Genomic DNA, 288,358 nt, shown 5'->3' on the forward strand with positions numbered 1-288,358 from the left:
CTTGATCGATAAGGCTTGACATTTTGTGTAACATCAAAGACAACATACAATTGCATAATTGTTTTCAACAAATACTTCCTACAAGAATTGTAACCTTTTGCAAGTTATAGTTTAGAAAGTAGTTTTTTTTCCCTACAACCAATCTTTCAAAAAGTTCTATATGATCCCAAAATCTTGTTAGGATTAATCACAGACATAAATAACAATTAAATGCAAATATTAAAAATATTAAAAAATAATATATCACACAAAAGAGAACACAAGACACGAAGATTTAACGTGGTTCACCCAATCCCTAGGCTATGTCCATGAAACAATGAGTCCAATATTATTATGATCCATTGATTACAACCTAATTAAAATCTATAATCCCTTACAGCTCAATACCACTGCAAGAAGTAATTTTTGCATTACACCTTATGGAAAAATCCCTAACTCTAAGCCCTTTTAAACAAGTTTTTTTGTTGCTTTAAGGTTATAGTTAATTATAATATGTCAACCCAAAATTATTGATAAAATATTATAGTACTTCCTTAATTAGTCACCACAAACTAATAATCTCCCACTTGGGGACTGGTCAAGCTCCACACTAGACAACAATCTGTCACTTGGAGACTGATCCTATAGCAATACCGCTACTACATGGTGCTCCCACTGGATCAAACCACCCTAGAATCAATTGTTCTTTTATTTTATTTAGTCTAGAAGACCAACCAAAGCTAAAAAGGAGTTCAGCTTCTCCCTTGTCACTACTTTTGTAAACATATCTATTGGATTGTCATCTATATTTGTCTTGTCCAGCTTAAACTGTCCATCATCCAAAACTGACTAAATGAAATGGTACTGCAGCTATATGTGTTTTTTCTTTGAATACACAACAAAATTCTTTGCAAGCTGAATTGCACTCTGACTATCTGTAAATAAATAATTATCCTTTAGAGGGTGCTCCAATTCTTCCAAAAAGAACTGAAGCCATATCATCTCCTTGGCTTCCTTTGTAGTAGCAACATACTTTGCCTTTGTAGTGGATAAAGTGTTACCCTTCTGTAACCTAGAAACCAAGATCACTACTGCCCCACCAATAGTAAATACATAGCCTATAGTACTCCACCTAGTATCAATATCCCCTCCATTGACTGCATTAAAATGCTCAATTCCCAGATGACTCGTATACCTAGTAACGACTACCACTGTATGTGCAATATTTGGCCTTGTACATACCATAGCATACATCAAGCTTCCTGCAGCTGAAGCATAAGGTACCTTGGACTTCTTATCCTCCTCTTTTTGTGTATTGGGAAACATCTTCTTAGTCAACTTCAAATGACCAGGTAAAGTTGTGCTGATAGCATTAGCATTCTCCATATAGAAACATTGAAACACCTTCGCAACATAATCAACCTAAGATAATGTCAATTTCATGTTCTTCCTATCTCAACAAGTCTTCATACCAAGGATTTGTTTTGTTGTCCCGAAATCCTTCATAGCAAATAAACGTGCTAACTATTCTTCTAACCCCTTAATGTGATCTATGTTAGACCCAGCTACAAGCATATCATCAACATATAAACATAAAGTAATGTAGCTATCATTATTCAACCTCTTAAAGTAAACATAATGATCTAAATGACACCTACTATATCCATGCTCATGCATAAAACTGTCAAATTTCAAATACCATTACCAAGGTGCTTACTTCAAGCCATATAAACTTTTTTTCAATATGCACACTATGTTATCCTTACCTTTGACCTCAAATCCTTGTAGCTGGGCCATTTATATCTCTTCATCCAAATCACCATGAAGGAAGGCTATTTTAACATCAATTTGCTCCAAATGAAAATCTTCAGTAGCCACAATACTTAAAATAGTACAGATATAAGTCATTTTTACAATAGGAGAGAATATCTCATCAAAATCAATGCCCTTTTTTTGTGCAAATCCTTTTACAACTAACCTAGCTTTAAATCTTTTTTCCTCCATCCTCTTCTTTCAACCTGTAAACCCATTTATTATGTAAGCCCATTTACCTGCAAGCAACTTGCATAAATCTCAAGTCTTATTTTTCAACAAAGAGTCCATTTCATCTTCCATAACAGACTCCCATTGAAACTTAGTATCCACCTGCATAGCTTCATCATAACATTTAGGTTCACCAACATCTATTAGTAAAATAGAGTACAAAGAAGGAGTCAATCTTTTTAGAGGTCTATTGAGCCTTGTTGACCGTCTAACATTCACTAGGGTGTGTGGTATTTGTTGTTGTAGTTGTTGCAGTTGTTGAGCATTATGAGGAATTGTGGGAACATCATCTTTTGGAGTATCATCTAGCACTGCATAATAATATTATTTATTCTTATGTTGTAGCAAAAAAACTTTGTACAACACTTTCTTATTGAATATGACATCCCCGCTTCTTACAATTTTACAATTTTCAAAATCTTAAAACCTATAACCAAATTCATCAATGCCATATCCAACAAATACACGTTTCTTTGACTTTGCTTCTAGATTGGTTCTATTTTTAGAATTTATATGAGAAAGTGCTTCACAACCGAAGGTTATGAGAAAAGAATAACTCACCTTCATACCAGTCCATGCTTTCTCTGGAATACCACAACCCAAGAGAATAGAGGGACCTCTATTAATCAAATATACAACAGTATTGATAACCTCTGCCCACATTTTTAAGGGTAACCCAACATGTAACCTCATGCTCCTTGCACGCTCCATTATCGTCTTGTTCATGCATTTAGCCACTCCATTTTCTTGTGGAGTCCTTGGAATAGTTTTCTATCTACAAATACTATTAATGGAGCAATAATATTCAAATTCATGACTACAATACTCACCACCATGATTAAATCTAAGACATTTTAATTTCTTACCAGTCTCATTTTCAACCAAGCATTCCATTTCTTAAAAGTTTGAAGTACATTAGATTTATATCTAAGGAAGTAAACCTATACTTTTCTAGTTGCATCATTAATAAATGTAACATAATAATGAGAGCCACCAAGGGAAAATACATGAGTCGGTCCCCATACATCTGTATCCACAAGCTCTTATCTCTCATTTTTTTTTTTTTCCACTCTTCACAAAACTCACTCTCTTTTGTTTTCCATACACACAACTTTCACAAAAATCCATACTGACACATTTCAGACCTGGTAAAACTTTCTTTGAATGAATTAATTTCATACCTTTCTCACTCATGTGTCCAAATCTATTGGGCCACAATGGTGTATCAGAATCTATAACAGTTATTTGTTCTCCCCACTCAACTGCAGCAATTGTTCTTGAACATTCATTTTTCTCTGAAACAATCAAAGTAGAAGGAATAGTATGATTTATACAAAGATATGAGGTGTCTACTTTCACACCTTTTTCTGCTACAAGGGAACCTTTTGAAACCTTCCAATTTTTATCATTAAAAGTAACTACACAACCCTCATCAATGAGTTGCCCTCCTGAAATTAAATTCCTACTTAGCCTTGGAAATTGTCTTACCTCATGTAGTAGCTAATGATTCCCATTCTACAACTTAATCTTAACTTTTCACTTTCCAACAATCTAACAGGGTTCATTATCCCCCAAATAAACAAGCCCAAAATCCCCTTGGACATAATTAATGAAATAACCTCCATGAGGTGTAGCATGAAATGAAGCACTAGATTTTAAAACCCATGAATCATCAATAATTTCTAAAGACAGAAGCAAAGCATCTTCTTCGGATTTGTTACTTACCACATTTTCCTCCTTGTTTACTTCTGGTTTATCTCATTCATTCTTCTTTTGAATCCAACAATCTTTCTTCTTATGTCTTGGTTTCCCACAGTACCAACAATCTCTCGGTCCTCTGGATTGAGACCTCTTCCCCTTTGACTTTCCTCCTAATTTTCCATTATTTTTGGAATTATTTCCTCTCTTTTTTGTTCTATCTCTCCTTTGTGCATTCAAAGCACTTCCTCATGTAGATCCATGTGAGGTTTTCCTGCAAGTTTCCTCACTCAAAATAACAACACTTCCTAATGTAGATCTACCTGAGGTTTTCCTACGAGTTTTGTCACTCAAAATAACACTGATCACATCATCATATTTTAGGGTATTAGATCTAGAAATGGAATTACTCATAGTCATTACCGAGCCATTCCAACTTTTAGGAAAAGAACACAAAATCCAAAGAGCCCTAATTTTATCATCAAATTAAATACCCACATAATATAACTAACTAGTAATAGTATTAAACTCACTTAAATGATTCGCAACATATCCACCTTTTTCCATCTTCATATTAAATAAACGCTTCATGAGAAATACCTTATTTGATATCTCAATATATCAAACAACATGGTAAGGCATAGGATGTCTCAATATCTACAACTATAATTATTTAACCAACTCTTTATATCCCAAATTATTATAACTCCCTCTATCAATGATTACTTGACAACATTTTCCAACCATCTTACATCGAGTTTTGAACAAACTTATCCTCAACATAGGTCCCCCATCAGCTTCTTCATTCCACAAAACCCTTGTCAACATCAAGCTCTCACAATTTTTAGGTTCACTAGATGTTTTATCAACTTCTTCACAAGCCAAAGTATTTCTTCTATTACCTCCAATCTTCTTTCCGAAGTTAGTACATTCAAATTCTCTATGACCTTCTCCACATTTATAACAAGTACCTTTAAACCAAGATCTCTCTTCTCTTTTTCCACCATTGTTATTCCTAAAGTAACAAAAATAGATACCTTTAGAGTAATTACCTCTTTTTCCAGCACTTTCATCCTTCCATCCTTTATCTTGCACTCCATTGTCAGATCTGCTACATTCTCCATATGTTTCAACTATGCTTCACTAAAATCTATCACCTTTTCCTCTTTGTCTTTGATCATGTCCTTTGCCAATATTTCTTCAACCTTCAAAGAAAATTGATATGATTCTTCAATTCTATCCATTTTAACATAACTAATCTCATCTTAAATTGATCTCCTCAAGCCATTCATGTATCTATCCACCTTCTCCACTTCATCATCCACATGTCCAGATCTGATATCTAATTTTTAGGATTCTTCAATATATTCCTTCACACTCATGTCTTTTTTCCATAAATTTTTCATCTTCCTCAATAAACTAACTTGGTAGTCTGTTGGTAGGAAATTCTTCTTCAAATTTCCAAGAATCTTCATCCATGTTTTGATCTTTTCTTTTCCTCTTTGTCTTTCAGGTTGCAAATGATCCTAGCAAAGAGAAGCATGATCTTTCAATTTTTTGACTATTATCTTAACCTCCTTATTATCAAGAGTACCTTCATTCTCAAAGTATTTTTCCATTTCATAGATCCAATCCAATACCACATCAGTTTCAAGTATTTCGTCATAGCAAGAAACTTCAATAGTGGAAAAACTTTTAGAAGTCTTTATTCATCTTGTTCAACTTCAAGTTTGGCATTAGGATTAGGTATTGCCCCTTCTTCATTACTAACATCTTCAAGATGTAAACCTCTTCTTTGGACTGTCTCCACAGCTTCGAGCCTGGTTGCAATCTATCTCAACATATCCATGATAGCATTATCAACATTTCCTCTACCACAAACCATCTTAACAATAGTTCATGCAAGATTTTAACCTTCTATAAGTTATAGGTCAGATTTCAGATCTATCACTATGCAAACAATTCAATAAGGTTGTCCATGTTCCAATCCACAAGAAAGAAACAACTCTGATACCACTTGATGTAGGGAGAAGGGAGATTCAAGCATAATTAACTTAAACATACAAATATCACCTACTCAAAGTTACATATAGAAGAAACATTCAAATCAAAGAAAACATGGTGTACATGATGCTAGATTACTGGAAACCACACTAGTGTAATTATTAAAGATCATAAAACATGTTTGGCTATGAGGTCTTTCAAGTTACAAACATATACAATGAAATTATGAAATTAAAATCCAAGCTCGCATTATATCTTCCCTCCCAACATCTTCTATTCCTCTACTATCGAACTATCCTTTCCACATCTAACCAAGCTTCTTATATAGCTAGCTAAGTCACAAGTCGGCTAGTCAAGAATTTAATTACATTATAGGTCCAACCTTGGAGGTTTAAATAAAACCAAAGAAAATAGAAACATGAGGTGATGCACACTCAATGGGAGGTTCACACATGTCTTGGTTATCGACTACTAACTTTGCAGCACACCAAGTCAATGTAGAAAACCATGCCAAATAAAACATTGCCTAAAATAGGAATCACAAAGAATGGCACATAACTCTAGAAAAATCAATAAACAAGGCTTGCACACTTAGGAGGAGGGTCTAAGATAGGCCCTCTGTGTGACATTAACTGTGCATAGAAAAAATTTACAAATAGTAATAGCAACTTTACGAACAATAGACTAGTATTGAAAACAAGAAATATTTTTGGTTGATGCAACATTGCTCCAAGCTACATGAGATACCTAGGGTTAATAAATAATTGATGTCCAAATTAGGAAATGCTCATATTTTGACTTGAATAATAAAGATTCAATTCAGCATGTGTAATCCATGAACTATCTTCAACTGGTTTGTCTTTCCACTGAACTAGGTATTCCATGTAGTCTCCTTTTGTACTCTTACTTATTCTACTATTTAGGATTCTCTCATGTTGTGTTTCCATTTTTTAGGATTATCTAGGTTATCTTCAATCTCATTATCAAACTCATAGTACTCAAAGATATTTGTAATGTTGAATATAGGTGATACATCCATGTCTTCTGGTAATTCCACTTCATAAGCATTTCCACTATCAAACTTCTTCAAAATCTTACAAGACCCAAATTTCTTCAATTTCAGCTTACTATAGGTACCAACTGGAAATCTATTCTAATTCAAATGAATTATAACATCATCTCCAACTTCAAAAGATTTATGTCTCTTCCTTTTATCCACTTTCTATTTATATTTTAGATTATTGTTCTCTGAGTTTCCTTTTACTTCATCATGTAAAGCCCTCATGAAAATTGCAAAATCTTCAACTTCAACACTTCTTCTTGTCTTAGTAGGAAAATCTCTCAGCTATATGGTTCCTTTTGGATGAAATCCAGTAATAATCTCAAATTGTATCTTATTAGTGCTTCTATTTATAGAATTATTATATGCAAACTTTGTTTATACCAAAACTAAATCCCAGTTAGTAGGCTTATCTCCAACCAAAGATCTCAACAAGTTACTTAAACTTTTTTTCACAACTTCAATTTGTCCATCTATCTAAGGGTGAAATGTAGAAATAAACTTCAATTTTGTATTCATCTTCTTCTAAAGTGTCTTCCAAAAGTAACTAGTAAACTTAGTATCTCTGTCTAAAATAATAGTCTTGGGAAAACCATGCAATCTTACCACTTCATTGACAATAATTCAGCTACATATAATGCATCATATGTCTTCTTACAAGGTATGAAATGAACCATTTTTTTAAATCTGTCAACTATACCAAAATAGAGTCATTACCTCTTTGAGTTCTAGGCAATCCAAGAACCAAATCCATACTAACATCTTCCCAAGGCTTATTAGGTACATGCAAAGGTGAATACAATCCCACATTTTGAATAATTCCTTTTGTTGTTTGACAAATTCCACCACCTCTTATCATTCTCTATACATCCTTATAAATCCCATTTCTCATTTGTGTCAACACTTTTTTTCTTCGGCTCAAGGCATCAACAACTTTGTACAACTGTCCACTTTTATGTTTCAAGGAAAAGGAAAAATTCTACAAGAACTCAACCCACTTCATATGTCTCTAATTCAATTTATTCTAACTTCCCAAATACTGCAAAGCTTTATGGTCAATATGCAACACAAAATCTTTATGCATCACATAATATCTCCATTTCTTCAAAGTTTGAACACTAGCATAGAATTCCTAATCATAAACTAAATAATTTATCTTAGCATTCACTAAAGAAGCCACAATTCTTCCTTCTTGACTTAAAATAGCTCATATTGCACTTCCGCTAGCATTAAATTCTACTTGAAATTTTTTATTGAAATCGGGCAAAGCAAGTTTAGGCAATTCTACAATCTTTTGTTTCAATGTCTCAAAACTCTTTTGTGCTCCATGTGTCAATTTGAAGTCATATTTATCTCCTCTTATAGTTTTAGTCATAGAATTACAAATAGAACTGAAAATCCTAATAAACTTCCTATAAAAACTTACCAATCCATGAAATGATCATACCTCTCCCACATTTGTTGGTGTAGTCCAATCAAGAATAATCTCACCTTTTTAGGGTCCATCTTCAAACCATCAACTAAAATAAAATAAAACAAGATACATGATCCCTTCCTTCATGAATAAACATTTCTTCAAATTCATAAGCAACTTTTCTTCTTTCAACTTCTTCAATACTTGTCTGATATGTTCAAGATGCTCTTCATTACTCTTACTAAATATCAAAATGTCATCAAGATATACAATCAAAGATTCACCCAAAAAATTCTCCAAACCTTCATTCATTAGCCTCATGAAAGTACTAGGTGCATTAGTTAAACCAAAGGGCATAACAAACCACTCATACAAACCTTCATTATTCTTAAAAGAAGTTTTTCATTCATCTCCTATACGATGATAACCACTCTTCAAATCAATCTTTGTAAAATATTTTACCCCACTTAAACTATCTATTATGTCATGCATTCTAGGCAAAGGAAATTTCTACTTGACTGTTATCTTGTTTATAGATCTAGAATCAATGCACATTCTCCATTCTCCATTCTTCTTAGGTGCTAACACACTAAGTACTACATAAGGACTCAAAATTTCTCTAATTAGACCTTTTCCAAGAAATTATTGCACTTGTCTATTCAATTCAATCTTTTCATCAGGTGTCAACCTATATGGTACTTTATTAGGCAAACTAGCTCCAGATATCAAATCCATACAATGACTTATACTTTGCACAGGAGGCAAACCATGAGGTACATTATCAGAAATGATGTCATGTAATACAGTTAGCAAAGGCTCAATCTCAAGTGCACGTTCTAACTCATCTTGTTTCTTAATTTTCCTCAGAATCATAGCATACCAAACATTATATTATTTCATTTCTCTTGCAAACTTATTACCCTCAACCAAGCATACTCAAACTGTAGTATAGTGACTTTGATCAAACCTTTCCACCAAACACAATAATATTTGTTTCTGTACATTGACCTTAATAGTATATTGGTTCAATCTACCATCATGCAAAGCTTGTCTATCATACTACCAAGGTCTACCCAAATGAAGATGACAACAAGCCATAGGCATAATATCACACAAGACTTCATCATCATAATTCCCAATTTTGAATTTAACAAGGCATTATTCACTTACAAGTAAATTATGCTCCTTCTAGATCCAAGCAATATGGTAAGGCTTAGGATGTCTCAAATTCTACAACTGCAATTTGTTAACCATCTCTTTAGATGCCAAAATATCATAACTCCCACTATCAATGATTACAACATTTTCTAGCGATTTTACATCAAGTTTTGAATAAACTTCTCCTCAAGACAGGTTCCTCATAAGCTTCTTCATTCCAGAAGACCCTTCTCAACATCAAGTTCTCACCATTTTCAAGTTCATTAGATGGTTCATCAACTTACTTCACAAGCCAAAGCATTTCTGCTATTACCTATAATCTTCTTCCCAGAGTTGCTACATTCAAATGCTATATAACCTTCTTCTCCACATTTTTATTAAGTACATTTAAACCAAGATCTCTCTTCTCTTTTTCCACCATTGTTATTCCTAGAGTAATTAGTATAGCTACCTCTAGAGAAATTACCTCTTTTGCTAGCACATTCATCCTTCCATCCTTTATCTTGCACTGCATTGTCAAATTTGCTACTTTCTCCATATGTTCTACCTCTGCTTTGTTGAAATCTGCCACTTCTTTCTCTTTGTCTTTGATCATTTCTTTTTGTCAATCTTTCTTCAGCATTCAAAGAAAATTGATATGTTTCGTCAACGTTGTCCATTTTAACATAACTGGTCTCATCTTGAATTGATTTCCTCACGCCATTCAAGTATCTAGCCACCTTCTCCACTTCATCATCGACATGTCTAGATCTGATATCTAATTTGTAGAATTCCTTAGTAAATTCCTTCACACTCATATCTTTTTTCCTTAAATTTTACATCTTCCTCAACAAACTAACTTAGTAGTCTGCTAGTAGGAACTTCTTCTTCATCTTTCCAAGCATCTTCATCCAGATTTTGATCTTCTCTTTTCCACTTCTTTGTTTTTCAGTTTGCAAATGATCCCACCAAAGAGAAGCATGACCTTTCAATTTGGTGACTCCTACCTTAACCTTCTTATTATCAGGAATACCTTCACACTCAAAGTATTTTTCCATTTCAGAGATCCAATCCAATACCACATCAATTTCAAGTCTTCCATCATAGCAAGTAACTTTAACAATAGGTTTAGTATCCACCCTAGACAAAACTCTCAAAAGCCTTTCTTCATCGTGTTCAACTTCAAGTTCAGAATTAGGATTAGGTGCTACCTATTCTTCATCACTAGCATCTTCAAGATGTACATCTCTTCTCTGAGATGTCTCCATAGCTTTGAGCCTAGTTGCAATCTACCTCAACATATCCATGATAGCAGTATCAACACTTCCTCTACCGCAAACAATCTTGACAATAGTTCCTCCAAGATCGTAACCTTTTGCAAGTTATAGGTCAAATTTCATATTTGCGACCCTACAACCAATTCAATAAGGTTCTCTATGATTCAATCCATAAGAAAGAATGAGCTCGCTCTGATACCTCCTAACATAGGGAGAAGGGAGATTCAAGCATAATTAACTTAAACCTACAAACATCCCCTTCTCAGAGTTACACACCGAAGCAACATTCAAATCAAAGAAAACATGTTGTACATGAGGCTAGGTCATTGGCTACATTAGTGTAATTATTAAAGATTAGAAAACATGCCTAGTTGTGAGGCCTTCTAGGTTATGACCATATACAATGAAATTATAAAATTAGAATCCAAGCTCGATCACTTTCTATCTTCTCTCTCACATTCTCCTATTCCTCAACTATCAAACTGTCCTTTCCACATCTAACCAAGATTCTTATATAGCCAACTAAGCCAAAATTGGCTAGTCAAGCATTTAATTACATTATAGGTCCAACCTTGGAGTTGTAAACCAAAACCAAAGCAAATAGAAACATGAGGCAATGTGTACTTAAGGGGAGGTTTGCATGTGTCTTGAGAATTGATTGCTAACTTTACAACATGCCAAGTCAACATAGGAAACCACGCCAAAGAAAACATCACCTAAAACAAGAATCACAAAGAACGACATGGAACTTGAGTGAAACCAATGAACAAGGCTTGCACACTTAGGAGGAGGGTCTAGGATAGGCCCTCTGCATGATGTTAATTGTGCATAGAACGAAACTACAAGCATCAATAGTTACTTTACGAATAGCAGAGTGGTGCCAAAAATAATAAATAACTTTCGTTGATGCAAGATTGCTACAACACCCAAGATGCTCACGCATCACATCCCTTGTAGGTTCCAACATGATCAAATTTTAGACTAGGTAGACCTATTACAATCTTTTCTAAGGGTGGTAGAGAAAGAAAGTGAAGGTGGCCTAGCCTTCTATGCCAAATTTCATTAGAGTTTGAAACTTCATGGTTTAAGGCTAGGTTTTGAGGCTTACAAAGTTTATACAGACTTCCACCTCTGAAGCCTATAGTGATTATGTTCGTAATATTGGAATTCTTAGGCCAAGATAAAGCTTTATCTTTTTGAAAAGTGACACAATACCCTTTATCTACTAGGCCCGAAATGGAGATCAAATTGCTTTTGATGCTAGGTACAAATAGTATTGAATTGTATTGAACAGGTTCTAATTCCTTTCACTAGATAGGAGGAGTTATCCCTATTTGTGACTTCTTCAGTAGAGTGACCTTCAAAGGTTTTGAATTTGTCTCTAAATCCAGCTATGTGTTGAGATGCTCCACAATCTATTATCCAAGTATTTTTGTTGGTGTTTAGTTCACTTGATAAGGCTAAAAAGAATAGTGATTTTTCTTCCTCATCTTCAACTAGAGCAACATGAATTTTCTTTCTTTTTGGACAGAATTTGTGAGTGTGCCCAAATTTATCACACTTGTAGCATTGACTTTAGACATATCTCTTGTCTTATATGTTTGATTATTCTTGCCTCATTTTTGTTTGAAGTGTCTTTTCTTTCCTTTATTGTTCGTGTTGGCTTGAAGGGCTTGTATTTCTCCCTCTTGATTTGGAGTAATTCTTCTTGTGATCAATTTTGATTCCTCTTGTGTACAATCATTCGTAAGTTGGTCAAATTTTGGCAACTCAAGTTGAGCACTAATTCCTTGAATAAAGGACTCCTAAAACATAGCTAATTCTTTCAGAGCTTTTAAGGATAATTCCTTTTCATCTTTATTATTTCCTTTGGTTCAAAGATGATCTTTTAACTTTGCAATTCTCATGAAATAAGATGTAATAGTCTCTCCTTCATTCATTTTCACGTACAGTAGTTGTTTCAAGGTGAGTAGTCTATTGGTATTGTTGATTTCAAATGTGTTTTGAATAATCATGAACATCTCATAGGCAATCTTTAGATTTGATATGGATGTGAGTATGTAATATTAACAGAATCTATAATAATTTGCATAGCTTTATTATTATGTCTTTTCCAAATTGTTTTATCTAGTTCATTTCCAAGCATTGTTTTATTTTCTTCTACATGTGCTTCTAATTCAAGTTCCCAAAGGATGATCATAATTCAAATTTTCCATGACATGAAGTTTGTAGCACCTTCAAGTATGTCCTCAAGCCTTGCATGGTTCACCATGGTTGCAATTTAGAATAAATTTAAATACGTTTTAACTTTTAGTGGTAAACAATTATTTAAACTAATCAGTTAGGCTCTTATACCATGTAAAGGAATGTAAGATCTCTAATAGAGTAACAGATGGAGAAATGCAATGTTCTTTGACTAAGGTTTTGCTAAACACTGAGATTTTTTTGAACCATGCCAAATACTCAAAACTTGATATGAGAAATGGTATAACAATCTTCAAACAAAATTGTGATAGAATGCAAGGTATATACTTTAGATTAACTGTAGATTATAATCATCTTTCGTTGTTGATACTGGTCATGTCATGCATGTGTATTGATGACAATTCTCTCACAACAAATACAAACTCCACACGTGTGCACGTGTGTGTGTGTGTGTGTGTGTGTGGTAATGAGTCATGTCCACATACGGACGTGGCTCTACGTGGTACAAGTACTATGTAGGATCATGTTCCTACATGGACATGGAATAGTCAACTCTATATCCACCATTTCAAACAGGGGCAAATGTGTATTAATGATGATTCTCTCACAACAAATACAAACTCTATATGTGTGTGTGCACACGCACACACACCCACACACACACACATCTATATATGTGTGTGTGTGTGTGCACACGCACACGCACACACACACACACACACACACACACACACACACACACACACACACATATATATATGTGTGTGTGTGTGGGTGTGTGTGTGTGTGTGGGGTAGTGTGTGTGTGTGTGTGTGTGTGTGTGTGTAGTAATGAAGAGTCACGTCCACATAGGGACGTGACTCTACGTGGTACAAGTACTACGTAGGATCATGTTCCTATGTGGATATGGAATAGTCAACTCTATATCCACCGTTTCAAATAGGCGCAATAATATAATGGTTAAGTGATTATTATAAGTCCAATATAATATAGTGATTGTTGGTAACAATGCCACGTCAGTTATATTAGAGTTTGATAATATATGAGGCAATAATATGAGATCCAATCTATGTTAAGTAAATCATGTTTCACATTAAATATAAGTATATATACTAGTTTGATTTAGCATATGCTTCAATTCGACTCAAGCTACAACTTTAACAAGTAGAACCAAGCATACTGAAAATAACATTTTGTAGGACAAGTTATTGAAGGTGGAGCAACCCTTGATAAAGTTCATACACCTAAAAGTTGTGCAGATATGTTTACTAAACTAGTGCTAGTGGAGAAGGTGAAGTGGGTCTTCCTTTGATTTGCAAAAGTGGTGATATATGGACTTGGTCCAATATTAGGTAAATTGTTGTCAAGGAGGTGATTGTTAGATAATGACAAGAAAAAAATAGAGAAAAACAAAAATTGTGAAAACAATCTCTATTAATTTAGAAAATAATTTTCCACTTTCAAAAGGAAACTTCTTAGTTTTCGACTAAATAATTCAGGGTTTATCCTATGTTGAGATATTGTTATCTTCAAGAGGTTATAAATCTTTCTTCTCTTGGAAGACATAACTAATATTTTAAGATAAGTATTGAAGCTGCTATATCGATTGTAAATATAATTGTTTTTTCTCTGTGCAATGAGATTGCCAATACTTACCCCACAAATGTTTCCTTGGCATACTATCATAGTTTTCCCCCCCATTTATGTGTGTTGTCATTTGTTTTGTTGTTGTTCTTTATTTTTTTCGCACTACTACTATGCATCTAATTTACATTTAAATTATATTCTTCCACATATACCATAAAATTTAGCGAGAGTGCAATTGATAAGTATGAAACCAAATCCTTTGACAACATTTTCCCTTCCAATACAAAAATTGAAGGCTTTGAATAGTGCATGGAACTGAATCAAAGCATAATGGTACAAGGACTTTTGTTAGATATTATACTTATAAATGCTTTGGTAGACACACATGAGAAATGTGGAAGCTCATGCAACGCACAATAACTTTTTGATAAAATGCCAGGAAGGATGTCATTACATGAAATGCATTAATTTCTAGAATTGCAAAAGAAAGGATTCCAAAACTTAAAGATTATATCACATATACGATTAAACAAGATGTGAAGATTTGCTAAAATGGATCTATTGAAAAGCCTTCTAAACATTTGGACAAACACAATGGGTAGCTACTTCTGTAAACTTCCAAACAAATGAAATTAATAGTTATAAATCCAAGTTCTTTGCATATAACATGATTTTTCAAAGTGTTGTCCATGGGACATCTTTAGAAGTGATCTACAGCTAAAGGCCTTTACCACAACTTTGTAAAGCAAAATGACAACCATAGACACCTCCAATGCATTTTCTAACCCATCAATATGATAGACATAGTTTGAATTTAAACATAAGCAATAACCAATTAAATGAGTTCACAAAAAGTATCCTACCCATCTAAAGAGTGAAGAATGGGATCACAAGCCACAATGAGTAAAATGGTTGTTCAAAGGATTGGGAGTTTGGGACCTTCATCTATCCCATTCCTTCACCCATGAAGGATCAATGATTTCTGAGAGAAATGCTTAACATTATTGTAATGGTTGTGTTCCAATGATTTGATCTTCCAATCTTGTCAGTTAGTAATCTAGCCTTGTTAGACTTTCATAGCAACCATTGTTTTAAGTAATTGTTGGAATATGAATCATTTCTTTGCTTTTGACACTGCTGACCTCCCAACATAGCTGCCACCATTGTGGGGTTACACCTCTCGGCATAATTAGTTTGTATCATAGAATATTGTTCTCATTTTTTTGTGAGCAATAAGCTTGCCAATTTTATTCATAAACAAAGAGCTGGGATTGAGAACATAAAGATGAAGATGACTTGAGATGCAACTCTTGATCCCTTAAAACTGCTGGAATTGTGGACTAAATTAAAAGTCCTTCAATTGAATTCAAAAAATATTCCTCAATTGATTTTTTTAATAAATTGTTCAATATTTAGCACATATCTGCCTCTACCTTCCCTTGTTATCTCCACAAAGCTCGTGTTAGGTACGTTGCTTAAAAATACAATGAATGCAAATGGTTAGATAATAGTACGTACGAAACTACAATTTTCACTGAATTATAATTACATTACTTGAAGAAATAATATGAAAACTATTATAAAGAACGTACGTAGGTTGCTAAATATTTCAAGAAATGTAGAATTAAATATAAATTGTTAAGATATATACCAAAATTGGTTTAATCAATGAAGGTTCTGCCTAGATATTCTGGGTTACCATAACAGGATGAAGAAATCATATCATGAAAAATAAAGATGGTTCTCTGTGTTTGGGTTTTATCAAAATAAGCTCTTAAAGTAAATAATAACTTTGTTGGAGATAGTTGAACAATGAAACCACGGATCCATGATATTCATTGATGAATATGGAAACATTTGTGCTTGTCATTAATTCAATATAGAACAGCCACCCCTGCAACATTAGGCTTAAAAATATTGGCAGGGTGCCCTATTATTTTTTACATTTTGTCAATGTCTGTATATCTCATCTGTTGCTTTAGTCAAAATTTGATACAAGATTCAATGTACCTTTTAAACAGCTAAAACAAGCTATTAACTCTACAATCATATACCTGAAACCCAATCCATCCACCTGCATTTAAGTGTTGATTAAACCAACAGAACACTTGGCAGAGAACAAATTTTCAATTACCGCCTCCAGGTGCACCCTTTCTATTAAAGTGTACCTGCTATGTAATCTCAAAAGCCCAAAAGCTATATGGCATGATGACTTAATCTGATGAAAGAAAACAAAATGAAAACGAGAACTTGAAATTCTAGATCTTCTGCAAATCCTACATGAATCACACAGCCCAAAACTAATTCTCACTCAGTTTCTCTAATATAATACACAGACAGATTTTAGATACAACATTTGGTGGCCTAGAATATATGCACCAAAGCTTCTTCTATGGTACAAAATAATGAAGAAATGGCTCTAATTCTATGAGAACCAGCATATCAATTTCTATTGTACAATACCAATTTGAAATTTCTGGATGGATTTGGAGAGGGTTTCTCAGAGATCAACACTCAAAACTGCTCTTTAACAACCGGGGCATATGCCAAGTGCAACCCACAGACCAACTGAGAACGCCCTGGATTGAATCAACACTTGAGCATGCCTTAACCTGAAAAATCCAACAAATTCATTGAAGGTGACACAGATATCTTAACAGAAAAATCTTGGTATCAAGAAACTATTTTAAAGATTTATATAAGAGCCTTGAACTTTTACTATCTTACCATACTCTCAACATTTCCATCAATATGAAAAAGCATCACCCCTAACCCCCGGGTCTGGTCAGTTTCAGCCTACAATTTATTGCAAAAGTAATGCATTCAACACCATACGTATCAGGAACATCAATAAAGTGATGCCTACATCTCAGTGAAGAAACTAATTCTCTTACCACACACGCACATATTACAATCCCAGCTGCAGCAAATACTGATGTGACTTCTGCGAGCATACCTAAAATAAATATAAAAATTGAAGGTCAAAACATGCAAAAAAAGGAGCAGAACAGCATTGGCACCACTTGTTTACAGATATATTACCACGCTTTCAATCCAAATTTTCACTGATATTACTTCTAAAAATAAGCTTATTCAATGAATGTAGTTTTTGGAAAAGCACAATCCAAAAGCCACAAACCTGACCCCTGAGCATGGCTCTACTCGCATGAAGCAAATAACTAGGTTGAAAGACTAATACTGCTGGAAAAGGGAATAACTGATGCAAGTATAAGAATGGCAAAAACGGAGAAAACTCGATCGTGGAGTCGGATCCAAAGAAAATAGAATAGTTAATTTCACATAACAAAATTCAAAGTCAACATTATTGATAACCAGGACAAGCGTATGAGCTACATTGCCTGACAGGACTTAACCGACCACATTTGGTTTTTATTTCTAATCGGTTTTTATAACTTCAAATTCCAGTATTTACTGCTTTTGCTCCAATGATTTTATAGCCTAATTGTTATAGCACACTTAAGTAGGCCACATTTATCTTCCTGTAAGAGAACACTCAAGTGACTTGATTGAAGGCATTCCAACCAGTGAAGATTTCATCAACAAACTATCACTCGATAACTTGCATAAACTCCTTGAGAATACAAATGCAGGACAATCAGCCATTATATTCAGGCAAAACAACCGAAAAAGTAAATAAACAGAGTTGTCCCAGAAAAAAGTCCAGAAGTGCAAACAACAGGAGCTCTTTTGAAATCTCACCTTTTCGGTCAATACAACATACATTAAACCACTGTATTGGCCTCCTTTCCAAACCATGCCAATCTGCCACTTTACCAGCTTTCCATTTTTCCAGGCGACCCAAAATTTCCTCATCCATTTGTGGGATATTTAGCTTGAAAATTGTTGTTTTTTTTCTCAGAAGTTCCGCATTGCCGTTGAGCTTTAATCCAACCTCTCTAACTAACTGATTACTTTTTCCATTCACTGTATGTAACAAAGAGGATTGCATAATGGCTTTGATAAGTTCATCACTATCCTCTTGGTCAATATCTTCTATGTCAGCAGCCAAAAACTTGCCAGTATCTACTGTTCTTTCAGTTTGCTCTTTCAGTGCAGTTTGCTCTTTCAAAAACTGGGAGATGAAAACCAAAATCTCAGTTAAGTTAGTAAAATAACCTAAGAAAATTCAGAAATGGAGGACTACACTCACTTTCATTATCTTATGACGGGCACTTCGAGTCTTTGCATACTGCAGCCACAATTCATGCTCCTGGAAATTTGCGGTACTTGAAAGATCCTGGACCAACAAATAAATTTAGATAGCTACATGAAATTCCACCATTAGTTATTAATTTAATTAAAGATAAAGATCAGAACTTAAAACTGGGGATTAATGTCTCATTCTTATAAGCTGACCCAAATTTAAAGCAGAAGAATCAGTTCAGTGTATCATTTGCTAAATACGTGCTGTCCCTTGTTACATGTCACTTGCAACCATTGGAATGTTTCAGTTTATTGGGTTGAACATTGTGTCAATTTTTTAATGCAAGTTAATTGTATCTGGAATATTTGCAGTGTTCAAATGGAAGATAGCTGCCAACAAGCCTCCTGATTCATTTCATTAACATTGCAAATATCATGTTTCGAGTATCCATCTATATTTGGCATGCAACTATAGTTTGCACTTGCAGACACATTATTCATTTGTATCAATCTGTTACAAGCCTAAAGAAATTTTATAACCTATTCATTAAAACTTGGTTATAATTTTGTCTATTAAATTTCAAACTATTAACTGCTAACATATGAGAGAACAGATAGAAGAAATAAACTTATACTAGGTCCAACCAGTTCAACTTTTTTATTACAGTCAATAGACAGAACAGAAAAAGGCACAGAAGAGACAGTCCTCTTTTGAAACACAGTCTTATTAAATATGAAATTGCATTATTTTGTTCCGAATAATCATGTCCCGTCACAATGTGCCTTACTATGCCTTACAGGCAAGGAAACCCTCTACAAAGTTATCTTATGTCTGCTTAATGTAAGGCAAAATATATTTTAATGTACTTTAAAAGTAAAATTATTTGTTGCTCTATTGTCTTATTCTATATGCCTATGATTTAGGTTTCCCGTTTCTCTTTTCCTTAAAATAGCTCAACACCTGATTCTCATCTTATTTTCCTAATTTGTTTATTCCTATCTTGATTTTATGACAACTCTAGATATATATATGTAAAATTAAAATATTATATAATATTACAATATATAAAATATATGTTAAACAGCAAACGGGTAAAGTGAAATAATGCAAACTACTGATAGAATAATTATAATGGATACAAATAAGTGCAATACACTATCAGAAAACTGCCACTTCTTCCATTAATGCCAACCAAAATTTATATCTGATTATGATTTCCACACAGTGACAATGACAATCGTTGACAATGATACCAAGTGATCATCTATTCCATCAAGAGAGTGCATATAAACTCCAAGGGGGTGTGACATGAACCGTTGTGACCATAACTACCTACCCCTCGGCCATACTAATGACCAATGACATAGTGTACACTTAATAACATATTAGACGATAGCATATCATTATTCCCGACATCATCCCTCCCAAAAGGAAAGTTGTCTCCGGACGACGTACAATCAAAATGGAATGATGTTAAAACCCACACTACAATTGTACAAGAGAGAAGAAAAATTAGGATGAGAGAGGATGAGTGTGTCCATGGTGCCATAGCAGTTGATGGTGGTGGTGGGGCTGCTGCTAAGCGAGCTCACAACTCGTACACCTATTGTGTCCCAAGCTGCAAGTCCTGATCTGCGACCAACTTCCAGCCCATCCTCCTCTTCACCATAGCTGCCTCTACTAACTTCTCCTTGCCATCCACAGCGTCCATCAAACTCACCAAGTATAACTCCAACATGACCTTATATGCCCTGGCCCCCTCCAGCCAACAAGATCTCTCTCAGCCTGCATGACTACCCTCTCTATGGCCCATGCCTCCCTATCTCGAGCCACATCTCCCTTCACTGCCTCCAACTCAATTGCCAACTCCCTCGGGGCTATCTCATGTGTGCACGAGGCATGCTTTGTGTGACATAATGTGTAGTAGCCTTCTATGAAGGCCTTCTTAATCTCCCTAACCAATGCAGCCACCCAAGTTTCTCCTGGTCTCTCCCAGAGTGCCCAGTCCTCCATCATGGCAAGGGACTCTGTGGTACCCCACCCCCTAGACTTGTAGCAAGCTGTGAACTCCTCGAAGCATCCCACACTCACAAATGTCAAGAGCCTTTCTAACTCCTCTGGCTCAAACTCTGAAGCAACTTACCTACAATGCTTTTGACCAACGAGTGTCGTCCCTACATCCAAATGTCTCTAATCAATGGCTCACTAGGAGCAAGGGTGCCTCAAGCTTCATCTCAAAATTTGCATGGGGAATCTAGACTCGTGCAGCGTCCAAGAAGAGGCCTATCGCATAATGTGGCATGTAAAAGGTCTAGTGTTGCAACATCATGAATTCATACATCCTTTCGGCAAGGAGTGATGCCTAATCATAGACACAAACATTTTGCAACCCATTCATGAGGATTATCTAGGGTAAAGCAATATTAGATGCTCTGCTCGACCCTATCAATCTTCTCTTCACTATATCCATCAAGCAACACTAAGACCCTTTGCCTATGAACAACTTCTTCATTCCCTATCCGTTCAATGCCTTTGCCATAGATGCCAAGTCTACAGGTGTGAGGTCTTGAGATACCATCTTTATCCAAAACTCCTTTTCATCCCTCAACATTTTCTTAGCCTTCAAATCAATTTTCTTACCATCCTTGCCTAGTATGCCGAATACCCTTGTGAATTCCATGGTTGTAAATGAGACCTTGAGGTCATGGCCGAGGTACTTGAATGTACTAGTCCTCAAGAATCTATCAACAGTGTCTATCATAACCCTCGGTGCAACATCGGAATTTCTAATTAAAAAACACAAGCATTTGTATCACCCATTGTACCTATGCCCTTCTCAAATTTTGCTTTATCAAGTCATCCTTCGTTGTGTCTTGCCATCACTTCCTACATTCGAGTCCATTCAACCCCTTGAATGCCTGCATTATTACTACATTCTTGGGAGGAGCCAATGTCATTTATACTTCCAGAGTTTCTTCGTTAGGCTACTTGAACCGGTACCCACTTTACCTGCAACTTTTACCCCTGAGGTAGCAATCAAGCATTTTTATCCATACTATTGGAATTACTTGCTTGTGTCTACAACTTGGCTTTCCAACTTTGTTTGCCTATCAAATGCATCAATAACTATAACTTTCTTGTCGTTTTGTGCAGCAAAAAATGGTTAGGGTTTGGTCTTTACATGGTTAGGTTTCCCTTCTTGCTTCCTTTAGCTACACAAAGAGAAGTCATTCGGTGGTTTTGTGACAACCTTGTCTCTATCCTAGGAATCGTGTATTGCTCCCAATCTTCATTCAAAAAAGGCTAGTCTCATGATAGTACGACTCATACAAGAGGCCGTTAAACAAAACTTGGCTTCCTACTTCGCACACCGTAAAATGTTCGTAAGGTGTGAAATGCGGTTGTTTCCTCTAGTCATTCGACATCTGTTTGCCTTGTCCCCCTCCTTGTACTCTCCGTACTTAGGTGGAAATGAATCCTTTTTTGCCCCCTCGTCCACCTGGAGTGTATTATACTAAAATAACTCATAATTCTCCATCTGCCAATGAAATAGTCCGTTCATCGAGTCCAAATCATCTTTCGAGCATCCTTCTAATTTGAGAACACCTTCCTCATTGGACTTTTTGTGTCACTTCTCTTGGTCCACTTCTTCCTTTGCTTCTTACTCTAATGAAGACGCGAAGTCCTCACTCACCATTGGAGTCTTCAAGTCAATTGTAAATTTCCTGCCACCCCTCTCCATCGACAAGGCGTTCCTCTTCAAGTCATGGTTCACTTTTGCTTGCACCAGTCAAGCCCTACCATGAATGGCATCATACCCCTTTCTCTTTAGCTAGATTACTACAAAATCCAAAACGAACGGTTGGGTGTCAATTATCACACTTTGTGCCATCAGTGTCCTGATAGGTTTGATGGAAAGTTGGCGGCCACAATGTAGGTCGCCCTAGCTTTTTCCATGTCTCCTTGAGCAAGATATTGACACTCGACCCTCTGTCAAGATAGTGCCAAGAATGCCCATCTCAACCACCGTCAGATGTCTACCCGTGTTAACCAACAACATGGGGTCCTTCGAAAGCTTGACAGAGTTTTCCGTACGGTCTACATGGTTTGATAGTTTTAGTGATAGTATCATGTTCAATAAAGTTGTCCATAATTGTTGCAGGGTTTGAAGGTCTTTAATTTTTACTGGAATCTGTCAGCATCATTTGCCTTAGTATGTTTTGCTCGGCTTGACTCCTCAATGAGGTACTAGTCGTGTCATTTGTCTCCCTCCTCTCGACCATCATCTCCTTGTCTATATCCACTTTTGCTTCATGTACCCTCTACTTCTCTATAGTAGAATGTGAACAGGCGGTCTTCTTTGCTTGCCCTTGAGCAACTGCCAACACCCCTTCCTCTGTAGCATCTCTTTCAATGTTTAACAAATTTATCCCAGACATCGGGCTATTCGCATCCTCTTGGTCTCCTAGACCACACTACCAATAGAGATATTTTAGTGTTTCCTCTCTCAAGTAGTCCCTGAAAAAATGTCCTCATTGGCTACATACATGACATTGTATCATTGCCAATGTTTTAGCATCATACATAATGCAACTTTGGCCAACATTATTGTTGTTGCTCCTTCCTCCCTATCAATTATTCTGATAATCGTTGGATGATGTTGTTGTGTTGGTGGGTTGTATGTTCACCATCATTGTTGAGGTGGACGGTTCTTGTCTCAACAAGACTCCACATCTTCATATTATATGGGTATTCATTTGTGGAATGATCCATTATCTGACAAATGTCCCAGAATAGTTTCTTTGGATAGGCACCCTTAGGGTGGCTTTCCTCCTTGCATTTTGTACACCATAGGTCACCATCCTTGTTTTAGCTCATGCAACTCTTCATTGATTTAAACTCTCTCATTGTCTGTAGCATGTCCTTCTATAGGGCTTGAATTTTCTAATTAGATTCTTTGTCATTGCTCTCACCCAAAGAATCATCGTCATTGGACAATATGTTTTTCTTTTCTTTGTTGTTTTACTTTCACTCTCTAAGCCCATTGCCCTATTGTATGCATCAGCTTACAATGGTAGTGGTACAATCTTCATCTTTCTCCTTAAAATAAACCAACGCTTTTTCAGTCCATTCGTCGGTAGGCTCTCCATCTTTCCTACCAACTCCTTTAGCCACTGGCCATACCCTCCTTGGATTTCATCCTTCGATTGTTTAGTATTGTAGATTTTGCCAACAATCTTGTTATCATTCCAAAGCAACCAAAATTCAGCCTGCAATTATATTTTTAAGGATTTCCCATGTAGAGATTTTGGTTTGATCAATGTCAAAGTACCAGTCAATGGCCACTACGCAAAGTCGTCGAAAATTGTTTTGTCCACTCATCACGGAAACTATTTTGTCCACTCATTGTTCTTATCAGAGTCAGAATTCATTGAGGTAAAAAGTCTTGATCTTGCACATGATATTTCGATTAAGTTAGAAAAGTTATATTATGGAGGTGATAAATATACAAAGAGCATGAGATTTGAGAATTGGAAAACTATGCTAGAGAATGCTAGAATTCAAGAAGACGAAACTATTAGAACATGTGTGCAGAGGATTATTGAGATTACGACTGGAGTAAAGAGCTCTAGAGGAACTATAATAGGAGATGAAGTTTGTCTGAAGATTCTAAGATCCTTGACACTAGCTTATGACAACAAGGTAAACACAATTGAAGAAGTTATTCCTCTTATTAAAGATTTTAAAAAGAGAAATGCTAATTGGGAAATTGCAAGCTTTAAAAACTAGTACACTAAAAGATGCTTTGCCTAGAGTGGAGACTTCTTTTAGAGCCAGTGCACACAAAGATAAGAGAGTACTCACAAAAAATGCAAGCACTAGTGGAAGCTTTGGAGACTATGCAAGAAATTGGGCAAATATTCACGGAGAATAGAATAACATTGATGAGTTTGTATCACTGTTCGCAAAAAGAGAACCTAAAAGTAAGGGTATTTTCAAGAACAAAGCTCCTTTTGTTTGCTGACATTGTAAGAAGACTGGTCACTTTTCTTTTAAATGTCCTTCAAGAGAACCTAAGGTGAAACCTAGACCTTACAAATCAAAGATTCCTAAGGAATGTTTGTATGTTTGTGATGATGAAATTGAAGTTTAAGAAATCAATTTTCTAGGTAGTGATGATGAAAATGAAATTGGATTTGCTACTATTAAGGAAGTAAGTCCTATTAAAGAAGAAAAAGCACTTGTCACATGTTGGGAAAAACAAATCAGACTCGATTATAGATAGTGGATAATCAAATCACATGACAAGTGATAGAGAGAAGTTTGTTGAATTTAAGAGCTATGATAGAGGTCTGGTTAGAGTTGGTAACAATGCACCTTGTCCTATTAATGGAAAATGATCTATTACTATTGATGGTAAGACTAAAAATTGAAGATGTATAATTTGTTGATGGTTTGAAACATAACTTGTTGAGTGTTGGACAATTTGTTGACAAGGGCTATCATCTACAATATCAATCCAGGATAAACATGGAATGTGATTGCCACAGGAACAGGAACAATAGATAATGTATTTCTGTTGAATCCTACTGAGATTTGTTGTCTTGTTGCAAAAGTTGATGTCAGTTGGCAATGGCATAAATGATTTTGTCATATAAACTTTGATAACATAGTAAACGTATGTAATTCTGATGCAGTCAGACATCTACCTAAGATTATTAAACCTGCTAACATGATGTGTGGTGGCTAAACAAAAAAGAAATACATTTCTAAGCAAGGCATTTGCTACTTTAGAAAAGTTGGAGATTGTTCAACTTCATACAGATCTGTGTGGTCCTACAAAGACAAGAAGTTTCTATGGTGAGGAGTATTTCATTCTTTTAATTAATGATTTCACTAGGATGATGTGGGTTGCTTTCTTGAGAGAAACATCTGAAGCTTTTGAAAAGTTCAAGATATTCAAGGCAAAAGTTGAGAGTGAACCAGGAGTTAGGATAAAATGTCTAAGTTCTGACAAAAGTGGAGAGTTTACTTCTAATCAGTTCTGAATTTTGTGAGGATAATGGTATTCACAAGAAAGTATTTGCACCTAAGACACTACGAGAAAAATGGTGTACTAGAAAGAAGAAATCAAATAATGAGTGGAGCAGCTAGAGCAATGTTACTTGAAGGTAACGTATCACATGTACATTGATGAGAAGCAATTTATACTGCAGTATACACTATGAACAAAGTTTAGATCAAGGAAGGAACAAGTGAAACCCCTTATGCACTATGGTTTGGCCATACACCTAATGTTAAATATTTCAGAATTTTTGGGAGCAAATGTTATATCAAAAGAGAAGATGAGATAGGTATATTTGATCTTAGAAAAGATGAAGACATATTCCTTGGTTATTCAACTAAGGGTAAGGCTTATAGATGTTATAATCTGACTGAAGAAAACAGTTGAAGTACAAATGTCAGAATTGATGAGAGATTTAAGGTACAAGAAAGAACATTTGAATATGATTTTGATGATGATTCAAATCAGGCTACTACAAGTCAGAGACCAGTACAAAATCAGAATATAGAACAAGGGTTATTCTTTGAAAAGGATGATAGAATACAGGTACAGATTGAAGAATCTAAAGAAGAGTAGCAAACACCTAAATATACTACAAGAAACCATCCTGACAATTGGATCATTGAGGATCCTAGCAGAGGAGTGATGACAAGAGGAAAAGTAAGAGATGAAGTTTGTTTGATTTCACAAATTGAACCTAAGAATACTAATGAAGCATGTAAGGATGAATTTTTAGATAAATGCAATGAAAGAAGAGCTTGAACAAATTGAGAATAACAATGCATGCAGTTAGTCCCTAGACCTAAAGATAAGAATGTTATATGTACAAAATAGCTTTTGAGGAACAAAATGAATGAGCAACATGAAGTTGTAAGAAACAAAGCAAGATTGGTATGTTAAGGCTATTCACAACAGGAAGACATAAATTTTGAAGAAACTTTTGCCCTTCTTGCAAGTGTAGGAATGTTTTTGCCTTATGCATCTAATAAAAATTTCAAAGTGTATTAGATAGATATTAAGTCAACTATCTTGAATAGCGAACTTGAGGAAGTAAGTCTACATTGAACAACCTGATGGATTTCCATTGATAGAAAAAAAGACATGGTATGGAAGCTAAAGAAAGCATTGTATGTATTAAAGCAAGCACCTAGAGCCTAGTATGCGAGGTTGGATAAACATTTGTTGAGCTGGGATTTAATAAAGGTAATGCAAACAGTAACATGTATCTGAAAACTAATTCTGATGGCTTGTTGATTATTGAAGTATTTGTTGATGATATCATTTTTGGTGGAAATGAGGAAGCAGCTAATAGGTTTCCTGATAAGATGAAAGATGCATTTGAAATGTCTATGGTTGGTGAAATGAAATGCTTTTTGGGATTGCAAATAACACAAACTAAAGATGGCATTTTCATATCTCAGACTAAGTATCTTAAAGATTTATTGGTAAGATTTGGCATGGAAAATTGCAAATCTGTTGGAACACCTATAGTTATAGGATGCAAACTGTCTAACAATGATGTTTCACATAATGCTATGCAAACAAGGAACAGATCAATGATTGGTGGTTTCTTATTTGACTCATACAAGACCAGATATTGCTAATGCCGTTGGAATTGTAGCAAGATATCAAGCATATCCATAAAAGACACACTTTACAACAATAAAAAGAATTTTCAGATATTTGAAAAGAACATTGGAATTTTCTTATGGTATGACAGATCTAATGATTTCACATTGTATGCATGTATTGATGCTGACTTGGCAGGAAATGTGGATGATAAAAAAACACAAGTGGTGTAGCATTTTTCCTTGGAGGAAGGTTAGTATCTTGGTTAAGTAAAAAGCAAGATTGCATCTCTCAGTTGGAAGCAAAATAAGTTACAGCAGCAAACAATTGTAATCAGATGATGTGGATGAAACAGATGCTAAAGGATATTGGTATTAATTTTTTTGAACTTACTATTATGCATTGTAGTAATACAAGTACAATTAGTATGTCTAAGAACCCAGTTTTCCATTCTAAGACTAAGCACATTGCAATTAAGTATCATTTTCTGAGAGAGGTCACTAAAAAGGAAATAAGATCAGAGTACATGAGTACAAAAGAGTAGATAGCAGATATATTCACTAAACCATTGGCTAAAGACACCTTTGAGTATCTCAGATGTATACTTGGGGTGATGGCCCCACCTAGTGGAAAGTAACTACTGCAGATTTGCATTAGCCCAGTATATTCAGAGCATTATTCATTCATTTTGATGTAACGCTTGGTACTACTCATAAGGGGGAGTGGTCGCAGTGAGCAGAACTATTTGTAGAGCTCTTATGTAATGTTTTTTGCATAACACTGTTTGTTGGCACTAGACATATTTTTGGCTGTGGATTGGTTTGATCCAATATAGGTACTTTGATGGAAATGTTCATCAAAGGGGGAGTTTGACAATTAGCATTTTGGCACCTTTTCCATTGATGTCAAAAGGGAGAATATTAGTGGAAAACCATTGAAGAAAAGTTTGCAAACCTATGGGGGAGCAGATTGATCAAAGAAGAATATTGCAGGATTATATCAAAGTTTGTAAAGGTTTTATATGTTGAGGATATTCAGAAAATCGTATTCATTTGTCAAACAGGTTACATAGTTACTTTTGAATTGGTGTTTTTTATCATATGTTGCCATCACTGCCAAAGTTGGAGATTGTTAGAAATAGAAGTTTGGTTGGCACTTTGATGTATTGTTTGTGTTGTATTGATGGCATGTTTTATCATTGATGACAACATATGTTTTTGTGATCACGACAAACAGAGATTTTGTATATCGCAGGATGATTGTTAGCACAACAAAGTTGGCATATGACAGGTTAAGTTATGTGAGCTTAGATTTGTGTAGAAGAGTGAGTATAGATATCATATCTATGTTCGTTGGATCTTATGTTCAGTTCTATATGAGTGATAAAATGTTTGGTAAAGACTAGTAGTAGACCAATGTACAAGAAAATGTCAGAGACATTTGATCATATAGTTGTTGAATCTTATCAGCGAGGTGGAATTAATGTTAGCGAGCTTCGATCATGGTAGAAGACTTAATCCTGTAGCTATGTTCATGATAACAAGGCTTTGGGGTTATTCTAGAAATGTCACTATTGTTTAGCGTGCAGTATATTTTACTAACAGTCAAGCGTGTTGAGAAAAAGTTTATATTATCATTGTAAAATGTAATATTTAAATTGGGATGTGTGGCAGCTATAATTTAACATTTGTAATGATTCTTTTGAAGGCATGTATGCCTTAGCATGGACCTATGTAATTAACTGTATATTGGGGAAGCCTTAACAAGCCAACCTAATTAATTAATTGTAAGGGTATAAAGTAAGGATGTTTTGCTTGGTTGGAAATTGTCATGTATGTAATGTGATTAGTTGATGCGAGCTTTCATGCTGGATGATCAAAGCAGAGCAGAGATTGAGCTAGATGTTTGATTTGAGTTTTAAAGGAACTGTTTTGGCAAGTTAGTTGCAGATCAGTCAGTTCATTGATTTGGATATATTATCTTGAAGATTTGTTCTTCACATTTGTTGAAGCATTTAGGCAATGGGTAAATTTGTTTCTTTATCAACCTTTAACAAGGTTCGAACCTTTTAACAAGGGTTCAAGGTCTCCTGACAGGGATCTATCCTCTAATACGGACTACTATACTGAATGCATTGTAATTGACAATTAACAAGGTCACATCCTCTAGCAAGAAACTTACACATTAGTACACTATCTTGTGGGTACCATGTCCACTGGGGTTTTCCCTTTGATCAAGGGTTTCTCTAGTCAACAAATCATTGTGGTATGGTGTATGCTTTTGTACTGTTGTGCATCATTTCTTTAATTGGAGTTGAGATTTATATATTTGGATTTAAGTTTAATTGGTCACACCTAATTCACCTCCCCCTATAAATTGTGCCTGAACTTTACTTCTTAACACCTCTACTCTCAGCCTCTTCTCCCTCCTTCCTTCAAGTTTTCCTCACTTATGTTCACGGGGCAAGAAATTCCTAAACCAACTTCTTGTTTCCTTGATGAAATCTTCCTCTCTATTCACCACACAGTATTCCTTATCGTCAAACTCTTCACAGTGGTCCTCCCTACCAACCTCCTCCCGATGTTCGTCATCGACGGCCTTGGCTTGACCTAACCACCTCTTCTAGTAGTCCCTCCTTAAGTATCTTCAACCTTAGCTTTCTTTTTGTTTGTTGTTGTAGTGATAGTGAATTTTGGATAGCCTCTCACTAGTCTTAGTTTTCTTTTTTATTTTTATCTATATTTCAATGGTTTGGCATAAATTCACTCTATGTATGCAAAAGATAACAGAACATGAGATAATCAAGAAGATTTCGTTAATTCATTATTTCTATACAATGCATATCACCACACAAATGTAATCATAACACTATATGTTCTTTTTCATTCGTATTTCCCTCTAGTAGTTGAGTTCAAATTTCGCTTTCGATAGGTTTCATCCTTTCCTTCTTCCTCCCTTCGGCGATGGTAGTCTTGTAGGATTTGTTGCCCTCAGCTCTCTCAGTTGACCTCTTGATTGTTCTAAAGGAAAAGGAATGTTTGTGCCAACAATTGAGGGAGATGACACATCAAATGATCAATTGCCGAATTCATTGCAAGGCACTCCACACAACACTCTCTAGTACCTCTCATCATACGGCTCCCTTCCTAACATGAGTTTCAATGGATGCATGACGAAACACAATGAAGTCCGATGCAAATGCCCATTTGCCTTCAAAATGTTCTAGATTTTCCTCTTCTTGCTTTCTATAGCTGCTTTCACCATACTCTATCAGCTACCCCATTGCTTTATGTTCGCCATTCACACTCCATCACTTCCCAAAGTTTTACAGGCAATGGCACCAAATGTTTACCGCCTATGGGTAAAGTGAATTAATGCATACTACTGATACAAATAATTAGAACAAATACAAAGAAGTGCAATGTACTATCAGAGAACTGCCACTTCTTCCATTAATGCCAATCAAAGTTTACATCTGATTATGATTTCCACACACAGTGGCAATGAAAATTACTGACAATGATACCAAGTGATCATCTCTTCCATTAAGAGAGTGTACATATAAACTCCGAGGGAGTGTGACATGAACACCATAACTACCTAGCCCTTGGCCCATACTAATGACCAACAACATAGTTAACACTTGATAACATATTAGATGACAATGTATCATTATTCCCGACAATAATAACACTTGAAAAGGATGAACAAAATCAGCAACCAAAGGTCGCGACTTTCTTGAAGTCACGCTACTCACGCAGGTATATGAGGGATCAAACTTGAATATCAGAGGAGCAGTTTAGGAATACAGTCAGTGGTCAGATAATCTTGAATGAGAGTAGATACATACACAGCCAGCACCAAAGGTAAAACCTCAGTCTTGGCCTCATAATCCAATCAGTAACCAGTAGAAACAGTCAGCAACAAAGGAAGATCACACCATAGACATGGAACATGAGAAGTAACATGTGCCACTGTTTTCGTGCGGTACAGATGCCTCTAGGCTCTAACATCTTATTGCTGCAGAACAAATATCATCCAATGTTGGGATGTTTTTCTTGGGGTTGTTTAGGCCTGCATGAACTATTATTATTTGTAGTGTTGGGTGTGGCCCTGTTTACATCCTTATCCCTCCTGTATCCTTCCCATGCATGTCTACTGCCTTTTGTAAGGATGGTGGCAGCTACATAACTAAGCATCAGTTATTACAGAAAATCATAACCTCAAGCATTTTGTAAGGAAAGACTAGAGAGAAAGGCCACAGAATATTCTCCTTTGTAGACTACTGTGTAACAAAGAAAGCCAAACATGATACAAGTCGTCGCTTATGACTGAAGGGCCATAAGTTACAGAATGGAATGCTAGGGGATGGAGGCACAAGCTTCTGAAGTATAGTATTTAGAAGTACAGGAGTCTAAGAAACTGAAACAAGATATAGAGATCATTGCGTTAAAATGCCTTTGTTGCTTGGTGGTAGCCTGTGGGCGGGTTGCTACTTCACATGCCTAGGAGCTATTGAGGATGAAGATGGTGATGAATCAAACTTTAAAAATGATCATTGGATTCTATATTGAAAACACTCTCAAGAGCAAATTTTAGGGCAATCCCAAAGGGTATATTACAATTTATGATAGTTGCATTGTTGGTTTGTCCCTCAACATTGTGCTGTAATAGAATCTTGGTGATTGTGAGGAACCCTAAAAGCCATTCTATTTGAAAATGCTGATGGTGGGCGAAACTTTGGTAGTTTTGGAGGTGGGCAGTTGGGGAGAGATGGCTGGAGGGAAGCGATTGTAGGATCAACATACCTATAGGGTTGAAATGTAATAGTAGAATTTGTTCTTGTGCCACATAAGCCCTCCAAAGTATAAATCTGGCTACGTGGAGATCTTGGGACAATGGGATGCAAAAGAGATTCAAACTGAGCATGAGGAGACATGGTATGAAGATGATGGTTCAGCATGTTAGTATGGCTTCGAATGAACTTGAGGGATTGATAAGCTTGAGCAACAAGCTCTTTATCATCAATCTCAATGGTGTTCTAAAAGTGGGACAAATTGTCGATGGTATGGCACAGACCAGAAAAAGAATTTGCAATATGCCACTCAACAGATTGACCAGTTTGAATCGATTTTGTACCCATGGGCTTATACTCAAACCATCATTAATTTTAATGTGACAGGCTCATGTTTAGGGTTTAAAAGTGTATTTCTAGATCTGCCTGGAGCCATGAGCAAAACAGGAGGTTGTTGTCATGAGATGCAAAAGGAGAATCTTTGATGGAAGATTTGTGAATATTTCTGACAGAGATTTTGACAAGGTAGAGGGTGGTTGAACTGTGAACACATAATTATTCAACCCAAGTCTGATGCAAAATAAACCAGTATTCTTAATGCTATAGCACCCATCAAAACAAATCAACATCCACTATAACCAATGTAACACGGGGATTCATGCCCCCTTCCCAAACCTCGAAGTACCCATCCCTGAGATGTCCCTGCACCGGGTACTTGAGTACCCAAGTATCATCACCTCCGCCATTTTGCAAGGGATGGGTACTTGAATTCTTATTAGAATTCTGATTTATGAATGTTACTATTGGGTATGTAATATGTTACTATGTTGAACAACTTGAATGTTTAATGGTTCTAGTTCATGTTGCGATTTTGCTATACTCAAGTATTTTAATTTGGTATATTCTACTAAAACATCATTTCATATCTAGCATTTCAAGTTCTATATGTATACTATACAACACCCCTCCCTGCCCTGTCCTCACCTTGTCATCGTCCCCTAGCCATCCCCCTGCCATCCCGAACATGAGGCCCATTTTCCCCCTGTCCTAGAAACTCATCCCATCGTACCCCAGTATTAGTGTTACACTAGCTATAACTCTATTTGCAAATAAGAAATCAGTTGCTTTATTTTGTATATAGAGACAGCTTGTAATAAAATCTAATTCAACATATTGAGAAACTACCAAATAAATATGGGACATTCCCACTTGTATGAGTAGTGGATGCACCATAAAGTGAAGGTTGCTGATTACTAGTTAGGTTCAGTACTTTGGCTGACTTAGAACTAGTAGAGACCAGGTTTAAAATGAGTCTTCATCCCATAAGAACAAGCCCTCTTCCCATTGACCCAAAGCCAATGCCAAGTCTAGGTTTTGTGAAAGATTGTGAATTACTAAAAATTTGGATATCAAAAATAGAAACATTGCGACAAGGATCATCTAAAGGAAAAACTTTACCTGAGAAAGGGAGGTAGCTAGGACAAATGTTAATTTCTCAAAATTGCTTTGCAATATAAAAAGTTTTGCTGAACAGTATCAGAATCTAAGCCCTGAGAAATCCTAAACTCTTTCTATCATATGTTAGGTCCTCCCAAGGTACATGCTTCTTTTGCACTGCATACCTGTGTTACCTTGTACTGAAGTTTTAGCCCTAGAATGAATATCATTACAGTCTTGGTATTGGTACGGTTTAGGTTCATCCCTAGGTACTTCTAGGAAGCATCCCACAAAATACACTAGTCCTACCTAGGACCTTGGGCAAATATTTGTTAAAATCATAGATTTTTTTATAGGTAATGTGCCAAAGCCAAGATTATTTATTTACTATTTGTTGAGATTAATTATTATTATGTGTTACACTAGAGTAGACTCGACTCAAGACCTCCTAGATGGGGCTCACAATTTGCCCTCCCCTCAACCTTTCTGGCTCCATTGAACTTTTGCGCAAATAGCATAAGTTTTTTAAATGATGTGGATAACAAATCTTGTGGTTCTGTCCAAGTAGACCCTTATGCAAAATGTCAAGATTCTACTACTTTGGGAGTCTTGTTTACTATAGATGACTGTGTGATATCCCTTTGCAAAAAGAGAGTTGTAGGAGGTTGCATGCATTAGCACAACAGTCTGATTTTACACATTTATATACCCTTTCCAGGTGTAAATGTTATGCTGGTGGCAAGACAACCATATACAACTTTCATAAATATTGCTAAGTTTTTACAACTGATTATCATTGTTTTTTTTAAGTTAACAGTTTTGAACACACATGTCATGCACATGCGCCTGACATGCCCACCCACCCACACATATACCTATACCCAAGGAAGAATGATTTCGCTCCGCCACACCAGGCTCTAATACTTGTACTTCAAGTGTAAGAATCACTTATCTGACTTATAAGGGGTGGCAAAGTCCATGAAAACATCAAATTTTGACCGATTTCCTTCATTGACTTGGACACATCAAAGATGTTACATACTGTTGGGTTGGCGAGTAATTGAAAAGGATAGGCTGCTTGCCCTATTCTGTAAAGATTTGGGAAGGTGACATAATACCTAAGAGATAGTTTCCTTGATGCCTTCTTAAGAGAATTTTGGTTCTAAGCATGCAACTAAAGTAGGAACTAATACCCAACCCAAGTACCCTTAGCTTATTTTTATTCACATAAGCTACTTGGAGATAAAAAAATAATAATTAATTAATTAAATCAAGTTTTCTAAGTTCAAGTGACTTCTATTTGATTGATACTTCATATTTATTAAGTGTATTTACAATATCCAAAAACAGAGATTAATTTAATAGTCATCGAGATGGAAAATCAAATTTTTTTTATTATTTTGGGGAAACGGTGCATAAAAGGAGGAATTGGAAAGGAAAAAGCATTCCTGGCATTTCATTTTATGAACCCTAGGTTGGAGAAGAGAGCGACTGTTCATCTTCAACCTTGACCGGAAATCCTATGGTGAAATTGGTTTCAAGGACAAAAACCATCCTATCCAATCCACAAGTGGATTCACATAGGAACCACAGGTAATTTAAATGATTGGAGATTATTTTTCTTTTGATAAACATGTTGCACATAATAGATATCAAACTCATTTTCTTGCAAATATTTATTGCATTATTTAGAAATAGAAGTTTGGCATGTTTTCTGCTTTTCTATATACTAGCTGCCACTTCCAAGAGCATTTAAACTTTAGACCACTCCATCTTAAAAATTATATCAAATATTTATTTGTTGACTGGCCACCAGCATGGAGGTAGTAAAAGGGGTTGATTCATATTATGGTTAAACCTTTATTCCTCTAGGCTAACAAGAGAAAGGACATGGTGATTTCTTCGGTTGTGCTTAGTGTTAAGAAAGGGTTGTGGGTTTGACATTTCCAGCCACCCACTTTTGGATGGAGATTAAGCATCAGATGCTTGGCTGCAGTACTTTCTAGCCACAAAAAGGAATATCAGAAACATAAACAGGGGCAAGAGACAAGATAAAGTAAGAAGCATTTCATACAGGGATTTGTGGAGGTACTTAATAAATTAACAACCAAATGAAAGTTCAAAAAAGAATATTGATCACTTTTGGTACCATGGAAGTAAAAAGGTGACATTTGCAGAAATCCTAATGCAAATTGGACACATCAGCTTTATTGGCATTTTAAACCTTATAAAAAGCTCCATCATAGCTTTTCAAAACATTTTACAAAGTTTGAAGGATATTGCCAGGTATTAGGGAAATGAGGTGGGTAATTAGAATTTAGAACTCTCAATCGGAGGAAAGAAAGGTGGACATGGATTCAGGTCAGTATCAGCGGCTGTATTAACAGAAAAAACTTAAAAAATAACAGGCTGTTGTGCTATATTCACAGAGTACAACAGCACTGCCTTTTTTTCACTTCGACCTGCGTTCCATTGATATAAGCTAGTCAAAGCTCTAGCAGCAGATTTACAACTGTGACAATGATATTGGTGACTTGTAGAAGACTATGCCAGCAATGTGAAGATCAGATATGTTCCAAATTAGTCTATGCTTGAAATTTACTTCATTCTATCAATAAATGAATTATGTACTGTCAAATCTGTGTATCTAGATAAATATATAAATAACTGCTATGCTACACCAAAGGGAATCATTGTTATTAGTTTGGATTACATTATTGCATTATCATTTAGTTATACATTTGAGAAATTCTCATAGCTAGATAGAACAATCTGGTACCGGTATTGTTATCAAACATTTTTGGAAAAACAAAAATAAATCCAGCACTTTAGAGGGATATCAAATCCAAGTTTTCATGCCAGCCTATTGAGAGTTGACCAATTTCACTTTCCAGAAACTCTAGAAGATGTGTTTCCAATTTGCAGATTTTCTGGTTAAGGAACAAGTGGGAGAACAATGGCCAATAGGGAAAGAAGAAATGAAGCGAATGAGACTTTTCATGTTGTTGGTTCTGAGCATCCTTGAACTACTAGAGTCCCAGGTCTTACAACTTGACTCCTTCATCCAAACAAAGTAATCATCATATCTGATTCTTCAAGCGCAGCATAAACACACTTTCTCTTCTTTTCATTAGTGCTGATCATCCCCTGATCACTAGAATAAAAAGTTCACACAAATTGGCTCCCTCACCCAGAGAAAGTATGCCCCATATAAATAGCTCAAGTGCAGCATAAACATATTTTCTCTTATTTGAAATTAAACTGTGAATCTTAATAACATTCAGAACTATCTCAAGGTAGGAAAACTATTCTAGTAAATTCTTGTTAAACACCTAAAGACCATTGTTGATTCCCAAGTAAACTTTCTAAAAGGGTGAAACATGGAAACATCGGAAAATCAACAGTGAACTGGTGAATACAGAAGATATGAATTGAAAACTCAGGGTCTGTGGTGTATCTTGATGTTATATTTTGTGCATACTCAGACCTAATTTTCATTTGACAGTAGATCAATTAAACTTTTGCAAAAGTAATTGATGCATGGAACTCTCATTCAAATCAACCTCTATCGGAATTCCAAGTTGGAAATCAGTTCTTTATGGTCATCTTGTTCAAGTTGCAATAGAAAAGAACAATCCTTCTTAATTATTATCACATTTGCAACATAAGAATCTTGCTTTCCACAATAAAACACATGTTAAGAAGTTCATTTAACATCTTTTTGATTTCATCCTTAAACCTTATGGGATCCTGGATGGGAGTAATCATAAACAATTTGCACCCTTTTGAAGCTCAAAGAATGCCCTTTATCCCTATCAGGTAGCTGCTGTGATACCTGCTATGTGAACTGGATATATGATGGTTTTCTAGAAACAACTGAAATGTGAAGCCTTTAGGGTATGACAAATGATTACACAGTATTGATTTCTTTGATTGATTATTATTTTCTTAGATGTATACAAGACTCCATTTTAATGTTCCATACCTTCTTTAATAAAACTCAAATACAGTTCTTCCAATTCTGTGTAGATTTCAGTAAGTCCATGAAACCATTGCATGTCTACTTTTAGATTGGAATCACAAAAGTGTAAACTATAATAGCCAGTGACACTTGTATAGGACTATATTAAGAGGTTCACAACTTTAACATACTCAAAATCTATACCAATTCGATCTAGAATAATATGCACAACTAAACCAGATGCTGAATTAGAATTTTAGAATCAATGAAATTACTTCTGCTGCCAACATCAATCAACACAATGACTTGTCTACCTGTAATTCATCTTTTAAACCTGAGGTGGTAAATAAATATATATGACTTTAAGGCAGCCAAAGATGATGTACACTGCCAGCTCAGATCAATCAGAAGTAGTTCATCTAGCAGTGGCATGTTTGGACCGGTTTGTGCTTGTTTATAGATTATTGAAATTACTGCCTATGTCATCGAAAGTTTCAATAATCAAGATATGTCACTTGGCAATGTGTATACTGCAGCTAGTGGGACTAGCACTGGCACTGTTTGTGTTTCTAATGAACCAGCTGATAATGTCGATATTCTCAATGGAAAGTAATATATTATTTATGATTTGTATTGAATTTTACAAGTACAATCATGTTAGACCAGCGACTATTCTTGTATTTTGAACATATATACTTCCTCGGTTTAGCTTTATTGCTTGACATGAGTTATCAATTATCAGCTGTATTTTGTATATATTGGGTAAATCAGCTATTTTTTTAACAAAATTACATTTAAACAGAATTAGTACATCTGAATAGAACCTGGGTTAAAACAAATTCAAAAAATATCAGCAAACTGTCATACTTGTACCTAAGCAGGCAACACAGATAGCACTATCCTTAGAAAATCTACCTATAGGCTTTCAGGTTTTATCTAGCTTCATTTTATTTTCCCATCAGTAACTATATTTTGTTTTCCTGTTCCTATTCACCCTAAAATAGCTTAGCAATTTCTTCGAAGCCCGTGTTCCTAGATCATCTATGTTTTTATGTATTAACCTAATCAGGTTCATTATATGATAACCTTTTATTAACCTATTTATATTACAACCCAAGAAAAGAATTGAACTGCATGAGTAAGTTAGTAATCTTTTCTTTTGAACAATAATGTCTGCTGCATACAACAGCTAATCTATTAATACAAGCACCAAGGCATATGCTTATAATATGTCAAACATGAAATCACTCAGCAGTACACAATTCTTGAGTTTAAAGAGTCACTTAAAATATCGCAGTCGTCTTTAAACATAAGACCAAAGGAAACAAGAGATAATTATGTACTCTTTGCTAGTCAACTTCTATTTAACTCATATTTTCACAACTTCAACCTCTCATAATATCACCTTTGACAACCAAAATAAGAAAGGAAGCAAATCTTAAGTCAAACAAATATCCCAATTGCTGAGAAATTAACTTACGACAAGGTTGCCTTTTAAAAGATACATTAAAAGAACAATTGTGCTACAAACCAATGTTACAGGATGCCATTTTGAATAAGCAGCTCTGATAAAAACTTTATCGAGTGATATTGGCAACAGCACAAAGTCATTAAGTTATCTCAACTCCTGATTTAAATCATCCAGAACCTTAAAGTACTATATCTCTGAACTTGCACTCATTAACACCCTTTTCACACGAGTTTCAACACATTGCCTCTTTATGCATTCTTGTACACATGATTCGTCCAGTCAATGTACAATGTCTATTGTTCAGTATTATTGGTTTTTCAACTATGTATTGATTGCTTGTATTAAGTGTTTGCCAGCATTGGGTAGTTATAAGCATCAAGTAGTTATGCGTGATGATTGGTTGACAGTTATGTTCCTCTTGGCAACCATTGGATCCTTTAAATATATTGTGTATGGTCAAGGGAAATAGTATGATCAATTCGGACCAACTCCGATCCTTGGTACATTATCTCTAATAATTTCATGTGCAAATAAAAGCATAAAAAACTACTGGAACTGATATGCATTGTCATCTTCATTATTAATTCATATATTTAATTTATCGTATAAAGCAGTAAACAATGCTTGATACCCTTAGAATGTTTAATCCTTAGACCATCTTCATCTGCAGTTTTATTTCATAAAACTGCACATTGATATTATTCAATTTCAGTCTATGATATGAGTTAATTGGGTTTGGCCTGCCAGTTCAGGTCAAGCCCAGTCTGGATACAAGTCTAGTTCACACCTTTCCTGGTCCCGATCCAAACTTATGGGTCCATCCAAGACAATCCCTTGCGAACCCATAGCATATTTGATGAGCTTTCACATCCGAACAATGAATTCACAATTTTTTAACAATTTGTTATTTATGTTTTGAATACCAGTTTTGACCAAAAGTCCAAAATGCCTCCAAACCTTAAAATTTTGATTCTAATGCATTTATAAAAGTCATTTTTCTTATTGTGAGTGAATGCAAATTGGTTCCCCAAAGACTCCTACAAAGGGAGCTACCCCTCAAACACAGGAGGCATCACCCCTAGACCCCATGTCAAGCACTACTCTCCAAGTTCAAGTTTGTGAACCGTATTTCCAAAGTTTCCTATGCATCTTCATCTACAATATTGTCATCAAATTGAAAAATCTTCCACAATGCTTCTTGTGGCTTACTTGTTTTCCATGTTTGAAAGATGACTTTTTTTGTCTTGGGGGCATGATATAGTTAGTGTATAATACCTATTACTATGTTTCAATCAAAGAACCAAAACTTGAAATCGGCTCAAAATCGGTAAGGCCAACTCAACTCATAAATCGGATCGGAATCAGCTACGAATCGGCTATGAATCGGCAAAGTGAAAAAACCCTTGAAATTTAGAGATTTTAACTATTTAAACTTATTTCATGCACCCTTTATTGAATATAACTCAAAACAATATAACATCATCAAATAGAAGCTAACATACATAAACAAAGAACATAAATGATAAATTCATCACATACGTAAAAAGGAAATTGTAATTTGTAGCTGAAGTAAATAGAAAGCATAGGATCATATGACATAGATATATAGAATTAGAAATGTTGTCAAATCATAAAAGTATGTAAGATGAAGATCCATAAAAGCAATGACATCAAATCATAAATGGATGTAAAATGAAGATCCATGAAATGTATGTCTATCTGTTAAAAAAAAAGAAAAAAAAAAGTCTATCTGCTCTAGGTCTAGCTCAACTCTATCTTCCACTTTTCCTCTCTTTTTGTCATACTCAACAAATAGAAAGCCTTTTAGGGTTATAAGAAATAGAAATGTTTTTAAAAAATCATTAAAAAACTTTTTTATTTTATTTTTTAAGTTGTCCAATTGGGCTGCCCGATTTTTTGAGCTGATTCATGGGAAAAAATCGGCAATCCAATTCACCAAGTCAAGAAAAATCACCCAAGCTAAATTGAATTGCTGAATCGCCACAATTTTTGGTTCTCTGCTTTCAATAATATGCTTTATCCAACTATATATTTGCTAGTGCTAGTGCTAATTCCAGAGGTACTATTTGTAGTTCTCCTAATTTACTATAACCTACATCATCTGATATGGATGGTAGTGAATATTTTTAAAGACCCATATGATAATGCTCGATCAGTGATGGCTGATTCTTGATGATTGACATTGTTATGTTTTACACATAATATATATCATCGCATTCAAGTTTGAGTGACAGCTATTGTAATATTATTTAATTTTATGGTGATTTTGTTCAATAACAGTAAATGATACTATGGGCAGTATTTTAAAATTAATTACTGCTGCAATTATGTATATATTTCTGATTTTAATATGTTATTGTAGGAAGGAACCTAATCCCCAATGAAAATTTCACCAAACCCTAGAATCCATAACTGAACCAGTACTAGGACCAGTAACTTGAGAGTACCTAAAATTGCATCTCTGAGATTCAAGGTATTGTTCCCAGTCACAAGGTAGGCAATGCCTCATACTGATTCAACACTAAAATCTTCTTAGTCGTTTCTCTTCTTCTCTTGGCAGAGCACTCTTTAACTAATTACGAGTTTTTTTTAAATAAAATTTCCTGGGGGCACTGGGTACAATTCCAGTATTACAGAGAATTAAATTTCATTCTTCAGACAATCCATTAGATAAAAAGTAAACCTAGTTTCCAGCACAGGATTCTTTTCCAGTAAGACTTATGTAGACTGACTCACAAAGCATCCACAGCTTGAGCGTCTAAATAATTAAACTATAGCCAGAACAAGACAAATAATATCAACTGAAACTGTAATGATAGATGGGATCCTACACTTCGCTATTTCAAGAGGAAGTCATCAAATGAAAGGCCAAAGTTCATTCATTTTCTTCTATTATTCATCACTTATGGTATTTAAATGTACTTTCCATTCCCCCAATTTTCTCTGTACTGTCTGGCCACCCACTGCTTTTCCAGTGTTTTGAAAGAAAATTACATTATCAGCAAGATCCCATCCAAAATCACTCATTGAACTTATTTTGCACCCTTTCATTTAACCATCATTCCCATAGACCTTCATCACATGAATCTAGTCCTATTATTTAACTATATTAATAAGAGTAACTAAGACAAGATTTGAAAAATCGCTTTTGAACTCATTCTGCTAAGTTCAACAACATAAAGACCATAAGAGTAAAGTTATCTAGAGCTTTTGGAATTGCCTTAACTAGTCCGTCATCGCTACTAACATTATCAGTGATTATCTCCACCACTTCAGCATTTGCGAGTGTATGAAATGGGGACACAGCATTTCCATTAACCTGCACATGATGCAACCCCAGTTAAGGAATAGTTCTTTTAACACTCCAAGAAAGCAACATATCACAACTCAACTAACAAATTTGAAGGCAAGATATAATCGATCAAAGTAGCCAATACGTACTCACAAACTTACTTTTGCAGATATCATTTTATTGCCAACCTCCGAATGTATTTGATAAGCATAGTCAATAACAGTTGCACCCTTCGGAAGATTTTTTATCTGCAACATATGCAACTATTTTATCACACAAATCCATGAAGCTTGGGAATGTGTCAATATAGAAGAACATTCTGATTTCTAGACATCCCTAGCATACAAACCTCTCCTTTTGGGGTGAAGACAAAAACACGACCACCTAGGAGATCGCCTGTAACTGTATCAACAAATTCCCTAGGGCTCATGTTGCCAACAAATTCCTCTTGCCATTCTCTAATGGCATTAAGCCAGCTTACCTGTCAAAAAAGACAACCCTCAAGTATTAAAGCCAAATCAAATTCCCACAAGTCAATATCATAACTTCTCTACATGTACTAATATAGCATAAAGTGTAACAAGAAAATATGAAAAACTCCTACACTACCAGAACAAAGTTGGCACAATTGATTGAATACCCTGCGAGCAATGTCATCGCTATTCAGAGAGACTGATCGCACACTTCCATTAGAACTAGAAGTGGTCCGTTTCCCACTGTAATGTACAGCAATGCCCTTCTCAGCTATCCGATGCATTTCTTCTGTCCTTATCTATTGATCAAGTTAATCAAACTGTAAATAAATTTGAAAGACAAGAAAAATATCCATCAAGATGATACAAGATTCTTTAATCTAATATAAAGACACATCTTAGGTACCCAACCATATTCAATGCCCAATTTATTCATTTTTAAAAAATTCCTATTAAAAAGAAAATAAAAAAGCTGTTATCATAAAGGTATTGAAAATATACAAGCGTAGCAATTACAGTATCATGATGACAGATGTCCAAACTATCATTGATCATCAGTAAATACCACTGATAGTAATGTTAAGGTTCAAGGAGATTATAGGTTTCATCAGAATTCAATCCATCTTTCAAAGGCAAAATCCAGTGTTCAGTATTGTCATAGAACAAATGCAATTGGAAATAACTTAAATGTACTAAGATTTACCTGAGAGAAACTCAATGTAGAAAATCTCACACAATGGTACTATAAGAAAACTCTCTTGGAGCATGGAATGTTATTTAAAACTCCTCCAGAATAGGAACTTCTATAACTGCCTTGTCTTTGTCCATAGATCATTATTTGATTGTCCTCTTCAGAAAGGATATCATTCTTGATTCACTGAAGGAAATATTGAGATTTATAAGAACAGAGAGATATTGGATTACATGCAGCATGGGACATTATACAACATCAATCAATTGCATGCTCTTGAACTCACCTCTACTCTCCCTTATTCTCCCTTACGGTACCTCTTCTTTTCTAACTCAAAGAATAAAATGAACTCTTAAATAGATATTTTTGGGCATCTTTAATCAGGTCAGTAGGATTTCACCTTCAAACAATTGAATTTTGGCCTGAGTGTTGATGCATAACCTATCAATAGAGAATATCCTCACAAAGGATTGTCTCAAAACTCAGTTTTTTTTGCTGTTTTCCTCTTGTGTGATGAATATGTAACAAATTCCTCTTCAATTGGAATAAGTTCTTGATACCTATTCAACACCTCCATCTCAATTTTTGGGCCAGTAATCACATCCTGATAATTCTGTCATTTTGTTGTGAAGCTTTAAGGTTTTTCCCGTATGTTTTGTCAATTCTGCCATCATGTTCACTTCACTTCAACTCTGATGTTTAATCCCCATGTGGGTCATAGTCTCCACTTCTCTTCATTCCTATTATTGTCAATTAGGTGCACATCATGTAACATTTTATGTTTTGTAAGGTTTTGTTTCTGGATTTGATTGTGTAAAAAACATACACAATCAAATTGAGAAACAAATATTTACATTTCAAATGGATTGTGGAAATCTGATAAGATTAATTTAATGTTTTGATGTTTCAATATTAGTCGTCCAAACTAGGTACAACAGTATGACATTGTGAGGGATCAAGAAAGGGCCAATGGGAAAGTTTCTAGTTTGAGCTCTCGTGCTTCAACGATAGGAGAAACTGTTGCAGCTCGAAATCAAAATAGTTCCAAAGGTAGATGAGTCTTCTAGAGATGTACCAACAATTCTCACAAGAGACCACACGTTGCCAACTCAAACCCCATTGGAAGACTATTTGATGTGCAAGGTCAAAAAAGCGGATGATATAATGATAGAATACTACTTTTATGCAAATGGAATACCATTTATTAAAAAAAAAATATCTCCTGCAGGAAAAAATCTTCATACAACTAGGGCAAAATCAAGATAATTTTTACCTTTTTTTCGTAAATTTATAAGAAAATAAGGTTCCCAAAGTAGGCGCTGAGAAGAGCCACATGAAAACTATAGGCACAGGTTCTGCAAATGACTTCATGCATGAGCATCTACAAACAACTTTAGGTTGTTGTATGTAGAAAAACACAACACATAAAGAAGAAAAACAAGGATTCACAATTGCAAGTCTTGCACAACAAACACATGTTGCCAAAGTAACTACAAAGAAATTGCAAGCATAAGTCCATTGCATAAAAAGCATGGGTTTTTTCACAACGCCGCTGAGCAATAAAAAACAACACAAGTCTTCAAAACTCCTTGTGTGCTTCCTTTGTCTACATTTTTAGCGTGCTTCCTACCTCCATGTGCTTTGAGAAAACCCAGATGCAATGTGCAAGCTTTAGAGGTCTTGATAGCAAAAAACAGACACCTCCAAAAGCTTTTGAAATGCTTGAGCAGAGGCAAGAAGTGATTTCCAGAAAGAACGCCTGAGAATGAACATGTCAGACAGGATATTTATCGACAGTACATTACCACTACCTAGAGTAATCCCCCAGGGGGTCCGTGACCTAGGATGGCTTTTTATGCTAAGCATTTTCTTGAGATTCAGGAAGGTATTAATGTTCGCCCTGCTTATCTCTATCGGCACTAGAATCATGCCTTACGGTTTTCTTTAGGCTCATTCAAAGTTGGTTCTCATCGCCTCAGGACTCGAACTGACCACCATATGGATCGGGCTGATTGGATTTGTCAGTTGTGTGCTCTGGCAGAGGTTGAGACTAAGATCCACTTCATATTTCGATGTCCTCTTTACTATGAGATCAAAGGGAGATTTTATTGCCTTTTCAGAGACTGTTCTACTCTTTCGATGTTCTTCAACTATATTGATCAGCGGTGTCTTGCACTTTATCTTCAGGAGGCTACCCATCTTCGAGATATTACCTTGCAGTCTTTTATACCTCAAGGACGTACTTCTAATCAGCTCATTACCGCATTTTTCTCTCCCTTGTCTCCACGAGGTTTGAAAAGGCCTTCCACTACTTCTCATTCCAGATCGGTCCGACACTGCACAAGTCTCTCCAAGCAACGACAGTCCTATTGCAGTTCTCCACGGCACTCTAAGACTATGGATCATTCATAGGTTTACCCCTCTATTACTGATTTCTTTGTGGCAAGGAAGGACCCTTAGTCCTTACTTTGTCTTCTTTCATGTTTTGTCTCTTGCTTTTATTTCTTCTCTGTCACCATTTGGTGCTTCTACTTTGGCCGGCTCTTCTGTTTGTAGGCTCAATCCCATAAACTGCGTTGGTTTTTCATGGACATTAATAATATTATCTTATCTTATCTTATCTACAATTTCCTCATGAAATACAATTTTTCCTTTAAAAAAAATTGAGAAAAAATTCAAAAAAGATTTCCTGCTCTAATACCATGAAATGGTAACTGACTGAAGTCTGAACAATAGAGATGAAAGGTCCGTTTAAAGCACGTACAAATAAAACTATTGTGAACTGAAACAGGAAAGAGTAACTAACTGAAGTACATTAAGTGACAATTAAATAAGAAATATACTAATATTAGTCTAATACAATCAAACGATCATGGTTTCTGAATTTCAATATGTTATAATAATCTAATATCAAATATGTAGAGTGAGTTGTGAAGACTCTTTGACATAGTAGCATTTGACATTTGTGTATTTATATTTTAAAGTTAATGTTGAACTTTACCACTATTCTAGTTTTGAAAGTCCAAAATCACAATAATCTCTAGAGATTATCAATTTTAATAAATTATTTAAATAAAGAAATGGCATCTCCCTGTCTCCAATTTTAAAAAATAACCATACTAGTACTAGTACTAGTCTCCCATACTAGTACCCAGAGTTGAAAATATCATGTGTAGCATGATATATTGTGAGTGAATCCATGAAAAGATATAATCGCTGAAAAGCTCGCCAATGATTTTACCAATTTAGCATGTCGATTTCTTTTGCAGAAAATCACAATATATTGCTATACATTGCAGTTTGAATCGCTAGAAAAGTCAACATAGCACAACTGTTTTTAAGGGTTTTCGCATTAATAAAGGGTCCAAAAAAGGCCTCTTTCAATGGCTTTTTTGTTTCATTTATTTTGGACAAAAAATGAAAATATAATGCGGCAACAAGATTAAACATTTTCTCTGGACGTGCAGGTAGCATTTTCTCAAGACATGCAGGTATTCAGTGATGGGAATATAAGAGCTCATCTTCTAGGGAATCACACAAATCAAGCTTTGAGGTTTGAACAAAACTCTAAAAAATGGTTTTTGACATGTTATTCAGTTTATTAACCAGTTCACATTCACATACCTATTGCATTCTACCATATCAATGTTCCATCTTTTCAAGACCTTTTGTTTAGTGATGCTAGTCACCACTGAAGCAAGTGGAACTCGGAAGACTCAGTCAAGAATGTTTGGATCCAAACTGATAATGGTCTTTCGATCTTGGTCTCTAATTATTCTTGATGGAACACCCATATTCTTAGTGCGGGAAAATATGAACTTGGGCTCATGAGCAGCCAAAGGGAAAGTGGAAACTAGATGAATGCAACTTTGTTTGATATACAACATATCACTTGTGGATGCATCATCTAGTTCCTTTAGGAAATTCATGATATCCAAGTGTGAGATATCGATATCTTTAATGCCTTCACAATAAGAGGTGACTTGTGAAGGAGGCATAGAGTTGTGATACTAATCAAACTAGTATTTCATTTTCTCTCATTACCTTTACCTAGAGTGATGTCCTCTGTCATGACAAGTGTGTATACGCAAGCAACTATCATATGGAAATTCCACAATATAAGTACATCTTCAAAATGGAGGATCCAGGGTGTATTTTTTAGAGTTCCAGCAAATATGGGAGCTTTGCATAGAAGGTATAGCTGGAAGTTATTTGGACAGCAGATGTATGCGAAAATCCAAACTCAACAACATGTGTTTTATGATGGATTGCCCAAAAACAGGATTTTACAATGTGAAAGGACGTGCAGACAGCAATGGTGTTGCATAGAAAATGCATGAAAATGAATGAAAGGGTGTTCACTTATAATGAGACTTTATGTTTTATCATAAATAAACATGCAAGTACATGCAAGCAAACACCATCATGAGTTTTTTAGCCATGTGGCAGCAGTATGTAAGATTTGTATGGATTATATGCAAGCATGAAAGTGGGATTTTTCTGTTAGATGTTAGTGATCTCTGATAGACAAAACTATTACAGTAGATATGAATAATGATAGATATTCTTACTTGAATAACTGCAGAACAGAATTGTTCTTCAAATGGTGAATGTTCTTGAATTGCTGAGATGTAGAATATCTTCCAATGAAGACTGCTCATAACACGTACTATAGGAGGAATATATTGATAGTCTTTCAATGAAGAGTGCAGAGGAGAAAGTTGAGAATTTATCCTGTAATTATAGTGCAGATCGCTGGGACTTATAATGCCACGTATTGACTTTTGTCCTCAACGATCTGCATATACACTTATATGTTTGTGAAGAGCCATGACCCCCATAGAGTCATGACTCTACTTGGCCTTACGCCATGAAGGGTCATGCCTCTATGGAGTCATAACTAACAACCTGTTTGTTAGAGTAAATCAAAATATTCACAATGCTTTAGTATAAGCAATTGGCGCCATAATACAAGACCACCAATAGTATATGCTTTATGATGTCCGCCGATATAATACTATCTGTCGATAATATCATCAAATGTATGTTAAGACAATCACCTAAAAAACATATATATATATATATATATATATATATATATATATATATATATATATATATATATATATATATATATATATATATATATATATATAAGTAACATCAATGAATATTATCTAATAAACCTCATACAGTTTTGCATATGTCTGATGAACATCATTACTTCTACTGATGCTATACATCAACACTCTCTCTTAGCAAGGGAGATGTAATACACCTTTAGATTTCAGAATAGAATATATGAACGCTTTATCTGATTTTAACACTTTGAAACAATGACTAGTCAAATAATTAAAATCACCATGCTATGAACACTATCATAAGATATATTATGATTTCTAATTGTCCGAAACAATATCTAGAGTAATCATAATGGATTCGTTACCTATGATCTCTAATTGTCCGAAACAATATCTAGAGATGTCCATGATAACAAGCCTATCATTTGCAAGATCGTCACCTTACAAATGATTACCTTCTGAATATATATGTCCATGAAAGATCGTCACCTTTCATTACATATATGATGTGACTCAAAAACAATAGAAGCATAAACTCACATGAATTGAAAACTTAAATTCAATATTCAATATTACAATTTAATCATACCAAGTTTTTCTTTGAAGTATTTCAACATCATTTTAGCAAGAGGCTTAGTAAAGATATATGTTGTTTGCTCATTAATACTGATGTAGTCCAGTTGAATGATTCCTCGACCCACCATATCTCTAATGTAGTAGTAAGGAATTTCAATATATATGGAACGATTGTGGACAACTGGATTAGCTGAAAGCTTGATGCAATTTTGATTATCACAATGAATCACAGTGGGCTTCGAAGATCTTTTGAACAAATCTACTAACAACTTTTGTAGCCATACCACTTCTCTAGCACCCAAGGAAGAGGCAATGTATCCTGCTTCTGTAGAACTTAATGCAATTGAAGACTATTTTCTGCTGGACCAAGAAACCATTCCAGATCCTATACTGAAGCAACATCCAGAAGTACTCTTACGTTCAGTAGGACTGCCTGCCCAATCAGAATTAGAATATCCATGAAGTTTGATGTTGACTTTATCATATTTGATTCCCATGCCAATAGTACCTTTAGATATCTCAAAATGTATTTAGATGCATGTAGATGTATCTTCTTTGGTGCACACATAAACTGACTCAAGGTTTTAGTACCATAACATATGTCAGGACAAGTATTCACCAAATACATAAAAGATCCAATGATCTGCCTATAGTAAGTAGAATCTGTAGGTTATGATTTGATCATATCATCCTTCAACTTGTGTAGATTGACTTCCATAGGAGTAGAAGTTGGTTTACATTCCATCATTCCAAATTTTGTTAAAATATCAACTGTATATTTTCCTTGATTCAGAAAAATGTAGTTATCCTATTGCCAAACTTTCAATCCAAGAAAGTAGTGAAGAAGACCTAAATCTTTCATTTCAAACTCTGCTATGAGTTCTTGTTTGCATTTCTTCATGAGATGTTCTTCACCTGTTATTAACAAATCATCAACATATAACACGAATAATTATATCATCACCATCTATTTTGAAGTATAAGTTAGGATCAACTTCATTTTTAAAATATCCTAACTTTATTAGATAGTCGTCTATCCTTTCATACCACGCTCTGGGAGCCTGTTTGAGACCATATAGAGCTTTCTTTAATTTACAAGCATGAGTTTTGTTGTCATGAGTGTTGAATCCTTCTAGTTGCTCAATATAAACTTCTTGAATTTTGCCATTTAAGAATGTTGTTTTGACATCCATTTGATGAACCTTTCATCCTTTGGATTCTACAATAGCCAAGATGGTTTTAACTAAAGTATATCTAGCAACTGGTGCAAATGTTTCTCCATAATCTATGCCTTCTTTCTATGAGAAACCCCGTGCTACAAATCTGGCTTTGTACTTTTCAATGCAACCATTAGATGCATGCTTAATTTTAAACAACCATTTAGAAGAAACAACTGATTTGTTTTTAGATCTCAGTACAACATCTCGTACATCATTTTTTAGTATGCGGTTATGTTCTTCAATCATTGCTTCTTTCCAAGACTGACTTGAAAGTCCTTCTTTAACATTTGAAGGTTTTTTTTTTATAAGTTCAGTTAATAATGCAACATAACATGATTGATTTCTCATTCTTTTACTTTCTTGAATCACTTCATTAGGTTCAACCTGATTTTCTTCTATCATTTTCCTAGCCTAAAGTGGTCTCTATTTATTGTTGACATTTTTAGAATCTTCACGATTAGATGCAGTGGTAGAGGATGGTTCAATATCATTCTCCCTCTCAATTTCTGCTTGGTGATTTTCATCTACTTCAGGAATAGATTCAGTAATAGATTCATCACTGTTTCTAGAAATATCAAAGGCAATATCTTCTTCAAATTTCACAACTCTACTAATCTTAATTGTTCTTTGACCTAGAATAAAGACCCTGTAGCCTTTGGTTGTTTCACTGTATCCAATGAGTATCCCCTTCTTTCCAAATGCTTTTAGTTTTGTTCTTTTCTCTTTAGGAATGTGGATATCAACAGGACATCCAAATATTCTTAGATGCCTTAGATCTGATTTAATGCCCGTAAATACTTCTTCAGGAATGATGTTCTCTAATACTGAGTGTGGACATCTGTTTTGAATGTAGACTACAGTGTTAAATGCTTCATCCCAGAAGGAAGTATGAAGGTTTTGATCGTACATCATTGCTCTAACTGATTCAACAATTGATATATTTTTACTTGCAACAACTCCATTTTGTTGAGGATTATATGGTGCAGAAAACTCCCTCTTGATCCCAACAACAATGTAAAAGTTTTTAAAAATTTTGGAGATGTATTCACCTCCATTATCTAACCTTAGTATTTTTATTTTCTGTCCTGATTGATTTTCAACTAGGGCTTTGAATTCTTTGAATTTTGATAATACTTCAGCTGATTCTTTCTATTTCAGAAAGTAGATCCAAGTTCTTCTAGAGTAATCATCAATAAAAATTACATTAAAAAGGCACCTATTAAGAGAAGGTACAGACATAGGACAGCAAAGGTTAGTGTGAATCAGTTCAAGAATGGATTTTGATTTGTGAACACTTTTAGGAAATGATTGCTTAGTGTTTTTGCCTAAAGCACATCCTTTGCAAATACTTAAGTGATCAATTTTCACACTAGGTAAACCTTTTACAATTTTTCCTATGGATGATAATGCACGATAGTGAAGGCGACGTAGCCTCCTATGCCAAATTTCAGTTGAATTTTATGTTTCATGAGTAAGAGCTAGGTTTTGATTATTACAAAGTTTATATAGACTTCCATCTCTAAATCCGATTGAAATGGCTTTCTTGATATTAGAGTTCTTTGGCCAAGATAGAACTTTGTCCTCTTGGAAAGTGATTCTAAATCCTTGATCAGCAAGGCTAGAAATAGAGACTAGGTTTCTTTTTATTCTAAGTACATATAAAACATTTTTGAGTTGGAGAGTAATTCCAAAATCTAGGTAAATTGAACAGAAACCAATGTCTTTGATAGGATGAGTAGAGTTATCTCCAATGGTAACTTCTCCTTAAGAGTGTTCTGAGAAAGTCTCAAATTTGTCTCTAAAACCGGTGATCTGTTGAGATGCTCCACTATCTATGATCCAAGTGTTGTTGTTTGAGTTTAATTCACTTGAAAGGGCTAAGTAAAAAGAAAAGTTTTCTTTTTCTTCTTTCTCTACTTCCTCTCCTTTGATTTCTGCTAAAGTTGCTTCATTCTCTTCTTTTAAGGGCAGAAGTTATGGGAGTGACCAATTTTATCACATTTGAAACATCTTACTTTGGATCAATCATGTTTCTTATATGATTTGTCAATTTCCCTTATATTATGTTTGAATTTTCTTTTCTTGTTTGAATTTGCACGAAGTGCTTGAATGTCCCCCTCTTGATTTATACTTAGTCCTCTTGAGACTAATCTTGATTCTTCTTGTGTGCATTCATTTTTTTGTAAATCAAATTTAGGAAGTTTGGGTCGAGAGCTTAATCCTCGAATAAATGTTTCCCAAGATAGAGGAAGACCTCCTAATGCTATCATGTTGAGTTCTTTGTCATCAACTCGATTTTCTATTGTTGCAAGTTGATCTTTTAATTCAGAAATCCTTAGTAGGATGTAATAAATTCTCCATTTTTCATCTTTATATATAATAAATCTTGTTTTAGGGTTAATAGTTTACTAGTATTGTTGATTGCAAATGTATCTTTAATAGTAGAGAACATCTCAAATGCAGTCTTGAGACTGGATATGGATGGAAGAATATGATCTCTTACAGAATCTATTATAATTTCCATTGCTTTGTTATTGTGTCTTTTCCATGCTACTTTCTCTAGATCATTTCCAAGCATGGATATATTTGTTTCGATATACTCCTCTAATTCCATTTCTCTTAATATTATCATGACTCAAATTTTCCATGATGAAAAATTTGACGGACCCTCAAGCCTATCTTCTAGCCTTACATGATTCACCAATATGATTTAAGAATATGATTTAACTTTTATAAATTTGAGACTTTAGATTTTAATTCTGAGTAAAAGATTTTCTTATCAGAATGGCTTTGATACCATATTAGATTTTAGTGATCTCTGATAGACAAAACTATTACAGTAGATATGAATAATGATAGATATTCTTACTTGAATAACTGCAGAACAGAATTGTTCTTCAAATGGTGAATGTTCTTGAATTGCTGAGATGTAGAATATCTTCCAATGAAGACTACTGATAACATGTACTGTAGGAGGAATATATTGATAGTCTTTCAACAAAGAGTGCAGAGGAGAAAGTTTAGAATTTATCCTATAATTATAGTGCAGATCGTTGGGATTTATAATGCCATGTATTGATTTTTGTCCTCAACGATCTGCATATGTGTATGTTTGTGAAGAGCCATGACCCACATAGAGTCATGACTTGACGTGGCCTTTGGCCATGAAGGGTCATGCCTCTAAGGAGGCATCACTAACAACCTGTTTGTTAGAGTAAATCAAAATATCCACAATGCTTCAGTATAAGCAATTGGCGCCATAATACAAGACCACCGATAGTATATGCTTTATGATGTCCGCCGATATAATATTGTCTGCCGATAATATCATCAAACATATGTTAAGACAATCATCTAAACAACATATATATACATACATATATATATATAACATCATTGAATATTATCAAATAAACCTGATACAGATTTGCATATGCCTGATGAACATCATTACTTCTATTGGTGATATACATCAACATTTTCGACGCAAAAGCATGTGGCAAATGAGCTCACTTTACAATATAATATTTCAAAAACAGGGTTTCTAATCGCGACTGCATGTACAAGCAAGATGTACTTGCACATGCAACTTAGAGAATTTAGATGGAAAATAGGAGCACATCATATATATTATTCAGACCTGAAAAACTGAAATGAAAAGACTTGGATAAACAAGAATATAAATACAATAAAGCCCTGTGAAAATGGCAAAGAATCATAGATTTTTCCTCAAGAAGCAAAGGAAGAAGTCTTTTAATCTCTTGCAAAAAAAATTGAAAATGAATCCAAAGCGATTTCTTGAATAGAGAATTAAAAAGACTTCGAATCTTTATTCAATCTTTGCAAAATTTGAGTCAAAGTTCATAGCTTTCCAAGTCTAGGAAGTTGGAGATTAAAATTGCATCATTTTAGAAACCGTTTGGACCAAGCAATGTGCAATATGCAATGCATATTAAAAATGGCATCCAAAGTATTGTATGCAACTTGAGATAGATTGTATGCAAGCTTGAAATAATAAACAATACTTTAGATCTTACCTTGAGCCAAAGAGTTGAAGATTCGATGGAGGAAAATGCTCAAACACAAGTTGTTTTTGGGATAAAACGTGCCTTAGATGGACTGTAGAATAAGCAAAAAAATCTTTAATCTGCACTTGTGCGTAGCTTAGAATGATCCTTGGATGATTTCATGCAAGAACGACCGTATGCAGAGAAAAATCCATCAAGTATTGACAAAGATATGAGTGATTCTTTGCCGCAAATCCCGTTTTTCTCGAAAACACCAAAATTTGGTAGGTTTTTACAAGTCAAAAACATTTGTTTTTGGTCTAAAAATCGCCACACATTCTTGGATAAAAATAAAAGCCTTGCAAAACAAAAAAAGACGCAATTTTTAGTGCTCAAAACATGCGTTTTCAAGTCTAATATTGCTGCCTCTCCAAAATGCATGTAAAATGGAGTAATGATGTGCTTTTCAGAATGAAAAGCATATATTTTTTAAGACAAAATTGCCACCCATAAAGCCAATGGGTATAAAATGACTATGGTCACACTTTTTAGTGATCAAAGCACATGCATTTGAGTCTATATGTTTTTTTTCTCTAAAATGCTCCAAAGAAAAGTAATGACACACTTTTTAGTTACAAAAGCATGTGCTTTTGACTTAAAAATTGTCACTTACATGCATTTACATGTTTTGGAGACCAAAAAGCCCACTATATGCATTAACATATCAAAAAACCTCTTATTGAAGAAATTATGGCGTAGTTTTTGGGAGGAATAACACATGCTTTTGACAATGTATGTGTTTTTGGGATCAAATTCCCCACCAATATGCATTTTAATACAAGCTCAAGTCAATAAACATATTAATAAACTTTTAAAGTGCAATAACATGCGCTTTTGGGTTCAAATTCTCCACTTAAAAGCACTTAAAGTGATAAAATAACCTATTATTGCCTATAAGAAGTCCACTTATATGCATTTAGGACTTGTATTTATTGGCAGTGGATTTTTTAATAGATATTTTGCATGTTGATATACACTGAATGATAAAAACCTCACCCTTATGCATTTTAAATATTCATGTAATTAAACTTAATTAATAATTATAGATTTCAATGAAGTAACATAAAAATAGACTTAAAAATGTTAATTTTTATAAAATATTAAAAACTATAGTCAAATCAACTCATACTGAGCTAAAAAAAATTAAATGGGTGTTAAAATCCTTTATTTTATATATATATAATTTTATTTCATGCAATTGTCCATAAAAAGCCCACTTTTGGAGGCTTTTAATTCACGACATGTTGTCGCTTTGAAAAACCCCACGTTTTCCTTCATAACTTGAGCTAGACAACTTCGTTTGACGCCTAAGTTAGCTCGAAATGAACAATATTGCAAGGGCTACTATCACAAGGCAAAAAGAAGACTCAAAACATTTTACAACGAGAAGAAAAACACACAAGAGATTTGAAAGTTTACCAAAAATCAAGTGCCTATAGTCAGATAAGAAATATTGTTTCTCACAAACATTTGGGGATTAAACTTGAAGGAAACCTTCAAAAGAAATGCACAGATAGAGTTTCATAGAGCAAAATTTAGGAATAACAAATTGCCTTAATGATGCTTTATCAATACGTTCAAACAAAGAGACTATACCTACAAATTTATGAGAAAATTGTGTAGAGTTACCTCAATTTTATGATGTTAAAATTGACGACAACAACTAGTTCTAACTGGGGAACTTACCCCGTTTGTTCTTAGAAACAATGAGGAATGTAGAATCCAGACCTCTAAGTGTCTTCAACTACTCCATTGGGCTATAAAGTTAGACAACTAAAATAAAAGACACAAAAATCCTAAACTAAATATACTTGGACATTATGTACAAGGGTACTTGTCTAGGGCTTATTTGAAATAATGCTTCAGATGTTGTGCATTGTATGGAAGTGCAAATGGAGTTCCATCACGGTATACCAACAAGAATTTTTTTTCTGCCGCCACTTGGTGAATTGTGGAAGGATTGTAGCAAATAGAGTCAAACTTGCCATCTGTTTCTTTTGGTTTTCACCTTTTGTCCTAGAGTAGGGGATGGTCACCAACTTGAAACTCTTTGTGCTTGGCTTTCTTGTTGAACAATACCTTTGCTTGCTACTAGTGTGTGACAAGCCTATCCACCACTTGTGTTCATTGTTTTTCCAACTGATGAAGAGACATAATCCTTTTGTCCAAACAACTTTGGAGAGTCTCATCTTCAACAACCTTTGCTAACTTCAAAGTGCGAAGCTCCGAAGTAATGGGAATTTTTGCATTTTAACCATAGAGAAGCTAAAAAGGTGACATGTCAATTGCTCTTTTTGGTGTGATTCTATCTACCCATGAAGCATCAAATGCTTTATGCCAGGTCCTTTCACTATCATCCATGAGTTTGCGAACGATTTGTTGGGTGGATATTTTGCAACTGACAGTTTTGGGTAAAAATCTAGTAGCAAAATAGGATGACCAGCCATAGCGTGTGATACAAAGTCTCTCCTACCTAAAGGGAAGGCTCCCCCTTCTCACTATTCCTTGGATCAACTCAAAGTAAGCAAGAAGTTGAGAGATTTTATAAAATGGGTGTTACCAATATTTTTTCTTCTTATTTTTCAAGAAAGAATCCACTTACGCGTGGAGCGAGTAATGGGCAAGGTGAATCTCTAACTACACTTCTATGAAGAGTTGGAAACAGTGATACCGATAAACCTTCACTAACTCAAAGGTTAGCTAAAAATGTACCAGTTTGGCTCTAAGTCCGGTCATACTTCTATATGGAAAAACTTTACAATTAGAGTAAAAATAACTTAACTATTTTGTGAATTAAAAAAGAAGTATAAGCTACGGACAAAGCTTCTAGCTATATATTTCCACAATCGCTCCCAATCAAAGCTTCGGCTTTAATTACTTCTTAAATCACTATGCTCTATTATTGAACACACAATAATAACATGAATCAAAGACAATAGACACAAATTACAATCAAAGCTCCTAATTTTCTCTATCACAATTGCTTCCAGACAAAGCTTCGAATTCGATTGCTTCTTTTATTCACTTTTCTCCCAAATTCATACTACACAATCAAAGTTATGCTTGCACAAATGTGGCAGAGCTTTTTTGCATACAACAAAAGATGATTTTTACAATGAGGGAGCACTCCTTTATATAGGCACAAGAGTTGAGAAAAAGGTGAAGGAAAAAGTGGGAGCAACTCAACCAACTTTGACCTAGTAACTAAAAGAGAAAATATAAGGTTACATGCAACTACATGTGCAACTCACATTACATCTTCTACATACACATGTAACTCGCATAACATGTAATTACACATCTTCATGTAATACATCCTCTTCAATTACAAACATGAAAGAAGAAGAAGAAGAAATATGGAAGAGAATTGAAACAATCCTAGGGATTATCCTGAAAGGCCTTGTACTTGGCGATGCTATCCCGAATAATCACAAGATCGGAAGTTCCTATACTTTGTACTGCTGCATTCACCTTGATAACCATGGTGTTGCATCTTTTGATAACCTCTGACTTTGATGAATTGTTCATTGGCATTTGAAAACTTGATGTGATCCAGCTTTCCTCGCTCAAGTTAACATGAATTCTCCCTTGTAGATCAGCACATACTGGAGTCTCTGACACTTTGAAAACCTTCTCGATGGTGTCCGGATGTAAATTCAGAATAACTTTCCATCAGCACCTTTAACTCTCTTTTTTCTTTTGAAGCAAAGTTCTTGGAAGGATGGAAATGCTTTGATACATTAAAGTGGAACGCATAGGAATGCGTGTGAATGAAGACTACTGATTTTCAAACATGATTTAGGCTTTCAAGATGTCACTGCACAGAAAGTGGATTACATGTATGTGCAACATGCAACGGGGAGTGGAAAGTGAGATGAGATGCAAATGCAGATGGTGGACAAGTCTTTACATGTAAGTGTGAATGGAAGATGAGGTGCAAAGCATGGAAAGATGTGAAAAATAGAAAACCATGTATTTACTCATGGAGGTGCGAATGCATATGGAGAGGCGAAAATGGAAAATAGACAAGGGATAATGAACTTTATAGTCATCTTTCGTGAAAAGGTGAAGTCAAAGTACATAGAAGATGAAAAAGACATATTTTTGACTTTTCAAAAAGTGACTTTTAATTAAAATCAGATCTCTAAGATGCAATTACACGTAAGACATTTTGTGTAATCGTGTCGTGCGAATAGATGTGGAAAGTGAGATGAGTGAAAATGGAATTGGAAATTGGGATTACATGCATGTGCGAATGATGAATGAGATGAAAAACCATGCAATCGCATTTGTCGAATGAGATGTAAGTGTTGTGGCATCAAAAGATGGAAAATGGAATGTGACGATGCTCTCGCATGAAGTGGAAAGTGGAGTGAAGTGAAAAATGCTCAAGTTTTGGGGAAAGAACTTGCAATTTCTTCCAAAATGGAGAAAAAATCAAAATGCAAGCAAACAAAACACAAAAACAAGCACAAAACAAACACATGCCTTTGGCAAAAGACTCAAACATGTCAACAAGCAAGCCACTTCAACATGCAAATTCGAATTTGGAATTTGGGAAAATTTCAAAGTGTGAAAATAAGAGTTTTCATCATTTTTAAAGGCAAAATGCACTTTTCATGGCATATATATGGATAAGTGTGCCATAACAAGCCATAATATGCATGAAAATAGCAAGATAAGCATGAATTGATGAAAAAGTTTGAAAATGTCCACTTACTTGGAGGTTAGAGAGCCAAAATAGCAAGTTTTATAGACTTGAAGACCAATTCTACCTTAAATCTGGATTTTCAAACAACTTTTTGACTCTTTCCATACTTGCATGTAATGGGCATTCAATGGTCAAATTTGACATGAGAAGACCAAAAATCTAGTCTCCAAAGACAAGAGCACGCATTAAAACTCCAAAACGACCCCTCTCCATCCAAATGTATGAGCTAAAATGCCATTTTTTTAGTTTCTTGAACAAAAACATGACATTCTTATGCAAAAATCTGGGCTGTTTTTGCAAAAACGTGGCCAAAAAATGTATGTTTTTGAGTCATTTTTGACTTGTTAATGCAAAACCAACTTCCCCAAATGCATATACATGGATCAAAATGCAAAAACGTGACTCCAAAATGCAAGAAAAGTGGATAAAAACCCCAATTTTCTGGGCGTTTTTAGCAAAAACGTGATTCATAAAAGGCATGAAATGAATTCATTATTGGCTTATAAGTGTAAAAATGTAAGCCAGGATGTATTGCAAATGATTGAAGATGCCAAAACTCCTCTTTTTCTTGCAAAAACGTAGTTTAAATCACTCAAAATGGATATATTTGAAGATTTTTCCAAAAATGTAACCTTGGAAGGAGTTTAAAAAATTGATTTTTAGCAAGATAAATCCATTTTCAATGTTGGAAAATCCATGGCTAACCAAAAGTGACGTATTGAAGAAGATCTCATGCAAAACCATCAAGTAAATCTCTCACAATGATCAAAATCGGGTTCTTGGAAGGCAAATGCATGCATTCCTTCAAAATCAGACCTTTTGAAGGGCAATACACATTTTAAACATATTTTTGTTTAAAATCGAACCCTTTGGATGCAATAGCATATTTTAAAATGTGCAAACAAGGCAAATCAGAGCTTTTTGGGTCAATAACATATTTTAAAATGTGCAAGCAATCAAAATCGGACCTTTTAGATGCAATTACACATTTTAAGTTACATCTCACATTTTGGATGCAAAGACATAAAAACATAACTTTTGATGCAGTGCCATCAAAAAGGTCCACTTTTCATAACCTTTTGATGTAATGACATCAAAAAGGTCCACTTATGATTCCAAGTTAAACTTTATATCCAATGACATCTAAAATGTTCACTTTTGATGGATTTTACATGTAATTGCATATAAAAGGTCCATTTTTTATAACTTAAATATGCAAAAACATGGAAAAGGTCCACTTTTGATGGATTTATGTTTCCAAGTTGAACTTTATATGTAATTGTTACATCCCAAAATTTTGACCTAATTTTAAGCTTGTTCATAACCGTTGGATTTAACGAATTATTCTTTCATGATCATGTGAAATAGGTAGTTATTTATATACGATGTATAAACTGTTAATGAAGATGATCCTTAACCATTAACTGTTATTAGATGATTAGTAGTTGCTTGATTTAAAATAATGATTAATATGTTTATAAGAAATTGTTCTAGAATTGTTATTATGGTGAAAGTGTTTTCATGGGTGATTGCAGGAGAAGATGAAGAAGGGAAAATCATTGCTAAATGGGATCATCGGAATAGGAGGTTCGCTTAGTGCAATCATCAAGATCGGCAGGTATAACCTTAAACTCCTTTGAAAAGGACGCAACAACTTGATTACAGGATACATTTATGGGACCCATATGCGCTATTAAGAAAATAATCTAGGGAAACATAAAATAATCTAATTTAAAATATAAAACATACCTCAAGAGATTTTTAATTGATCTTCATCATATTATTATAATAAATATTTAAATATGTACATATAAATATAAAAATGAAATGGCACCAATAAATTATAATAACATAGTTTAATGATGTCACCCCATTGATATACTTACATGAACGTATAAAAGTATATATTATAATAATAATTGAAATTATAATCTTTCCAACTCTTCCTTCCAACCTTTTATTTTATTTTTCCTTCCCTCTCTTTTCTTAATCGATTTAAATACTTAGAAATTTGAATGGCATATAATCCTTTTTTTTAACCAATGGGAGCCAAGAAGTCACAGCTCGTTCCTTTTTATGTGAACCGAGAGAGGAGTCAAGTTCATTTCATTCCACACTCGGCTATGATTCTTACTATCCCTGCCACCTTTAGCACCCGGTTACACACCATTCTGTGAGCCGAGAGTCCCCTCTATTTACCAAATTTAAATGTCCATTGCATGTGGCAGCTTTGCCATTTATATCAGCCATCAAGGAATAAGCCATTTGCATTTGATACGCCTGTTGTGACTACATTGGATTATGCTCTGCAAGTAACGTCTCAACATAACTGGAGAGAACCAATTTGAGTTCGAGTTCATCAGAACAATATCAAATACTTATCAGGTCATGAATTATCCTTCCAAGTTTTAAATGAAATTCTATAGCAGCCGGCTAGGAACAGTAACTTCTTTCTTATGTCTATATTCATGTTATGTAACTTGCTGAAATAAACCCTAAGATTTATAAAGAACCTTCTTCTTATTTACATCATATCCAGTTGAATAGTATCCATAAAGGAAGAGTTTCTAAATACAATAAGAACCAGCCTGATTGTTGCTAATCTCAAGAATAAGTTTTGTTTTGTCACGACTCATGATGAAAGATATCAAGGGCAGAATGCTCATAATCTTTTAATACACCTGGGATTCACTGGCAATGTAGCCATGAAATGGTGAAGAGGTAAAAAAAGGGGCAAAGTGCTCAAAATCTCTTAATACACCTGGGAATCACTGGCTGTGTAGCCACGTATGGTGAAGAGGTGGATTAAATCTGCAAGAAAACAAAAGAGAAAATAGACATGGATAACTTAAAAGAAATATACTTAATAGCTCATGCTCATCCCTGTAATAAAACCTATTGTCAAGTCGAGCGGTGGTGATCTGGTCATTGAACCCATCGGAGATCCTTGGCCAAGGTAGTTTATAGGCATGTTTTCCATCTAATGATCACTTGATGTCAGAAGCGTCAGTTATGTAAGCATGTCCGTTTCATAACTGAGCGGACATTCAAAACACCAGGATGCTCAAGTGGCTAGACTAAAGAACATCCCAAAACCCAATCCCGAGGTAGGGAGGGCCTTTCTAAATTAATAGAATGTGTGGAGATAAGTATGGTTCGAGGTTTGGGAGGTTAAGCTTATGTCAATGCTTCTCCTCTCACCAAAGTCCAGACTTGCACAACCAGCTAAAGATCCTCCGATGATACTTGTATGTTCCATTCCTTCTTTTTTTGTTAAGCATTTACTTGTATGTAGAAACGATCGTTAATCTAGTTATTTCAATTGATCATGAATACAATTATGTTTTGTAAATTGTTAATCTAATTATTTCAGTTGATCGTGAATACAATTATGTTAGTTGTAAATCTAGTTATTTCAGCTAATCATGAATACAGTTATGAATAGTTAATCGTTAATCTAGTTATTTCAGTTGATCATGAATATAGTTATTTTCTGTTAATTTTTAAAAGCAATTAATATCATGTGAAAAGGATTTAGTTATATATTTATGAATGTTGGGAGTTTTAGTTTAAACCATCTTTGTTTTAGATATGAAAATCCATTTGTTATAGTAATGACATGTAAAAGGTCCACTTTTGATGGATTTTACATGTAATGACACATAAAATGTCCACTTTTAATAACTTAGTCATTTAATCCACTTAAATTTATAAAAATGTTGATAAATGGTTTATAAACAATATTTCTCTATCATATTTAAATATATAACATATAAACATCATTTAAAAAGTAACATTTAAATAAGCATTTGATTTAAAAATCAAAAATTAAACTGGAACTATAGAGTTATATAGTCACTTCAAGTAAAAAATTAAAAAGTAACTCAACTTAAAATTATGGTGCACCTTATGTTAAAAATTTAAAGTTAAACTAACTTAAAACCATAACAAAAAGTGAATTTAAGTTATATTTATCAAAAAGTGAAAGTCAAATTAAAATATAACATCACATTTTTAAATCGTGCTATTGCACCAAAAAAGTCCACTTTTGAGGCACTAAAATGGGCATATCTCTTGACTGACAACTTCGATTGAGCTCTAGGATAGACCGAATCGAAGGGAAAAGCGAAAGGCATGACATGAGCAAAACCAAAGGACTAAAAATCAACAAACGCAAACTCAAAAGCAAAGAACGGACGACGAAGGCTTCAAAAATCAAGCAAAGGCTCGACAAAAAGCAAAACGAAAAAGACTTGAAGAAGGCCTTCAATAAAAAGATTTGATATACGAATTGAAATGGATCGATCGATCAACATTAAGCAATTGAATATCGAATTCAAGCTTAGAAACACGAAACTAGCTTGAAAAAGTTTTGTGTTGTTACCAACATTTTGTGGTGACAAAATGCAAGACAACATGATTGTAGCCAAATTCTTGTTACTTAACTCAGCCTATCCATTTTTTTGTGGGTAATAATCATACGCATAAGACAAGGTGATAAGATACTCAAACCAAAACTGTATGACCTCTGATGATTAGAACATCGAGCCATTATCAAAGATGATTTTATTGGGTACTCTGAGGCAAGAAATAATATTCTCCTTCAAGAATGAACACACCACTGATGATGTTGCATTTTTACAGGATTTACCTCCACCCACTTCGCAAAGTAATTTAATGCAGTCAAAACATAGGTATGCCATTCACTAGATGTTGGATTCATGGTACTGATGAAACCAAGACCCCACTATTGAAAGGGTTCTTCTATCACCACTGGCTTTAACGGTAGTGCTGCCAACTTCTACTTTCCAACAAATTGTTGACAACGATCGCACTTATACACCTATTTATATGCATCCTCAAATAGGATCTGCTATTAGTGCTATGCTTGGAGTATCTTATGAGTAGTGACAAGTCTTGAAAAGGGACCACCACATGCCATGTCATGGAAAGAGTCCTATAACCTGATCTATTGAGCCTTGTCAACACAACAAAGAAATAAGCCATTAATAGTACGCTTATATAGATCACTGCCCCATAGAACAAGATGTGCCACTTTGAGCTTCAGACTTCTCCTTTGTTTATAAAATAGTTGTGCTACACATTCTCCATATGTGAGAAAGTATGGAGCATTTAAATACCATTCATCCATCATCCTAACAAATAAGACCTTAAGTAATTCTTCAGGAAGTTCCCTTACTACTTCATTTTCAGCCATAAGCTGACATAGGCCTTTACCATGAATCAGCTTTGTATGTTTGATCTCAATGTCATACTCTTGAATTTTGGCAACCTAGTTGCCTCTTTTTGTACCAAACTCTTGTTGTGTCAAGATAGACCTGACAATTGTATTGCGCGCAAGAGCAATAACATGAGAATTCAAGATATGGAATCTGAAATACTTTATCAATTTTACTAGTGTGAAAGCATTCTTCTACATTAGTGAGTACTTCATCTCATGCAACTTGAGTAGGTAACTCATAAACACAATGGGAGATTCAATCCCTTCAGCATTCTATTGCATAAGAATTGACAACATTGTGTGCTCAAAAGAATAGCTATACATGATGAAGTCCTTAGTGTGGTCTGGACAAACCATAGGCGCATGAGCTATTGCTTCTTTGATTTCTTTGAAAGCAGCCTTTCGTTCTGCACTTCAACAAAAAATTGCAGACCTTTTATTCATATATGAAATATGACGTGTCCTCTCAGCAAAATCTAAGACAAACCTCTGCAAGAAATTCACCTTTCCAAAGAAAGAGTGAACGGCAATTTTATTGGTTGGTAATGAGAGACTTTGAATTGATTTGACCCTCTAAGGGTCAATCCTTACTCCCTCCTTCCACACAGTGTGTCAAAGCAATTTTCCTTCTCTACCCCAAAATTTGACTTCTTAAGATTAAGAGAAATCCGATGTCGATGACACCTCTTCAATACATGACGCAAGTGATATACCTGATCTTGCCCTCATTGGTTATCCACAACTCCACTCTTTACGACATTCCAAGCGAATCCTCCTTCTTGGTCACCCCCTCGCTACCACCTTTTCATAGTCAGTAACATCTGTGATGTAGTTCATTGCTTGAACAACAATAGGGCAGCAAATGAGGAAGGGTTCCATGTGGAATTCTTCAAATCCGGCATCAATGTATTAGGTTCTTTCCTTGGATTTGTTTAACAAACTGGTTTGTACTAGGTTCACCTCTTGTTGGTTAAGACATATCCATCCAGTTCCCAAGGTTGGGCTTACTTCAGATCCCAATAATTACATGAGCATCATGATTGGACACACTTTCTCTAAACTATGCACCACAGTTTTGCATTGTATTCTCTCTTGAGATTTGGATTGTAGACATTCAAACTCAAGGATAGGATGGTTTCCGTTCGGATTTTCAGACTACATACCACATCATGACCCTCAGGGAAATTATCAACAAAGCGCGATATCGCTCCTCGAAGGTTTATTGTTGCTTCGTGGACTTCCGCAAGGCGTTCAATTTAGTTCCTAGGACGACACTTCTTCAAAGGCTTCGTGACATTGGGATTTCTAAGATTCTTTTGCCAACCATTATGAGACTTTCCAAGACTATGGTCGGATGCATTAGGACCCCCTAGGGGTGGTTCAATTTTATTTAGAGCACCATTAGGGTGAAGTAGATCTTCCCTCTATCTCCCACATTTCTTTGGACTATATGTTGATGAGTTGAGGACCATCTTTAGGCTTACTCCCTTCTAGGTGATGGTTGCTCCTTATATCAGGTCTTCATCTATTTCTTTCTTTTTGCGGATTATGTGGTCCTCCTTGCCTCCTCCCTTGATGGATCATAAAGACTTCTCAATGGCCTCGCCTCTTTCTGTGACTCACGGCATCTGACTATTAAATTGATTAAGTCCAAGGTGATGGTTTTCAATTGTCTCAAGACCTCACACCTCTATTTTTTCAAGGGCACGAAGATTGAGATCTCCTCTTCCTACACATACCTTGGAGTCATGCTCTTTGGCTCTCATTTCAACATGAGATAGGTTCTTCAACCTCATATCAACAAAGGGTATGGCTCCTTGGCCCTTGTTGAGAGGCAATGTTTAGGGCATCACTTTCAAGACATAGCGTCCAAGTTCACTCTCATGGGAACTTTGATAAGACTAGTCGTGCTCTATGATTCTGTGGTTCGACCCTTCTTACTGCTGAAGTCAAATAGGAACTCAATTGAGAAGGTGTAAGCCCTTTTCTTTGGTGCGATATCCATTGTTGGTAGACTACTCTACGTAGTATTGTCCTTACCTGAGTTCGAGGGTCATCCTTTCAAGCTTGTCACCATCTTTGATTTGGTCTTGTTCTCAAATTGCCTATGGTGCTTCGCAAACTCCTTAGAGGGGCATCACAAGTACGCCTACCTTGCCTACTACTCATCTGAGGCTATTGCATGCTCATTCCTCACAAGACGGTGCTCGTTGTTGGTTTTCTCAAGCTTCAGCCCTCCTGGGGTCGGTCAAGATTGACAGAGATCACCTTCCTCTATTCGAGTACTCATTGTATGCCCCCACTAATATTTTGACACCTCAGCAAGAGTTGAATGGGCACATTCGGATGGATATTTATATGCAGCACATTCTCACTACTTGGGTTAAACCACCAGGGGAGTTGAGCTCGAAAATGGCTTTCTATGTTAAGCACTAAATGGTTATTCAAGACGAGATCATTCCTACCAAACTACTGCTAGTTGCACGGACTTTGTATCTCTCTCAACTCCTTCATAGTGAGTTCCCATAAGCTTCACATTCAGACTCACCATCATTTACAGAGGAAGAATAGGATCTTCCAGCTCTATGACATGGGGATGGTTAAGACTAAGACACTTCATTTTCAACTGCTCTTTATACTATGAGATTGAGGGAGGTTCTACTGCTTCAAGGAGACAATGTCTCTCCCTTCCTTCAGATATGCAGATCAGAAGTGCCTTGCTCTCTATCTCTACGAGGTCTTGAGAGTTGAGACTCTAGGACCACACTTTACAAAAGCGCTTCCCCATAAGATCACACTCGAGAATGGCTTTCTATGTTAAGCACTAAATGGTTATTCAGGACGAGATCATTTCTACCAATCTACTGCTAGTTGCACAAACTCTATGTCTCTCTCGGCTCCTTCATAATGAGTTCCCATAAGCATCGCATTCAGACTCGCCATCATTTACAGAGGAAGAATAGGATCTTCTAGCTCTATGACATGGGGATGGTTGAGACAAAGACACTTCATTTTCAGCTACTCTTTATATTGTGAGATTGAGGAAGGTTCTACTACTTTAGGGAGACAATGTCTCTCCCCTCCTTTAGATATGTAGATCAGAAGTGTCTTTCTCTCTCATCTCTAGGAGGCCTTGAGACTCTAGGACCACACTTTACAGAAGCGCTTCCCCATAAGACCGCACTTGGGTCAGCTCATCACCTCAATCTTTAGTGCAGTCTCTCCTACGCAGAAGATCAAGCAACCTCACGAACCCCTTTCTAAGCCCTTTAGGGTTGTGCGTCCTCGCAGATCATCTATGCAACTTCGGCCTTCCTCTCTTGCATCCAGAGGTTCTCAGCAATGGTTTGGGGTCTCTTCCTGCCCTAAGGCCTATCCATTTGTTATGGATTTCTTCTTGGTTGAGTAGTTAGTCGGGTGGTTAGGTTTCTTTTTCGATTTGCAGGCTCTTGCTTTTGTTGTTTTGTATTTTCTTTCCATGGAAAATGTTTGATGGTCCTGTTGTAGGCTTTCTCTTAGTCAGGTTTATGCACTTCCTTGGTCCCTCTTGTTGGTCTTTTGTTGGACATTAATAAAGTTATCTTATCTGGAATAATGATATGACTTGGATCATGCGTATCTTTGGTTTCTTATTAAATTAGCAATATCTAGTGCTTTGGCCTCGAATAATGCCCACCAAGTCCATGTAATCGATGGAGGCAGTTGCATTAAAGTCCCTCAGTTCTTTGGTCCGTACAGAAGACTACATCTCACTATAAATAGTGGATGCCGATTGGAATAGCAGATAACTGGATCAACGATGGATCAAAAATTTTCTGAAAGTTTCTTCTTGCGTGGTTGTAGTATTGACAACCTCCTAAAGACAAACGGGGTTAAAGGTGCTCGGTCACTATATTTGAACATCAAATCTTTGATTAAGAGATATGCACTAGCTATGCTGAGCAATGGGTTTTTGTTGAATTATGAGTCGAACAGGAAGGATTGAGGCTCTGTGTAATGGATATATCATGATGATAAACTTGTTATTGTTGATTGCCTTCCTATCAAGCTATTAATTATACTTTAGTTCTTCCATTAGATTAATTAGCATGTGTTTTCCCATTTCCCTTTCTTCTTGGATCCATACTATTGATGATGATCCGAGTTTTGATATTTTCGTATCCCACGAATACTTGTGTTTTGATGTTTTTACTTGGCCTATGTACTACTCATGCCTGAATAGAGATGAACTAATCACCATCTACAAATGGTCTTGATTGACCCCCTCTTCCCCTTAGACTTGGTTGCCCCTATATATTGTGGAGGATGGTCATGACCTTTTGTTCTTTGGTCACAACTTTTATTACTTGCTGATATATTTGATGAATTTTATTCTTTTAATATATTCTAATCATTGGACTTGGACTAAAAGCTCATTATCCAGATGTATCTATGTACTTTATAATGTATCAAGGCTTAGGCTGTTTATCTATCAAAAAAAATTCAAAAATATATATTCTATTCATTAATGGAATTATATTAATTATATATTAACACATTTATATATTTCGATTTTGATTTTTATTATTATTTATTTATTTAAAATTTAGATATTATTACTCTATAATATTATATTTAATAACTATATTCATATAACATTATATTTTATTATATCAATTACATTCTTTCATTGTATATTATTAATTTAATAATAAATAATATAATAGTTTATTATTTATTCATTCATTTTTATTATTTATCAATGAATCCTTATTCAAGAAGGTGACATCAGAAAATGTATCACTCGTGCTTCAAATTTCATTGCTCGTCACCATCTTGATTATTTGAATTTCTAACTTCGACATATATTGGATGTTCGAATTAGAACAAAAGATTGACAGCTTAGCTTAATCAATAGTGTGAATCTCAAGGGTGTTTGAGTCCCTTGATATTTCAATGATCAAATAAGAGACTTCAAAAATGATAACAAAGGATTGGCCCAGATCAAAAGAAATTTAGGAAAAAGGATTTAAATGTTGCAGAATTAAATGAAACAGGGAGCTTCACTGACACACAACAATAGACAAGGCTGAGTTTCCCTAACCGTGGCTGGGGAAAGAGAAGAAACATAATATTGCTAGACGTTGGAATGAGTAAAGGTAAAATAAACAATTGTTGGTGTGAAAAAAAGACTCCCCTTGTCATTCATCATTCAACGTAATGATATGAGAGTTTTTTTAGGGCTAGGAAATGTACATTTTTCCTTAGGATCTTCTTGTTGAGAAGGCAAGAATTAGAGTTCTGAATCTAGATCCTCATTTCAATCAAGATGTATCTCAGTAGTGGAATGTATGGAATCCACATAATCTCTTTGCTGCAAATTGCATAAACACAAATCCAAGATAAAACTCACTTCTGTTGCTGCTTCTGTTGAGAGTGTTAACAAGGACTTTGTAGAATCCTAGTAATTTTGTGTAAGCAACATTTATCATTGTATACAGTGTAATGTGTTGATAAGAGAGATGTTGGTAAACGCATTCAAGTGTGAGTTTTAACTTGTGCTTATTTCTAAATGCAAATTGAATTTATAAAAAATGCATAATAAATGATTTGGGTCCAGGGATTTATTAGAGAGGACAAACCATATAACAAGCCTAGAGTTGTGAGGCATGTTGCGCGGCCAAACTGAAGGAAATTTTGCAAAAGAAAACTTTCCTATGTGAATAAAAAAGATTAGTACAATTGATTGTGAATTTTCATGATGGCTTGAAGAAGAGAGTCATGTGGGATCCGATTCATTCTTTTACATGTTAGGGATAAACCACATAGAACCTGTAAATAGCATAAGAATAGTTTTCAAATATTTGAAACAGATTACTTCACAAAAATCTACATACAGATATAGCAGGAAAAGATGGTATAGCTTAAGTTCAGCATGAATGACATCTTTTGGTTAATGTAGGAAATTATTGAGGCTGAAGTGAATCATGACTGATTTCCTTCCAATTGTGCAGAAGGGATGAAAGGAATTTTTTGATGAACTATACAACCCAAAATATTTATTGAAAGAGGATATAGGAATTATCAATTATGTTTGTTTTGTGAATGTGGAGTATAGAAATACAGAGCAAGATACAAAGCATGATTGTGAATATGCAAATGCTTTTGCTTTTTCACTTTTGGGAGATTCTCTTGATTATAGATCTTACAAAATAGCAATGTTCTCCTCTTGCAGAAGTGAAGAGCACTATGTTAGCACTTATGCAAAGTGCATATCCAAGGAGCTATACATTCGTGTATACAATGTAATGGATTAATCAACAGGGAAGTTTATGGTACTGTACCTATTCAAGTATGTGTTTGTAATTTGTGCATCTTTACACATGCTAATTGATTTTATGTTAAATCCATAATAAATACTTTAGATGCAGCAGTTCATTATATCCAACATGCCATATAAGAAGCTTCAATTCATGAGGTATCTTGCCCAACCAAACTGAGGAAAAGTATATGTTTCACACGGACACCACAATCACATAATGGGACGTTTTACCAATATTCCCCATTAAAATATGCAGTTTGAGCATTAGATGTTCCCATTGATAGTAGCAACTGAAAAGCCATACTTTATCTCAAAACCAAATTAGCATCCGATTAGAAAGAACAGAAGAAGCCATGTGAAAAAGTGTGAATAATAATTGAATGTTACCTGTACTTCAACCCGAAAGGTGCTCTCTTTTAAAAATGGTATAACTTTTGTCTGAAGGCTTTGATATCCATTAGGCTTAGGAGTCGCAATGTAATCTTTCATCTGTTAAACACAGAATCACAATATAAGCAGGTTTTTAACAATATATTAATGATAAACAGAAAATGGTAGTATGTCAATCATCAAAGCATATATTCAAGAACTACTTACAGCTCGTGGGATGGGTGTCCATATCCCATGGACAAGGCCAAGAACATGATAACATAACTGTCCACAAACAAGTTGACTAAGATGAGAAACAATCTGAAACTCTATGTTCAGAGTCTGATATTAATAGTGAATCATAGTAAACAACACCTGATGTGCACTGCATGATACTGATGTGACTTTGTTGCTTGGTTTTGGTTTCAATATTATTCGGAGCTGCATCAAAAGAGGCATGGAAAAGAGAGCATATTTACACAACTTTAAATAACATAATGATAGTTAAATTGCAGTACTGCAAAAAAGAGTAACTTTATTTTGAGAACCATACAGACCTGAGCTATTTCATTTACTTCATTAATTGAACCTTTTGTTTCCAAAATCCTTTTGTATATGCTACACCAACAAAGAAATGAATAGGTTTAGCATGTAAATATCAGACTTGGTCTAACGGCTGATGAACAAAATGTCAAAATAGAATGCTAGCTCACAAGATAAGTCCAAATTGAAGGGAAACCAATGTTAAATGAAGATTGTCAGTGGTTGATACAATTTAAGGGAGAGATAAAACCCAGCTTTATCATTGGTAAAAAAAGGAACATACTGCAGTTAATATAAAAACTAGAATGGTAGATCAATATGCCTCATCCTTGCTTGTCCTCTCTTAAATAGAGGTTACTCCAAAAGATGCATCTCTTCAAATTTCATTCATGACTCTTAATTAACATTGGAGATAAATTATTATAAAATAAACTTTAGTTATAAAAGACCTTATTTATATTTTTATTATTTTAATTGAGGTCCTCTTCATTGTGAGTTTAATCCTATTTCTTTAGCGTAAAATTCTCAAAACCCATGGATAATGTATACTGGGCATTTTAAATTTCAACTTGGATCAATTTTCTAAGATAAGATAAGATAAGATAAGATAATGATATTAATGTCCAACAAAAGACTAAGAAGAGGTCTATGGGACTGAAAGATTACAACAAAGGCAGAACAGAACCCAGCAGGAGCACACAAAGGCGTCCGAAGAAAAGCAACAACAAAAAACAAAAGAAAGGAAAGAAAAGCAACTGATCAAAGAGATCGAGAAAGCACTAGAAGGCTTTCTTGGGCGAAAAGAAATTTGTCACAAAATGATACACATGCCGATGCGTATAGGTACTCCACTGTCTCCAACCCGTCCCAGAGGAGTGTCGCTGGTGTGAATAAGAAGAACGAGATCTGACGCATCTAGAAAGCTCACTAGGCTGAATAGAGCTAGAGGGCTTTTTCACACCACGTAAGGGGGATAGTGGTGTGAAAAAGGCAGTAATGAGCTGAGTATAAGAGTGTCGGTGAGGAAGCAGAGTCTGAATCATGCTATCCCTGAGCATAGTGGCTTCCCGAAGATACAGTGCAAGGCATCTCTAATCATAATAGCTGAAGAAATCATAGAAAGAGAAGCACTCTCTGAACAAACAAAAGAACCTCCCTCTAATCTCATAATAAATAGGGCATCGAAAAAGAAAGTGAGCCTCATTCTCCACCTCCCCTGTGGTACAAAACAAACAGGTCCGCTCCTCCCTATCAATATGATGATCCGACTAAGCCTGAAGACGGTGAGAACCAACTCTGAAAGAACCTAAAGAGATCTGTAGGGCATGAGACCAACGTCGTGAGAGATAGCTAGGTCGGGCAATAATCCCATCAGAGATCTCCAAGAAGTGTGTCACATAGAAAGACATCCGTGGGCGTAACCCACCAGGAGGGTTAACCCAGGTAGCAATAATGTAACATCTATAGATATCAAGGCGAACATGCTCATTTAACTCCTGCCGAGAAGGGAGAAGATGAGCAGGAGCATCCAAGGAAAACTGAAAAGGGGGGAGACGGTCAATATCAATCCCAATTGAGCTCAGCAAAGAGGAAGCTTGCGCATACCAACATCGCGCACAAACACCAGATTCAACAGCCGCTGTAGAAACCGAAGAACAATAAGCTGAATAGGAGTAGCGATCACGGTCCCCAGCCATATCCGCAAAACCATGAAGGCGATGAAGAAACCAAACTAAGTCAAAAATGGCCGCAAGTCTGAAAGGATGAGCCCCAAACTCAACAAGAATGATACTCTGAGGAGTAGATCTATGACATCTGATAATGCGCCGCAAGAACAAAGTCTGGACCCACCCAATTGAGGCCCAATCAGAGCTAAGAAGAGAAGGGCCCCAAACCACCGAGCCATAAAGAACAGTCGGACGAACAAGAGCATCTAGGAGAGATAACTTAGACGAGGTATCCTAAAAGTGATGTCTGAAGCACTATTTCTCAAGCAAAGCAAGAGAACCTATACCATTATTATCTCTAGGCTAAATAGCAGGTATCATACTAAATTGCGGTCCAGAAAACATAACCCCCAAATATATGTAGGATGAAGTAATCTCAATCTCTTGGCCCCGAAACATAAAGTGAAGATGAGAGGTCTTTAAACAATTAAAGACCATGATCCGAGTCTTACCCAAGTTAACCACTAGCTGTCTCTGATCACAAAATAAAGCCAATCTATCAAGAAGGAATATTATATCTCCAATGCCAACTACAAGTTTATTGTCAATGGTTTTTATCAATGTCATGGCTCAATACTAGTATGAGAGTGCAAGTGATATTTTCTTCAAGAGTGTTTTAGCCTTTTGTTTTTAGTTAAGGCCATCTAAAGAAGAGACTCTTTAATATATACTTTCCACCATACATTAAATTGTAACATTGTCATATTAACATACTAAAGTAATAAAAATTCAATATTATAAAGCTTTAGTCAACTTACTATTCAATATTTTTATAACTTTAACAGTCTTAGACATGTATGCCTGAAACGCACAAGCTTTACATAGATATCACAATTCTATAGGTGTTAAATAAATGTAAACATTTTGTTAAAAAAATATTTAACAAACACATCTATAAAAGCATGGTCTGCTGACTCTGCTCTATACAGATGAATGTTATTGAAAAATAATCAATTAACGATGGAAAAACATGTAAATTATGTAGACCTTCCTACAGGTGGTTCAATTCTATGGTCAAACATTTGGTATGGGATGATGTAATGTGCTCCAAACTCTCTACGGGAATCTCTACTCTAAATGTCTGGAAATCACAGCAGCAAAGTAGGAATTCACAAACTACGGAGAAATAACATGAAAAGACATATTTGGTGGGGCCAATAAAGATGATGAAAGAAAGAATAAAAGGGGAAGATAGAGAGAAAATGTGAGACTGCTGTTGCATTTTGGAGAGTAGACAGAGCTGGATGAGAAGCAACACAAGGGAAAGATTCTGGAAGAGTGATTAGAGGCATGAAAACAAAGAGATAAGAGTGGTGTATTAACAATGCAAGGAGAGTGGGGCAAGGCATGGCTATAGCTTTGGCATCCATTACTTCTTGGTGATTTAATTTATCAGTTTTGTAACAATAAAAAATAGAACATTGGAAGAGGAAAACCTGCTTGTTGAGGCGGGCTCCCTGATTGAATCTACTCTAAAAATCTAAAATGAAAACAAGCTTGCAATATGAAGAATGTACAAATTGTCTGCACACTTGCCTTTGGTTTGCTTGAGAGATTTAAAGTCTTCGAAAGAAATCAATTTTGTGCATATCCTGAAATAGTGAAATACCACCATTCTCCCATTGTAATGAAATTTTATAAACCTTTTCATCAAATCCATTTTGTATGCATCCTACAATCATAACAGCCCTTAGATCCCATTCTATTTGAGGCTGTCTGCTAAACAATTACAATCATAGCAGCCCTTAGATCACATTCCATTTGAGGCTTTCTGCTAAACAATTCAAGTACCTGGTCTAAGTTTTCTCATCTACGCTTTTAAGTGTATGAGGCTAGCAGTGATGGCAGCTAAGCTCCTATTCCCATCAGTGCAAGGGAGGATTCCAGAAAGAAGGTTGTAGATTCTACCTCAAACCTGTCAGTTTCATTTGCAGCTTGAAGCCTTTTGAGGCCCATTCAACAAACCCACTCCTGCATAACCTGTGAGGTGACTGGAATTTTTGTGCCAACTGTATTTGCTTCAAATTTTCTAAAGCCTTTTCAGAAAATCCATTTCCTGTTTAAATTGCAATGATTTCATTCCATAAGATGACATCTCTTGAGGGCTTTAGTAAAAGCTTGAAAAAGTCCAAGGAATTCACACCCTGTTCGAAACTTCCATTTTATCATGCGCGGAGGACACTGCAAAGAATTTAGCTTTACCCTTCCATTTGCATTTGCTTGAAAGATTTTGGAGGTTTTTAAAAAGTCCTTTCGTGAATATCCTGCCAGTGATTGCAACCAGGAGGATAGTAGGAGAGCAGTCAATATAATGCAGAAAGGCAGTAGAAACTCAGATGAAAATGTGGCTAGCAGCTGAAAGACAAGAGAAAATTCATCAGGAAGCAGCCTACATAGACAAAGGAGACTTCATTAATATTTGAAGGTCGCTTATGTGGAGTAGGTTACCACTCTCGGTTTCTGTGGCATCCCCATAGATAAGTCCTTTTTATTCAGATTTTCCTTGTTTTGAGTAGTGTATGGTTTGTGCCTTAGCTTGAATTACATCGGTGTTTGATTGTAAAAATAACATTCATGAGGTTATGACTACGAAGTACGGAAGGTCTTGATTATACTTCTCTTAAATGTGTTTGCGCTTATGTCACATATTCATAGGGGACACCCACGTGATTGTATGAATGAACCTAAGTGTGCCCATGTATAAGCGTCTACCAAGATATGGACAATTCTATGCATTTATGATTGTTTCACATTATAGTTATGATTGCGAACACATTATCCACCAAGCAGATTATTTTGATTAGGCTTTAGCATTTTACGATTATAGCTTGAAAAATGAGCACAAGTATTGATTAGTAAGACATGGAAACTTATAAGACTTGAAAGACATTTCTATTTCAATGGTAAGCTTTATGGCATTTGGTGACCTGTGACAACCTGTTTAAATATATATATGCTTATGAGACAATTATGCATGATTGATTAAATCCATGTGCATTTGTGGGAAGATCAAGAATTCTCAACATGATCTTTAAGTAAGGGGTAAATAAACACAAGTTTAGTATTTCTAACAAGGTATTGCCTCTAGTAGTGAGGGTTGAATTTGTATGTACACCTGCCTTTGGCATGCTTGAAGATTTTTAGAGTCTTTGAAATAAATCAATTTTGTGCATATCCTGAAATAATGGAACTCTGCCATTCTCTCATTATAATGAAGTTTTATAAACCTTTTCATCAAATCCATTTTGAATGCATCCTACAATCATAGCAGCCCTTAGATCACACATTTCTTTTGAGGCATTCTACTAAATAATGCACGTACCTTGTCTAAGTTTTCACATTTTTGCATTGAAGTGTATGAGGATAGCAGTGATGGCAGCTAAGCTCCTATTTCCATCATAACAAGGGAGGACGCCAGCAAAAAGGTTGTAGAATCTAAATTACAGCTGCCAGTTGCATTGGCAGCTTGAAGCTTTTTAAAACCCACTCCTGCATGGCCTGTGAGGTGATTGGCATTTTCATGCCAACTGAATTTGCTTCAGATTTTCTAAAGCCTTCTCATCAAATCCATTTTCTATAAATATTGTAATGATTTCATTCCATGAGATGACATCTCTTGAGGGCTTTGATATAAGTTTAAAACAATACAGGGAATTCACACCTTGATCAAAAATTTCCATTTTATTGTGTGGAGAGAACAAGGCAAAGAATTTAACTTTATGCCTGTGTTGATACATAGTAGCTTCGGTCAGCTATAAGGATAATTGCTTGTATTGATTATATATGTGTATGTGTATGTATGTCAGTTCATTATACACAGTTCTTGTGCTCAATAAGAATGGTCATTTCATATACCTTAGAGACATAGAAATCATTCTTGTATTAAACCAAAACTCTATATATCACAGTAATTATACTGAAATCTGAATTTGCAGATTATATTATTCGCTTGGTACAGATCGAGTAATGATCTGATATACATATGTAGAATTGATCAAGCAATGATTGAGCATACTAATGTTGGATCATAATTTGGATCAAGCTACTGATCCATTCACTTTCTATGCAGATCTACGAATTGCAATAATAAAATTGGTTAAGTACTAACTAATCTGGGTCATGACTAAGTTTGTTTGTTAAAATGAAGAGTCATGCCATTAACAGTCATGGCTCCACATTGTGGAGTCATGTCCTTTCATGACATGTCTCTTAGAGTCAATACTTGTACCAATATCAAATGGCCAAGAGAGATATATAGAAATCAATTAATATTCTGTCCTTGGAAGTTCAACATTTCGAATTGCAGATATAAAGTGTAATCAAGTACAACAGTGACAAATTTATCTAAACTTAACAGCCTGCCATTTGAATTTACTTGAAAGATTACGGAGATTTGTTTTTTTAACTCCTTTATTGTGTATCCTACAAGCGATTGCAACCAGGAGGAGAGAAAGAGAGCAGTCAATATAATGCAGAAAGGCAGTAGAAACTTGGATGAAAATGTGGCTAGCAGCTGAAAGAGAAGAGGAAATTTGTCAGGAAGCAGCCTACAAGGACAAAGGAGACTTCAGAAATATATGGAGGAGGGAGAGAAAGAGAGCAGTCAATATAATGCAGAAAGGCAGTAGAAACTTGGATGAAAATGTGGCTAGCAGCTGAAAGAGAAGAGGAAATTTGTCAGGAAGCAGCCTACAAGGACAAAGGAGACTTCAGAAATATATGGAGGAGGTCACTTATGAGAAGTACACTACCACTCTCGGCTTCTGTGGCATCCCCATTGATAAGTCCTTTTTATTTGCATTGTCCTTGTTTTGAGTAGCATATAGTTTATGCCTTAGCTTGAACTACATCAGTGTTAGAATTGTAAAATAATATTATGAGGTTAAGTAGTACAAAACGTCTTGTTTATACTTCCTTTAAATGTGTTTTTGCTTGTGTCACATGATTGTAGGGGACACCCACGTGATTGTATGCATGTACCTAAGTGTGTCAATTTACAAGCATCTATAAAGATATAGACATTTCTATGCATTTATGATTGTTTCACATTACTGATATGATAGCAAATACATTATCCACCAAGCATATTATTTTGATTGGGCTTTCACATTTTATGATTACAGCTTGAAATAAGTTGTGAAAATATATGTAAGGATAATTTGAAAGACATATTTCTATTCCGATAGGAAGACTTATAGCATTTGGTGACCTGTGACGACCTATTTAAACACTGAATAGTTGTATATGCTTATGAGATAATTATGTGTAGTTAAAAAAACCCATATGTACTAGTAGGATTCTAAATATGATCTTTAAGTAAGGGGTAAATAAACACAAGTTTAGTATTATTAACCAGGTATCGCCTCTAGTAGTGAGTATGATATAAGTATATAACCTGTTAATTGCAGGTGTTGCAATTGTGATATATTAATATAACTTAGTGGCATAATGTTGGTTTATAAAGAACTTGATAACCCATCTTGGATATTTCTCTAGGTTGTTGATAGTGTTGTCACTTGTCTTAGGTGAAGTAAAACCTTAAGACGCCTATCGTTGTGGGCTTTGTTCCACTACAACATGCATAATTGAATACTTAGTATTCCAAGATGAAACACCAAATTTCCAACTCCCTCTTGAATGAGGATGTTCACTTTTAAACAATGTATTCAGAGTGTATGATCAAATGAGACAACCTCAAGGTTGCTTCTTATTGTAGACTTTCACCTAGTTATAATGATCTGGTATGTTGAATATTACAAAGCGACTTAGGTTGGTCTATCAATGGTTATCAACTTGACTTCAATTTCTTCCAACCAAATGACTAGCAAAGGAAAGGGTTTGGAAAGGTAATCTACTCCTAGAATGCAAGAAATTGTGGATGTCTTTGTCACTGTACTAGACCTAATTTCGTCGTCTACACCAACCAAGTTAGTGCAATCTCCACAGGTAAATGTAAGATTCTCAAACTAACACTATTTCATTAACATCATCCATCAATGTGTTAAAGTTAGGTAGCTAGAAGAGCTATGTCTATACTTGTGATGGCTTTTGTTGGAGCCAAGGGCAAGACGAAGCAGTAGCCATGGCAGCCTCTTTACCACAAACCAACTTAAAAGTATCTTTTCGCTAGTTTTATGAATATATGTTTGAAGCACTCCTGGTGATTATTAGAGCACAATCGAATGCAGTTAGTTATCTGATCAAACAGATATACTAACAATGTGAATATGTGCTTCAAGCAGCTTTTTAATGAGTTTTTTGAACGGCAAACATAATGGACACATCATTTGTGTCAATGATTAAAATCAATGTGGCATCATATCTTCTGATTATGTAACAACTATTTGTACCGGCTCAATGGTGTAACTGTTGTCCTTTCATTTCTAACAATAGTCATAGTCCATGAGACTATGTTCGATGCTCTCTTTGTATTGAAGCTACATTCACTTCATAAGACTGCATGATTAGGAGTTACATGTCGATGTATTCAGTTTCATGGTCGTTTGGCATTCCCATGTACTTTGATCAGTTTCATGGTCGTTTGGCATTCCCATGTACTTTGATCATTTTCCCTAGTCGAGCATTGTAATGACTGAGATCATTCAAGATAGGGGTGTCGAAAGGATAGTGTGCAACTTCTGAAGTTTTATTGACAAGACTTTGTTTATTGATATTACCTCTGTGATTGTATGGGGATTATTTAGTTGTGTGTGATTTGTGTGTATAAAGAATGACATTCTGTCTTCAGTACTTTCTATAAGTGATTGTTAAGTGTTAGCAATCTCTGTGATGGGTACATTCCAAATAAAAGGTTGAGAGATTTGTATTAAGTCCCTTTGATTATTCAGTGAAGATCTTTTAGTGCAGTTGAGTTTCTTCCCCTAGAGTAGGAGGGTTTTCTCAGGGTATCTCTAGTGTTCTAGCATATTTGTTTTACTTGTTTCTGTTTGCTGTTTATTTTATGCTATTCTGGTTAAAAACATAACAGGGTATCAAAGACAGATTTAAGGAAATGATCTGAACCAAAATAGAACAGTTGAATTCTAGAAGAATCGCGATGTCTAATGGGTGTCAAATATGTTAGGCAAAATGAGGAATTTGTATGAGAACATGTAGCTGAAGAGCCTTGCAGAGTAGAATCTCTGATGAAGCTTCTTACCTGGACAGGGAGGATGTTGTCATGCTCATTTATGCTTACATGTTTGACATTCATGTCTATGAGGATAGCAAATGTGCTAATGTTCGATTTTTCATTCTCTACTTGGACTATAACTGAGTCATGGCAAAAGATTTTTTGGTGGATTGTGAGGAAATTAGGCAATAAAGCGATAAGTATTAGAGTATTGATCATGAATTTTATGTAGCTAACTCATGCTATAATATTGAGAATACTCAATCGTGTGTTGATGTTTGGTAGCTTCAGTCAGATAAAATTGTGGCTATATATAATTATATATGAGGTATAACTACACATGAGATATAAGTTTATTATGTGAGAGAAATTAATATAATCATCATATATATATGAATGAATAGACATGTCCCATGAAGGGACATGTCTCTTCTTATCCTTCTCTCATTATAAATAAGAGGTTGCTGCCATTTGGAACACACATACCAAATAAATGGAAGTGCTTAGTACATTTGTAGCAGATCCAAAAATCAACATGGTATCAGAGCGGGTTTCTTACCAGGCCTAGGAGACCTTTAGAAATAATTTAAAATTATAAAAAAAGGACAACACTGCAGCAGTCTGCAGAAAAATCGTATGAAAGAGGATCTGCACAAAATAGATTTGTTTTAATACTCCTAGCAAAAAATTTATCAATGCTATTTTTGGACTCTCTTTCATTAATATGTATGCGAAAATATCAGTCAAAGGGGTGCTGCTCTCTGCACATAAAAGATAGACTGTAATCAAATTACAGACAATGATCCCGCTCAAAATTATTGGAATTTGACTAACCACAAACCACAATCTCCAGCATGGTTACCGAGCACTTCTACAAGTCTTGGCAAAGTCTTAACATCGGCGGTCAAGACATGACAATATTTTCAACAGGCATCTCCTTATCATCTATAGTGGAGAATCTATATAATACAAGCAAATAGAGAAACATAAGTTGGATACTTTTGGTGTTGGTTAGTATGGTGCAAATGTATCGATTTGAAAACGTCACTTGAAGAAGTGACAGTGAACTAGGTATTGAAGACGAACAATGTTTTTAACAGTGGTTTGTATTAATTTAAATAGCGGAAAATTAGTCACTGTTAAAATCAGTGAACAACATTAAAACAAATGCTGCTAAAGATTTGTACAGTCAGGTTGCATACATGGTTCGAACAATATATGTAGCCGTTTCCAGTCAGTTGTAACTTGATAGGAACTTCCCCAAAATACAATGTTATCTACAGTGCCTCATTTAATTAAAGATAAAGTGGTGGGATTGTAATGAGGGATTGTTTCTCTGATAAGGGAATTATGCGGGTTGTAAAAGTGACAAAAATACAAAAAATAAATTGTTGTTAACTTTTTGTATGCACCAAATATAAGATAAATTAAGTAAAAGGTCAGTGATTGTCAAAGAAGATATGAGATACAAAGAGTCATTGAAAGCAACAATAAAAAAATTCAAAGTGTGCAATAAAGTATTGGTGAAATAGATAATCTGAAATAGCGATTACTTTCAAGACATTGCCCATAACACAAACATATATTATGGTCAGCCCTTTCTCAACGATAATTGGTTCAAATGATCATCGTTCCACAAAAGCACCACACATAGAGGCAATTTTATTATAACATCATCGCATGAATAATGTGGACAAGATCGGGAAAAAACAAAAGAACACACTGAAAATGGGACCCAAGTGCGGAAAACATTGAAAGGAGCCACAATTTCCAAAAGAAAGATGGGAAAGTGATGTTTAACGGACTTTAGTGCCATCGGGGAGGTGTCCACATGGAGTGACGTAGCCTTACCCTTAAATGTTCAACCCCTATATGGATGTTAAATGAGATTGAGTAATGTAAAAAGGCAAGTTTATAAGTGGATGGAAATATTGATATGGCATTGTAAACAAACTACCACCTTCCATTTTGGTCAGGTCTACTAGAAAGGAACCCACAAGTAACTGGATGGGAAATGAACAAAGTGGATTTAATATAAATTCCACCAAGTTACCTATCAAATTAAAAGGTGGGTATATTATTTATGGTTCTCCTTTTAAATTTCAACTATTTTATTTAAATTTTTTATATTTATATACATGATAAATATATCTGGGATCATAAGGAATCCATTTCTTTTACATGTGAAAGAAATAAGAATTGTGAGGACAATGTGTGTGTATAATATTGGAGTGATTTTATTATTAATTATTATTCTTGAGTATTATATTTGCCTTGATCTTTTCCTCCGAGAATGTTAGTGCAAGAAAAGGGAGATTGATATTCAAAGGGAGTTTGACACTTCTTCAAAGATAAAAGGGCTCAGAAGACTGATGTTTAAAGGGAGTCTGATACATCCGTCCGAAGGAGTAGATAGGGGATATGATTCAATCTTTGGTGATCTCGATCATATTGATTCAAAGAGAGTAAACCATGTTGAGATGGATTCTGCAGTGATCAATTGTAGCAGTCAAGAGGATTGTGCTTCATAATATACCTCGTGACTATGTGACATTAATGGGCCTACCCCCTGTGTACGTCATGAGGAAGTGATGACTTCCAAATGATGTGACTTGTATTTGCATAAGTTATTGAAAGGTGACGATCTTACAATAACTTAATTTTCTATGATGATGGATATCTTACAATGTCTATGCAAATCATGATAGACTATTCTTTGCATGGTGGATGTTTATATGGTACGCATTATGAGAATGCGTGTGCACATACCATATAAACATTTTTTGAGTATATGGCGAATGTTATGCAAATTGATGTTCTAGAGGCCATTACACAGACTAAGTGGTGAATATCATAGGACAATATGTTCTAAAGGCCATTACTCAAAAAGTATCTAGTGAATATCATATGTTGATATTCTGGAGAGAGACCATTGCCTTATTGAGTATAGGGTGAATATCAAGTGTTGATATTTTGGAGACCAGTACTCAGAGTTTTGGTGAATATCATATGTTGATATTTTGAAGGCCAATACTCACGATATCAAATGTGATATCAAAATAGTGGAAATCTTTTGATTAAAGATCCGTTCCTAAAGATTGTCAGTGGTGTAATATATGTCTTGTGTTTATCCTCCCTAGCTAAGAGGAAGTGTTGATGTTTGGTAGCTTCAGTCAAATAAACTATGGCTATACATAATTATATATGAGATATAATTACACATGAGATATAAGTTTATTACGTGAGAGAAATTAATATAATAATGATATATATATAACTATGATTATATTTGTTATCATACTAATTACCAAATTAATGAATAGACATGTCCCATGAAGGGAGATGTCTCTCCTCATCCTTCTCTCATTATAAATAAGAGGTCATTGTCATTTGGAACACATATACCAAATGAATGGCAATGCTTAGTACATTTGCAGCAGATCCGAAAATCATCGTATATGCTTCTAGCATTGATCTGTATATTTCTCTTCATGAATAAGTTTGATTCTATGAACTATTGTTAATCTCTCTTAAGAATGCTTCCAAATCGGATAGAGAAGCAACGAGATGATGAGAGAATTACATGCAATGCCATGTAGGTAGTAAAAGTAGTTGAAATGAACATGGAGATGTTGTTTGCAGCCCTGGAACTGAATTGGTGGCACATAGCTTCGTCAAAGAGGAAGAACCTATACAAATTGTCATTGCGATTAGTTTCTCTGAGGAAGAAATGAAATTGATAGTGAGACTATTCAGCTGTAAAAATCAGATTTAGAGGGAGCTTGAGTGGCAAATGTAAAACACCAAGTCCTTTGCATAAGATCAACAAGCTTGTATAGCAGTGTGACTGATAAGCTCTTTGTTTGGTCAATCATTGGAGCCAACTGTATTTTATCAAGATAATCAAAGCAATGAGAATGTTGCCCCTGCTGAGAGGAAGCCTTTGTTGAGAAAGTGTCTTAACAACAGTGATTCTTATACATCATTTTGAAGAGCCTTTTGCAATGACGAAGAAGTTCAAGGTGCAATCCCTTGTTAATGAGTTATTCTCCGTGAGGGAGTAGTTCAACGTACAATCCCTTGTTAATGCATTCTTCTTTGCGAGATAAATTTAAGATGAAAGCCCTTGTTTTACCCTCAAGGAGTCATCATTGTGGAAGTCTTTGTTTCTTTCACCCTCTAGAAGTAGCCATGGTGAATATCATGTTGAGAAAATATGTGATAAGATTTCATTATTGACACCATTTCGTTGCAGCTCTTTGTGTTTTTTCATGTTGAGAGATTTCGTGACATGTGGATATAAGGAAGAGATAGCTCCTTTGCTAAGAGGGAGTGTTAAAGTTGGGCAGCTGCAAGAGCTATCTCGTTACTTGTGATGGGTTATGTTGGAGGCAAGGGGAAGATGGAGTGGTCGCAATGGCGGCCTCTTTAACACAAACTAACTTAAAATATCTTATCATTGGTTTTGCAAAAGATATGTCTGTTGCAATCTTGGTGATTATTAGATCATGATTGAATGCAAATCCGGTCAAACAGATAAGCTAACAATGTGTGTATGTGCTTCAAGTAGTGCTTAATGAGCTTTAAGAATGACACACAAAAGGGACATGCCATCTATGTCAATGATTAAAATCAATGTGGCATCATTCTTCTAATTATGTAACAACTATTTGTAATGGCTCACTGGTGTAACTCTTGTCCTTTCATCTCTTACAATAGTCAAAGTTCATGAGATTATGTTTGATGATCTCTTTGTAATGCTGCTGTGTTCACTTTATAAGACTACATGATTAGAGTTACAAGTGTGTTATCGACAACTATGTGTATTCACTTTCATAGTCATTTGGCATTCCCATGTACTTTAATCATTTTCCCTAGTCAAGCATTATAATAACTAGGATCATTCAAGAAAGGGGTGTGGGAAGATAGTGTGCAACTTCTCATGTTTTACATACAAATTTTCTTTAGTGATATCACCTAGGTGATCATATGGGGATTATTCTATTGTGTATGACAGTGTTTGTGTATGTCACTATGTGTGAAGAAAGGCATTCTATCTTCAACACTTTCTATAATTGATTGTTAAGTGTCAACAATCTTTGTGAAGGATTTCGTTTCAGATTAAAGGTTGAGATCTTTGTATTGAGTCCCTTTGACCCGCTAGAGGAGGCCATGGCAGATAAGGTCATGTTGGAGTCACACTTGACAAGTGGATGCCATGGTGAAAAAGTTACTAGAGGCAGCCATGATGGTGAAGGGGATGATGGAGCGGGAGGTTGTCACTGATCAGGGCTTCCAACTCAAAACACAACAGATGTACGAGTTACGAGCTCACTTGGCAGCAACTCTACCACCACCATCAATAGCTACGACATCAGGGACATGCTTAGCCTCCCCCACCCTAATTTTCTTCTCTTGTCCAGTGTAGTGTGGATTTTAGCATCATTCCATTTTGATTGTACATCGCCAAGAGATGACTTGCTTTTTGGGAAGAATAATGTTGCCGGTTATAATGATATGTGTCGTTGAATATGTTATTAAGTGTTTGTAAGAATTTGGCTTAGGGCAGAATTCACCCAAGACCAAGGAACTCAAACACAAGTACAACAGTAGACCAAAGAGAGAGTATGATCAGAATGACGATATATTCATTCAATATTCCATATGAAAGTACACTAGGAGTGCCTATATATAAAGCCCTTTGGAGAGCTTTTAGAATGCATAGAAGTCAGCAACATGATAAGTCATACAACCAGGCACATGTCCACCAGATATGGGTTATCCTTCATTTAGCACGGAAGTAAGTGTGATGATAAGAAGATAAGCCTACAATGGTGTAGCACGCAAATCAATGGTGTAGACAACATGTGCTAAAAAGGGAGTGCGAATAACTGTGTTGTCAACATGACAACTCAATGAATGATGCAAACTCCAATGTTGTAGACACCATGTACTGAAATAGAGTTGCGTACTTCTATGTTGTCAATATGACAACTCATGAGAGTACACAAACTCCTAAGTGTCTCACCTAAATAAATAATAAAATAATGCATTAACCTAAGTAAACTTAAGTAAGTGTAAATAGTAAATACTTATTTACACCAACACCCCCCCAATGCATTAACCTAAGTAAACTTTAGTAAATGTAAATAGTAAATACTTATTTACACCAACACCCCCCCTTAAGTGCAACTTAGGGGAATGCCCTTAAGCTTACCAAATCTAGGATGAAGTGTATGATAGGTCCCGGCTACTAGGCCATGTTAGGTACCCATGTACATAATGATATGCAATCTCTCATAATGCGAAGAAAGAGGGAAAACCTCATGGGAAAAACACTCTCCCAAAAAGAGAGATGAAAAACACACACGATGTATGGATGGATGGAGTAATCAAGACCCCCCATTATGACATACATCCAGTATATACATAACAGAATGATGAGAAAAGGAAGATAGACAGAATAGGCTCCCCCCCCCCCCCCCCCAAAGAAGAATGCCTGCCAGTGACTGCTGCGATGAAGAAGCTAATCCAAGACTGCAAAATGGTGTTCCTCCCATTAGGAAGAAACAAGGTCAAGGGTACAAATGAGATGCTTCCGCTGTGCATGGAAAGAATCCCATAGGTTAGTCATGTCTCTAAAACCTGCTCAACTGGCTGAAGAACTGTCTATCTCTACAACTGATGAAGAACCCTTCTACAACTGTTGATCATAAGTATCCACAATCACTTCAATCTGTGACAATCAATCATGTAGAGAATGAACAAGAGGGTCGGATGGAGCCCTCATGACAACTGAAGAAGGTGTTGCTGCATCAAGAAGAAGAGGCAAACCATCAATACTGTCCCCCAAATCTGTCACTAAAGCTGGACCTGGAAGACTGAATGCATAGTTCAAAATCTCGCCAACTTATCACCGATAAGTCTACTCCTCCCGAGAAATTTTTCGTGGCGAGAAAACTCAAGTTTTTATCGCCACTTTAGGGCACCGAGAAGTTGAACTTCTCGCGGCCAACTTAATCACGATAACTGTCTTCTCGCGGGCAGCATCTAGTATATACTCGTGCTTGTAAAAACGCAATTTCATTGTTTCCTTTGCTGCGTTTGGCGTATTGGGTGGAGGAGAAGGGTTTTGGAGCAGCACTTAGGTGTTTGGTAGTGATTTGTAGCAATTTTCAGCGGATTAGGAGCGAATTCAAAGCAGATTCGAAGCTCTTTCCAAGCAAATCCGGATCCACAAGTAAGTTTCTCAAAAAAAATTTCTTTTGAGTTAAACTTTTTTTTCTCTTCCCATACTTCTGCATCATACTTGCATATCTTGCATTTGTAATGTTCTCTAATACATTTTATAGTTTTAGAGTGAATGAGTCATGATAAAGAGTCAAAGACCTAACACCATCTTTTTGCAATTTTCCCAAAAACAATCAAGTTTTTCTCAATAATTTCAAAACTTTAAGGCTAATACTTTTTTGTTTTATTCTCTGATTTTCCAGCAAATATGGCTTCCTCTGCATCTGGGGCAGCAACATCCTCTAGTGGTCCCGTAGCATGTCCATCTGGATTCATAGGCACGCGCCCTAAAGGGGCTAGAGACTTTGCATGGAAATATGCCTTTGAAGGAACAGAGTATAATAGTGTCATATGCATAAAATGTGAAAGACAAATCTGTAGAGGCATATCTCGTTTGAAGTACCACCTTGCTAGTATAGAAAAGCGAGACACAAGGATTTGTGATGCGACTACGGAGGAAATAAAAAGGGAGATGATTGCTTTGCTTAGTGCCATTTACGAATCACAAGGTATGTTTCCTTTTCACAATCATTTATTATTTTCTAATCACGACTAATGCTTGTGCTAAAACAATTATCAATTTATCATGATTCACAATGAGATGATGTGGGTTGTATCATGTGACTAGCTATCCTAGCCACCCTTGATGAAGAAGAAGCAATTGAGGGGATAGTGGGCTCTTTTCGTGGCCAAAGGATCTGCGTTCAGAACACACCTACTCGTGGCAGGTCCTCAAGCTCAACTTCCACATCTGCTGAGTCTAGTAGACTGCAAAACTCTTCTATTGATGGTTATTTTGTGCATAGAAACACACCTGGAGCACAACCATCATTGGAGGGTACTAGATGGAACCATGATGTGCATGCGCAACTTGACATTCAATGTGCTGATTTTTGGTTTTTTAACAAGCTCTCCTTCAATGTTGCAGCAAGTCCATATTTTTTGAATTTTGTGACTAGTTGTACGGTAGCAGGAAAGGGCTACAAACCACCGACTCCTGCAGCCTTGAGTGGGAGGTAATTCACTTGTTTCAAACTTTAATACTTTTACAGTTTTACAATTCACTTGTTTTTGTTGAAAGTAATTTTTCTTAATCAAACTCATGTACTTAAGTAAATTTCATTTTTTATTTTGTGCTTGTAGATTGTTGAAAGATGTTGTTTGTAGGGGTAAAGAAGTGGTTGAAGAGAAAAGGTTAGAATAAAAACAGTATGGCTGCACCATACTTTCAGATGGATGGACGGATGGATGAAACCATACCATCATCAACTTTTTAGTTTTTTGTAAGGATCGAGTGATCTTTCTTAAGTCTTTGGATGCCTCAGACAAGATAAAGACAGCTGAGACTTTGGCTCGAATGCTAGAGAATATTGTGATAGAGGTTGGGGCTGAAAATGTGATGCAAATCATAACTGACAATGCAGCGGCATATGTGGCAGCGGGTAGGATCTTACAAGAAAATCATAACACACTCTTTTGGTCTAATTGTGCAGCACATGTTATTGACCTTCTTTTGGAGGATATAGGGAAATTGGATTGGGTGAAACCGGTTGTAGAGGAAGCAAGGACGATAACAAAATATATCTACAATCACCCTTGGGTCCTTCGCTTGATGAGAGACTACACCAAAGACGAGGAGTTGGTTAGACCCACGGTCACAAGATTTGCAACGATTTTTTTAACGTTGCAAAGTGTTCTTAAACATATGAATCCATTGAGGCAGATGTTTGTGTGTCCAAAATGGCTACAGTCAAGTTATTCAAAGAAGGTCGATGGGCAAAGTGTTGCACACATTGTGTTTGACATCCAGTTTTTTGAGCAAGCTTTAGAAATTGTGGATGTGAGTTGGAAACTTCAAAATTTGATTTCTTTTGTACTTATTAATCAAGTCTTTCATTATTATTTTATAACCCTACTCTCTGATTAATAATTGTTTTCTACTTTTCAATTATAGGTGGTGAAGCCCTTGGTTAGAGTTCTCTGTTTGGTAGATGGGGAACAAACCCCAATGGGGTCCCTTTATGAGGCCATGGATAGGGCGAAAGAGGCTGTAAGAAATAAGTACAAGGGAGAGCCTAAAATTTCAGCCCTTATGGGATATTATTGATAGGAGATGGAGCAATCAGCTCCACCAACCCATTCATGCAGTAGGGTATTTCCTCAACCCTTGTTACTACTTCTCTCCATCATATGCGGATCCCAATGGAGAGGTCATGGAGGGCTTTAGTGAATGCATGCAGAGAATGGTACCCAACATTGTGGTGAGAGACCTCATTGTGGCCGAGATGGAAGTGTATCAAAATGCAAGGGGCAAACTATTCTCCTCGACCTTGGCAAAGAGAGGCAAACAGACTCAAACATCAAGTACAATATTTGGAATTTCAAGTCTCTCACATGCATGTTAAGAAGATAAATAAGGTACAAAAATTTGTCCTCATCTTGCTTTCTCACTCTTTAATATTTATCTTGCAGATGCTTGATGGCAAAATTGGGGTGGTAATGTCCCAAATCTGCAAAAGCTTGCTCTTTGCATCTTATGTCAGCCTTGTAGCTTATCTAGTTGTGAGCGTAATTGGAGCTTGTTTGAATCTATTCACACAAAGAAGAGGAACAAGTTGGCACAAAAACGCCTAAATGACCTTGTCTTTGTGCATTATAACCTCAAGTTGCGCATAAGAAAGGTAATGGCAGCAGCAACTAAGCCACTTGATCTGGATGACATAGATCCTTTTGGTAATTGGACAGCAAAGGAGCAGCTTTCACTATTCATTGAGGATGAAATATGAGTTGGAGAGGAAGGCTATGGAGGAGGGTGGTTTTGCAATGGGACTAGACAACATTCAGGAGGAGGGCAGTGAGAATGAGGAGTCTAAGGACAATGACAGTGAGCACAGTGATAGTGAGGATGAGGATGATGAGGAGTCCTTGCCAGGGCCAACACCAGCACCACCACAGACAACTACTACGGCTAGAGCTACTAGACCCCATCACTCTCCCATAGCTTTTACTAGAACTACTAGGATGGGGAAGAAGAAGATGTAGACTAGTTTCATATTGAACTTGACATTTGTATTTTCTTATATTTTGATAAAGACAATTCGGTATTTGCTATTTGTAGCTTGTTTCAGAGTTCAGAGTCTGTAGACTGTGACTACATCGGCATTCCACATGAGGATGCGATTTTGTTACTTATTGCATTTATATATATCTAGATCAGCTTGTTTGGTTTGTTTACTCATTTACTAACTCAATACATGCATCTACTTATTGAATTTTGTGAAAAAAATGCATTTTTAATTAAATTAAAGTCATTTTTTAAATTCTCGATATTTTCCTGAGAAGTTGCCACTTTCTCTCCGATATTTGTCAAGAAAAATTTTTTGCCCTCGCCGAGAAGTGGCCGAGAATGAGAAGTTGAACTATGACTGAATGTACCCTGTTGTGCTCGACCTATCACTGTGGCTATGTATGTACGTGGACTGAACTAATGTAGTGACCTCTCGCTGCAACTATCGATAGAACCCCACGTGTCTAAATCTATTGAAGCACTATCGTTGGTGTCACTATCAGTTTCCACGTGATATAATGTGCGGAGAGGATTAGAGGACAAGCTGGGTGAACTTTCCTCAAAGTGTACATCCTTCTCCACAAAGATCTGATGTGTCTCTAGATCCAATAGTCTGTATGCCTTCACACCGTCTTCATAACCAATGAAAGTAGAAGGCCGAGCTGACTGTGCCTTGCATCCCATTGAAGATATCTTTGCCCATGCAGGACAACCGAAGACTCTGAAGTGTGTCACAATAGGTTTTCTGCTGCACCATGCCTCAAAAGGAGTCTTGCCATCTAAGGTTGGATGAGGAGACCCATTAAGAATGTGAGTGGCACTACTAATTGCTTCGACTTCAAATGATGGATCTAGACACTTGGCTTGTATCATGCAACTTGCCATAGACTTAAGAGTTCGAATCCTCAAAGCTACAACATCTGTCTTATGCGGACTGAATGCTGGCAGATTATGAAGATCAATGCCCTCAAGTCTACAAAAGTCTTTTAGTCTTTTGTTCACATACATGCTTTCTTAGAACTTTGATGGCTTTTCTAGATTTATGTTCAACATGAGTCTTTAAGGCTAGAAACTTGTCCAACGCTTCATTCTTATGATGAAGAAAGTAGACCCAAGTGTATCTTGAAAAGTCATCAACGAAGGTGAGTACATAGCAACCCTGGCTGACCGATGTCACTGAAAAAGGACCTGCTAATACCATGTGAACCATCTGTAGAACAAATGGTGCTCTTGAAGACTTCCCTCTATATAACTTCCCCTCTGGATGCATATCCACTGAATCTGTTGAGCATTCACTGTGGGAAAAGTTGATTTTGGGTAGACCTTTGACCACTCTGTACGTGCAAAGTTGTTGAAGATAGCGGAAGGCAAGATGTCCAAACCACTGATGCCATAATTGCATGTTTGAATTGGATTGAGATAACAAGGCCTTTGAAGGAGACTTGAGCACAAAATGGGAGAAAGAGTACAACTTTTTGTTATGATTCACTTTCCCCACTGTAACCAATGAGACATCTTTTAGACTGTGCACCTGTATTGAGTCTGGAAGGAACTCAACTCTATGTCCATCTCCAAGGTGAGTGATTTGGTAGATTGATAGGAGATTTGAACTTAGGTTTGGAACATAGAGAACATCTTGAAACTCTCCATTTTCCATTTCCACATTTCCTTTCCTTTCAACTTCCATTTTGGTATCATCTCCCACGAAGATGTGTGGTACCTTTGACTACTTTATTGAAGAGAAATCCTCCTTTGAAGAACCCATATGATATGAGGCACCTGAGTCAAGTATCCATTCCTTTGAAGAATTTGAATTTGCCATGAGTGCTTGCCCTTTGCCCTTTGAATCTGAAGAAGATCCTTTCTCCTTATAAGCGTTAGGCAATAGAACATTATGTTTCTTCATGATGTTGGTCAATTCATCAATCTTCTTAAAAATACCACTCATGTTCTTCATGACCCAATTTCTTGCAACAGGCACACTTTTTTTTCTCCTTATTGTTGTCCCCCTTCTTGTTGGAATTCGAGGAAGACTTGCCTTGTTGATTGGATTGTGGTGTTGTCTTTTTTGCATCCTCTAATTTGTTCTTCCACTTCTTTTTCTTACCTTGTCCTCTATTTGAAGACTATCCAGTTGAATTTTGAGAACCCTCATTGTTGGCCACCAATGCTTTAGACTTAGGTGATTTGAGAATCCCCATTGATTTCAACTTCTTTTCTTCTGTATACAACAGATCAGCATATTCATCAAAAGTGGCTTTCTTATAGGCAGAACCTAATGTAGTCTTAGAGCTGTTAAAAGAAGAAACAAATGTGGAATACTCCGATGGCAGCTTGTTATGTATGAAATAAATCAATCTGTCATCTTTGATAGAATTCCCACAATCAGTAAGCTTTGTCCTTAATTCATTCACCTTAATGATGAAATCTTGTATAGAATCAAATGACTTAGGATCTAAGGAGACAAGCTCATCTTCAATTTTGAAAACATCCTCGTCAAAGACTTTACCATGTAGGCTTTCAAGGGTATCCCAAACTTCCTTGGCTATAGAACACTTCTTAATTTGATACATGATCTTGTCATCAACCCCCAAACATATATCACCTAGGGCTTTCCTATCCATTGCCACCCAAGCTGAAATATCACTTGCTCAGACTTTATCACATGTTGGTTTAGGAAGAGTACCATCTACATATTGAGAAACTTCGATCACCGCAAAACTGAATTAGCTCGCTAGATTTAGTGTGTTCACCAATATTGGTTGTACAACCCACCTTAATTACAATACAATGCCGAATCATTCAGAGAAGCCCGCAGATAAAAATTGAATATTCCTTGCGAAATAAATACAATTTCGAAATTGCAGAGAATGAAATTAAAAATCAAATCTGAACAATAAATAATCAGATTGATTAGATCATACCCGATTTGCAAATCAGTGCCTTCGGGTGCCAATTTGCAAAAAAAATTTGCCTCACGATCAACTTTAGCCCAACATAGGCAAATTTATAGTCAATCTTCACCAAATCGACATTCCGGACGCAATGGAGAGGTCAAATCTAAGTCTAGATGCTCCTAATTTCTGCAAATTCTCCGAATTCGGGTCGAGGTGTTGAAGCATGAACGGTCTCGAACGGCTATGTGTAGAGAATCTCCCCAAGCTCTAATACCATGTAAGAATTTAGCTTAGGGCAGAATTTACCCAAGCCTAAGGAACTCAAACACAAGCACAACAGTAGACCAAAGAGAGAGTATGATCAAAATGACGATATATTCATTCAATATGCCATATGAAAGTACACTAGGAGTGCCTGTATATAAAGGCCTCTAGAGAGCTTCTAGAATGCATAGAAGTCAGCAACATGATAAGTCATACAACCAAGCACGTGTCCACCAAATATAGGTTTTCCTCCATTAAGCACAGAAGTAAGTGCGATGATAAGAGGATAAGCCTACAATGGTGTAGCACGCAAATTAGTGGTGTAGACAACATGTGCTAAAAAGGGAGTGCGAATAACTGTGTTGTCAACATGACAACTCAGTAAATGATGCAAACTCCAATGTTGTAGACACCATGTGCTGAAATAGAGTTGCGTACTTCTATATTGTCAATATGACAACTCATGAGAGTACACAAACTCCTAAGTGTCCTCACCTAAATAAATAATAAAATAATGCAATATAATAAAATAATACATTAACCTAAGTAAACTTAAGTAAATGTAAATAGTAAATACTTATTTACACCAACAGTGTTAACTATGTCAGTTGTCATTACTATGGCAAAGGGGTAGGTAGTTATGGTCGTAACGGTTAATGCCACACCCCCTCGGGAGTTATATTTGCATTCTATCAGATGGAAAAGATCATCATTGGAATTAATGTCAGTGTTTGTCATTGTCATTGTGTGTGGAAATCGTAATCAAATGTAAACTTTGATTAGCATTAATGGTAGCTCTCTAATATTACATTGCACTTACCTGTGCCTTTTATAATTCATTATTAGTAGTATGCATTAATTCCTTTGACCTATAGGTGGTAAATAGAAGATCTTTTGGTGTCATTGGCTTTCTTCCCTCGAGTAGGAGGATTTTCAAAGGGTATCTCTGGTGTTCTAGCGTTTACTTGTTTTTGATTTTCTGTTTTTTATGCAACTCTAGTTTAAAACATTAACACAATGCATATCAATGTACAAGCTATGATCAAAGTTAAGTCCATACAAATGTCATTCAAACACGCAAGGCGAACTTATAATTGGCAAGCAGCTGTGGTTTGGTCTAAGCGACTCCACCAAAGAAGCATCCAAAATCACTTCCATTCAACTAGACACTATTTCTAACCAACAAGAAATACAAAAACTACTCTAAGTGAGGAATTGAAGAAACCATGAAATACTCCAAAGCAACACGATTAATTTGCCATGAGCAACAAGAATGAATCAACAATTATTTTGATAACATTGTGGCAAGAACTTCAAGAACTTTCCAACCCTACTCTACCCTCTAATCTATTCTCCTCCACTCTAGTGAGTCTAAAATCTAACCCCTTACAAATGAAAAGATTCTAGCCTTTTATAGGTATTCAATGACAATGAAGGGCCAAGATCAATTCAAGATCATGGGCCAACATTTATCAATTACAAACCCTAATTAGGGTTTCCACATTATCATCCAAATACATGAAAGCACCACCTATGGGATAATAAGAAATTTACAATGCCTTTGAAAGCCAAGTAGAAAATAGATAAAGTTGGCATGATATGATTGGATGTCCTTGAAAATGTGTAACTGAAATTTTCTAACTGGTAGAAGACAAGTAGGCTTTAGCTCAGCATCATCATCACATAGAATCAATAAACTCTTTGATTATGAAAAAATGTATCTTGATACTCAACATTATCAAGCCTCCAATGGTGATGGCATGTTCGCAAATTGTTTCATCTTCACAAATTTTCTCCATCTTTGTTCTTGGAAATTTTCTCATTAACATGATCTTGAACTTAATTGTACTTGTAAACATGGTGTCTCTTTCAATGTCTTGACCTTGACCTCCCTGAAGTGGTGAATTTTTTTATGCAACTAGATCCTTTAAAGTGAACTTCAATTTTTGGAGGAAATCCGAGGTGATGATTTCCACTACTTGTAGACTTTGATTTTCCTTCTCCTTGTTCTTTTCTTTCTTGGGCTCTCGATCTTGATCTTGATCTTGAACTTGGGATTTACATTTTCAACTTTCAGCTTCATATTTCTTGTCCTCAAGTACCTCCTTGCTTTAAGTTTTGAGCTTGATCTTATAGCAACCATTTATTTTCTCCTTGTTTGAAGTCTTGAACTTGGCCTTGCCATCATCTCCTTGATCTCCAAGCTTCTTCTTTTTCTAACTTGCAAAAACAAAAGAGATATTTTATTAAGCTCACAAAATAATAAGCATAAATGACACAAAATCTGAAAGCTTACATGATATGAAATTGCATCAGAATTGCTTTGAATCGACCTTCTCTTCTACTCAACCAACTAGATCAAGAATTTACACAAAAACAAGGAGGCAAAATACATTTTGATCATGAATTTTCTTTGGTTCAAGACCCAATTTCTCTTCAATTTCGTTGTTTGGGAAAAATCGTGATTTTCCCCCTCTAAATTCTTTTGAAATCACCTCCCCTTATTACTAAAATCACTGCCTAGAGAAGAGACAAACGTACTTAAGCTTGGTGGAAAAATGAAATGTTGTTCCTCTCATATATAGGTAACTTCTAAAATGAAAGGGTATGTCTCAATTTGGGTTGACATATCTTATTTAGGCCAATGAAATCATTTGAAAGAATCATTTATTGTTCATAATTGGCCAACTTGTTCAAGGGTAACAAGTGAGTTTTTTAATCTAACAAGTCATGAGTTAGGTAATCTCCCTTTAACCCCCCATCAGTCTGATTTTGTGCCTAATAATTCTCGGCAGAATGCTTATGCGAGTCGAGATTAAAATCTTGACAAGGGGGTATGATTCTGCCTCTTAGTCGAGAATCTAGTCTTGACTTTGGGAACTTAAACTCTTCCAATTTTGCTATGAAATGCCCCCTTTGATGAAGGTGCTACACCATCTCCTCACCCACTCTCAAGATCAATAATCCTAACTACAGGGTGGATTCTGCCCCTTAGTTGGATTAATTCAATTCTTGTTTTTCAATTTCCAATCGCCTTTTATCTCCATTTCGTTTCTCCAAACCCACTCAAGGTTGTTTGGTGGAAATTCATCATTTGTAATATGCATTTGAGGCATTTTAGAAGCCATTTTATTCTGATTCATATCAAGGTTTCATTCATGTTCATCAAACATCACCACCATTTCTTCCTTTGACTTCATTTTCTCCAATTTTGAGTTATTGGGATCTTGGGATTCACATTAATCGTTCACCAAACTGGGGCAGACATCTGATAGGAGTTAGTATTTTCATCAAATGTTGCGGCAGAATTTTCAAGTAGGTTGAGATTTTGAATCCTTGAAGGGTGTAAGATTCCGACCTTCTCTAGGGATTATCTCTTGTTTCATTTCGTTTGACCAACTCCCTTCCAACTTTATGTCTCCATTCGTCCATTTTCTGCCTCAATTTTTATCTGATCTCACGGTTTGGAATTGTAAAAATCCTCTTTGTTGCCTAATATCACATCAATTCAATTTTTATTTGATTTACCCCCTTTTGCTTCTCTAAACTACAAGGCAGAAATTGGGCATGTGTTGGGATTAGGAATCTCTGGAAAGCAGATTTCATGGCTAAGTTGAGATTAATTCACTTTTACTTAGCTTCCCATAGTATCAATCCACTCCCCTCTCTTTGCATTTTGTAATTCAGACTACAGGCAATTCCATGCTTTGCCCAATCTGATTTGTATCCTGTTTGACTGAAATTCACTGATTTCATCCATGTTCCCTCATTTTTCACTTATCTCCTTTCAATTACTTGACTGATTATTACCTTTTTAGCCTTCAAGTTTGATCTTCCAACATCAATTACAGTTGAAATCATGCCTTAGCCAACCCCTAATTTGGGTGGAATTCTTGGGGTCCTCGGGATTTCACCAAGGCCAGATATATGATGTCTCTCGAGATTAAGAATACTGAGAGGTGGTTGGATTTCGACCTCTCGGGCCTACTTTACTTTTGCAAGTTCAGCTCCCAATATCATCATTTTGTTTCTTTTTTCTCATTCTCCTTAGCTCTCTTAATGATTTCGCACTCGAAAATTGACTTGTAATCACTTAGAAACCATCTAAACTTGGGTGGCATTTTGGGAGCTGTCGAGATTGTCAATCCTAGGACATGTTCAGATTCCAACCTAATCTCAGGATTTCCAATTTTGCAAGTCGACTCCCCAAAACCACTTCAATTTCTTCACCTCAGAAAGTGAAATGATTTATATAAAATATAACATTTAAGCATAGGCAAATTTTCTTTAAGTTTTATTTTATATAAATATTCTCAAGATGTTTGAGATAGGTTTCAGGTTCATAGGACTTATAATAAATATTTTAGACTTTAAGAGTTTCCAAGAAATTCCGAACTTAGCCAAATACTAAGATTCAGCATGCATACAACAATAACCTTTCTTGACTTTCTAACATTAAACTGGAACTGGAACAAGGATTTTCATAAGATTTTGACTCATTTCATCACAATCCCTTTGGTTTCAGCTCCATATCCTTGACTAGCTTAACCCAACTCTTGCTCATACCCCTTGAATGACTTGACCTCCGAATGAGCCAAAGTTGCCCAAACTCCTCTATTCGACTTTGAGCCTTGGAAAAATGCTACCAAGACCAGTACGCCTATTACCAAAGAAAATAGAGGGGCTCCCCATTTTTAATGGGTGCGCAAAAACCTCACAACACAACCCCAATTATGTTTACTTGAGTATAGATAACACATCATACCCAAATTAAGCTTAATACAAGTGCAATCGAGCAAGATGTCATGAATAATGTGCAAGTAAAAGATCCCAAAATCTAACTTCAATATCCCTGGGTGTAGTTGACTTTCACTAGTAGCACCCAAGCAATAAATGTTAGGAGCTATCCAAAATATGATGGGGCTTAACCAACTTTCACCAACATCATTCAAGTGATAGATGTTATGAACTACCCATATCTCATTAGACTAGATTAAACTAATAACATGTGGGTGCTGGATGTCAAAATCCACTGACTTAAGGACATTGTGGGGTATGGAAATCTTATTAATAGTTGTGTTTATTGCAATTTGTTTAACTTGTGCATATGTTGGTGATGACAAGAAAGGGTATGGGATGTTGTTAGCCTAATTTCAGCATATGCTAAAAATTTGAAACTTTTCCCATCCAAGCAGATCGAAGCATGAAAAGCACAGAAATTTACAAGTGCAAGTCTATAAGTATTTAATCTATTTCTCTTACAATCAGAAATTTGTGATCCATATTCTGAAGTAAATGAAGTATTTTTAAAATTAGAAATGTTCACATTTGAGAAATATAATTTGCATTATTATTCTGATCAAAACCTACAAAGAACATTAAGTCATTACGAGCACCATTCAAGAAAGAGAAAAAATTTTAAAATATCTATATTCTAATCTACAATAATTCTAATCAACATTAACATGGTACTAGAGCCTAGTTAAAGAAGGACCGATTAAATTCGGGTTTGCATATTATTTAAAATAAAAATTTGCTCTTAAAAGAGAAATCACATTCCATTCTTCATATTGACAAGTATAATCAAATTCGAAGATCGTCTTGAAGGAGCATCTAACTTTGTATCATGGAAGCTCAAAGTTATACTAATATTGAAATAAAATGAACTAGATTCATTTATGAAAGCAAACACATCTGAACTAGAGAATGATCCTAAGAAAACTCCATGGATCAAAAACAATGAAAAGACTATGAAAATGATTGTGGATGCAATTAGGGACCATATAGTTCCAATTATATCAAAATGTGATATTCCATACCACATGTTCAAATCACTTACAAATACATATGAAATAAACAACACCAACAGAGCTCTCACATTGAACAGACAACTCCATCGTGTGAAGATGAATAAAGGAAAAAACTGTCACAACATACTTCATGAGGATCACCGGATTAAGAGATCAACTTTCTACAATTGGTCATCAAATTGACAATAAGGAGTTAACATTGAAGGCTCTATGGGAATCGTTTATTCAGGGAATAAGCACAGGGTCAAAACTTCCTATGTTTGATTGGTTAAAAACAGATTGCTTACAAGAAGAATCCAATTTGATCACGAGAGGGATTAACCAAAATACCATCAATGAAGATATTAATGTATTGAACACTAAAACTCATAAGAAAGGAAAGAAGTAGAATTTCAAAAAAAAAAAGAAAAAAATTACCAATGGAATACAATGGAAGGACATATCTCAAATACAATGCTTCAAATGTAATAAATATGGACATTGCGGCATTAAGTGTCCTAATAGGACAAAATAGCAAGCCTCCTTTGCTAAAGTTAGAAAAGCTTGTTAGAGTGGGGTTGTCATTGCACCAAAAGACCGATCTACTAAAGCCTGATACAACCACTCAACTTATAATACACAGGAGGCAGTTAAGCCCTTGTCATGAATCCCAAGAGGAGCGCTGAACAAATTTCTAAAAATCTCCCCCTCAGCATTACCCGAGAGTCTGAAGATTCGAAACTGAGACCAAGCTCTGATACAACTTGTTAGACTGGGGTTGCCATTGCACCAAAAGATCAATCTATCAATGCCCGATACAACCACTCAACTTATAATACATAGGAGGCCATTAAGCCCTTGTCACGAATCCCGAGGGGAGCGCTGAATAAATTTCTAACAAAGCTAGCATAGAAAATGATTCAGAGAAACTTGTCTTTTGTTCAGCCTTATCAAGTTTCAAACAAACTCAAAACCTCGATGATTGATAGTCAATCCTCACACCATATTACAGGAGTCAGAGAACCCCCAAATACTCTCGTGGAGAATTCTGATGAGGAAGTAACCATTCGGGATGATTCTAAGTTCTAACTACCTAGTCAAAGGGATTGGAACATCCACCATAATTTTGAAATAAGACATATCCCTTCAACTCACATGAGTTTATTTCTGCCAAGAATAAAACGAAATCTAGTCTCCATTTTTGCACTCAAAGTCAAAGGGTATAGAATAACCGTCATAGATGACAGAGTTTTGGCATGGCCAAAGCACTCCACTATAAAAAAAGCACATACTATAGGAATAAGACACAAATGTCTTTACAAACCATGCACTAATCCAAATCAAGCCTAAAGCACACAAGACTAGGGCATCTTCACTTTCACACCTTATCTTCAATAGAGAAAATGGTGACTAGCTTGCCCAACTATAATAAACTCATGATCGAGCATGCAAAGGTTGAGCTCTAGAAGAGCATACAAAGGGAACTTTTCAAAATAGTGTTAGAAAATCTAAAATTATACTGAAACTAGTTCATTCTGACTTATGTGGACCCATGTTTGTAACCTCCATTTGAGTATTCTTATACTAATTAATTTTTGTAGATGATTTCTCTAGGAAAACCTAGATATACTTTCTTAAATGTAAAGAGTCTAAAGAAATCCGTATGAGGTTCAAGGAATTCAAAGCTCTTGTAGAAGATATGTCTAGAAAGAAAATCAAAATATTAAGAATAGATAATGTAAAGGAATACACTTCAAACATCTTCAAAGAGTTCTATGTAAATGTTGGGATTAGAGGGAGTTTATTGTACCTTATAATCCCCAACAAAATGGAGTAGCTGAAAGAAAGAATAGGACCATTGCAAAAGTTGCTAAAGCTATGTTGTATGATCAAAACATAGAAACGTCATTTTGGCCTAAAGCCTCTAGAACAGTTGTTTGCAGGCAAAATAGATACCCACATTCACTCCTATACAATAAAACCCTTGAAGAAGCATTCACCGGAATCAAACCTGGTATAATTTATCAAACAATCTTTGGGTATAATGTCTACAGTCATGTGCCTAAAGAAAAGAGGTCTACGTTAGAACCCTCAAGTAGAAAAGAAGTATTTGTGGGTTACACTGAAACATCTAAAGCCTATTGGATATATATACCTAGACAAAAATTAATTAAACTCAGCAAAGATGTCATTTTTGAGGAATACTATGCTTTCAAGAGATCCGAGAGCTCTCATGAGATAGAAGATCAAGATCCTCCTAAAGATATGGAAGCGGATCATGTTCCTAGATTGAAAATGACAATAAGACTGCTCAATTAGGTGAACCCGACAATAATAAAAAGAGACCACTTTGGGCCAGGAAGATAATTCAAGAAGCAAAAAAGTATACGGCAACAAAGGGAACTTTCAAAAGAGTAGGAGACCCTACAAATTCCCTAGTTACGTTGCCTTGATGAGTGAAATTATAAAAACAAAACCAACCAATGTTGAGATCATAAAGATGCTATATCAGAAGAGTATCAATCCATTGGAAAAAATGATGTGTGGGGCATAGTACCAAGACCTAAAGGAAAATATTTTGCATCGCCAAAATGGCTCTTCAAGATCAAACATGTTGCAGACAGTAGCATTGAAAAACACAAAGCCCAATTTGTTACTAGAAGTTTCTCTCAGAAAGAGGGTATTGATTATGAAGATACTTTTCCCTTGTTTCCCTGTACACTTCAGTTAGAGCCATAATTGCTATTGTAATTTGCAACATCTAAAGGATGGGACATGCACCAAATGGATGTGAAGACATTCCTAAAGGGCACAATTGAAGAGGAAGTCTATTTAGAGCAACCTGAAGGTTCAAGATCAAACATGTTGTAGTCAGAATAATTGTGAGTTCATAATTACACAATCTATCTACAATCATGGAAAGCTTGATGGCTTTCAGCCCATCAATGATCGGGGCATCATCTTTGCATACTTTAGTCGGGTCCACCACAAGGGATATCACCATAGTCTTGCAGTCAAAGGGAAGTGTCGCCGATTGTTTGTTACTCTGGATCTTAGGAGATAGGTGGGAAGGAGAAGATACTCCATCTGTTGCAAGTGACATCAGGGGGCGACCGACGAGTGATTCCTGGACTTATGGCTAGAGATTTTCAAATTTTCTCCAGAACTATTTGTTGGGCATTCTAAGTCAAGTGCTTGGGCTTGGGAACCAAAGGATGGAAGCCAAGATTGATCTCATTAGGTCCGGGGAGAGGTGTGAAGCCTCATCCCGACCCATCATAACATAGATGATACACTCATAGTTTGACATTTCATGACTTGATGTTTTGACACACTTTCAATCTAGATAGACAAAGACTTTTATGGTGAAGTTACTTTAATATTGCATTCTGTAAACACTCACTTATGTTGTAGGACCTAACTATATGTTTTAATGATTGGTGATACATGTTTTCAGTTTTTCACTACTTTGATTTAAATTGATTTGCAGAGATGCTTGAAATGTTAAATTGTAATATTAGGATTTTAACTTATGATATGTACTAGGACCTAGTTCACATGCTTAATGATTGGATAATTAGGAATTTAGTGTTTCACTACTATGATAGAACATGGATTATGATGATATTAAGAATGTTAATTTGACTATGTTATATGGAGATTAATGTTGATATGCAGAATTTGATATTACAATGTTTTGAATATTCCTTATGAAAATGATTAGAAATGAATGTTTAATGTGATGAGTGAATATGCTAATTAATGTGAATTATGCAATATCTTATTTAACATGCACATATATACATGTATTTTTAGATGATTTTCATTGGACTACTAATGCTCGAGTTTAGTGTGCAGGAAATCAACCATGGAATTAAACTAGGTAATCAAGGCTCAAACTTTTGTGAACATGGTTAAGCCAAGGTTGAATCTTTGGAAGATTTGAAAACCTCATTGTAATGTGCTTTTCATTTCGTAAATGTGAATTGTAAGTGTGTGATGGATGTAATTTCATGAGCAATTAGAGACATGTCATTGTGAATTGTAAAGTGTTTTAATGTGTCACTTAACACTTGTGTTGTCCATGTGGAGATGACATGTCATTTAGGGTTTGGCAAGAAGTAACCTAAACCTAAACCTAACCCCAATGTAGTACCCAAGTTAACCTCACATGGAAAAATGTTATGAGAATTCTCCATCCAATTTAAATTGGAATTCCAACTTCCTAGTGACTTTTGGGGATCTAAAAGCGGATCTAGGGGGTTATTTTGGTGAAAAACTAGCACCCACATCATAATAGTATGGGTTGGGGGTCTAAATCTCACCATAAGTTGGTCTAGATGGCTTAGGAGACCCTCCAAAAAAGTCACTTTCAAAGCATTTCGAAATAAGGAGTGTCACATGACTCCTTCCACACTCTCATAGTTGGTCAAGGCTATACTTTTAGAAGGGGACAATAGTGTAAGTAAGGGAGGCTTATGTTATGCCCATTTTTAGATAGTAAGGGTTTTGGAATCCTTTTTAGAGAACTTGGGATCAAATTAGTGGGTTGCCTACCCCCTCTCTAACTTTAGAAACTTTAGAGATTTGGGAGGGAAGGAAAAGGGAACTCTTCCTCAACTTTTCATTACTGTTGGGTGGATATTTTGCAACCGACAGTTTTGGGTAAAAATTCAGTCGCAAAATAGGATGACCAGCCACAGCATGTGAGACAGAGTCTCTCCTACCTTAAAGGGAAGGCTCCCCCTTCTCACTGTTCCTTGGATCAACTCAAGGCAAGCAAGAAATTGAGAGATTTATAAAGAGGGTGTTACTATTATCCTTTCTTTTTAACTTTCAAGAAATGATCCACTTATTCGTAAGACGAATAATGGGCAAGGTGAATCTCTAATTACACTTCTATCAAGAGCTGGAAATAGTGATACCGATAAATTTTAACTAACTCAAAGGCTAGCCAAAACGTACCAGTTTGGCTCTAAGTCCTATTGTACTTCTATGTGGTAAAATCTTTACAATTAGGGCACAAAGATTCCTAAAAGTAACAACAATCTAACTATTTTGCAAATTAAGACGAACACCCAAGCTACAGACAAAGCTAATAGCTATGGATTTTCACAATTGTTCCTGGTCAAAGCTCAGGATTCAATTGTTTCTTAACTCTTTTCTATCAATCACAAGATACAATATCAATGAGAAAAGATAGTACGAATCAAAGGTAACTTGAATGAATTATAGACAAAGCTTACAATTCACACAAATAACAATCTCACTTAATCAAAGTTAAGTCTCAAATTCTCCTTTGTATTCACTTTCTCTCAAAATAGTGCTACACAAACAAAGTTCTGCTGGCACAATTTCTCCAAAGCTCTCTTGCATAAAGATAATGATCATTTTACAATGAGGGGGCACTCCTTTATATAGGCAAAGAAGTTGAGAAAAAGGGGGAGGATAAAGTGAGAATAACTCAACCAACTTTGACCAAGTCTAACTACAGAAACTAAAGGATTACATGCAACTGCACATGCAACTCGCATTACATCTTTTACATACATGCAATTCGCATTACATGTAATTACACTTTAACATGCAATGCATCTTAAACAACTATGAAATAGAAATTACATAACAATCTTAAAGATTGCTTCTTAATGCCTTGAATTTCACAATGACGTCACGCACTGTAAGAAGATCAGCAATCTCCATAGTCTTTGATATGGCTTCAATTCTCACTGCATTTTCATATGCTGATTGCACGACTTTGGAATTTGCTGTTGTAGTATCTAACAAGTGTTTTGTCAAAGATTTGTACAAAATGAACTTGTTCATTGTGTGTGAACCAAAATCTTCGGAATCTACATCAGCATCAATTCTGATTGTATATTCTAAATTCACTCTCTCTGCTGCCAAAAGATTACCAAGATTATCAGTAACACGGCATCCCAATTGCTCCAAATCACAACTAAGGCTTGTTTCAACTGCTTGACAATCTTCAAGAGCCACTTGCAATTTTGTGATCAACTTTCTTAAGGTCTCTTCCTTGTAACCAATGAGTCCTTGAAATCTGAAGAACATTTCACATGACGGAAGAACGTCACATGAGACCATAGCATTTAGATCAAATTTTATCATTTCATCCCAATCCTCAAGGATTTCCTTCAAGTTATCTGCTTCCTGAGTGTAATAACCACAATAGGTTATAACTTCTTCAAACACCAAAAATCTTTATAATTCAGTTGTTTGACATTTCGTCAAACACTTTGCAAGCAAGTTCTGATACCACTGTAATAACCCTCCTCAAATCTGCCCTCAAAAAAAACTCATGAAAGCTCAAAGAATTTCATCAAACAATTCACATGCAAGGGAGGTATGACTGATATAGTATTTCAGCTAGCTTCAAATGACTTTTTCTTCAATTTGCATCAATGAGAATCTTGTGCTAGAAGACTACAATGGACTACACAATGACCTAACATGAGTGTGCTACTAATTTTGACAATATTCAGTGCATATATATGATCTAAGCATGAGAAATGAACACCTACAGCCAACTGACATTTTTACAAACAGTTGGTATGCAAACTAACTAGCTGATAAATAATGATATTAAATTGCTTAAATGACACCAGCAATTATTATCTTCTTAATTGCAATGAAAATTACAATGCTCATGAAATATGGCCAAGACTTTGGCATTTACATGGATTACAAAATGATAATGCTAGTATAATGCACACTTACAGCTGAAAGCTTATAACACCCTAAAAAGCAATACTAACAAAAGAACCCGGTTGTAGATGGTTGTAATAATTTCTTTCAATGCTGCCCCTTCTGCTTTGCTTTTTTCGAACTGCTTGTTCGGCCTGCTTTTTTGGTTCTGCTTTTTCGGACTACTTTTTCGTACTCGCTTTTTCAACCTGCTTTGTCGGTTCCACTTTTTTGGACTGCTTTTTTCGTATCTGCTTTTTTGGATTGCTACTATGTTGAATCTCAAGACCATATCGTTCAATGGCGTCAAGATTTCCAGCTTGAAGGGATTTCGTCCTTCAAACTATTGAGACATAATCTCCAGAAAATTTTCCAATTTCTTTGATATTTCCAAGCCTGCTTAAAAGAAGCTCTTCTATTTCTTTTATAGTGTTCTCACAAGAGCTCCATCCTTCGTTTTCTCAATGTGGGATAAAACATAACTCCCTTTATGCAACTTATGTCTCCAATGTGTTATAAAATAAAGGGGACTCCTTTTAATTTAAATATTTCCCACAAACTATAGTCTATGCATTAATAAAGTTAAATATTTAAATTTAATTTTATAAAATAGCTTTATCAATGCATAACAAATCTTATCAGTGATAAACAAGTCTTCTTGTCGACTTTAAACAATTACCATCGACATATCACTGCCCCTGGATGTCCGACCATGTCCAAGATGACTTACTATAAATAATAAGTATGCCCAAAGTTGCCTCAAAACCCCTCAGAAAGACCTGCAACTGAAACTATCTAGGCCAAATGGCCTCTAAGTCCCTTTAATGTCCTGTTTAGCCTATGAGACCATGGGGAAATAGGCTAACGACAACATCATGCTATGAATGCTAAAAAGGGGACATTACACTGAGTCAAAGAAGAAATTAAGCTTAGTTCCATTTTGTTCATCTCTTTGATATGCTTTAGAACTGCAAGTGTCTCTGTGATAGCTCGAACTCCTTCAACAATGATTTACTGTATCCAAGACTTAGCAGCTTCAATCAACCTTCTCTCTTTAGAAGTTTGTGATGCAACAACAACATTCTGAGAAGATTGCTTTTGGATGACCTCATTCAAACGAGTTATTTCCTGTTTCAATTGATTCTTCTTTTCCCAAAGCTCATGACTGTTTTTTGATACATTTGCCAATGCATCATGAGCATCTTGCAAAGAACTCAAACGAGATTGCTTTCCAACTTCAACCTTAGTAAATTTATAATCAGAGCTAGTGAGTTCTTCAACAAGTTTATCCACTCAGAGCTCAGCAACCTCAACATACTTGGTTTTGTCAGAATCAACCAAAATTCTAGAAACAATCTTGTCCTTCAGAGATTTGGATTTAGTCCTCTTCATAGGAAGATTGTCAGGAGGAACAACCACTTTCCTTCCCTTCGTTGTTATTCTACTCAACCATGCAAGTAGGCTGAAACTTTCATCTGTAGAAGCAAGCACAGTGGAGACCATTGGCATTGATCCAGATTGTATATCTGTAGTGACTGAACAAGATTCAGTTTGCACTGTTGTAGGCATAGGAACATGTTGTGAAGATACTATTATGAAAAATTCAAATCCTGTCAAAGATGTATCAAGTTGGGAAACTTGACCACTAATAAGAGTCGGAAAATCTTCAAACACATTTGCTAAGTGTTCAAATTGATCATGTGCAGGAACACGAGGAGCAGCAAATGAAATCAGAAGAGCCATGGTATTAACTTCTGAGACTGGAATAGAGTGAGTGAAAATAGTAGAAAATGAATCTACATCATCATCAACCTCATGCAAAAAGGGCTCTTCATGTGAAGACGTGCAAGCTTGTGCAAGCTTGGGAGGAGATATGATTCTTATTTCTCCTTCTTCATCTGAATCTTCTTTCTCGGATTCTGTTTCCAATTCTTCTTCTGATTCTGTCACTGATTCTTGAATTGGTTCAGGAACTTGGGATGATTTAGTCCCTTTTCCGCCCTTTAATTTGAATTTTAGAGTATTCTTGACATTTGAAGATGAAGCACCATCTTTCCCTATAATTTTCAGTTGTGACTTCTTGCCAGGAGGACCAAAGCTTCCACAATCCAGATCTATTTAGGATTTACTCTTTTTAGGCCTTTACTTTTCAACCACTTGTTAGTGTTTGCTAAGATGGATTGAAACCTGTCCATAATAGATGTACCTTCTTTTTGTTGCCATTGAATAGGAAAACGACACCTTTTATCAAAACCGGCTTGATGAAATTCCGGATCAAGGATGTCGCCATCATCTTCAACTTGAAAATCTGGAGGGATTTCCAACATATTAAGATCGATTATTTGTTGCAAGGTTAACCTGCAATAATCCATCTTCATAATATCAAGCTCTGTTCTCATGTCAATCCAAATCTCTTCAATGCGATGAACATGAGTATAAGCCCTCTTTATCTGAGAGTTCATCTCTCGATAATCAAAGTCAAATCTAGCCTTGAACCTCTTCAATGTAATCAATTGCAACTCTGCTTCCATATTCTTCTCTTTAGGCACAAAAACAATTGAATAATTGCCAATAGATAAAGGCCTAGCTGAGGTGATGCCAAATCCGTGCCTATGTGATGCATGCTGATCACTCTGCACGTCCATGAGTTGTCTGGCTAACTCCATTAGAATGATTCGATTTGTTGCATACTTCGGTAAGGTATATGGCTCTCCTTTGAAATTTCCAACTCTCAAGTATGTGAAAGTGGGAAATTGAAGAAAAATGCATACGTACTGGTTTACCTTTTCCCATGCTGCATCAGATACTCTTTTGATACATAACTGTTTGTCGAACAGACACCTATAATGTCCAAAGAAAGCATCTTGGACTCTTCTGTAATGATATTTACTATTAGCCAAAGTAATTTGGTCATAGTATTCCCAAACAGGTACCTGAAGACGATCACCTTTGGTGGAAAGCCCCGAAAAAGATCCCATGGCAGCAGCAATGTAAACTAGATATGAATTCATGTAAAAAGGTACTGATGTTCCTACATTGCATATCTGTTGACAGATCACAGTACTGATAAGCTATCCCCAAAAGATGTGTTCTTTGTTCTCTATGATTTGAAACATAAATTTGTACATCCATGGCTCAAAATCGGAAGAATCCTTCAGACCACAGATTCTGTTGAGAAGGATGATGAGATCCTTTTATTCTTATTTAAAATTTGACTGATGAAGAGTCTTTGGCCATCTGGAAAAATTGCTTCGCTTCTTGTCTAACCGGTAAAGGTTGACATATTTTGATAACTGTCCTTTTGCTCATTCCAACAGGCCAATGATGATCCTTTAGTCAAATCAGCACATTTTGATTTACGAGGAACTTTGAAGACTTGTTCAATCACTTTAGGGTCAAGGCTAATAATAACCTTGCCGTCAGCGTCTTTGATATTCCTTGTCTTAGGAGTGTAGCGCCGAGCACATCCGTAGACAAAATCAAGTTCTATGGCGGCCATGGGAAATGTAGAAACCAAAAGAATGTTGCTTCTTTTAATGCGTTTCATCTCATGCGTAGCTGGAGCTTCAATCCTTTGTAGAAAATCGGCTACATCTACGTGACCAATCTTGGTGTCTAGTATGTTATCCAGAACAAATGTAACTAAAGAAGGAACTACATGAGCCAATTCTTTGTCATATTGGTATTTCATCTTGCCCTTGGATTTGGAAGGCGAGGACATTTCTTGTGCTCGTACTGTAACACAAAAATTCTAAAACACAAATACATCGTCAGAAGGAATCTCCATGTAAGTGGATTCCAGAGCAGCAGTGAAGATTCGAAAATCAGTGACTTTCGAAGAGAAAGCGTATGCATATGCAACAGAATGTGAAATGAAATGAAATGAAAGTATGAATATGGAAAATGGAATGAAGTGGAATGGAATGAAAATGCGTGAAGGTGAAACGCATGAGAATGCGTGCAAAGTAAAAGTTGTTGATTTCAAAAGCGAATTAAATGTTTTCAAAGCTTTATTGAATGAAACATGTATATATGTAAATGCAATATGTAACGTAAGGTGGAAAGTGAAATGAGATGTAAGTGTGAATGCGTATACTTTACATGTATATGCGGATGCGGATGGAGAGTAATATGTTATGAGGTGGAAACATGTATTTATTCATGTAAGTGCGAATGCGTATATGAAGATGGAAATGAAACAATGGAGGTGAGATAATGAATTATATAGTCACTTTTGGAGGAAGAAAGAAGTCAAAATTCACGGAAAGCGAAAATAACATCTTTTTTTGTCTTTTCAAAATATGACTTTTGATCAAAATCAGACCTTTTGGATGCAATTACACATAAGGCATTTTGTGTAATCGTGTCGTGTGAATGGAAGCGAAAAATGAGATGGATGAAAAATGAAAACGGAAAATGGGATTACATGCATGTGCAGATGGCGAATGAAGTGAAAAACATGTAATCACATTTGTCGGATGAAATGTGACATGTAATGACATGGAAACAAAATGTGAAAAAATGATATGATAATGCTTTCGCATGTAGTGAAGAAAAAACAAGTTTTTGGGGAAAAACTTGCAACTTCTCCAAAATGGAGAAAAACCAGCAACAAGCACACAAAACCAAAACAAAAGAAAAGCATACCTTTGGAAACAACTCAAAACATGCCAAGATGCAATGCACTCCAAAGATGAAATTCGAATTTGGAACTTGGGGAAGAACCAAAGACATCAAAATGAAAAAGAAATTCATATTTAAAGGAAAAAAGCATATTCTAAGGCAAAGATTTTTACAAATGGCATCCATTCAACGATTTCATGCATAAAATCAGCAAGCATAAGCATGAATTAAAATGTAAGAAAGAAGAGGTCCACTTACATGATGAATATGTGCCAAAAATGAAGGAAAAGATGCTCTTTGTTTGAAATTTTCTTCAAAAATGATGAGAATTTTTCAAATCTTCAAAATCCGAATGATGAAGGGCAGCAAACAAGGAGATTATTATGCAAGATCCCAAAACGTGCCCTAAATCACCTCCTCCTTGCCATGTTTTAAAGCTTGCATGTTCTTGAGCCGTTTTTGCCAAAACAAGCAAAAAATGTGATCTTCCAAGTACAACGTTTTGATGATGTAACACCAAAATAATGATCCTCAACCAATGTAATCACCTAATGAGGTAAAAACGACTTGATCTCATGCAAAAACGTGATCAAACTTGGCAGATTTATAAAGTTCTATGCAAAAAACGTGCCCTAGCTAGGGAGTTTCAAACATGTTTTTGGGTGCAATAACTTGATTTTTGATGAGGGCACAATGATCACCTCTCCAAAACATGATGAATGCAACTGATTTCATTCAAATCCATGGAAAAAATCAAAAGTTATGAGCAAAATCGGAGGTTTTTGGAACAACATGTTTTCTTCACATAATAGGACATTTTTATGTTCATTACATATTTTAAAAACATGTAATAAGACAAAATCGGACCTTTTTGAGTCCAATGCATGTTTTACAATATGTCTTTGATCATAATCTCACTTTTTGAAGCCCATTACATATTTTAAAATGTGCAAGTCTCCAAAATCTCACTTTTTGGAGTCACTTACATATTTTATAAACATATCTCACATTTTTCATGCACAAACATGAAAACTCAACTTTTCATGTCATTGCATCAAAAAGGTCCACTTTTACAAGCTTTTGATGTAATGACTTGAAAAAGGTCCTCAAAATGAGTTTTCATATGCATTAGCATGAAAAGTTTCCACTTTTCATAGTTTTTTACATGCATATGCACATAAAATGTCCATTTTTAGGCTTTTAAGTTATGCATTTCACTTATTTTTATAAAAATGTCAACAATATGGGTCAAAAACAACATTTATGCATTATATTAATCAATATAAGTCATAAACATTAAGTTAAAGTGACATTTATATAAGTATTTGATTTAAAAATCAAAAATTTAAAAAGTAACTATATAGTTCTATAATTACTTTAAGTGAAAAATTAAAAAGTAATTCAACTTAAAATTATAACATAAAGTGCACTATAGTCACTTTAAGTTATAAATTTAAAAGAAAAATAACTTCAAAACATAACAAAAAGTGAATAAATGTTATATTTTTGAAAAAGTGAATGTCAAAATGAAAATATAACATCATTTTTTAATTCGTGCTGTTGCACCTAAAATGTCCACTTTTGAGGCACTAAAATGACCATATCTCTTGACTGACAACTCCAATTGACCCCTAGGTTAAACCTATTCGAAGAGGAAATCGAAGGGCATGACATGAGCAAATCCAAATGACTAAAAACAAGCAAACAAAAACTCAAAAATAAAAAAAGACTATGAAGGCTTCAAAAATCAAGCAAAGGCTCGACAGAAAGCAAAACAAAAACGAGTTAACGAAAGCCTTCAGTAAAACAACTTGATATTCGAATTGAAATGGATCAATCGATCAACATTAAGCAATTGAATATCAAATTCAAGCTTAGAGAAACACGAAACTAGCTTGGAAAAGTTTCGTGCTATTACTAAAATTTTGTGGTGACAAAATGCAGGATAACAATTACCATTTGCAAAGGACCAAGGTCGGTGCTTCTTGTCCATGGAGTTTTGCTTATTTCACTTTGAAGATGGATAATTGTGTTGCATTCATGAGCATGTAGGAAATGACAATGCATTGCAAGTAGATTGTATTGTGTTAGATTGCAATATGTTGTGTTGTGTTGTGAAGTGTGTGGAGATTGGTTGCATTGTAATCTTAGTCCTTGTTTGCTTTGTTTTGCTATGAGTGTTGTTATGGGTGTGAAGACTTCACTCACCCTTTGGGAAGGGAAGAGAAGTCTTGAGTGAAGGGGTTAGTTGGGCTTGACAATGTAGTTGAGAACCCTGGAGTATGGGCTCCATTGTATCCATTATCATTCATATCTCTCTATGGGGGTGATAAGGGAAGTATGGTGTAGAGAGGAAGATTATGGAGTATGACCTCCAAGAAAGCTATAGTTGATGGTAGTGTGTTTAGGAATTTATTGTGAAGAGGAGGATGGTTGTGAAAGCTCCGAAAGGGCATGAAAATTGCTTATTGCAGATATTGTTTGATATGGCAAGTCTCCTCTTTGAAAAGCCCACCTTCACCCTATGTTCGTGGTTCTATTTGAGAACCATTGTTCGGAATGTTCAAGTGATGCATTGTGGTGTTTATGCATTTGCAAGAATGTACGTTGTATCCCATTTGAGCCTTGTTTCCCCTAGCTCCAAGGTGATCTCTTTGGAGGCCTATGATTGGGAGGAGAGTCTTCGTGGTTCTTGTTGTTTTCTTTGATATATGTGCAGGTTTTGTGCTTATTGGTTTCAAGAAGAATCTAGGGTTACCCCATGTGTTGATGAAGCAAGGAATGGGATATGTCATTGAATAATGCATTTGAAAGGAATTCTCTCTCTCTCTCTCTCTCTCTCTCTCTCTCTCTCTCTCTCTCGCTATATATATATATATATATATATATATATATATATATATATATATATATATATATATATATATTATTGAATATTGCATTGTACAAATGCACCCTTCATTCATGTCTTTGGTGTATTTATTGTGAAAAGGAGATCTTCACTCTATGTACATCATTGTGAAATGTAATTTCATGGAAGAAATGATAATCTAGGGGGATGATTATAGTCAATTGCATTGTAAGTTCAATCACATTCATTTAGGTGTATTGAAATGGAAGGATTGATGCATCAAAATAGTCATAGATGGAATGTAAAGCAGATTCATTTCAAAGGATAGCCAATGTTTTGATAATTATGTATTGAATATGCATTGTTGGTATCATGATCAATTGAATCACAAAGTAATACAAGAGGATGTATTTCAATTAGAATGTTCGTATAAAGAAATTCCCTTAAGCATTAGATTATCAATAAATGTCATTCAAGTTCCATTATTCATAGAAAATAGTAATTTATTAGTTCCGTGCTTGATCATGTTTTCAATTCATTTCATGTTTTAAATAATTGTTCAAGTGATTCCTAAATTGATTCTTAATCTAGGTATTTATATGGAAATGTGAAAGTAGGATCATATTACTACCAAACCAATATGTTAAACATCATAGTTGAAATAAGAGGATGAATCAAATTGATAAACTTCCATAAGAAAATAGGCCTATACATGCATATTAGCTCTCTGGATTTTGTATGGGAAGTGGGAAATAAATCCCCTCCCTATTACAGACCACTAAAATAATCCTAGGGAATATTCCCTAAGATCTCTAACTTTCAAAAATAAAAGTATATCTAACTAGCAAACAATAAACTAATTAGATATAACCTATGCATAAGAATGCAATAAGGGAAACTCAAGAGAAACATGTGACCCTTGGGTCACAAGTACATGTTTAAAAAGAAATAATAAAATGAGTTACATGTACCTTGACGACCTGTCAATATATATATATGAAATTCCTATTTAAATCCTCATCCTATATATGTAATGCATCCGACTGAAAGATCAACAAACAAGGGAAGATCACAAATTATTTAATCCAATACCGATGGGGAAGTACAATTAAACCAACTTGGCACTTTTCAAACATAGTTGTGCTATACTCAAAGGGGAGAGGGCACCATGTTTTAGAGTTATAAGGACATGTGATTGGGAGGTGGGGAGCGGTCCCCACCTTCCCCAAATCCTCCACTATTAAGCTCAAAAGTACGCCCAAGTCTGCAGGTCACCAATTCTTGGTAGTAGGAAGTTGGGTGCACGGGAGAGAGGGGTCATGGGGCACGTAACAAGATGAGACCACGCCATAACACCTTCCTCTTGCATCGGTCGTTGTTCCATGCGCATGGGGTGTAGATTGATGGATCACCCTAGGAGGGGTGACTTCCATGGCACCAATCCCAAACCACACGTGTTGTGGTCCCCTTCACAACTACCCACACCACCTTTCCTCACTTAAGTGGGTAGGAATTAGAGCTTACGTGGGGTGCCTAGGGAAGTGAAATGTCATGTTAGTAAGGGGGTATGTGTTAGGGATGGGTCAGCAAAAAGGGGCTTAGGAAATAACGTATGGGTTCTTAGTCAGGATAAAATTGTAAATTAGTTAATGAGTTAGGATGTGGGTTAGTTAATAAATTAAATTGAATTGATAGTAGGGGATTAGTTAGTAGTTAATTTGATAGATAAAACAATTTAGTTAGAGTAGTTATTAGTTAATATTTGTAGTTGCTTAATAGATTAAAAGTTAGTTAGTAATTGGTTTTGGTTAGTACTGTTAGTAAATAGAATAGTAGTTAGCTAGGTAATAAATCAAGATAGGAATATGTGGATGTGTTTGATGTTAGTAGATAGTTAGTGTAGGGAATAAAATCAATTCGCTTAGTTTAATTATTAATTAGTATAAATAGTAGTTAAGGGAAAAAAAAGGTGTCTGTATTAGAGTATGCTGATATAAACATTGGTTAAAGTGAAGGAGAGGTTTATTAAATTAGATAATAGTTAAACCATAAATGGTGCATGGTGAGTTGCAGTTAGTTAATAAGATTAGTGGTCAAGTATTATCTAAGTCAATACATTTAGTTATTGATTAATGTAAATGGTTGAGATAGTTAAATTGATAAGGATCATGTAGTTAGGGCAAGGTACAAGTAGTAAGTAGTAGTTTGGTAGTTTAACTAGTTAGTAAAGTAAGTTAGTAGGTTATGGGTGTTCTATTTCATGTGTTAGTTTATATCCATATTATTTCTTTTAGAGCTAAATGGAGTAGTACATAATGTAAAGTAATATTAGTACGTTAATGAAGTTGTTAGTTTGGCAACTATTTTTTAATGAAGGTGTTAGGACTGACATTAGTAAAAAGGTTGGTAATGTACTTATAATTACTATAATTTAGCATAGTATCTATTAAATGATATATCATTATAATAATTTTAGAGGTAGCAATGAATATTAAATGTGGTTATAAATAGGTAGTAATATTTAATGTATTTAAAATTTTGAATTTACTAATTAGGGTATGTAGATGTTAGGTCATATATTACATAATATAACATGCTGATATATAAGTATATAATATTTCATCAAACTGACTCATTCAATAATCTATTAAAGAACTTAATAAATAATAAAAATTGTAATTTATTGTATACATATACTCCCCTCGCGATCTCTCCCGTCGTGACTTCCTCCCTTCTGCACCCACTCTTCACCTTCATCACGGCCTTCCATGGCGTTCGTGCTCTATGATTCGGGTGGTCAAGGGGTTTGCTTTCGTCGCAATTTTCTAAACGAGTTACTGGCTATGGGTTTCGATTTTCTCCTGCCTGCTTCATTTTTCCCTTTCGGCTCATGCATTCCGACTTATTCAGAGGGTTTCTGCAACGCATTCCATTCCATTATTTCTTTCCTTCGACTCACGGATTTCGGTGGTTCTTTCTCTAATACTGTCATTCTGAGAGCTCGATTTCTTCTGTTAACCTTCTTGTTCATATTGCAGGGTGTTGTATTTTCTCTTTCTGATCCATCTCCCTGACTGATTCATTCTGGTTTTGCCCTCCACTACCGGTTTTGTTTCACTGATTAGGGTTTGGATTTTGCTATGCATATTGGTTTGATTTGCTATATTCTTGGCCTAGATTTTTTATCTGCTGATTGTTGTCCACTGTAGCGGTCTTACAGCTCCTAATTTCAGTTTGTAATGGTGGGTACAATGACTACACGTGATACCTAAAATCAAAGCCTCGCATATCAGCAATTATGTGATCATGTTTTTAAGTTGGAGAATGATAACACCTTGCTGAAAGAACAGGTTGTTGAGTTGACAGAGGAAATCGAAAATCCCAAACAGTCCACAGAATCGAACACCTTGAAAATCCAACGTTTTTCAGATACTTTCATCTCTGAAACAGCAGGGGTAAAATCCAACTTAGAGGCTGTTATTGAACAAATGGACGGGCTGGAGAAAATCAAGGAACAACAGACTAAAATGGCAACAATACACTCTTCTCTAATTGCGGAGACTGAACAAAATGTGAAATCATGGGCTTCTATTTGCACCAATACAAATAATAAAACCCGAAGCTAAATATAGACAAGATTGTTCAAGATAAGATTGATGATGAGCGTGTACGACATGCACGTGAGCTCAACTTACGTGTTTGTGGTCTTACACCCACTTCTGATCCTGTTGTCGCTGGGCATTCCTTTCTATCTAATAAACTTGGTATCTCAGATATTACCTTAGATAGGTGCTGGTTTGGTACGGGGGACACCCTTTTCATCAAATTCTTCTCTTTTTTAGACAGACTCTGTGCCCTTAGAGCTAAGAGAAAGTTGTTTTCTCTACCCTCAAAAATTTATCTGGATGAAGATCTCACTAAGGCACAAGTTACAAAACTCAAACATGCTTGGGGAATGTTGGCAGAGGCTAGGCGTGTTAGGGAATGGGTTGTTATTAGGAATCTTCATGCAGTGGTTCGTGATTCTCCTCCTGCAAGTTGGGTAGATTGGACAACCTCCAAACTGGCATGACGGTCTCAACAGCAGTCTGACAAGAGGAAGCTCCCTTCTCTTCTTGTCAACTACTGGAACGGTGATGGCTCTTTATGGTCATTACCGGGTCTTTTTCAAGATGCAGTGGGGTCTTCAGATATTTTGGCCGTTACTGAGACTCACGAGAGCCCCATGCACCCTCTTCCAGGTTATCCTAGTTATCAATGGCTGTCAATTTGCAGAGATGAGTTCTGGAGTTCTGGTGGGGTCCGTGGGTCCGGAGGTGTTGCTTGCTTGGTTTGGGATGATATTTTCAATTTCACTTCAATTGTTCACTCTGACGCCCTTGCCAGATTTATGTGGGTTAGGATTGGTCGGCAGAAATACTAACAGAGAGATTTTTTATTGCTATTTGTTATTTTCCTCCAACGTCCTCTCCTTATGCCATTTATGACCTAGAGAATGGGGATCCTTTCTGTGACCTTTAGGAGAGCATTTCACAATTTGAGGCTTTGGGTGATATTATTATTCTTGGAGACTTCAACACTCAAACCAGGGATCTTCAGACTCCTATGCATGATCATGGTTCTGATTCGAACTGCACTTATGAGTTAGACCCGACTAGTATGGGACTTCAACGCACCTCGGAGGATGCTTTTGGACCGCCCTCTGGCAATGGTCGTCACCTTCTCCAGCTTTGTGAGTCTTATGGGTTGTTGATTCTGAACGGTTTATCCTCCCTAGGTCGAACCTCTTTACCTGCTGGTTGCACTGTAATGGTGCAAGTGTTGTTGACTATGTCATTTCCTCTCATTCCTTCATTTCTTCCATTTGTAGTTTCACCATTTCACGTCTCCCCTTAGCTAATCATGCTCGTCTTAGCATTTTTGTTTGCATCTCACTCCACCCATCCCTGCCTTCTCACTGTCCAACTAATCTCGTCTCCCTACCTACTCGCTTTCATTACCCTGAGAACGATGGTGAGCTTTTTATTTATCACCTTATGAGACTTTTGACACCCGCTAGCTTTAATGAGTCGCTACTTCTGACATGTTTGATTCATTGGCCTCTACCATCTAGGATTCTGCTCTCCTTTCTATTCCCCACCATTCCCCTCCCTCTCTCAGAGCTAAGCATCGGAATACTTGTCCTATGAATAAATGGTTTGATGCCGATTGCAAAGCTTTCCATCGCTCTAATCGCATTGCCTTTGAGGCTTAGTCTCCTACCTTCACCCATCTACACCTTTCATACGTCCATTTTTTTCGCTACAAGAAACGTTATTCTGCCTCCATTCAGTGCAGAACCCTCTACTCCACACTTATTTAGAATCCCCAGATCTTTTGGCATACCCTTTTCCCTAGTTGCTCTCCCCATCCTCCAGTCTTAGCTACCACTCTCTAACCTCCCATATCATTACGCTTTATGACATTCTAGGGCAACCTCTTCTCCACTCCACTCCACCTCCTTACTGTCACTAGTTCACCTACTCTAGTATTATGGAGGCCATCAGATCTTTGAGATGCAGCAAAGCAGCAAATGAAGAGGGTTTTCAGGCAGAACTGTTCAAACTTGGTGCCTCGGTTCTTGGATCATATCTTCCTACACTCTTTAATAGAGTGATTTGCATTGGGTTTCCTGAATCCTAGTCTAGACATGTGGTTTACCCTATACACAAGTTTGGGCCTGCTTCTGATCTGGGTAACTACAGAACTATTATGATAGGACATACTTTTGCCAAACTTTATGCCACTATCCTGAACACCATGTTATCTAGTGAGCTCGATTGAAAAGGCTGTAGAGCTAAATGTCAAGCTGGTTTTCAGGTAAACTATCAAACTATGGATCATGTTTTTAACTGAGGGCTATCATTGATGAGGCTAGACACCGCACTCAGAAGGTCTATTGTTGTTTTGTGGACTTCCGTAAGGCCTTTGATTTTGTTCCTAGGTTGGCCTTATTTCAGCAGCTTCATGCGATTGGGATCTCAAATATGTTGCAGACAGCTATTATGAGGCTTTATGAGAAGGTGATCGGTGGGCTCAGGACTTCAGAGGGTTTTTTTGTTTCGATTCAGAGCACCATTAGGGTGAAGCAGGGCTGTCCTCTTTCTCCTACAGTGTTTGGTTTGTATATTGATGAGTTGGAGGATTTCAATATGAACTCCTCTCAACTGAGAGATGGGTGTTATTTACACCAGGTCTTGATCTCCATTCTCCTCTTTGCTGATGATGTGGTTCTCTTGGCCTCTTCTCCCGACAGCTTACAGAGACTCCATGATGTTTTGGCTTCTTTTTGTGATCAGCGGCAGCTTGTGGTCAATTTGTCTAAGACTCGGGTTATGGTCTTTAACTATTTAAAGATCTCTCATCTTCACTTCTTCCAGGGGTAGGAGGTTGAGATTACTCCCTCTTATATGTATCTCGGTGTGAAGTTCTTGAGGCAGCGCTTCAGCTTGAGACCAGCTATTCAGTCCAGAGTTAGTAATGGCATGGGTTCATTGCTGGAAAGACAATGCTTCAGACATCATTTTCATGATATTTCATCCAAGTTGTCCCTTTTTGACTCCTTGGTTTGTCTGATAGTTCTCTATGGTTAGGTTGTTTGGGGGCCTTATCTTATTGCTTTTGATTGGGCTTCTATTGAGCGGGTTCAGACGTCGTTGTTACGACATATCATTAGATGTCACAAACTCACCCCCCACAGCATTGTCTTGGCTGAGTTTGGTGCTCATCCTCTCAAACTCGTCGTCATTTTTGACTTGATTTGGTTTCTTCATCGACTTCGTGGTTTTATGGAGACTAGTGTTGACCTGCACAGATATTCTCATCTAGCATACTATTCTTCAATGCAGATTATGAGATCCGACACTTCTACTAGGTCTCGATGTTGGTATGCCGAGGCCACCTCTTTGTTGGGTTCGATCAGGATTGACATAGATTGTCTTCCTCACCAATTTTCGCTGGATGCTCCTGCTCATCTTCTCCCCTCACGTCAAGAGTTGAATGAACATGTCAGACAAGGTATTTATAGACGGTACATACCCACTACCTGGAGTAATCCCCCGAGGGGTCTACGACCTAGGATGGCTTTTTATGCTAAGCATTTTCTTGAGATTCAGGATGTTATTATTGTTGGCCCTGCTTATCTCTATCGACGCTGGAATCATGGATCATTCACTAGTTTACCCCTCTATTACTAATTTCTTTGTAGCAAGGAAGGACCCTTAGTCTTTACCTTGTCTTCTTTCGTGTTTTGTCTCTTTCTTGTGTTTCTTCTCTGTCACCATTTGGTGCTTCTTCTTCGGCCGACTCTTCTATTTCTATGCCCAGTCCCATAAACTGCTTTAGTTTTTTGTGGACATTAATAATATTATCTTATCTTCTTATCTTATATATATATATGTATGTATGTATGTATGTATGTATGTATGTATGTATGTATGGTATGACATCAAATTTTATAATTCATCCAATAAGTTGAATGAACATGTCAAATAGGATATTTATAGACGGTACATTACCACTACCTGGAGTAATCCCCCGAGGGGTCTGCGACCTAGGATGGCTTTTTATGCTAAGCATTTTCTTGAGATTCAGGATGTTATTATTGTTGGCCCTGCTTATCTCTATCGACGCTGGAATCATGGATCGTTCACTGGTTTACCCCTCTATTACTAATTTCTTTGTAACAAGGAAGGACCCTTAGTCTTTACCTTGTCTTCTTTCACGTTTTGTCTCTTTCATGTGTTTCTTCTCTGTCACCATTTGGTGCTTTTGCTTTGGCTGACTCTTCTGTTTGTATGCCCAGTCCCATAAACCGCTTTAGTTTTTTGTGTATATTAATAATATTATCTTAGCTTCTTATCTTTTATATATATATATATATGTTTGTATGTATGTATGTATGGTATGACATCACATTTTATAATTCATCCAATAAGTTGAATGAACATGTCAAACAGGATATTTATAGACGATACATTACCACTACCTGGAGTAATCCCCGAGGGGTCTGCGACCTAGAATGGCTTTTTATGCTAAGCATTTTTTTGAGATTCAGGATGTTATTATTGTTGGCCCTGCTTATCTCTATCAGTGCTAGAATCATGGATCGTTCACTGGTTTACCCCTCTATTACTAATTTCTTTGTAGCAAGGAAGGACCCTTAGTCTTTACCTTGTCTTCTTTCGCGTTTTGTCTCTTTCTTGTGTTTCTTCTCTATCACCATTTGGTGCTTCTGCTTTGGGCGACTCTTCTGTTTGTATGTCCAGTCCCATAAACCGCTTTAGTTTTTTGTGGACATTAATAATATTATCTTATCTTCTTATCTTTTATATATATATATATATATATATATATATGTTTGTGTATATATATATATATATATATATATATATATATATATATATATATATATATATATGTTTGTATGTATGGTATGACATCACATTTTATAATTCATCCAATAATTTATGAACATTACACCTAATAATCAATATGTAATGTATCATTTGATATACATGTATGCTCCACGAGGCATTGAGAGTCTAGATATGTTTATCATATCATATGAGTGGTGATATGATTATGCACTAAATAATCCGAGCTCGACATTACTAAAATGCATGAATGCCTAGAGATATGGATACTTAGAGACCAACCACAAGAAATACTTGATGCTACCCTATTAGCTGAATATACAATGAGTAATGAGACTATGTCCTAAGACTGTTTCTAAAATTATCAACCTGAATGCAAGGTATGGGAAGGGTCCCCTTGCTAGTAGGTCACCTATAAGGTCCAATGGTAGTAAGGTCCAATGGTAGTAAGGTCTTACTTGGATACTACCATGGTCTTGCTACCTAATAAGCTTTGTTGACAAGCACCTTTTCTAAATCTAGATGCATTCGTAATTGTCATCACAGCTTAGATTGGGTATGCCTAGCAAGTAGGACTTCGATCATGGTGAAGGGTGAATGCCTTGAACCAACCTTTAAGGTATCCCTTCGAAATTAGATAACGATATTTGAGGGAAATATGAGTTCGATACAAAATTTTACAGAATAGATGTATCTTGTTTGCTCATCTAATCGCAAACTCTAACTGCAACTTGTAAGCAACTTAGTTGTGACAAGTATATGCCAACATGTGATACTCTAAGTTTAGCCTTTAAAAAAAAAAAGTTTTGATTTTGCCCTACAATTTTGGGCATGACAAGAGAGATCACAATTCAGAGGGGGAGCGGGGGGGGAACTCGAAGACTTGTTGAAGACTGCTTGCAAGTCATCTAGCGAGGCACAAATTGCATTAGAATAAATAGGTGGAAGAATGTCAAGAGAAGGCATTAAAGCCTAAGAGAGGTTAATGATAGGATTCCCCTACTAAGATGGTGGGTTCACATTTTTTAGTCATTCAGGATTGCTCTTGAGAAGATTAGGAATTTTCTTCTTCACAAGAGGGCAACCATGTCTTGGGTGCCCTTCTCTTCTCCACAGAAAGAAGGACTTGAGGCTGTTGAGTGAAAGACAATTGAATTCCTAACTCTATCTTATTCCCTCTCTACAGCCATGGCCATCTGGGTATTAAGTCTAAAAATACATATAGGGGTGGCCGAATTCTTACCTCTATCTTGCCCTTTACCATCTCCTTCTCCATCGCTGCTCAACCTTACATTCGAACCTTGCTCTTGTTAGAAATAGATAATACTGAGAGGGGGGGTGAATCAGTATTTTCAATCTTTTTACCCACAACTGAATATTATTAATTACTTCGCCACATGCATAAGAAAATAAACCAACAATGTTGAACAATAAAAACAACCATACATAGAGAGAGCTCATAACACCATATTTTGCTAACTAGGGAAACCCTAGCCAAGGGAAAACCCCAGTGGGGATGAAACCCACTAAATGATTCACTATATAAAAGAATCCGGTTAAGGATATTGACCCTGTTAGGAGTCTATGAAGAATGTATAGTGTCTCGAGTCCCTGTTAGGAGACTAGGCCTTGTTAGAAGCCTCAACCCTGTTAAGAGTTGCATCAACCTTGTTAGGAGTTGGTGTATCATATACAAATGTGTGCAAGAAGAGCCCACTGCCCTAACATGCAACTATACAATAAGTTCTTCAAGAGAATAGGTATACATACAATACTGGATCACTTCTTGTACTTCGCAAAACTTCTGATTGTCAGTTCTTCACATAAAGACTGACTGCACACATATCAATTTGCATCATATCTCGCATAACATTGCTTCACATCACATATCATCATATATCGCATTGCATTCACACTTTAACTTCACAATTGAAGTTTTTTACTTATATCAAACATATTAAATAAATTCTTCCTAAGTCAACTTACATCATCCTTAGAATCGGCTCATCAAGATTTAGTAATCAAAACAATTCTACAAGTCATACAAGTCAATTTGCTGACATGCTCTGTTCTACACTGTGAGGTATCTGCATCAGTATTTTCTCCATAACTTGAACTAGGTTGATCGTACAGACATGTGCACTGGTATGCATCATCAGGATAATGTCATGCATCTAGGGTTAACTGCGCAAGAGAATATTCCAAGGGAATATTCTGCTATCAACAAATCTTGTCATGCTATTGTAACACTGTCCAATACTTAGACAATTTTCCTTCACAAATAATCATGACTAAACTACAAAACAAATGTTGCCATAAATGACAGCCACATATCTCACCTTATTTGATTGATTGGTCATATTGCTAACAGCTCCTATTGGCAGTAGAATTTCATTGTTGAGAGCCTGTTTGAAGGACCAAGGTTGTTCAGGATGCGCCAACAATTCCTTTTTCAAAGTGAAAGCTTCTTTGGAATGTAGGGTACCCAGTGAATTAGTCTCCATATTATATTGGATCGACAAGCCCACAACATTAATTTCCCTTGACAGAAGTAGATGGAAGGTACATAATGGAGGATGGCCTTCCACCTATGGAGAAAGCCTCAAATTATAACCTAGGCCTCTGAGCCTTGTTCCAGAGTGCTCTTTTCTATACTTCGATTCTATAATCTCTTGCTTGAAGTTATGTTGTTTTATGAAAGATATGCCTCCAAAATATTGGAATTGTGATAGGAAGATGAGTGGATCAGTTGGATCCTTTGAAAAATCTATGATTTATTGATTAGTATTAGTTTTGAATAGCGTACAAATAATCAAGATATAAATCTATATTTACCTTTAAGCATTATTTATAATAAAAATAAAAATAACGACAAAAACATTGTTAGATTTTGAAAACAAATATTTTACAAACTTAAAATATATAAAAAAAGAGCATATCACACCCGTGTGTTGTAGCTGTGCATTGCGTCTGTAAATCATACCGGGCAACAGCCTAACATATCTTTAAAACTGTTTCATTTTGATCTTCATTTGGGCAGTTCCTTGACTCCTTGACTCCTTGTAGAGAATAGGCTCTAAAATTTCTTTCCACACCGCTGATTTCTGAGAGATTATCGTGCAATTTCAGAATTTTTTTGTAAAAAACTCTGTAATTTATAGGAAATGTTGGCCCCAATTTAATCTGTGATTTTATCATTTGACTTAGCATATCACAGTATCCGCAATTTTTTCAACAATGATTTTATTCATGTTCTATGAAGTAGACAATTAAAAGATATATGATAAAGTACACTTTAAATTATAACAATAATCCATATAAAGAAAAGAAAAAAGAGTAACCAAAGGTCGTTATTACGTATGGGTAAAACCTCCCAAATTTAAAGAGGGTCTCCAACTCCAAGAAGTGGTGGTCATCTATCACCTAGCTGAACCAGATACAGTACATCTTAATTGGATTATGGTGACTTGTGAAGGCACATCAATGTCTCAATATTCAACAAAAGGTCTTTCTCTAACACACCTATTATGAGATAGATGACTCCTTCGCCTTCAAAAACAAAAAGCATAATACAGAAATCGCAAGAAATTAATCATTCCATTTAATTTGTTTGATTATCATACAGTAATGTATTTTAAATCACGATTGTTATATAACTATTATGAATTTCATACTATATAACTACAATATGTATCCCATAGTTATTACTACGATATAAAAGTTGACATCCTTTTGTAGAATCCATTATGTAGTATGTTCCTGAGAAACCAGAAGCAGTAGAAACAAGCACTGTTTCTCTACTCTTCAAGCAACACAGTGGTTATTCATACCAGTGATAACATCATAACACATACTGATAGAAGGAAAGCACAAAAAGACCAAATAAACTATCGAACTAATATCTGATACCACTCAAGGAAAAGCTCAAGAAAACTAGAAATTTTTAGATGGGAGCTGCCTCATCAAACAAAACTTACAACTAGAGATCAGATTTGAATAATTTAAGCCAGACAAGCACTAGAAGAGGATAGACTTTAAGTCATGAAACTCATCGTACCTATACAGCTCCTTGCAAACAGAAACTACTTCAACATCCATAGTCTTGAAGTCAAGAAACTGATCTTCTTGAATTCTCTGCATCAAAACCTTTTTTGCCTGCACATAAAAGTCTCAGCGAGATTTTTTTTTTTTAATTATATTATCCTGGACAAAAACAAGAGTCTCAGTACTAATACAGCTTCATGAGCTATTCACAAAAGTCAATTAAATAATCACCTCTGATAATTCTTTTTCTTGTTCCTTCTGGATCAGTTCGACTCGTTTTTTCAGGTCAGCAAAATCACGTGGATTTGTATACAGAAAGGATAGAGCTTCAAGCTCAGACTGTCCAATTGAAGATGACATATCACTAGATGCTCAGGAATCAGAACTATTACAAAAACAACTTAGTTGAGAAGATAACAAAAATTATCATCCTACGGAATCATTATCATCTAGCTTTCTAAGAAGAATTATGATATGAAATTAAATTGAACTTGATGAAATTCTAAGTAAAAGCACAGAAAGTAAGAACAAAAAACTTCGAAATTTACCAAGAATTGGGAAAAAATATGAATCAGAGTTGAGTCAAATGTTTAAACATCCCCAACCACCAAATCCAACGGCAACATGGGTGCTTTGTTTTCAAAATAATAACTTTCAACACAGTTAAAAAAGGGGGCCATTTAGGCAAGCATTAAAAAGGTATTTATCCTAGCCAGAATTGGGAGGAGATGGGATTCCACATTATAGTAGTAAGTATATGGAAAAGGCTATGGCCATGTGATATATAAAAATAGTCACAGTAAAATGTACCTATTTAGCAGATATGAAGTCTTTATCTTTTTATTAGAATTAACTAACAACAATGAAATTTGGGTAAATAAAAATAGAGAGCAAACATTTTAATTATGAAGTTTCGAGAAGAAGTTCAAACTAATATTGTTGGAGTTTGCAGCTGCGATAGAAATCTTTTTCTCTGGGCATTATTTCCATTATAGTCACCTTCAGCTAAAAAGGACGTTTATGATAATTGTAATATTAAATATAATGACGTGTCATTCATCATGCATTGAGGCTAGGTTGCACGGGTACCTCCCCCTCCCCCCCCCGGACCACGCTCTAGTTCAAACCGGTTCCAAGTTCGGGCCCTGTTTAAACTTGGTTCGGCCGGGGTCCTCTTTCCGTAGGCCTGGTTCGATCTGGTTCAAACCCGGGCGAATCACGTCCAAAAAATCGAACCCAGTTCGAACCCGCGGCTACGGACGTGATTTTAAGTGTTTTATTTGTAATTTTGTATAATGTTTTGGCATCCATGTAACCTTAAAAAGTGTTATTAATAGATAGAACGTTGGATAAATTTTAATGTCCAACAAGAGGCCTAAGGGACTGCCAATGAAAGAGCAGAAATCCAGCAAACTGCGGGAACATGTAACAGTGTCCGGACAAAGACAAAACAACAAACAAAGCAAAGCATAGTATAGATTCTAAAGCATTCACTTCTCAGAAGACTTTCTCAAGGAGAATTTACACCCATCATTTCCCTGACATCTTGCCAATAAATACATCAGTACATAACTTACAAGCGAAATAAGGCAACATAGAATCAATTGATTACCCATTTTGGGTCAACCTTCAACTTAGATTACGTGACAAATGAGTATCTCTTCCATCAAAGTCATTTGTGACTTGCATCTGACCTTGATGATTGAGACAACTCTACACCCTATGTATTTATATTACTTTATCCAAGCTCATCTTTTGGCCTTAGCCTTTGTTTTGAAAGCCCTTTTACAAGTTCAGTGCATCCTGATTGGCATTATTTACTCAAGACTCGAATGTTTAGTGATTTGTTTCCATCATTAACCACCTGTGAAAATCTAAGAGAAGCTAAAAACCAGGTATAAAATTGCAAAATGGAAAGATTAAACAAGATTAAAATAAGTTCATTTTCTCAGTTTCAATCATTTAAACCAACCGGCCCTCCGACCCCACCCTTTTTGAATGGACAAGGAATCACACTACAATTCTATGGGGGGGCCTACCCCTACTATTTAAGGGTGAGGTAGTGAGTAGGAATCAGAGATGGGTCCGACTGGCTCATTTACGATAATAGGGGAGGGGCGATAAGAAATTAAGTTAGAGCCCTTAAGCGTTGCTTTGACACAATAGATTTTCATTCCATTAGTTAAACCATGAACGTGAAACAATGATACTTGAACTTGATATTTTAAATGTTTTGAATCTTTGATGTTGAAGTTGATTGAACTATGTTACTATATGATGGTATGATCACTATGATATGTTATTGTTTATGGTGTTTTAAAGTTTTTGTTGTTTAAATGTGTTTATGCTACTATGCTACATTCTAATTTTAACTCATGCTTCATAAAAATGTATGTGTGTGTGTGTATATGTATATGTATATGTATATGTATATGTATATGTATATGTATATATGTATATGTATATATATATATATTTATTTATTTATTTATTTATTTATTTTACATGTTTTTGTACTAACGAATCCAAACCCCTTTCCAAAATTTTGTCGAACCAGCGAACTGGTTCTCGAACTTCGAACTTGGAACCAAACCCAAACCGGCAACTTAGCGTTGAGGCATGGAAATACAAAGATTTTTTGTTCGTAATAAACAGTTATATTATTAGGATTTCAAGAGAGCTTTTGTTGTAAAGTGAAGAGTCTCTCTTGAGTTATATATATCGCATCTAGCAAAAGACATTGTACACTTGAATTTATTATCAATAAAATAATCTTTTGTTGGTGTGGTTGGGTTTTTCCCTTCATTATAGAAGGGCTTTCCCAAGATATTTCTAGTGTTTTTTGTTTCTGTTTTGGCTCTTTCTTATTGTTGTTTTCATTGATTTCTGGGCTCAAATCCAACATGGTATCAAAGCCAAGTTGATATTAGCAATGAGTCCAGTTTTGCATGATTTGTATATGAGCAATTGTCTAATGCTTCTGTACATCTTCATGCTCTGTTGGAAGTCTTTGTGTACTCCTTTTGTCTCACATTTATGGTTACTTCATATGTAATGCTAAGCACAGGGACTATGACAAGTCTGTGCATAGTGTTATTTTATGAAGCTAATGCTACAGCTACAAGACTATGACATGTTTATTGTTGCATTCCTATTTAGAACAGCTCTCCCTCAATTGTCTTCTTCAGGCATTAATTCATTTTCCGGATCACAATCTGAAGCATTTTTTTCTTTAAAGATCATTGCATAAAGATAGTGGATCGTGTTTTGATTTGCCTTCCTATAGAGCCCATGATCGATTCTCCGCAATGTGTGTTTTGTTTTGGTAGTTTGTAGTATATGAGCCGCTGTAATCTGTCGCATCGCATTTGGGCTTCTATCTCCTTGGCTTTACCATCGTCTGTTTCATTTCATGTGCTTCATCTTCTTACTCCCACGGCTAGATATTCTCTCCCTCGTGTGTGTTCATTTTTTTCACATGTTTTGTCTCTTTCTTTTAATGGGGAATCCACATCTTTAAGATCTTTGTGACTCAGTTGCCTACCTATCTATCTGATGTGTCAATACTCGAAAGGTTTATCTCTCTCAACGGTGTCCATTTTCATTCTCACGGATGGGATCGAGATTCAGTATTATTCATTTTTTATTTATTTTTGGTTCTATTCTCATATTATTTTATTAATAAACATATGCCTGTTAATATGGTAACGACAACACCTGCTTGTGTCAGTTCATTTTTATTTCATGATCTTGAGTGTTGGGATTCATATCAAGCGCATGTGTATACATTGTTGCATGATACAAGCACGACTCTGTCTTCTAAGTGATCTGAACATCGAGCAAGGAGCGACTACAGTGGAGGAGGAAGAGGGAGAATTTGGCAATAATATCAAAGTCTGAAATGATTGTGTTGGCCTAGCTTCTATGGGATGCAAAGTCTCACCAGGAATTTAAGATTGAGAGAGATGCTCAGGATAGGTATCTGTGAATTTGGGAGAGATCATCACCATCTGGAGGTTACAACAAACAGATAAAGACATAAGAACAAGCAAATGTTATAAGACTCCTATGTTATTGGAAAAAACAGTGACCATTTGCAGATGAAATTGTGAAATCTTGCTAACCTTGGACGCACTCAAGGATAGGCTAGAGAGATTTGTCTTAAACATTCTAAGTGCAGGAACAAACTCTTCATATGGGCGATAAGAAGCATTCTTGAAAAGTACTGCCGAGCAAGTGTGTTCTTTCCAGTAACTTCAACAAAAAAGGCCACTCCGGAGGGTGCAAGAGCATTAAGATTAGTGGGAGCCTCAAACATGATGAAGATGAAGTAATGGATGGTTGGCATTGAATCCACAATAGTAATTCGAATGATTAAAAGAAAGGAGTCTTAGACAGTCTTGCGTGTAATTTTTGGAGCATCTTGAATGAGTGTTGTGATTGTGCAAACTGGTCATTTACTTGAGGCAAGTTTACAACGATTTGGATCTAGAGGAAGCTCACCCATCTCGAACATCACTTTGCTTATAAGACTTCTATAAAGATAAGTCTTTAATGACTAAATAAAAGGAAATAGTGTTTTTCATTTTAGCATTGATTTCTATATGATAATTTGATTTCATTAATCTCTCTTTGTTGCAGGAAGCAACAAAATGATTTATATTTGCATTTAGAGGAAGCTCATGATTCAGAAGGACTCAGCCTTAGAGGGAGGTTACGTCATCTATCTAAATATGATGATCAAAGCTATTTCTATTAAGAGGGAGTACCTAAGGAATCCCTGTCATGCTTATGCATATTGTTAATATTTTGATATTTTAGATTTTGTACTCTTGATGGAAACAAGTCTTAGCTGTAATTGCATTTCTTGCTAATTATGAGTTCTTATTCATGATAGTTATAAGGTCAACTTAATAACTCTTTCACTCTGAGAATGAACATCATGTTGAGAGAGTCCATGATAACATCACGTTGAGATATTTTGTGATGGGAGTTGGAAGTCATGTTGAGAGAGTCCATGACTATATCACGTTGTGAAATCCGTGATAAAATGTTGATTGTAAACCTTACTAACTAGTCATGTTGAGAGACTCCATGACAGCATCAGGTTGAGTGAGCCCGTGATGGAAGTTGTTTGTGATTTTTCATGTCGAATGATTCCATGATCAAGAGTAATTGTTACAGGTTTATCATGTTGAGTGATTCCATGATTATTAACAAATTGTTCTCTTAGTGTCATGTTGCAAAATTTCATGACAGCACCATGTTGAGAGAGTCCGTGATGAGAACTGATTGTAATTCTTGCATGTTTGTCATGTTGAGAGGTTCCATGACAGCACCACGTTCAGTGAGTCCATAATGAAAGTTGAATGTGATTCTTCCAAGTCTATCATGTTGAGTGATTCCATGATTATAAGTAATTGTTACAAGACTATCATGTTGGGTTATTCCATGATTATTAACAATAAGTATATTGTTCTCGTAGTGTCATTTGAGAGATTCCATGACATCATGATAAAAATTGTTTGTGTTTCTTGCCGAGTTTTCAAGTTGAGAGATTCCATGAAATCTTATAGGATCTACGTGATTAGATTTTATCATTGACTGTTCGGCTAAAGATTTCTCTCTTGCTAAGAGGGAGTGTTGGAGTTTGCAGCTGCAATAGAAATCTTTATTTCTGGGCATTATTTCCGTTATAGTCATCTTCAGCTGAAAAGGACATTTATGATCATTGTAATATTAAATATAATGACATGTGTCATTCATCATGCATTAAGGCATGGAAATACGAAAAAGTTGTGTTTGTAATAAAGAGTTATATAATTGAGATTTCAAGAGACCTTTCATTGTAAAGTGAAGAGTCTCTCTTGAGTTATATATATCGCATCTAGTGAAAGACATTGTACACTTGAATTCATTATATGATTTTTTGTTGGTGTGGTTGGGCTTTTCCCTTCATTCTAGAAGGGTCCTCCCAAGATATTTCTAGTGTTTATTGTTTCAGCTTTGGCTCTTTCTTATTGTTGTTTTCATTGATTTTTGGGCTCAAAATCCAATAAATATGACTATTATAAATATAAAATTAGGTTGCCCATTGTCAACACTCATTATATCCATGTATATCTTCAACAAATACGAATAGGAAGAGTGGAGAACAATACTAAACTATAAATCAATTTTCCTATTTGTCATACACTTCATCCACAATTTTGGAGAGGCCATGACTGCTTTCTTATACTACTTTAACCTTACTTATAGTTTAATACCCAAAAGGCACCCAAATGCCTTTCTGCAAATTTAGATCCCTGCAAAAACAAAAATATTTACAAAGACTAAAATGTCTAATCATTTTCACGGGGAAAGCCTCACAAAAAACTAAGTTGTATGCTAAATATATCATATTAATAAATTTATAATTTAATACATTATAAATAGAGTATATAATCTATAGTATATTATATTATATAGAAATTGCGACAAATACTTACGATGGTTGTTTCTGATGACCAATCAAATTGGGAGGCACAAGGGTCCATATTGTGATGTCAGAATCATTTGGATCTGCCAGAAAATGTGAAGCTTTGGGACATGTTAAAGAAAGGGAATGGCCTTAGGGAAGACAGAGATTGAATTTCAGAGACAAGAAGATAGAACATTCATGTAGGATTCCAAGTCAGATCTTGAATGAATATAGGGCTGTCCAAAACCTGTCATGTTTTTCCATCATATCCTAGCATAAATAGCCAAACACAATGACTCTAATTTTTAATCAGGTCATATTTTTGAATTGTTCACAAAAGAGAAACTCTACAACACTCAATACAAACAAATGAGAGCTACTATTAGAAACCATTCCATTGGATCAAAGCCAATCATCCTGAACCGTTTTAAAATAGACGCACTCATGATTTAAGACCTTTTGGCTCCGTCCTTTGGTGACCTCATGGACCATGGATGGATTCGTGCTTGACTACGTCTTTCTCCAAATCTGCCCTATATTTTCCACTTTCACCAATGTAGTTTCCAAGACCTCAGGACTGGCTCCCTGTGGGCCAACCTTGAAATAGGTCGACTCAACTCAACCTCTTCTAGAATAGGTCGACTTGCTCCCCAGGCATTTTAAAATCTCAGGGCAAGTTTTGTCTTAGGGTTTTTAATTTAATAATCGTCGTGCCCAAAAATTAGTATAAAAAGAAGCCTAGGCAGCTCATTTTCACAATCCACAAGCTATCCACAATCAAGCACACATGCAAGTTCAAGCAGTCAAGCAAGAAAAATTCATTCAAGCATTCGAAGCATTCAAAGATTCAAGGATCCTTTTGTGAGCATTTCTGTAATGTCCCCTGTTAGGATATTAGTTTATAGAAGCAATCCCTTTATAAATTTCTCTATTTTTTGAATTTTGGATGATGATTTCTCAAAGTTTTTATTATATATATCTTTCCATTCTAAAAAATCAAGTCTTTTCATTATAATAAATATATTATAGTAATAATAATACAATTATATTAATTATACATTAATAACATAACATATATTATATTAATTATATATTAATAACATAACATATATTATATTAATAATAATATAAATTATATTCCTTATTAATATATACTATTGTCAAGGTTGCATTGGTACTCGTACCCACACCCCTAGTACTCGTACCCATGTACCCACACCCTTAGTACTCGTACCCACGTACCCAAGTACCAGGTACACGTATCCCAAGTACCAGATACTTGGTGGAGAGCATCATAACTAAGGATCTTAATTAAGATTTCTAATTTTATTTTTTCGGTTTTTTGTTTGTGTATCAGCTTGTTGTTTATCAAGCTTAATTCAATACCTAAACAATTTAAAAATTTGATACAATATTGATTAACAATAAATTTTATCATTGTTCAAGTCAGAAGTTTATCATTTGCAATATGTCATTGTCATATGATTTATCATCTTCTTGTCCATGTTTAAAGTCTGCCTTCTCTATTATGCATCTAAACATTTATCACTTACTATTACAAACATATAGCAAATCTGAAATTGAAAACAATACATTGCATCTGCAAACTTAATCATTGTTGTTTTGAAATACCATTGTCATGACTCATAATTTCAGAATTTCTATAAAAATAGAAGTATAATTAAAAATAAAGTTTGACATACCCATGTACCCCCGTCCCCTATTATGAAAAACACCCGTACCCGTACCCATACCCTAGTACCCCGGTCCCCGTGCAACCTTGACTATTGTTAATATTAATATTATTATTTTTATTGATATGGCATAATATATTTACTTTATATATAATAATATTTAATTCTCATAAAAATAATATATTATGTAATTTTTAATAAACTATAACATTATTTATATAATTATTATTTTATTATTTATCTATATTTTAATTGACGCGGATATCGCATTCATCTCCTCTCAAATTTTGCTTCTCCTCAAGCAAAAATCATTTATACATAACTTTTGTAGAACCATCATGCTAAGCATATAATTGGATGCAAGAAGTTTTTAGCACACATTATAATGCATGAAAACACAACGCATACATGTAGTAGACATGAATGCATGAAAACACGAAGCAAACACACGAAAAAACGAAAGCAGGCACATGAATGTATGAAAACATGAAGCAAACACAATGTAGACACATAATACATGCATTCTCGATTAATGCCTTAAAGTTCACTAGAGTCAAGAAAATGATTTACAAATTTTACTTCTTCAATGGAATCCTGCAACCACAAGTGATCATTAGTATATGCGTGTATGTATAAGTTTCAAGAAAATGTGAGTCAAGATAATTTATTACAAGCCAATCCCATACTTCCACACGAGGTGCATTACTTAGGGGGTGCTTGTTTGCACTTATTATCATTCTTTAGTCGAGAAGAACCCTTAGGATGTAAACAAATTGCTTAGGCACCACACTCAATAGTCTTCCTCAAGGTCTCTATGGTTCCAAGCCCACAATCCCATCTTGGAATGACCTTAAGGCAACTTGATCCCATCTTGGTCAAACGTCAAGGCAACAATAGGGACATTGATCCTACCCATCTCAAAATAACTGATTGGTTGGACTAGCTTGAATACACCTTTTCTCTATCTCCTGAGGCTACCTTTATAGGTAGGTAATAAACTCTATGTGAATTAAAAAGGTCATGTTATTCCGATTGTAACTCTGGTCTAAAAGGAATGCTAAGATGCAATAGGTTGCTTTGACACCAAACTCAACGATCTTTCTCAAGGTTTATGTGAATCCAAGCCCATGATCCCATCTTGGAATGACCTCAAGGCAACTCAATCCCATCTTGGTCAAACCTCAAGGAAACTATTGGGACGTTGATCCTACCCCTCTCGGAATGATCTGTTGGCTGGATTTCTACAAGCTTTTCCCGTATTGTATCCCTATCTATCCCTTCTAAACTGGATTTTATAATGGGATTGACCATGAATATTATTTAAATGAATTAATTCCAATTATTATAATAGATATTATACTTAGCTCAGAGATTCATAGTCTTATTCTACCAATAGAATATCCTTTCTTCTGTATTGGTGATATATTTAGTCTGATTTTTGCTCACAATAATCTTCTCTCGATCTGCTGCAACTCTACTTTCATTTAGTTATTTTTCTTCTCTACATCTGATAATATTCTTGTCCCGAAATCAGCATGAAAATATTCTCGCACTCATTCCTATATATTTCTGTATATATCTTCTTTATCTCTGTATATATCTCTCATATGTGCATACGTACTCTTTATGTTTGCTTCTTTACATTAACCTGAAGTTGTTTGAGCCTCCAGAATTTCAGCCACTGATGGTTTGATTTATATTTCAAGGTTTAAACCTGCACTCTGTAACATACCCGTTGTGTCTAAACTTCAAAAGTTGAGGTGGTTAATCAAATGCTTACTGTTTTATAATTCGAAGTTTTATACCGCAGTTTGTCTGAATGGCCACTGGCAACTTCATAACTCCATGCATACATTGTATTAAAATAAGATAAATTTATTCAAGACCCAGATGTAATAGTGAGTAGACCAAAAAAGACCTTAAATTTCTAGTCTTGGGTCATCTGCATTTTGTCAAACTAAACTCTGTTCTGAGTTTTCTGAAGTTCTTTAGTCTGATATGCAATTGAGTTTGCAAGTATATATGGAGATATTGGCTCAAATACTGCCCACAGATTTGGAAACGAAGGCATGCAATTTTAACATAGCTATTTGCATGCATATCTAATACTACCGCCTTTAAATTAGTGATCCAGAGAATGTCAGTAACCTCCAAAATATTTCATAATATGCTGATGGAATCCTTCGTGTGCCCAGTTGTGAAGGAATGCATTCCAAAGCAGAGGATTGTTGGTGCTGAATATTTCTATTGATTAGTTCTGTGTGCAGCAGTACAAGACATGAGGATACAAACCCAACTTCCTCAACAATTTTGTCAAAGATTAAATTCCCACACAGTAATCCCTTCTCCAAATTTCCGCCAGCTTAGGAGAAAGATATTCTGACTTCAACAAGAGTTAGATGATAGTGTATTGAGTCCTGTCACACCTTGTGGATCCCATGATTCAATGCCTTCGAATAGAAGTAAAAACCAGAAGACACTTGCAATGACTGTGCCGGCAAGGAGCAGAAAGGCCTTCTATGACAACCATGACAATCTACAGTATTAGTTTCAGCATCCCTCAACAGCATTAACCAACATATTTCACGACCTCAGTATGTTAAAATTGAATCCTCCGCGAACTAAAATTCTACTGGCTGCTGTGACATATGAAGAAAACTATTGAAATCAAAGACATGACCCTTCACATTTCTTAAAATGTTCATCTACAGATGAAAGAATCTTTGTATGCCTTGAATCATTTGTCCATACAAGGGAGACTTTTCATAGTCATAAATTATCCATTCTCAAAGATAGAATAATTTCTGACCACCTGAGAATAATATTAAACATTAACCATCATTCAGAAATATAAGAAGATCCATAATGTAACCACACAATCACCATCTGTCTCCGAGAATAAACTCATTGTTTTCCAGAAAACGATATCAACATTCCTTGCCGTGACACATGGAGTCACCACAGATGAAACCAACGTGACTCATAATTGATCTCTTTAACGGTTCAGCTGCTCAAGAAGACTCTCCAAGTTTCTCAAACCATTCACCTAATTAAAGAAAACTCTTTGTAGTCTAATCCAATTGTTCTCTATGCTGCCAGGAACTGTAATGTTGATGAGCCAATATTTTTACTTCTACAAACCCGTCAATTGTTGTTCATAGGTCCTCTATAAATTCATATTCCTTTGAACGCATAATTCTTTGTTGCTGCACGATGAAATAAAGTCTTTCATCCTCTCCAATCATTATCGCCAAATACTACACAGGGCATATCAACCGTATCTCACAGCATGGTGGTTCTCACACAAGACTGCATATTCTGATACTCATGAATATGAATCTCCTGATAATAATTGTGATGAAATATTTATGCAGATACAACCTTTGTTGGGCCCAAATATTTTCAAAGCACTCTTCTCAAAATATTAAAGTTTTGTGAAACCTTTCGATTTAATTTAATTGAGCCAATTTTCATAAGATATGCACCATGATGTAAGTCTCATTTTTATTTTATTTTCAAAACACTTTGCACCTGTATACACCTCCCTTCAACTTTCTTTTATTTCTCATGCTTGTGAAACATCAATTTTATTTTATTTTTTATTTTTCTTATTCATTAAACCTCACAGGCTGGCATTAAACCTCACAGGCTGGCAGAAAGACCAGCTCTGACACCATTTGTCATGTCCCCTGTTAGGACAATAGTTTATTAATGCAATCCCTTAATAAATTTCTCTATTTTTTGAATTTTGGATGATAATTTCTCAAAGTTATAGTTATATATATATATATATATATTCAAAAAATCACGTCTTTTCATTATAATAATTATATTATAGTAATAATAACATAATTATATTAATTATATATTAATAACATAACATATATTATATTAATAATAATATAAATCATATTTCTTATTAATATATATTATTTTTAATATTAATAATATTATTTTTATTACTATTGCAGGATATATTTACTTTATATATAATAATATTTAATTCTCGTATAAATATTATATTATTCAATTTTTAATAAACTATAACATTGTTTATATTATTATTATTTTATTATTGATCTATATTTTACTCGATGCGGATATCACATTTCCTCTTAAAAAATCTAGCATTTTGTTGGCCATCAAGGGAGGAGATCTATATTGAGGCATTCATCTTCTCCATTGATGCACATTTACATCCATGGCTCCATGATATGGTTTTGGTAGATCCATTGCATTTGTGGAGATTGCTTACATCCTTCATTGCGAATTTGACATCCACACCATACAAGCATTCAAAATCCTTATTGACAAGGGTCTCTACAAGCAAGGTGAATACTTATATTTGTCTTGCTTTCTTTTACATATTTACATTTCAATTTCAATGTTGACTCCTCAATTTAAGGCTTGACCAAGGCAAGCCCTCTTCCGTCTAAAACAAAAAACATGTTTTTATTTGTGCAACAGCAAGATAGCCAAATTGCAACCACAAACATGAAAAACATTTCCGAAGAAGTTGCATTGATTCATCTTTAAAAAAATTCCAGTAGGTTTTAATAATTTTGTCCCTTGGAAAAAAAGTTGTTTTGGGCCCCTCCCTCCTTAGATTTGAAAGACTTGGACAAAGTCAAATTCATTCTACCCAAATTGTGCAAAAATAGTTGGATGAAGAAAGCGGTTGGATAGAAAGATTCCAAGGGCAAAAGCAATTATGCCTAAGGATTTCAATTTAGAAGATTTTGAGGATAAAATCATAGTCATGTGTCACCTCGAAATGAGGCTAACCATCTTTAAGTGTTAATAATGGATCTTTTTAGTTGTTCAAGCTTTACTTACTTTATTGTAGACCCTTTGTTGTTTATATAGCTTTTATTATGATTAATACTTAAGACATTATACTCCTCAAAACATATTATTAATTTTGGTTTTTTAGTTTGTTTATATTAATGGACCATCATACACATAAATAGTTCATATAAACGTATAACGGTGAAATATACAGACAATTATCTTATGCATATAAAGGGATGTTTGATTTGTTTCTTTGGTAGTATCTTATAATTTTACTCCTATGTACAACTAGTAATCAAGAAATAGCCAAATCCTCTTCTATAAAGTACAGATTTTAAAACACTTAGTCTTCCTAGAATAGTTAATTAAGATAATCCGGTCAAATAAAAGTAAGATTAATTAATCTAGATGTTGCTCTCCATATAAATGTTTTCTTTTGAAAGGTACTTATGATTAAAATATTATAATGTGTCTTTAATGGTCATCTTAGTTGGTCTTTAGTTTACTAGGTAGTTTCTATTTCCGTCTTTAGTTCACGATTGTTTCTTTTAGAAACATCATCTTTGTAAATCTTTATAAGGAGTTTTCATCTTCTTTGTTTAATACAACTACAATAACACTGATTTACCATAACAAGGTATCAGTGCAGATCGATGAGATTTCATAAAATTTAGCGAATTTTTCATAAAAATTCAAGCCTCTTTTTATCTGAATTTTTTCAAAAAAATTGTTTTGCGATTTTCTAAAATTAAAATCATTAGAGGTTTTTTATGAAATTTGTGTGGTTCGTCTTCAAAGATTTCTGCTGGAAATCGCAAGCCTGGTGGAGGGTTTTGATCACATAATTTCTTGGTTTGAGCAAGAGTTTATGATTTCGAAGGTTGCATGTGAGTTGCATGTTCTTGCATGTGCATTTTGTTACTTGTGCATGCATCGTTTTACCATGCAAAGCCTCATGTTTTGCTGCATGAAGAATTTTCTTATGGGTTTTCATAATTTTTTCCCTTAAAAATTTCCGATCATGTAATTATGCCTAAGGATTTCGATTTAGAAGATTTTGAGGATGAAATCATAGTCATGTGCCACCTCGAAATGAGGCTAATCATCTTCCTGTGTTAATAATGGATCTTTTTAGTTGTCTAGGCTTTACTTTATTGTAGAGCCTCTGTTGTTTATATAGCTTTTATTACAATTAGTACTTAAGACACTATACTCCTCAAAGCATATTATTAATTTTGGTTTTTTAGTTTGTTTATATTAATGGAATATAATACACATAAATAGTTCATATAAACGTATAATGGTGAAACATACAAACAATTATCTTATGCATATGAAGGGATTTTGATTTGTTTCTTTGGTAGTATCTTATAATTTTACTCCTAAGTACAACTAGTAATCAAGAAATAGCCAATTCCTCTTCTACAAAGTACAGATTTTGAAACACTTAGTCTCCCTAGAACAGTTAATTAAGATAGTCCATTCAAATCAAAGAAAATTAATTAATCTTCATGTTGTTCTCTGTATAAATGTTTTCTTTTGAAAAGTACTTATTATTAGAATATTATAATGTTCCTTTAATGGTCATCTTATTTAGTCTTTAGTTTATTAGGTAGTTTTTATTTCCGTCTTTAGTTCACAATTGTTTTGTTTAGAAACATTGTTTTTGTAAATCTATATGAGGAGATTTCATCTCCTTTGTTTAATACAACTACAACAACATTGATTTACCATAACACGGTATCAATGCAAATCAATGAGATTTCATAAAATTTGGCAAATTTTTATGAAAAATTCGAGCCTCTTTTGATCTGGATGTTTTTTCCAAACGTTTGTTTTGCGCTTTTTTGAAATAAAAATAATTAGAAGTTTCTGTGGTTCGTCTTTGAAGATTTTTACTTTTGAGGTTTTCGATCACATAATTTATTGGTTTCAGCAAGAGTTTATGATTTCGAAGGTTGCATGTGAGTTGCATGTTCTTGCATGTGTATTTTGTTACTTGTGCATGTATTGTTTTACCATGCAAAGCCTCATGTTTTGCTACATGAAGATTTTTCTGATGGGTTTTCATAATTTTTTCCCTCGAAATTTTTCAATCATATAATTCGCAAAGTTGCATTGCATTCCTTTGAGGGTTTGTAATTTTTTCCTCAAAATTCTCTTGGGTTTTATTGTTTTTCTTAAAAAAAAAAAGCTTTGTATTCTCCGATCCGTTGTCTCAATTTCTATTGTCTAGTTTTGATCAATTTTTCACCTCAAAAATTGTGTGGTTTTCTGTTTTTTCCAAAAACAGATCATGACTTTTTGCAATCTGTTTTGGGGCATCATGCTCATCTACAAAGTTTAGAGGGTTTATTGATTTTTCCTCAAAATCGTGCTAGCTGATCTCAATGTTTATCTTTATCTCCAAGTAAGAGCAGCTCTGTTATCCAACATCAGGTTGGATATTTTGTGATGATTTTTGGTCAGATGTTTTTTCTGATTCAGGAGGGTTAGTGGCAGACTTATCCCAATGGCAGGCTCTTGTCTCTTGTTGCAAAGGATTCTAAAGAAGGGGACACCCCTCTCTATTCTTTTATGGACGAATTTTGGCTTCTTGATCATTAACATTTTGCAGATCCAAAAAGGGTCCCAGCAGCAGCAAAAAGTTTTGCAAAATTTGTGACCAAAAGACAGTAATTAGACAATGACCATTAAGGGAGGGTATTAGACTAATATAATGTTTCTTTACTGGTCATCTTAGTTATTCTTTAGTTTATTAAGTGGTTTCTATTTTCATCTTTAGTTCATGATAGTTTCTTTTAAAAACATCGTCTTTGTAAATCTATATAAGAAGCTTTCATATTTTTTCATCTCCTTGGTTTAATACAACTACAACAACATTGATTTAACATTACACTTATCTAGTATTTATTATGGAGAGGTGATTTCTCTCCTTTTCTTTCTTCATTGTAGACTATGTAATCTCTTATTTTGAACAATCATATAAATTATGAATGCCTCAAACTAAGTGGTTACTAGGCCGCAAGGATTTAAGGATGGGGGGCAAGACAACCTTGAGGCTGCAGTCTTCATTTTACTGGATATTAGAAGTGTTCTTGATTAAGGTTTTGAAATCTATCTTATTTGTGAGCATGTCTCTACATATATATTCAGTATTGTGTACTGACTTACTTCCTATTGGAGATTGTAGCTGTGGTAGAGATCTTTATCTCTGGGTGTTTATACCATTATAGTCTCCTTCAACTGAAAAGGACATTTATGATAAATTGTAAGATTAAATATAAAGATGTGTCTTTCAACATGCGTTAATGCATGGAATATTCAAGGAGTTGTATTTTGAAAAAAAAGGGTTATGTTTTGTAAATTGAAGAGACCTTTAGTTGGAATGTGAAGAGTCTCACTTTCTTGTTATGAAGCAAGAGGGTCCTCCCAAAGGGTTATGAAGCCTGACTTGATTAACAGTTTTAGGGAAGATGGCAAAATAATCAAGGATCGATCTCTAGAACACTGATGATCCTCCCAGAGGGTTGGAAGCCCGCTTTAAAGGATCCTTAAGGATTATATAGAAACAAGTGAATATATAAATACTAATTATTATAATTAAATTTAATAGTTTTTACTAACAAACCTTTGTAGGTTAAGGTCATTAAGAAACAACTTAAGGAGGGGGAATATTACATGAATACTCCTCTATATCCATGATGACTAATAAATCTTAACAATCCATAAAATTGTAAATAGCCCTTTTCACCATTTTCTGTTAATATATTCTATTAATGTTTTGGCAAGACCATAAAATCTTGTAAACCTGCAAAATGAAGCATTTATCATCAATTTCTCAATTCGCATTGTATCTCTTCCACTATCATGTCCATTGTCTGGGTTTATGTCCTGGTGACAGACATATCTATAGAATATCTGTCATCAGGTACTGTGTCTCATTGAGTGTTTTGTGAAAGAAACCTTTCTAAATTCTAATTCTATCTTTGTTGGCCCTTTGGCATCACAAGAACCAACCATACAGTGGGTTAAGGATAAGTGGACGGCTGCTTCACTTGCTGCTTCCTTTTCTCCCATTACGAATACTCAAATGCTTCCTTTACGAGTAAAAACAAATAATGTACGCTGTGCTCTTAGTAAGAGATCTTAAAATCTGGCTTTGGTTGTTATACATTTTGTTCACTGAATATGAGTTTAGCCTCATATAAAGAATACCAATTTTTATCCTGCTCTTGGAATTTCCATAGCCTTCTATCCTTCAAAAGGTACTGGATAAAAAATATTACTAGAGAGGTAGCCTGGCATCATACCTTGATTTGATACATCCCTAGTAACTTTGCCAAAGGCGCAAAAATCTTCAATGTTTCTGAAGCAATGCTACGCTGCAAGAGCACATTCAAGAAAAATTATTCTCATTTCTTAAACAATCAAAAACATAATATATATGCATGGAAATTAAAAACAATACTACCTGTTTATGTGGTGGCATGTGTGACAAAGTCCGCATGTTATGTAACCTGTCTGCAAGTTTTACAATGATGACACGGACCTGAAATCCAAACTGCAAATGTTAAACCAAAAACTCTAACCCAATAATTCTAAACTACACTGTTTTAAAAACACTACCTCTTCTGTCATAGCAAGAAACATTTGTCGCAGGTCATTGGCTTTAACATCTTGTGCAGAATTTATCAAATTTGTACATTGCAGTTTGCCAAGTTTAGAAACCTGCAAGATTCAAGTATTAGCATGTGATGTTCTTCCAGTATAGAAAAATCAGAATCCTAACATGAGTTTACTTCAAAACCATAATCTTTGAGACGTAAGCACCTTTGTTTCCCCTTCTACAATCCTGCGAACAACTGGACCAAACTCATCTTCTATTCTTTCAAAACTGACAACATTACTGTCTTCCACAGTGTCATGTAACAGACCTGCTGCAATTGATTCCCAGTCTAATTCCTGGCATGATACATAAAATGAATGTAACTACAGGAAACTTTTAAAGGCAATATCAAATACAGTCACCAATTACCTATTCAAAACAAGGCTTATTATGATACGTGAATAGAAAAAAAGCCCTACCATCTAGAACAAATGAATTCATTCAGTTGCCATTTTGTTACACGACTTATGCTGAATACAGTAGATAATTTTGCTACTCACACATTAACACTTATATTTTGAGGCAGATGTTAAATTATGATGGTATGAGCAGTAACGTAGCATTTCATGGCTCCTTGGACCTAAACACATTTTTTTGCTGTATCCTATCTTCTATATTATATTAAACAAATATGTTTTTATCACTGTATATATGCAGCCAATTCCAAATGGTTTGCCTTACATCAACTATTTATATATTTGTATTTATCAAAGATAATTATGGAGATCCCATTTGCAATTGCAAAGACATTTGAAGTTTTGACTAATTTGATTTTGTATAACGAAGAAAGATATACATGAATGTATTTATACAACAGAAACTTACTTCCAATGGCTAAGTACATGCAGAGTATAAAATTTGAATTCTCAAACACCACTATAGGAGAAACATGGGATGAATCTTTTCTCCAGGTACCCAAGAAAATGTAATTGGAGAAACTTTTTCTACTGGTTCAAAGGGATCAAGAATTGACAGAATCTCACATTGTCAAGTGCACTTATAATGATAAACCCATCACACTGCCTGTGACAGAATAAAACAGAAGCTGCTCCAGATGCCCGAGCAATCCAGGGAAAAACACACAGAACTACAATATTACATGTTAATGCAGGTGCAGATGTAAACAATATTAAATGAAGTATAGAAAAAATGAGCTCCATTGCACATAACGAGCAAGATTGCTAAAAGGAACTGTGATTGGGAATGTATTTGTCAAAAGATATGCATGTGCTAGAAATCCCAAGTAACAATAGGCTTGAAAGTGTTTAACCTAAGTGGCCAATTTGAGTTTGGGGACAGATTTGGGTTCGTGGGTTCGGGCAAAAAAGAAATTCCCATTTGGGTTCGTCAGTTGAGAGAGTGTGTGTGTGTGTATACAAAAAAATAAGAGAAATGTGCATAATTGCAAAACTGGATCATTTGTGAACCCGGTAACGCAGATCGAACAGTTTCATTAAAACATTACAACTATGAGAAATGGGTTCATCTAAGATTACCTAATCTTATTGTTTGAAGTATGTAAGCATAATCACCAGCAACATAAATAAACACAAATGCACCACTAGTATACTCATGAGTATCGGAGCACTTATCTAAAGAGTTGTCCTTCTTGGGCTTGCAATCATTCTTTATATGACATCTACTCCACAGTTCCACCATTTCACCTCAGGCTGAGAAAGAGGCATAAACCCATTGTTTTCTTGGAATTCTTACATCCACAACCTTTGCTCTTATCCACTTTTATCATTGGACCCATCAGGAACCATCCACAGACTTCTCCTAATATCTTCATTTAATATCTTCCAAATTATATGAAGAAGAGCCACTACTGATTGTAATCATCAAATTCTACCACAAATCAACAGCTAGATATATTTATTCTGTAATATAACTGTAATATATTCATTAACTGTATAGAAAGTTAATATATTCATTAATTGATAGCAAAGTACTCAACAATGGATAGAAAGGTAATATAATTGTATTGTATTCATTAACTCATTGCTACATACAAGTTTCATCATACAAGTGTCTTACATCAAGAGAGAAGTGCATACATATAGTGTCCGAGGGGATGCGAGGCGAACCGTGGCATCCGTATAACTAAGGGAAGTCGAAAAGGCTGTGGTCAACGAGGTAATGATAGAGAATGCCTTAGCACCAACAAAAAATGTCATGAAAGACTTGTAAGTTGGAGCCTAGTGTGCCATAAAGAATGGGTGCGGATTGTTCGACAGAATGTCCATAGTCAATTGAGTGGCTCATTTGGTGGTCCATGTGTCTCGATTCAAAATCCACACATAGACAAACGGGCTTTGTATGTTGCAATTAATGTTGCATACATGGGCCTGATGAGCACCTCCGACCCAAGTCCCTCATTCCTAATATACATTCAATATTGATACTGAAGTGTTCCAATCAGGAAATACAAATTCAAAGGATATAAAAGCTCTGTATGACAGGTCGAGCTGCAAACCGAGAAGCACAAATTTGAATAGTAAATTGGAGGCAGTTAATTGCTCATATGTGAAGGATGATAACCATTTGATTAAATGATCAATACCAAAACCAATCTGATGAACATAGAATTATGGGAAGACTAATCCATAAACCATTCAGTGCATACGCAGAATGCCCGGATCATAAAAGGCGTTGACAATAACAGAACTTCTATGTGGGAAATAGGGTGCCTAACCTGATGGCTTCAAAATGATCATTGAAGATTATCACGTAACGCCTGAGCTTGTTGGTAACTCTGACGCTACCTTCATCTTGGTGAAGTTAAAAAGAGTATTGACTTCGGTGAATAAATCACAGAATGTAAAGACACTTGTGCTTGTACCATTATTTCGGGTTGATTGGTTGTTCTCCATTTTTATCCCCATGCCCAAAGAGTCATAAGCTACTACATATGATATGGAAGACTAACAGGGGTTCGACAAAATGCTTCGACATGTAATGCCATTGGAATCAATTGCCAAGATGATCTTATGTTTATTATCAAAACATCACAGGTGGAGAGGCTAGTTGATGCACAAGACCTCTTGTCTATAATATACAAAGGTCAGAATATGTCTTGTTAAAGAGAGCATCAAAATACAGAAATTTCTTAGACCTTGATCGAGACACCGAATACCAAGATCGACCTGCAAGATTAATGGATTCTCATTTCATTTTCTATGGTCCATCATATGCCCATTAGTGGAAGACATTGAGCATACAAGGTAGCAAAGTATAGCGACCATGTGAATTCATCTAAAGATGTCAATGGTTGATTTCATTTGTGATGGCCCTATAAAGTTCCCGGAGTTGATATAAAGAAAGGGTTATAAGCTAGAAGTGGCTTTTAATCACTTCCTTAAGCCATTAGAGTCTTATCACATCCTTGAAATATCATTACGGTTCTTATTAGGGTTCTTTTTTCGGTCCTGGGAGTTCTGTAACTACAGGGAGAGAGGAAGAATACTACTTTGATTGTAATAAAGGGGAAAAGAAGAGCTATTTTATTTTTCTACAATGGTTGTGATGAAAGGGATGAAACAATACAGCTGTTGTTTTGTTAAGCTTTTGAATTAAAGGGAAATATATGTGCATGCCAGATTCTGAGGTCTGAGTACTTATTTTTCTGTTTGAATGTGATCTTATGGTCTTTTCTATCCTATTTCAAATGCAGTTTTGTTAGATCGTGGCTTGCAGAATGAGATATTTAATTTTTTTATCTTTTCCTCTGTATGTGGAAGGCTTAATAGAGATATTTAATTCTTTTATCTTTTCCTCTGTATGCGGAAGGCTTAATAAGTGGGTCCTATGGCCGTCTATTGATCTTTCCTTCTTTATCTTATTTTACATATGTAATCACATTCATTCCATGTTTATGGATGATTGTGAAAATGCCTTCGCGTCTTCAGGTTAAAGACATATCCAATCTTCTAATTCATTGCAAATCCTTCTTAGAGGGAGTTGTACCTCTCAATTCAAAGGAGAGGTATCATCCAATGATAACTCGTCCTACTATTGGTAGCATTTTGTTCTTCCATCCGGGTATTTGAGTCATATATTGTAATTCTTTTCGAAGGACAAATCAGTTTACTAACAATAAGCATCTTTATGATATACGATATTCATATTTGAACAATAAATTTTGAATCTTTCATCTTTGTCATTTGATAAATTGATAGTCAATGGTTGAATTACATGGTACTATGTGTGGTTTATATTTTTCATTCATCATTATCGTTATTATGTTTAAAAGTTCTAGTATTTTACTAAGTTCAATGATCATTGGTAATGGTTATAAAGTTTCATGTTTCAAGTTTGAACTTATGGTTCGTGAATTGCATTTCAATTTTCTATATTCAACTATATGTGGTATGTTATATTCAATTCATAATTAACATTTTCAGTCATATATATACTATGCAACCTCCACCCCCCTCCCCCCCCCCCCCTTCCACACCCCCGCTGTCCACAAATTGTGGCCCTTTTTTTCCTACACCCGAAACTCATCCTGATGTCCCCATTGACCACCGCACCCCCACACCAATGTAACATTGATTGATCGTTGTGATTCCTTAATCTTATCATATGATCTACAATAGATTCTGGCATTCATTTGCATGTAAAGAACCTTATTTAGATACTGAATTCTTGTATGGCGGGATTTACGGAATTATTTATTATTTTGCCCATGCAGTTTGGACCTTGCCAAACCTCTTAACATTCATTAACATATCATCAATAATTGATAGTTTAAATAACAATTATATGTTAAGATCGTCCAGAATACCCTCTTAAAGAGCAACAGATAATTTTATATTGTGCCATTTATAATTTCCCAAAGTCTCCTGTAATGAAATATGTGCTAAATTTTTGCTGCCACTTAATGTATGCCTTTGAAAAACAAGTATTTCAGTGAATTGGTCATTTCCTTCCAAACAATGGTCATATCAACCTGACTCAGATTGCCAAGATTTCAAATTAACTATTGATATGCCCTTAAAGGTCTTCAGTCTTGCACGAAAATATCAACCATCCAAAACAGTAAAAGAATCTCACTGATATACTCCAACATGAACCTCAGATCACAGCATCTATAATACGACAAAAAAACATGTCATAGCAAAATTCATTAGTTCAGACAGCACGTACAAGCCTAAATTGATAGTCCAACATGAATCTCAGATCATGTCATCTATAATAGGGCAACAAAAATATGTCATAGATAAATTAATTAGTTTGGACAGCACATAAAAGCCTAAATTTTGGCTTGGGCTTATAAATGCACAAAAAAGCGGCATATAAAAGAATACACAAATTTGTAATATAAACATAAATTAAACATAAGAAGAATAAATGATGAATTAATGTACACACAACTCTAGTTTGATCACACTCAAGTTACCTGGAATGAAGATTGACTTGGTACACTGAAAGAATAAATAAAATTGAAATGCTTAGGATATAACTGGGAAAAAATCAAGAATGCTTAGCAGTTTCTGGATTTGAGTGTGTAAAGATTTTTTTCCATCAATGAATCAAATCACACTATGTGATTCATCATCAGGATGTAAGAAAACCAAAGATTAAAAAATAACAAGAAACCAAAACATTGTGAAATATCATTAAATGGAAAACTCCTTTTTTAATCTGGCTCAACCCAAAATAATTTTTGGCTTTTTGGGTTTTTTAAAAACCAAAGCAACTGGACGCAGCAGACACATAGCAAGGTTGAGAGTGAAAAGCTCTCACAGGATTCATGTCATGTTAACCCAGTCCTATTTCTAATTGTGTTTTTGAACAATAATAAATATTGTAGAATATAAAATATAAATAAAATAATAATAAATATATTATAAAATAAATTATAATTTGACATTGTGGTACCCAAATTTAGAGCCCTTGGGATCTATTTCCAGTCAAGTATAACTCTAGATCTAGGTGCCATGTGGAAGGATGCTTTTGGATGATTGTGATTTTGCTGTTTACAATTATTTTGCTTGGGTGGTGACCAAAACCTCTGTTACTATGCATTGTGACGTCAGGACAAAATCCCTTATCACAAAACTAATCAGTTCACTAGCAATTTCCACAGGATAACTAAATTCAGACCTGACAATCATAGGTCATTTTGACTGGCATGGATTCCGGTAAGGGCCAAAACTGTGAGAATTTTCAGGTTCAGGTCATTGGTCATATTTTCACCTAGAGTGGAATCCTCTATCAGATCTGACACAAGGGTTGACAGCCACCTGACCTGGATGCCTGCAGTGATCAGCGTAGCGGAGGTTTTAACATATCTGTGCTAAAGCAAGTTTAATCACCAGATCACACCTAGGTGCACAGAATTTTCCAAAACAGATTTGGTGTTGTGGGGCAAACCTAGAACCAAGTGCACATCCAGCAAGTGACTCCAGATCCATGTGCACATCTAGCACACCGAGATATCTACAGCGGCAGTTAAAGGTTGATTCAGATCAGGTCCATCAATAGGGAAAAGAGCTCTGTGTAAACCTCTAGACATGGAAGCACAACTCAGCCTGGTGATCATTCACTGCAAAGAGAAGCCTAGAGATAGAATGTCAAAATGCTGCCATGAGTGTTTCAGGTGTCAGATGGCAGGGCAGAAATTGAAGATATTAGACCTCAAAGGATAAGGGCAGAGACACCATTATTATCATCCAATCACCTACATCAACAAGCTTGCAATACTACCACAAGTTTTCCAGCTAAGGAGACAAGACAATGTGAGGAGTGTTAGAATCTGAAAAGATTAATAACCCAAAAAACTAGTGCAAAGAATAAATATCTAAACTATGAATGCAAATGATACAAAATCAAAATAGCAACACAGAGTTGGTCTCCAAGAGAGTAATGCAAATGTTAGAAGCAAAATAGCATTAAGAGGATGCAAATACATGAGATGCAAATACAAGCCACGTAGCATGCTTATATAGGCTAGGAAGAGGGAGGAGGTGGCAACACCAACCAATGAGGAGCAACCATCTATCAGACTAAAGATAGCAAAGTATCGTCCCAAGATAGCTAATGGATGCTCACATGTAAAAAGGTGACACCTCGCAACCATTCACCTAATAAGACATGCTTTATTAACCTAAGCAAAGATTATTAAAAGTGTAGGAAAAACCTAACAATATAGGGAAAAATAACCTACTAGGAAATAAAAAACTACACTAACACCCCCCCATAAGCGAAGCTTAGGTGGATGTAGAAATGGGTCCCAACAAGTCAAGCCTGAAAAGGTACCCATGTACATAAGATTCCCCCAAAAGAGAGAGAAAAGAGAGAACCCCCTAAAAAAAAGTCAGGTCTCTGAGTGAGAGGAAGAGGCCCCCCCAAAAGATGAAGAATCTCGCACCCCTAGCAAAGCTCACAAATGAAGGAACTTGCTCTCAATGAAGGGTTTGGTGAAGATATCAACAACCTGCTCGGAAGTCGAACAATAGCGAAGGTCAATGACGTGACCATGGATGAGCTCCCGGATGTAGTGCATGTGGACCTCTATGTGTTTGGTCCACTGATAATGAACCGGATTCCGTGAGATCTAAATGGCACTCTGGTTGTCACAAAATATGATTGATAGCCGTCTAATCTGGATACCAAACTTAGTGAGAAGATGTTGAAGCCAAATGGCCTCAGTGGCGGCATTTACAACCCCTCGATATTCAGCCTCAGTAGAAGATAGAGCAATAGCCAACTACTTTTTGCTCGACCAACAAACAAGACCTGAACCAAGTGAGAAGCTGTACCCTGAAGTAGACTTGCGATCCTAAGAATCACCTGCCCAATCTGAATCTATGTAGCCCACCAAATACCTGCTGCGTAGTGAATCCCACAACTGTGAGAACCCTGAATGTAGTGAAGGATTCACTTGGTTGCTTTCCAGTGAAGCTCATGGGGCTCCTACATGAATCGAGAGACCATGCCTACAACATATGAGATGTCAAGTCTCGTATGAGTCAGATAAATGAAATTCTCAACAAGTTGGCAGTACAAAGTGCCATCAACAAGTGGAGAAGAACATTGAGCCTCAAATTTGACTCCAGAAAGGAAGGGAGTCGGAGCAGGCTTGCAGTCAGCCATATGAAACCTCGAGAGTAAATCTAGAGCATATTTGGACTATGTGATGGTGATCCCGGAAGGAGACTGAAAGATCTCAATCCCGAGAAAGTAATGCAACAAGCCCAAGTCAGTCATCAAAAAACTGTCCTGAAAGGGCCACTTTGACAACCTTAATGGTGGGTGAAGAACTTCCTGTGATCAACAAGTTATCAACATACAAAACCAAAAATAGAAGTGAATCACCCTGTTGCAAAATGTAGACATTAGGATTAGAATGGCACCAAGTGAACCCAACTGATAGAAGGCAGGAGTCCATCTTGGCATACCAGGCCCGAGGAGCCTGTTTGAGGCCATAGACTTCCGAAGATTGCACACAAGTGAAGAATCCTGAAGGAAGCCCTGTGGCTGCTCCATGTAGATCTCCTCATGAAGGTCACCGTGAAGAAAAGCACTCTTCACATCCATCTAATGTACTTCCCAATGATTAGCTGCAGCAATGGCAAGAACAAGTCGAATGGAATTCATTCGGGCAACTAGCGCAAAAGTCTCAGAGTAGTCAATCCTAGGAACCTGGGAGAATCCTTTGGCGACCAAGCAAGCCTTGTGTTTGTCAACTGACCCATCTGCTGCAAATTTTGTTCGATAGTTCCACTTACATTGAACAAGTTTTCTTCGCTTAGGAAGAGGGACAAGATCCCAAGTGTGGTTCCTCATCAAGGAACTATACTCTTCCTGCATAGCTGTATCCCACTCAAGAATACCAGAAGCCTCATGAAAGGACTATGGATCTGAGGCAGTAGCAATGAAGACATATGGAGCATCTTGGAATTGTGAACAAGTCCGCCTGGTATCTGATGGATCCCCAACCCAATCACCTACGGACTACAAGGTCTGTCTAGCCCAAAGTGGATCGGAAGATGGAGAATCTAGAGGGGAATCATTGACCTCTGAATGATGACTAGGACAGGAAGGAGGTGAGTTCTCTGAATCACTCTCTACATCGGAAGTGGAGGTAGAAGACTATACAGGTGAATCTGACTCATCAGAAGATCTGTCATGTATTCGAAGTGACTCCAATGTCAAAGTAGAAGGGGTTGGAGAAGTGATAAAAAGTAAGCTTGAAGATCCCTCCTCAAATTGAACACTCCTCTCAATGAATAACTCATGTGTAGTAGGGTGGAGCAACCGATAACCCTTCACACCATCAAGATAACCTACAAATATGCAAGGTTTGCTTTGCAGATCCAAGGCCTTACGTTTCTCTGCAGGAATGTGGGCCCATGCAGTAGAGCCAAAAACTCAAACGTGCTTAACTAATGGTTTCCGACCGCTCCAAGCTTCAAAAGGAGTAACTCCCTTCAAGGCTCAATGAGGAACACGGTTCTGGATATAACAAGCACAGTTAATGGCCTTTGCCCAATACTATGGTGCAAGAGCTCTAGAGTGAATCATACAGTTTGCCATTTCCTTCAAGGATCTATTCTTCCATTCTACAACACCGTTTTGCTGAGGATTGTATAGAATTGAATGTTGTAAATCAATCCCCTCTAAAGTGCAAAATCTTTCAAACCGATGGTTGACATACCACCATTGTCTGTGCGCAAAACTTTGACGGCTTTCCCAGATTGTTTTTCTACAAAAAAATTTAAGTCCTAAAAATGATCAAATACCTCTGACTTCTGTTTGAGAAAGTACACCCAAGTATATCGAGAAAGGTCATCAATGAATGTGAGGATGTATCGGGCCTTGCTAAAAGAAGGATGTTGAAATGGACCAGCCAAATCAGTGTGAACTAACTCTAGTATCTATGAAGCTCTCCATGCCTTACTTTTGTCAAACTTTTCCTTGGGATGCTTACCAAGAATGCAACCTTGGCGAACACCGCCTGAGAACTGAACCGAAGGCAACCCTGTGACTATGCTCTGCTGGTTGAGCTAATGCAAATAGTGGAAGTTAAGATGGCCAAACCGCTCATGCCATAATTTACTCACATCATTAGAGTGAGTGAGAAAAACAGACAAAGGAGGATCAAGAACAAAGTGAGAAAACAAATAGAGTTGTGACTAATGATCTGCTCTCCCAACTGCAACTATAGAATCATTGTGCAACTCACGTATCTCCACAGAATCAGGAGTGAACTCAACCCGCTTGCCTGAACCTATGTGAGTGATTTGGTATACTGATAGGAGATTAGTTGATAATGAGGGTACACAAAGAACATCATGGAATGTGCCATCCCCCGCATCAACAGACCCTCTCCCACACACCTCAACAGGAGTGTCATCACCCATCAAAATAGAAGGCATAGTACACAGCTCCAAGGGTGCAAGTTCTTCTTAGATGAAGCCATGGGGTGTGAAGCACCCGAATCAAGAACCCAAGTGGATGGTGAGGAAGTAACTACAACAAGAGCCTTGCCCTTTCCTTTCCCCTTGCTATTTTCTTTCGCCTTGTTAGACCCTTCATTGGAACTTTGTTTGATAGACTCAAGAACACTAATATTATTCTTCTCAAGAATGTATGTCAAGTGATCAATTTGTTTCTTCAAACATTTATGTTCATCATGACCGGGTCTTTTACAATAGGCACATTTGACCTTTTCTTTCTTAGGTTTATCACCCTTGGAAGATGGGGTATCAATAGTTGCTTTTGAAGCAACCGGTATCTGATCCTTCTTTTCCTCGCTATTATTTTGTTTCTCATCCTTACTATTGTTGTTACTACTTTGTCCTTTTTGTTCTTTTGTGCCTTGGTTGGTAGCCAAAGCATGTGACTTAGAGGACTTAAGAGTGCCCATCTGGATTAGCTTGTCCTGTTCTCGAGTGAGATTGACAGCAAAATCATCTAAAGATGGCATGGTGAATTGAGTACCAAGTGCACCCTTAGTAGCATAGAAGGTAGAGACAAACACAGAATATTCTGAACTTAGCTTAAAGAGAATACTAAAAATCAGTTGTTCATCTTTCTTTTCAATTCCACATTGTTTTAACTACAGCCTTAGTGATTTCAATTTGGTGAATAAATCTTGGATTGTGTTGAAATTGCCTGAATTTAAACTAATTAGTTCATTTTCCAACATATGACCCCTCATTGAGTCTTGTGTGCCAAATAGTGTTTTTAGCTTTGTCCATATTTCATTTGGTGTATCCAAAGACTCAATGTGAAATAGTAAGTCAAGAGAAACAGACAAACACAATGTTCCATATGCCTCATCACATTTGTTAAACCACTTAGGCTTATCTTCATCTTTATCAGGTTCAATTTCAAGTCCCATAGTTATCCTATTTAATCCAGCTTTCCTTAAGTGAATTGTCATGCGTAATTTCCACTCAAAGTAATTATATGGAGTTAGTATGGGCATATTTGTTTGATCCATGATGAAGAAATGCAGAGAAGAAATGCTAAAAAGAAGAGAACCTAGCCACGACAATGCCCCCCCCCTTTTTTACTCAATTAAAGAACCCCCCCCAAGAAATATGATTTGGCACTTTATTTTAGTGCATTTACAACTACCACTAGCAGAAATACTTAGTGGTCTTGATTTCAATGCATTACAAACCCTTATGAAGAGCATATGTTGAAAGTGAAACTTGAGCACAATAATCAAGGAAACAAATAGCACCACTACGATGTCGTCGGTAGAAATTGTGTATCAGCCAACGGGTCCCTTCGGAAAGGAAATTGTGTATCAGCCGATGGGTCCCTTCGGAAAGGAAATTGTGTATCGACCGACAGGTCCCTTCGGAAAGGTTCTTGTTATGTAGCAGACGGGTCCCTTCGGAAAGATTTTTGTTATGTAACGACATGTATGTGGCCGACGGACTCCTTCGGGAAGTTCTTCGAAAAGTATTTATAACCCCTTCGAGAAGCATTGTATTGATCTTGTCAATCAAGCATAATGTAATGTCTTTGGCATATGCGAATAATAATAAGAAGAGTTCTGTTGTTTCTGTTCGTGTTCATTATCTGTGTGCAATTCTTAATTAACCTATGCGGTAAACATTTGGCGCCGTTGCCCGATGGACCTAGTACACAGGCAAGCGGATATGAATTAAATGCCGAATCAGTTGAACAAAGATAAGAGTAAGCTGAAGGAAAAAGATGACATACGCATTGCGCAAGAAAATTTAATTTTGGCTCAGCAGATAGAGCGTCGAAGGAGATTTCAGAAGATTGCCGACGGAAACAAGAGCGCGGAAGGATTGTTGAAGGAGACTCGACAACAGCTTGATTTGGTGGAAGAAGCGAGGGAGGAGTTTCTGAACCTGCATACGCCACGGGAAGAGAATCCTGACGGAAAGAGATTGACTCGCACGGCTCGGAGTGCCGAGGAAGCACGAGCGTGGAGTGACCTCTTCGTCCAAGATATACTTCCGAAACGAATAGCTTCGGTTGACGAACCATCTTCTTCACCAAACAGCGCGGGTGTTGAAAACAGCGCGGACGCCGAAAACAAAGCGGGTGTGCGGAATAGCGCATGTGTGCAAAATAGCGCGGGTGTTTAAAACAACGCGGGAGCTCAGAATAGCGCGGGTGCTCAAAACAGCGCGGGCGTGCAAAACAACGCAGATACACAACAAAACCCTCAACATACAGTGATAATGGCAGGTCCAAAGGAAAAGTTGCCTAAATTTGATGGTGATGAAGCAGCTGATCCCATTCGACATTGTGAAACATGTGAAACAATCTAGAGGGCAAATGGCATAACAGATACAAACGAATGGATTCGACAATTTCCCGCTACCCTACGGGGTGTTGCGATTGATTGTTTTACTGATACTGATCCACAAAAGTTAAACAGTTAGGATAACATTAAGAAGGAGTTCATCGCAGAATTTCAACTCCTGCGCGACGATAATGAAATTGTAGCGGAGATATTCAATACCAAACAAAAGAAGAATGAAACAGTACGAGTCTTCGCCAGGAGGTTGAAGGACTTAATCAGTAAAATGGAGAATAAGCCGGCAGATGGGCTCCAGAAAAGATGGTTCATGGAAGGCCTTCGTCCGAAGTTGCGAAAGAAGATGAAGATCGTGCCACCATCAACATACATTGAAGCGTACAATCGAGTAATGAACCTCGAAAGTGACCAGAAGACAAAGAAGAAGAAGACCAGCTCATCCGATTCAGATGACGATGAGCCTTCAGGAGAAGATAGCAGCGACGATGAAGGCAGTAGCAAAAAAGTCTGTGCTCTTCAGAAGGACATGCTTCGAATGATGAGGGAGTTCAAAAACATGAACAAGGAGACTAAGGGCAACGACCTATGGTGCACAGAGTGCAAGAAAGAAGGCCATACGAAGGGATCATGCCCGAAAGATCAATTTTGTGAGATTTGCCAGATTATGGGACACTCGGTAAAGGAATGCCCTTTCAATTTGAAAGCAAGAACACCACAGCAAGTGTTCCTGACGTAGGAGGCATCCCCGTCAGGAGGGAACGGGAATACCAATATAGAAGGTGCCACATCGGGAGGATATAGAAACAATCAGCATGGTCAAAATAACAACAATAATGGCGGGAGGAGTCGAATCCAGTACAATGCCAATGGCCGGCCGATAGTTCAATGCCGCGCATGCAATCTGTGGGGTCACTTCGCCCAAGAGTGTACAACGACGAACACACCGAAGTTATGCAGATGGTGTGGACCTGGTGATCATGAAGATGCTAGGTGTCCGAAGTCGGGAGTAAACTTGATCACCGTCGGGACGGACGAAGAAGAGGTTCTAGCCATCACACGGCAGCAAGCGAAAGTGTACCCCGACCCGGCGAAAGAAAAGAAGAGACTGGAGGAAGTACGGGCTGAGATTCAGAAAGCAACATAGGCAAAAACAGCACACCTGAAGGACACGCCGAGTACCTCCGTACGGAACTGCGCAGAACAGAACATTGTACGGCAAATATAGCAAGCCAAGATACCCGTCAGGATAAATGATCTGTTGCTCACTATGCCTCAGCTCCGATCGGCACTCACAAACATCGTTCCCGCTGCTCAACTACCAGGAGAACATGGAAGGAAGCAGGAAAGTGGAGCAAGTACAGCGAACAAAAAGGAGAAGGAAAGTGGCGCAAGTGCAGATGATTCGATGCTGTTAGCTCTTTCATCCCTATCCGGGGGTTGTTGAAACGGGCATTCTCGGGACTGTGCTAACGGACACGATCGTGGACGAAGGGTCTGGTGTCAATGTGCTACCAGAGGATACCTGAAAAAAGTTGGGACAGCCAACATTGTGGCCACCTACCTTCCAGTTGTTAACAGCCGATCAACATGGAATCAAGCCATTGGGAATACTCACAGTGCAACCAGTGACGATTGGAACACAACTGTTCCTGTTGGACTTCGTCGTGATCCCACTAAAGCGGAGAGGATATGATGCCATTCTGGGCCGGGGGTGGCTGATACAAGCCAAGGCAAAGCACAATTGGAAGAAAAATACTTTATCACTCGAAAGCAAAGGCCGGAAGTATGTCATCGACCTACACAACTCAGATGGTTGGAGAAGAAGCTCTATCGTCGAATTCCGAAGGAGAAGATGATGAGAGGAGGCAGAGTATGGAACCCGATCAGGAGGGAGTCCTACGATTGGAAGGAGATGACGATCTGGATTCAGTAAATGGTCTTTACCACTGGAAGATAGAGGATTACGAGCTCTTTCCAAGTTGTAATATGCTAAGGATCGACGTAATTAAGAAAGAGGAAGGAAATGAATGTCCGAAGGAACACAAAGAAGCCGAAGGAGGAAATGAATGTTCGAAAGAACACAGAGAAGCTGAAGGAGGAAATGAATGTCCAAAAGAACACAAAGAAGTCGACGAAGGAAATGAATGTCTGAAGGAACATGGAGAAGCCGAAGGAGGAAATGAATGTTCGAAGCAACACAGAGTAGCCGAAGAAGGAAACGCGAGTATGACTGAAGCTGAAGGACAGAACATACCAGTACGAACCCAAAAAAAGGAAAGATTCTACTGTACGACTGCGCCGGAAGAAACTATTACGTTGAACCACAAATATAGCAGAAAGGTACCAGCAGCAAGGAAGACACACGATACGATCTGCACAAGCAACAAAGAGGAAGGGTTCAATAAAAGTTGTAGCAGTACAGAGTGAATGTATTATTGACGGACAGAAGGGGCACCTGACAGAGTCCATGGTAGCGAGCTTCAACAACAAACTGGGCGATATGGAGATGACACAGAATAGGCATAGTAGGTTTCAACTCGGATAGTGGGTGTTGAAGTACGATGACTGGAATGAGATCAAACCAGGCAAGTTCAAAGTTAAGTGGGTCAGGCCGTATCATATCCAGGAAGTAGGGGACAATGGAGCAATAAAACTATGGACTTTGGATGGACAGGAAATGCTTCAGGCGATGAATGGCTCGAAGCTGAAGGTATACCACGGCCGGAAGACTTCTGTGTCAGGGAATGGCCTTCGGGCGACCCCTTCGTCGTTGCAGACCGATGATGCCAATGGTCGAAGGGAAAACTGACTTTGCTATTGAAAATTTTTTTTTAAAAATGAAAAAAAAAAAAATATATATATATATATATATATATATAAATGCAAAAAAATAAAAGTGATGAAAAAGCTACTGTACTGTACGGATTTTGGAAACAAAGCACCGTACGGATTCTTAAATGTTCACCGTACGGTTTTGAAGGAAGTGTACGGATTTTTCAGTCCAGTGTACAGATTTTTGTGCTGTACGGATTTCGCCAGGTTTTGCATCTTGTTACGGATTTTTTGGAGGTTTTGAGCAATGTACGGAAAAGCATCAAATCTGATATGTACCATACAGATTTTAAAATGATGATGCAATGTACGGGTTTTAAGTAAAGGTTGTACGAATTTTTCAATTTGGCAAGAGCGTACGGATTGGCATAAAATTGTACGGTTTCCTTCACACGTGAATGTACAATTTTTTAGGCTATTTTAACCATGCACCGTACAGACTTTACTGAAATCACTGTACGGTATCCCAGTACGGATTTTCAACAAAAGTTATGGTACGGATTTCTAGTATAGTGACCGTACGGATTTTTGGGAGGTTTGATCTGTACGGATTTCTACATGTGCTGTACGGATTTTTGAGGAAAGCCATTGACACTGCAGATTTTGGCCGTACGACGTACGAAATTTGGAAGTAAAGACAGTGTACGAAAATTATAATTTGGAATGCGAGGTAATTGTACGAATTTTTCAAGCATATCATGTGTAAGGATTTGGATTGCAAGATTACAGATTCTGAAGAGGGGTTTTGGCGTACGGCTTCTACTTGCTATTTGGTAGCACAGAAGGGTGACAGGAGGTTTTCTAAAAAAAAAAAAAAAAACGTTGACAAATCAAGAATGCTCAGAATGAGTATCAGATGATGCCACAGGGTAGAGGAAGAACCAACGATTGCAAGAAAGAGTGTAGAATCGGAAAAAAATGACAGAAATGGTGTGTTCCGTGTAGTTTTGTGTGGGTTTCAGAGTGTTAATTTGGTCTGCCCTAGAACCCCGCGGGGGCGCTGCCCCTCGACCTCGTCGGGGGCGTTGCCCCCTGGACCCCCAGTCGTTGCGGATATCAGTCGTGGGAGTCTAACCAGTTGAGAAAACTTGAAGCTCCTGCAAGCATAGTGTCTGTGTAGCAGAGGCACTGAGAGTAGATGTTGGCCATGAGGCTGTCCTGGTGGATGCATAGAGAGCTCGGGAGGAGCTGATCATCCAGTTGAAAGCAGTACAGCGACACTTGGTTCAATGTACTCGGAATTGGAAGGCAGAAAGCGACACAGGTGGCTATCAGGGTCAGATGTCAGATTGGCTAAGGTGACAGTGTTGAAGACCAATTAGTCAATCAATGTATTTTGGTTGTTGATTTGTCTCAGAGATTTTGTAATAGTCCTCAGGAGACGACTTTTCTTTTTTGGGGGGATGATGTCGTCAATAGAAATTGTGTATCAGTCGACGGGTCCCTTCGGAAAGAAAATTGTGTATCAGCCGATGGGTCCCTTCGGAAAGGAAATTGTGTATCGGCCGACGGGTCCCTTCGTAAAGGTTCTTGTTATGTAGTCGACGGGTCCCTTCGGAAAGATTTTTGTTATGTAGCGACATGTTGTATGTGGCCGACGGACTCCTTCGAGAAGTTCTTCGGAAAATATTTATAACCCCTTCGGGAAGCATTGTATTGATCTTGTCAATCAAGCATAATGTAATGCCTTTGGCATATGCGAATAATAATAATAAGAGTTCTGCTGTTTCTGTTCGTGTTCATTATCTGTGTGCAATTCTTAATTAACCTATGCGGTAAACATACGATCTACTCGAAAAATCATGCACTTTCAAAAAAAGAATCGCTTCGATATGAGGTCGTATAAGAAAGTTATGATCCTCCGAAGTTTCCAAAATGAGAACTGTGCACAGTCATGACTGAAAATCTGCAATTTCAAAAAAATTTATGCATGAAAATCAAAAACCAGCTCCAGTAGTGGATAGAGCACAAAAAAATAGCCAAGGTCATAACAAGAATCGTTGAAATCGGAGTCCGTATGAGCAAGAATGAGGCATTTGAAAACTGCATTCAAATTTGCGACTGCCAACGGAGAGGGGTATGGCTGTAGTTTTCCGTGCCCGATTTTTCAAAATATACAGCTTGCATGCAAAAAATAAAAGATACCCAGATGATTTTTCGGTGCTGCGAACAAAACCCAAAAAGCGTTTTTCTTGCTAATGTATAGAAGATGTAGCTGTAGTGTAATTCAAACGCCTTTAACAATAAAAACGGCTCCAAAAACCAAGAAACAACCCCAACAACCAAAAGATGACATGCAAATGTTGAATCAACTTCCTAAGTCCATCAATGGCATGCTGGAACCTGCAATACTGATTGAAAACTTCAAATATGCACGTTGGTTGTCAGATTTGAGATTAAAAACGTTTTTGTCAAAACTTTTCTGATTCTCAAGATCATCCAAAGATGCAAGAGAAGAGCATACTTCGTTTTTCAAAAAACTACAATAAGATTTATTAGCCCCCCCCCCCCCCCCCCCGAATCTCTCAAATAAGGAAACTAAAATCTACCTTTTACATAGAAAAGCTCTGATACCATGTTAGAATTTGAAAAGATTAATAACCCAGAAAACTAGTGCAAAGAATAAATATCTAAGCTATGAATGCAAATGATACAAAATCAAAATAGCAACACAGAGTTAGTCTCCAAGAGAGTAATGCAAATGCTAGAAGCAAAATAGCATTAAGAGGATGCAAAAACAAGAGATGCAAATACAAGCCAGGTAGCATGCTTATATAAGCTAGGAAGAGGGAGGAGGTGGCAACACCGACCAATGAGGAGCAACCATCTATCGGACTAAAGATAGCAAAGTATCTTCCCAAGATAGCTAATGGATGCTCACATGTAGGAAGGTGACACCTCGCAACCATTCACCAATAAGACATGCTTTATTAACCTAAGCGAGATTATTAGAAGTGTAGGAAAAACCTAGCAATATAGGAAAAAATAAATAACCTACTAGGAAATAAAAAACTACAATAACAAGGAGTGCCTGTAATTCATATCCAAGCATATGAAATTCCCTTGCAACAGCAGCATGTGCAAGATTTGTCACAGATTCAGATATATTGTTTATCTCATTAATTTAATTCAGTTCTCTAAATTTTGAAACTTTTTTGTGCATTATTTCTCTGATTAAAATCAAAAATATTTTGGGTTTAATGTAAGCTCTGAGCACGCCTAAATGTTGCCATCATTGAACATGGTGTAAGGGATTAATCTGAGTCAATGATCTGAATCTGAATTAAAACAGATTATAAGACCCTGAGTTTTCATGATTCTTGATATAGGGGGCAGTTCAAGGGTGGAGCCTTCCCAAAGCCAAATCAAGGCAATGAGGCTACAAAGACCTTCATGGTGCATGCCATTTTTCAGAAAAGCGTCATTGTCAACAAATTGATGCAATTTTAAATGACACGAGTGTAAATAAGTGGAGGGAAATTGAGGCTTTTGCCTTTTCTTCCCTCTGCATTTTTTTGGCCATCCAGTGAGTTTCTTATACAGACTCATGGATACTTGCAAGTATCCAAGAAAGTAACCCTGCAAGTACTAGCCTGAAACTTTCACACAAGTTAGTGACTCACCAAACCTACCTGGCTTGTGGATTCCCACAAGTTGGCCAGTAGCTTAACAAGTTTTAATGCTATGCCCCAGCCTACTATAAATATTTATTGTACATACAGAATTTGAAGCCCACAGCTCTCCCTTAATTTTGGGCATCATATAAGTACCCGTATTGTCAAAAAAGCATTGTGCCTGTATATGTATTTTGTATACTTTATATTTGGATGTAGATGTTAAAAGAACCCCCCTTGAATGCATGTAAACAACTAGAATTACAAGGAACATAGGATATTGAAAACTCAAAGGATTATCTATTTATTTCTTTATTATTTTCTTACATTTGTTTCCAAGCCTCACTAAGTAAATTGTGGGTAATCCAATGAACAGGCAGTACAAAGAACTTACAAGTTCACCAAGAATACGAGCAACTTCTACTGGATGGATGATGAAGGGCTCCCCACTCCTCCTTTTCTGTCCAGCATGAGCTTCAAAGGCTAGCTACAGTAACAAAATTCAAATTCTTTAGTTCAATGACGTTGCTCATTTAATGAAATCTAATGCAGCTATTTGCTTTATAATATAATATGGGAAAAAGGAACAATGAGAAAAGCAAGGTGCGGTAACAAAATTAACTTTTTAGTTCACTGATGTTGCTCATTTTTATAAAATTGCATCCGGCTATTTATGCTTGTAACATAATACAGAAAGAAGGAAAACCAAAAAACAGAATCAGGAAGGACTTCTAACATAAAAAATCATCTCTCGTGAAAGGAAGTTGAAGACAATTCATAAGGGGGATGAAGGGGAAGAAATCCTGCCATCATAACATACAAAAGTAATATACCTTCAAAGCGTCTTCAACCAACCGGAGATGTTTGGATGGCAGATACAAAATAGTTGGTTTGAGATCCTGGAACAAAAGTTTGCGACACAAAAACGGTGAGTGACTCCGGAACAAAAGTTTGTGATATACAAATGGTGATTATAAAAGGCCTTCAATCTTATGGCCAATACAATTCGTGCAAAAATTCAATTTTGAATTTTACATATTATCCAAAAAGAAATTATCAATTTACAGGTGCATAATTAATACCAGAACAATTTTCAAAACAATATACAGGAAAAACTTCAGTAACCAACAGGTTCTGAGGTGACAAAGACAGAACTGCATTATCCAAAGATAACCTAGAAAATCTATGAACTAAAAGGAAGTGGCACTGGAATAATCCTAGAAATCCCAATCCATTTGACTCACACTGCCCAAAATGGTACTTTAAAATAAAAATAAAAATAAATAGTGGACAGATTAGGCCACAAAAACTGATGAATGCAAGAACGATCTTAAAACCCCTTCAAGTAAGCCTGACCCCTATGAAACTCAGGACAACTCACTTTACAGTGTACTTTTGCTACCATTATGTGGGCCAGTCAAAAGTAAAACAAATTAACCCCGTACTTGCAAATCAAAGAACATAATCAATCATTAATTCATCATGTTATAGAATGCAATCTAATCATTGGCATCTAAAGGATAAATTTTTGACAATGGTATCTACCGATCTAGGGGTTAAGTCGCATAATTGAAAAAAAATGAAAATTACCATTTTTGTTTAAGAGGCTGAAAGAATCCACTAGTGAAAGATAAAAATTTGAACACAGACAAGAATAAAGGTTTCAAAATCTAGCTAGAGGCAACTTTGAGGTTTTTATCCGAACAGATATTATACTAATAAATATTGTAAATTAGCAAATAAATTATCAACTAGTAGCTAGAAGTACCCCATAAATCACAAAGAAATTGAAGCTGGGTGCAAGAGAATGAAAGAAGAGTGGTTACAAAAGGAACTCGTTGATCTCTTCAGGATTAGAATAAAAAAATTAAAATACTCAATCAACTAAAATGTTTATGCAGATAAATATCCCACCTCCCACAGTGTTTTAATACTGACTGTATCGGAGTGTTTTTGACTGCACTGAGATGAACAACATAATCTCCACTTTGTACGAGCTCTTGCCCTAAAACTTATATGCAATTTGGAATCTTCAAAATTGACATGCTTGCCATATGATTCTCCCGTAGAAAGGACTTCATCAGTACACACAACCTTGGGAAATGATAGATTCAACAAGTTAGTCTGCATACAAATTGAAACTGCAGAGTATCCAGCAGGCATCTAACTCTCAACGAAACAACTGATATACAAGGTGCAATTAGGTCAGTAATACATGAGTTAATGCGGAAGAAAAATAACAATTTGTTTAACTTTACAAATATACAAATATTATTAGATTTAATTACATCTTACAGAAAAAATAACAATTCACTCAACTTTCTACAAGTTCTACAAGAAAGGATATTCCATATCCAGGATCATGATTTCATCATTATGAATTAATAAACAACAAACAATGTACACAACCACCACCTTAATCACCTCATACTTTTTCACCACACTACATACTTGGTTACAAAGAAGCCTAATCTTATAAATAAGACATTCATAAGATATATTCCCTTCAAAATACACTATCCCACTATTCCATCCTGTATCCTCCTAAAACAAATTTTATCTTTGCATGGTTTTATTCTCTATCAAAATCTTTAGCCTTTCCATGCCATATTCGCATTATTGAATTTTCCAGAAGTAGACTTCCACTTAACTCTCGCCCTGTATTTTTTGTAAACAAATATTATGCTTTATTCATATTCTATCATCCTAGAATGAACTTAATCTTAGTTTACTTTAAGTTTAGAACATTCATTAATGTCAAACATCCTAAGGAAAATGCCTTTCCATGCCATATTCACATTATTGAATTTTCCAGAGATAGACTTCCACTTAACTCTCGCCCTATATTTTTTGTAAACAAATATTATGCTTTATTCATATTCTATCATCCTAGAATGAACTTAATCTTAGTTTACTTTAAGTTTAGAACATTCATTAATGTCAAACATCCTAAGGAAAAGTATCGGATTCACTACAATTTTTGTTTCCTTCCATATACTCTTCAAGAAAACCAATTTACAATATTTATATAGAGTTTCACTTAGGCCAACAGTTCTAGAGTTGTAATGATAGAGCATCTAATCAGAACAGCCAATTATCTCATCAGAATTGATATTTACAGAAAGAAGAAAAACATTTGCAATTGCTCAGCCATTAGCAAGATACTTGCAGCTTAATTCTGTGTGTATACTAGCAGCTTAATTTTCTATGCAAAAGCTCATGCAAATCTATCTTCTTCACTGTGATGAGAACTGGGCCCATAAAGTATTATTTTTATTAATTTTACTAAGTAGCAGCATCGTACTTCATCAGCTTCTCCATGTTACTTTTCCAGCCATAGATAATATCCTCTTATAACAGATTCCTAATCTGAAACCATCAGCAGATTGGTCTCACAAACATAGTTTTTCAAAAAATTGCCCAATCTGAAGAAGTCTTCAGATTTGGGCCTGCAAACACCCACACCTGGGAATTGGAATGGTCCTCAAAAGTTCAGAAAAAGCCCCTTTTAAGTATGCAATCATCCATGGATAGCTTAAGAAGTTGGGGAAATTATGATAATTTTGACTAAAATCAATCTTCATGGAGGACATTTTCAGATTTAATCTGCGTAAATTTATGCCCTTATGTAATGTCCCCTGGTAATTTAAATTCAATTTTTTATTTAAATTAATCTCAATTCTTAAAGCATAAAATGAATGACAAGAAAATCCATTGTTCAGATATATATGATACAAGTAGGGACAATCATTCAATTGTATCTCATATTAAGTGATTTAATTTCATATGCTATCTATATTTCTTGTTGCAAGTCTGATCTGATATTACTTTGTTATTAGGAGAAAGGAAGTTTGAATACAATCCAAGCCACTTAGAGACTATTACGAGGTAATTGGTAAATACTTGCTTATTAATAACAGAGACCGAAAGGTCAATTTATACAAAAGAATGAGACGATGTTTCCTTAGGAAACAATCGTAAAGAATAGAAACATTCTATTCCAGAGAAAGCAAAAAACGAAAGCAAACTAAAGCTAAAAATATTTACAAGATAACCATTAACTAATAATAGACGTCTTATCTATTATTGTAATACCCTCCCTTAATGGTTAATCTATCTAACACACCAAGCTGTCCTCTGAATTTGACAAACTTATCAGGACCAAGAGGCTTGGTGAGAATGTTTGCAGTCTGATCTATGGTAGGAACATACTATAGATCTATAGTCCCGTCTTCAACCAGCTATCGTATGTAATGACAATGAACATCCACATGCTTGGTTCGTTCATTGAAGACTAGATTCCATGCTAACTTGATAACGCCTTCGTTATCAACAAACAGAGTAGTCGGTCCTGCTGGTGACATCTGCATATCCCCAAGCATCTGACGAAGCCAGACAGCTTCACATCCTGCCTTAACAGTCCCTCTGTATTCAGCCTCTGTAGAAGAGAGAGAAACTGCCTGCTGCTTCTTGCTGGTCCATGTGACTGCACTAGATCCCAAACTGAACACATATCCAGATGTTGACTTTTTATCATCAACAGAGCTTGCCCAATCTGAATCTGTGAACCCACTGAGTTTAGGATTAGAACTCCGAGAATACAGAAGTCCATAATCAGAAGTTCCCTTCACATAACGAAGCACACGCTTTGCTGCCATCCAATGATCAGCCTTAGGAGCTGTCATAAAGCGTGAAATATAGCTGACTGCGAACCTGATATCAGGCCTAGTAGCAGATAGGTAGATGAGGCTGCCTACTAGTTGCCTATACGTACTATCATCAACGGAAGGAGAATCAGACTTGGCTGATAACTTGAGACCTTTCTCCATAGGTGTAGATGCAGGTTTGCAATCCTGCATTCGGAATTTGTCTAACAAGGCCCTGGCATATTTGGGCTGAGAGATGAATATACCAGAAGACTGTTGCCAAACTTCAACACCTAAGCAATAATGCATGAGCCCAAGGTCAGTCATATCAAAAGACTGGCATAAGTGTTGTTTGATTCCCTGAATCAAAGATACCGAACTGCTAGTGATGATCAGATCATCCACATAGATAACCAGAAGGATGATGTCACTGTCAGTAGTCTTGATGTACAGATTTGAGTCTGAAGAACTCCTCTTGAAGCCTTGATCACTGAGGTACGTATCAATCTTGATGTACCATGCCCGAGGGGCCTGCTTCAAACCATAGAGAGCTTTTACCAATCTGAGAACTTGATGGTCTTTACCAACAACCTTGAAACCAGGAGGCTGCATCATGTAGACCTCTTCATGGAGATCACCATTCAGGAAAGCACTCTTTACGTCCATCTGATGGACCTTCCAGCCAAACTATGCTGCCATGGCTAGGACTAATCTGATGGTGCTCATCTTTGCAATAGGAGCAAAGGTCTCCTCATAATCAATGCCCTGACGCTAAAAAAAGCCCTTTGCCACTAAACGAGCTTTGTACTTATCCAAAGTACCATCTGATTTGTATTTGATTTTGTAGACCCATTTGCAACTAATGGGTTTCTTTCCTGGGGGAAGATCAGAAAGGACCCAAGTGTTGTTCTTCAGCAGGCTCTGGTGTTCAGATTGCATGGCCTGTTCCCACTCTGGAATTCCTTTAGCCTCGGAATATGTTTGAGGTTCAAACACACTATGAATGTTGGCCATAAGAGCAAAGTTAGCAGAATCTGTAGTTTTGCTCTTTTTCCGAGCAGTTATCCCATCAATGAGCTCATCATCATGAAGATCAGCAAGTGTCTTAGCCCACCACTTAGGCCGGAGAGGAGAATGACCAACAGTAGTACTAGGAGATGCTTGATCAGCAGGATCCTGATCAGAAGAATCTGGATCAAACTCAGGTGAAGCATCTTCAAAACAAGGTGATCCTGCAGGAGAAGCCGGAGGTGTCTGTACAGGTATCACTGGCAGGACTGGAGCTGGAGGAGCTACTGGAGCCCTCCCATTAGGTGGACCTAATGGAAGCCGAACTCCCAAATCATGAAACTGCATAGGCTGGTCTGCTGGATTAGGAACAGGAGAAACAGGCATGAATGGTCCTCGCTGCTCATCAAAGACTACATCGCGGCTGTATATGAGACGAGATGTCTCAACATCAATAAGGCGGTAGGCTTTGTGAAGACTGCTATATCCAGCAAGCATCAGTTTCTGACTTTTGGCATCCAACTTGGTGCGTAAAGCATCAAGGATCCAAACAAAAGCAAGAGAGCCAAAAACCTTTAGGTGACTGATTCTGGGCTTGCGACCTGACCAGGCCTCTTCCGGAGTTTTACCTTTGACCGCCACTGTGGGTGACCAGTTCAACAAATAAACTGCAGTGTTAACTGCTTCTGCCCAAAAACGCTTCGGAACATGTCTGTGTTCGAGCATGGAACGAACCATCTCGGTGATTGTCCTGTTCTGACGTTCAACTACACTGTTCTATTGTGGCGTGTGGGGTGTGGTGAACTGGCGTTGGATGCCATGTGTATCCAAGAAGCTGGAGAAAACATTAGAACAAAATTCCCCCCAATTGTCTGATCTAAGAGTAATAATAGATTTCCCAGACTCTTTTTCAACTAAGGGTTTAAACTTCTGAAATATAGTAAATGCATTGGATTTCTTTGCAAGGAAATACACCCACATTTTTCTACTGAAATCATCTACAAACAACAGAAAATACCTGTACCCAAGAACAGAAGGAGTGGCCATAGGGCCGCAGATATCAACATGAACAAACTGAAGTACTTGAGAAGCTCGCCAAGAATCGCCACTGGGGAAAGGTGTGCGATGTTGCTTCCCAGCCTGACATGCGTCACAAACTCCAAGGTGTTGGGTTTGAATCTTTGGCAAACCAAGAACAAACTCATCTCGAGCAAGTTGTGAGAGATAATGCACATTTAAGTGCCCATATCGCTGATGCCAAAGTGTGCTGATGGAAGATTGCCGAGCAGCCATAGCTAAGTCCTGAGAATCACCAGAATCAGTAAGTCTGAAAAGACCATGATCCTCAAGACCAACTGCAACAGTAGACTTAGTCGCCCGATCAGTGATGGTGCACTGATGTGAACTGAAGGTGACTGCCAAGTGTGGAGAATGTCGCAACAACTGACTGACCGAGAGTAGATTTAGTTCCATCCCTAAAACATAGTACACATCAAGGAATATGAGCTTCCTTCCAATAGACTGAATTTGAATGTTGCCTTTACCCACAACCGTGTACTCTTCTCCACCACCAAAGATAACAGAATCTGAATAAGGCTGGTAATCAATAAACCAGTCTCTGCGGTGAGTGAAATGTCGGGAGGCACCTGAATCAATGTACCAGGCAGATGACTGCACATGATCTGCGGGTCTTTTAGCCATGAAGGCGTAAAAGGCAGATTCTGCCTGCTCAGTGTGCTCTGCACTGTTCGCTTTGGGTTGCGAACCTAATTGCTTAGACTGGGCAGCTAAGCGTTTCCGACATGCAACCTTCATGTGACCATACTTGTGGCAATAGTTGCATTGAAAGTTCTTCTTTTTGGTACCATCGGATGCTGGAGCAAAAGACTTCTGCTGAGATGGTTGTTGAAACTTGCCCTTATCCTTCTGAAAGGATTTCGCAGCAAAGGCTTACTCAGTGGAGGTGGAACTGGAGCTGCTACCGAACTGTTGTTTCCACCGATCTTGCTGAAGTAGCAGGGTGTAGAGATCAGTGAACTTTAGATCAACACCAGTAGATGTGATGTTGAGAGTTTCGATAAAATACTCATAGGAATTTGGTAAACTCCGAAGAGTGATTACCACAATATCCTCTTCCTCCATCTTGCGACCGATGGCAAGTAACTGATCACGGATTTCCTGAATCCGATTCAGGTGTGCCTAGAGCGAGGTGCGCTCATCCATGACAATAGAAAACAGAGTGTTTTTCAACAAGAAGGCTCTGCTCTTGTCGGAAGTCTCATGAAGACCTTTGAGATGTGTCCAGATTTCGGCTACTATCTTGTCGGATGGAATCTGAGAAAGCTGGTCATCAGCTACAGAGAGTTTGAGAAGCATTACTGCCTCTCGATTGTTCAGATCCCATGTATCTTGATCAGGACCTGGAGAAGTCGTACGCTGCTTAACACCCAGAACAAGTTGATCGGTGTTTCGATATTCAAAGATTGCGATGATGCGTTGCTTCCAGGTTCCATAATTGCGACCATTGAATTTGGAATTATGCTCGAGCAGAATATTTGTCAGAGATGCCATGGCACGTTTTTCAATGAAAAACTATGAAAATCTGTGAAGGCACGTTCTTCGAGGCAAAAATACGGAAGACCCAAAAGAATCAGAGAATGACCCAGAAGAGAGCTCGAAAAACCCAAAAGGAATTTGCCGTCGTTTTCTGAATCCGCTGGCTCGAAAATCGAGGCACCCAGAAAAAACAGACAACCCAGTTGAGCTCTCGAAAAACCCACCAAAAATATGCAAACAAAAAAAAATTTTGACCCCAAAAATTAGGGTTTCGAAAAAAAACGGCCCTAGCTGAAAAAAGCTTGAAAAAACTTCAAATTTCTTGATGAAAAATGGTTGAATCTGCTTCAAAAATGACTAAGAACAGGTGGGATTGCAGAGGCGACAAGTACTGGGTGAAGGTCGCAACTGTATTTGCAGGAAAAAACAGAAGAAATCGCGCGGGTTGCAAAAAACGCGATTTCCCTGTCAATTTTAGATGCGGGCCGACCATACACAGACCTCCAAAAAATGCATTTTTCCAGTCATGAAGCCGTGATTTGCAGAGGAGTTCGGTCAAAAGAAATTGCGATTTGCATATACCAGTCACAAATGGTAAAAAATGGCCACGATTTCCACGCGATTTGCAAACCCGTAATTCGGGAATTTCTCCAAGCAAAAAACCCTAGGTGGGTTTTGGAGAAATTAGCTAAAATAATTTTTGGAAAAATTTAAACAAATAATTTCAAAAAGAAATTATAAATTTTTCCGAAAAAAATTCAAGTATTTAGCTCTGATACCATATTACGAGGTAATTGGTAAATACTTGCTTATTAATAACAGAGACCGAAAGGTCAATTTATACAAAAGAATGAGACGATGTTTCCTTAGGAAATGATCGTAAATAATAGAAACATTCTATTCCAGAGAAAGCAAAAAACGAAAGCAAACTAAAGCTAAAGATATTTACAAGATAACCATTAACTAATAATAGACGTCTTATCTATTATTGTAATAGAGACCACTTGATAGATGCCCTCAAAGTTTAAGATCCAAGCCCTTATCATATCTTGGGACTATGTCCACAAGGCACTAAGGGTCGCTGATCCCTACTCTATCTTGGGAATTATCCTTTTGGGATTTAGTTTGCCATTCCTTGAATTACTTTGACCTTCTTTATCACTAAAGCGATAACAAGCTCTTGGCTGCACCTATATATATATATATATATATATATATATATATATATATATATATATATATATATATATATATATATATATATATATATATATATATATGTATGTATGTATGTATGTATGTATTTGTGTGTATATGTGTGTGTGTGTGTGTGTGTGTATGTGTGTGTCTATACACACACACACACATACATACATATGTATGTATGTATGTATGTATGTATAGACACAAACATACATATTTATGTGTGTGTATAGACACACACACACACACACACACCCACACACACATATATATATGGGTGTGTGTGTGTGTATGTATGTGTGCACACACACACACCATACATATATATGTATGTATGTATGTATGTGTGCAGAACACACACGCGCGTGCGTGCGTGTGTGTGTGTGCCTCTATATATATATATAGTTAACATCATACATATATATGTATGTCTGTATGTATGTGTGCACATACACACATATATACATACATACATATATATGTATGGTGTGTGTACATAGACACACATACATACATACATACATACATATATATATATAGTATTTTTTTCCCTGTAACTATCCCCAACATCTAATATGACCGATTCCCACATAGATAGAACCCTAGGAATTCATGGTGGAATCTCCACCTTACAACTTCCTAACAAGATTGCATACCTTGCCGTTAGAGTGGATTCAGAAATTTATGTTTTAATATGTTTTTGGCTTCAGACTTACTGTTTGATCCCTTAATTGTTTTAATCCCTTTATATATTTTCTAGGTTGATTGATTCTACATCTTTCCTCCTAACTGATCCTCCATCACACTCTCTTACTCCTTTACACATATCTCCTTATCTTAATAACTGATTGCGATTACATATTGTCTGCATCTGATCTGACAAATCAATTAAATCTTCCTCTTTTCTAATATCGAAAATCCTAATGAATATAACCTCCCTTCAGTCATGCTCTCCCTCATTCCTCATATTATATATTCCCTGGGATGATTCTCCACATTTCGTTTCTGAGAGGACGTGACCATGAGATGAGCTGGGTTATGTCCTGGGTCAACACAATAAGTCAACTATCTTTTTGGTGTTTTAGATCACTGTGTAACAATTGGCTAATAATTGTTGTGTACTAATTATTTAAGCTACATTAACCAAAATGACTGATTTGAATGATTGTTGGTTGTAGTGGCTAATTGCAGGCATCCAGTTTGTCTTAGCCTAGCCGCTGTCTCATTTTGATAACATTATCTTAATTGATCAAATCTTATCCATAATGACCTTTGTCATTTTCTAATTCCATCGGCTTGTAAGTCGATGGTAGTCATTTTGAGCTACCATATTTGTATATAGCATTAATTCTTGACTCTATCAACAATTTCACTTAGTCGATCTTGGTCCTTTGTCTTTCTTTGCATTTATTTATATAACATGATAATAAAATATTGATTAATGTATCATATATTTACTTTATTGATAATATTAAAAATTACTAGCATTTTATATATTTATTAACATATTATATATATTTGATTGAAATATTAAAATCATAATATTGATTTGTTCCACTATCTCTATAAAATTAAATAAGGAATTGTGTATTAAATTCAAAATGATCTATATATATATATATAATACAATTCATCTCATTTGATGAACATTAAATATAAATAATTATTATCATACCTTTCTGATCTTTTTCCTTTTGATCACTTTCCCTTGATTTGTACCATTGTCTCTATAAAATTAAATAAGGAATTACATATTAAATTCAAAATGATATAAATAATTATTATCATTCCTTTCTGATCTTTTTCCTTTTGATCACTTTCCCTTTTACAGGTGAACTTATTATACTTGTCAAGTTCATAAGCCATCACTTCATTGTGTTTGAGGCTTTGAGCATCTTTATTCTCACACATTCTTCCTTCCTATTCAATGGCATACACCCTATGGGTTTTCATGGCATGGCTATACTCAACAATCCCTATGTTGTTATCTTACTGATGTCTTACTGTAGTTATTTGCAGAAAGGCTGTCATAAAAGTATGCCATAACAATATGGCTCAAATAGTTTATAAGTACTCATAAAAAAATGAATGGAATGTCATAATACAAACCCTATTCAAGAAATAAGGCATACCCACACATGAAGTAATCATGCTGAAGACATCACATAGATATGCGTAAGCTACAAAACATATTCATAAGTACCTGTAAATACATAAGGCATGAAGCTTCCATATAAGACATGCAAGGAAAAGTATACGGCTCTCTACGGCTTGAAGCAGGCCCCTAGGGCATGGTACATGAAAATTGATAAGTACCTCAGTGATCAAAGCTTCCAAGGGAGTTCTTCAGACTCAAATTTGTACATCAAAACTACTGACAATGACATCATCCTTCTCGTTATTTATGTGGATGATTTGATCGCTAGCAATTTGGCATTTTTGACTCAGGGAATCAGGCATGGTACATGAAAATTGATAAGTACCTCAGTGATCAAGGCTTCCAAAGGAGTTCCTAAGACTCAAATTTGTACATCAAGACTACTGACAATGTCATCATCCTTCTCGTCATTTATGTGGATGATTTGATCGCTAGCAATTTGGCATTTTTTATTCAGGGAATCAAACATAGTTGATGCCAGTTTTTTGATATGACCGATCTCGAGCTCATGCATTATTGCCTAGGTAATGAGGTTTGGCAGTAGTCTTCTAGTATATTCATTTCTTAGTCCAAATATGCCAGGGCTTTGTTAGATGAATTTTGTATGCAAGATTGCAAGCCTACATTCACACCCATCAAGCTGCAGACATTCTCACCAAGCATCTTAGTCCTAATAAGTTTGTCAAATTTAGAGGACAACTTGGTGTTGTGGATAGATTAACCATTGCGGGAGAATATTACAATAATAGATAGTTTCTATTATTGTCTATTTTTTTTTAATGGTTATCTATTTCTAATTTATTGTAAATATTAGAATGTTTCTAATATTTAGTTAGGTGTTAGTTAACTAATAGCTAAAATAGAGTGTTTCTATTCTTTATGATTGTTTCCTAAGGAAGCATCATTTATTCATTTGTATATATTTATCTATTGATTACTGTTAATAACAAACAAGCAAGCATTTTATCAATTACTTCTCATTGAAGAGCACACAATTATACTGAGAGTGGGGGTGAATCGATATAATAACAACTTGGCCAATTTCAAACTTTTATCCACACAAGTAACTTCAAGTACTAAAACAAACAATTATTCACATTAACACATTAACTCAAGACTTACATGGAAACTCAATGCGGGAGAAAACTATGGCAAATAAATGCTTTCTAATATAAATTGTTCTTTTACAATGTTTTGTAGGCTACAACCTACTAGAGGCTCCAACCCCTAAGTTTATGAGCACCAACTCACTAGAAGCTCCAACTCCCACACTTCGCAAGCACCGACCTATTGGAAGAACCAACCCCCATTGCTTGTCTTCGTGAGCACCAACCCACTACGCTCAAACTTCTATTCCACCTTGACAATGTTGCTTACTCAACTGATGATGGTTTTTTTTTTTTCCCAAAACTTATCTTCAATCAAATATGTATATCTGCTTCAAATCTTCACTTAAATCTGAAAATACTTTTCTTTATATTTTCCTCTATAAATGAGCAATCTTTTCTTTTATTATTCTCACATACTAATGCATATAAATATGAATAAGTCAGATTTAATAACTCTGAAAATATATAAACACTCTATTATTTTACCAACTTCATTGATCTTCTCTAACCCCTTTAATATCTCTAATGTATCTTCCTTAATACATTTTTCTGCACACTTCACATACTTTGCATCTCTTTGCTCCATATTTTTCATATATTCATTTTTATGGTCTACACACCACTCTAAAATTCTGATTCTTATGTATATCCAATATATTATGATAGTAGATAAGGTTCTATTATTAGTTAATGGTTATCTATTTTTAATCTATTGTAAATAATAGAATGTTTCTAATATCTAATTAGTTTGTGGATAACTGTTAGTTTTCTTTTAGCTAGAATCGAAAGTTTCTATTTTTTACGATCGTTTCCTAAGGAAACATCATTTCATTCTTTTGTATATATAGACCTCTCGGTCTCTGTTAACTACAAGCAAGTATTTTACCAATTACTTAGTAATATGGTATCAGATCAGAGCACAGTTGAATTTTTTTCAAACATAATAATTTCTTAATTGAAATTTCGAATCTTTATTTTTGAAATTAATTTTTTCCTGATTTACCTACTTCAAAATACCTAGTTTCGGCTAGGGTTTTTTAAAACAAATGTCGGCAAAATCCCATTTGTTTTTCTAGCTCGGAACCAAAAAGTTTCTTCTACAACTCGCGATTTTTTTTCACTAGAAAATCGCATTTTTTGGTTTGCAAATTCCCAGCTTCAAAATCGTCATCAGTCATCGCGAGTTTCCACAACTAATATGTATCCTCGTGTCTACAGTTGCTAGGACTCATTTTTCAAACAATTAGCGGCATCCATTGACGATTTTCTCCTGAGGTCACACGTCTGCTAAAATCATGATTTTAGGGTGAAGAATCTGCTTTTTTTTGTGTCAACTCTTCATCTTTGTCATCTCAACAAGAACACCTCCATTCATTAAAAAAATCAGTTGTTCTTTGTCTGCAAACTCCATTTATTCTACATCTTCCTTCAATGGCCACCAAGTAGGGTTTTGCTTGAAACCCTAAATTTTGAGCTCAAAAAAATTTTCTGATTTAGATTCTTGGTGGATTTTTTGAGAGCTCAAGTAGGTTGTCATCAGATTTTTCTAGGTGCCTTGATTTTCGAGCCAGTGGATCTGGAAACTGACAACATATTCTTTTTGGGTTTTTCGAGCTCTCTTCTAGGTACCCCTTCAAATTTTTAGAGTCTTCCATTTTTTGCCTCAAAGCATGTGCCTTCACAGATTTACACACTTTTTCATTGAAAAATGTGCTATGGCATCTTTGACTAATATTCTGCCCAAGAGCAATTCAAAATTCAATGGTCAGAATTATGACACTCGGAAGCAGCAAATAATAGAAATTTTTGAATATCGGAATACCAATTAGATTGTACTAGGTGTTACACAGCGTCCAACTGCCCCTGGTACTGATCAAGATACATGGGATCTGAATAATCGAGAGGCAGTGATGCTTCTCAAATTAACCATCACTGATGATCAACTCTCTCAGATTCCATCCAGCAAGACAACTGTTGAGATATGGGCACATCTCAAAAATTTTCATGAAACTTCTAACAAAAGAAGAGCTTTCTTCTTGAAGAACACTCTTCTTTTCTATTATCAAGGATGAGCGAACATCACTCCAATCTCAGCTGAATAGAATTTAGGAAATCCTTGATCAATTGCTTGCCATTGGTCAAAAGATGGAAGAAGAGAACATTGTGGTTATCACTCTCCGAAGTTTACCCAAGTCCTATGAGCATTCTTATCAAAACTCTCAACATCACGTCTTCTGGTGTTTATCTAATATTCACCGATCTTTGCACACTTTTGCTTCAGCAAGATTAGTGGAAATAGCAATTCGGTAGCAGTTCCAACTCCACCTCTACAGAGCAAGCCTTTGTTGCTAAATCCTTTCAGAAGGATAAAGAGAAGTCTCAACAGAAGTACTCTGCTCTAGCTTCAGAAGGCTCTCGGATGAAAAACATTCAACGCAACTATTGTCACAAGTTTGGTCACATGAAGCTTGAATGTCAAAAATGCTTAGCCGCCCAATCTAAACAATCAAATTCGCAACCCAAAGTGAATAGTGCAGAGCACACTACGTAGACGGAATCTGTCTTTTATGCCTTCATCGCTAAAAGACCTACATATCATGTGAAGTCGTCTACTTAGTACATTGATTCAGGTGCCTCTCGTCATTTCACCCACTGCAAAGACAGGTTCACTAACTACTAGCTTCATTTAGATTCTGTTATTTTTGGTGGCAGGGAAGAGTAACCATTGTCAATAAAGGAAACATTTGAATTCAGTCTACTGGGAGGAATCTCATTTTCCTTGATGTGTACTACGATCCAATGATGGAAATAAATCTATTGTTAATCAATCAGTTACTGTGACATTCTCCATAGTTAGATGTCACCTTCAGTTCACATCAGTGTACCATCACTGATCAAGTGACTCAGTCAATTGTTGCAGTAGGTCTTAAAGATAATGATCCTTTCCGACTTACTGATTCTAGTGACTCTCAGTACTAAGCTATGGTTGCTCGGCGGCTTTTTGTTCGCACACTTTGGCATCAACATTATGGGCACTTAAATGTGCATTATCTCTCTAGCTTGCTTGGGAAGAGCTTGTCTTCAATTTGCTAGAAAATCAAACCCAATAGCTTGGCAGTTGTGATGCATGCTAGGTCGGGAAGCAACATTGCACATCTTTCACTAGTGGAGATTGATAGCAAGCTTCTCAGATACTTCAACATGTTCATGCCGATATCTGTGGCCTATGGCCACTCCTGTTCTTGGGTCCAGGTATTTTCTATTGTTTGTTGATGATTTCAATAGAAAAAATGTAGGTGTATTTTCTTAAGAAGAAATCAAATGCATTTCCTATATTTCAGAAATTTAAACCTTTAGTTGAAAAAGAGTTTGGGAAATCTATTATTACTCTTAGATCAGACAATGTAGGGCAATTTCTAATGAATTCTCTAGCTTCTTTGATACTCATGGCATCAAACGCTAGTTAACCACACACCACAACAGAATAGTGTAGTTGAACACCAGAATAGAACAATCACCGAGATGGCTCGATCCATTATCGAACATAGACAAGTTCCGAAGAAGTTCTAGGTAGAAGTAGGCAACACTATAGCTTATCTTTTGAACCGGCCACCCATAGTGGCGGTCAAAGGTACAACTCCAAAAGAGGCCTAGTCAGGTTGCAAGCCCAAAATCAATCACTTGAAGGTTTTTGGCTCCCGTTTGGATGCCTGATTCGTCACGCACCAAGTTGGATGCCAAGTGTCAGAACCTTATGCATGCTAGATACAGTAGTCTTCACAAAGCCATCGCTTGATTGACACTATGACATCTCGTCTCCTATACAGTCGTGATGTAGTCTTCGATGAGCAGCAAAGACCATTTATGCATGTTTCTCTTGTTCCTGATCCAACAGACCAGTCTATGAAGGCTCATGATTTGGGAATTAGGCTTCCATTAGGTCCACTTGATGTGAGGGCTCCAATAACTCCTACGGCTCCAATTATACCAGTGATCCCTATACAGACACCTCCAACTTCTCCTACAAGATCACCCAAATTTGTAGATGCTTCACTTGAGTTTGATTCAAATTCTTTTGATGATGAATCTAGTCAAAGAGCATCTCCTAATGCTAATGTTGATCCTTCTCCTCTCTGGCCCAAGTGGTGGGCTAAGACACTTGTTGATCTTCGAGATGATGAGCTCATTGATGGGAGAACTACTTGGAAAAAGAGCAAACCTATAGAGTTTGTTAACTTTGCTCTCATGGCTAACATTCACAATGTGTTTGAACTTTAAACCTCAAACATATTTCGAGGCTAAAGGAATTCCAGAGTGAGAACAGGCCATGACATTCGAACACCAGAGCCTATTGAAGAATAACACTTGGGTCCTTTCTAATCTTCCACTAGGGAAGAAACCCATTGGCTGCAAATGGGTTTACAAAATCAAATACAAATCTTATGATACTTTGGATAAGTACAAAGCTCATTTAGTTGTGAAGGGTTTTTCTCAATGCCAAGGCATGTATTATTAGACCTTTGCTCCTACTGCAAAGATGAGCACTATCAGATTAGTCTTACCCATGGCAACACAGTTTGGCCGGAAGGTCCATCAAATGGATGTCAAGAGTTTTTTCCTGAATGGTAACCTACAAGAAGAGGTCTACATGACGCAGCCTCCTGGTTTCGAGGTTGTTGGTAAAGTACATCAGGTTCTCAGGTTAATGAAAATTGTCTACGGCTTGAAGCAAGCCCCTCGGGCATGGTACATTAAAATTGGTAAGTTCCTCAGTGATCAATGCCTCTAGAGGAGTTCTTCATACTGAGATTTGTACATCAAGACTACTGACAGTGACATCATCCTTTTGGTTATTTATGTGGATGATTTGATCATCACTGGCAGTTCGGCATCTTTGATTTAGGGAATCAAATAGAATTTATGTCAATCTTTTGATATGACTGACCTTGGGCTCATGCATTATTGCCTAGGTGTTGAGGTTTGGCAACAGTCTTCTAGTATATTCATCATAGTTCCAAAAATCGCCATGAAATCGCCGAAATCGCGATAAGATTCATGGCTCCCGATTTTTTTGGAATCGGAAATCGCTGGTGGCAATTTTTTCTTGTGAATCGCCAAAATCGGCGATTCATGGCAAAAATCGCCAAAATCGCCATCGTGAATCTCCAGAAATCGGCCGCGGCAGCAAGGATAGAAAGTTCAATTTTTAAAAAAAAACACATGTTTTATTTGCTTTCTAAGTTGACTTTCCTCTTTGTTATAACCCTAAAGAGCCTTCTATTTGCTTAGTATGAGTAGAAGAGAGGAAGAGTGAGAGAGAAGAAGAGAAAAGAGAATCCATAGGTTTCCAACCGGCAAGAAGGAAGAGCACCAAAGAGATCAGAAGTCCATTTGGGGAGGCCATAAATTGCATTGGGAGCATTAAGGAGTCAATATCAACACTCCTCAACTCATTTGCAAGAGGTAAGTGTTGATTTTTTTTTTGCATGTTAGTGTAGTATGCATTTTTTGTTAAATTTTTTTAGTGTTCATTTGCAAATCTTGAATGTTTTTTATTTTTACTAAATTGCAAACTAGGGTTTGTTGTTTTGTAGTTTTTGTTTATTAGTTGCAAACTTTGATTTTTTACATGAATTTTTTTATTGCAGCAGCCCTTTGCTTTCATTTTCCAATATCCACAATGGGTAAAAAAGATGAATGCTGGAAATATAATGAAGAGTTTCGTGGGAGAACCAAATATCAAACAAAATGTATATTTTGCAAAGAAAAAATAAATTCGGGAGGTATCTATAGATTGAAATACCACATTGTTGGCATACCTGGCCATGATGTCACAGTTTGCACTCAACAAACCGCTGAGGCAAAACGCTCTTGTTTAGTGGCATTAGAAAAAATTGAACAAGACAAGTTGACTAAGAAAATGCAACTTGAAGGGTTAAGAGGTATTGGCTCCCATGCTCCCACATCCGCAACCGCATCTACATCTGCAAGTGCATCTGCATCAGCTTCCGCATCCGTAGGTTGTGTTGGAGAGGGTTCTTCTAGGCCTCCTTTTCATCCTAGTGCTAGTGCTCATGTGAGTGTTAGAGGTAGTCGGTCTCATAATGAGACAGAGTCCAACACCAACCTATTGCGGCCTAGAGTGCGGAAAAGCAGAATGGATAGTTACTTTGTGCCCCGCACTACTCCTGGCTCCCAACCCACGCTTGAGGGCATGGGTTTGAACAAGGAGATTCATGATGCTGCTAGAAAAGAGATTTGCAAATTCTGGTACTTTTGCAACATTCCATTTATTGCAGCCAGGTAATTGATTCTTTTTTCTTTGTTATCTTCAAAGTTAAAGTTAAAAGTAAAAGTAAAACTTTAATTATATCTACTTGTTTTATGATTTTAGTTTTTGACATCTAAATTTCTAATCAATATCATTATCTATTTGTGACAGGACTCCTTATTGGCAGAACATGATAGATGCAGTTACCATTTGTGGTCCGGGGTTTAAAGCCCCAACTGAGGCTGAGTTGAGTGGATACCTCCTGGAGGAAATGGTTGAGGATATGAGGCATGAGCTTGAGGACAACCGAAAGGAGTGGATCGAAAAGGGTTGCACCATCATGACTGATGGTTGGACAGATAGGAGGGGAAGAACACTCCTCAATTTTCTTGTATCCTGTGGAGGTGATTGATCATTCTACTTTCCTACATACATAATTTTGAATCGTGATTGACTATTTCAAATTTTGATTTGTTGATTGCTAATAGTAATTATAATTCGTTGTTTTGTTACTTGTAGGATATACCATGTTCCTCAAATCCATTGATGCTTCTGCTCATGTAAAAAACGCCACATACTTATGTGAGGTTATTGAGGAAGTTATAGCAAAGGTGGGGGAACAACATGTGGTGCAAGTGGTGACGGATAATGCAGCAAGTTATGTTGCTGCAGGTAAACTTTTAACTTTTTAAGTTTTGAAAATAAATTTATTTGAATTTTGAACTTTTTCTAATTCTAACTTAGAATTTCTAAGTTTCCTAAGTTCTAACATGTTTGAAATTTGAATTTCTAATTATCTTAAAATTGTTGTAGGCAAACTTTTGATGGAGAGGCACCCCACCATATTTTGGTCCCCTTGTGCAGCACACTGCCTTGACCTCATGTTGGAGGAAATTGGCAAACTTGAGTGGGTCAAGTCATGTGTGGAAAGGGCAAAAAACATATGCAAGTTTATTTATAATCATTCATTTGTCCTTAGCACAATGAGGAAGTACACAGGAGACAAAGAGTTAGCTCATCCAGGGATCACGAGGTTTGCCTCGAATTTCATCACCTTGCAGTCCTTGTTGACATCAAGGGATGATTTGAGGAGCATGTTTGTTGGGCGGGAGTGGATTTCATCTTCCTATGCTACGACCACTGCAGGGATAGACGTGGTGGATTGCATATTTGATGATGATGGCTTTTGGAAACCTGCTAGAGAAATCCTTAAGGTAATTTTATTGCAATTTAACATTTAATATTTTACAGTTTACTATGCTAATTGTTTAATGATTTAGTTTTACCTTAAGTTATATTATTGAATTATTCTATGTTTAAGTTTTGACTCAAATTTTTGTTTTACTTTATATGTAGGCCACTGAGCCTCTTGTATCTCTCCTACAAACTACTGATGGGGAGAAGCCCTCTATGGGCTACATATATGAGGGCATGGATAGGGCCAAGGAGGCCATTAGAGCTCAGTATGCAGGAGTGCAGGAGAAGTATGCCCCTATTTGGGACATCATTGATAGGAGATGGCAGAATCAGCTCCACAGACCCATCCATGCAGCAGCTTACTTTTTGAATTCGGCATTTTGTTTCCGTCCTGACTTCAAGGCGGATGAGGAGGTTCTCACCAGATTATATACAGTGATCCAGAGGTTGAGTACTGATGAGGATAGCAGTGCTGCAATTATTGAGCTTGATAAGTTCAATAATAAAGAAGGGCCACTTTTCTCTAGCAGGGTAGCCATAGATGCTCAGGAAACAATACAGCCAGGTAAAAATTAAATAATATATTCAATGTTCATGAATCTAGATTCTAAACTTAAAGTTGATTATGTAATTTTAGAGTTAACTTGTAATTTGTAATTTGTAAATGAGACTAATTATTTTTATTTTCCCTTATTTCAGATAGATGGTGGCAAATGTTTGGGGCCACAACCCCAAAACTTCAAAAAATTGCCATTCGTATTCTGAGTCAGCCAAGCAGCGCTTCTGGATGTGAGCACAGTTGGTCCATGTTCGAGCACATCCACTCGAAGAGGAGAAACAGGTTGACAGTGCAGAGGTTGAATGATCTTGTCTTCGTTCATTACAACCTCCGTCTTAGGATCAGACAGATTTTGGGCACTGACTCCTCTCCAATCATTCTGGAGGAGATTGATCCAGAATCAGAGTGGCTCACAGAGGTTGTAGATTCAGTCTTCACTGAGGAAGACCGTGCGTGGATTGACCAGGTGGATATAGAGGCTGAGGCAGCTAGAGCACGTTCTTCAGGCATTGGTAGACGCACACGTGCACGCACAAACACAGGCCCTAGCGACATTCGTGAGCCCATCTTATATGCGGGAGATATGGCTCGACAGTCCTCTAGGACCTACATTAGACGCCTTGCTACTAGGCAGACTGGATACTCAGAGGCTGAGGCTGAGGCTGTAGCCGAGCTTGAGGATGATGTTGAGGATGATGATGACTATGAGCTTGAGGCTTGAGCTGGAGCCTTGTTTTTATATTTTGTTTACAGATATTGATACTGAATCATTGATAGACATATGTTTCAAACTTTCATGGATCTTCATCTTAGATTCTTACATAAATTTATGATTTGATGTCTTATGGATCATCTTACATACATTCTATGATTTAAATCATTATGATCATTTGATTTCTATTTACTTCAGCTAGCCTACAATTTACATTTTAGATAACATAGTTACGTATGTGATGGATTTTATGTTCCATGTTTATTTATGTTAAGTTTTAACTTCTATTTGATGATGTTATAGTGTGCTTAAGTTATATTCAATAAAGGGTGCATGAAATAAGTTTTAAATTGTTAAAATCTTTAAATTTAAAGGGTTTTTTCAAATTTGCCGATTCATTGCCGATTCACGATTCGATTCGGCCTTGCCGATTCCGATCCGATTCCGATTCACGTTTCTTTGATATTCATCTCTCAGTCCAAATATGCCAGAGCTCTGTTAGACAAATTTCATATGCAAGATTACACGCTTGCATCTACACCCATTGAGAAAGGCCTCAAGTTATCAACCAAGTCTAATTCTCCTCCCGTTGATGACACTACATACAGGTAACTAGTAGGCAGCCTCATCTACCTCTCTACTTCTAGCCCTAATATTAGCTTCGCAATTAGCTATATCTCACGCTTTATGATAGCTCCCAAGGCTGATCATTGGATGGGAGCAAAGCGTGTGCTTCGTTATGTGAAGGGAACTTCAGATTATGGACTTCTTTACTCTTGAAGTTCTAATCCTAGACTCGGTGGGTTCACATATTCAGATTGGGCAGGCTTTGTTGACAATAAAAAGTCAACTTCAAGATATGTGTTCATTTTAGGATCAAGTGTCATCACATGAACAAGTAAGAAGCAACAGGTAGTTTCTCTCTCCTCTAGAGAGGTTGAATACAGAGGGACTCTTAAAGCAGGATGTGAAGCTGTTTGGCTTTGTCGGATGCTTAGGGATATACAGATGCCACCAACAAGACCGACTACTTTGTTTGTTGATAATGAAGGCATTAACTTAGCACGCAATCCAATCTTCCATGAAATAACCAAGCATGTGGATGTTCACTATCACTACATACAATAGCTGGTTGAAGAGGGACAATAGACTTGCAGTATGTTCCTACCACGGATCAAACTGCAAACATTTTCACCAAGCCTCTTGGTCTTGATAAGTTTGTCAAATTCAGAAGACATATTGGTGTTGTGGATAGATTAACCATTAAGGGAGGGTATTACAATAATAGATCATGTTCTATTATTAGTTAATGGTTATCTATTTGTAATCTATTGTAAATATTAGAATGTTTCTAATATTTAGTTAGTCTGTAGATAACTGTTAGTTTCCTTTTAGCTAGAATATAAAGTTTTTACTCTTTACGATTGTGTCCTAAGGAAACATCATTTCATTCTTTTGTATATTCAGACCCTTCGGTCTTTCTTAATAACAAGCAAGTATTTACCAACAACTTCATAATACTATATGCATCAGATCAATAGTTCTGATTATATATTTTATTATCTTCTACTAGCCCCTCTTCTATTTCTTCTCATTGTCTCTCTTCATCTTTTATTTCCTCTTCTCAAATGAGTGACTCCTCTTTTATATTGCAAAAAAATAAACCAATGTGACTGTTTAAAAATGAGAACACAGCCCTTCAAAAATAATTATAGTCATAACCGCACCTATTCAGATTTTTTATGATTATTAATATTTTAATGCATATCTAGTTTTATAATCAATTAGAAGTAATTGCGCTCCTTGTCTTTTAATTGATGACCACTCCCGACAGATCCTTGCAATCTGTATCTCTCTATTCTATTTATTTTAACTGCTGAAGAATTCCGACTATACAAAGATACGCCGTTAATTCAACCATGATATGCCACTGTTTGTATATAAATCTTTTGCCACACAACACTGAAACAAACAGAAACAATATTCTGTCTTCTATTATTGCCATATTCTTTTTGTCTTGTCTTCCTTTATTGGGCCTCCAACAATCTTCATATTCTTTTTTTGAACCCCATCATCACCGCTGTCTCTAGTTACGCATACCATAAACTCCAACTGATGAATTAGAAGGGCCGATGATCTTATTCAATTCCCTTTATTCAATAGTTAGTATCAATTATGCGTCTCATTCGCTTATGTGTATTTTATCCGGTTTTGTCTTCATCGGGCTGCTTATAATGACATGGCTGATGAGTCATCGATAGTCATTTCTTGTTTGCATTCATTTCATTCGATATTGATATGGTCTCTTCTCCTGCCATAAAACAAATACGTGGTGCCGTTGATACATATACCCCCTTTTTTATTTACTGAAATGATGTTCTCTGGCATTCATTGCTTCTTTCCTTAGTATTTCTGTCGTTGACTAGGACATGCAACCAAGACTTGAGGATATGCCTCATTCGCTGCCTTCATTAATTCTGGCGAATCAGACAAATATGGCTGAAAGCCCGTGACACCTTTCATTCTGTTATTTTTCCATGCTTTCAACCAAAACAACAACACCACCTCTATCGGGTAATTCCTTTGCAATTTTTGTTAGATAGTTTTTGTCTCCTGTGATAATATCTCTCTCTGCATATCAGTTTGAGTGTGTATTAGTGAATTCTAGTTTACCATCGCTGCACTTGATTTTTATCGTATTACGCAATCATTCATTTTCTTCTAACATTAAAAGTGAAAACACTTCTGCATGGGATTGCACGCACCACTGTTTTCATATGCCGTCAAAATGGTCACAATCAGTATTCGCATAAATCTATATGTCGTTGACTACGAAAAAAAACTGTAATAAACCCCGCTGCAAAGTTCTGATGCTTTTCATTGCATATATCTATGGACTAACATGATACATTAATCTGGACACTTCAATCAGTATAGCAGTCGCTTTACATATGTTTAGGCCAATCTGAAGTCTCTTGGTTAGAAAAACTGTTGCCTAGTCTGAATTATGAGTCACTTCACTTTGCTGGCCCATCTCCTTAGTACTTTTCTTTCCATTGCTGTTTTACTTTGCATCAATCATAACAAATTAAGCACAGGAAATACATATCATAATATTTATGTCCTCCATAATATTTGTTTGAATCTTTGTACTAAAATTGCTACCTTATAACATAGCTGACTTCTCATCATCTCAAATGATTCACTTTCCTTGTAATATGGATTCATGATTTCCTGTTTGTGATTATTAACATATCAAAGCTTGTTTAAGGATAATGTCTATGACCTTACCTTCTAAGATTTCACCTTTGTCAATCATCTATTACTTATTAGATTTCTATTTATATATGCCTTCAACATTAATCTCAGTAAATCTGAAACTTGTTCACATATCATAGCTTTGGCTTCTGTTGCTTTCACACCTTTGACATTGATGTAGATCATCGTTCCAAAAATCGCCATAAAATCGCGTGAATCACGATACAATTCAACCAAAAAGATTTTTTGTGCATCATGAATCACAGTCTGCAATTTTTTGGCATGAATCGTCTAAATCGCTGATTCAGGCAATTCATGCCAAAAATCGCATGAATCTTCATCATGAATCGGTGGCGGCAGCCCAATAAGTTGCAATGAAATTTTTTTTTAAAATACATATTTTATTTCTTTTCTTTTTAGCCTTTCCTTTTTGTTATAATCCTAAAGGGCCTTCTAATTGTTAAGCATGAGTAGAGGAGAGGAAAAATGAGAGAAGAAGAGAGAAGAAGAGAGAAGAAAAATCATAAGTTTCCAACCGGCAAGAAGGAAGAGCACCAAAGAGACCAGAAGTCCATCTAAGGAGGTCATAAATTGCATTGGGAGTATTAAGGAGTCAATATCAACACTCCTCAATTCATTTGCAAGAGGTAAGTGCTGATTTTTTTTTGGCATGTTAGTGTATTATGCATTTTTTGTTAAATTTTTTTAGTTTTCATTTGCAAATCTTGAATGTTTTTTAGTTTTACTAAATTGCAAACTAGGGTTTGTTGTTTTGTAGCTTTTGTTTATTAGTTTCAAAAAAAATTATTTTACATGAATTTTTTTATTGCAGCAGCCCTTTGCTTTCATTTTCCACAATGCGTAAAAAAGATGAATGTTGGAAATATAACAGAGAGTTTTCTAGAAGAACCAAATTTCAAACAAAATGTATATTTTGTAAAGAAAAAATAAATTTTGAAGGTATTTATAGATTGAAATACCACATTGCTGCTATACTTGGACATAATATTACAATTTGCACTCAACAAACTGCTGAGGCCAAACACACTTGTTTAGTGCATTGGAAAAAATTGAACAAGACAAATTGAATAAGAAAATACAACTTGAAGGGTTAAGGGGTATTGGCTCCCATGCTCCCGTAGCCGCATCTACATCTGCATCAGCTTCCGCATCTATAGGTTGTGTTGGAGAGGGTTCTTCTAGGCCTCATTTTCGTCCTAGTTCCAGTGCTAATGCAAGTGCTAGTGCTAGTGCTAGTTGGTCTTATTCTGAGACTGAGTCCAACTCCAACCTATTACGGCCTAGAGTGCGGAAAAACAAAATGGATAGTTACTTTGTGCCCTGCACTACTCCTGGCTCCCAACCCACGCTTGAGGGCATGGGTTTGAACAAGGAGATTCATGATGCTGCCAGAAAAGAGATTTGCAAATTTTGGTTTTTTTGCAACATTCCATTTATTGCAGCCAAATAATTGATTCTTTTTTCTTTGTTTTCTTTAAGGTTAAACTTAAAAGTAAAAGTAAAACTTTAATTATATCTACTTGTTTTATCATTATGATTCATTGACTAATCATAGATTTGCTTTACAAGCTTACATAATGATTTGAGTCTTTGTAAATTTCTAATCATTATCTATTTGTGACAAGCTCCTTATTGGCAAAATATGATAGATGCAATTGCTATTTGTGGTCTAGGGTTTAAAGCCCCAACTGAGGCTGAGTTGAATGGATACCTCTTGGATGATATGGTAGAGGATATGAGGGTTGAGTTTAAGGAGAACCAAAAAGAGTGGATCGAAAAAGATTGCACCATCATGACTAATGGTTGGACAGATAGGAGGAATAGAACACTCTTCAATTTTCTTGTATCCTGTGGAGGTGATTGATCATTCTACTTTCTTACATACATAATTGTGAATCGTGATTGACTATTTCAAATTTTGATTTGTCGATTGCTAATTTGTTGATGATCCATTATGATTCGTTATTTTGTAAAATATACCATGTTTCTCAAATCCATTGATGCTTTTGCTCATGTAAAATCTGCCACATACTTATGTGAAGTTATTGAGAAAGTCATAGCAAAGGTGGGGAAACAACATGTGGTGGAAGTGGTGATGGATAATGCAGCAAATTATATTGCTGCAGGTAAACTTTTAACTTTTCAAGTTTTGAAAATAAATTTATTTGAATTTTGAACTCTTTCTAATTCTAAGTTTCCTAAGTTCTAACATGTTTGAAATTTGAATTTCTAATTAACTTAAAATTGTTGTAGGTAAACTTTTGATGGAGAGGCACCCCATCATATTTTGGTCTCCTTGTGCGGCACACTGCATTGACCTCATGTTGGAGGAAATTGGCAAGCTTGAGTGGGTCAAGTCATGAGTCGAAAGGGCAAAAAATATATGCAAGTTTATTTATAATCATTCATTTGTCCTTAGCACAATGAGGAAGTACACCGGAGGCAAGGAGTTAGCTTAACCAAGCATCACGAGGTTTGCCTCGAATTTCATCACATTGCAGTCCTTATTGACATCAAAGGACGATTTGAGGAGCATGTTTGTTGGGCAGGAGTGGATTTCATCTTCCTATGCTACAACCACTGCAGGGGTAGATGTGGCGGATTGCATATTTGATGATGACGGTTTTTGGAAACCTACTAGAGAAATCCTTAAGGTAAATTTATTGCAATTTAACATTTAGTATTTTACAGTTTACTATTTAGTATTTAATATTTAATATTTAATTGTTTAATGATTTAGTTTTACTTTAAGTTATATTATTTTATATTTTAGTTTTGACTCAAATTTTTGTTTTACTTTATATGTAGGTCACTGAGCCCCTTGTATCTCTCCTACGAACTACTAATGGGGAGAAGCCCTCTATGGGCTACATATATGAGGGCATCAATAGGGCCAAGGAGGCCATTAGAGCCCAGTATGCAGAAGTGCAGGAGAAGTATGCCCTTATTTGGGATATCATTGATAGAAGATGGTAGAATCAGCTCCACCAACCCATCCATGCAGCAGCTTACTTTTTGAATTCGGCATTTCGTTTCCGTCCTGACTTCAAGGTGGATAAGGAGGTTCTCACCGGCTTATATACAGTGATCCAAAGGTTGAATAGTGATGAGGATAGCACAGCTGCAATCATTGAGCTCGACAAGTTCAATAATAAAGAAGGGCCACTTTTCTCTGGCAGGATGGCCATAGATGCTCAGGCAACAATACAGCCAGGTAAAAATTAAATAATATATTCAATGTTCATGAATCTAAACTTAAAGTTTATGACTTATACACTTATAAGTTGTGCATTTTAAATTTTAATTGTTGATTATGTAATTTTAGAGTTGTAATTTGTAAATGAGACTAATTGTTTTTGTTTTCCCTTATTTCAAATAGATGGTGGCAAATGTTTGGGGCCACAACCCCAAAATTTCAAAAAATCACCATCTGCATTCTGAGTCAGCCAAGCAACGCTTCTGGATGTGAACACAGTTGGTCCATGTTCGAGCACATCCACTCGAAGAGGAGAAATAGGTTGACTGTGCAGAGGTTGAATGATCTTGTCTTTGTTCATTACAACCTTCGTCTTAGGATCAGACAGATTTTGGGCGCTAACTCCTCTTCGATCATTCTGGAGGAGATTGATCCAAAATCAGAGTGGCTCGCAGAGGTTGTGGATCCAGTCTTCACTAAGGAAGACCATGCGTGGGTTGACCAGGTGGATATAGAGGCTAAGGCTATGGCCATGACAGAGGAGGCAGCTAAAGCACGTTCAAGCACTGGTAGACGCACATGCGCACGCTCAGACACAGGCCCTAGCAACATTGTTCATGAGCCCGTCTTACATGCGAGGGATATGGCTCGACGGTCCTCTAGGACCTACCTTAGACACCTTTCTAGTAGGCAAACTGGATACTCACAGGCTGAGGCTAAGGCTACGGCCAAGCTTGAGGATGATGATGAGGATGATGATGAGGCTTGAGCTGGAGCCTTGTTTTTATATTTTGTTTACAGATATTGATACTAAATCACTAATAGACATACGTTTCAAACTTTCATGGATCTTCATCTTAGATTCTTACATACATTTATGATTTGATGTCTTATGAATCTTCATCTTACATATATTCTATGATTTGAATCATTATGATCATTTGATTTCTATTTACTTCAGCTAGCCTATAATTTACATTTTACACAACATAGTTACGTATCTGATGGATTTTATGTTCCAAACTTCCATGTTTATGTATGTAAGTTTTAACTTCTATTTGATAATGTTATAATGTGTTTAAGTTATATTCAATAAAGGGTGCATGAAATAAGTTTTAAATTGTTAAAATCTCTAAATTTAAAAGGTTTTTTCAAATTTGCCGATTCATCGCCAATTCATGGGTGATTCATGGCCGATTCACAATTCGATTCGGCCTTGCCAATTCCGATCCGATTCTGATTCTCGTTACTTTGATGTAGATTATTCTAACAATCTATCCTTGCCAGTGAATCCCTTTGACATCAATGACAATATTTCCATCACCTGTAATAGTGTGTAGTATCAGTGCTTGCTATTAAAGTATACTGTATGCAGTATGCTTGAGGACTGTTGTTCTTGAAGTTATAGATAGACTTATATTGTAAAGAGAACTTAGTGTAATCTGTTTCTGCGTTAAGGCCCAAAATTTGTGAGCTTTGTACTGAGAATCAATTATTATTATGTAATAAAAGAGTACTGTTTGGTGCAGCTGGGTTTTTCCCTTGAGGTAGGAGGGCTTTCCCAGGGTATCTCTGGTATTATGGTGTTTTTCATTTATCTGTTAATTGTTAATGCTATTCTGGTTCACAAATTGTAACAGTAACCAGTTTTGAAAATTATTACAAGTTTGGAAAGACTTCCCTAACATAATGCTCGTTTTCCTTGTCAATCAACATATGATGCCTTTATTATGATTTTTAATATGGCTGTATTTGACTATGTATTGATTGGTTATCAGATTTTAGGTAGTTATTGGAGTTAACTGATAGACGGCAGATTCCATGGCAACATTGAATCCATTAAATAGCTTTTGAGTAGTCAGGAAAGGTAACGTACCCAACAATCTATGGTCTACTATAATAACTTCATGTGTGAATAAAGATACAATTTTAGTCCCCTGTTTGGTATGCATTGTTATTTCTTTCACTAATTCAAGTTTTAGTTTTATCTGATGAAGCAATAAACAATAGACTCACCCAAACGTGATTCAATAAATAAATTGCCAACAATTAAATTGAAATTTAATTTGTTGTAATAATATAAAAAACAAACATAATTTAATATGGCTGTATTTGACTACGTATTAATTGGTTATCAGCTTAAGATAGTTATCGGAGCAAATTGATAGACAGCAGTATCCTTGTGGCAGTGCTGAGTCCTTTAAATAGCCTTAGTGTAGTCAGGAAAGGTAATTTACCCAACCATCTCTGGTCTACTTATATAATAACTATGTGTGAAAAAAGATATACTTTTACTCCCCTGTTTGGTATGCACTGTTATTTCTTTCATTAATTCAAGTATTAGTTTTATCTGATGAAGCAATAAACAAAAGACGCACCCAAACGTAACTCAATCAATAAATTGCCCACAATTAAATTGAAATTCGATTTGTTGTAAGAATATGCAAAAATCACATAATTGTTTCCTTGCTGCTGCAAACTAAGTATTTTCTCTATGCATTCTACCATATGCACACTTGGAATAACATTTTGACAGGTTTGAATAAACAGATACAAAGCATATTCACATTGAATAAGACCAAACAAAAGCACAACTTAGTAGCTGACATACCAGATATACATCATCCAATCCAATAAAGTTTCAACAGATATTCCTTTGGAATTAATTTGGAAATAACTGCATTACCAATAAAATGATTTCAATAGCGCTAAGGATCCATACTTACATAACCAACATAGTGGTGACTATTATTTCTCCCCTTTGATCTTCTTTGTCTTGTACTAGCAAGAGATCTACTCAATATCCTCGGTGCCTTCCAAGCACAAGATAATATATTGCACTCAGATCTGTTGCCTCCATCAACTTTTATCACCTTACAAACATTTACGGCTTCAAGAGATACTGCATATAATCAAAAAAAATGAGCCCTCGATTAGTGTGAATTATCTACCACAAAATGAGCAAACTATGGCCAAAAGCCAAAAGCCAACCAAACAAATTGAGGACTTGAAATCAGATTAAAGGATCAGCATTTTTAGTGTTTTTAAGCCTTTCTAAGTATTTGAATTCTACCATATTATTAGTAGCAAAATTCTATGCTAGAAAACTTTTCCAAAAAAGTTGCTATAGTCTAATTTTACCATTTTTATGATGAGAGTTTTCAGTGTACATTGACATAACCAAACTCAAGTTGCTAAGTTGATAAGTTGATATCAGCTGTTACAAGCTGGACTATATGATAAAAATATTTCCCAAAAAAAGAGAGTCATGGTCTAAGATTTGCTCCTTATATAATGCTTTAAGCTTTCAGTGTGCTTTTAAAGCAACCAATTTTATATTATTGGCTTGGAGTCATATGTTAAATTCTGGTATAATGTTCGCCAATAAATGACTCCGACAATTTGTATTTAAATGTAATCTTTGTGTACATTGGTATGATATACTCATTGTTGTGTACTATAATATCTTCTCGAATTGAATATAATTGTCTAAATTCTTCCATTTACATGAGTATTTCCAGTAGTTTCTTTCCAAGCACTTTACTCTCAGTATCATTTCCTTTTCAGTTGTAGAACCATGGCTACAAGGTAATCCCTAGTGCACATATCTTGCCAACCAATTTCAAGTAATATTTACCTAGGTTGACATGAAATGTATCTTTGATGTGACTAATATAGCTACATGGTATGGATGTTTGACCCCTGACTCAAGGTTTTATAGTCTAGTTATTTAAGCCGTTGAGGAGAGCCAACAGTCCCTATGAGGCTCACTATGGATCATAGTTACCTCTGTGCTACTGTGGTAGATTTCAAAAGAAAGGAACCAAATAATTAACGAAGGTAAAGAGACAAATCCAGACAAAGTATTTGAGAAGATAAAGAATAGCAATCCTGAGATTGTGAACAACAAAGCATATACAAGGAAGATAGAGTATATTTGTGAATGGGACAAAAAGATTTAAATCAAGTGGGGCCTTATTACCCCTAATATTAACATCACCACAAAAGAAGTTAGGAGTAGTGCTACATGGCAGCCACCGATAATGGGGAGAGTAAAACTCAATGTGCACGGGGTAGCTAATCAAAATCTAGGACCAGTTATGGATGTATTCTCAGGGGTCATACAAGGAATGTGATTGTTGCCTTTCATGGATATACTGGAATAGATATGAATAATGACTGCTTTGGAGAAAGGACTTAAAGAGAATTGAATCGGTTGACATTGAAAGTGACTCATGAATAGTCATCAATGCAATCAAAAGAGGGAATGCTATGAACTGGAGGATCAACAGATTGATGAAAGGTGTAACAAAGGTTCTAAAAAGGGTTTCAAATTATACAATATCCCATGTATATAGGGAACCAAATCAAGAAGCAGATTACCTACCAAACATGGAAGAAAATTCTAAGGTTGGCAAAAAAGATTTAGACACTCCCAATTTACCAGTAGATCTTCGGCAGCTTCCTCATAAGGAATTAGATGGACAGAAAGGGGATCAGTTGAGGTGCCAATTGTTATTGGTGACCATACTTTGGTCTAAGATATGCTTTTAGCCTTTTAGGCTAAAATCAGGAAGAGGAAGGACAATGTTTAACTGAGCACATGGGCATGACAACCAAAGGATGTAATCTGTATATGTCAAAGTTAAAGTTGACTGCAACAAATGGAAAATAATCATCCGATTACATGGACTTGTGGACTGAGGTGGAACAGAAAATATATGAGCAAACAATTCATTTTGCGGAACGTGCATTACAGTCTGAGGATAAAGGAGGAGAAAACGTTCCTTCCAAACATGGATGTGGACTAGGCGTGATGTGTGTAATCTTGGATACATCCTTTAGCTCACAAACTATGGGAACATTGGATTGAAATACCAATCTAAATGGCTATAAATTGGGGTCTTTGTAATGTCCCCTACTCTGAGGTTGTTAATTTACAATGTTTAACAAACATTATTACGCATCTAAATTGAATATATTTTAAGAAATGATGAATAATTCATAATAAATTTAACAATTAAACATTTAAGAACAAATCCTCCTCTCTTAAACATACCAACCTTAAGGAGAGTGGGAATTTCCATGTCATAGGGCACTGACACCAATCTACAAGAAGGTTTACTCAAGGCATTGGGACTGCATATTTGTAGCCATCTCAAGATTTTCCCTCAAGGCATTGAGAATACATACCCTTACCCATCTTGGAATTCACCTAGCTTGTGAGGATTTACTCTGCCTCTCCCAAATTGACAAAAACCTATCCTCTTAAGGGGTTATAGTAAATGATTAAGGAATAGACTACCAACATTTAATTCCTTTTTGTTACCAAATATATAATTATGAATATATCCATTTAGATCTTATCATTATTATTATGAAATATATATTTCTATATCTGCAAATCTTGTTATACTCCTATTTGTAATAGACTGAATATTATATATACCTTAGTTCCTATCACTAACCACCTTCAGGCTCTATATTCATATGTGTTAAGCATCCAGATATACTTATATATAACAGATTTACATATACATTTATAATTCTGGCTTCTATTTTACAAAATAGATATATATCAAATAGAATATGTACAATCCAGATTGATTAATAGTATTTTAACTATCACCATTATATATGTATGTGTGTGTGTGTATCTTATTAATAAAATTATATAATTTTGATTCTTATCCTCTATATCTAAGAGTCATCGTTACCTCTTAATATAGTTCCCTAAATATATATAAATTTCTCATCACAAATCTATTTGAACATTAACATATTCCTGAAATCCTTACATACTGCCACTGTACTGCTGACTGTGTATTTCTTTTGTAATATGGGAGTAAATACCATACTTCCTTGTTCAGACCTGGTGATCTGTTCGCTGTCACTCTATTGTTTCCAGCGCTGCATATCTCCACATAAGCTGACTATTTTCCTCTATTTATATAAACTGTTGGGTTTGTCTCCTCAATTACCATGGGACGCGTCCCTTCCAGTGTGGGTGGATATGAGCGTCGGCTGAGGTAGACACAGCTTCTTTAATGGATTATCTTTCAGCTTCTAAGTGTCATTCAAATCAAGGATACATCACTACTTATAATGTTATTAACATTATAATCATAGTAACAAGAATCGCCCAAAAATCGCCTGAATCGGCGATTCCGCGACCCGATTCATCCTGTACGATTTTTTTTGAATCGTGAATCGGTATCGCCGATTTCTGGGCCATGAATCGCCTGAATCGGCGATTCAGGCGATTCAGGCGATTCATGAAAAAATCGCCAAAATCGGCTATGAATCGCCCGCGGCATGTAAAAAGGGAAGTTGAAATTTTTTTAAAAATCACTTTTTTTTTCACTTTGTTTTTGACCTATTCTCTTTGTTATAACCCTAAAGGGCCTTCTATTTGTGAAGCATGAGTAGAAGAGAGGAAAAGTGAGAGAGAAGAAGAGAAAAGAAAAGCCATAGGTTTCCAACCGGCAAGAAGGAGGAGCACCAAAGAGATCAACAGGCCATTTGGGGAGCCCATCAATTGCTTTGGGAGCATTAAGGAGCCAATATCAACACTCCTCAACTCATTTGCAAGAGGTAAGTGCTTATTTTTTTTCTTGCATGTTAGTGTATTATGCATTTTTTGTTAAATTTTTAGTGTATTATGCGCTTTTTGTTAAATTTCTATAGTTTTCAAGAATTTTAGTGTAAATTTTGAATGCTCTTTATTTTTACTAAGTTGCAAGCTAGGGTTTGTTGTTTTCTAATTTTTATTAGCTTCAAACTTTGATATTTTACATTAAAAAAAATTATTGCAGCAGCCTTTGCTCTCATTTTTCGCAAATTCCAATGGGTAAAAAAGATGAATGTTGGAAATATAATGAAGAGTTTCCTGGAAGAACCAAATATCAAACAAAATGCATGTTTTGTAAAGAAAAAATAACTTCCGGGGATATTTATAGATTGAAATTCCACATTGCTGCTATACCTGGACATGATGTTACAGTTTGCACTCACCAAACTCCTGAGGCAAAACGCACTTGCTTAATGGCATTAGAAAAAATTGAAAAAGACAAAGCAAATAGAAAAATGCAAGTTGAAGGGTTAAGGGGTATTGGCTCCCATGTTCCCGCATCTGCAGCCGCATCCACATCTGCATCTGCATCAGCTTCCGCATCCGTAGGTTGTGTTGGAAAGGGTTCTTCTACGCCTCCTTTTTATCCTAGTTCTTCTGCTCGTGCTAGTGCTAGTGCTAGTCGGTCACATACTGAGACGGAGTCCCACACCAACCTATTGCAGCCTAGAGTGCGGAAAAACAGAATGGATAGTTACTCTGTGCCCCGCACTACTCCTGGTTCCCAACTCACGCTTGAGGGCATGGGTTTGAACAAGGAGATTCACGATGCTGCCAGAAAGGAGATATGCAAATTTTGGTACTTTTGCAACATTCCATTTATTGCAGCCAGGTAATTGATTCTTTTTTCTTTGTTTTCTTTAAAGCTAAAATTAAAAGTAAAAGTAAAACTTTAATTATATCTACTTGTTTTATAATTTGAGTCTTTGACATCTAAACTTTTATTTGTGACAGGGCTCCTTATTGGCAGAATATGATAGATGCGGTTGCTATTTGTGGTCCGGAGTTTAAAGCCCCAACTGAGGCTGAGTTGAGCGGATACCTCTTGGATGAGATGGTAGAGGACATGAGGGTTGACCTCGAGGAGAACCGAAAGGAATGGATTGCAAAGGGTTGCACCATCATGACTGATGGTTGGACCGATAGGAGGAATAGAACACTCCTCAATTTTCTTGTATCCTGTGGAGGTGATTGATCATTCTACTTTCCTACATACATTGTAAATTTTGATTTGTTGAATGTTAATTTGTTAATGATCCATTTAATATTATAATTCGTTGTTTTGTTACTTGTAGGATATACCATGTTCATAAAATCCATTGATGCTTCCGCACATGTGAAAAATGCCACATATTTATGTGAGGCTATTGAGGAAGTTATAGCAGAGGTGGGAGAACAAAATGTGATCCAGGTGGTCACGGATAATGCAGCAAATTATGTTGCAGCAAGTAAACTTTTAACTTTGCAAGTTTTGAAAATAAATTTATTTGAATTTTGAAATTTGAGTTTCTAATTGACTTAAAATTGTTGTAGGTAAACTTTTGATGGAGAGGCACCCCACCATATTTTGGTCCCCTTGTGCGGCACACTGCATTGACCTCATGTTGGAGGAAATTGGCAAACTTGAGTTTGTCAAGTCATGTGTGGAAAGGGCAAAAAATATATGCAAATTCATTTATAATCATGCATTTGTCCTTAGCACAATGAGGAAGTACACAAAAGGCAAGGAGTTAGCTCGCCCAGGTATCACGAGGTTTGCCTCGAATTTCATCACCTTGCAGTCCTTGTTGACATCAAGGGATGGATTGAGGAGCATGTTTGTTGGGCAGGAGTGGATTTGCTCTTCCTATGCTACGACCACTGTAGGGTTAGATGTGGCGGATTGCATATTTGATGAGGATGGTTTTTGGAAACCCGCTAGAGAAATCCTTAAGGTAAATTTATTGCAATTTAACATTTAGTATTTTGCTTTTACTTTAAGTTATATTATTTTATATTTAAGTTTTGACTCAAATTTTTTGTTTTACTTTATATGTAGGTCACTGAGCCCCTTGTAGCTTTGCTACGAACTGCTGATGAGGAGAAGCCCTCTATGGGCTACATTTATGAGGGCATGGATAGGGCCAAGGAGGCCATCAGAGCCCAATATGCAGGAGTGCAGGAGAGGTATGGCCCTATTTGAGACATCATCAATAGGAGATGGCAGAATCAGCTCCATCGACCCATCCACGTAGCAGCTTACTATCTGAATCCGGCATTTCGTTTTCGTCCTGAGTTCAAGGCGGATGCGGAGGTTCTCACTAGTTTATACACAGTGATTCAGAGATTGAGTAGCGATGAAAATAGCGCTGCTGCGATTGTTGAGCTAGACCAGTTCAACAATAAGGAGGGGCCACTTTTCTCTGGCAGGATGGCCATAAATGCTCAGACAACACTACAGCCAGGTAAAAATTAAATAATATATTCAATGTTCATGAATCTAGATTCTAAACTTAAAGTTGATTATATAATGCATTAATTTTAGAGTTGTAATTTGTAAATGACACTAATTGTTTTTGTTTTTTCCTTATTTCAGATAGATGGTGGCAAATGTTTGGGGCCACAACCCCAAACCTTCAAAAAATTGCCATCCACATTCTGAGTCAGCCGAGCAGCGCTTCTGGATGTGAGCGCAATTGGTCCATGTTCGAGCACATCCACTCGAAGAGGAGAAACAGGTTGACGGTGCAGAGGTTGAATGATCTTGTCTTTGTTCATTACAACCTTCGTCTTAGGATTAGATAGATTTTGGGCGCTGACTCCTCTTCGATCATTCTAGAGGAGATTGATCCAGAATCAAAGTGGATCACAGAGACCGTAGACCCAGTCTTCACTGAGGAAGACCGCGCGTGGGTTGACCAGGTGGATGTAGAGGCTGAGGCTGTGGCTAGGGCAGAGGAGGCAGCTAGAGCATGTTCAGGCATTGGTAGACGCACACGCGCACGCACAGACGCAGGCCCTAGCGATGTTATTCATGAGCCCATTGCCCATGCAGGGGACATGGCTCGGCGGTCCTCTAGGACCTACCTTACACGCCTTTCTCATAGGCAAACTGGATACTCAGAGGCTGAGGTTGAGGCTGCAGCAGAGCTAGAGGATGATGATGAGGATGATGAGGCTTGAGCTGGAGCCTTGTTTTTATATTTTGTTTACACTGTATAGATATTGATAGTGATACTGAATCACTGATAGACATATGTTTCAAACTTTCATGGATCTTCATCTTAGATTTATGCATACATTTATGATTTGATGTCTTATAGATCTTCATGATTTCATCTTACTGATTCTATGATTTGAATCATTATGATCATTTGATTTTTATTTACTTCAGCTAGCATACAATTTACATTTTAGTACATAATGATAACATAGTTACGTATGTGATGGATTTTATGTTTCATGTTTATGTATGTTAGATTCTATTTGATGATGTTATAGTGTTTTTAAGTTATATTCAATAAAGGGTGCATGAAATAAGTCTTAAATTGTTAAAATCTTTACATTTAAAGGGTTTTTTCAAATTTGCCGATTCACCGGCAATTCACCCCCGATTCACGATTCGATTTGGCCGTGCCGATTCCGATACAATTCCGATTCACGTTACTATGATTACAATATCATTAATATTATTAACTGAAGACAAGTATTACTATTATAATTGGATTAATCACTGAAATTATATTGATTATTAAAATTATTGGTATTGATTAGGAGTACTGATTAACATTAATTGGATTAATATATTTTTTATATTAATCCAATAAGCCTCATTTTAACTATTAATTATTGACCAAACATTGAATGAGGGATTTATATGTTTATTATTAGAGTCATGTCTAAATAAAGTATATGTATTTAAGAATATATTTGTATTGTACATACGTTAGTTAGGGCTCATGACAGTATTTGCATTTGTTGGACACCCAGGCAACAAAGGATCATCATTTTGGTCTTAATTGTATGTGCAGAGATGAGACAATCTTGGCTTAATGCAAAAGGTTGTTTGTAATGAGGGATGATGTAGTATAAAGAGACATTGTGAAGGTTGCAAAGGGATACCTTAGGTGATGCAGAAGTGCTAATAGACCCAATTAAAAACCCACAAGTTTGACTTGTTTACAAAGTTCAATGACCTAAACCCTAAGGGACATTCACCCTTTATGACTCCAACTAGTTTGAGAACCACAACTAGCTTCTTATTGCAAATGAGACACCTAACTCCTTACAAGCATCAAACATCGATACTTGAAGCATTTACAAATTCCCAAGGCTCAAAAGACACTTGAAAAAGTTTTCCAAATCCAGCTTGTATTGAAGACAACATTTGCCCTTTGTATCTTTAACACACCAAACCCTCAACATAGGGATTATGCCACAACCCTTCACCAGTGGTTATGGAGACTACTAAAATGATTTGAGACCACTTCAACCACTTGAATACAACAAGGCTTGATCAGTCTAACAAACCCAAAACACCATTTTGGTCAGATCGCCCTATTAGCCCTATTAGGTCTATATCGCCTAATCAGTGAGTTTTTGGGCTGCCACTTTCTACTCCCTTATCACACAAACAAACTAAGGACACTTCCAGACACCCTTTTGGAGACTTCTAAACATATTTTAAATTCAGGTTTTGGTCTTCCCAGACTGGTCAACCAGATCTGATCACAGAGGCCTAAATGAGCAATTAGGCCTAATTTACAAAGCAACTACCCTTAGAACCCTTCACACCACCAAATCTTCACTTGGAACAGATCAAGAATGTCTCCAAACCACCAAATCCACCAATTTTCAGTACCTAAGCCTCTCAAACTTAGGTCTGTTACCCAATTTGCCTTCGAACCCTTGGTCTGTCACATTGAGATGTCAGATCCTAATTTGCATATTTGATAATGGAGCCCTTAAGAGTTTTCTCTGAAACCTCTGGCATCCTAAAACTAACCCTAAACTCTATTATTTCACCCAGAATCAGATATTTCTACTAATGGAATGACGAGATATGGTCATTTTTGTGGGAAAACCCTAGGCAGTTACGGTTTCTGACCTGTTTGCACTAAAATACTTATAACTTCTGCAAATCTGAGCGAATTTTGATCAAATCGATGTCAAGTGAAATGTAAGTCTCCTATCTACACATCCACATAGGTCTTGATCATCTATCAACCATACAAAGCCGTGCATACAAACTGATAGCATAAAAACCATTTTAGAACAATGTAAAATAGAGAAAAATCTTATTATTCAAGTGCCAAATCTCCAACAACTGTTATGCCTCAACCCAAAGAGGCATAAATAGCTGCCTCCAACCAATCCAACTGAAATCAACCACTTTTTAAATTAGATGAGCATTGGATCAACAAATTGCAACTTTTTGCAAGAAAATTTCCAAAAGTTGCACAAGCAACTTTGACAGCTTTTGTCATTTGCCAACCCAATGAATTACTAGGACCCTATAAACTTGTCAATATGCAAAATGAGGCTTACAAACATGAAAAACAACATTTTTACTCCATTTCCACATTTTGAAGCCTTTGACCATAGTTTGACTAAATAGGTCCTGAATAGTTACAATGAACAATTTGGCAGCAAGCATTACGAATTGTTTGAACAACAATTCCACATGGTCCAAGGGATCTTATTACATCAAGGACAAATTTCTAAGTGTGCCTAAACAATCAAATTGAAGACACTGTGGATGCTCTTGCAACATGCTCCCGAGTGTGGATAAATCTCAAGTCTTTCTTGAGATTAAGTCTTCAACAATGCTACCATGCTATTTTTATGTCATCTTCATCCATCCAAGTAGCATCTTCTTCAAGAAGATCCTACCACTTGATCAGGTATTGTTTGCATGCTTTCTCCCTTGTCTTTCTAACCTCCTTTGTGTCCAAGATGCATTTTAACCTCAAGGATTGACTAGGTGGAATGTCTTTCACCCAATCCTCATCATCCTCTACTACATAACCTACATTGGAACCTATAATCAAAGTGTCTTTGTATGGGAAAAGACTCGAGAACATTCAAAATTAGTAAATTGCTATGCCAAGGAGTAGTTCTATTTCATAAGCATTTTGTCCAAATTTGTGCACTATATAAGCATTTTGTCCAAATTTGTGCACTATCTTTTAGGGTTCAATCTTTTTCATTGTCAGTTCAGTGTGTTCTCCTTTTCACAAGCTTTCCTTCTTAAGGTGAGCCAACACTAAATCCCTAACTTTGAGTTGTGCATCTCTCTTTTTCTCATCTGCTCTTTCCTTGTACATATTTGTGTTCTTTTGGAGAATTTCCATGACCTGCTCATGGATGCCTCTCATAGCCCATGCAAAATTCTTACCTTGTGCACTTCTTTTGTTGATTGCTTGTAGGTTGCTGAGTTCTAGTATCCCCCTTGGGTTCATCCCATACACCACTTCAAAAGTGTTTTTTTCTTGTGCTTCTATCTACCAAGTCATTGCACGTATACTCTGCCTAATGTAAGATTACATCCCATGCTTACCCATTTTCTTTGGTTAAACACCTCAAAAGGTCCCAATGACTTATTCACAACCTCAATTTATCTGAGGATAATATGTAGAACAAAAGGATAGATTTGTTTCCAACTTCTTCCATAAGGTCCTCCAAGTGTGACCTACAAATTTTGAATCTCTATCTAAGACAATATTCAAGGGCAATCCATGAATCCTCACAACCTCTTTGAAGAAGATTCCTACAATGTGGGAGGCATCATTAGTACACTTACAAGGTAGGAAATGAGGCATTTTGCTAAAACTGTCTACTATTACAAAACAATGTCATAACCCCATTGTGTCTTTGGTAATCCCAAAACAAAATCCATACTTATACTCTCCCATGGTCTTCTTGGAATAGGAGGGGTTGGTAGAGTCCTACATTGGATGACACTCCCATGGCCCTTCGACAAATCATACACCACGCTACAAACTTCTCAATGTTTGTCTGCATCTTGGGCCAAAAGTAGAACCTTTTTACTTGCTCTAGGGTCTTCTCAAGACCAAAATGGCCTCCTAAGCCTCCACAATATTTATGCTTTATGATGCTCTCTCATGGAACATCTAGGGACACATATTTGGCTACCCTTAAAAACTACAAACCATTCTATATGAGATAATCAAAATACTCAACATAGCAAGAATCAAAAAAATTGTTGCGTACTTCATAAACCTCCTTGAAGTCCACATCATCGTTGTACTTGTCTCTAAGGGATTTAGTGCCCACATTTTGTAGTTGTACTTGTTGCACTATCATTGTTCTCTTGCTAAGAGCACCTACCACTTTGTTGGCCACTCCCTTCTTGTGTTTTATGGTACATGTGTATGCCTACAAGTACTCCACCCACTTTATGTGCTTGTGGTTCAATTTGTCATGTCCATTTAGAAAACTTAATGCATGGTTGTCAATAAAAACAATGAATTCCCTAGGCAAAAAATAGTGTCTCCATTTTTTCAATGCTTGGACCACTGCATATAAGTCATAAGAGGAGTACTTCCTCTTAGCCTCATTGAGCTTCTCACTAAAAAAAGCTACTAGTCTACCCTCCTAACTTAAAAAGTTAAAACTGCACCAATATCCATGTTACTTGCATCACATTCAATAATGAAAACTTTGTTAAAATGAGGCAACACCAAGATACATTGTTGTGCTATCCTTTGCTTCAAGTACTTAAATACCCTATTAGTGGCATCGGTCTAAAAAAACTTACATTTTTGTCCTCCTTTGATGGTTTCCAACATAGGTGCACATATATGGCTAAATTTCTTGATGAACTTCCTGTAGAAAGTGGCTAAACCATGAAATCTCCTCACATCTACTACTGACTTTGGAGTGGGCCAATTCAATATAGCTTCCATCTTAGAAGGGTTCATTTTCAAACTTCCCTTGGAGATTACAAAACCTCTTGCATAAACTTGCACTTTACTAGGTTGATCATCAACTTTTCTCCATGCAACCTTCTCAAGACCATGTCCAAGTGTTTTGAGTGCTCCTCCTTTGACTTGTTAAACACAAGTATATGATCCAAATACACAACAACAAACTTTCCAATAAATGGCTTTAACACTTCATTGTACTTGAAGCATTAGAGAGACCAAAGGGCATGACCAACCAATCATATAGGCCTTCATTAGTTTTAAAAACAGTCTTCCATTCATCCCCCTCTCTTATTCTTATATGGTGGTGACCACTTTTAAGGTCAATTTTGGAAAAATAACATGCCCACCTAAACAATCCATAAAGTCTTCTATTCTTGGCATAAGGAATTTGTACATTTAGTTATTTTGTTTATAGCCCTTGAGTCAATGCAATGCCTCGACTTGCAATCATTTTTAGGTGCTAGTACAATTTGAACTGCGCATGAGCTCAAACTCTCTCTTACCAAGCCCTTATCCAATAGTTCTTGTACCTGTGTCGCAATCTTTGCATTTTGTTAGTGTCAACTTGTATGTTGCTTTGTTTGGCAAAGTAGCCCAAAGTATGAGGTCAACTGGTGGCTAATGTCTCTGGCAAGGGGTAGAGAGTTAGGCATCTCATCAACCATTATTCAATAGTTCTTGTACCTTTTTTGCAATCTTTGCATATTTTTAGGGTGTCAACTTGTATGTTGCTTTGTTTGGCAAAGTAGCCCAAAGTATGAGGTCAAATGGTGGCTAGTGTCTCTGGCAAGGGGTAGAGAGTTAGGCATCTCATTAACCATTATTCCCTCATACCTCTCCAACAAATTCTACACTTTCCTAGGAATGTCTTTCTTAATACTGTCAAACAAACCTGATTCATCTTTAGGTTTCAAAACCAAAACAAACCCTAAACCATCTCCTTCCTTCAAGGTTTCTATTAACTACTCCTCCCCTACCATCAAAATGCCAAGCCCTTCATGACTAGGATTACTCTCCTCTATGAGTGGTGTTAGATTATAGGTGACTCCATCCTTTTGTATTGCATATGTGTTTTATTCTCCATCATGTTTAGCCTTCCTGTCAATTTTGCCAAGGCCTTCCTAAGAGTAGGTGACACGCATCCATGGGGATGATGTCACATGGGATCTTAACTTTGTAGGTTCCTATATTAAACTCTACATATGAATGCTCATTGACCAATCCTTGTTGCCCCTTGTTTAGCCATGACATCTTATAAGGACTTCGATGAGGAATTCTTCTCAAGTTAAGTTTATCTACCATTTCTAGTGATACAAGATTGTCAGTGGAACCTAAATCAACAATTACCTTGCAAAATTTACTTTGGACCTTATAGTTGATCACGAATAGAGCCTTACTTAGTGGTGGTCCCTCGATGACAAGGACTTTTGAGTAGTGTTTTTCTGAACATTAAGGTCTCTCCAACCTCTGATGTGTTGTTCACCATTGGTAAAGTTACACTTTCCTCATATTCTTTAATCAAATGGTTTCTTCTTTCTCCTCCATGGTTGCTTGAGGTCTACTTCTCAGGAAATTTATTTGCAATATGCCCCACTTGGTTACAATTATAGCATCTGCCAGTGAATGTGTTTGGTACCCTTCCTGATCCTCCAAATCTACCTCTACCATTTGGCCTCCTTGCTCTAAAGTTCCCTCTAAAGTTTGCATCTCCTCCATGCTCACTTTGACTAGATTCACCATAGGTTCTTTGAAACTCTCCTCTACCTCTGAAATTGCCTCTACCTCTAAAGTTCCTTCCTCTCCCTCTATTATTATGCTCACTCTTCATTTTTGGTTTCTCCTCTACCCTCAAAGCTACTAGGAAACATTCATCAACAATCATTGGATTTATTCAACTAATCACATCTTGTAAATCAAACCATAAGCCATTTGGGTACCTTGCAACTTTCTTTCTCATTTTCCACATGTCCACATTTGATTATAAGCTTGTGAAACTCCTCTATATAAGAGGACACAACCATATCTTTTTGTTTCAAATTATGAAACCTTCTATACACTTGTATTTCATGGTTTGCAAGTAAGAATTGGGCTTTAATTTTGCTTGGCATCCTCTCCCATGAGTCTATCATACTTCTTCCAACCTATACCCATTCTCCTTGAGTGTAATTCCACCAGGTTAGCGCAAAGCCCTTCAGCGTTGTTTTAACAAACTCCACCTTTTTGTCCTCTGGCATCTCCTTATATTCAAAATTATTATTGAGTGCATCAATCCACTAAAGAAGTTCCTTAGGGTTCATCTTTCCTCCATAGACAAGAATGTTCATCCTCACATAAGTAGACTCCTTACTTATTGTCTACAATATTCTCATGAACAGCAGGTACCTCTTCCCCCTACTCTTCTCTCGGAGGGTTGTCATCTTCCTCCTCTTCTTCTTTCAAGTAATCTACATCCCTTTTTTTTCTCTTTCTCTTTTCTTTATATTTCTCAGCCTCCATGGCTCTAAACCTCTCTTCCATTTCTCGAAACCTCTTGGTCCCTTTTGCAATCATCCCCTTTAGAGGCATTGTGTTGACCTCTCCTTCTACTTCTACCAACATACACAAAGTCTTATCCAAACAATCAAACCGACTTTGATACCAATATGATGCAAAGGTGCTAGACCTAATTAACAACCCACAAGTTTGATTTGTTTTCGAAATTCAATGGCCTAAACCCTAAGGGGCATTCACCCTTTATGAACCCAACTAGTTTGAGGACCACAAATATGCTTTTATTGCAAATGAGACACCAGACTCCTTACAAGGATCACACATAGATATTTAACGCATTTACAACTTCCCAAGACTCAAAAGACATTCAACAAAGTTTTCCCAAATCCAAATTGTATCCAAGACGCCATTTGCCCCTTGGGCTTTTAACACACCAAACCCTCAACACAGGGATTATGCCAAAACTCTTCACCGATGGTTATGGAGACTACCAAAATGATGTGAGACCACTTCAACTACTTGAATACAGCAATGTTTGACCACTCAAACAAACCCAAAATACCATTTTGGTCAAATTAACCTATTAGCCCTATTAGGTCTATTAGGTCTAATCAATGAGTTTTCAGGCTACAACTTTCTACTCCCTTATCACACAAATAAACTAAGGACATTTCCAGACACCCTTTTGGGGACTTCTAAACATATTTAAAATTCATGTTTGGCTCTTACCAATTGACTAGTCAACCAAGTTTGATCGTTGAGGGCTAAAAGGGCAATTAAGCTTAATTTACAAAGCAACTACCCTTAGAATCCTTCACACCACGAATTCTCCATTTTGAATTGATAAAGCATGTCACAAACCACCAAATCCACCAATTTTCAGTGGCTAAGCTTCTTGAAGTTAGGTTTGTTACCCAATCTGCCATCAAATCCTTGTTACTTGGTATGCCATAGAGATGTCAGACTCTAATTTGCATGTTTGACCATGGAGCCCTTAAGAGTTTGTTTTGAAACCTCTAACATCCTAAAACTGACTCTAAACTCTTCATTTCACCCAAAATCAGATTTTTCTATTGGTGGACTGATGAGATAGGGTTATTTTTGTGTGAAAACCCTAGGCAATTAGGGTTTTTGACATGTTTGCACTAAAATGCTTATAACTCTTGCAGAATGGATTTAGACCACATCAATGTCAAATAAAAGGTAAGTCTCCTATCTACACATCTATATAGGTTTTGATCATCTGCCAATCCGTACAGAGCCATACAAACATATTAATAGCATAAAAACCTAAGAACGATGTAAAATAGAGCAAAACCTTATTATTCAAGTGCCAAATCTTCAACAACTATAATGCCTCGACCCACAGAGGCATAAATAGCCTTCCTACAACCAATGTAACTGAAATCAACCACTTTTTGAATGAGATGACCGTTGGATCAACAAGTTGCAACTTTTTGCAAGAAAATTTACAAAAGTTGCACAAGCAACTTTTTTGCAACTTTGACAACTTTTGTCATTTGCCAACCCAATGACTTCCCAGGACCCTATAACCTTGTCAATATGCCAAATGAGGTTTATAAACATGAAAAACAACATTTCTACTCCATTTCCATATTTTCGAGCCTTTGACCATAGTTTGACAAACTAGGTCCTGAATAGTTACAATGAGTTATTTGGCTAGGAAGCCTTACAAATTGTTTGAGCAACATTTCCAAATGGTCAAAGGGATCTTATTACTAAGGACAAATTTATACACATGCCTACACAATCAAATTGAAGAAATTGTGGGTGGTCCTGTACCACAAAGATATGGTGTGTGGTAAAAATTGAAGATTTCGTCAAAGAGGTAGACAAAAGGGCTATGGCCAATGCTATCTTGGAGCTGAATACTAATGGTTTGGTAAGCTTTTTCAAGATAAACGTCAACAGCCATAATTATATGTCTAATGATAATGTGGACTCCTTGCAGGAGTATCGAGAGTGGACGAGCAGAAAACGATGTTTCATTAAGAATGTATGTGAAGTGTTGTGAGCAGGCATAATCAACAACAATCTCGAACCTCTCTGTAGGAAGCTTGACTCAATTCAAATGGCTTTCTGTGAACGATGAAAATAAGGTTATTGAAATAGGCTGTGTTTTGGCCAAAATCATCAGAGCAACAAGCAATCAGTTATGGATTAGGTCTGATTTATATGAATGAGTATGTTTTTCATTGTAATGAGAATTGTCCCCTTTCGACAGCACTTATCTATAAAAAAAATGTGTGTGTAATATCTATATGAGAGATCTAATATCTATATATATCTTAACTTTAAATCTGAAGTATACATCTGAATGATCATATGTGTGTGTGTGTGAGATCTAAAATATATGACTAAATGATCTAATATATCTGAGCTATAAGAATCAACACAGCCCTCTTAATTCGTATGACTGTCTTAATACATCTAAGGTGAAAACTAATGTTAAACCTCATCATGGATAGGAGGAGGAGGTGTGTGTAAGAGGGTATAAGGCTGCCATGTAAGTAGGCCACCTTGATGGATGTCAAAGTCCTGCCACCAAGGCTAAGAGGGTCAAAGTCCTGCTCTCGGGCTTAGAATGGACAGTCGAGGTCCCTCCTACAATCTTCCTACCATTCCTACTATTATGAGCTAATTAACTATCAGAGATAGAGGTAAGAAAGTATAAGGCTGCCATCTAGGTAGGCCACCTTGGTGGATGTCAAAGTCCTGCAACCAAAGCCAAGAGGGTCAAAGTCCTGCTCTTGAGCTTAGAAGGGACAAGTCAAGGACCCTGCTACTATACCCCTACAGTCCCTATTACAGTGAGCCGATGAAGCATAGATACGAAGCAAGACAAGATCCCACTAAGTAGGCCACCCCGTGTGGGTGTCAGAGTCCTGCCACCGAGGCAAAAAGGGACCAAAGTTTCACTCTTGGGCTTAGTATAAGGTTGGCTTGGCCAAGCCCATCATGACTCAATCCATGTGTTTAATATTTGTTCAATAGCATAGAGAGATTGCATTTAAGTTCGTATATATTAAGCTAACTTATATTATTAGTCAGTAAAAATATATGTATGCAATTTTGTTCCCTATGTGCTTGGAGATTTATAATCAAGAGAACAATGGAAAGGGGACATTACATTATCCATTGAAGATTGAATTCTGGTACAATTTTTCCCCAAAACATTAAGTATAATCTAAATTAAGATACCCATATGATAGGATAAGACTTCTGAGAGACCTGAGTGTTTTATATCATATAGAAAAAACTATTAGACATGTCCTTCTAGAAGCCTTAGTACGGGCTGTGGAAGCTTAATAAAGATCATATCTAACAGATTAATTTTCTGTTGGTGTAAGTTGATATAACCAAATTTATACTGATTGCTTGAAATTAGCATGGTGGTCTTCCCCAAGAAGGATTCCAACTGTCTAAACTTTGTTGTTGTAACCTTTCAGCTTACAATTACACTGATATAACCAGATTCAAAACAATCTTGGTATTAAATGCAAGAGTTTTGATTCTAGTACAATAATTTCCCAAAACGGATGGTTATGGACAAAAATTTGTTCTTTTGAAATGACCCCTTTTTTTATAGGATTTAATAATAAACAGTTATAATAAATTTAAAGTATAAGAAGGAAGAAAAATTCAAAGAATAAGATTAAAATATAAGTTAATTAAAAAGTACTTAAGTTAATGAAGAATCAAAAGGCATGAAATGAAAAGTTGCGACTCCCTCAAACATGAGATATTAAAAGGGAGAAGAGAACTAAGGAAGAGAATTTGAAAGGGTAGAGATGAAGGAAGAGAAAGCGAAGGTGTCATTTGAGAAAGAATTAATAAAACAGAAAAAGGAATAACAAGAAAATAAGGAAGTGACTCCTTCAAAAGAAAAAGTTATGGAAGGTTGTGACTCTTTCAAAGGGCAGAAATGATGAAGGGTTGCAATTCTTTCAAAAGGCTTGTAATTATAAAAAGTGGTGACTCTTGCAAAGGGTAGCTATGATAAAGGGTTGTAGCTCTCTTAAAAAGTGGTAATTACGAAAGGTTGCAACTCTCACAAAGTGTACTAATGGTGAAAAGTTGTGACTCTTCTAAAAGTGGTAATTGTGAAAGGTTGTGGCTGTTGCAAAGGACACACATGATGAAGAGGTATGACTCTCCCCCACAATGCAAGATACAAAGGGGAGAAAGTTTCTTTTGAGGAGGGCACGTAAGAGAGAGCAAGTGGGGAATTCTGAATAATATATTATTCTAAAAGGCTACAATGAAAAGTGGTGACTCAATTCTAATGAAAGGTGATGGCCCTTTCACCATCAAAGTATAAAAGAGATTTCATTCCAAGCATTGAAGGACTTATCAGTCATCACCCATTAATACATCCAAAAAAATCCTTCATCCATCATTCAAAAATCTCTCAAGAAATCAAGCAGACAATCATCACTTCATCTTGGGATCAAGAAAACATACGATTTATTATATCATCACTTTTCAATCATCTAATCAACAATTACTTAATCATAACTCACAACACCTCAGATCATCAAATCAAGGAATTCATTCAATCAATCAACAACAATTGAATGAACAATGAAGTGAGAACATCGATAAGCATCAGCACATGCATAACACTGAACCAATCAGATCTAGCATACAGCAATCTTACTCAGGCATATAGAATCTGAATATTATATCAATTGATTGGTATGAAGAATCAGCTCCTATAATAAGCAACATACTAGGTCTTATTTATGATTCCTTGCTTGTGAATATTGGTCCTATCTATGATTTCTGTTTATGAATAATAACGTGAACTTTTATTTGAAGTGTATATGCAATAATGTGTAACTCTTTATGTGTTTTTTGTAGTCGATCATGGTAAGTATGAAGCAAAATACAGCAAGGGAAAATTTGTTATGAGGTCCTCTTCTATGTATGCCACCTCATGGTGGCGACAGGTAGTCCCATGAGGCCAAGGGGGTGCAAGGAGTGCCCTGTCCTTGGACTTATTACTCCTGACACTCTATTGTAGCTTCCTCAAACACACGCCTTAGTTGACCATTACATTAAGGAACACTAATCATAAGGAAGGGGATATGGGTACCAATGGAAGAGAGGAACAGCTATGGAATTCTTCACTAGGTAGACCTCATTATATGGATAGCAAAGCGCCACATGACAGCCAAGTGGGGTGACATTTAGTCTTGGGCCTAAGGTAGACAATTTTTTAAGGCAACCTAATATGCCCCTTATCCTAGCTCTCCAAAGATTGCATTCCATCAACAAATTAAATATATCTCTATGATTAAATTAATGTTCCCAACCCTAGTAGGAATGAGCTATGCTTTAGATGTCTCTATTAAATAGAATCTATTGTGTGGATTATGTTTCAAATTTCAATAATTTCCTAGCATGCTGCAGGATCTCAACTAGGTACATGGATGTTACTATTTCTTGTCTTATTAGGAATTTGTGATTTAGGGCAAAAAATTAGGCATGTAAAAGGCGGGACATTACTGATGTAATCTGATTCATAATTATATCGATATTAAATGCGAGAAGTTGAATTTAACGCAATAGTTTCCAAAACAGATGGTTATAGACAAAAAATTGCCATCGTTTATATAATGCAGTGATACTGTAGTGAGTTTTTAGTGTACATTATGAAGCCAAATATCTATTCATGGTTTAAATGTTGAAATAAAAATCTACAGTTCAGATTGTAAAGTGGTGATTAGCTCAATAATTGAGCAGCCCAGCAACAAATGGGAGGCCCTAATTTCAAACCTGGCTAACCCACGGAAATTAAAATGCCAGAGCTATACTAGGAACATCAACAGCAGAATGTGGTCCAAGGAGAAGAAAATCTAACACCCTAGAGTCCTAGACTGTGAAAGGATGAGAGTTTCAACTGTAGAGCACCCAAGCAGCATATGGGAGGTTCTCGGTAAAAATTCTAGTTCATCCACGGAAATTAACAGTAAAATTAGTTGTTAAAATACTGGCATACAATGTTTCCCTAAGAAGGGTGATCTGAGCTTTGACGTGTATGCTGTTAGCCGTTGTTGTATGTTAATATAGCCAAATTCACATTAATGACTTTAAATGAGTTTTTAAAGACTAAATGGTGGCCCTGCAACCTAAAATAGATTAAATCACTATTCATATGGCATTGTGTGTTTTTGCAAAAGCCAATATAATTATATTTATACTGACGTCTTGAAATTGCAAGTTGTTGTCTCGAGTTCAAATCGATTCCTTGAAAGGAGCTTTCAAAGACAAAGTTTAGTATAATTTTTGGCCTTATGGTCGAGAAATTGTTAATTACATGGCGCTGTCAGCTTCTGTGATAACCAAATTCTTATTAATAGCTTGAAATGACAGGAATATTAACTCAGTATCAATACAGCTAAAGTCACCTAAAGATGAAAAATGATATTATATTAAGCAGCACTGAAGAAAAGACAAAAATCCAAATTGGTAAAAGTTGAAACTACAAGCAAGTCTCTAAATTCTTCATTGCTCACCCGATACCAACGAAGTACAGGCCATACTCTACACGGTCAATTAGTTTTGCAGGCAGCCCCCCCAGCGCGCCCAATCATACATTTCTAAATCAAGAGTAAAAGCAACAAGGCCGATTAGGAGACAGAAATTGCCAAACGAAACAAACAACTACACAATTACAACACATAAGCATACGAAACCTATCTTTTCATACACAACAAAGGCACACTGCGTCTGTATTCCTACCTTCAGGCCCTTGTTATTGTAGCTGCCAAACAGAATTAAGATTAAACCTTGAATGCTTATGCGACCACTTAATTACTTGATTTACTCGCTTGTTAACTAAAAATTATGTCGCAGGGCACCATCCGCCGCCATAATAAACGAACAAATTCTCAAGCGCAGGACCAATGTGTTTTAAATACTCAAAATTCTTCGCACACACAGAATTCTCACAGGGTATCATTATTTCCTTCATCGCCTCCGATCAAAAACTCCCTAAAATCTTTCAATTAAACCCTAAAATTAGGCCAATTCGGCCCTTTACACCATAATTAAGGGGTATTACCTCTAATTAAGATTCTGTTGTCAAAATTATAGTGATAGATTTACAGCTGAGCATTGAATACAATGAAAAAACCACGAAGAGGTCAGGAGATTGATCCCAGCGCATGCATCAAACATTTTCAGACTCGAGGATTAGATAATATGGTCTGTATGGATAATGAAGGAAGAGCGGACGTTGAGTCCACAGATATTTTCCCGAGGAAAATATTTTAATTTCGACCATTAAGATTTGAATAAATTTAGCGTGTTTGTAGGTGTGGCCAATCGCTTGATTGTCATTGGGCGTTTCCGTTTGGGATATCCTCTCACCAAAAGACAAAAGACCATTTTGCTGCCTTGGTGCTTTGAAGGGCGATAGTGCTCATGACCAACGAAGACTTCAAAGATTTGGTTTGTTGTATGCACCAATCACAATGTATCAACCTTCACAATATTTAAGTAGTTGTAAGAATATACAAGTGATTCAATTTAGACAATTCAATTAAAACTTTTAAAGAATAGCACGGTAGTTTAATTTATTTGATTTTAGTGGTAAAATAGAAAGTTATTTAATGTGTTGATTATAATTTTTAATAGCAAGTTAAAGTTACAATTTATTGGTATATTGAAAGGAGAGTTGTAAAATATAAATCAAGTCATTTTTAATATTATGATTAATTTAGATTTATAAATTTAGATTTATAAATGTAGATTTAAATCTTATTAAATCAAATTTATAAGTGAATTTAAAATTTTTTCGTTGTAAATGAATTTTAATCAATGAGTTTGAACTTGATATTTGTGACTTGTAATGGCTACATTGAAAGTTCACCTAGATGTCTAAACTTGCAATAACATATATGTTAATGTTTAAGAGCATACTTGACAAGGAGTGTTGCACCAAGACCTCGTTGTGTACTATGACAAGGAGTACACCTAAGGTGCTACCCCAAGACCCCGCAAGGGGTGCTACCCCTTGACCTCATCTTGAGGGTGCTTCCCCTAAACCCCTGCAGAAATAATATGGGGAAATTGCGCTGAATAAACCTTGAGCTTGATTAGGCTCCACATCACAACACAGGGTTCACACTTCAACTCAAAATGTCCTTCACAATGGACCTAACACCATGAGTCAGACAAAAGACTTGTCATAGGTGCATGATCACATTGAAGAGCAATGTCATATTTCAATTATGCAATGAGGTCCTAAATTATATGTGTCATGACTAGATCCTCATCTCCAAGTGTCTTCCTTATTAAAAAAAAAAAAAAAAAACCAAGGATAAAGTCTTCGTAGCCTAGTATAAGTGATGTAGCGAGAATTTGAGGGTACCCCTACTAGAGGTAATATGTGTTGACAACTAGCTAAATGTAGTGATGTAATTATTGTCATTAATGGCAACACATGATGCACATACTTGCAAAAAACTTCGGTAATAAAGATACTTAGCTTTTAGTACTCAAAAAATTGTCTAAGTATGAAATTGGTTTATAGCAGTACATTGTTTTATATGTAAAATGTTTCTGACGTCATATTATGACTAGCGAAGATACATGGAGATAGTAGACATGTTGATGATGATGTGTATAACCTTGGACATCAGTACAGACAATATGAAAAAAAAATATTCATGATTTACCAATGAACCAGAACAATGAAATTAAAGGTAAAGGAATTATTTTGTTTACAAAATAATTACTTGACCAATTAGGGTGAACATCCTAGATGTTCATGTTGGAAAAGTATGTTGTGGTCTTAGCCGACCTAGCAGCAATTTGTGCAAAGGCATGATATTTATACAAAGGATATCTTGCGAGAAGTAATGTGCAATTGTAATATGAAAAGTGATATGTGAACTTTTTGTGAAGTGATATATGTGAAGTTTTTGAGAACCTGATTTTGCAATCCAAGATCAAGCTAAGGTCAAAGATCAGTCAAGAAAGAAGATACAACATCTATATGCTTGAGGATTAATTACTTGTTTGGGCAGTGAGCTCTTCTTGTAGTTGGAAGTGCATGTTTGGGTAGTGAGCTCTTCTTGCATCCACTGTAATACAACTCCTAACAAGGTTGGAATCTCCTAAAAGGGACTCTATACTGAATTTTCTCATTGACTCCTAATAGGGTCCATCCTCTAATAAGGAGCATATATATCAGTATATTATCTAGTGGGTATCATCCCCATTGGGGTTTCCCTTGGCTAGGGTTTCCCTAGTTAACAAAACACGGTGTTATGAGTTCTCTTTATGCATGGTTATTATCATTGTTCAACATTACTTTTTTACTTTCTTATGCATGGTTCAAAATAATTAATAATATCCTATTAGCAACAAAAGTTTGTAGAATATTGATTCATAGCCCCCCCCCCCCCCGCCAACCCCCCCCCCCCCCCCCCCCTCCCCCCCAAGAATTCCCTATTTCTAACAATTAGTATCAGAGCACAATTACTCAGAAGAGGCTTAACAACTTGAGTGAGATCCCTATGGATATGGAACAGTTGATGAAGAACCTTGAAGAGGCACTTGAACAAATTGATCTTCTTACTAAAGAAAGACATAAGCTGAAAGATAGATATGAAGACTCCAAAGTATACATTGGACAATATAAGGACAAGATTGAACATCTCAAATCCAAGCCTGAATCTACTGGTGATGATAAATATTCAAAACTAAAAATAGAGTACAAGATCTTGAAGCATGAATTCAAGATTACCAATTTAAAGTTGAGTTTGAAGAATGATCCTAGTAAAATTGAATTTGATTTGAAGATTGAAAATTCAAATCTTAGAGCGAGTTCAGCGAAGAAGACATATGAATTTGAAATATTGAAAGAAGATCATGAAGAACTTCATAAGTAGAACACTATTGTGAAAGGTGAACTAACTCAGTGCAAGCAACAACTTGAAAAGATTTACACTAGTAGAGAAAAGCTTGATGAATCAATGTCAATACAAAGACCTGCCTATGATAAGACTAGTCTTGGTTATCTATTTAATATGTTTGCAAAGAAACCTAAAAGTAAATTAGATCCAAAAGAGAAAGATAAATTTGATGATAAGATTGAATCTAGTCAATCTTCTGATAAATCCAAAGAAGATAGACAAGAGAAGGAAATTGAGAAACTAGATGAACCTAAGCAAGTGGAATCTCCTAAGGAAACCAGGTATGAATTTAGAGGTAAATGTTTTTCATGTAATGAAATAGGTCATATGAAAAGAGATTATACAAATAAAACATTTAATCATGTTGCAAAATTTTACTATCATAATTGTCATGGTATTGGTCATAATGCAATTGATTATAGGAAACCTAAATATGATAATGATAGAAGAAACAGTAGAATGTCTAGAAACACTAACCTTGTAGATAGAAGAAGATCTAATGAAAGAACATCAAGAGAAAGTAGACCTTTTGAAGAAAGGAAGCAGATCGTGTGTTATAAGTGTAACAACTTTGGACACATAGCCCAAAATTGTCAAGCACCTATTGATCAATAGAATCCTAGAAGCAGAACCCTAGTATGTCAGTTATGAAACAACTTTAGCCATACAACATAGTACTGCAGAATGGACAGAAGCAATAATGGAAGGAACTTTAGAAATGATAGAAGGAATCATGAAAATAACTCTAGAACTAAGAAAGACAATGAAGAACAAACAAATGTAGTTAGTGAACTTCGAGAAGAACTTAATGAGGAATTTGTAAAGGGATTGGATATTTTAGAGGAGTAGTTAGATGATTATGAGACAGTAAAATCGAAGTCAGTAATCGCATTTGATTCAACCAAGTTGAATTAAGCTTGTTCATAGCACAAGAATTGGAAACTTCATTTAGAGGTCGAGCTATGAGTAGTGAGGTTGAGAGAAGATGTATCTTGATGATTTTGGATTGTAGCTAAGCTCACTTGTAATTTGGAGCTTATTAAAACAAGTTATGAAGGAAATAAGAGTTATTGTTACAACAGAGAAAGTTTACTCTGTGACAAAAGATGAAATCTATGTTTCTACAACAAATTTCATAAAGTGAAGTTTTGTGGAGCATTGTCATGATGAAAGGAAGCTATGGTGAACCTTGGATAGCATTTGAAGATTAGATAGTTGATCTTGAGAAGATATTTGATTTTAGAGAAAAATAGATAACATTTTTTATTTAACAAAGTATGCAATTAATGCAAGTTCCAGATGAATAAATAGAGTACAAACTTGATATAGAAGAATGGATTCAGATCATATTGAGCAGAATTCATAATGGAAAGATTTGGATGTGAGACAATGTAGTCTACATCTCGGCCAACCTTATTCATGAGGTCATTGGTCTTAGAAAACAAGGCAATATACCTATTGGTGAGAAACTCTTTAAGAAAAAGGTTGCAAGTTATACTAAGTTAGTTTGCAATGGTGACCAACACGATCAGACAACATGATGTAAGATTCTTGAGCAAAATCATTGCATATTCTATTTGTGCAAGTTCTAAGAGTGATGAGTTGTTAGTAGGTTTCATTTATGCAGCTTATAAGATGTGTGTTGAGAAAGAACAGGAGAATTTAAGTGAGATTCTAAGAGTACAACTTCTTGAGAATTTGGAGAAAATTAAGAGAACTAAAAATGGTGTATTCAGATTCCAGTCTCTAATTAATCATTTTTTTCCATGTGCTTAAGAGATTTCCATTTTTATCTGTTACTGATATTAGGAGCAGTGAAAGATGCACTATGGACAAGATAATAGATGTGTGCAGAAGGCATCTAACAGAGAAAATCTTGGACAATGAAAATTTGATTATGAAGACATTTCAGAATGAGATGAAACAGAGATTCAAAATTGCCCCTGTGATCATTGATAGATTTAAGAATGATATATGTTTTATGGTGGATACTGACCTAACCTTTATTGAAGTAGTAGAACCTCGGGAAACATTTATTGAACCCCTAGGTTATGAATTGAGTGATGATATAGCTATTAGTTATATTGATTAAATGTTGAAATCTGATTTAGATCAAGCATCATACATATTTGGAATGTATGAGGAGATAACCCAGTTAGCCCAACAGGCATCATTAGAAAAGACATCTCATAAAAAGATTTTATCTGTAATGAAGAAATCACTATTTGAGGTTGCTATGTCAGAAGAAGAATCTCAAGTAGTTAGACAAACAATCTTTGGGTTGAAACAAACTAGTGAACAAGGTGTAATATATGTGACACCTCTATTAGTTGGCCAAGCATTTGATATATATATTGTAGAAACTCCTACAGAATAGAGCATTCCATGTGTTGTTTTATCAGCCAAGCAACCATGTGAACTTAAGAGGAAGTCTCAAAGGTTAGTAGAGACTCACACATCTAAAAGAGTCAAGCATCAAGCTACTGGACCAGAGAAAAGAATGAAGACATTGTGGACAATTGAAGACTCCAGTAATGAAGAAGAAGAAGAGAACAAGAAGATAAACAACCAGAGAAAGTCATGGTTTCCACGTAGCCAACAAGTAATAAAAGGAAACCTTGGAAACCAAAGATAAAGAAGATTAACACAACCATTGTTAATGAAGGGAACTTTGTGCGGATGAATAAGTTTTATGATTTGTACAGTGATATGAAGAAAGAATAGATTGATATCTCTACTAGTGAGATATATGATTCTTAATAACTTGAAACTTGAGAGTATTAAAGGCATGATGAATCAAAAAGTTTATGACAAACTTGTAGTTAATAAGGCACCAGTTCATGAAGAAGACATGGAACTTTAGAAGTCAATGCTAAGAACTTTGTGCAAGATAGATGATGAAGATGAAATCAAGAAATTGATGAATAAACTAGCACCTTACTTGCGAAGTAAGATGAGGCCATTTGTATTCATGGGAGGAGAAAAGAATGTTATAAGAAGTGAAACTGTAGTAGCCATCAATCAAATGATGAGCGAGTTAAAAGTAGAACCTTCAACTACAAAGAAAATTTTGGAAGTATCAATAACTGATGATACTATGCAGATTGATCAAACAAATGTTACTATTAACATTCATGAAGATCCATTCAATCAACCTGAGCCCCTTTTCAAAGATATTCAGGATAAGTTGGGACTAATTGAACAAGAGAAAAGATAGTTAGAAGAAGAAAAGAAGAAGATTGAAGAAGCCAAGTTGAAATTGATTGAAGAGGAAAAGAAGTAGAAAGAAGATAAAAAGAGGAAAGAAGAAGAAAAAGAAAAAAAGTTGGAAAAAGAAAAGAAAGAAAAAGAAAAGAAAGAAAGAGAAGAGAAGGAAGGAAGAAGAGAGAAAATCAAAGAAGGCAGCACAGAAGAAACTAAAGGAAGATAAGGTGAAAGCATCTAGCTCATCATCTCCTATATCTCTTGCTAACCTTACAGGTGATTATGATGCTCAATCTAACTTGATCTCACCCTTAACAAAATTATTTGAGAAGAACAAAAAGGTCAAAAGTCTATAAAGAGCATTAATGGAGGTGACTGACTGATTAAACAACACCCTCACAACTAAACACATTAAAGCAAACCTCGAACAGAGAGCTCAAGCAATTGTAAAATCATTTGATGATGAATTTACAAATTTTTTGAATGTCATTGAGTCTAAGGCTCAAATTTCACATGATGTTAATCTTTTTAGCACCATTTGTCAAAATATTCAGAATGATTTGCTAAGTCTTGGTACTTGTATCAAGGAACTCTGAAGATGTCAACAAGTTGGCAAGGTACTACATCAATTGTACTTATCTCATAAGTTGACCAAAGATTTGGATAAAAAGATTCAAGGGAAGCTAAGTGAGTTGGAAGCTCTAACTAGTTAGATACAACAACCCTCTTGTAGAGTTGATGAATTGGAAGGACAATTTGTCGATGTTCACACAAACATCAGGAAATTGGAACTTGAAAAAGAACTAATTTTGAGAAGACTATCAGAATTTAGAGAGTCTATTTCTTTGAAGATATCAACCATCGAGAGACAGTTGGAAGAATGTGTCAAAGCAAAAGACACTTATTCACATTTCACCTACTCCAACCTTAATGTAGTTAAGATTGCATCATATGCCTTATGTGCAATTCTCACTACTACCAAAGTAGCAAAGGACACATGGGAGAAAGGTATGAACAATTTGAAGGAAAATTTTGCTGATTGTATGAAGATATTAGCAGCTTGAGGTAGCAAGGCAGTGTTTGATAGCAGACAAACAACTTTTTTGATAGTTTTTGGACCTTTTTCATTCATGTCAAAGGGAGAGAAGTTGTAGAAGAAAATTGTGAAAATTGTGCGCTAAGTTATGTATGTAGCAATCATATCCAAAGGGGGAGAAATTTTAGAATTGAGCATTTGTAATATGAAGTATATGTAATATAATAGTATGAGTATTGTAAGTTTTTGTTAAGGTTTTGTCACTTAGCCAATTTTCATTACTTTGTTGCCATCAATATCAAAGGAGGATATTATTGACAATTGGTTGAATGTAGTGATGTAATTGTTGTCATTAATGCTAACACATGATGTACATACTTGCAAAAAACCTTGGTAATAAAGATACTTAGCTTTTGGTACTCAAAAAATTGTCTAAGTATGAAATTGGTTTACATCAACACATTGTTTTATATGTAAAATGTTTCTGACGTCATATTATGACTAGCGCAGATACATGGAGATAGTATACACATTGATGATGATGTGTATAACCTTGGACATCAATACAGACAATACAAAAAAGAGATATTGACGATTTACCAGTGAAACAGAACAATGAAATTAAAGGGAAAGGAATTATTTGTTTACAAAATAATTACTTGACCAATTAGGGCTGACATCCTAGATGTTTATTCTAAGTTGGAAAAGTATATTGTGAAAATGCATGATATTTATACAAAGGATAGCTTGCAAGAAGTAATGTGTACTTGTAATATGAAAAGTGATATGCAAACTTTTTGTGAAGTGATATATGCAAAGTTTTTGAGAACTTGATTTTGTGATCCAAGATCAAGCTGAGGCCAAAGATCAATCAAGAAAAAAGATACAACATCTATATACTTGATGATTAATACTTGTTTGGGCAATGAGCTCTTCTTGTAATTGGAAGTGCATGTTTAGGCAGTGAGTTCCTCTTGCATCCACTATACTACAACTCCTAATAGGGTTGGAATCTCCTAATAGGGATTCAAAGTCTCCTAACAGGGACTCTCTATACTGAATTTGCTTATTGATTCCTAAAAGGGTCCATCCTCTAACAAAGAACATATATATCAGTATATTATCTAGTGGGTATCATCCCCACCGAGGTTTTCCCTTGGCCAGGGTTTCCCTAGTTAACAAAATATGGTGCTATGAGTTCTCTTTGTGCATGGTTATGTGCATGGTTATTATTACTATTCAACATTACTTAGTTACTTTCTTATGCATGGTTCAAAGTAATTAATACTATCTTGTTGGCAACAAAAGTTTGTAGAATGCTAATTCACCCCCCTCTCAGTATTCCCTATTTCTAACAATATGTATCCCTACAAATAACCACACAGTGGAAACACAACAAGAAGATACATAATCTAACATGAAATGAACCTCTTTATTCATAAAATAATTATTTACATGCAATGTGCCCGATTGTAAGGCCTTTCGGGTTTTGGCCAAATACAATAGCAATTACAATAATAGTTCTCCAAGATCCCTCAAGATCTAATCCCAACACTAGCTAGTCCAAATCCATGCTTGGGTAGAAACCTCCAAGGAATATCTAAACTTTTGCTCACAAGCCTACCAAGGAATCTCCTTGTTTCTCAAGCATCAGCTACTAGCCCTTTTCAAACTTTAACCAAGATCTAGGTGTAAACTGCCTCACATTTGATGCTCTGACCACACACTTAGGAAAACCTTGCTCACTCAACTACTCGGTCTTCTCCATGCTAGATCTCACACTCCATCATGACTCATTCCACCAAATGAATGCCTAAAGAGTCCACAAACCCCCCTATTTATACCCAACTAAGCCACAAGTCGGACTAGCCCAATATAAATTAAAATAAAACCTTACATTAAATGCCCATGCAAGCCACAAGTCATCTGACAATAGAAATTAAATACATCTAACCTAAATTAAATGCATAAGTTAGTTGACATAGATAACTTGATTTACAGAGAACCAAGACCAAACTAAGCATTAGAGAAAACCACGTCGAGTGTCAACATTCCACTAGACATAATCAAGCTCCAATATGTGTCGAGTCCTCTAGAAGCAATCGAGCCCCTTCATTGTCTGAGATACTTAGCCAACATGACAGCCAAGTTTCACTGAGCTACTAATGTGTACTGAGTTCCCATAGGCAATGTTAAGTGCCTTCAATGACCAAGTGCCCCCAAGCTATGTTGAGCTCATTCAACAACCAAGTACCTCTAAGATTGCCATGTCCATCCATCCACTAAGTTCTCAACCAAGAACTACCAAGAGATGATCAAGTAACCTCTACCAAGCACCTCTTCTTCAACTGAGTACTAGTCCAAGCACCCTCCAAAGCAACTACCGAGTCTCCTCCCATGAACTCCAAAGTAACCACTAAGAAAACCCAAGATGCTCCCACATCATATTGTTGGAAATATAAGGTAGGCTAGGTTACTAAGAGGGGAGAGGTGAATCAAGAACCAATTAAACTTTATCTTATTTCACCAATTAATCCTTCATATATTATTCTAATTTAATTACATGCATGAAAGAATGAAAGTAGTAAAACATTCATAACACTTTGACACAAGATATGGTGACTCGGAAACCTTCCAATTAGAAAGTAAAACTGGGGTGGGGATGATAGTAACAAGCTTTAGAACTGTAGCATAAAGTTAACCTATTAAGGCTTACAATTGACCACTTCTGGTGATTTTCGCTATTAAGAGCAATAAGGACTACGAGTTCCACCTTGTTGAAGGATTTATGAACATACAATGAAGTATGCACTCTGTTAGGAGATTTAGCAAAAGATTGTTAAGTCTACCCTATTAAATAATTTGACTGATGCATCTATTAGGATGAATCAGTGGCTGATCTATGATCTACAACTCTGATTTGTTGAATGAGATTCCTTGTATTCCAATGATCACTTGGTTGTGATAGATTTATCTTTGATGTCCCTTATATTGCTTGTGGCCTTCTTCGATTTGCATGCATACACTCCTTATTCTTCTTTGCATTCTTATTTGGATATGATATAATGAATTATATATATACCAATCCAATTCATTACCTTCTAGAGTTGGCTACAATACCAAATTCATCATAATTTCCAAAGTCAGCCCAACTATTGTAACTTGGGTTCTAAAGACAAACTCAGTGATGTTCTAATACACAAAAAACTTTTTTAATGCTCAATAAACTCTGGCACTCAATCAAAGTTGAAGCTCAGTTCATACTGATCACTTGTGAGTAGCTCAAACTCAGTCAACACCATGTAACTCGGTGAATGCTAAGAAACTCAATAGCTACTGAATCGCTCCATTGACATTGCATGACTTGGTCAACACTAGATTCACTAAGTTCACTTTGTGAGCTTAGTAGACACTATATAGCTTGGTTAACACTACAGAGCTTGGTTAATACTAAAGTCTTCATCATATCCACTGGATAGCTCGATAAACACTGCTATGCTCGGGGTATACTGAAATTGTCTCTTCAGCTCGGTAGATGTTGTGTAGCTTGACATGAACTACAAACTATTTGTTTAGCTCAATAGAAATTGAGACACTTGGTTAACACTGTTGGATGAATGATAAGCTCGGTAGTATTTAGAGAGCTCGATACAATGTAACCATTTGACTAAGTGTTGAGTCACTGATAGACAAATTGACCTTAATGTCAACAATCTCCCCCTTTGGCATTAGTGATAAAAACACTTATCAAACCAAAAATCTAAATACTCAAAATTACAAGTCAAAAGACTTTCTTTATCACCATACTATGTCTTCAACTCATTTTTGACTTCCTATTATTGTAGCTTTGTAAAATACTCTATTTTTCTAATTTTTCAAAAATTGCTTTTGTAAAGATATTTTATGCTTATATGTACATGTAGCTGCATATTATTATTCTACTCCCCCATACATATATCTCCTATATACATACATCTAGAGTATAATGATCTTCTCCCCCTTTATCACTAACATTTTATACATATAATCTTCTCTACACACACACACACACACACATATCCCCCTTTTCCAATAGTATTCTCCCACTTTTTGATAGAAATGACAAATGTGTATAATATCTACAAGTTAATACCAAAATGTGCCAAGAAATTAGAATGTACCTTCAAAATTAGTACCACAGTCTTGTCCCACTTCTCTTGTAATACCTTACTTGTATGCAAGGTTATGTGTACTTTTATTGACAGTTCCATCATGTGGTTAGCTATGAAGAAGTTATTGTCATGGATGAGAATCTTTGCATGTGCAATGTGCTTTTACAATGCATCCATGTTTGGTAAAATCATGCCCTAAATTTCCACATGTGTGGCCCTAATTCTGGCTTCTTCCATCAATAATTCCACCTGAAGATTTTTTAGATATCTGATCTTTGTGTAATGTGCAAAAGTATAACTTGGATCAAGTGACAGCTGGTGTGCACTTCCCTTCATATCCTCATCTATCTTGGACAATTTATCCTTGATCTCCTTTGTGAAGATAGATGTGTCACTTAGTTTGACAAACAATGAAACATAATTAATTATAGATGTTTCCAGTGTAGCAAGAATGTTAGACAATTCTACTTGATCTATAGCAATCTGTAGTGCAACTTTATCCAACACTTTGTTTTCAAATTTTCTTTCTACTCTTTGCAGTGGTTTTTCTTGTCTAATAAAATCTTCATTATACTTGTGGACAATTTCAACTAACTAATCTAGAATTGGTTGTTTTTTGTCAACCTCAATACTCAGAGCATCAAAAAATATGATCTTTATGTCCTCAAGGACTTGATTTTTCTTCTTCTTCTCTTCTCTAAGCTTTTATTTCTTAGCCCTTTTCTTCAAAAGTTCTCCCAGGGAATCTATTTGATCAAGAGTGAGGATAGAGATATACTAATTTGGAATAACAATGTCCTCATCTGGATCAATTTCTTCCTCTTCTTCTTTACCCTTAACCTTTCAAATGGTAGAAACAATTTCTTTACCCTTATTTAGAAGTTTAGTGCTTGGTTAAGATTGATTTTCAACTATCATTGCACTAGCTATGAATACACTTGATATTGAAATAATTTTAGAAATAGATGGAATAAAAATAAATGTAGAAATGACACTAACAATAGAAATACCTTGTTGTTGCTCGATCAAGCCTATTGTTAGAAGAACTTGCTGCTTGGCAGATGAAGTGTTGCCCACTTCAATCAATGTAACTGTTGGACTAACTGGCAACATTCCCCTTTGGGATTTGTGACATGGCTTAACCACCTCAAGTGTTCTATAATTCTAGTGGTTATATCGGGCATTAATAGGTCAATCTATTGGTGCAATGACAACTCTAGCTTGTAACAAATGGTATTAGAGCTTGGTCACAGGTTTGAATCTCCTCAGGTAATGCTGAGGGGGGGATTGTTGAACTAACTACCAATGTTCCCCTTTAGGATTCGTGACACGGCTTAACTTCCTCTTGTGTTATATAATTCTAGTTGTTATATCAGGCATTAATAGGTCGATCTATTGGTGCAATGACAACTCTAGCTTTTAACAATAACACTCGACAATATAGATCTAGAGACTATTTTTGTGCTTGGTGTAATAGTTTTGACCTCAACCAACTTAGTAGGAACCTTCTCTAGGCCTAATTGCACTAAGGCTTTTCTCAAAGAGTGTGGAAATGAAGTCATATCTAATGTTGCAATCTTCTCTGCATTGGCTTCTTCAATGCTCTAAATTTCTCAAAGACTTTCCTTAGTGGCTTCCTGACCTTCCTTCTCATCATCAAGATCAACATAATCTATCTCATCATCCTTTATTTCTTGTACTTCTTCTACATCCTCATCTTCACCATCCTTGTCATCAACATGCACTAAAAATTCACTCGGTTTGTGCAATCCATATATGTTTTTCGATGTGGTAGAAGTAGACTACACCATAGATTCAATGTCGTAAAGCAATATCATACATGTATTGAATTTAAGAGTGAGCTTCTTCTCATTTTGCTTCAAGGATTCCTTCACCTCCTTTTCATTGAGACTTGACATAAGTTGTCTCAAAGTTTATTCATAGATGTCCTTAGTAGTATTCATCGCACTGTCCCATCTAGGTTTAATTGCTTCCAAAAGGTCATCATAAATTTGTTGTAAAAGCTCATAAGGTGAGTATTTCCACTTTCCCAATTTTACCGTCAGGGTATCCTCAATCTTCTTTTTCTCTCCTTCACTTCTAGTCTCATACTTAGGAGACTTAAAACATGTCATGCTTGCTCCTTCTTCCATCTTCTTTAGTTTTTCTTGAAGTGTAGGTGTAGACCTTTTAAAGATAATATGTTCTGCTTCATCTTCACCCAACTTTAACTTCTTTTTGGACTTTGTAGCTCTTCTTGGGGAGGACTTATTAGGTTTGGTTATAATAACCTTCCCCTTCTTCTTGGGAGGCTCTTCTTTCTTAGATTCACTTTCCTCTACTTCATCCTCTTCATCTTCATCTTCTACATCATCACTTTTTCCCTCAGTAATCTTAGAGGAGAACTTGATGACTTAGACTTCTTGATTATCTTCTCTATCCTCTTCCTTCCTCTATTTACTGCTTGAGGTAGCTTTATCTCAAGCTCAATTCTAGACTTTGCCTCATCATATATTCCAAAATAAGTGGCTTTAAGATTTATAGGCTCATTAAATAGAGCTTCAATGATATCCTTAGTTTCATCAATGTTAATCTCATAATCTAGAGGCTTAACCCATGTCACTCTAGGTCTGACTACTTGAATATATAATTTGTCACAGTCAACCATGAAACAAATATCTTTCTCATAGTCTTCTACAAGCTTCTTGGGTATCCTAAATGTATTTTGCATCTTTTCTTTGAATGACTCAAAGTAGTTATCCATAATGCTGATAAAATTTTCACCCACTTTTGTTATATATTCATTGATTTGGTATAATACTAGAACATCCTTTCTCCATACTACATATCCTTTGGAAGGGAAAAATTTTTGAACAAAATAAAATAAAAATGTCAAAAGAGAACCAAACTTACATGGGTTGTTCTTTGACATTTTGATGCTCTCCATATTCTTGTTGAATTGTACCAACAACACTCAGCAAGGTCAAAAGACAAGTTATTCTTCACCATCTTGTATGCCAGATCAACAACCTCACACGACATGTTGTTCAACTAACTTGAGATGTATATCTTGTGAGCAATCACATGGATCCAAAACTTTAACTCCATGTCTGTCAATGCCACTTAGCTTCATGTCTCTTCTGTCCCACTCAGCAAGAGTACACTTTGTCAGTTCTACCTAACCTAGGATTTTAGTGCTCTTAGCTTTATTCAACATAGGCAATCTAGTGATTCTGTGTATCATCTTCTTTGTTATCAAGATAGGGTGATCTAACCACAATTGTCCATTATGAACTCGACTCAAATTAAATCTGATCCACTTGACTTGAAAGTCCTTCAGCATATGCAGAATATGTGTTAAGCCCTTTGTTTCCAAATGATTATGCTCAAGTTTGAGAACACCTTCCACACATACGTTATTGAGGTTCCAATTTCTTGGACAGAACAATGATAGAATGAACATATATCGTAGATAAGGAGTACCTTGGGTAGAATTTATGATTGCGCTCCATTGGGGTCTAATGCCTCGCTGGACTCAGCTTGAATGCAAGAGCCTTGCAATCCACTCCATGAACCGACCTTTTTAATCCTTTCTTCGCTTTGTTTCTTGAAGATTCCATTGCTTAGTAGAGTTTCAAAAATGGGAGAATCTTCAACAACACTTGCTCAAATCGCTTGAAAACTCTGAATTTGCTCTTCATTTTGTGCTTTGAAAATTCCTAGTAAAATAATGTGTTTGATTTATTCCTTTTAACAAATTTCCTCTTTTCAATTGTCATTAATGCTTTGTATGCACACTCACTCAGTGACAGGCTCTCCTCCACTTGGTTTGGTCTTTAATGCTCAGAAGACACCTTCAACTCGGTAAGGTCTCCTAACTTAATAAGAACTACCAACTCGGAGTACTTCAAAACTCAGTAACATTACCACCATTCAATTTGACCTTGGTACTCTGTAGAGTTACCAACTTGACATTTTCATTATGAAATGATATGTGACCTGACCATGCTCGGTAAGGTTTTGAACTTCTCTTATCACTTGGTGATCTTTGTGCATCTTGAATGTTGATATGGATCTTTCTACTTGCTAGTTGTAACTGATGTTAGATGACTTCTTTTGAATCATAGTTCCAATGGTCTCCATAGGGAATTAAGTTGAAATTGTTGGGCCACCCAACTAGCTAACTTGGGTGTCATCCACTTCATGAGTTTGGCTTGCATTCTTAGGAGATTTCGGTACCCATTGCTACCTCATTTGTTTTTTGATATTGTTAGCTTTGAATTTATTTTCATCTTCAATTCTTCTTATGTTCATACAATTCTTGGCAAGATGTCCATGTTCTGTACAAATAAAACACCTCTTTGGAGTATCTCTTTTCCTCATTTGATGTTTCACATAGTTTGCTCCAATGTGCCCAAACTCACCATAGTAGTGACATCTACACCATGTGTTGTAATCCCATCCAAACATTGCTTTTACAATTTGTTCAGTTGGGTTCCATTTCTTGGTTTTGCACTCTGAAGATTTGTCTCCTTGTGTCTTGCAATTGTGACACTTTCCTTCAAACTTAGGTTTCCCTGTGCATTCACTTGCTCTATGTCCATGCTTGTTGCAGCTGTAACACTTTCCATTTAATTTTTCTTTACCATTGGTCCAACATTAGTTTGATGTATGACTTAACTAACCACAATGATTACAAGTAAGCCTTTTTTTCTTTTGAGCTCCTTGCTGAGACGATTCACCTTCTTCTGCATATCCTTATCTAGCTTTGCCTTTGTGTCTATACCGACTTTGCTCATTTAATTGTTTCATGCTTTCCTGAGATTTCTTCATTCTTTCATTGGTTTGATTTTCAATGTTGAGATCATTCTGCAATCTTTCATTCTCTGTCCTTAGATTGATAAGCTCTTGATTTGCATCATTGAGTTGATCAATAAAGTCTACTTGTGTAAGGGATAGTTTTTGAATTTCAACATCCTTTTCTTCTATCTTTTCTATAGCTTTGTCCTTCTATTCCATGACCTCACACATTTTGACTGATTGTATTTCTTGTTCTCTTTTTAGATTTTTGACTTCTTCTTGAAGATTGAATTCTTCTCCAATAGGTCATTGATTGTTGCATTAGCTTTATCTAAATTTCTTTCTAGACATAAGTTTTTTATTGATCTTTCAATATAGAGATTGTCATCCATTTGTACTGAAAGATCTTCCCTTCTTTTCAATGATTGAGAGAGTTGCTCCTTTGCTTTCTTGAGTTGTCCAATGGCCAATTCCAGATCCAACTTTTCATTCTCAATAGTCTTATCTAACCTATATACCTCAATTGCCTTTGATCTTATCTCAAGTTGTAAAACTTTTGATGTGAGAACCAATTGCTTTGATACCAATTGTTAAAAATATAAGGTAGGCTAGGTTACTAAGAGGGAAGGGTTGAATTAGGAACCAATAAAACTTTATCTTATTTCATCAATTAATTCTTCATATATTATTATGATCTAATTGCATGCATGAAATAATGAAAGCAATAAAACATTAATAACACTTTAACACAAGATATGGTGACCCAGAAACCTTCCAATTAGAAAGTAAAACTAAGATGGGGATGATACCCACAAGCTTTAGTACTATATTATAAAATTAACCTATTAAGGCTTATAATTGACCACTTTTGGTGATCTGCCCTATTAGGAGCAATAAGAATTGTGAGGTCCACATTGTTAAAGGATTTACAAACATACAATGAAGTATGCACTCAGTTAGGAGATTTAGCAACAGATTGTTAAGTCTACCCTATTAAAGGATTTGACTGATGCACCTATTAGGTTGAATCAGTGGCTAATCTCTGATTTGCAACTCTAATTTATTGAATGACATTCGTGGTCTTACAATGATCACCTGGCTATGATAGATAAATCTCTGCGATCCCTTATACTACTTGTAACCTTCTTCAATTCACACTCATACACTCCTAATTCTTCTTCACATTCTTATTTGGATATGATACAATGCATTGCATATATACCAATCCAATTCATTACCTTCTAGAGTCAACTATAATACCAAATTCATCATAATTCACAAAGTCGACCCAACTATTGTAACTTGAGTTTTGAAGACAAACTTGGTGATGTTCTAATACATGAAAAACATTGTCAGTGCTCAACAAACTTAGGCACTCAGTTGAAGTTGAAGCTTGGTCCATACTAATCACTTTTGAGTAGCTCAAACTCGATCAACACTATGTGACTCAGTGAACACTAAGAAACTCAGTAGCTACTGAATCACTCAGTTGACACTCTATGACTCGATCAACACTATATTCACTAAGTTAAAAATATGAGCTTGATAGACAATGTAGAGCTTGGTTAACACTACAAAGCTCAGTTAATACCAGAGTCTTCATCACATCTACTAGATAGCTTGGTAGACATTGCTACACTCAAGCTATACTGAAACTCTCTCTTTAGCTCGGTAGATGTTGTGTATCTCAACATGAACTGCAAATTGTCTATTTAGCTCAGTAGCAACTAAGACACTTTGTTAACATTGTTGGATAAATGATAAGCTCGATAGAAATTGTAAAGCTCAATAGCAATGTAACCATTTGACTAAGTCTTGAGTCACTGATAGACAAATTGACCTTAATGTCAACACATTCTTCCTAGGTAAATAGAAAATTGTGTCCTACACTTTGATGTCCAAAGATAGATCAATAACCATCTTCATCTTTACCAAAGGCTTCCACTCCAACAGGGACAAGAAAATCAACATGCAAATCATCTGCATCTGTATCCATCTATCAAACACCAGAATCTCAACCATCCAATCAACATGCTCACTCCAGGAACAAAATGAACATAATGCATCATCAAAAAAATCTCATTCACATTAGCAACTACTGAATCCACACTAGCAACAACAAACTCCATATCAGTAGGAATATGTAGATCTCCATAAACACATGCAAAACTCAAAACACCAACAATCTCATTGCTCACAACAAGATGCTCTGCAACACATAACTCATCACCAATAGCAACTAGATTATCTATGACCAAGTGCTCTGCAATCTCCATGTAAGATTCAACTGACTGATCATGAAAACCAATCTCCATCCCAACATCAACAAGGTTAGGAATATCCTCAACAACAACCTCAAGTTTCTCTGTAGGTTCTACATCAGACTCCACAAATTGATCAACAAAACCAACCTCTTCCATCTTGACTTGTTATGCCATCTTCTCTCTTGAACAAGTATTCTAACTAGCCAGACAACTCTCTTCCAGATCGGTATACTTGAGCTCCATAAACATCTACAGAATTCAACCATCCCTTCCTTAACTCGATCAACCAAACTAGCTTCCAACTAAGCAAATATCTTAGGAATCCTTTTCTCCACCACATCTCAGAGATTCACAATCATCCTAGGGTCAGAGATTCACAATCATCCTAGGGTCCAATCTTCTCGGAGACATCTTCCAAGATCTTCACAAACCCTCTATAATAAATCACTAATAGATCAATCTTCCCTAACAAGATCAACCTTCCATCTTTGCATCCATCGATCCATCTACAAGCCCTTTACAGTTCCAAGTCAGAACTATGATTTGCCAACTCACAACCAAGAGGCATATGACTCCAAAAAGAATAATAGTCCCCTAGATCAAGATCTTCTCATATCAACTTCTCTCAACCCAAGGTCCTAGTGCAAACTGCCTCAACTTCAGTGCTCAATCTACACACTTAGGAACAACTATGCTCTAATACCATCTAATGCAGAGAGAATCTAAGGGTACCCCAACTAGAGGTAATCTAGATCCTTGCAAATAACCAAATAATAGAAACACAAAAACAAGATACACAATTTGGTACCAAGTGCAACTCTTTATTCATAAAATAACTATTTACATGCAATGTGCCTGACTGTAAGGTCTTTCGAGTTTTGGCCAAATATAATAGCAATTACAAAAATAGTTTTGAAAGATCCGTCAAGATCCAAGCTCTAGTAGAAACCTCCAAGGAAGATCTAAACTTGTGCTCACAAATCCACCAAGCAATCTCCTTGTTTTCCAACAAGATTCATGTGTAAATTGCCTCACATTTGATGCTCTATCCACACACTTAGGAAAAATTTGCTCACTCAGCTACTCCATCTTTCCCATGCTAGATCCACACTCCATCATGAGTCACTCCACCAAATGAATACCTAAAGACTCCACAAGACCCCCTACTTATACCCAAGTAAGCCACAAGTCAACCTAGCCCATTACAAATTAAATTAAACCCTTACACTAAATGCCTATGCAAGCCACAAGCCGGATCACAACAAAAAATAAATGCATGAGTTAGCTAACCACAGAAAACTCAGTTAACACAGAACCAAGACCAAACCAAGCATCAGAGAAAACCATGTTGAGTGTTAACATTCCTTCAGATATAACTGATTGCCTTCATTAACTGAGCTCTAGTATGTTTCAAGTCCTCCAAAAGAAACCAAGCCCCTTAATTGATTGAGATACTTGGGAAGCACAACAACCAAGCTTCACCAAGCTCCCAGTGTGTGTTAATTTCTTGTAGGCAGTGTCGAGTTCCTTCGACAACTTAGTACCCCCAAGCTATGTCAAGCTCCTTTGACAAATGAGCACCTATGAGATTGCCAAGTCCATCCATCCACCAACTTCTCAACCAAAAACTACCAAAAAAATGATCAAGTAACCTCTACCAAGCACCTTTTCTTCAACTAAGTACCAACCCAAGCACCCTCTAAAGTAATTATGAGAGTCTCCTCCCATGAATCCAAAGTAGCCACTGAGAAAACCCAAGATGCTCTTGGATCAATAAGCTAGACTTCAAATTAGCATAGGCAACCTCACTCACCTAACCATTATCAATGAGAGCATGCCTCATCTATGGTTTGCTATCAACTTTGATTTTATTAGTGTTACCCCTCTAGGGAAGCCATAGGTGGTAAAAGTCTGTAGAAATATACCCATTTAGGGCCTTTGACTAGTTATGACTTAAAATCATCTCGTAAGTTTTGGGGATGTCCACAACTTGGATGTTAATGACGCTAGACACTCGAGATTCCTGAATGAGCTGGATTTGAACTTTTTTTAGCTCGCCCACCATTTTGATAGTGCTACCCCAGGACTCTGCAAGGGATGTTGCCCCCAAACCCCCATAGAAACAATATGGGGGGAATCTGCACTAAATAAACCTCTAAGTTTGATTAGGCTTCACACCACAACAATCTCCCACTTGGAGATTGGTCAAAATTCACAAGAATAGCCTCGCATTGTAGCTCCCACAAGTATATAAAACCACCTTGGACTCTGTTAATCTTTTATTCTATTTAGTCTAGAAGATCAATCGAAGCTGAAGAGGACTTCAACTTCTCCCTTGTTATTGCCTTGCTAAACATATCTACTAGATTATCATCTATATGTATCTTCTCTATCTTTAACTATGCATCATCTAAAACTGACTGAATGAAATGGTACCACATTTGTATGTGTTTTGTCTTTAAATATAGAGAAAAATTCTTTGCAAGATGAATGACACTCTGACTATCTATAAACAAATAATTATCCCTCTATAGGTGTCTCAATTCTTCCATAAAGAACTAAAGCCATATCATTTCCTTGGTTGCCTCTGTAGCAACAACATACTTTGCCTCTATAGTGGATAAAGCATTAACCTTCTGCAACCAAGAAACCCAACTCACTGTTGCCCAACCAATAGCAAATACATAACATGTAGTACTCCTCCTGGTATCAATATCCCCTACCAAATCTGAGTTAACATAGCCCTATAAATTAGTAGTAGAGCCCCCAAAATATAAACACTTACTAGATGTTTCTCTTATTATATTTGAGAAATCATTTAATTGCATTCCAATGCTCGATTCCTGGATGACTCATATACCTGCTAACAACTCCCACTCTTTGTGCAATATCTAGCCTCATACATACCATAAAATACATCAAGCTTCCTATAGCTGAAGCATAATGTACCTTGGACATTTTTTCCTCCTCTTCCTATATCTTGGGACACATCTCCTTAGTCAATTTCAAATGGTTAGGCAAAGGTGTGTTGACAACTTTAGCATTCTCCATAAAGAAATGTTGCAACACCTTTGTCATATAATCAGCCTGAGATAATATTAATTTTTTGATCTTTATATCTCTACAAATTTTCATCCCAAGGATTTGTTTTGCTACTTCCAAATCCTTCATAGCAAGTGAATATGCTAACTATTGTTTTAACCCCTTAATGTGATCCATGTTAGACCCAACTATAAGCATATCATCAACATATAAATATAAAATAATGTAGGTGTCATCATCCAACCTCTTAAAATAAACACAATGATCTAAATGATACCTATTGTATCCATGTTCATGCATAAAACTATCAAATTGCAAATACCATTGTTGAGGTGCTTGCTTTAAGCCATATAAACTTTTTTGCAATCTACACACTAAGTTCTCCTTACCTTTGACCTAAAATCCCTATGGTTGTGCCATATATATCTCTTCATCAGAATCAACATGAAAAAAGGCTATTTTAACATCAAGCTACTCCAAGTTTAAATCTTTGGTAGCCATAATACTTAAAAAAGTATGAATAGAAGTAATTTTAACAACATGAGAGAATATCTCATCAAAATCAATGCCACAAATCCTTTTACCACTTACCTGTCTTTAAATTATTTCTTAGCTCCATCCTTCTTTCAACTTGTAAAGCTACTTATTTTGTAAAGCCCTTTTACCTGCAGGCAACTTGCATAAATCCCCTTTCTTATTTTTTGGCATAGAGTCCATTTCTTCTTTCATTCCAAACTCTCACTAAATCTTTGTATCCACCTTCACAACTTTATTATAACATTCAGGTTCATCAACATCAGTAAGTAAAATAAAATAAAAAGAAGGAGAAAATCTTTATGGAGCTCTACTTAGCCTTGTTGATCATCTAACATTCATTAGGGTGTGTAGTATTTTTTGTTGCAGTTGTTGCAAATCACGAGGAATTGTCGGAACATCATCTTTTGGAGTATCATCCAACACTACATAATCATTTTCTTTCTTCTCATGATGCTATAATAAATCTTTGTACAATACTTTCTCATTGAATATTACATCCTTGCTTCTTACAATTTTACAATTTTTAAAATCCCAAAGCCTATAACCAAAGTCATCAATTCCATATCCAACATATACACATTTCTTTGACTTAGCTTCCAGCTTGGTTCTATTTTTAGAATCTATATGTGCAAATGCTTCACAACCAAAGGTTTTGAAAAAAGAACAACTCTCCTTCTTACCAGTCCATGATTCCTTTGGAATACCACAACCTAAAGGAGTAGAGGGACCTCTATTAATCAAATATAGAATGTTATTTAGAGCCTCAACCCACATGCTTAAGTGCAACCCATCATGCAATGTCATGATCCTTGCACACTCCATTATTGTCCTATTCATGCATTCAGCCACTCTATTTTGCTGTGGAGTTCTTGGAATAGTTTTTTTTATATGAATACCATTATAGGAACAATAATCTTCAAATCCTTTACTACGATAAACACCACCATTATCAGATCTGGGACATTTTAATCTTTTATCGGTCTCATTTTCAACCAAGCATTTCCATTTCTTAAAAGTTTGAAATACATTAGAGTTTTGTCTAAGGAAATAAACCCATACTTTAACAGTTGCATCATCAATAAATGTAACATAATAATGAGAGCCACCAAGGGAATATACCTGAGTTGGTCCCCATACATCTGTATGTACAAGCTCTAATTTCTCATTTTTCTTTTCCTTCTCACTCTTCACAAAACTCACTCTCTTTTGTTTTCCATACACAAAACTTTCATAGAAATCCATATTGACACATTTTAAACTTGGTAAAACTTTATTTCAACGAAGTAATTTCATACCTTTCTCACTCATGTGCCCAAGTCAATGGTGTCATAGTGTTGTATCAGAATCTACATCAACTATTTGTTCTCACTGCCTAACTACAACAATTATTCCTGAACATTCATTTTTCTTTAAAACAATCAAAGTAGAAGGAAAAGTATTACCTACACAAAGATATAAGGTGCCTCCTTTCACACCTTTTGCTACCACAAGAGAACCTTTTGACACCTTCCAATTTTTATCATTAAAGAGTAATTGAGCAACCCTCATCATCGAGTTGACCTGGTGAAATTAAATTCCTACTTAGCTTTAGAACATGGCTTACCTTATGTAGTAGCCAATGATTCTCATTCTACAACTTAATCTTAACTTTTCCCTTTCCAACAATCTGACAGGGTTCATCATCCCCCAAATAAACAAGCTCAAAATCCCCTTGGAAATAATCAATAAAATAACCTCTATGGGTGTAGCATGAAATGAAGCCTCATAATCTAAAACCCAAGAATCATCAACACTTTTTAAGAAAAGAAGTAAAGCATCCTCTTCGGATTTGTTACTTAACACATTTGCCTCCTTATTTCCTTATGGTTTGTCTCCTTCATTATTCTTTCAAGTCCAACAATCTTTCTTCTTATGCCCTAGTTTCCCATAGTACCAACAATCTCTTAGTCCTCTAGATTGAGACCTCTTCCCCTTTTACTTTCCCCTTGATTTCCAGAGTTGTTTCCTCTCTTAGTCATTATGCCTCTGCTTTGTGTATTCAAATCACTTCTTGATGTAGATCCACCTTATGTTTTCCTACAAGTTTCCTCACTCAGAATAGCACCAATCAAATCATCAAATTTTAGGGTATTAGATCCAAAAACATAATTACTCATAACAATTACCAAGCCATTCCAAATTTTCCACAAAGAACACAAAACTAAGAGAGCCCTAATTTCTTCACCAAAATTGACATTCAAAGAAGATAGCTGAATAGTAATTGTATTAAACTCATTCAAATGATCTATAATAGATCCACCTTCTACCATCTTCATATTAAATTAACACTTCATGAGAAATGCCTTGTTTGAAGCAGAGGACTTTTCATATGGTTTCACTAGGGTTTGCATCAACTCATCTGTCATCTTCGCTTTTGTAATGTTAAATCTCACTGGTTGTGCTAAGCATAATCGAATACTTCCAAGTGCCTTTATGTCTAAAATCTCCTAGTCATCATATGTCATTGTTCCCTATTTCTTAGTTTTTCCGTCCAATGGCTTCCATAAATCCTTCTGATAAAGATAGTCCCCCATTTCCATTTTCCATAACTAAAAGTTCTGCCCATTAAATGTGTCAACCTTTAGCTTGCCCTTGTTTACCATTGCTCCCACTCAACCATGATACCTTCTTGCACACCCTAGACCTCGTAAGGAACACTGCCCCTTGATCCCATAGAAATAATCTCGGGGAAAATTGCATCAAATAAAGCTTTGAGTTTGATTAGGCCCCACGTCACAACAATGGTATCAAAAATAATATTGATAACACATAAGGGAAAATTATCTTCTAGAGATGCCTTTTTGGGATCATAGAAGTCAATGTTTATGCAAATATACCCATTAGGTTTACTAACAAACATTATGTTCGATGTGTAAGTGAAATAGTCAATTGGATGGATAAATCCATCTTTCAATAATTTCTCTATTTTGTCTTGACCATTAGCATAATTATAGGATTCATATTTTGAATCTTCTATTTTATCAACTTGACATTAGGTGTGAGAACTATATTGTGAACCATGGTTAATTCATGAATATTTGACACATCCTTGTATATCCAAGAAAGATATCAAGATATTGTTTTAAAAGTTTGGCATGTGATTCAACTTGTACAAGATAAATATATTTCCTAATCATAATAACTCTTTATGCATGATCATGATCTAAAAAAGATATTTGTAGTGTTACCTTTTATAAGAACACTTGAATCTTCTAGATGTTGAGTTAGATGGTGATCATCAACCCAAGGAAGATAGGCCTTTTCACTTAAATCTTTGATACTCTCCCCAAAGTAGGCTTTCATTTCCAACCAATAAGGAAAGCTTCACTTATGGTGATTTATGAGGCCAATTAATGGTCTATATATTTCGTATTTACAAATGATAGTTTAGGAGATTTTATTATTTTATTTCCTAAAACTAAAAGACTCTTTTAAAATATTATCATGTAAAATTTGTTATCCCACATGTACCTATCTTGGTTTGATACTCTATTGATATAATTCCCTAATCAAAACTTCTAGTGATGAATAAAAAAATCAAATAGAATATGTATTAGTAAACTACTTATCTCTTATCCTAATTTCTTATTGGGTAAATATTTCTACAACCAAGTATCATATGTGCAAGAATGAGTTAGTACGATGAATGATTTTGTGAAATAATGGTATGATTATATTATACAAAATATTGCATATGCTACTAATCTAATGTGGGAATAAGTCAACATTGATGTGGGAGTAGTAGCACAAGAGGAGATTGATTGATTCAATCTATAAATGCAGGGATAAAAGTGGCTAACTATCATGGGGATATTCATTATCTAGCACATGGGTCAAAGAAATAATTAATTACCCATACACAAATCTAGCATCTTGTGGTATGATATTTTGTGTAGCTATTAGCAAGAAGACTTGTTCTAATGAAATAGGATTTATCATTAGTTAATGTACTTTATGGATGTAATAGCTTTTCTCTTCATCATGGTTGAATGAAAATTTAATCTAGGAAGTGTGTTATAGATTTTAAGCTTTGAATAAGTTGATTCTCAAACTTTTGATAGTCAGTCAAAGAAGTCATTACAATCTGAAGGAAGCATTAGGCAATAAAGTATTTTATATTTAAGTTTGTAACCAATGTCTCAAGCATAAATAAAGATCAAGGTTTCTATCTCCATTAATTTAACTTGAGTAAGTTTTATGTCCACTCACATAAGGGGCCCACTTGGTGAGTGAATCTTGTTATTAGTTTTATTTTCTTACTTTCTAAGTAGTATTTTTAGTACTTTGTTGTTCCTACAACCGACGAAACACATGATTGTTCTTGCAACATAGGCAAGTAGATTAGAACCCTTATTGTAATTGAATTTATTTCAATAGAATAGATGTTTATATATGCTATGAAATCCTAATATGCAAAGAACATTAAAGTTAATCTAACTTTCAAAACTAAAGAAAACATCAATATGTATGAGAGGACGAAGGAAACATTATAGAGGAATGCAAACCAGGTATAGTAAGCTCCCCAAGTGTGACCTTGATATTTTGATGTGTCCAAACGATGGTAGATGTGTGTTGAAGCATGCTTCAAGCTTCAAGTGATGGGTTATAGTTGATCATGAGGGTGAGTGAATGGTTTTAAAAATGGGAGCATGGAGGGATTCAATCATTATAGATGGTATTTTGGTAGTTTTATGCTCTCAAAATAGCATTATAACATTAGCATGAGAAGGTGTTAGATTTTGAGAGGGGAAGGGTCCAATTTATAGGCCAGGGATGTAAGGATGGAGGGCCAAGATGCAAGGATGGAGTAAGAATTAGGGAGGGTAGGATGCAAGGAAGGGGGGAAGCACATGGATTGTGCTTCTTCAAATCCATAGCCTTGTGAGAAGTGTCACAAGGGGATTGGATGAGGGAAGAGAGTCAAAATGGAGGGTCAAAGGGAATTATGAGGGAGAAGGAGTGTGGAAGAGGGATGTAAGAGGCATTAAAGAGCCATTAAGGCATGTAAGAGCTTTAAAGTCCTTGGATAGGAATGTAAGAAGGATGGGATAGGATTTTAACTTTGGCTTGGGTTAGAAAGTTTTAACCCTTGCTTAAAGTTGTGCACATGCTTAGGAGAGGGATTAGGCTTGGTTTAGGAGGGGATTAGGAGGCAAGTGACTTGGCATTAATGAGATAGGTTAATTAGCTAGCTAAGTGAGGTTAGCATGGGCGAATGGGTTGAGTTTGGATAATGATAGGGTTTAGAAATTGTTAGGGTTTTGGGAATTGATTTATTAAATGATTTATTTAATAAAAGAGGATGTGGAATTAAATTAAATAGTATAGTGCAATTATTATTATTATTTTTTTAAAGAGGGATGAACGCTTCGACCTGGAGCTATGAACTAGTGAGGCCACAAACAGAGGACCTGATCCCCGTGAGATTTGAACCTTGATGGCAAGGATAACAACTAAACAACTTAACCATCACAATATGCCACTATTGGTTGTATAGTGCAATTATTTAATTTAATAGAGGAATAGGGATTTAATTGATAATTTGACATTGGGTTGTCATTTAATTTTATCAATTGGACTATACTTAATTAAATTAATTAATTAACTAGGGGATGATGATTAATTAATTAAATATTTAATATTTAATCAATAATGCCTTAGAAGATGACTAAATAAGATTACGTGGTGATGCAATCAGATTTAGGTGTCTACATTTTGCCCCTCTTTGACATAGTGTTGGGACAACACTATTTCAAAGAAGTTAAAACATAAACAATACAAAGAAGATTTATTTAAAGCACCATAGTTTCCCCAGTCTTGAGTAGAAGAGGAGAGACTAGATTGTGTGATGCCCCTTAAGAAGGCAGTGAGGAGAGAAGACAAGACTTGACGACTTCTTGAAGAGGTACAATAATTTGAGATGAGTAGGAAGATTTAGAGGGACTAAAAGAGTGCTAAAATTGCAAAAATAACATGGCCAAAGGGAAGTGGGTCAAAGATGGAAATAGGGCACCATAGGGGGCCTATAAGAGGGTCTAGGAGGGCCATAAAGGAGTATCTTCTCTCATATTTACAATGAGATATTGCTATTTTTGAGCTCTAGTTTAGATGATGTGATGGTTGCATAGGGATGACCAGAGCATTGAGCCGATGTGGTACAACAAGTATGAACACGATGGACACCAGACCATTTGGAAGGTGCTAAAACTTTTCTCTTGTAATATTGTATTTTTATGTTATAGCATTCCTGAAAAATCAAAATGACATTTTCGCAAGCATGGGTCCAGTGGGGTCGTTGTAGGGATCAGTAGGATTGTGATCCCATAAAAGGGTTGAGGGTAAAGGGTTGAATGGAGGGTTGCAAGCTATTTTTGCATGAAAGCAAATTTGGTTTACAACTTCTACGGGAGAGCAAATCTAGCTTACAAGTTTTGCAGGATAGTGATTTTGGACATGAAAAAATGTTCATGGTAGTGGGGATGCAGTCTTATAGGGTAAGGGCATGTTACGGTAAAGTCAATGCAAGAATGAGGAAAAGTTTGACTAGGGAGGGAGAAATGGGAGACATGTTCCCGCTGTGATCTAGAGCTACAAGAATGTTGGGACACGGAGTGGTTGTGGGAACACAATTCTGCTTGTGGGAATGCAGATAAAGGTTTAGATGCGAGGACTAAAGGAAGGGTGATGAAACATAGGAAGAAAGGGTTAATGGAAAGTAGAACTGACATGAGTTTTGTTGGCTAGATGCAATAGTCACTGAACATAGGAAGAAAGGGTTAATGGAAAGTAGAACTGCCATGAGTTTTGTTGGCTGGATGCAATGGTCACTGAATGCATTGGTATTATGAGAGCATCACGATTATTCATTCTAGAGAGCAGCTCATGCCAATGGACTGGGCTATGATTGATGCAATTGGACTAGGGTATCTAGCAAGGCTACCACATACTCGTATATACATGGCGATGGTGACACCGTTGTGCAAGCACTGGTATAATGAGACAAGGATGTTTCATTTGTTGACATGTGAGATGACCATTACCTTGGAGGACTTGTACATGATCTTTTGGCTACTAGTGTGGGGAACATCAATGATGGCCACTAGATGAGTCACAAGAGAGAGGGCAGTGCGACAGCTGGTGGGGCCCAGAGTCCAGTTCTGAATTTAAAGGGGTCAGTTCACACTAGATGAGCACTTGGATTAGGTGGCCATAGATCAATGAATATATTTTTATGTGTGCAGGCTAGTGTTGGGGTACATTTCCCCATCTACTAGTAGGATAGAGGTTACGCTGACATTGATTCCTATGATCATCTAGATCATAGATGAGGGAGTCCTAGCTGCATGGGCTCATTGATGCTTGTAGAGCTATATTGATACTTGCATTAGATAGTATATCAGGGTACAGGGTACCACCAGTAGAGGAGTGTGGGCTTTCTAACCTTGCTATAGGTTTGGGCTTGGGAGAATATCATGTTTTTCAAATCGATTGGGCATAGGGATAGGAAACTTGAGAATCCAGTGGTATGCAACTGAGTAGATCCACTAATCTACCACCATACAAAGGAGGTGGACTATTGGTGAGTCCATATTGATGGGATCCATGTAGTAACATGAAGGCCATATATAGGTCTCAAGCCTTGGATGAAGGAGAGGCAACAACTGTCATACACTATATCACCATATTTTGTTTTTTAGTCAGTGGGATTATATAGCCAAGTAGTATTGCCCAAATAGGGTGCTTCAGTAGTTTAGATGGCTACAAGATGTGCCAGGTGATCCAATATGGTACTAGAGAGTAACCAGGGAGTCAGTGATGTTATTTGGGCCACCCTTATAGAGAGTGACTATTTTAAAAATGACAATACATGGTGCCCTGGGATTGAGACTAGTTTGACAAGCCAGTAGATTTTAGGTCCACGTAGGGTTATAGGGATTAGCTCTAATGCTTGAGGCCAATGGGGAGAGCACATGTGATCAGGGCAGTGATGGTGGTAGGAGAGATCACTTGAGTGGCAAGGAGAGGGAGATATGAGGTGAGGGGTCTGAGATAGCGGGCAGAGTTTGTGATGCACTAGGATGTGCTATAGAGGAGGAGAAAGAGGGAGGGAGAGGAGGAGGAGAGGGGTTAGGAGGAGGGGAGGTAGGAGGAGGAGAGGCCATAAGAAGAGGTGAGGCCATAACAAGAGGGAGGATAGGGGGCCCAGGGGCTGATTGGACAAGGAGGAGGAGGAGGCTCTTTATTAGGAGGAGGGGATGGTGGATTGGCCAAGAGATATGTGTCCCTGCAACAAGAATATGATGGCATGAGCCAACTACTATGGAAAACATGATGCAAGAGGGACTAGCTCAAAGATGAGCAAGATCAGTTCAGGAGGGAACATGATGCTACCCAGGGACAACTGGACATAGTGGAGATTGAGCGAGGGGGACTGCAGCTATAGTTAGGGCATTTGGAGGGAAGGTTGGAGGTGATGGAGTTAGAGAGGGACAAATTCCAAGGGAGGGTGGATACTCTACAAGAGGAGAGAGACATGATGGTGGTGGAGGTGGTGACTCTCAAGGTACATATGGTGGTGGGGAGATAGTTGGAGGAGTTGAGGCGATAGAAGGGGGAGGTAGAGGATCTATAGAAGAGGGTAGGCTTCTATAAGGGGAGATACCATGCAGTTGTGCAAGCATAGCAAATCAAGCATTACAAGCATCTAACATAGTTGGGTACAATCGGTACGCACATAGGCATGTAGGGTGGTGGGGAGAGTGGGTAGAGTACCAAAGGGTCTTGAAGAATTGGTGGGTCTCAGTAGACATGGCAGAGCCATAGATCAGGGTAGAGCCAAAGATGGGAGAGGGGGACAACTGGGAGGAGGGATGAGGTAGAGAGTTTAGGTACTGGAGGAGGAGGGGAGAGGCAATGGATGAGGCCACCATCACCACCAACAACAACACAGGGTATGAAGAGGGACCCTTATGAGTCTCACGGTGAGGAGGCAATGGACAAGGATGTAGATGAGTAGTGATATGCTGCAGTTTTGTGATTTTTAGTGTATTTTGATGTATAGATATGTATTTTTTTGGGCACAAACTCAAGTTTAATTTTATGGATATTTGAACTATATGGACACTAGATTGGACTATATATATATATATATATATATATACATACATATATATATATACATATATATATACATACATATATATATATGTATATATATTATACATACATATATATATATATATATACACACATATATATATACATATATATATATGTATGTATGTATATATATATATACATATATATATATACATACATATATATATATGTATATATATATACATATGTATATATATATATACATACATACATATATATATATGTATATGTATATACATATGTATGTATACATATATACATATGTATGTATACATATATATATATGTATACATACATATGTATATATATGTATACATACATATGTATATATGTATACATATATATGTATATATGTATACATATATATATATATATATATATATGTATACATATATATATATATATATATGTATACATATATATATATACATATATATATATATATATGTATACATATATATATATATATGATGATGATGAGCATTCTTTGGGGTGGGATATGTGTATAATGAGTATTGTGCCTATGTCATTTTATTGTACTATGTGTTTTTATGAGATGCATTTGGATATATGTATGAGGTGGATTGACATGTGTTATGTAGGATGTGATGTTGTTTTTGGGATATATGAGATGCATGATGTTACTAACCCTTTGTGATGCATGATATGATGTTGTTTATGAGATATAAAATACAAAGAATGATGATGAAAAAATAAAAAAAGACTATGATGTAAAATGATAAAAATGAACCTAAAAACTATGATGATGCAAGAAGATAACTAAAATGAACCTACAAACTATGATGATGCAAAAAGGATAACTAAAATGAACCTAAAAACTATGATGATGTGAAAGATAACTAAATTGATCCTAAAAACTATGATGATGTGAAAGATAACTAAAATGAACCTAAAAATTATGATGATGTGAAAGATAACTAAAATGAACCTAAAAACTATGATGGTGCAAAAGATAACTAAAAAAAACCTAAAAACTATAATGATGTAAAAGAATAACTAAAATGAACCTTAAATTTATGATGATGTGAAAGAATAACTAAAATGAACCTAAAAATTATGATGATGTGGAAGGATGGCTAAAATAAACCCAAAAACTATAATGATGCAAAAGGTTGGCTAAAATGAACCTAAATATTATGATGACGTGAAAGGATGGCTAAAATGAACCTAAAAACTATGATGATGATACAAATAAGAATTGAACCAAAAAGGACCATGATAGTGAAGTAAGAGATGAATGAATGTAATGTGAATGAAAGTATAATGGCAAGGAAGTGAATGTGGGAGTGGGGCATGGGTAGAATGGACTTGCAACATATCATTGATTGATTGTAGCCTTAGTTGGGGGGGGGGGGGGGGGGGAGGATAATGTGTACAATTTTGAACAGGAGATCCAAGGGGATTTAATGGGCTAGGAGATCAGGGAGAAAGGAAAAGGTGGCAGTTTGTTAGATTAGACCCATGTAATGGGGGTGGGGGGGGGGGGGAATAGGGATAGGAAAATAGGAGAACTAGGGAGGTGTGGGGAATAGAAACTATAAGATAGGTAGGATAGATATGTATAATAAGATAGAAACATGTAGGATTGGTAGTATTGATGTGGTAAAGGGAGATGAAGGAGATTGTTTGTTTAGGAAAAATAAAGGTAGGGGGGGGGGGGAGGGGGGATGAAATAATGCTTGAAGCTTGAGGGTGGGGTACTTCGTAAAGAAGTACGACCATGTAGTTTGAGCACTTAGTTTGGTATAGGAATATTAGGGATATGAAAGGTTACCAAGAACATCAAGGCTTGTACATCAATATTACATAAGACTAACTTGAAACAAGCATGCAAGGATTGCTCTAATAGCACACGTGAATCTTGAAGGAAATAGAGTGGAAATGATACTAGGTGATCGCCAAGAAAATGATATTTCCCAATTGCGCCATGTGATCATATGTTTGGAACATACAAGGGTCACATCCAACTAACTCACAAGCAAAAATGACTTGATCAAGACCTCACTTTCTAAGTACCCAATTCGCAACACACCATGATATAAAGATTGTGGTGACCTTGAGGAGAGAATAACCAAATTGTTTGGTAAAGACATTTTAGTAACTAAAAAGTGAAATCCAATATCGAAAGAAATAATAAATCCATAAAAGTAACCTTTTTCCAAAGAGATCGATAGGACTAGATACTAATGAACCAAGATCATACATGAGGAAGGATGCATCCTACAAGGACCTATTGGTAGTATTTGGGACTATGACAATTTGGAAACTATAACTTTCTTAGGAAAACTCTGTGATGAAAAAGAACCTTGCTGGAGGGTTCAAAAAATGACTTTAGAGGAAAAACATTATCTATGACCAGGGAAAAACTGAGCGAGAGAAAATAGGGTATGTACAAAGGGACTTAGACTAGGAAGGACTTGAAAATAGGATGTACAACAAACTAACCAAGATATGTTCAAGGAGTATTTGTACAAAAGCTCAAAGTAATAGGACTTAGAGTATAATAGGATAGTGGTTTTATTTACAATGAGAAAAAGAATAGGATGAGGAAATAACATGAATGATCTAATACAATACAATGTGAAAAAGCTCAAGATGAGGAGATAACGTGAAACAAGATATGGTACACTATTTTTCAAGGGGCATGATACACAAATATGATACATGAGATAAGATACAACTGATATGATACATGTGATAGGGTACAAGGATATGATATATGTGGGAAGCACCATGATATGATACATTTCTCTAATTCAATGTCCGAGCTCAGGGACGGGGATAGAAATAGTGATAGTGCAGTGATGGGATCTTTAGAACACCTTGAGAAAATGGGAAGATGAGTGATGATGAGATGTGGGGCAAGGTGGTGGATGAATTTTGATTGCTAATAAATAATGGGAAGGCTAAGTATTCATGGTGCCTATTTTCTAGGTTTTTACTAATGTACCTATCCAAGGCACTGGAATTGCCAAGTTTTCACCATTGGACACATTATTTTTCTCTTTAATTTTTTTCTTTGATTATTTTTAATTTTGTTTTTGGATATTTCGATTTTTTTGGTCTTTTTAATAGGATTAGTAGGATACGCTAAGAACTTAAGCATAGAACTTCTTGAGGTGAATGATGTTGGTGGGATCATTCAATGGGTTACCTTCAAGTGTTGGTAGTCGATATGCTCTTGAGCCGAAAGATGTTGTTACAACATATGGACCAAGGCATGTGGGCTTAGACTTGCCCTTCTTTTATCAATCTACCTAGACTTTCATATTATCTTTGAGGACCATGTCAACTACTTGAAATTTTCATGGATGAACCTTTTTTTTGAAGTTACACTTGAGGTGATCTTGATAAACTGTGAGATGATCATAGGCATGTTGCCTTTTTCATCAAGTAGATCTAGCTATGTGAGTCTAGATACTCTGTAATCCTCATCTGATATTTGTCCTCATAAAGAGATGCACAAGGATGGGAGATCAGCTTCTATAGGACAGATTGCTTCGACACCATATACCAGGGAGTATGGGGTTGTGCCTATGGATGTATGAAATGAGGTGCGGTAAGCCCATAGGCAGGGTTGATTTGCAAATGCCAATCGTGACAATAATCGTTGAAAACTTTCTTGAGGATTTTGAATAGGGTTTGTTAGTTGCCTCAACCTGACTGTTACCTTGTGGAACATAGGGGCTAGAAAAAATGGTGACAAATGTGGAGGGAGGTGCACAACTCTTCCATATTGAGGTTTTCAAAGTTATCTTTGTGGTCTGTAAAAGTGTTAGCATGGATACCGAAGTGAAATATAATATGATAAAGGATGAATTTGGAAACTTGAACTCCTATGGCAGTGGAAAGTGGGAGTGCTTCTACCCATTTGGTGAAATAATCTATTGCGATGATTATCCATTTGTGGCCTTTTAAAGATAGTGGTGTAATAACACCAACAAGGTCAAATCCCAAACATGCAAAGTTCCATGGGGGTGCAATGGGTTCAAGATCTTGGGCTAGGGCTCAAATTAAATTTTCATGCTACTAACAAGGTAGACATCTCTTGACAAACTCACAAGCATCATGTTCTATAGTAAGCCAGTAGTATCCAGCTCTAAGTATTTATCCATCTCTAAGTATTTATCTAGCTCAGACTATACTACTCATATGAGCACCACAAAGTCTAACATATACCTCTTTGAGAGCCATTGCAACCTCATTTTTTTCTAAACACTGAGAGAGAGTATTATGATAACCTTGACAATATAGGATGTTAGCCATAATGGCATGGCGAGATGCTCTATGAATGGGGTTTTAGCATTGGGTTCTTGTTAGATGAGGAGATATGATACTATTTTTTAGATAAGTGTGAATTTTGTGGTACCATGGGGTTTGGGGACCAACCAAGACACATACTTGTGTTGATTAATCATTCTCGTATGTGGGCTTGTGTAGCTTCTCACTAAGAATTCATACTATGTAGCTTCTCAAGGGATCTCTAAGAGTCATCCAAAGTATCCATGGCATCTGCAACCTTTTTTTGCAACCTTGGCACCTATGTGAATTGGATCTAGGTGAAATCTTTCTTTAACTAATTAACCAACACTTTGTAGGGCTGGAGATATCATCCTTTGTCTAGTATTCATCAAGGACCTCCTTGATAATCAGTTGTGAATCTCCAAAGCTGAGTCCTACAATAAGAGCTCCATACTCTAATATGTTGTTGGTGTACTGGAAGTAAAGTTTGAAAGACTTAGGAATGTGGCCACCTTGAGGAGTGACCAACAATATGCCTACTCTAGGACCATGGGATGTATAAGATTTGTCAAAGTATAGTTTCCATGATGGTTGTTCCTCTATCATGTAGAGATGTTGATTTGGAAACTCCATAATGAGACGGTGATCAACAATTAAGGGTGCATTAGCTAAACTACAATATCTTGTCATTTGATTGCCTTTCAATTGACATATTGGATGTCAAATTCTCTAAGAAGCATGACCCATTTGACTAGGTGACCTATGAGTATTATGCATGATAACATGTATTTCAAAGGATCAATCTTGGATATAAGTTGCACAATATGACTCAACATGTAATGGAAGACCTTCTAAGTGGCAAAAACCACAACTAAACAAGATTTTTCCATGGGTGTGTAATTAAGCTCATAACCAACTAGAGTGCAATTGATGTAGTAGATAGCCCTTTCTTTCCATGTGTCATCAAGTTGTGCAAGAAAAGAACCTAATTTTGGGGTAGCTATTATGTACAATATTAATGGTCTCCCAAAAATTGGCAAAACTAGTATAGGCAAGTTGGCCAAATATTGCTTGATCTATTGAAAGCTTCACTGGAAAATAGGATCCCATTTGAAATTATGATCTTTTTTGAGAAAATGGGTAAATGGTTGACACTTATTGACTAGCTATGAGATGAATCTTTTGAATGATTACAACTTGCCTTGAAGGGAGCAAAGCTATTGCAGTGTCTTGGAAGGAGACATGTCGATGATGACTTTGTTCTTTTGAGGGTCAATCTCAATACTGTGCCTTGATAGAATAAAACCTAGGAGCTTTCTAGATGTGATATCAAAGATGCATTTCTTGGGGTTGAGCATAAGACAATACTTGGCCAATTGATCAAATACATCCTTGAGATGGGATAAGTGATCAAGGGCATCCACATAATCTTCAAGGGTCTTATGGATGAGGTCATGGAAGATGACTATCATAGCTCACTGATAGGTTGCTCCTACATTCTTTAACCCAAACAACATCATGTTGTAGCAAAAGGTTCCCCAAGGGTTGGTAAAGTTTTATGTTAGTCCACTTTTGCTATCTGAATCTGATTATACTTGGAGAAACCATTCATGAGAGGTAAGAGCCCATGGCTTGCTGTGAGGTCAATAATCATGTCAATATTTGGTAAAGGGAAGTCATCTTTTGGACAAGCTTTATTGAGATCTCTAGAATCAATGTAGATTCATATATCACTAGAGGGCTTGGTGATATTTACCATGTTAGAGATCCAATTTGAATAGTCAATCGGATGAATGATCTATGCATCTAGCATCTTTTCCAACTTTGCTTTGACTAGTAAAGTAACTTTGGGATGCATCTTTTAGAGTTTCTCTTTGATTGGTTTATACCGTTGGGTCTATGAACAAATGATGTACCACTAGCTTAGGATCTAGTCTTGGCATGTCTTCATAATACCACACAAATTGACCAATGTTTTCCCAAAGTACCTCAATGACAAGGTCCACTTGTTCTAGTGGTAAAGATGTTGCAATGTATGTGATTCTTGGTGTCTCTGTTAGATTGATGTTGGCTAGTCTTGTATCTTCTGTTAGAATTGATGATACTACAAGCCTGTAATCTTGTGGAGGAAGAATGAAATCTCCATCCTCAGGTGCCTTAGAGAGGTTTTTGTTGTTAAATATTTCCTTCATTTTTATTTCATTTTTTGAATGATCTAATGGTGCTCTAGAAGGGTTTTCACCAGGGGATACCTTTTATTTAATTATTTGAATTTTCATTTCTTTCTCTTGATCATTTTTATGACTAGAGAGTTCATCCTCCCTAAAGTAACCTTTAGGGTCTAACTTGTAGACATAAACTGATTGTGATGGTGGCCTTTTGTGTGGTGTCTTAGCTCCCATGAATCTAAGGAGCACATGCTCTATAGAGCATTGGTCAACATGGATAACACTTGGTTGGTTCCAATCAATTAGTTTAGGATGAGCAAGAGGTAGGTCTATGAGGTTAATGGATAGTTGATAGAGCATAGAGGCTCCTAGGATAAGTTTGTCAAGGAAAATATCATCATAGGCTTTCTTTTCAACTTCCTTAGGGATATCTTTGACCTTAACAAGATTGTTCTGGATGTTTAAAAAGGCATCACCATTTTTAGTAGTGCCTCCAATTATGGGGAGTTTTTAGCCTATATCTTTCTTTTTCTCTTCCTTGTATGCCTCTACAAGTTGTCTGATGCTTGACTCTTCACACCCTAAGCCACTTCCTTGATAATATCATGGTTTAGTAACAAGGTAGTGTGAATGTCGATATTTCTACCTGAAATAGTCAAGGAGATCTTTACCTTTTGGAGGTGAGTACTAATATTAGGAGTTGTTTCCTCTCCATCAAGGATCCCATTAGCAAAAAAATATATGGACCTGAGTTGTTTGAGCTAGGGAATTGTGTCTAGCTTTAGCCCCCTAATAGGTTGGGTGCCCTCAAGTATGTGGGTCAAGAGGTAGACCATCGACAACAAAGTCATCTGAAAGATTGTATTCTCCACAACCTTAATAGTTGATTTTAATCATGTAAAGAGTGGAGGTTAATATGGTATTTGGATTGTGGGAAGTACCAAAGGAGCTATCCATGGTGTTGCCAATATCAATTCTTAGGTAATAGTTTTTATTGGATGCTTATACTACATTGAAATATGGAAAGGGTTTGGGATTAGTGTGGATGTTTATCTTAGTGCCATGATGCAAAAATTTGATGCATAGATGATAAGTGGAGGGGATGATCTTCACACCATGAATCCATGGTCAGTCGAGGAGGATACTAAAGGGTAGGTTAAGATCAACTACATGAAAAACTATCTCTTAAGTAGTGGGACCAACTCTGATAGGTAGAAAGATAGTTACCTCGGTGGTCTACTCCATGTTGTCAAAGGCTTTGATAGTGATGACTTCATTGATGATATCTACCTCAATGTATCCTGCTTGTTTGATGAACTTTAAAGTACATAGATTTAAGGATGATCCATTATCTATCATGACCCTTTTGACAACAAAGTTAGAAACCATGATGGTTGTATGGAGTGGAAGGATATAATTTGGCTCAACAGCTAGGATGTTAGAAGTTTTGAAGGATAATGTGCATGAGGTAGAGAGATGGCCTACCAAGTTTCAAAATTTTATGGTGTTGGTATTAGTAGGGATGCAAGACTCATGTAGAGCACTGTCAGGGATTTCTTTGTAAAGTGGTTTGGTGCATAAAAGATCTAGAATAGAGATTTGGGCTAGCATGTTCCCAAGGTGTTCTAAGGTATTATACTATGGGCCTGATGGGGTAGGTGCAAATGTTCTGGCTATGTTGAGTTGAGTCCTTCTTGTAGTGACTACACAATTGGTTAATTGGGCCTTTAATATTTATCACATTAATAGAAGGCTCTATCTTAGATATGAAGCTAATCAAATTACCATAGTCTAAGTATGTTGATGTATATTTTTGTGATTTATCATGATTATAACCTTGTTTGGTTTGAACAATATTTGGTTTTTTGGTGTTGTTAGTGGTCTTATTATTTACAAGGGTCTTGTTGATGTTCTTATTGTGTGGGGGAAATGAATATTAGTAGATCAATAATCTTGCATTCAAAGAGGCATGTGCTCCCATTGTGATTTGTTTTTTTATTGATGAGGTCTTGTACATAGTCCTTGAGTTGCATACACTTAAGGGTGGGATGCCTTTTAATAGGATAAAATTTGCAAAACTCACTTTCTCTATACTAGGATATCCAATGGTTGTGTCTATAGATTTTAGATAAGATTGTCTTTGGCAAAATTTTCAAAAATGACATCAAGTGGCTCCCCCAAAGGGGTGTATACTTGAGACTACCTTTGGACTCGTGGCCTTGGTCCAGTTGGGATAGTAATGACATTGGTTTGATTTTTAGGATTTGGTGCCTGTGGATTATGCCAAGTGTGTTGTGATAGAGGCTATCAATAGGATTATTGGTACACACTCTGTTGATAGGCCAATTGTTGTTGTTGTGACATTTTTTGATAAGGAGTATTTGGTGTATTGGGTGCTACTCCCACCACATGAAATTATCAGGTATCTGTGGCACCATCGATGAATATTTTTTTGTTCTTGTTCTAATACCACGGTTTGCCATTGTATTGTCCTCATTTTTGGGTATTTTCTTTGTAAATTTTGATGAAACCATCTTTAATGAGTCCTTGCTTGAGGCCCATCCCCTTTTCCGCAATTTCTTTGTATGTTTGCAAAAAAATCATAACCATGTGGTGCACAAGATGAGGATGCACATTGTTAATGAACATCATGACAAGGTGGCATTAAGTATGGTACATGACATCTGAGTTGTGAAAGTTTTCCATTGCTATAAGTAATCAACGAGGTTTTCCCCTCCCTTTTTTTTGGTGTGGACTAGATCTATGATATATAACTTGGTCTCAACTAGGTGAGCATATTGGGCCACAAAGGTTTTTGAAAGATCAACAAAGGTACTAATTGTGCCCTAGGGTATGTGAAAAAACCATTCAAGAGTGTGGCCTCCTAGAATTTTAGGGAAAAGTAGCATGAGGAATATGTCATTGTAAGCCACTTCTTGGAAATTCATATAAAACTCTTTGACATGTGTGATTGGAACTCCTTTCTCTCCAAATTTATCAAATTTAGGGTTTTCAAAGTGTTTAAGGAAGGGTGTCATTGTTATAGTCTTGTCAAATGGATATGGATAGTCATTTTCAAACATGAAGGTCTTGGATTTGGTTCCATCCTTGACTTCTTTAGGGAACTTTTCATTTCTTCCCACTCAAGGTTGACAAGTGTTATTGTTGGTGCCCCCACTTTCGGTGCCCCTGACAGAAGGTATGTATTGGATATCGTAGGTGAATTTGGATGGCTTTGGTTTGTATATTGTGGTGGATGAAATGCGGATTGTGCTACTATTGGGATAAGATTTATGTCTTGATGGAACAATGGTTGGACATATTTTTGTTCTTGTTGGATGTAGTTTTGATAAGGTGGTTGTTGTGGTAAAGTGTAGACGTGAGATTGTTGTCTAGTTGGAGGATTATGTATGGAGGATTGGGCATGCGACAACTATAGTGGGATTTTTTGGAAGGGTGGTGGTGGTGAATATAGTGGTGCTACAGTTTGGGATTGTGTGCTTGGCTAATGTGGCAACTGTGCCAAAGAGTTAGTGTAAGGAAATGCACCTATTGCTGGCACTAATTGGCATGGTATGGTTTACTTGGTTCTTAGAGGTGGCATGAAAAAATAATTCATGATGGTAGGTGTAGGGTTGATAGAGGATGGTGGTGGTGGTTGGAAATTAGGCACGAATGGATTACTAGTAAAAAGGTTTGTAGGTGGTCCTTGTGATTGTATAAAATTCCAAGGACCTAGTGGAAATGAAGTGGTGGTGCTTTGATCAATGACAAATGGGTTGATACTGATAGTGGGTGAGATAAAAGGTGGATTTCTAGATATTGAGGAAGGCATTCCTATGGTGTAATAAAGTGTTTATTGGATGTGTTGCTTAGAGGGATTGACTGTAGTGCTAGCGGATGCATATGAAGTGGAAGTAGAAAATTAAGGGAAGGAGGATGCAACACTACTAAGCTAGACAGAGGTAGATTGCAAAATTGGAGTAGGGATGGTGACAGTGTTTGTAGATGTGGATGGTCTAGTAGTGGTATGTTGGGATGTTGTGCAGACTAATGATTATGCCATGGCGGGTTGATTACTTTGTGGAATGGGAGCACCGAGTTGGGTTGATGGTATATTTAGATCCATGAGTTTTGGTTGCATTGTTTGATGTCCTTGTTTAGTATGAAAAATGGATCATTAGGATCATATGGGCTAATGGGTGGTGGCAATCTACCAAATAAGAGATGAGAAGGATTAGATATATCTGAAGCTAGTTGTCTCCCAAAGCCAAAAACACTAACATTGTCTCTTAGGAAATTTGCCATAATGGTTTCCCTATTCTAATCTATGATGGCATTAATAATAGTTACATTCCTTGGTTGGTTCATAAAAGCATCTATGTCTTAGGAGGGACCTGACTCTTCTGGATTTTTCTTTGGTGGATCATGTGTGAGTGAAGATGCTATTGGATATGGCTGTGCACTAGCTGAACTACTGTTAAGATTAGGATCCATGTCTTTCTTATTCTATTTGTTCTTATCAAAATATGTGGTGGGTGGCATGAAAGGATGATATTCCTAAGGATGAGGTGCAAGATAGTAGGACAATGAGTGCAAATATATTTTGGTGGAAGGTTTTGCTAAATGTTATTAAGGATGCAACTATGATGGAGGGATTTTCAAGGATGCAAAAAGATGCATGATAGAGGTGTGGGAAGGATCCTAGTTATACTAATATGATATATAGGAAGCCTAAAGATGAGTGATGTGGTGTCAAAGTAAAAGAGAGGATGTTTTCCCAATGTGTAAGCTTAGGATATGATGGTGATGTCAAGTTTTAGTTAGCCTTGTGACCTTTTGGGAAGATGAATGATGATCAAGTGTGGAGCCCAACCATTTTCTCAAGGTGATGAGGGATACAAATGACAAAGATAGATTACCCTAAATAATTCTTAGTTTGAGGAATATCCACAACAGTGTAATGGATGTAGGATACAAGGTAGACAATTCTTAACAAAGTGACACCAAATGTTTAAGTATGATGAAGATGATGGGGGATGTTTTGATCTATGATGCTAATTTGGATGGGGTTGGATTTCTAAAGCACATGACCTAAAGATGATGAATCCATAAAATGCCTAAGTAGGATGAGAACCTATATGAAGACCTAAATCTATGATATGATAAGTGTAAAGTGTGTGTGGAAGAAGAAGATCCTAATCAAAGTGGGTGTAACTAGTGTACTCAATGAGGCTTTGGTTTACTCCACGTCTTAATGTTAAGTTCTAAAATTTATGGCTCCACTTAGTTTGTGAATAGACTTCAACACCTCCTTGCTCAATTTGATCTAGTTTGGCAAGTCTTGGATTAGGTGTGTGCCTTTTGCATTCTACTTCTATCTATCTATAAACTGTTGTTTGTGGAAGCTTGACCTTTTCGAACTTGGTTTTTGGTTGGTCTAACATAAGGTATTCTCACTAGGTTTATCTCAATTATGGGTCAAGGTAGTGACCACACTAAGTATACCTTTTTTTAAATTTGGACAGTATGAACCTTCTTGATAATAAATAGATCTAAGTAGATAAAGAAATAATTTTCATCAAAGGATAGTAAAACAATTTTTGTTAAAAAGAGGTGAAGTAAACCAAACTATACTTAGGGTTGTTGCAAATAGACTTGCTAACAACCATTTTGAAATAACAAGCATAAAACTCTTTTGATAACAGTTATGGTGTATTATGCAAACAATCTCTCAAAGGACAAAGCAACTTTGAGAGAGATAGACACATGATGTCTTCAACAAAAGGATTTGATAGTAACCACAAATGTGTATGTTCAAATTTTTTTTCATGAGGTATTTTGCAAAAATAAGATAATTCAAGCACACTTTTATCCCTAAGGTCAATTTTGTTTCAATGTGCTACTCTTTAGGCCTATTGGGAGGAGCCCATCTTGATGTTTTCTAGATCTACTATGATATATCCCTCCAATCAAAGAGGTGAGTTGATACAAGAGTCGATTGACAAAATTACACGTCAATGATCCTAAAAGGCATGACAAATTAAAACCCCCCTTCTGCAGGGACAATGACTCTTGGAGATGAAACCCAAGTAGCCTTATGCCTCTACTAGGGAAAATACATAAGTCAAGTAACTTTAGAGAAGATTTATATTCTCTTGCACCATAAGTAACACATCAAGGATAAAAGGGTAGCTACTAAGTTGGTTCATAATTAGATCTATGGAGTCAACCACTCAATTTTTGCGTATGCAATTCACTTAAATATTCTATTCCAGACATGTTGAAATCGTGGGAAAGTTTTTCCACCTTAGGCTACCCCCAGAAACACACTGCCTGAACTTGCTTGATGGAGCAAGAAAGGTTTATTCCAACTTGATAGCAATGGCCAACATAGTAAATCGAGTCAACATAATAAATTGTTCATGTAAAATCTTTGAAAATGGTGGGAATAAGAGCATATTGACTTAAATCACTCAAGATAGTATGGATTCATTTTTAAGCACTAAATTTGAGGTGTTTGATCCACAATTTTCTTTAACACCCAAATCAAATGTTCATTACGTTCATTCTTTTTAATGTTTAGCATTTGAGATTTGTTCACCATTTAGCCATTCATTCCATTTGAAAGATTTGTAAATTTTCTTTTAAGCATTTGAGATTGAATTTGATTATTGCAAAAACTATAGTAAAATTGTAAACAAATAGTTAAAGAAAAAAATCTAAAACAATGCCTACAAGCTATTACTCCTACAAGAATTCAACATAAATAGATTAAAAGTACTAGCAAACCCACATGAGTCAACCTGTGATCCCACAATGTGAGAATGTAGTCAAACTTAGCAAGATTGTTATGTAAAAACTGGTAAAAAAAGTAAAAATTATGGGCTGCAGAAGGAATACTTACTGAGTGTTCGTACTACAGAGTGATCCTATTGACAGGTTTTACTATGAGTTTGAAAGCAACATGTTCAGTAGGTTCTTTTAGGACTGGCTTTTTGGTAGAGTGATCTCGTAGGTTTTGCAAGCGAACCTACCAATAATGACAAGCAATAGAGATTGGAGAGTGGGAATATAGAAAGGGATTTTAAAGGCCACACAATAGGTAAGTTTTGTGATAAACTTGATCTTGTGTTTGTAGGTTTACATTCCCATGAATTTATTCCTTCAAACTCACATTCATGGGTTTGTGAAAATGAAGTGCTTTTAGGTTGAGATGTTAGAAAATAGATGATATGGTTGGGAGTGCACTGCCTGCATTGGGATCGATACACCGACAAATAAAGTTAAAAATCTAACATGCAAAACAAAAGGTACACCATGTTAGTTTTTTTATTAGTAAGCATAAATGCAAGATGGTTAGGTAATGACCTGAATACGGGGTCCTATAATGACTTGAATGAGGGTCCCATGAGGCATGCCAAAATGTATGTTGTGAAATCCTAATATGCAAAGAACACTAAAGTTAATCTAACATTCACAACTAAAGAAAACAACAATACGTATGAGAGGACGAAGGAAACATTGCAGAGGAATGCAAACCAAGTATGGTAAGCTCCTCAAGTGTGACCTTGATACTTTGATGTGTCCAAATGATAGTGGATGTGTGTTCAAGCATGCTTCAAGCTTCAAGTGATGGGTTATAGTTAATCATGAGGGTGAGTGAATGGTTTTAACAATGGGGGAATGGAGGGATTCTTCCATTATAGATGGTATTTTGGTAGTTTTTAGGCTCTCAAAATAGCATTATAACATTAGCAAAAGAAGGTGTTAGATTGTGAGAGGAGAAGGGTGCAATTTATAGGCTAGGGATGTAAGGATGGAGGGCCAAGATGTAAGGATGTAGTAATGATGAGGGAGGTCTAGGATGCAAGGAAGGGGAAGCATATGGATTATAATTCTTCAAATCCATAGCCTTGTGACAAGTGTCACAAGGGGATTGGATGGGGGAAGAGGGTTAAAAATGGAGGGTCAAAGGGAGTTATGATGGAGAAGGAGTGTGGAAGAGGGATGTAAGAGGCATTAAAGAGCCATTAAGGCATATAAGTGTTGGAAATATAAGGTAGGCTATGTTACTAAGAGGGGAGGGGTGAATCAGGAACCAATAAAACTTTAACTCACTTCTCTAATAAATCCTTCATATATTATTTTGATCTAATTGCATGCATGAAAGAATAAAGCAATAAAACATTCGTAACACTTTGACACAAGATATGGTGACCTAGAAACCTTCCAATTAGAAAGTAAAATTGGGGTGGGGATGATACCCACAAGCTTTAACACTGCAGTATAAAGTTGGCTTGTTAAGGCTTATAATTGACCACTTCTAGTGATCTTCCCTATTAGGAGCAATAAGGACTATTAGTTCCACCTTGTGAAAGGATTTACAAACATACAATGAAGTATGCACTCTGTTAGGAGATTTAGAAAATGAGGTTTAAGTTCACCCGGTTAAAGGATTTAACTAATGCACCCATTAGAATAAATTAGTGGCTGATCTCTAATCTGCAACTATAATTTGCTGAATAAGATTACTTGAATAGAAATGATCACCAAACTATGATAGATAAGTCTCTATTGTACCATATACTACTTGTAGCCTTCTTCAATTTGCACACATCTGCTCTTTCTTTTTCACATAGTCATACTTGATTACTCATTTGGATATGATACAATACATACATACATACATACATACATATATATATATACTTACATACTGGAGTTGGCTACAATACCAAATTCATCATAATTCACAAAGTTGGCACATTGTTGTAACTTGGGTTCAGAAGACTAACTTGGTGATGTTCTTACACTCATCAAACACTATCAATGCTTGGAAAACTCTAGCAATCGGTTGATGTTGAAGCTCGGTTCGTATTGATCATTTTGAGTAGCATGAACTTAGTCAACACTATATGACTTGATGAATACTGAGAAACTTGGTAGATACTAAATTTATTAATTGACATTGCATGGCTTGGTCAACACTACATTCACTTTGTTAATACTATGAGCTTGGTAGGCATTGTAGAACTTGGTTAACACTATAGAGCTCGGTTAACACTAAGATCTTCATCACTTCTACTGGATAGCTTGGTAGACTCTGCTATGCTTGGGATATACTATAAATTGTCTCAGATGCATGGTAGACATTGTGAAGCTTGGTTGCAACTGAAACACTTAGTTAACATTGCTAGATGAATGATAATCTCAGTAGCAATGTAACCAATTGACTAAGTGTTAAGCCACTAATAGACAAATTCAACTTAATGTCAATGATCTCCCCCTTTGTCATTAGTGACAAAAACACATTGTACCAAAAATCTGAATTCTCAAAATTACAGTTGAGCTATCATTTTGTAGGATGCTTAACAATAGGAATCCTTTTGAGTTCCTCTCTTGAAAAGCTAATCTAGGATCAATTCCAAGGTTCTCCGCTATCTTGCGACGTACTGAAATCCACCTAGTTGAAGATAAATGTGTTTGTTCATAGGGAGGCCTTTCCTAGTTTTGACCAATTTTGAATAAGGTGTTGAATCTGCTTGTTGTTTAGAAAAGTAATCACAAACAAGATTTTTTTTGGTATTTTCTATTTTTATAATGAATGCAATCTAACAATGCAACTATAGGAATTCCTAATTTAAGCAAGTTTTAACAAAGAAAATAATAAAGATAAGGTGATGAGAGATGCAAGCAAATAGTCTAAAAGGGAAATTCCTAATAGACATAAACCATGGCAACAACATGTCTGTGAGTTAAACTCATTGAAAAGATTAGGTAGGAAACCAATGAAAATAGGAGCAACACTTCCTCAAATCCACTGATGCAATCATTGATGGAAACTTAGTATAAAACAAAAGATGTTTCACTTCTCATCGAATTGCAAGGCCATAGAAAGTGCACTCATGCAAGACAAGAAGCTATTTAGGAACAATAGGGTGATCTCTTCTCCAACTTGGTATATTAGAAAAATTTGTTAACACACAAAAAAAAACCCGAACTAAAAGATCTCTCAATCAAATCAACACAACAAAACCATTAACTCCATTATTATTCATGAACAAGAATTCACAAAAAAAACACACTTCGTCAAGAATAACTACACTCAAAATGACAGCACCAATAACATATATTATTGCATCAAAATAATAGCTTGGAATACATGTTACATTCCTAAATTTATAATAAATCATCTCCTCAATTTGTGTTGAGAGTGAGAGATTTCTTAATGCAAACATATGCTTCTAAACTAATATTAACAATCTAATTATATACAAACTAACTCTCTAAATGGTGCTAAGTAGGACTACACCCTTTTTTATATCAATTAATGGGTGTATGAGTCTTTACATGACTTTAAAAAAATAAAATGAGGAGTAAATAAGAAGAAGGAAGTTGTAAGAGGATCTAAGAGTCAATAGAAGCTCTAAAAATGGAAGCTTGACCTTCTTTGAGTGTTTCTAAGAGTTGAACTGTCGTCAAAATGTGTTTCTAGTGCATGGAAAGCTCTAAATTAGCAACTAGCAGTTAACTATCAGCACACTGTCACTTCTTAAAAATTGTTGGTGCACCTCTAGAATAGTGCATCATATGTAGCTTACACACCTTGTGCACATTGGTGGTAGGTTCAAAAAATTCAAAATTTTCTTCAGTGTCAAAACTAAAATTCTAGCTTCTGGGTTTTCTTCCCCTTTATACCAGAGCTATGCCTAGATGTTTGCTCTTGAATGTCTCTATAATCTCTACTACTTGGGAAGCTTCCAAAAAATCTAAAGCCTCATATTTATGCCTAACTATTTGCTGATAATAATTGATATCCATTTGAGTCTCTACGAAATCATCAAGTCTAGTGTCTAGTCCAACAAGACCTCTTCAGTCTTAAATGCTTGCCTAATATCTTCATTAGACAAAGCATTCTCAAAAGTTCCTTGAAATTTTTTAACCATTGATTACACTAACTTGAACTTTATTTTTGACTCATCTTCAAAAATCTCAAGGGAAATAGCATCATAATACCTCTCTTCTTCCAAAATTTTCTCTTGAGTCTAGTCTTTTAATTTATGAATATCTTCATGAAGTCCTTCTATGACCTTATTTCCCACATCTAACTTCTTAAACTAATCTTATAATTTATCCAGCTCATCCACTATATATTCATCCATGAGAGTGTGGTATCTTTGACCTTTTTATTGCTATCAAAACTTTAAGGTCCTTAGCTTAGGTTTGCACTTCATCCATCAAACCAAAATCCTAGTTCACTATAGATACCAGTTTCTCTACACTAGACTAAATGTAATGTAAAAAATTTAGATTACCCTTTATTATCTATACACCTTTCTGCTCAAAATTGTCATGCCATTGCTGATATGCTCCCCAAAATGAATCAACTTGTACATTCCCTTTATCTTTCTTCTCCAATTTTGTAGAGAGAGTAAGTTTAGGATGATCTTGGTCTAAAGGGCCTACAATTTCATGAAGATAGCCTCTTAGAAGCTCATTCTATTTGCACAACATCACCAATTCAAACTTATTTCCATCTAACTACTTGAATACCTCCTTGATGCCTATAGTGATCATTCCTTTAGCTGTGTCTACTGTGAGCTTTCTTAACATAACTTCTTTATTCTGATAGTCCTTACGAGTTAAATCTTCTATATAAGCATGTGGAGGAGGGATGGCTATATGGGAAAGTAAGTCTTAGTCTTTATTCTTCATTATGAAGGCCAATTATTATGCATCACCCATAGGTGGCTTAGGCTTCTTGATTTCTTTTACCAACTCATCCATACTCTCATCGATAGTGATGTCCAACTATCTCTTTTGTCCAACCATAACCTCCCTCTTTAGCCATGCTAGTGTAGTGCCCATGGGAGACATGTATGTGGTTGAAGAGGAGGTTTGCATTACTGGCCCTTTTCCCTTACCACTCCTTTCTAGAGTCTTCTCCTTTTGAGAGAGATCTACATTGGGAATCCCCTTGTATCTGTTGTAGCCAAAGTCCTTGCCTCTATATCCTAAGAAGTTTTCTAAGGTTCTTCAGAGATCTATCCCTCCTTTGATACTTCATTTGCTGGCATCAATTTGGGCTCTTCTTCATGCACTGCTTGCTCTTGTTCTAAAGTGATAGGAGGGAGAGGAGTGAGTAAGCCTTTTTCCAAGAAAGATAAGTCCTAAAATGGTGGTGGTGGTGTACCTAGAGACCCTTGTGATAGAGGTGGCATTTGATTCCAATCCTCTCCCAAAGGTTGGTTCATGGGTGTATCTTGTATCTTATCACCCACCATTTTAGTTCCCATGGGCATAAAATAAAAAATAAAAATGTTGAAGATATATGTTTCTTTCCCTTCTTGGTCATCAATCAACTGCTTTTGCTCATGTTAAAAAATGGTAACTTGAATAGGTTCCTTAAGAATGGATGGTGCCAATATGGTCAACTTTCTTCTTCTCTCTTCCTGAGCAGCCCTAGCCAAGCAAGTCCTCTAACTTAAGGGAAGATTACCTTCTTCTTATTCATCATCTTCATTGTCATCTTTGGGGATGGTATCTGGAACTGAAGGAATGGGAATAACTTTCTTTTATAATCTCCCCCTTTGTGTCCTTTTCATAGTGGGCCCAACCTTAGCCTTCTTAGCAACTGAAGGAGTGGCCTCTTCCTCTTAACCAGGTGGTAACATTTTTTGTGCTTCTTTCTCTGATTCTTGTTCTTATTCCTATTCTAGTGGGGGCACTTGTTTAGTCTCTTAATATTGAGCTACTTGCTCATCTTGAGGCTTTGCTTCTGTCGAAACTTGCTAAGGTTGTTGAGATGGATAGGCCTGATCAATTTGTTTGCTCCACTTTGTTTCTCTCTTTCTTTTATTCTTTCCTTTATCTACCCTAAAGTACTTGACTTCCCTCTCATGTCAATGCACCATTTCTGGTCTAACTTAGGATTGAGTAGGAAAAGTTGGTATTGTAACTTTTGCACCTTTGCCTTTAATTGGGCGTGCTATGGCCTAAAAGATAACTGCTTGAGGAATTGGGTCAAGTTTAAAGGGTTTCTTAATTCATTCTCTTATCAACTAGATTATATGCCTAGCCCTATGGTTAATATCTAAACTCTCATCCCTATCAATCTCTGCATTCATAATTAACCTGTCATATATCCTATCATAGTTATACAAGGCATCCAAGACATCTTGAGAATCTTGTTGAATTGACTTGAGTGGAACCTTTATCTTTAAAGCGCTTCTTGCTAGATAGAGTCATCTTAGAATAATCCCTTATTCAGATATCATAGTCATCTATTGCATTCATCCAATAGCCTTCTATAGAATCTTCACAGACAAACTGCTACCTTGCCAAACACTGAACTCTACCAATATTGTCAAAATAAGGATGAGCGGAGTTATAATCCTCTAAGGGATATTGATCCCATTCTGAATCAAAGGTCATGATATCCTATTTTTGTTTGACCTCAAATGCACCTATGGTGATTGGACATACCCATGTTTTCTTATGCTATTTCCTCACTCTATCATATGCAGATGTGAGCTATTTGGAAATCTCCAATAAGATGAGCCTATCTGATGGATATGTCAGGAGTTTCTTTGAGTTGACCTGTGTGCCAGCTACCCTTAGATACATGAATTTTTTAAACTATATGTAATAGGCATCGATCTTTGCGATCCTTGTTGCTACCTCTACCGACATCCTCTTAGCATAATCACCTTCTATGAATTAGATGATTGTAAATATGAAAGCATCATTCAATATTTGATATTCCTTGCTTTGATCTAAGAGATTTTTCTTCACCAATTGGGGGTATACCACATAAGGCCATGCATTAGTATCTTGCACGCTACCCTTCTTATAAAGACCTAGGTAATCTATGTTTCTAGCCATCAACAAATACACCATGTATGATGTCATATAGAATCTTGGATTGGCTTGTACTCCTACAAGTTGTCATGCATATTATCATCAAGGATAGTAGCCCAATCTATTGGCATTTTGGCCATTTTGATTGTATCAATGAAATGGACCATCTAAATATTAAGATGTGCAGTTGCTAGTAAGCCCATGACTTGGCTCAAAAGAACAATAGCATATCTGATGTCATCCTTCATACATCCTTGTGTCATATCTACCTTTCTAGCTATGCATCCCACAGGTGTTCTATTTATCAAAAATGAAGATTGTATCATTTTTGAAGCTATATTTTCAGTATCACTATATCATCTTTCTACTCGGTCAAAGGTTATCTTAACATATTGATCAGCTCTTGGGAGATGGAATACTTTCTCAATGTTCCTAGGTATAAGGTCCAGGACTATCTCCCCTATAATGCTCTTTACCACATTCTCTTTAGGTACATAGTTCTCTGCTAATGCCATGATAAGTTCAGAGGACTGCATAGATGTGGGATGTGATACCACATTCACTAATCCTAACCTAATCACTAATGATATAATGGTGGACCTCTCTTTAGGTTTGTTTCATATTGTGAGGAAAGCATTCCAATCGATGTGGCCAAGCTTAGTGTCTCTAATCTTCGAATGTCCATCTTAAAAATGTGATTTCTTTGGTGCACCTTGAAATTTGAATACTATGGAATTTGGAGCCATCTTTTCTACAAGAAAATATGATGAGTCTACACACAAGAGAAAAAAACTAGTATGGAGAGGTGAAAATTAAACACTAAACAAACCCTAATTGCCAAAAAATCAAATCCAAAACACCAAAACCTTGAAAAAATAACTCAAATCCCCCTTAATAACTCTAGAAATAAATTTAGCACACCTCACACACCTTGATAGGTGCGCTAGGTGCACTTAATGACTCTTAGATCATCATTATGTATGCAATTGCGCACTTGTGCACCCTTATAGGATGCACACATGCGCATGTGCGCTATTGCACACATGCATTTTCCATGTGTAAAGGGAGGGACTAAGTTGGTTTTTTTCCTTGTGTTGATTATGTGTATAAGGGTGCACACATGCATACCTTGATGAGTTGCACATGTGCATACCCTTATAATACACATTAGTGTAAGGCACACAAAAAGGTACACAGGTGCGTACCTTGGAAAGGTGTGCATCTATGCACCATTGCCTCTATTTTAGGTTGCTTAGGTTGAACTTCAAAGGTGCACACATGCGCACCTTGGATAGGTGTGCATGTGAACCTTAGATAGGTGTGCATGTGCACACCTTTAACTTAGGTTTTAAAATTCATTTGTTAGGTTTTTTTTTGGATTTTTTAAAACATGAAATAAAGGTGTGCACATGTGCACCTTTAACAGGTGTGCATGCCCTCTGATGAATTTTGTTGTTTGTTTATGTGTAGGTGTAGGTTGGCGCACCTAGAAGGGTGTGGATGTGTGGGCTTAAAATGAGTGCAAAGAAAAAGAAGAGAAGAGGAGGGGGTCCTAGGCTTTTATAGGCCTGAGATAGTGCACACCCTTTTGAGGTGGGCATATCCATAGGTGTGCATTTCCAAAGGAGAGAAGTGTTTACTTGCACATATAGTGCACTTGTGCACCTTGGATAGGTGCGCATGTGTGTTAGGTGAATTAGTGCACCTTTTAGCACAAAAAGATCCTTAGGCACTCAATTTTTCAAGTTTTGCCACCATATTTTCTTAGTTAAAGGACTAGGGCTTGACCCAGACTCCAAGTGGAGTTCCAAAAAAGATTCTAGGCCTTGGACTAGGGGTCTAGGAGACAATTTTTTTACTAGGGGGTCCTTATTTCTAAAAGAAATGGGGTGTGCATTATGAAACCACAACAATCACAAGTCAAAAACTTCCTTTATCAACATTATATGTCTTCAACTTGATTTTGACATACTACTGCTATAGCTCAGTAAATTAATCTATTTTTTTATTTTTTATTGCTTAGCTATACATATATTTGCATATTACTACTCCCCCATACATATATCTTTGATAATATTTTCTATACAAATAATATTATTCTCTCCCTTTAGACATATCTTCTTCCATACTCTATACAAATAATCTTCTTCTCCCCCTTTTTGACATAAATGCCAAAGGTGTATAATATCTATAAGTTAATATCAAAATGTGACAAGAAATTAGTGTGTACCTTCAAAATGATTGACATAGTCTTGTACCAATTCTCTTGCAATACCTTACTTGCATGCAAGGCTATCTATACCTTTGAGAACATTTCCATCATGTGGTCAGCTATGGAGAAGTTGTTATCATGGATGAGTGTCTTTGCATGTGCAATGTGCTTTTGCAGTGCATCCATGTTTGGAAGAATCATGCCCTAAAGTTTTGAAAGTATGGCCCTGATTCTAGATTCTTCCCTCAACGATTCTACTTGTAGACCTGTTAAGTATCTTATCTTTGTAAAGTGTGCAAAACTAAAACTAGGATCAAGTGACAGCTAGTGTACACTTTCCTTCATATCCTCATCTATCTTAGATAATTTATCCTTAATTTCCCTTGTAAAGATAGATGTGTCACTCAATTTGAGAAATAATGAAACAACATGATTGATAGGTAAATCATAGAAAGTGCACATGTGAGAATTGATGAGTTTTCAGAAAAGTGTGAAGAAGAAAGTAGAAAAGAGCCTGAGGATTATAGAGGATTTGTTTACTATGAACTTGATACCCTACCAAATCTATCTAAAAGAAAGGAGGCTTCACCTCCCAAGTCCCCAAAATCTCCAACAGCTACCTAGTTGCAGACACGCACCCGAGTCACAGTCTAAAGGACCCAAGTTGTTAGTTTGTGGTGATTGATCAAGGAAGTATTGTACATACTTCATTAATTCTTTGGGGTTCAAGGTGACTATTTTCTAATGGCACAAAATTTTAGGCTACTATTAGCTATTCGCCAATGGCACAAAATTTTGGGCTACTATTCACCAATTGGTTATTGCTTATATTTGCGAAATAATGGCCGACATGTTTTAACCCTAAAGTGGCAAAAATACTTATATAAAAGGGCTTAGGGTTAGGGATTGTTTCATAAGGTGGGATGCAAAATTTTTTTCTTGTAATGATATTGAGTTGTAAGGGATTATATATTGTAATCAGGTTGTAATCACTAGATCTTAATAATATTGGACTTGTTGTTTAGTGGACATAGCCTAGGGTTTGGGTAAACCACGTTAAATCTTGGTGTCTTGTGTTCTTTTCTGTGTGATCTATTATTTTCTAATAATAATTATATTTGCATGTAATTATTATTTCTGTCTGAGGTTTAATCCTAACATGAGTCATAGCAAACTGAGTTTGATGGGTTCGAGTCACGGACAATAGGACCCAAGCTTGATATTGAAGTTCATGATGAAATTAGTGATACATATTCTAAATCTAAAGAACTTGTGTTAGCAAAATATGTTAGAAGACATCATGCCCCTTATCAGATCATTGGAGACAAATCAGATGGGACAATGACAAGAATCAAATTGAAAGGTACATGTTCACTTGCTGAATTTGAACCTCGAAATGTAAAAGATGCTTTGGATAATGAAAGTTGGATTGAAGCAATGAATGAAGAAATAAAACAAATAAAGAAGAATAAAACTTGGACTCCTGTTCCTAGACCCAAGGATAAAAATGTAACTAGCACAAGGTGGGTATTCATGAATAATTTAAATGAAGATGAAAAAGTATCTAGAAACAAAGCAAGGTCGGTATGCAAAGGCTATTCTTAAGAAGAAGGTATTGGTTATGGTGAAAAGTTTGCTCCTGTTGCAAGATTAGAAGATGTTAGAAATTTGCTAGCTTATGTAGCTCATAGAGGATTTAAATTTTATAAAATGGATGTAAAATCTGCATTCTTGAATGGAATTTTAGATAAGGAAGTCTACATTGAACAGTGATGGGGTAGGCTAGGATAGACTAGCTAGTCTATGCTTCTCTTCCAAAAATAGCATCTTGGTGGTTTCTATACACCTATGTGGTCTATAGGATTTCTTGCAACTTAGAACATCCCCTGACCTTCCCTAACCTTCCCACCAGGTGAAATGATCAAATCTTGCTCCATAACTCACTTATCCTCCTAGGAGTGCAATTCTTCCAAAATGCATATGTAGGTCTACTAGGGTTCCATGGTAATACCCAGTTCAACCAAGGTTTTGACAAGTTTGAAGGTGCTATTGGAACACTTTTAGTATGCGTGAATAGATGGTAACAATGGGTTCATACCCAATTTCTTGGTTTCTTCACAGAAAGGCTACTAGAAGAGCTCCTAATTAGGCCTCCACCTTGATTTATAGGGCTAATAACTTATTACCCTTAAGGATTAATCAGACCTGGCCTTAATAAATTTTTTTTCATACATTAGATACTCAAATATTTTTGAGGTTTTAGGCCACCATAAAGCCGTACAACAATAATGGTAAAAATGAGGGTTTTGAAGGGTTTTGAGGGCTGCCTGTTGTCCTCAACTTTCAAACACCTTATTCAACTCATAGAAACTTCTACTCTAAAAAAAATAATCTTCTTATATCCCTATTGAATTTCTCCGAAGGGAAAGTCTTGAATCTTGATACTTTTCTCTTGAGAACAAATTCTTTGTTGCTTGCTCCTAGTCGGGCATTGCCTAGCTCGCCTAGGGCTTTGTGAAAAAAATGCTTGCACACATTTTCTGGGCCCTTTCTTGCAATATGTTACACATTAGGGTCTTTAGTATTGGAATCCAAATGGCCATGGAAATCCCACAGTGGAAACAAGAGCTATAGCCCGTTCATTGTTGACAACTCAAAACTGGACAACAAACTCTTACTTTTAAAGAAATTTAATAAAACCTTCCAAAACGTGTTTAAAAATCTAATCTAATGCATGGATAATGGAGAATATACAAGATACAAACTAGAACATGCAAAAAAATGACAGTAAAAACGTGATTTTCTGCCAAACAACACCAAAAACCAGTAAAAATGTATTAAAAACCAGTCACAGTTTGCTGTAGCAGCACAATGCAATACAAAAAAATGACTTCCAACCCTTGGTTCGTATTTTACCAACCTTAAATAGGCTATTCCCTGGTATATGGGTTGAGTTAGGGCATTTTTTAGCCACTTAAACAAGTTAATTTGTTTTCTAACACAAGTTGCTCAACACTTTTTCATAAGTGACCAACAACTTAGCAATTTTTAGTTCTTTTTTTTCTCTTTTTGCAATTCCATCACTAAGACCATTTTTGAGTCTTCTCAAGGCATTCTTGGGCTTCAAAATTCCCCCAATACATCATTACAACATTTTAGGAACACCCTATGCACCTAGAAAGCAAAAAATCACAACATGGCAATACATTGCCAATCACCTAGACCAAGAGCCTAAACTAGAGCAAAACACACCAAATGAGTTAGAAACTCTTATTCTATGTACATAATTCTTAGAAGAAGTTCATCACACCAAAATTTGATAAGGTGGGAGTCATCAAAGGGTGCTCCTACACCAAATAGCCTAAAGGTTTTGTAGATCGTAGCAGAAAGGACATGGTCTGCAAATTACACAAGGCATTATATGGTCTTAAGCAAGCTCCCAAAGCTTGGTATGAAAGACTTCATAACTACTTGATACAAATTGGTTTTCAAAGAACAAATGATAATAGTAGTCTATACATTAAAGAAGGACCATATAAGAAGATTGTGTTGGCAAAAACATTTGTTGATGATATTTTATTCATAGGAAATTATGACTTGTGCAAGGCATTTTCAGAAGAAATGAGTAAGGAATTTGAGATGTCTAGGTTTGAAGAGATAAAATTCTTTATTGGATTGTAGGTTCAATAGAAGAAATATGGTATCTACATTACTCAATCTAAATATATCAAGGAAGTACTAAAGAAATTTGGAATGGAAGATTCAAGAACAGTTAGAACCCCTATGTCTACTAGACATAAGCTTTCAAAAAATGATGATTCCTTAGAGGTAGATCAAAAAACTTATAGATCAATGATTGGAAAATTGCAGTATGCAGTACACATAAGGTCTGATATTGCATTAGCAGTTAGTATGGTGGCAAGATTCTTAGCAAATCGCAAAGAAAATCACATGATGGAAGTCAAAATAATCATGAGATATCTGAAAGGTACTAAAGAATATGGTTTATGGTACAAAATAGGAGGCAATTTGAACTTAAAAGTATTTACAGATGCTAACTGGGTAGGAAGTATTGATGACAGAAAAAACACTAGTGGTAGAGCATTCTTTCTTGGTAAAAGATTAGTGTCTTGGACAAGAAAGAAACAAAATTGTGTCTCTTAATCCACAATAGAGGTAGAATATGTAGCAGTAACAGTCAATTGTTCTAATATTGTTTGGTTCAAATAACTATTGATAGGTATGAAGATAGAGATCAAGGATCCAATATTCATATACTATGATAACATCACTACAATCAATATATCAAAGAATCCAGTGATGCATACCAAAACAAAGCACATTGCTATAAAATATCATTTATTGAGAGAATTGGTCCAAGATAAAGAAGTCAAGTTGGAATATGTAAATACAAAAGAATAAATTGCAAACATATTCACCAAGCCATTACCTAAGGATGCATTTTTGTATCTAAGAGGTAAGCTAGGGGTCATTCCCCTATCTGAAGCTCACTAAATGAAGTTTAGTTATGCATCAACCAGAGCATGTTGAAGATCAATAAGTTGATGTAGAATGGGCAAGGGTATATTTCAAATGAATCAATACTTGAGGTACATTGATTCTCATCGAGTATTGTCTTTGGCATGATATGTAAAAGAGGAAGAAGTTTGCTGTCATACAAAGAATTGTCAAAGAGGGAGAATGAACTTGGCAGAAGTTCTAGTAGATAGAAGCTTTCTAATAGAGGTGGAAACTATAGATAGAGTTCACACTGATAGAGGGAGTTTTCATGGATGAGAATCAAAATGAAACTAAGGATATGTTCCTTACTTTATTCTTGCTCCAAAATATCATTATACTATGACATGTTGTGTTACCATTGTAAGAATTTTCCTTAGGGAAAAATCACCCAAGACCAAGAAGCACAATAACTAGCACAAAATAGACCAACAGAGTATGATCAAAATAACAATATGATATTCAATTGATTGTATAGTACACTAAGAGTGCTTGTATATAAAGGCCTTTGGAATGCTTATAGAATACCTAGGATAAGCCTCACAAATAAGCACATGTCCACTAGAAGTGGAGTATCCTCCATTAAGCACAAGAGCCAGTGTGATGATGAGAGGATAAGCCTAAAAAGGCATGTCACATAAAATTATGTTGTAGACACCATGTGCTTAATTAAGAGTGCGAACAACTATGTTGCCAACATGAAAACTCAGTTGATTATGAAAACTCTAGTGGTGTAGACACCATGTGCTAAATTAGAGTTGCTTACTCCTATGTTGTCAATATGACAACTGATATGAGTACACAGACTCTTAGGTGTCTAACCTAATTAAATAATAAAATAATGAATTTATCCTAAGTAAACTTAACTAAAGTGTAAATAATAATTATTTACACTAACACCCCCCCTTAAGAGCAAATTAGGGGAATGCACTTAAGCTCACAAAAGCTATGATGAAATGTATAATGGGTCCCTGTTACTATGCCATGTTAGGTACCCATGTACAAATGCAATGCAATCTCTCATAAAGTAGAGAAAGAGGGAAAACCTCATGGAAAAAATCCTTCCCCAAAAAGAGAGATAAGTAAAATAAATAAAGATGCATGTATGGATGGAGTAATTAAGACCCCCCCCCCCCCCCATTATGACATACATCATGCATATACAATAGAGAATCCCTCAATGAAATCACCCCCTTAGTAAAGGATCTCAAAATGATAATTTTTTGAGGATAGAAGAAAATCCAATGCCGAAAAATAATGTTTCTCCCTTGAGGAAGAAGAAACACCAAGTAGAGGTGCAAGTATGCTTTCCACTGTGGATAGGAAGATGAAAGAGGGATTCATATATAGTATGTTATGGATGCTACCTTTGAAGTTTGGTTAGATGTTGACAAGTCCTCGATGAATGTAGATGCCATGAACCAATTTGGTGAATGCCCAAAAGAAGGTGGGAAACAAGGAAGCATGTCCATGTATGAACTTGAATCAAACTCCAAAGATGATGAAGCATCCTTATAGGAAGATGGAGGAAGAGAAGCAATGTCACCTCCCCTCAATAATGTAGGTACACCTATGATAGAAGCTCCTTGATGACTGAAGAAGCTACACCATGAAAGATGAGTGATGGTCCTCCATGTGGGAAGAAATGATGCCATAGGTGTGGTAGAGAATGCTCCCCAACTAGTAGGAAGAATCCTTAGAAAATATGATGTCTAAGGAAACTAGAATACAATCTCCACAGACTAATATATCTCCTCATAAGTGAAAGAGCCCTCCTCCAACTACTAAAAATAAGCCACAATCAATTCAATCTCGAAAGAAAGCTCAAGTGGTTGAGGGTCAGAGTGTACCCTTGCAATGAGTGAAGAAGTCTCCTTAACAAAGAGAAGATTAATGTTATCTATGATGTCCTCCACATCTTCAATGTGAGACTCCATGAATAGCCATACAATGTCTGGAAGGAATTCATCCCATGAAGCTAAAGTAGGAAGACATGGAAAATCCTACTACACTAAATTAGGAGCATCTGTGGCTGGAACTAGATCAATAGAATCAATAGGAGTATCAAAATGTGTGATCTCATCAGAAGTTGGAGGTACCATAACTGAACTGACTAAAGATAGAATGTCTTCTGGAAATGGAGGAACTATTGGATCTCCATATGCTTCCTAAAGAGCCATCCAAATGTCATAAGGATACCAAAACTTGTCAATGACTTTATAGAAACTAGAAGTGATATTGAAATAAATGATGTCCAAAAGTCTTAAAATAGGTGGCTATTGAATGGAAGAGATCAGTTCATTGGAACATAAATAAGGAAATACTTCCTTATGCTATCTTCTTAGATGATCAATGATTAAGGCACTTCATTTCTGATAGTTCCTCTTTGTCAAGCTCGGTCTAACTCCACACTTTTGTTGTAAGTAAATGTCCACAATCAAGTCAGTCTTGAAGAAAAATTCAAGTGGTTGAGGGTCAGAGTGTACCCTCACAAAAAGTGAAGAAGTTTCCTCAAAAAAGAGAAGATTGATGTCATCAATGATGTCTCCTACATCTTTAGTGTGAGACTCCACGAACAACCTTGTAATGTATGGAAGTCATCCCATGAAGTTGAAGTAGGAAGACATGGTATATCCTGCTGCATTGAATCAGGGGCATCTATGGCTGGAATTGAATTAGTAGAATCAACAAGAGTATCAAGATGTGTGATCTCATATGGACTTGAAGGTACTATAACTGGAGTGATTGGAGGTAGAACGTCCCCTGAAAATGGAGGAACTCTAGGATCTCCATATGCTTTCCAAAGAGCCATCCAAATATCATAAGGATAAGTGAAATTGTCAATGACATCAAAGAAATAAGGATTGACACTAAAATAAATGATATCTAAATTTTTTTTAGCAGGTGGTATATCAATGGTAGAGAGCAGTTTGTTGGAACATAGATAAGGAAGTACTTCCTTATGCTCTCTTCTTAGATGATCAATGATTGAAGTACTCCATTTCTAATAGTTCCTCTTTGACAACCTCAGTCTAACTCCACACCGACATGTGAAACAAAACTCCATGAGATCAATAGATGTATGCACCCCACAAAAGGCAAAAATAATCAATCAACCCCCCATTGCATGATTTGACACTTTATAGGTAGTGAATCTACAATAGGCCACTTTGTTAAAATGGACTTAGTGGACTTTTGATTTTCTATTTACAACCTGCCCTTGTAGTTTGAATATGGAACTTTACAATGTAGCTCAGAAATAAAACAATTTTGAAGCAATATAATGCAAAGAAAGGACCTAATTCTAAAATTGGTATTTTTCTCCACACAAGACTATAATTTGATTATAGATCTGGGAAGTAGATGAAAAAATATGCACTTTCAAAAAAAAGAACCTGATTATGTATCCAGATGAGCCCATACTAAGCATTTGAAGTTGCAAAAATTGGGATATGCGATTTGCGAAAAAATTCAGGAATAGAGAGATCAAACATCTTGCACCAATGTGTAAATCATGAAATTCTACCCCAAAACAAAAAAGAAAAAATTCTTGCAAAAATGAGTCTGTATAAGGAAGATATCACTATTTGAAAATCATCTCTATAATTATTTTTCTTGAATCACCATTGTTGCACCTCCAAAAATAAATTGACTCTAGATTTCACTTTAGATGTTTGATTGTGATGAAACAAAAGTCAATTTGGTAGTTTTTTGACCTTCTAAATATGATGCCAATATCTGATTGGCACGAACAAGCTCCAATCTTGTCCTGCAAAAAATCTCTCCTACTAGCCTGATAGCCAAATTTTTTTTGAAAAATAATGCAGATCTAAAAAATAATACAAAGAAATTGCAGAGACTAAAATAATAAAATATGTAGATCTAAAAATTAAATTTAGATATCTGAAATGGTCGTACCAATTTCGTAAATTGGGACTTTGCGTGCTAATTTGCAAAAAAAATTCTCTCAATTTTAACTATGACCCAATATAGGCAAATTTATAGTCAATTTTCATTGACTTGATGCTTCAGACACAATGGTGAGGTTTGCTTTGGCTCTAAATACTCCCAATAGCTCCAAATACTCTAGATCTAAATCGAGATGTCCTCAAAGAGGTGAAGCAAGAATAGTCTCCAATGGCTATGAAATGACACTCCTATGACTCTGATACCATGCAAGAATTTGGTATAGCTCTGATACCATGTAAGAATTTGTCTTAGGGAAAAATCACCCAAGACCAAGAAACACAATAACTAGCACAAAATAGACCAATGGAGTATGATCACAATAAAAATATGATATTCAATTGATTGTATAGTACTCTAAGAGTGTTTGTATATAAAGGCCTCTGGAATTCTTCTAGAATGCCTAGGAGTTAGCAATATGATAAGCCTCACAACTAAGCACATGTCCACCAGAAGTGGATTATCATCCATTAAGTATAAGAGTTAGTGCAATGATGAGAGGATAAACCTACAAAGGTGTGTCATGTAAAATTATGTTGTAGACACCATGTGCTTAATCAAGAGTGCAAACAACTGTGTTGTCAACATGAAAACTCAGTTGATTATGCAAATTTCAGTGGTGTAAAAACCATGTGTTAAATTAGAGTTTCTTACTCATGTGTTGTCAACATGAGAAATCATATGAGTACGCAAACTCCTAGGTGTCTAACCTAATCAATTATAAAATAATGCATTTATCCTAAGTAAACTTAAGTAAAGTGTAAATAGTAATTATTTACACTAACAATCATCAATGCCAAAGAGGAAGATTGTTGCAACAATTGATTAATTGTGTATTGTCTTTAATGTTACACAAAATGTCATATCTTTACCAATCAGTGTATGCCGAAGTCACTTGGGCATTGAAGACAATTTTCTGTGGCTACAGAGCATTTTAGAGTTTGCCTAGTTCATAAGATAGTGTCTACTGAGTTTACTTGGGTGCCATAGGAAATTCTACAGAAGATGAGTGTTAATCGAGCTCACTTAGTTAATGAAGGAATGTTTGATGGAATTAGTGCTATTCTAGCTCACTTGGTTACCAAAGGAACTTGGCGAGTATGTAGTGTTAACCTAGTTCACTTGATTAACATAGGAAAATCATTTTTGAGGTAGTGTCTGCCTAGCAGGGTTAGCTAATGAAGGATTTTCTTATTTTGTCATATTGAGTTTAATTGATTTATTTGTTGGTTCTAGCTAATTGAGAAGATGAATGTTAATTATTCTAAGTTGTATCTGAGCTAACTTGACAAAATAAATGATATAAATAAAAAGTCAAGTTGAGGGATAGAAAGTATGTGTGGAATGTGAATGCATGGAAGATAATTGAAGATTTGGTGATGCTAAGAGGAAGCAAATCAGAAGGATAAGTAGAATATCCTTGAGAAGTTGAAAAGATAATATCAATCAGGAAGGATCAAGTACAAGCTAGAATTGAGATCTATAATTAGCAATTCAAATTAGGTCATGTCATTTTTCCTCTCTAACCATTGTAGCAGTGATCTAAATCTCTTAACAGAGTTGGCTTAATAGCTATTTATAAATCCTCTAACAAGGTGGTAGTTCTATGGAATTGTCTAAAGACCTCTAACAAGGCTACTCCTAACAGGGTGATTAAATCCTCTAATAGGGTCACACCTAATAGTGTATTTTATAACCTTTAATAGGGTTGGTTCCTAACAGGGCTCACTTTAGAAGAGTGAAAAATAGTAACTAGTTGCAATTGGTTGTTTTTCCCAAATTGAGTTTCCACATTAAATCTTGGTGTCAAATGTGTTCATGCTATTTTATTTTATGTGCTTTCAACTAAGTTAAAGTAATGGTAATCACAGATAACATCTAAAGTTTTCATATTACTTGTTTGTTGAGCAATTTCAGTATGTACCGATTTACAACATTTCTTTGTTTGTCGAGCATCAACAAAATTAAGCTTTTACATAATTATTTTGTACTAACATTTAAGGGATTTGAGATTTATTTTTGTAGTAACTGATTCACCCCTCCCTTCTTAGTTACTCCTCTTATATTTTCAACATTAGGATACTTCAAGGGACATTAAATATGAGAAAATAAAGGTTTTATTTCTTTTGCAAATGGATTCATGATGATTTACAATATAGTTGGATAATTATTTACAAGAATATACCACAAGGCCAAATGTAAAACAAAGATTCATTCAACATTATAAAAGAGTGATCAAATACTAGTGTTGCAGAGCCCCATTTCTTTTCAGAAAAGAAAGAAAAAAACATCAAATAAGGTGAAGGATAAGTACAAAGTTATATTTGTTGATGTCTTTCCATACCCACAAGAAACTTGGTTCACAACACAAGTTGGAGGTATTATCCAAGTGTTCATCATTTTCAAGGAGGAATAATATATTCTTCACTAACATCAAGGCTAGAAACTTATAATAGATTAGATAGAATTCAAAAATATAGCAGAATGAAAAAAAAAAAAAAAAAAGAAAAGTTTTTGGTAATACCACCTCTAACTATTTCTAGCCATATGCTACAAAATATTTAAAATGGATATGGATCAAATTCACAATATCTTTCTAGAGACAAATGAATACTAAGCTAGAAACTTGTTTTTGGAAAAGAAAAATCAATTCAATGTATCATTTCAAAGTTTATCAATGTTCAAAATCAAAACAAAATCCCAATAGGAAAATTCAAGGAAATGAACAATATGCATGGAATGTAATAAGGTATGAAGTCACATTCAATGAAGAAGGAATGAAGATCAATGTTATATCAGTTGAATATAGTGTTTTGAGACAATGAATGGAGAATAGTGGAGTTCTTCTCTTATTTCATAAGTTCAAGAGATATAAAAAATGTGTTAATTTAAATGATCAAACATTTTACTGGAAGGTGAAAACTCAAATTTCTTAGCAAAATAATAGTCATGTTTCATTTTATTTTTTTAAGAAATTGGTGCCAAGTCAAGAAAAACAATTTTTGGGCTATGTCCATAACAAGGGGAATTCGGTCTTTCACAGGAAAAATTCGCAGAAGAGAAACAAGAGAAGGGATAATTACATTTAAAAAAAACTAATGTGACTTAAATGCACACAAAAAGCTACCAAACCCATCTCATAGAAGGTCGCCAAATTACATGGAAAAATAGAGCATTAAGATTCCATCTCTCATTCAAAGATAGAGATAGAAACATTCAGAGATATCTGGTCTTCCAATTACAACTTAATATATGAATATAAAGATTCTTGTAAAGCCTCATTTTTCTTTAAATATTTATGCAAGAATATTTAAAAAAGCTTACCCAACATGGGTTAACAATAGTTACCAAACTAGAGCTTATAGAAACATAGCACAATACCAATTCATACCTTGCAGAGTTGGCATTTTTTGCACAAAATCAATCCATTGGAGCCTTCTTCCAACAAAGATCGTAGAAAACCCTATACACTTCTCCCAGCCACCAGAGGGATCTTACCAGTAAGCACCAACTAGGATCAACTTTGCAGAAATTCCTCAATATTCAAGCTTATAGTCCCATTTATATTTCATAGGATTCATGCTCAACAATTTGAAAGCCAGGCTTTCAATAACAGTCGACAGAAGTCTCCAAGAAAAAAAATGTGAAACGAACAAAATAAGCATAAGTTAGGGATTTTTCCTAAAATACATCAGGACCCTAAAATCTTTAAATGCAATTTATAAGAGCATGTCAGGTCTGTGTATATTAGGGGGTCTTTAAAATTGAATAAACTTTATATGTTAATGCATATATGTTTTTTTATTAATCTTCATTTAAGCATATGGATTAATCTTTAAATTTTAAGTTCACTTTTTATTTATCACTATTCTTTCTTTGATGTAATATTTATTAAATGATACTTTAATAAATATTAAATATCACAAATATATGATAAATAAATTAAAAATTATCTCTTTTGCATCAAAATATTGTAAAATTAATATTTCAAAGTGCTGAAATTATAAACTACTTGAAAATTATTAATTATGATAAATGCAATGAGCTAAATGAAACTAAAAGTGACTTCCAATTCAGCTTGGAGTTCTATTTTTAGTAGTGTGAGACTAGTTCAGTCAATTGAGCATTACATGGAGTTTATTTTCAGTCAAGGGGAAGTGTGATTTCATCATGCATTTATGGAGCAGCTAAGTGCTATTTTTTAGCTAGTTATGAGGTGGTTGAGGCCAGTTTTACATGTAGTTCACTTTGGGAGGCCTTTTAGGCATGTTTTACATGTTTTTTAGTAGATTGACATATGGTAATTTTTGGCTTATTTTTCACATCCAACCTAGGGTTTTTTGCATGCTTTTTGAGAAGATAGAGACAAATTTTAGTTGGCTATCAGTTGGATAGGTACTTGAGGGCAGATTTGATGGGTTTCTTCACATATTGATGCATTTTTTAGCCTTATTTTTAATGCATTTTTCTCATATCCAAATTAGGGTTTTAGGCCCTTTTATTGTATTTTCACCTCATTATGAGCTCTCTTCTTTCTTCCTCAAAAATTGGCACATAATTTTTTGAGTTGATTGTAGGAGCACTTTGTAGCAGAGATTTTTTAGCGTTGATTATACAGATTCAGTGGTTCCTTCTCATTGATTCTCATGCAATATTGTGGGTTCTTTTCTTTTATATTGTGTTTAGCCTTCATTTAAGTTATATTCCTTATTGCATGTTCAAATCTTGATACTTGTAATTACAAGTCTTTGTTTGTGTCCTTATTCTTTTATAGAAAAATGGTAAAGCTTAGGTTTTCCTTTGAAAGCAAAGGATTTCATGTCCTTGCATAGAAATACTTTTGTAATTGCATGCTTGTCTAGGTATTGTGAATCAGTAATATTGTGGGTAATTTGTGTTGACTTGATTAAAGTTACATATAAATCATTGGTCTATCACCTCATTTAGGTTTAGTATTCATTATTTTCATTCACTTCTTATCCCTTTTTCTGCATACAATTATGTTTTTAGGTGATCACTATTAGGAATCAATCAAATTTGGAGATTCATCTCTCCTTTTAGGACAACCCACCACCCAAGAGAGTTTCCATGTTTCAACAGGATAGCTAGATTTTGTATCTTACTATAGGTGCAATCCTGATTGATAACAATAACATTACACACTTGCTCTATAATTTTGTTTGTGTACCTCAACTCTTGACTGACCAACTCTTAATTTTTCTATTGCAATCTAAAAATTAACTTGCTCATAATTTTGAAATTAATGTCACATGGTTCAACTATCAACTCGACTAGTTGTGTGATAATATTGTTAGAAAAAATAATATTTCCTTGGTTTGTTAAATAAGGGCTATTCCAAGGATTCTTGCAATTCTTTTGTCCTCTAGTCCAAGTCATGACATTTCCTATATTTCCTTTATTAAGAAAATTAATTTATCCTTTGTAAGAGGATTTTGACACTTTGTACACACTTATTTTGAATGGTGGTATTCATATATTTGTGAGTTACTTTGGTAACTCCTTTCCTCATCTCTATTTAAGAGATGTTCTTTTCTCATTCTTCTACATATTGGTGCTATTATAAATGAACCAATTTCTCCCTCTTTCTTATTCTTAGGCCTTTCTCCATTCATAATAATTCACAAGGGGTTTTTCTTTTCTTTTCTCCTTAAAAATTCTTTTGTCTCCTTGTTGAGTTTTTGGGTGATTTATCCAAGTTTATACTATTCTCATGGTGACTTTTTTCTTTATCATCTAACTCTCTTAGATTTTGTTATTTCTATTCTCTCCTTTTTTATGTCATGATATCAGAACTTGGTTATTAATCCTTGTTTGAGTGAAAATTGATCAAGGTTTCCATTTTGTATAACTCACTTGGTTTTGGAGATACAATTTGAGAAGAGGGTTGATAACTCATTTGTGTTTTAGATTTTTTCTCTACTTTATTTTTCATTTATAAACCGCTTTGGAATGATTGCCACAAGAGATTTTGTTGTTATTTTCTTTAAATATTTTGTACTAACTCTCTTTAGAAGGCTTGCCACAAGAGAGTTTTATTTTTATTTTTTAAAATCCCAACCTTAATTTTTAAAATGTAAGGTTAAAAATTTGTGCTCAAAGATCTATTTTTAGGTTATTTATCTTATTTTATTTGTAGGGTTAAAAATGTAACCTTTATAGTCTATTCTCATATATTTCTTCATTTTTTAGATTATTTATTTTTCATCCTCACACTAATCTATATTTCATTTTTATTCTTTTTTTTTTTTCAAAATTTTATACAATCCATTATTATAGGTGCGAAAATCTCTATCTCTATTCATTTGTAGATTAAATAAAATTAATACTCTCTCTCTCTCTCTCTCTCTCTCTCTCTCTCTCTCTCTCTCACACACACACACACACACACACACACACACACACACACACACACACACACACACACACACACACACACACACATGCACACACACACACACATGCACACGCGCACACACACACATGCACACGCACACACACACGCACACACGCACACGCACACGCACATGCACACGCACACGCACACGCACACGCGCACACGCGCACACACACACACACACACACACACACACACATACACACACACACACACATTATGGCCTTTCAGATAAATTACGCAATAATTTTACCTGTTTTTCAACCCCTAATCTGATCCCTCCACATTGGCATTGTACACTTCACCACACCGCCCACCTTGAGCTTAACTTCCCCTGCACGTTCTAGCCCCTAGATTACACTCTTCCCTCACATGATAGCTTTTTTTTTTCTCATTTTCTTTAACATGGGCATAACTTCTAACTCATTCTCTTAATCTATTTGTCATCCCTTCACCCAAGCCACACTACCTCTACCAACATTAGTGATTATTCTCTATGGTTTGTCAAATGTGTCCTATTTTAATTAATCATATCAATTAGATTAGTTATTTTATAGTCATCATATTCTCATAGTGAATTTCTCATACCTTCTCTACTATTTATCTCTAATCTTATGTTGTCTATTAGTGTCCAAACACTTAGTCATTTACTAGGCAACATTACACGGTCGTCATTGTGATCGAGTCATCTAGTAAAGGTTGAGTATACAAAGCTTATATCAAGTAGGATAATGATTTTTGAGTATTTAGTTGAGACAAAGAACATGTACACACCAAGAAATATAGTTGGAACTGAGCACATTGACAAGTTAATTATTGTCAAGCAAGCAGGTATATAGAAGTTGAGTGACAGTATGAATGAGCCAACATGACTGTGCATTAGACCATTCAAGTGTTGAGCAATTTAGTTTTTTCATATGAGTTTGTAATGGCACAAACACATATCTAAACCATTTTAGCTAACTTCTATATGATATTTAATATTTTTAGAGCTAGCTAAGGAGATAGTCATACATCATTGTAGAAGGTAATGATCTATCTTGGGTTATGCAATTCAACCAATCAAAAAATTTGATAGAAACAACAAAATATGGTTGATTATAAACCATTAATCAAGATCTAGAACTTTTATAAAACATCTATTCTAGAGGATTCTAACCCTAGAATCAATGCTTATGCATACATGAATGAAAGAGTAAATGTGTATGTGTATGTGAAGAGAAAAGACCAAGTTTAATAACAGATCAGAAAGAGGGAAATCGGAGCAGTGAAGGATTGAATAGTAATATCAAATTAGGAGATCAGATCAAAGACATTGCAAAGAGGAGACCCAAGACTAGCCACAGAAAAAATTGAGGGTTAGGTACTAAATCAATTACTATTAATTGAATCAGGGTAAATCTCTTAACAGAGTGGTCTTAATAGATCTATGTAAACCTCCTAACAGAGTCCATACTTCATTGTGAGTGGAAGATCCTTTAACAAGGTGAGACCTAATAGTCTCTAAAGATTTTAATAGGGAAGACCCCTCATAGGGTAGATCATATCTTATGATTAAGCATTGTAACCCTAATAGGTTAACTATATTGTTGCAATAATAAAGATTTGTCAATTTCATCCCCACCCTAATTTTATCTTAACATTAAAGTGTTTTTGGGTTAGAAAATCATTGTGTTATGTGTTGAATTTATCATGGATGTGATGCATTTCATTTATGATATAGCTTTAAATGTTAGATCAAAAGTATGAGATGAATTAGGTGTGAAATCAATATTTTGGTTTTGAAGTTAAAGTTTTAGATCTTGATTCACCCCATGCCTCACCCCCCCTCTTAGTATCTTATTTCTCATTAACCCTTACAACAATTGGTATCAAAGCTCATTTGTCTTATTAGGAAGCTTAATAGCTTGAGAGGATTAGATCATGGAGATGGAAGTGTATAAGATGGGAAAAATCACTGAGAACCAGATGATTGAAATTTAAATCATATTGTAACAATTAGAAGAAGAAAAAGAAGAGCTAAGGAAATCCCTGAAAAGAAGGGAAGAGATGGCTATTCAAAAAAATGACACATAATACATAGAAGTTGACATAAAAGGATTTCTTAACAGTGGAAATACTAGTAGTAACAATGAAGCATTGATAGAACTACTAGAGAAGAATAGTGCCCTAACCAAAGAAGCAAAAGATCTCAAGAGAGAATAGGAAATATAATCAATCACACTATGTGAAGTAATGGAACAAAAGAAGAAAGCAATGGAAAAAAAGCTCATGGATGAAGAAGACAAAAGATAGATGGCTATAAAAATTGAGGAAAGAACATTTGAAGTAGAGAATCTTACAACCCACCAGTTGGACATGATCAATCAACTGATAGTTGCCAATCAAGAAGCAAATAGAAAGGACTTAGAGATCACAAATCTAAGATCATAGTGTTGGCTTTTGAATTAACATTTTTTTAATAACCTAGTTATAAGAACACATACGCCTAGGGGTAGCTAATTTCCATGTTCAATGCACCTATTTAGACACCAGGGCCAACTATGAGGCCATTTACTCTCCTTCTTCTTCTTTAGGCTCTGCAAAACCTAAGCAAGTGGACCTTAGATTCTTTATATGGTACCAATATCAAAGCATATAGCTGAATCTATATAACAGATACCCTAAATCTTCTATGTTTATGCAAACAATCATGGGTATGAAATAACTATTGACATAACTCATGAATTTGATAAAGTAAGTGAGGGAAACTCCTTTTTAGTTCTTAAAAATAAAGGGAAAAGATATTCAATTAAATATATGAATATCAACATAACCTAGGTATGCAATAGCGAGAACATGTAATCTTCAAGCTGATTAGTCCCTTATCCATTGGGCATAAACTAAGTCAAAACACACATGGATACCCAAGAAATATTCATATACTCAGATATCTGATCTATCTATTCACCTTGTAAATAGAGATCTATATTTAGAAAAAAATGTATACTTATCAGAGCCTCCTATGATCCTTGCAATTATGTCAATGCATATCAAGCAATTTTACTCTAGTTTTTTACCCAACAAAAAGATACACAATGACATACAACTTCAAAAAAAGAAGTTACAATTGGATAATAAGCACTTTGGGCATATATCATAGAAAAATACAAACCCACATAGAGGAGACAAATTTCAAAATGAAACCTTCAATAAAGCTTCATATTAAATTCCTTAAATCAATACATCACATATATGCAGAGACTTAGAAAACACACTCTAGATGACTCTATAATCCAAAATGCTTACAAGAAATTACAATATTGATGTTCATAATAGAGAAAATATGTTGAGGATGGTGGTATCATAGCAATAAAACTAGACTCAACCATGGTATCACAATAATGAGAAAATTCTCCAAAACTAGAACCCATTATGGTCTCACAACAGTTGGGGAGACTCTCAGCCCAAAAACTAGAACTCTTTCCTCTTCATCCTAGAAATCCTTATAAAGAGAAGGATTGCAACAAGTTATAGATGAGAGGACACATGTCATAAAGTGACTGGAAACAAAACTACAAAGATATTTGTACCCTGTTACATTTAGAGTAGAGTCCCCCTATGTATACCCAAGATGTGTCACTTATAGGTACACAAATGATTCACAATCATACAATATAGGACTCCACTATGTGATTCCCAATACCCACTCTCCTTAGACTAGATCAAATTCAAATTCTAAGACAACTCCTTGAGGTCTAACAAGACACAAACGTAAGACAAAGGGTTTAGGGATGAAATAGGGCTTCCTTTAACCTTAGAGGTAGTTCCCCAATGTTTTCATACACAAGTTCCACAATATTTGCTTAAGAAATCAACTTACACACCTAAAAATCCAAATAGGGCTACAAGGAGAAACTAAGGATTTGTGAAGGAAACCTTCTTAGAACTCCACCATAGAAAGTCTTAAACAACTTCAAACACTCCAATCCTTTATTCAACAACCCCTGCCAAGTTAGGACTCTTGACCAATCTCCCAACTCAAGTTGTTTGCAAAAATATCCTAGGCAAGATGTGTCACTTATAGGTACACAAATGATTCACAATCATACAATATAGGACTCCACTATGTGATTCCCAATACCCACTCTCCTTAGACTAGATCAAATTCAAATTCTAAGATGCCTCCTTGAGGTCTAACAAGACACACACTTAAGACAAAGTTTTTGGGATGAAATAGGGCTTTCTTCAACCTTAGAGGTAGTTCCCCAATGTTTTCATACACAAGTTCCACAATATTAAAACTCCAAATAGGCCTACAAGTAGAGACTAAGGATTTGTGAAGGAAAAATTCTTGGAAATCCACCATATAAAGTCTTAAACAACTTCAAACACTTTAATCCTTTATTCAACAACCCCTACCAAGTTAGGACTCTTGACCAATCTCCCAACTCAAGTTGTTTGCAAAACTCTCCTAGGCCTAATAGGGCTAATTAGGTCTCTTTTCCAAAGAAACTATAAGAAATCCAATACATATCCCAAAAAAACCTATTGGAATAATTTGGAGACATGCAAAAATAGCTAAGTACAAGTTCCTAAGGTTCTATTCCACCCCTAGACCAAGTTGTGCCTCAAAGACCCAAAACTGGATAGTCACATTTAGATGCCTATCCAGAGGGTTTAATGTTTTCTCTCAACATCTCCTACCTCTTTTCCTAAGATCCAAATATTATTAAAATAAATCCCCTCCCTCTTCTTTCCATTGAGACAT

General features: G+C 36.0%; 3 protein-coding genes and 1 long non-coding RNA gene across 6 annotated transcripts; 3 read left to right on the forward strand and 1 right to left on the reverse strand.

Annotated features, from left to right (window-relative positions):
- Positions 1-16,246: 16,246 nt before the first annotated feature.
- RSH1 (RELA/SPOT homolog 1) lies at positions 16,247-215,448 on the reverse strand. Of its 3 annotated transcripts, none has more exons than XM_089813728.1 (26): positions 215,112-215,322; positions 214,790-214,811; positions 214,564-214,647; positions 193,699-193,874; positions 164,993-165,172; positions 163,912-163,977; positions 163,473-163,565; positions 144,037-144,168; positions 143,833-143,934; positions 143,678-143,755; positions 143,517-143,588; positions 126,490-126,597; positions 126,272-126,369; positions 71,470-71,530; positions 71,288-71,353; positions 71,141-71,197; positions 70,931-71,032; positions 42,822-42,953; positions 42,531-42,662; positions 42,343-42,429; positions 42,137-42,208; positions 18,576-18,662; positions 18,125-18,497; positions 17,299-17,360; positions 17,132-17,200; positions 16,247-17,016 (listed from the first exon to the last, which is right to left on the reverse strand). In XM_089813728.1, exons 3-26 carry the CDS (start codon positions 214,586-214,588, stop codon positions 16,912-16,914), a joined length of 2,535 nt encoding a protein of 844 aa, XP_089669854.1. In that variant the 5' UTR covers positions 214,589-214,647; positions 214,790-214,811; positions 215,112-215,322; the 3' UTR covers positions 16,247-16,911. The 3 variants fall into 3 exon arrangements, with proteins under 3 accessions (XP_089669854.1, XP_089669852.1, XP_089669853.1); XM_089813726.1 differs by having other exon boundaries at positions 42,110-42,208; XM_089813727.1 differs by having other exon boundaries at positions 214,790-215,448.
- Positions 180,824-184,628, forward strand: LOC149572606 (uncharacterized). The gene is made up of 6 exons (XM_089813729.1): positions 180,824-182,061; positions 182,201-182,433; positions 182,549-182,701; positions 182,843-183,243; positions 183,386-183,791; positions 183,926-184,628. The coding sequence occupies exons 1-6, from the start codon at positions 181,388-181,390 to the stop codon at positions 184,504-184,506; spliced, it is 2,448 nt and encodes an 815-aa protein (XP_089669855.1). The 5' UTR covers positions 180,824-181,387; the 3' UTR covers positions 184,507-184,628.
- On the forward strand, positions 198,275-199,776 carry LOC149572607 (uncharacterized). Its single transcript, XM_089813730.1, has 5 exons — positions 198,275-198,435; positions 198,558-198,790; positions 198,899-199,014; positions 199,137-199,537; positions 199,642-199,776. Exons 1-4 carry the CDS (start codon positions 198,290-198,292, stop codon positions 199,146-199,148), a joined length of 507 nt encoding a protein of 168 aa, XP_089669856.1. The 5' UTR covers positions 198,275-198,289; the 3' UTR covers positions 199,149-199,537; positions 199,642-199,776.
- Positions 199,922-200,387, forward strand: LOC149572608 (uncharacterized). Its single transcript, XR_016359714.1, has 2 exons — positions 199,922-200,047; positions 200,179-200,387. It is a non-coding gene; the product is annotated as an uncharacterized LOC149572608 (long non-coding RNA).
- Positions 215,449-288,358: the final 72,910 nt, after the last annotated feature.

This window comes from Cupressus sempervirens, chromosome 2, assembly GCF_028749045.1.
Source record: "Cupressus sempervirens isolate cs-2001-9-10 chromosome 2, ASM2874904v1, whole genome shotgun sequence".
NCBI classification, from domain to species: domain Eukaryota; kingdom Viridiplantae; phylum Streptophyta; class Pinopsida; order Cupressales; family Cupressaceae; genus Cupressus; species Cupressus sempervirens.

What these genes read in the sequence shown, in the direction of transcription:
- LOC149572606 (XM_089813729.1), top strand. Translation starts at nt 181,388, where the DNA reads ATGAATTTTTTTATTGCAGCAGCCCTTTGCTTTCATTTTCCAATATCC. An exon ending in TTTTCTTGTATCCTGTGGAG is followed by an intron (nt 182,434 to 182,548) that starts GTGATTGATCAT and finishes TGTTACTTGTAG; the next exon opens with GATATACCATGTTCCTCAAA. An exon ending in AGCAAGTTATGTTGCTGCAG is followed by an intron (nt 182,702 to 182,842) that starts GTAAACTTTTAA and finishes AAATTGTTGTAG; the next exon opens with GCAAACTTTTGATGGAGAGG.
- LOC149572607 (XM_089813730.1), top strand. Translation starts at nt 198,290, where the DNA reads ATGGATAGTTACTCTGTGCCCCGCACTACTCCTGGTTCCCAACTCACG. An exon ending in ATTCCATTTATTGCAGCCAG is followed by an intron (nt 198,436 to 198,557) that starts GTAATTGATTCT and finishes TATTTGTGACAG; the next exon opens with GGCTCCTTATTGGCAGAATA. An exon ending in TTTTCTTGTATCCTGTGGAG is followed by an intron (nt 198,791 to 198,898) that starts GTGATTGATCAT and finishes TGTTACTTGTAG; the next exon opens with GATATACCATGTTCATAAAA.
- RSH1 (XM_089813726.1), bottom strand. Translation starts at nt 214,588, where the DNA reads ATGGCCTGTACTTCGTTGGTATCGG. An exon ending in TATCATGCAGTGCACATCAG is followed by an intron (nt 71,198 to 71,287) that starts GTGTTGTTTACT and finishes GTTTGTGGACAG; the next exon opens with TTATGTTATCATGTTCTTGG. An exon ending in ATAAAATGATATCTGCAAAA is followed by an intron (nt 42,209 to 42,342) that starts GTAAGTTTGTGA and finishes CATCATGTGCAG; the next exon opens with GTTAATGGAAATGCTGTGTC.